This window comes from Rousettus aegyptiacus, unplaced genomic scaffold (genome assembly GCF_014176215.1).
Source record: "Rousettus aegyptiacus isolate mRouAeg1 unplaced genomic scaffold, mRouAeg1.p scaffold_m13_p_14, whole genome shotgun sequence".
Lineage (NCBI taxonomy): Eukaryota > Metazoa > Chordata > Mammalia > Chiroptera > Pteropodidae > Rousettus > Rousettus aegyptiacus.
In genome coordinates, this window is record NW_023416289.1 from 40,897,688 (window position 1) to 41,167,058 (window position 269,371).

Genomic DNA, 269,371 nt, shown 5'->3' on the forward strand with positions numbered 1-269,371 from the left:
TCAAAATTGTCAAGCTGCTTCTCCATTTGACAAAACTGGAATAGAAACAGTAGAGATGAAAGTATTATATCAGTGTTTTAATTTCACTGAAGTTGATGACTATACAGCAGCTGTATCAGAGAACATCTTTGTTCTTCAGAAACAGCTACTGAAGTATTCGGGAGTAAAGTACCATGTTGTGTGTAATTCACCTTAAATTATCCAAGACGAAGGATTAGATAGATTGGGTAGAGGACAAATGATATTGGAAATGTGTTAAAATGTTAACCTAAGGTAAATTTGAGAACAGAGCATAATGGATGCTATTTGTATTATTCTTAAAACTTTTCCGTAGGTTTGAAATTCCTTCCCCCAAAAAGTTTTAAAATTTACAACTTTAAAATTATTGTTTCATATTTAAATAACATTCCATTGTATGCATATACCACTGTTATGAACAGAAGATCTGTGTCCCCCACCACCACCAATTTTTTTTTTTTAACGCCTACAGCACCTGGTCTTCTTAGGTGGTCTCCAATCCAAGTGCGAACCAGGCCCAACCCTGCTTAGCTTCCGAGATCAGACGAGAGCGGGCGCTTTCAGGGTGGCATGGCCGTAGACCCCCTGACAATTTATATGTTAAGATCCTACCCCCTCCCATGTGATTGTATCAGGAAGTGGGGCCTTTGGGAGCTGATCAGGTGATAAGGGTGGGACACATGGAAAAGAATGCAAACTGTATGTGGCAGATGATTCTACTTATGTGAAGTTTTAAAACAGGCAAAAGTACTCCAGATGACAAAGGTCAGAATAGTGGTTCCATTTGGTGGGTATCAGCTGGAAAAGGGGAAGGATAGAGCCGTTCAGGGTACAAAAAAATTCAATGCTTCTTATGAACACGTCTCATTAAGCTGTATGCTCGAAAGCTTTGCACATAGATTATACCTACATAAACATGAAGGTAAAGAAGCAAAACAGATCAATTGTCCTATATTCATTAAATGAATTACTGTAAAGCAGAGGGGAATGAATAAGTTAGTTTTATACAACGAAAAGGATGAATCTCAGAAACATAATTTTGAGCAAAGGAGCCAGACACAAAAGAATATATATTTCATGTTCCATTTATGTGAAGTCCACAAAAATGGGCATTTAAGAATGTATGTCTGGGAGGTAAAATGCTAAACACATGCATGAAACACTACAATGCCGTGAAAGTCAGGAAAATGCTTTTCTTTGGGCAGAGAGGGGTGGTTGTTGTGGGGAGGGCCGGAGAAGGGGGTTCCAGGACACAGGCAACATGCTGCCTCTTCACCCGGGTTTCACTTTGTAAAAATTCATTGAGCGGTACTCACGTGTCATGTGCACTTTTCATATATGTTGAAATGAAATATACATAATTTTCCATCACATCTGAATCATAAGATACTATGGGATAAATTCAATTAAATATACATCTCACAACTAAAGAAGACACCAGCTGGTCCTACACAAGCACTGGAGACCTTCCAATCAAACTGATTAGGAAGAGAAGGTGCTGACACAAGTGTAGACTGCTTCTGCCCACGACGCTGGATCAAGATTCTCTACTTTAGCTAAACATGAAACACTTTTTCTTTTCTTTCTTCCCTTTGCTCTGGCATTGCCCTGGAAAGGTAATATCACCGTCCGTATCTCCCAGGCGATTGCTAAGTGGAGGAAGGAAACCTCTGAAATGTCCAACTTTCTATTTCAGGCTGGTAAAAAAAACCTAAGTGGCCCTTGCTTTGAATGGACAGCTGTGCCCCAGCGGAATTCGGGCCCACGAATGCCTAGGCTGCCGACGCACCACGGGACAATGCCTCTTAGATTATCTGACTGTGCTCCTAACTGTTCTAGAAAAAAACCTACCAAGAGGCTTTCCATGATTCAGAGTTCGATAACTTTGGCATGGTCCTATTTTCCTGGTTAGGAATAGATGCCAGTGGAAACATGATCAGAAACACCTCCTTAACTCTTGGAGACACTACAGATTTCATTGCTGAGGCATCAGCTGCCCACAAAGATCCTTAGACTCTGACCAAAGGTATTCTTTTTTAAAAATTTTATTTATTTAAATTGTCTTCAAGTATACAGTACATTTGTTAGACATCTATATAGTTCATAAAACGATCCCCCAATCGCTCCCTCCCTCCCCTGGCCCTCTGCCTACCCATCATATTAATGCTAACTGCATTCCCTGTGCTGTGCTCCCATCCCTGTGACCATCTATCATCTATTAATTTGTTCTTTAACCCTTCACCCCATTCCCCCAGCCTCCAACCCCCCTCCCCTCTGTCACCAAATTGTCCACTATATTTGTGAGTCTGTTTTTGATTAGTTTGTTTTTTGCTCCTTAGATTCCACATATAAGTGAAATCATATGGTATTTATCTTTCTCCATCTGACTTACTTCATTCAGCATAATAACCTAGAGGTTCTTAGGTCCATCCATGTCGTTGCAAATGGTAGGATCTCATTTTTTTTAATGGCTGAGTAATATTCCATTGTATATATGAACCATAATTTATCCAGTCATCTGTTGATGGGCACTTAGATCACTTCCATATATTGGCTATTGTAAATTGTGATGCCACGAACATAGGGATCCATAGATCTTTACGAATTATTATTTTGGTTTTCTTTTGACCAAAGCGTTCTCGATAGTTGAATAGCCTTTGATTATCTTTAGCTGAGAAGGGTGGTGTCCATGCTGTGGCCAGCACCACCCGCTGTACCTGGAACAACACTTTAGTTACATAAGATCATTGAGCGGGCCATTTGGCTTGGAAGGATGTTGATTCCTTCGAGAGGGTCTCTCTTTGATTGGTTTGGGTCTTAGGGACTATGGCTCCAAAGTGCACTCCAAACGTTGGCTGTTATTCTGCTTATGGTTACCATAGTAATCTCCCTGATGTTGTATTCTCTCAAAAGCTTTAAATACATGTCTGCAGCCACTAAGGGCCAACCAACTACTCTCCCTAAGACTGGGATATCAGAAGAGGAATGAAAATCATGACTGACTGAAGGCTTATGAACCTGAAACCGTGACCTGTGAATGTCGCAGAGGTTAAGCAGAAACGTCATGCTACACAGAGGATTAACTGAGCTGCGGATTAGTAGCTGACAGTGACGCTAATGTCTTAATTTTTTATCACATCTCTCAATTAAGCTGAGAGTACAGTCAAAAAGGGGGGGGGGAGTGTTAAAGAAAAAACCAGAGGCCCAAAATGACATCACTTGTGCTAAAGGCCGTGGTACCAAACCTAGATTTAATACCTGCCCTAATTGCTGTTTCATCCTCTCCGCGAAACAGAATCTTAATCAACCAGTCTGGAATTTTCTGGTCAACACCACAGAGGTAGTCTGTCACACCCGCTCTGGAAGAGAATCCAAGAAAGAAGAGCGGTCTACATGATAAAAACCCTTACTGTTCCCTTCCTTCCCCTCAAAAAATACTTTTTTTTCTTTCTTTCCTTTCTTTCATTCATAGCTCCCTAGTCCCACCCTTCTTATAAAAACCTTCCATTTTGTACGACCCCTCGGAGCGCCCTTCTTCTTGCCAGATGGGATGCTGCCCCGTTCATCAACCGCTCAGCGAAGCCAATCGGATCTTCAGTTTTACTTTAGCAGCAGCAGCAGCAGCAGCAGCAGCAGCAGCAGCAGCAGCAGGAAACTGACAAAGCCAAGCAGCAAGTCCCTGTGCAATGAGAAGAAAGCGTGGCCCACAAGCGCAGGGGCCTCAGCCTCCTCGCGTCACACCTCTGCGGTGGACTTTGTGGCAATAAAGAGCGGAGGCGTCCCTCTGGCTTAAACAGCCCAATCCTCCCAATGAGACCTCATACGCCTCACCTCCCAGTCTTTGCCCAGGCTCTCACCGCTCCCTGGGTTTCCCCCTCCGTGGTTGGATTTAGGGTTCAGTGTAGACTCAAGGTTCAGATTCATTCCGAGGCCTGGATCAGCAGTCGGTTTGTACCTGGGGTCGGGACTCTGCTGGTTTGTTCCTTCTTGGAAGCACCGCGGATCCTGCGAGACTGTCCAGGCCCCGCCCACTTGCGCCCCGGAAAAAGCTCCAAAGCATTACCGTATCTGGTTTGCGTGTCCCAGCCCCACACCTACCTCCTGGAGAAATTTCTCAAAAGATGAAGGTCGTTTCCATAGCTATTTATTCAAAAGAAACTGTGCCAAAGTCCTTGTTATCGGAATGTCCACAGAGCGAGGTTCCCACCTTGCCTCTGGCTCACCCCGCCTCACACCTTGCACCTGTGTTGCCTGGGTGGATGACCTGGTGCAAGCCACTTACGACTCTGCCCCAGGCCCTCCTTTGCAAAACAAGCGTGATTGATAAGAACTCTTTAATGAGGGTCTAAGGTTAAAATCCTATGGTTCTGAGAGCCTAGATTCCTTGGGGGCTGTGGGGGGAGGGGGGAAGGCGGCGGGGGTTGGGAGGCGGTATGACACAGGCTTTGAAATGAGACATTCTCTGGTTTGACCCCTAGGTCTGCCAATTGTTGGCTGGGTGCTCTTGGGAAAGTGACCAAACCACTCCCAACCCTCAGTTTCTTCATCTGTAAATGGAGATTAAATAAGGTAATGCCTCTTAAGTGCCTGGCACAGCGCCCAGCACCACACACACTCCATCTGTACCCCGTTGAGTCTGTAACAGTTATTTATAATTAGGTCCGTGCCCAGTAACTTAAGGACACAGTTCTAGACACTCTGGGTTGGGACACAGCAACTGTGGTCAGCTCCTTTATTAATGCAGAACACGATAGATCATGGAATGCAAAACAAGAAACATCAACCGCCCTCCAAGTGGAGACTGGTCCAATGCATACCATGGAAGGGTCCGTGAAGATGTCCCTGTATCAGGTGGCAGATACAGGGATTAATGAAAGGAAATTAATGTCTGGATCTTCATCTTCTCAGTGGACAATTCACTGAGCAAACCTGCCTGAGGATGTCCCCAGTTCTGTAGGAATAAATTATCCACTTCCCATTTTCACCCTTCACCCATTTGAAAAAAAGAAAAGAAAAAATACCACCTCCCCCCTTTCTCAGTTTATGCTCTCAGAGCAGAAAATCCTCTGGTGACTAAAAAAAGAGACATCTAGATCATTAATACAGGTGCTGAGAGAGGGGAGAATTCTGATCATTGGATAATGGATCTTTTTGCCGGTCTTTGCTTTTCAAGTTTTTGTTTCCAATACTTTAAGGTCAACAAAATTGAAAGAGGAACTACACGACTTGTCCGCTGAAAAATCACTAAACTATTTTTCGGAGATAGATCACAATTGGCTTTTGACATATAGCTTGCAAGGAGTTCAAAGAATTGAAGAATATCACTGTTCTGACATCCATTGGGTTTATTGAATTGTGTGAACACATTTTCTCCATGTTTGCATGAAAAGTGAGAAAGAGGACTTACTCATTTTTCCCTGGGTATCTCCTATGTATACAAGAGACATATGTGTTAATAAACTTCTATTTGTTTTTCTCTTGTTTTGAGAGAGAGAGTGAGGGGAGAGAGGAAGGAATAAACTTTTTTAAACAAAAATAAACATGAGAGACTACCAGAACTATGTTATGCCAAAAAATTTTTAAATAACTTATATATTTTAAATTACAGTTGGCACACAATATTAGTTTAAAGTGCACAACATAGTGATTAGACGTTTATGTTACTTACAAAGTGATTACCCTGATAAATCTAGTACCCATCTGACACCGTACACAGTCATTACAATATTATTGTCTATATTCCTAATGCTGTACTTTACATACCCATAACTATTTTGTAACTACCAATCTGTACTTCTTAATACCTTCCCATTTTTCACACTCCCACAACCCCCTCCCATCTGCAACCATCAAAATATTCTCTGTATCTATGAGTTTGTTTATGTTTCATTTGTTTGTTTTGTTCTTTAGATTGCATGTGTAACTGAAATTACATGGTGTTTCTCTTTGTCTGTCTGACTTACTCCACTCTGCACAAAACCCTCTAGATCCATCCATGTCATTGCAGATGGCACTATTTTATTCTTTTTTATTGCTGAGTAATATTCCATTGTATATATGTACCACCTCTTCTCTATACATTCATCCATTGATGGATACCCAGGATGCTTCCATACCTTGACTATTGTAAATAATGTTGCAATGATCATATGGATTCACATGTCCCTTCAAAGTCATACTTTGGGTTTCTTCAGATAAATATCCAGAAGTGGGATGACCGGGTTCTTCACTGTCTCTTGTTACAGCCTTTGTTTTAAATTCCATTTTGTCTGGTATAAGTATTGCTACCCCCAGCTTTTTTGCTTGTTTGTTTACATTTTTATGAAACATATTTTCCATCCCTCTACTTTTAGTCTATGTGTGTCTTTCAATCTGAAGTTAGTCACTTGCAGGCAGTATATGTAAGCATCTTGTTTTCTTATCTATTCAGCCACCTTTTCTTTTGACTGGAGCATGTAATCCATTCACATTCAAAGTAATTGTTGCTAGATATGTAGTTATTGCCATTTTTCATATGAAATATTATTCATATTTTATATCCTTTTTCTTTTTTTTTTTCTTCATGTCAAAGAAGTCCCTCTAACATCTCCTGTAATACTGGCTTGGTGGTGATGAACTCCTTTAACTTCTTGTCTGAGAAGTTCTTTATGTCCTTTGAGTATAAATGATAGCTTTGCTTGGTAGAGGATCTTGGTTGTAGCCAAGTTTTTTAATTGTTATTTTTCAGTTAGAGTTAACATTCAATATTATTTAATGCCAAAAATATTTTGAAAAATAAAGTTGACAAATTCCTAATAAAAATAATAATAATATGAATTGACACAAGAAGAAATAATAAACATGAATAGTCCTGTAATGATTAAGGAAATTGAATCTATAATTAAACATTTTCTCCTCCAATGTTGCTGATAGCACTTAAAAATATCAGATACCTAGGGATAAATTTAATAAGAGATTTACAAGAACACCACAGAGAAAAACAATGAAATCTTTTTGCGATCAATTTTAAAAGGCAGATAAATGAGGAGAGAAACCACGTTGCTGAATTAGCATTCTTAATATTTTGAACATGCTAGTTCTCCCCCAACAGATCTATAGACTCATTCTAAACCAAATCAAAATTCCAAAAGGATACTTGGTAGAATTTGATAAGCTCGTTCTAAAATGTATATGGATAGTACATCTTAAACCTACACAATATTATATTTCAATTATATCTTATTAAAAATGAAAAAGAAAGAAAAAGAAAAATGTACATGGAGATGTGAAGCATCAAGAAAAACCAAGACACACCCAAAAAGGAACAAGGCGAGAGAACTTACTGTACTCAATATCAGATTTCGTGGTGAAACTATAGTAGGTAGCATGGTGTAGAGGCGACATGAGGTCAACAGAGACCAATGCAAGAAATGCGACAGTTCCAAAGAGCAGCCCACACTTGGCTGGTGCCAGACATGGTATTACAGAACAGTGGGGAGAGGAAGGTTTTTTAAATAATGAGATTAAGACGATTGAATATATAGAGAAAAGAAAATGTGGTACTTACCTGAAATGATGTCAAATATGAATTCTAGGTAGACTATAGATCTAAATGTGAAAGACACATCTTTTTTATCCAATCATCTACAGAAGAACACTTATTTCCATGGTTTGGTTATTATGAATAATGTTGCAATGAACATAGGAGTACATATATCTTTACAAATAAGTGTTTTCAATTTTTTAAGGTAGATATCCAGAAGCAGAATTGCTGGGTCATATGGTAATTCTATTCTTAATTTTTCAAGGAACTTCCACACCATTTTCCATAGTGGCTGTACCAATTTGTAATCCCACCAACCGTATACGAAGGTTCCCTTTCCTCCACATCCTCTCCAACATGTGTCATTTCCATATGTGCAATGGAATACTACTCAGCCATAAAAAAAAAATGATGAAATATTGCCATTTGGAACAACATGGATGGATCTTGAGAGTATCATGCAAATTGAAATAAGTCAGATGGAAAAGAACAAGAACCATGTGATTTCACTCATATGTGGGATATAAAACAGAAAGCAACAGATAAACAAACAAAGCGAGCGAACAAACACATACAACAGACAGCAGTATTGTGGGGGTGGGGGAAATAAAGAGGGTAAACGGGGTTAAATATATGGTGATGGAAGGAGATTAGACTTTGGGTGGTGAGGACACAATGCCATATATAGATAATGTGTTATAGAGTCATACACCTGAAACTTATAATGTTATTAAGCAGTTACCCCAATAAATGTAATTTTTTAAAAATGTGGAAAGTAAAACAATAAAGGATTTTGAAGAAAATATAGAGCATATCGAGGAAGGGAAAGTGTTCCTAATTGGAACAAGAAGATATTAATAAGAGTGAAAAATATTAATAAATGAGACTACATTCAATGGCAGTTCGTCAGAAGACACCAGGAAAAAAATGAAAAGGCAAATCACAGGGCGGAGAAATTATTGCGAGGAATAACCAACAAAGATCTTATACTCAGAAAATATAAAGAATTCCTAGGATTCCATCATAAAAACACAGAACACAGACAACCCAAAAGACAAATGGACATTGACAACAGACATTTACAAAAGAGGACGTTTAAAAGGCCAATGAACATACTGCGAGATACTCAACCCAGTCACCATCAGAGAAGGCAAATTGAAACCACAATGCAACGCGACTACACACTCACAGATTTGCTAAAATTAAAAGGTCTGTAACAAAGTTTGCAAAATTTGTGGAACAGAAGATCCCATACGCTGCTGATTCGAATTTTGATTTTCGAAATGTGGTTGTAACTTCAGTACTAAGATGAGAGACGTTTACATCAGTGACCCATCGTCTTTCTCCTGGGCGTACACTCAACGGAAATGCATAAACATATAGCGAGAGACATGTGTTTTGAATACTCGTGGCGGCATCATTCATATTGAGTGGCATTCTGTTGGTATAATGAATCATATTTATTCACAGATCCAAGAACTAACTGGGAGGAAAGGCAAATATAATTTTGGTTTTTATGTTTAATAATTGCATACAAATGAAGTAATGATTTGTTTTCATCACTTGCATACAAATAAGAGTTGTAATAAAAGCTAATTCAGGAAGAGAAATGTTAATTTCTTAGAGCCTAATGGTCACAAGAAACAAATTTGTTTAATTTTTCTTTATTTACATATATCTATGGGGAAGAAATATGATAGGACAATTACTAAAAGTTATTTAAGCATAAAAATATATTAGGATAAAATTTTGTGGCAGAGGTGGAATGAAATACAAATTCAAAGAGAAAAAGGAAAATGTAAAATTAAAGAAAAAGGAGTTTATGTCTTTTCTTAAATGGTCGATTGTGGATCTCAGGTATCAAAGGTACCACTGATATATTTAAAAGATTGGCATACCTTTTATGTTTAAATATCCATGTTTACAATACACCAGAAATCATGACGATTTAAACTTCTGAAGAAAAGCTTGCTGTCAACTTAAAAATGTATGAAGATGCAAAATTTTTCAAAAAAATATTATGTGCTGCATAAGCAAAATAGTTAAAAGACTATCGCTCTTCAGGCAACTGAAAAGAAACTCAGTTAAAACTGTGGCTCTCAACTCAGGAGTTTGGAAAGCTCAGATTTTTAAAAAATGTTTGACTCTGCTTATACAACTTACGATACTGATGAAAATTTCTAGAAAATAGCAGGTGAAGGAGGAAGCATCTCTGGTGATCTCCAGGGCTGGCACAAAATTCTAAAAAGGTCTATTTTAATGCAAAATTGATAGTGCCCACACATGATTTTTGAAAAGTATAGTAAAATACACATTCTGGTGGGGGGCTGGCTGAGAACCTCTGCTCCGTCTGCCTGGGGTGGCAGCTCCCTCTCTCTGAGGCCCCCGACCCTCAGGCTCCTTCCTGGACACCCCCTCCTCCGTCCTCCTCCAGTGCTGGGGTTCCTGAAGCCTGCGACCCAGATCCTCTCCTTGCTCTCTCTGCTGGGAGACTCCAGCCATCCTCTGGGCTTCGAATGCCACTATTGCAGGAAGAAGTGACATCCGATGGAGGAATTTGGATGCTCAGACAACTTTGTTAGAAGAAGGAGAATTTATTATCCGTCAGAGCGCTTGGGCTTAACAGCACCAAAGCACGAGCTCCCCCTGGTTGGATTTCTTACAATTTATATATCCTTGCAGTGTCCATGCATGGGGCACGTGATTCCTTTGTCTGAGGTTTTACATGCATCTCATGATTCAGGATGGGATGGGGGAGTTTTGGGTGGGTGCTGCAGGGGGGAAGGAATTCCCAGATGTTGTGAGAAACGTCTGCAGTCCTCACGGGATGCCTGGTGCTTGGAGCAACAAGGTCATCAGAAGCAGGTGTGGACTTGCACACAAGGACACAATGCAGGGAGGGCACACACGCCTTCTTGCTCTAGGGCCGAGGATAAGAAAAAGAGAAGAAATAGCTGATAACACGGTGGTGGCCTTGAGGCTGAATCTGGGAGTTGGCTGTAGTTAGTAATTACTAACCTGATAGTAACTAATAATAATAACAAAGTCAGCTTTGTGAGAGAGAATAAAAAGCCATGAAGAAGGGGTGGGGGTGGGGGGCTAGCATTGCCGTTCATCCCTTCTCCCTTATCCTTGTTAGAAAAAAGTATTTCCAGACTCTGACTCTTCTTCCTAACCGTCTCCGCAACACCAGACCCCTGGTCCTATCTATTTACAGATCCTTTGTCTTGTCGGTGTGACAAGAGTTTCCAGAAGGCCATTAAAAGATCTATAGGATGCTGTTAATCTATAACCGGCTGAGTCAGTCATTTCTGCAAGCCTGCCCCTTTGCATTTTTCAGATGCCTCCTCTCCTCTCTTACCAGTCTATACACTAAGGACCCCCAGCCCTATGCCTACTGCCCAGATCTGGAGTCATCTGGTCCCTGCCTGCCTCCTTCCCACTCCAGCTGCATGAGGCCTTGCTGGGTGTCTACCACTCCAGTCTCAGGAAACGCTGTTTCCTCACCTGGAATATTTGCTCCCCTCTTTCCTCCCAAGTCCTGCCCCACCTCGAGGTGAGAAACTAATGTCTGGAGGAGGCAAGAGAAATAAGATGTTTAATCAAGTCATAGTCAGAGACTGCAGTGTGCTGGTCAGCCCTGCAACTGGAGTGGGGAGGGGCGGGGGAGTGAGGGGGGGTGGTCACCTGCAGAGCACAGTGAAATTTTTGCTGGGATCCTTAACAGCCAGCCATTCCCCACGCCTGTGAAGGGGAAACAGTGTCTTTAAGTAGCCGCCCTACATGAAATAAAAAAATAAAATCGTTCATCCCCCATGGCTAAAACCATGGGCAGCCTATGCATGGGGAGCAGGCTACATATTCTTATCCTTCCCCACTGTACGTCCATATCAAAGAAAAATGGGTAAAGTCTTTAAACTAATTCATGGGAACTAAGGAATGATATATAAACAATTCCCTGAACACTTGGGGTCCCTCTCAGTGCCTTTGCCCTGTCTCTCTCACTGTCCTCATGTCTCTCTCTATTGTCTCTGTCCCTCTGAGTCTTTCTCAGGCTCCCTCACTTTTGCCTCTGAGAGGAGACCAAACTCTGTCTATGGAGAGCTAAGTTATTGCATCTCTAATAAACTTTCCTTTTGACTCTAATTTTGGCGTGTGTGTTGAATTCTTTCTTCACTATCTGCTCTTCTCTTGGAGCAGGGCTTGGTCTCCCCTCTACTCGTGGAAATTTGCCCTGTCCTCGTCGACCCCAGAGCCTGGCCACAGAGCTCATGGGCACCAACTCTGTACGTCAGGAGCTGAGGCCCGGTGCCCTGGGGCCGCCAGTGCTTGGCACAGGCAGACAGGCCTTCTGTATTTTTGTTGTCTGGATACCCCTCCTTAAGGCAGCCACTCCTTATTCTGAAAGCTGGAGCACTGTTGAAATAAAACACGAAATTAAATGCAGAAGGAATTTACGTTAGATTTGGAGACACGGGTGGATAAAGGGAAATATGACTTCCCCAAAGTAACCCCAGGAGCCAGTGACCTTCTGAACCTGGGCGGGGCCTTTTGTGGGCTCTCTGAGGGTGGGTCTCACTGTGTAGGGAGGCAGAACCAGTCCAGGCTGGTTCCAGCGGCTGACCTGGAAACACTAAGTAACCTTAGGAGTTTCTGCGGATGGAGGTAAAGGAGACCATAGTTTTGCCACCCTGAAGCCGCTCTTCGGGACGTCGATTTTAAACTGTTTATCAAGAAATAAGACTTGGAGGGGATCTTTGAGCCTCCACCCCTCCCCCTGCTCCGCTTTCCTGCCCAGGAGATTCAGATAGAAAAACCTGCTTAGGGAAGGGAGCCCGGCTTAACCACGTTAAGAATCCTCGCCCTCGCTAGACTCCAAGCCTGTTAGCTGGATTCTCCCTGTGTCATTGCCTCCGAGTTACCAGCAGGAACTTCCGAGCCAAGTATGTTCCGTCTGTCCCTCAACCACCTGTAAGTTGCCCATCCCCACTTCCGGAATCTAATACCCTGTCGCCCCCCTTTTCTCCTTTGTCTACAAATGTCTTAAATACCACGAGGCTGCTTCGCTGTCTTTGGAATTTTCATGCTTGTGTAGGTTCCCCATGAGCATGTATTAAAATTTCGACTTTCTCCTCTTACTCTGTATCTGGTAATTCGATTATTAGCCCTGCTAGAAGAACTCAGAAGGTGGGAGTGTTACCAAAAAAAAAAAGTTTGGCTGTTCACTGCTGGAAAGCCAACGAGAGAGAGAGTGGGTAGAGAGGAAAGGGTGCTTCATTCAGGAAGCTGGGCACCCCAGAAGCTGATCCACGTCCAAATGCCACCTCTGAAGTTCAGGACCCAGCAGAGGAGTTTTAAAGGGAGGAAGGGGAGAGAAGGTTCCCGGGAACAGAGAGAGTCTGTGTTTCTTTAGTCACAGATAACGCCTTTTCCTATCAGGCTCCTGGGAATCAGCAGCTGGTCTCAGCTCCCTTGGAGACATTCTTTTCTCCTGCAAAACAAACTCATAAATTCTCCTCAAGACCCTGAAAGTAAGAAGCTGAAGGAAGAAAGGGAATTCTTTTTCTGTAGACTTTGGACTTTTTAATGAGCCCATAATCATTTACTACTTGTGTAATTGGATTTCTATGAAAAACTATAATGAAGATAATGGCACGGAGCTGGGCTGTTTGAGGTGTGGGTGCCATGCCTGGCAGAAACAGGCACCCAGAACAGGACGCTAGAGAACTGTGACCTGCCCACTGATTTGACTCTCTGCCAGGATTGACCGTTAATCACGTGACGCCAGTCAATCCTCCGAGGGAGGTACTAATATACCGTCCCATCTTACTGTCTAGAAACTGGAATAACTGGGAGAGTGGGTCACCTGCCCAAGGTCACACGGCTCCTCGAGGCCAGCATGGGACTTGACCCCAGATAGTTCTTGGACGCGCTTGGCAAAAGGGAGGGGGAGAGTTATAATCAGTCTCTCTGAGGCTCTTCCCCTCCCTCCTTCTCTCTCCCATCCTGGACCCCGCTCCCATCCCCTCGTTGCTAAAGCCCAATGACCGGTGGGGCGGAAGGCGCCCCCTGGTGAAAGCAGTGTGTGAGTAGTGGAGAGAGGCTGCGCCCAGCGAGGGTCCTACCAGGACGTGGAAGGGCGAGGGGTCAGAGTGGGGTCATGCATTCACTTCATCACAGAGTAGCCACTCCTTACTGGGCAGGTCAGGGGTCTAGGAATGGAGCAAGACAGGGGCCCCCCAAAGTGAGAGAGAAGGAGAGGGAGGGACAGGAGAGTGAAGAAATGACCCCCTCCAACAACAACTCATACTGAAGAGCGGTACGACCTTGAGCCAGATACCTTAACTCTCGTCTGGCCCAATCTCATCAGATGCAGATGATACGTTAGCACCTCCCTCAAAGCATACACGGGAGATGGCCCTGATAAGGAGAAAATTCTGAGATGTCCTAAATGAAATTATAGAGGCTGGAGAATGTGAGAAAGAGAAAGAACCGTTAGTCTGTTAATGGCTGCTGGCTGGATGACAAAAGACTGCCCACATTCCTTCCGACGTTGCTGGAACTTGGGACCGACTTCCAGGTGGCTGTTTGCACGGATCGTTTTAGCCAGGCCCTTCAGCACGCCCTGCTTGCTTGCCTGCGGGCAGGAGTGGACGCTTCACGTAGACTCTGTAGACTCGGAGCTGGACCCCTTCTCCTTCCCCTACCCCTCTGCCCACGGCTAATTAAATTTCTTTCAAACTAACTCTTTCTCCCCCCTTTCCCCTACTTGATGTATAAAAATGCTTTCAAAATTCTGGTAATGCAGGGAGGAGGCAAGATAACTAAAATGTTAAATCAGACCACATTCAGAGGCTGCCATGTGCTGCTGACCAGCCCTGCAGCCAGGCCGGGAGGTCACCTGCGGACGCAGGGAGATGTCTGCTGGGACTGACAACCCATTCCCCGCACCTGTGGAGGGGAAACAGGAACCAAGAGTCACTCCCTGTGGTTAAAACCACGGGAACCTAAGGATTAAAGGCTGCATACTGGCAGCAGGCCCTTCGCTCTACATATTCTTACCTTTTCACGCTACAGACCCTTCCCCTTCCACACTGTATGTTCGTATCAAAGGAAAGAGGTTGACAGTCTTTAAACTGTAACTCACAGGAACTAAAGAATGACATATAAACTGAATTCCCTGGACACTCAGGGTCCATCTTGGTGTCTTCACTCTGTTTCTCTCACTGTCCTCTCATTTCTATTGTCCCTGTCCCTCTGAGCTTCTCTCAGGCTCTCTCACTGTCTCTGAGAGAGACCACTCTGTCTGTGGAGCATTACCCCTTCCCTAATAAATTGTTTTTTTGACTCTGACTTTCGCATGTGTTTGAATCTCTTTCTCCGACAAAGAACCCTCTTCTTCTCTGGGAGCGGGGCTTGGTCTCCCCCGATTCGGAGGAATTTTCCCTGTCCTGCGTCACTAGGACGATGGACCTGCTGTCTGCTCCCTAGCCATGCCGCTGGTGGCTCAGACTCCACACCTCCAAAGCCGGTCTTCTTTTGGCCTAGCATTTTTGGCTCAATAAGAGGGTTCCCTGACCCAGGCAGGGGTGGGGGACGAGGGCTCAGGCTTCCTATTTATCGAGCCCCTAAAGCCTTGGGGGTCCAGAGAAGAGCAGAAAAGCCCAGCGGCTGCTTTCGGGGCTCACCAAGGGGTGGCGCACAGGCCACAGAGCGGAGCCAGCGGCGTTACTGGTGGGACCACGTTTGACCATTACTCTGTCCTCAGAGGTAGGCACCTGCGTGAACCCCATTTTACAGATGGAGAAGACTGAGAAGCTGGATAACTCAGCCAGAGTCACACCAGGAGACTTGGCTGCGGCGGGGCAGGGCTCGATTCGGGTATTTCCTGTTTCCAAGCCTGAGACCCCACCCTCCAAAGCTCCAACCCCGCCGCCCACTCCCCTCCATGGCACCTCCCCAAACACTTCCTGTGCCTTTTGAATGCAGTACCATTAAGCTGCGCTGGTATCTGCCAACCCTTCCCCCAAGATGCTGCCCCCCCCTTTTCCACCCCACTATCCAGCTAAGCCACATATTTTCATCCAACAAGACACTTCTTGCCCTATGAGAATTCCGAAGCCAGCCGCTGAGACTGGTACATTTTCATCTCACTAAATATCTGTGTCGTCTCGATCAGGTGCAGTGTGGGGCATGGACACCCAGGGGTGAGGAAGATGAGCCCTGTCCCCGCCTTCATCCAGCTCTGGGCTTGGAGGAGCGACCAGCGTCAGACAAAGGATCACAGATGTGTAGCTGAAAGACCCAGATGGCTGCAGGAGTGAGGGTGGATGGGGGAGGCCTGCAGGCCTGGGGGCCTGGAGCTAAGGGAGGAGAGTGGGATGTGCTCAGGTGGGCGGGGACTGGGCTGGGCTGAGCCCCTGCGGAGGGCAGGAGGGAGCCTGAAAGCCAAAGCCTTGGGGAGGCCGGAAGGAGGAATCAGAGCCCCATGACTCAGGCATTTGAAATGAGGAAATTCTCAGTCAAGAGATAGATGCAGTGCTGTCTCTAAGATAAAAAGCCAGAGCAACCTAGAGAGTGGTCCGTAGGGGAAGTGGATGGAGACGTTATGTCAAAAGCCATTCCACGAAATACCTCCCAAGAGTTGAAACAAATGCACCACGGCCACGTGTATGGATATGAGCAATCTATTTAAACTGAGGGGAAAAAAATGCCAGCTGCAGAAAGATAGGCGGGTGCTGTGTACTGCTGTGTGTGTAAAGTTTAAGCCTGCAAAAGAACATCTTCCCAAATAGTGTTCGTGGATGCACAAAGATGTAGAAAAAGAATAAAAAGGTATCTTGAAATTTTAATAAGAAAGTGGTTGTCCCGGGGGAGGCGGTCAGGCAGTGAGGGAGGAATATGACATCTGGGGGGTGACACAGGAGGCCCCACGTCAGTCAGAAATAATTTCCTTCTCTAAAGAAATCAATGATAAAAATGACGATATAACAAGGATAGGTGTGCATGCACAACTATCGTGATGATTAGTCTAAACCTATCCTGTCTCTGTATTTGAAGTAATTATTTTTAAAACAAAAGGTGGGCGGTGGGGGCGGGGGACCAGATGATAATCAGACAGACAGTCTGGAGAGGAGGGAAAAAGCCATCACGGGGAAGAGCTGCAATTTTATATTTCTTAGCCCTTGGCTGCCTTCCTGATGTGAACTTGTGTAGGCAGTGCCTTATTTACACACACACACACACGCACACACGCACGCGCACACACACACACACACACAGAGTATGGTAAATAGAAAGTATTAGAAAAAGAGTGGGGCGAGGGCATGGGTTGAGTGGGTGAGAGGATGGATGAAGGCGTGGATGAGGGATGGGATGTGGGGACAGCAGCAAGAGACCAAAGAAAATTGCTGTCTTGCAGACTGTGACATAGTCAAGTCTCCAAGTTACTCACAGCCCGGGATGCTCTGAGAATCTGGAGAAGCCACAGACCGGGGGTAGCAGAAAGGAAGCCAGATTCATCTTTAACTTCCGCTTTGCCCAGTCTGGGTGCTGGGTGGGGTGGCTTTGAAGGAGGGAAAGGAGAGAGACTAAGACAAGCAGAGCTGGGAGGAGAAAGTTGGAGGTGGGGGAGGCATCCTTAGAATGCCAGTCCAGTTCTAGAACCAGAAGGCTTAGAAGATCCCAAGGAATGTAAACTCCCCAGCAACTTCCAGAACCCATCACTCAGCCTGCTGGGTGGCGGCCTCCACTGTAGTCCAAGAAAATCCTTGGTGGGAGCTTAAGTGTATAGAGTCACTCTGGCCCCACCCAGCCCAGATCACAGAGTGTCTGATGGGGAGTAGTGGGTAGGGGATGGAGGGATCAGCTGTCAGCTGCAGAACAAGATGTGTGGCATCTCCCTACCAAGGAATAGGAGAAGCCAGGATCCGCCAGTGATGACTCAGTTCCCGCTGTTACACAGAAAACCACAGGCCCAGAACGGCATCGGACGTGCTAAAGCCCACTGTACTTGGAGTTAACATTTGACCAAATTGCAGTTTCAGCCCCGCCCCTCCCCACCCCCCCCAAGCATAATCTTATCACCCAGTCTGGAATTCTCTGGTCCAGCACCAAGAAGTTAATCTGTCACATGGGCCCTTTCTATCCACCCCAGAGAGAAGAGGCAACCTACAGGATTAAAATATTCCCTCAAAGAAAAGATGTCCCAGCCCCACAAATAATCCTATCTTTCCTTTTAACGCAGGGAGGCAGCAAGAGAATTAACAGGTTAATCAAGCCACATTCAGAGACTGCCATGTGCTGATCAGCCCTGCAGGCAGGCCGGGAGGACACCTGAGGCACACAGGTGGGACTACAGCCCATTCCCCACACCTCTGGAGGGGAACGGGCACCAAGAGTCATTCCCTGTGGCTAAAACCATCCGGAACCTATGGATTAGAGCCTGGGAACTGCCAGCGGGTCTTTCACTCCACATATTCTTACCTTTTCATGCTACAAACCCTTCCTTTCCTTCACTGTGTGTCCATATCAAAGGAAATGGGAACTAAAGAATGGTATATAAACTGAATTCCCTGAATACTCAAGGTTCCTGTCAATGCCTTTACTCTGTCTCTTTCACTGTCCCTCTCACTCAGTCTCTGAAGGGAGACCACACTCTGTCTGTGGCGTGTTACCCCTTTCCTAATAAACTTTTCTTTTGACTCCAACTTTGGTGTGTGTGTTAAATTCTTTCTACATTCTTTGCCAGAGGACCGTCTTCTCTCAGACGGGGGTTGGTCTCCCCAACCACCACCTTGGGGAAGTTTGCCCTGTCCTGTGTCACTTTTGTCTGTAGCTCCCTGGCCCCACCCTGCTTTCTATAAAAAACTTTCATTTTGTATAACCCTTGGGCACACCCTTCTAGAAGCTAGGTGGGATGTTCCCCAGTTCATAAATTGCTTCATTAAAGGCAATTAGATCTTCAAATTTACTAGGTTGCATTTTGTTTTTTAACACCATGAAATCTATACTGGGCACCTCTGAATCTTTGTTCTGTAGACTCAAGAATTTGGGAACCTGGACTGCTCTTTAGACAAATTTGAGAGACTAGCAAATGGTGTTCAAGTCGTTTATTCAACAAAACATTTATTGAGCACCTACCGTGTGCCAGACACTGGGGAAATACATCAGTGACTCAAAAAGATAGAAGTCCCTGCCCCCATGAAGAGAACATCCTGGTGGGGAAAAGCAAAATAAAAATGTAAATTAATATATAAGATGCTTTCAGGTGGTGATAAGAGACTATGAAGAAAACGTTTAATGTATTTAATAAACACATTCGAAGCTCACTATATGCCACGCACTATTATGCTTAAAAAATAGCAATTTGTTTATCTTTTATATAGAACCTTATTTAATAAATAAAAGCAGGTTCTGGGATGGCGGAAGGAGGTCTGAGATAGTCTCTTTTAGAGGGGACAGGCGTTTGAGCCGGGAACAGAAAGTGAACCAACCTATATCTGATCTATAGGCTCTTACAATCATGGTCATCTTAAAACATTAGACTCTTAGAATCTTTTAACGTGTGATTTCTGTTCTAGGCCAGAGCCCATCCCTCAAAGCATGGCCTGGATGTTGCCTGCAGCTTCCTCTGGTCTTCACTGCGGCCTCCGCCATCCAGGGCTGTGCCCTGAACCCAGGGAGGGAGTGGCAGGGCTGTGCCCTGAACCCAGGGAGGGAGTGGCCATCCTTTACCTTGTTCTGGAAGATTCCAGGAGATCTCGAATCCAAACTCGAACCTGTCTACTCCCACTGGGGCTCTTCTGGCATGACTGACAGGCACGATTGACAGGCACGATTGATGGGTACTTCGGACTTCATGGGGCCAGAAGAGGTTTCTGATTCCATCCCCTCCTGCAAAACTGCTCCTCCAGCTTTCCCCCAAAACTAATCCCCCCTGTCTATCTCCACACATGCCTTCCCTCAATTGCTTCCTCACCTCTATAAAAGGCACCATTTTTTGACTTGCCTTGGACAAAAATCTCGGCTCGGGGCAAAAAAAAATTTGTTTCACTAGAAAACACATCCTTCTGGATTATCAGATTCCAATGGTGTTCACCGCCTTTCCACGATATTTCAGCAGTGTTTCGGAATCAAGTCTCTCCCCCACTTAACACCAGAATTGTTTGCATTTGACAGAGTTGACCTCGAACCCTTCTCTGTCCTTAAACCCAATTTGTCAGCGAGTCCTGCTGGCTCTACCTCCGAACATATCCTAAATTTATCCATTTCTTTCCCTCCTGACTGCCACCCACCCTGCTGGAAGCCACTGTCATCATTTGCCTAGACCTTGCTTGCATAGACTCTTCCCCTTCCCTGCTCCTGGTCCCCACAATTCCTTCACCAAAGGGCAGCCAGAAAGGGTTTTTTTTAAATGCAAAGAGAAAACTAACCTATGGGGTAGGTTATTCACTACAGTAGTGGGAGGGGGGAATTGAAAGTGTGTGCTTGAGGGAGGTTTTGGGGGTGATGGTAATTCTCCATATCCCGACAGGAGTTTGGGTCACATGGATGTATGCATTTGTTGAAATTCCATCTAAGATAGACTTAAGATTTGTGCATATCACTGTATGTAAAATAATCGGGTGGGGGGCAGCGGGGAGACCTGAAAACAAATATCGAACTCTAGCAAATGATATGCAGGCTGATGTAGGAGTGAAGGAGTGAGGCAACTGTCTTCCAAATGCATCCAAAAAACTAAGATGAATCTACAGAGCAAGATAAACATATGTCACAAGGCAAGGATAGTAATATGTTATCGGTGGAATCTAGGTAGTGAATATTTAGGTGTCTTCTGGATGTTGGAAGGGTTTCATAATAAAATCTTAAATGAAAATGCAAAACAAACCAAGGAACTGCCCTGCTGGAAACATATCGACTGCTTCTTTTTGCACTAGAATAAAATGCAGTCATTTCCAGGGCCCTGCAAGTCGTCCCTGCTGACGTCTGACCTCGTCTCCTACATCCAATCTTTGATGCAACAAATATTTATCGAGCTAACATTTATTTAACGCTTGTTCTGTAAGTACCTGGCATCGTACCTACTTAATCATGAAATCTACCCTCGCTTTAAGGAGAGCGTTATCAAAGGCACTGAGGAACGAGGCTGCGAAGTCAAGTAGCGTGGCCTCAGACATGACGTCGCTACTGCTAAATGTATGAACAAGTCGATCAATCACTGAGACTGGCCCGCGTTCGCATCCCGGCTCTGCCCGCTTATTAGCTGGGCGACCTATTTACCCCCTCCAAACCTCTGATTCTTTATTGTTGAAGGTCAAGTCCCTCCTCTCCGTACTTAGTGAAGATCTCAGATGCTGGAAGAAATAGGCTCAAAGAGCCCCCTACCACTACCCCCCCCCACACACACACACACGCATGCACGGCGAATGCACACCCGGTACAGTGAGCGGGCAGGTAGGAGCTGGGGAGGGCGGCTCAGGGTCACCGCCAGACTCGGGGTGTGGCCTCCTGCAGTCTGCCAAAGCCTTCGGCTTCCAAGTTCCTCCAGTTTGCCCACGCCCTACCTGGGGCCCAACTCGCTATCTCCGCGCCTCCCACTCCCCCCCACCCCCCGCCCCGAACCTGGGTAACCGCAGAGACAACCGTTCGAGAGTGCGTCCCCGACACCAGGCAGAGGCCGCAGTCTGGGACAAAGAAATCTGCCGGCGAGGAGAGGATTTTGCCTGTAGACGGGGGAGGGGCGAGCTGCCCCGCCTCCCTCCGCCTTATTTTGTTAGGGAGGGAGCCTCTTCGACCCGCGGAGCCGCGTGGAGCGTCTGGGAGCGACGAGTAGGAGCCAACCTGCCGAGATGGAGGCGGCCGGCACCTGGGCGCTGCTGCTGTTGCTGCTGCTGCTGCTCCTGATGCTGCCGCTGGCGCTGCCCAGGACCTGGACCCGAGGCCACCTGCCCCCGGGGCCCGCGCCGCTGCCGCTGCTGGGGAACCTCCTGCAGCTCCGGCCCGGGGCGTTGTACTCGGGGCTCTTACGGGTGTGGAGCCATAAGGACGCCCCGGCTAGGGGCGGGGGTCCAGGTGCAGGAGAGGGAGGGGACTCTGAGGAGGAGAACTGGAGTGTCAGAGCAAAGAGGCCCTTGGCTGTCCCAGGGAGGAGGCAGGCATGGGGTCCCAGAGCAAAGGGGCTACGGGGGTCCTGAGGTGTGACAGGAGCAGGGGTCCAGGACAGAGGAGGGGGTGCTGCATGGGGAGAGAAGACGCGCGGGGGGGGGGGGAGGGGCTAGGAGGGACCCTCAGAACCCTAGGAAGCTGGTGGGGACAGGGGCGGAAAGCCGAGAGAGCCCAGCCGGCAGGCATCAGGCAGGAAGAGAACCCCACAGCGTGATGGTGGTGGGCTGGTCCCAGGGGAGAAGTAGCTGGGCAGACACAGATGAGCTTTCCCAGGAGGAGTACCTGGGGGAAGTGGAGGGTTCCAGGAATCTGACTGCAGAGAATCGAGGTGTGTGTGTGAGTGCGTGTGCGTGTGTGTGTGTGTGTGTGTGTGCCAATCTTTTAAATATATCAGTGGTTTGGGGCGACGGTAAGTGGAGCTGTGTGGGGAGGGAGCTGGGAGCTCCCAAAGCCAAGAAGGGAAGGAGAGCAAGAAACAAGGCAAAGGCGGTTCCAGCCTCTGGGGTTGGGGACAGTGGGAAGAAACCAGAGGTTTCCCACTCAAAAGGAGTCTGGGTGACCTGCCAGGACAAGGTTAGGGCCGTGGGGTCTTGAGGACAGGGGGGGCAAATGCCCAGTGGTGTCTGTTGCAGAATCTGAGGGGTTAGCAGTGATTGTAAGTGTGGCTAGTTTTGGGGTGAGGAGCTAGCAGTTGAGGAATTGTGGGGGACCAAAGCTGCAGCTGCCCATTTTTGCTGCCACATGTCTGAATTGGGAGGGTATGAATGGTTTCTGGGTTGTTCCAGGGTCAGAAGTTAGGGCTCTGCGGGAGGTAAGAGGATGGGGACCAGAAAGTGTCGGAGAAGGATTTGGGGAGCCTGGAGAGTGGTTCCTCACAGGTGGAGCATCCGGTGACAAGGGGCACCGATGAAGACTTTAGGCTCACCCTACTGCAACCGCCTTCTCTCTCCCTCCCCCAGCTCAGCAAGAAGCATGGACCAGTGTTCACCGTGCACCTGGGACCCTGGCGGCGCGTGGTGGTCCTGGTCGGGCACCAAGCTGTGCGGGAGGCCCTGGGCGATCAGGCGGAGGAGTTCAGCGGGCGGGGGATGCTGGCCACCCTGGACAGGACCTTTGACGGCCATGGTGAGTCAGGAGAGGAGCCGGAGGCTGCCGGTTCCTCCTCCACTCAGAGCCTGCTACCACCTGCTGGTACGTGACCTTCCGATGGCTGCGCAGAGGAGTGTCGCTGGGCCTCTGTTTCCTCACCTGTAGAATGGGGTGCTAACAGTGCCTGTACGTAGGGTGTGGTGAGGATTGAATGAGGACTGGGCCTTGCCCAAAGCAAGCACTAGTTAGTCACTAGTGCACAGTAATTTCTTGTTGAGACAAATGCCCCAGCGCAGGGAGGAAGCGGGCAGGCTTTCAAGGGCCTGGGAATTAATTGCTGTACATAAAAGAAATGTAGAACTAGTCTCTGCTAAAACTGAAAGCCAGAGTCCTGCTCTCCCAGAGTGCCTGGGCCAATGGGGAGAGGAGCTAGGATGGGAGACAGGAGGGCACTGGCCAAGGAGTCATGGTCAGGATGGGGAGAGGTGCCTGACTCAGCCAGTTTGCTGAGTGATGTCCAGGAAATCTTGGTGTCTGAGCTGAGACTCGGGATAAGAGGGAAGGGTGTTCGAGGCAGAGACCATCAAGTCCAAAAGCTCGGAGGTGAAAGAAGCAGCATTCGTTCATTCGACCGACAAGTTGTCATTATGCCTGGCCCAGTACTGGAGACTGGGCACACAGAGGAGACCCAGACAGGTGTGGTGCCCTGTCTTACTGTGAGAGAGGCGGACATGGCAATAAGACAGTGGAGGGAGAGAACAGAATTTTTAAATGAGTGGTACGACTTTGAGAGCGGGATCCAAGGTACCAGACTGGCCTGGGGGCAGGGCGGAGGGAGAATGGGAGGAATCTGGGAAGGCTTCTCAAAGGAAGTGATGTCTGAGCCGAGACCTGAAGGATGAGTGGAGTTAGTTCAGCAAGGATAGAGTGGTGGGTGATCCAGGCAGAGGAAATAGTGGGGGCACAGGCCTAGAGGGGGGAATCCTGACACCTGTGAGGAAGTGAGAAAAGACAGTGTGATTGTAGTGGGATGACAAAGGGAACTGGAGAAGTTGACTGAGCCTGGTCACCATGCGTACGTGCATGTGTGTGTGGGGGGAGGGGGCTGGTCACCCCAATGTTAGGCTTTGCATTTCTTTGGGATCAGTAGATTTTTTTAAGCTGGGAAAGGGTATAGTCAGAGTTAGGAAGATATCCCTGGTTGCTTTATGGAAGCCCAGGGAGGGGACTGGGCTGGACCAGGACTGGGGCCTCAGGTAGGGAAAGGAATCCTGGGCTTGAGACAGGGGACCAGGGATGGTTGGCTGAGACAGGAGGAGAGATGCCGAGGCCACAGGAGTGTGGTGGATGGGGAGGGGATGAGGTGTTCAGGAGGCCACTACAGGCCAGCATTCTGCAGGTGGGAACACTGAGCTCAGAGCAGGGAAGCATCTGTCTAGAGCAGGTCTCTTGGATAAGGAAGGAAAACAGTGCACTTCCATCTTCCCCGCTCGCTGTTCAACCACTGAACAAACGAACGAGGTGGGGCAGGAGGCCCAGTAGTACTCCAAAATGTTTGGGGATGGGTGTGATGAATGGATGGAAAGGAGGGAAGGAGAAAAGGGAAGGAGGAAGAAGGACAGTGAAAGGGTGGTTGGGTGAAAAGGGTGAAAAGAACAATAAAAAGATGAAGAAAGGAAGAAAGGAAGGAAGGAGGGAGGGAGGGAGGGAGGAGGGAGGGAAGAAGGAAGGAAGGAAGGAAGGAAGGAAGGAAGGAAGGAAGGAAGGAAGGAAGGAAGGAAGGGGAGGGAGGGAAGAAGGAATCTTCGCTCACCCTGGTTAATCACAGAACAGGAACCTGTCACCCTCTGACCCAAGGCTAGGTATTTATGAAGCACTTGCTGAGTCCTCGTCCCTGGCCCAGGCAGGTGTGGACTTAGGACAGGGCCCAAAGCACCCTGCTTGAGTCACCTCATGGGGAGGAAGTCCCAGGGAGTGTGGAGAGCGGCTGACCCCTCCTTAAGTCTAGCCCTCTTCACAGGGGTTTTGTTCGCCAACGGGGAGCGGTGGAGGCAGCTGAGGAAGTTCACCACGCTGGCCCTGAGGGACCTGGGCATGGGGAAGCGAGAAGGCGAGGAGCTGATCCAGGCGGAGGCCCAGTGTCTGGTGGAGGCGTTCCAGGGGACCAAAGGTCAGCAGGGAGGGTCAGCCAAGGGTTCCCAAGGACCTGTGTGAGTGTGGGAACAGCCATCCCTCTGAGCCTGGGCTGGGGGCTCTGTTCCTTTCCACCTCTATCTCCTCTCTACCTCTGTCTCTGTCCTGCTGGCTCCCTGAGGGTCTCTGTGTCCCTGGTATTGTCACATCACTCTTTCTGCCTCTTTTCCTTCTCTCTCCGCTTCTCTGTTTCTCTCTCCTGTAAGTCTGTCTTTGTCTCTTTCTCTGTCGGTCTCTCTCCTTATCTGTCTACCTTCGTATCTCTTTCCCAGTCTGTCTCCTTGTCTATCTCTTTCCCTATCCCTCTGCCTCTCTTTCACCTTGTCTCCCTGTCCCTATCTGTCTCTGTCTCTTTTTGATCACATCTGGCCCCCATTAAGTGGGTCCACTCTGTCTCCGTCCCAACCCTCCTCCTTGGCCCTCTCCCCCAGGGCAGCCATTTGACCCCTCCCTGCTGCTGGCCCAGGCCACCTCCAACATCATTTGCTCCCTCACCTTCGGCCTCCGTTTCCCCTATGATGACCAGGAGTTCCAGGCTGTGGTCCGGGCGGCTGGTGGCATCCTGCTGGGAACCAGCTCCCGGTGGGGCCAGGTGAGTGGGTGGGACCTCTCTCTAGCCACCCGCCTGCCCCAGGCACCCATGAGACCAGCCACCCTTCTCCCCGCAGACCTACGAGATGTTCTCCTGGCTCCTGCAGAGCCTCCCAGGCCCCCACACACAGCTCCTCAGCCACATGAGCACGTTGGCCACCTTCGCCATCAAGCAGGTGCAGCGGCACCAGGGGAGTCTGGGCGCCTCGGGCCCCCCACTGGATATGGTAGACGCCTTTCTGCTGAAGATGGCAAAGGTGGGGGAAGGTCAGGGGTGGGGCTGGGAGGTGCTCCTGAACAGGGCTGGCGGCCTCTCACCCAGGTGTGGCTGGGAGTCTGTCAGCCTCCACCCCGCTCTCATGTCTCTGTGAATTTGTGTCTGTGCACGTGTGAGCATCTCTCTCTCTGGTGCATTGTCCTTTCTGCCTCGCCCCATGTCCCCGTCTCCAGCGTCCCCGTCTCCTGCGTCTCTCCTCTTTCCCCTCCCTCCAGCCTCAGCCCCCTGCTCAGGCCCCACGCCCAGCGGCCCCGCCATCCCCTCACCCGACCCTTGGAGGACATTTCCTATAGATTGCAATCATCACTTATGAAACCTTGCAGGAGCAAATTAGACTAATAAAGTCCACTTTGTTAATTATATAAGGACAATTTATTATTATATGAGAAAATGAGAACCAAGGTGACTCCTGTGGCAATAACTAGTTTTAAATTGTACAGTCTTTAGAATTATGGGAGATATTCAAGGCCATGCCCTTTGAATAAATACAGCCACCCTGTTCACGGAGATGATTTTTTTCTTATCTTTTTTCCCTTTTTTAAAAAAATTAATTAATTTTTTTTTTTATGGTGACATCGGTTAACGAAATTCAATGTTTCAGCTGTACACTTTAACGGTAAGGCGTATATATGTTTACACTGTGTGTTCACCTCCCATAGATTTCTTTCTGTCACCATATATTTGACCACTCTTTTTCATTTTTTTTAAGTAAAAAAATTACTCATAGTAAAAATACATGCAACGTAAAATTTACCATCTTAACCGTTTTTTTAGTGTAAGTTTTAGCAATGTTACATGTAGTCACATTGTCACATGACCAGTCTCCGGAACTCTTCCCAACTGGCAGAGCAGAAATACTAGACTCCGACCAACTCCCCGTCTCCCGTCCCCAGGCCCTGGCAACCACCATTCTGCTCTCTCTCTCGTTATTTTGCCTGTTCCAGGTAGTGCACGTGGCTGTAACGATGCCACTTGTCCTTCAGTGACCAGCTGATTTCACTTGGCAGTGTGTCCTCAGGGTTCACCTACGTTGTAGCACGTGACGGGATTTCCCTCCTTTCCCTCCGTTCCACCGTGCGGACGGAGCGCTTTTCACGCGCGCATTCCTCCATCGGCGGACGCTGAGGTTTCCTCCCCCTGTGAGCTGTTGTGCATGACGACGCCACTGTGAACGTGGGTGTCCAGGTATCTCTTTGAGACCCCACTTTCAGTTCTTTTGGAGATATGCCCAGAAGTGGATTTACTGGGTCGTCTCGTAGCTCTGCTTTGAGTTTCTGAGGGACCTCCACACTGTTTTCCAGAGCAGCTGCACCATCCTACATGCTCACCAATGGTGACAGGTTTCGGTTTTCCCACATGCTCACCAACACTTGTCGTTTTTTGTTTGTCTGTTTGTTTGTTTGTTTTTATGGTGGCCATTCTCTTTCCTTTTTAAAAACATTTCAACCGGAGAGAATTAATATCAAGAACCCACTTCCTGACTTTCCTGGACACTTATTTGAACTCTCTGACAAAGCTTGAACTTGCTGTGCTGGGCCTCTGCTCCCCGAAGCCTGTGTTCTCTGAGCCCCTTTGCCTGGTTTCTCCCAGGAGGAACAAGACCCAAACACTGAATTCACTGACAAGAACTTGCTGATGACAGTCATTTACCAGCTGTTTTCTGGGACAGTGACAGTCAGCGCCACCGCCCGGTACACCCTCCTGCTCCTGCTGAAATACCCTCAGGTCCAAGGTAGGAGTCTTTTCCACCAGCCAGTCCCCAGGAACAGAAGGAAGGGCTTGAGAGGAAGAATGTTCAGGGGAGTGGACAGCCTGAGTCAGAGCCTGGAGGTGTCCATGATCCTGGCAACCGAGGTGTCTGAGGAACGAGAAGTGGGGGGACTGCTGGTTGTACCGTAAGGGAGGCATAGTGAGCTATTATGAGGCAGGAGATGTCTTGGGGCCTTGTCACCTAATCTTGAGCAATGGGGAGCCATAGAAGGATGTTGAGAGCCGGGGGCCAGGGTCGAATTAGCATTTTAGAAAACTTCAGGCTGCTATAAAGAGGTGGAGTGTAAGGGCTGGCAGAGGATGCCACGACCCCAGGGAGAAGGACGAGGCAGGGTCCTGGGTCGGAGAGGACAGGGCCGGGACGAGCTGTGGGGAAGGAAGAGGGGACCGAATGGGCCTATAGTAGAGAATGACAGGGGAGAGAGGAGCCCAGGGCTCTGGCCAGGGGACTGGGGGACTTGGGGCCACCCTGAGATGGGGACAGAAAGGATGAGACTGTTTCAGGGGAGATACTGAGGCCAGTTTGGGACATTTTGAGGGTGAGGGGCCTGGGGCCACCTGAGGGGTCATCCAGGAGGGTCGGGACTGGAGATGAAAAATAAGCTGGGACGGTGAAAGCACAGGTGGGGACTGAGGCCGGGGCGGCAAAGGGAGGGGACGTGGCTGAGAGGACAGGGCAGGTGGCGAGCCCCAGAGAAGTCCAGCCTCTTGGCATCGGGGGCAGCTGTGGTCAGTGCCGTTGAGCCTGTGGAGTGGACCGACCTGGACGATGGGGGACTTGGGGTCTGGGGACTTTGCTGGGATGGAGTCGGCTGTGACTTCAGCTCTCTGGGCCTCAGTTCCCTCACGTGGGACGTGGGGGTAGATGCTGGCACCTACCTCAGGATCACCGAGGGAGTTAAGACAGGAGAGATGTAAGGCCCGTCACACAGGAGGCGTGGGGCCCAGGCTCTGCCAGGGCGAGGGGACACTTCCCACCCGCCAGCCTCACCTCAACCACAGCTGCTCAAGAAGATGGGACTTCCGAGGGGACGGCCCCACCCCGCCTCTGATCTTCAACCCTCCTCTTCTTTGGGGCAGAGCGCGTGCGGGAGGAGCTAACAAGGGAGCTGGGGCCTGGCCGGGCGCCAGGCCTGGGGGACCGAGTCCGCCTCCCATACACCGACGCGGTTCTGCACGAGGCGCAGCGGCTGCTGGCACTGGTGCCCATGGGAATACCCCGCGCCCTCACCCGGACCACCCGCTTCCGGGGGTACACCCTGCCCCAGGTGGGTCCACGGGCCCGCAGCCCGGTGGGGTCTCTGCCTTGACCAGAGTCTGTTGGGGATCTTAGCCTGTCTGTCTGTCTGTCTGTCTCTCTCTCTCTTTCTCTCATTTCTCCCTTTCTGCATCTTCCTTCCCTTCCTCGTTTCCTGCCCCTTCCTTAGAGAGAACTCAGATGCAGCACCACCAGAGGGCGACGTCTCCCCAGAAACCCAAGGCACTCAAGTACAGGCAGCTCCCTCCTTGAGCTTCCTGGTAGTGGAATCAAACCATGGCAGTCAGAATCCAGTCCTGCTGTTTTCTAGCTGGGACCTTGGGCACATCACTTCCTGCTCTGAAGCTCCATCTGGCCCTCTTCTATCCTGGGCATGATAATAGTATCAACTCAGGAGCATAGGGAATGTACAGGATAATGCTTGTAAAACACCAGCTCAGCTCCTGGTCCCCAGGTGGGGGTCCCATGTACACAGCAGCAGTGACTACTGCTAATGCGATGACTGTGTAATGAATGACAACTGATAGTGACAGCAGTAATGACAAGCATCGGTGACTGAGGACCCGCTCTGTGCCAGGTGCTTCATCTTCAGAGCCATCCTACACCATTATCATGCTCATGTAAGGGTGAAGACACTGAGGCCCTGCAAAGCTGGAAGGCTTGCCAAGCTCTCCCAGCCCATGAGCGGCTGGGGCAGGATTTGAACCCAGAGCCTATACTTTAACCACTGCTCTCTGCCCTGTCTTTCCTGGAGTGCCAGCCCCTCTCCCACTCAGAGCCCTGTTAGCCAGAGTCCTCAGTAATGGGGGTCTGTCTCCTTCTCCTCACACCCCACCTTCCTTCACCCTCCATCACAGTCCTGGAACATGCTGACCCTGATCACGGCTGAAGGGGCTGCCACCCTCCCGGGACCGGGGCGGGGGGAGCCCTCGCTGACAGCCCTCACCCACCCACCCTGCCTTCACCTCCAGAGGACCAGAGCCGCTCAAAGCTGGACTCTGAGCCAGGTGACTGAGGTCAGCCACAGCCAAATCGCAGCATACCTTCAAAGCTGAAAATAACATGTCAAATGTTGCCTTGGGCAAGTTGCCTAAATTCTACAGGGCTCAGTTTTCCCGCCTTTAGAACGGGGATTGTATTAGCTTCTTAGGCTTGTGAAAGTATTTAGTGAGTTTATGTGCGTCTGTGTCTGTAAGTATAAGACTCGTACCTGTTACATACGAGGTGATGTATGCATAATGCTTAATAGTGTCTGGTCTTTGATAAGCTTGGTGCATGTTGATGCTGTCATGTTTTGTGAACTGGTGTGCCCAACACCAGTTGGGCCTGGGCGGTGACGGATATTTGTAGTTTTATTTCTATTTCCCCTCAGGGCACCGAGGTCTTCCCCCTCTTGGGCTCTGTCCTGCACGACCCCGAGGTCTTTGAGCAACCAGAGGAATTCAACCCAGATCGATTCTTGGATGCGGATGGAGGGTTCAAAAAGCAGGAGGCATTCCTGCCCTTCTCCTTAGGTATCTGCTGTGCCCGGCCCTGCCCACCCATCCTCCTCCCTGAGGCCTGGGTGTGAGGAGGGCTGGCCCAGCCCCATCTCCCTGTCTCCTCCAGGTAAGCGTGTTTGCCTTGGGGAGGGCCTGGCTCGAGCAGAACTCTTCCTCCTGGTCACCGCCATCCTGCAGGCCTTCTTCCTGGAGAGCCCATGCCCGCCCAGGTCCCTGAGCCTCCTGCCAGCTGTCAGTGGCCTTTTCAACATCCCCCCTGCCTTCCAGCTGCAAGTCCGGCCCCGCTGACTCCCACTCCACCATGTGGACTGGAAGAGGGGGTGTGGGGCTTAGCAGGTGGCAGCCTCGACCCTGGACAAGGACACGCTGTGCTTCCAGAGCCACAAGTGCACCCCGAAGGCAGCCACATCCTCAGATCTGCAGTTGTTTCCTAGAGTTGTTCACACAGATATTCGGCCTGCCTGTCTACAGGACCAGGCTCATGGGTCCATGTAGCTGTCAAAGACATGCAGCCACACTCACTAGGGCCACGAGGCAACTGGGCCGAACCAGCTTTCCACAGGCACAAATTTGGTCTGTTGGAATCACGACCATGTGCCCAGATAACCCAGCGACTCACACACAACGCAACTCCCCTGGACTCACAAACCACACGTGGGAGTTCAGCTGCCACCTACACAAGCCACCGAAATGGCCACTGTGTTCACTGCCCACCCACCCTCCTCACTCATCAAACTTTCCAGTGTCACCGTCTCTGGGAGCCCAGTGCAGAGAGCACGGCCCCTCCGTGACTATACCACGTTCCAGGCACATGACCATCACCGTCCACTTGCCCCTGACCGCTACATCACACATCCAGCCCAAGAGTGATTCCATCCCAGCTCCTGGCTGTCTTCCGACTGAGACATCCCATTCCCAGGAGACACTGCACCTTCAGCCCTCAAGGATACTCCTTCCCAAGCACCTCAATTACCAAATACACCCCCAGTGTACAGTTGTGCACACAGGCCTTGGAAACAAGTAAATGTGGACATACGAGGACCCTCAGCAGAGGAACCCCTCCCACACACACACACACACATTCAGCCTATGTGACCATGTTGACAGCCTCCCTGCTCCCTCATCCCTCCTCAACATATACTGACCCACTCGCCCTACGCAGACCCCAATTAGACTTAATGGAAGGGGCTAGACAGCCAAGTAGGAGCCAGATTCAAGTTCCCCGTGTCAAAGAAGAGCCCAGGTCTGCCGTCCTTGGGACTCCAAGGTCCCTGTTTTGCAATAAAAATTTGTTTCTGGCTCCTGGTCCAGCCCTGTGGCAGGCCTGGTGTGTGTGTGACAGTGTCCGTCATTGTAAGGGGTGGAGATGGGGGGTCCACCCCTCCCTCGAGGCTGGGCGGGAGCTGAAAAACAAGGCCCCCGCCCACCCTGGCTGTTGACATCAGCACCAGATGTGAGGTTGGGGGAGGGAGGCCTGTCCAGGGCTTACTTCCGGTGAGGCTGATGGGGGTGGGGGGAGCAGGGAGAAGGTAATGCAGAACTGCAGGCCTGGGGCGTGGGGGTAGGGTGTCTCAGCTGGGAAGAGCCTGAAAGTGACCAAGCCAAGCGCTGGGAACTCTCCCAATCTGAAAGCAGATGCCTGGACACAGACCCTAACGCTACTCCCGCCTCTTCCGCCACCTTGTTCTTCCTGCCTTCTCTAAAAGAAACCAGAAGCATCTTTTCATTTGTCAATTATCTAGTGAAGAAGTCTTCAAACACAAGAGTGGACTAGCGCTATTAATGCAGGGAGGAGGCAAGAGAACTAAAACGTTAAATCAGACCACATTCAGAGACTGCCATGTGCCGACCGATGAGCCCTACAGCCAGCCAGGTGGGGCGGTCACCTGCAGAACGCAGGAAGATTTCCGCTGGGATCGCTAACGGCCCATTCCCCACACTTGTGAAAGGGAAACAACAGTCTGTAAGGGACTGCCCTGCACAAAATAAAATCGTCCATTCCCTATGGCTAAAACCACAGGGAATCTATGGATTAGAAGCTGCCGGCAGGCCCTTCCCTCTATATATTCTTACCTTTTCATGCTACACACTCTTCCCTTCCTCACTGTATGTTCGTATCAAAGGAAGTGAATAAACAAAGTCTTTAAGCTGCAACTCACAGGAACTAAAGAATGAGATATAAACTGAATTCCCTGGACACTCAGGATACCTCTCGGTGCCTTTACTCTGTCTCACGGTCCTTCTCACTCTGCCTGAGAGGAGGCCACACTCAATCTGTAGAGTGCTACCCCTTCTCCAGTAAACCTTCCCTTTGACTCTGACTTTGGCGCGTGTGTTGAATTCTTTCGACATGCTCTGCCAAAGGACCCTCTTCTCTCTGAGCCGGGCTTGGTCTCCCCTGCATCACAGTGACCTCTGTGCCACCACCAGCCTCACCTGATAACCATCGCCTTTTATCTGCTTTTATTTATCCCCTTTTCTGCTACTTTTATTTCATCTATCACTCTTACAATTATTTTAAATATGCATTTCTAATAGTAAAGAACAACCACCCCCACACACACGGACTTTATGACAATTTTCAAGAATGCAGCAAAGTTGAGAGAATTATACAGGGACTCCATGTGCTGCCGCCTGCATCCAGTTCGCTTTAGCACTTTTATATTTGCTTGTAAGTCCAGCTCATTTTTTTTCTGCATTTCAAAGTAAATTGCAGACAGTTTATCTGCCCCAAATGCTTCATCAATGCACGCATCATTCAAGCTTTTTTTTTTTTTTTTTTTTTAAATCTCATGATATTGTCACTTTATTTTTTGGCTTAAGGTCTATGGAGGTAGCCCAGAACAGTGACATAAGACAGAATTGAAAGATGAGGTCGGGTCAGGTCCTAACTTTGCCACTTTGCAGTTGATCACCCCTGGACTGAGGATTTAGCAGCTAAAAGACACTAAATTTAAAAGAAGAAACACGAAAAATTCTGGGACTTACAAGGAACAAAATATAAGCTAAGTTTTCGAATTTATTCTTATTACTGTTTTCTTATACATCAGGGTTGTGAACGAAAAAGGAGCCACATACTAAATCTGACACGCCTGCACAGTGGGCCTTACAAACGCAGTGAGGGAAAGTAAGCAAGCAGTATGGTCTGAACATAAAAATTCCTAACTAAAAGCGAGTCATGGCGGGTAGTCCCTTCCTAGGCCTGTAGCTCACTCCACAAAGCTTAGTCTTTACCTTAAGTGAGACTGTCATCTTCTTGCATCTAAGATATCATACTTTTAAAATGTCAGAGTAATCTCCTATGCCGGACCCCTTGGCACACCAGATCACGAGACCACAGAACCCCTCATTGCTCCCTCGTTCCCTGCAGACCATTTCTGGGTAACTCCCTTGAATCCACCTGCGTAAAAGAAGTATTTCTTTTTATCCAGTCCCAGAGATTTCCCTTTTGCCTCCTCCCACCCCCTTAAACCACCAGCGATGAATCTCCTGTGACCCTCTTCACGGTTCCTCGAGGCTTGATTCTAATGTACAAAATGATTTCAGTCGCAAACAAACAAACAAACAAACAAAATTCAAAATGGCTTAAGCAATAAAGAATTATTGGACGCCAAAATAAAAGTATTTAGAATTAGTGTAGTCTTCAGCTTTCGTGCCTGGGGTAAATGTGCATAACGATAGTTATCATTTTAACCATGAGTGTACAATTCAGTGGCATTAAATACATTCACGGTGTTAAATAATCATCGCCATCTATACTCACAAATTTTAGTATCCCCAACACTCTTAACTTTTAAAAACATTAATTCCCCCTTTAAAATTTGCTTTTTAACAGTAACACCCAGAATACCCATTTTTACACCTCTTACCATTAGCGATTCCGCAGTGCCAGGGTTCACCTTTCCCCGACGGTCTCATGACTGTAATTTGTACTTGGGTTTGTTCAAAAGGCTCCCCACATAGTGCCTTTATTTAAACAATCTTAGGTCTTTTAAATCTGCAACCATTCCTCAACTTTTTGAGTGCCACTTACTTCTTGAAGAAACTGGGTCCTTTGCCCTGGACAATTTTCCATATTCTGGATTTGACTGATGGCAAACTCAAGATGTCCTTCCATTACCAGGAATTGCCTATAAACTTGGAATTAGATCAAATTCTGGCTCATTCTGGCATGATCCCCTCATCAGCAGTATGGGCCCCTTCTTGGAGTTTCATATTCCATTTAGCACCAATTCCATACAATGTGTCTAGGTCCTGATCCCTCTGGTAAAAGGTTTTCTGACAACCTGTCACTTACAGGCCTTAGCAGAGAGACCCTTTAACACCAAATGGAATCAAGTCTCTCCCCGCACATAGCTGCCCAGTGGGGAAGACTGGTGCCCTGTTGGTGGAAATGTAAATTGGTGCGGCCACTATAAACAAACAAACAAACAAACAAACAAACAAAACAGGATGTAGGTTCTTCGAAAGAATACATATAGAACTATTGTAAGACCCAGCGACCCCACATTGGGTATTTGTCCAGAAGAAAAGAAAGCAGTGTCTCAAAGAGACACCTGTGCCCCTGTGGTCATGGTGATGTTACTCACGAGAACCAAGACACAGAAACAGCCTAAGTGTCTGCCATTGAATGAGTGGATCAAAAAGATGTGACATATGTTTGATACTTGAACAACCCAGGAATTAGGGGCTCTGGGCTCTGCCTCCCTGTGTGATTAAAAACCCTCATATAACTTTTGACTCCCCCCAAAACCTCCAATTTTAGTATAGGTGCTGCCAGAACAAACATTCCCCCCCCCCAAAAAAAAAAAAAAAAACTGCTAATAGCCTACTGTTGACCAGAAGCCTTACTGACAGTATAAACAGTTAATTAACACTTATTTTGTATGTTATATGTGTCATATCCTCTATTCTTACAGTAAACTAGAGAAAAGAAACTGTCGTGAAGAAAATTATAAGAAAGAGAGAAGACCAGGACTGATAGGAGTTAGCCCAAAAGCTCAGAAGCATAACCAGAACTCAAGAAACTTGCTACACCTAGGACTCGACCTAGAACGAAGAGAATCTGTCTGAGTTACTGAGGAAAAAAAAAATCCCCTGGGCTAATCTAATTTAGATCTCTTCCGAGTCAAGGAAATGTTTACCGTTTCTTTACCAAGGCCAGCCCCACCTGCTACCGCTCATGGTCAGGACAAGTAGCCAGCACGCGATAAACTGGATTACAAACCATTATTTGTGTCCACCTTGCACTATTCTATATAAATAAAATATGTACTTTGAAAAAAAGAAAGAGAATAGCTTTACAGGATTTATCGGAAAAAATCTGCATATAAGCGAAACCACACAGTTCAAATATGTGTTGTTTGAGGGTCAACTGTGTGTGTGTGCGTGTACGTGTGTGTGTGTGTGTGCATAATAGAATATTATTCAACCATAATAAAGGACATCCTGCCACGTGTGACGACATGGGTGGGACCTGAGGGCCTTATGCTAAGTGAAATAAGTCAGATAGAGAAAGGCAAATACTGTATGATCTCTTACTTATATGTGGAATCTAAAATAGCCATACTTGTAGAAAGAGAGACAGATATAAAGCATAGCACAGTGACTGTAGTTAATAATACCTTACTGGACATTGGAAAGTTGCTAAGAGTAATCCTGAAAGTTTTCATCACAAGAAACAAAAATTTTGTAACTATGTACGGGGACGCATGTTAACTAGACTTATTGTGATAATCATTTTGCAATATATACAAATATTGAATTACTATGTTGTACACCTGAAACTAATACAATGTTATACATCAATTGCATCTCAATAAAAATTACTTCATTAAAAAGAAACGGGTGGCACAACTGGTTGCCAGGGGTTAGGGGTGGGGAACGAGGAGGCGTTGGTCAAGGGTACAGACTTTCAGTTATAAATGAATAAGTTCTAGGATCTGAGGTACAGCACGGTGATTACGGTTAATAATACTGTGTTGTATACTTGAAATATGCGGGTAGATCTTAAATGTTCTCACCACACACAAAAAATGGTAAGTAACTATGTGAGGCGATGGATGTTTTAACTAACTTTATTGTGGTAACCATTTCACAACATATACATGTATTAAATCATCATGCTGCACACCTTAAATTTACATAATTTAATTCATCAATTATATCTCAATAAATCTGGGGGGAAATAGTCCCCCAGTGGGTTGTGTCATAATCAAAGCAGCCGAAGTTCTCGCTAGGCCGAGGCCTTCCCTGACCTCGCCTCCTCCCTGAACCCCATTTATTCCAGCCACATGGGTCTCCTCCTTGAATTCCTGTACATGCCTGCCCCTGGGCCTTTGCACTGTCTGTTCTCTCTGCCTGGAATGCCCTTCCCCATGTGACTTACTCGCTAATTCACTTCGGATCGTGATCATAGCCTCAGAGAGGCCTTTCCTGACCATCCTCACCTGCTCCTGCCCTTTGATATTCTCTGTCCTGCTTTACTTTTCTTCACCGCCCATGTTGCGTGCTGATAAACGCTTTTCTGGTCGTTGCATCTCCTCCTCTGGGAATATGAGCTCCATGAGGGCAGAGATTCATTGTGCTCACTGGCACAGGGAACATTTCTGTCTACCTGTCCATCTCATTTATTAAATGACCTGATAGTAAATTGCAAACATGCAGTAGGTGCTCAGCACACAACCCTTGCTTGAGTGAACGTGGATTCACGTTGGCCAGGAGAGCCGGGTCTCCTGAATCTTAGATGTGTAGGGCCTCCCCCAATGTCGTCAAACAAATGGGCAGACATTTACATGTATTTGCACCCCAAAAAGTCACAATAATTATTTGATCCCTTTATGGCAGGTCTTTTACAGGGTGGTGGGGAGGCAGTGATGACCAGGATAGATCCAGGCCCTGCCTTCCCAGAGCCCACGGACTAGGAACAACATACAGATACGGCACAGAGGCACATCAATAAATATACAGCAGCCCTCTCTTACCTACAAGGAATATGTTCCAAGACCCCCAGTGGATGCCCGAAACCATCAGTAGTACCGAACCCTAAAAATACTGTGCTTTTTTCCTATATATACATACCTATGATAAAGTTTAATTTATAAATTAGGCATAGTAAGAGATTAAAAATGACAATAATAAAATAGAACGATTACAACAATATACTGTAATTAAAGTTATGTGAATATAGTCTCTCTCTCTCTCTCTCTCTCTCTCTCTCTCTCTCTCTCTCGCTGATAGCCTATTTGATAACAGATGGCTATTAAGTGACTAACGGGTAGGGAGCATATATCATGTGGATACATTAGACAAAGGATGATTCACATGTCAGTACGGCAAGAGATTTCATCACTCTACTCAGAACAGCGTGCAATTTAAATCTTACGAATTGTTTATTTCTGGAATTTTCCATCCGATGTTTTCTGGCTGAGGTGGATGGCGGGTAACTGAAACCATGGAGAGTGAACCCGTGGATAAGGGAGGACTGCTGTGTCGTGATGACCCATGCCATGTCACCAAAGAAAAGGCGACAGTGTTGGGAGTGACCGACATGGGGCCTAGACTAGACTGGGACAGGCCAGACTGTGACGCGAAGCAGAGGACGCGGCTGAGATGGGGCTGAGGAGTGCGTGGGAGCGTGGGAGCTGGGGACGAGGGGCCGAAGGAGGGAGCCCTGGGCTTGCCAGCAAAGGAATGAAGCCTGGGGACAGGGAGGGGAGGGCCAAGTGGACATGAGGGGACATGAGACAAGCAGTTTCAGGTTTTATCTTTAAAAATCCAGGGCGAAAGAGGGAAAGGGTTTGATTTTGGATTGAGACATGTTCCTCTTGCTGTTGATACGTTACAGGGAGAGAAAGTGGAGTTGGGGAGACCGGGGAGGAGAGCAGGGCCAGGCGGGAGGTTTGTGAAACTGAGTCCTCCACAGGACTAGGAAGCTTATCGCCAGTGGGGGTCCAAGAGGACCCTGAGGGTCATGCTTGGGGGACAGAATGGATGCTGAGGCCATCACTGAAATGATACACAAAGGAGACAGCTCTGGGAAGCTGAGGGTGACCAGCCCTGAGTGCCAGGGTGGGGAGCTGGACACTCATCCCCAGGGCAGTGGGGAGCTAGGGTCAAGCAGGGGAGGGACAGGGTCCCATGCAAGTTTCAGAAATGTCCTTCTGGCTGCTGCATGGGAGATGGGTTGGAGGGAGGGGGAGTGGAGGCCAGGAGGCCAGGTCGGGGCCAAGGGGAAGTGACAGAGCTCGGCTCTGTGGGGTAGGAGAAGGGGCAGGTGGGAGGGACAGCAGATCAGGAGTCTGAAAGGACAGGACTTTGTGGGGAGCTGTAAGGATGCCCACACACAAACAGAATGGTCACAAGCAGAGAGGTGGGTGCCCAGCCACCCGCTGCAGACCCCTAGGCTTACAGAGACCCCCATGTGCGAAATGCACAGCAGCGTGGAAATGGACACACAGCAGAACCAACGCACAGGCACTGATCAGCAAGAGGCAGGGGACACAGTCCCACCGGGGGGCGGGGGACACCATGACAGTGCACAGAGAGACAGACAGACGAGATGCGAAAAATCAGGGCACCTTGTCAGCTGTTGTCACCATGATCACCACGTGCAAAGAACCGAGGGTGCACTGACCCGGATGTCCTCCCTCTAACCTGCTAAGTGGTTTCTATTTTTATTCCCATCTTACAGATGGACAAACTGAGGCCCAGGGAGGCCAGTCACTTCCGAGCTCACGTGGTTCCTGTGGGGCTGTGATTCCAGCCCCGGCCTTTGGGCACCCCCACGGGGCGCCTCCGCAGGACACGCGGGGTCCTACTTCTGCGCCTCGGTGGGTCTTTTCTGCATGAGGCTACAAGTCTCTCTGGGTGTACGCTGAGCGCTGAGCGTACCCCAGGGAAGCCCCCCCAGCAGGTGTTCTCCGGGTCCTGGTTCCTCCGGGAATGGAGTTTCTGACCCAGCCCGTCTTCTTAGTACGTCCCGTGGGCCAGCAGCGTGCCCCTGCGTGTCTCCTCCTGTCCCAGCCTCGGCCTCTGTGTGTGGATGACATCCGAGAGAGAGAGAGAGAGAGAGAGAGAGAGAGAGAGAGAGAGAGAGAGAGAGAGAGAGAGAGAGAGTGTGTGTGTGTGTGTGTGTGTGTGTGTCCTTGTCTGCTGAGGGGAGTGCCTGGCGGGGCTGGGCTAGGGGTGGAGGCCGGGGAGGGGGCGTCGCACAGGCTGAGAGGGGAGTGGAGTTGTGGAGGAATGTTTACCGGACCGAAGACCGAAGGAGCCCAGAGGGACAGCGCCCGAGCTGGGTAGAGAGAGGCACAGCCTCCGAGCTTGCTGGCCCGGGCTGGCCCGGGCTTAGGGGTGCAGCCTTCAGGGCCCCTTCCCCTCCTCAGCCTCCCTCCAGGGCCCCTTTAAGACAGGGCTGGTCCTCTCCTTTCCGAGTTAACCCCTGGAAGCCCAGGTGGCCCCCGGGGCTCTGGGCCGGTGGGCGGGGGCAGGGGGAGCCAGGGGCGGGGAAAGAGCTGCTGAGGTCTGGGAGGGAGAGAAGCGGCCGGGGAGCAGGGAAGGCGGCCACCAAGAGGAGCCGGGGCAAAGGGCCCCCACTGTGCCAGGCGGGCAGTGCCAAAGCAGGGGAGCCCGGAGCTGGGGGGAGGGCCGGGGACAGCCCGGCCCTGCCCCCTCCCCCCGCGGGGTGGCCAGCAACTTCTGAGGAGAGTTTGGCAGAGAACACGCAGTGCCCCAGAATGGGCAGGGTCCCGCTGGCCTGGTGGTTGGCGCTGTGCTGCTGGGGGTGCGTGGCCCCCGAGGGTGAGTGATGGGGGCCTGCGAGGAGACCTCCAGGGAAGGGGCTGGGGTGGCAGCAAGGCGGGCAGGCAGATGGCAGGTGCTGGGGGTGACTCCAAAGGGAGTTTCCTTGGGACAACAGAGAGGGAGACTGGGAGACACGGAGACTCCTCGAGAGGCCAGGGGGACAGAAAGGGACTCTAAGAGACGAACGGAGGGACACGAAACAGAAACTAGAAGGGTCAGAGAGGGGAAGAGATTGACACACAGTGACCGACACCCAGAGAAGCTGTGGGCAGGGGATGGGGCTGCAATCGAGGGGGTCCTGGAGGAGAGAGGCTGGGATGGGGGCTGCCAGGGAATGAAGGTTCCAGAATGGAGTACCCAGTCAGGCGGCGGGACGAAGAGGGTCCAGAGCCGTAGGGAAAACCCCTGGGCAGCCACCCCCACGGGCTCGCCCATGCCCCACCTCTGTCTTGGTCTGTCTGCGTCTTCTCTGGGGCAGGGTCTCTGTCTCTGGCTTCAGCTCTGCCATGTGGGTGGGTCTCCCTTTCTCTCTCTCTCTCTCCCTGTCTCTGTCTTTATCTCTCCCTGTTCTCCAGGCATCTCTAGCAATGTCTCTCTCCGTGTCTGTTTCCCTCTGTGTGTCTCTCCCACAACTTTTTTACCCTCTGGGATGTTTCTCTCTTCATGTCTCACCCCCGCCCCCGCGACTCTCTTCTGCTCTGCCTCTGATTCTCCCTGCCCAACTTTCTCTGTCTTCTCTCTCCGTCTGGCCTTCCCTGTCTTTTTCTCATCTTCTCTCTCTCTCTATCTCTCTCCACCCACCCCCCACTCCCTTCCACCCACCAGCCCAATCTATCAAGTCTCTAGAGACCCCAAAGGAGGGCGAGGGGGTGGGGCGCAAAGCCTGGCCCTACGGGCAGCCCAGGGCGTGGGAGGCTGCCAGATCCTGGGCCTACTTCCCAGCGACGAAGGATGGAGGCTGACGAGGATCGAGGCTGGACCCTGGTCCCCTGGGACGACTCCCATCCTCCCCTTGAAACCTCCTCCCTCCACCCCCCGCTGAGGTCACACTACAACTATGTGGGCCTGAAGGCCTGGCAGGGTCCTGGCAGCCCCAGGCAGATTAGGAGAGCTGGAACTGAGGAGTCTAGGCGTCAAGGAAAGTGAGGGTCCCTAAGCTGACTCTTTGTCCCCTCCCTGCAGGCTCCCAGGCCGAGGTGGACCCTTTTGTGACGAGCCCAGAGAACATCACTGGGGCCCGGGGACTCATGGGGGCCCTTCGATGTGAGCTCCTGGTTCACGAGGAGCCTCCTGAGGTGACCTGGCTTCGGGATGGACAGGTCCTAGAGCTGACAGACAGCACCCAGATCCAGGTCCCCCTGGACGAAGACGCAGAGGATGACTGGAAAGTGATCAGCCAACTCAGGTGACCAGCCATGACCCTGCGTCCCTCCTGGGCCCTCTCCCCGGCCCCTGCCTCCATCACATGGTGGGTGAGAAGTCTCTGTCAGGAGCCCCACCTGACTTGAAACCCCAGCGTGGCTACTCCCTAGCTGTGTGGCTTCCAGCCTGTGATGTCATCCTGGGTTTCGCTTTCCTCTTCTGTAAAATGAGTTAATAATAGTACCTGCTTCTGAGCCTGTCCGTGTTTCCAGTCCGGACCCCCCGTTCTCAGTCCTGATGACCCCCTCCCTATGTCCAGCTCTAACCCCGGACCTCTCTCCCTCCTCTGTCCCTGTCAGACTCTCGTCCCTGCAGCTCTCGGACGCGGGATGGTATCAGTGTGCCGTGGTCCTGGGAGGAAGGACCTTTGTGTCCCGGCCGGGCTACGTCGGGCTCGAGGGTGAGCCCTGGGCTCAGAGGTCATGGGAGGTCAAGAATCCTGAGGGGTCAAAGGGTGCTGAAGGATCTTGGGGGTTCAGGAAGCTGAGGGTCCATAAATTATTGGGGGCAGGAAAGGGTGGGATTATGTGTCTGGGAAAGAAGACATCTTGGGGATCACTGGAGGTCCTGGGGTCAGCCATGCTTGGGGTAGGACATTCTGGGGCCAGATAAGGAGTCACAGGCATGACTTAACCTTCTCCCCAACCCCGGGGGCCTCGCTTCCATATTGGTGAAATGGGATGAAAAGTCAGATATTCCGAAAGATGTCCTGAGGGGGCCCGACAGTAGTGGGGGGAAATCAAGTGTCTTGGGGCAGAGGCCTGAGGAGACAGACATGAGGTTAAAGATCCTACAGCCTCCAACAGCCTAGCAGGGAGTCAGATACCTGGGGTGCTCAGAGGGACCCAGCCTCTACCCCCACCCACCCACCCAGGCTTGCCCTACTTCTTGGAGGAGCCTGAGGACAGGACTGTGGCTGCCAACACCCCCTTCAACCTGAGCTGCCAGGCCCAGGGGCCCCCAGAGCCTGTGGACCTACTCTGGCTCCAGAATGCTGTACCCCTGGCTCCGGCCATGGGCCATGGCCCCCAGCACGTACTGCGTGTTCCAGGTAAGTCCAGGAATGCAGCCAGCTCAGCGTTGAGACCTGGGCAGGACGGAAGTGGGGACCGAGGGAGTGCTTCACGCCTCCGAGTGGATGTCTGCCTGTCCTTCTGTCCTTCTCTGCCTGTCCCTCTGTCCTTCTCTGTCTGTCTCTCTCTGTCCGTTTCTCTCTTGGTCTCTGAGTCTGCCTCTGCATCTGTCTCTGTCTCCTCACTCCTCTCCAGATGCTTCCTCCATCTTTTTCAATCTCTGTGCTCCATCTCTCTGCTTCTCCGTATCTCTCTGCTCTTTCTCCCTCCACTTACCCCATCCTCTCTCTCTGAATGGAATTCTTTGTCCCGGGTTTCCTCCGAGCTGTTTCACGGCCCAAGTGTGTGTGGGCCTGATGGCCCTTTGTCAGCCCTTGACCCCAAGCAGGACACCAGAATCCACCGTGCCCTCCTCAATCCCACCTCCCCTAATCTGCCCACCTCTGTCACTGATGGGCCACAGCAAAGACCCTGAAGCAAAGAGATGGGGAGAAAGTGGGAGATGGAAAATGACAGATACAGAGAGAGAGAAAACCAGACACAGGAAGGGACAAACCACAGAGGTAACCCAAGATGGAGAGAGACAGGACAGGAAGATCTGAGTGATAGAGGAATCCCCCCTCCCCGAGCCTCAGGGTAACCATCCCCTCCTAGAACTTAGTGTGGGGTCACACAGAGGTCAGAGGCAATGTTGCGGGATGTGGGTGCAGGGGGCTCCCCCTCACTGAGGAAGAAGAGAGGAACGCAGAAAGGGGAGGCTCAGTCCGTCAGAGGGAGCTGGCAGGACCCCGGAGGGTGTCAGCTTCCGGCTCCCCCAACCTGCTCCTGCCTCTGCGGGCATGGGGAGGGGGACTTCTGGCTGCGGGTCCCTGGCTGAAAGGAGGTGCCCACATTCCAGGGATTCTGGGGCCCTGAGTGTGCAAGGGAGCCATGCAGAGCATGCCAGCCTCCGTAAGGGTGACTCAGGCCTGTGGCTCTGGGGTCTGAGTCAGCCTGGCAGGACCCCAGGTGGGGGGAGGGGGTTTGGCCCCCCCCAATCCCATGGAGAACTGGGGGGACCACAGGTGTAAGAGCGTCTGGGCGTATAACCCATACGTGGTAGAGCCATGTGTGTGGGGAGGATCCGTGTGTATATGTGTGTCCCAGTCTGTGTGTGGGGGGGGAGTCTGGGTGTGTGTCCAGATCCCTCTCGATCTGTGTCTCAGTGTCAGCATTGACTTCTTTGTATAAGGGTGTGTCTTAATGAAAGCCAGCTTCTGTGGCTGAGTGTGTGTGCGTGTGTGCGTGTGCGTGTATGTGTCCCTAACTATAGTGTCACGCTGTGTCTGTCCTTCGTGTGTGTTCACAGCGGTGACTTACTGTGTGAGGGTGGAGTGTGTATGAGTGTAGAGGGGCAGAGATGGCAGTGTGCTCTGTACACCTCCCGTGTAGAGGCGACGATGTTGGTTCACAAGTGTGTGCCTCTGGGCGTGGGTGTGTCTCGGTGTGGGCTTCTGTTTCCTCGTGGAGTTAGAATGTGTTCGAATAGATCCATGGACAACGCGGTGGGGTTCTCGATGTGTTTCCACTGACTGTATTTACATATCTGTGTCCACGTCTGTGGATGTCTCTGTGGTGGCTGTGGATATGTTACAGGGTGAGCATGTTGGTATGTGACTCTATCACGTGGGCCCCGTATTTGTGTGTGTGTGATTCACAGCAAGCAGTAACAACACACTTCTGCTCTCCCTGTGGACTGTCTGGCCCAATGGCCTCTAGGAGGATGCCCACGGGTGCTTGAAAGCTAGTGTGCAGATATGTGTCAGTGCCGCCTGTGTGCACACGGCCGTGTCTCCACGCTGGTGTGTCTGCCGCAGCCCTATGTGTCTTCGCAAGTGTGTGCTTTTGCATTAGTCCACATCTCGATGAGTTGTATCTGAAATACTGAGTGTATCCATCTGTGTTTTGATGGCTTGGCTGCGTTTGCGTGTGAGCAAAGCCTCATTGACTTCTTCAGATCCTAGTGTGTATGTTTGTCCACTTCACCTCAGTGTAAAATTGTTGCTTGATGTGCGCATCTCAATCTGCAGGGAAGTTTGCGTGTCTGTCGGCAGCAGCCCAGGTGTACATTTTCTTACTAGGTGTTTGTAGTCGATGTGTGCACGTTTGATTGTGTTTATGCTTGTGTCTCTTCGTGTATGTGCATCACCGTCAGCCCCTGTGTAATTCACCAAGTGTGTATTTGTCACTGTGCATTTGTGACGGCATCAGCCCCGTGTGTAGCTTAGTGTGTGCGCGTTTTCTGTTTTTGTGCCAATAACGGTCCCTGAGTGTTAAGTGTGATTCATTGTGTGTGGGGGGGGGGGGAAGGGAGGGAGGCTGTGTCAAGGAATTTCATCCGTTTGTGCTCCTGTCCCTCAGGCTGACTCAGTGCATGCCCCCTCTCTCCCTAGTCCCTCTCATTCCCTCCGAAAGAGCGCGGGGAGGGGGAGGGGGAAGGGCCGGGGCAGGGGCAGGGGCAGGAGGGGAGGGCTAGCGTACTGCAGCGGGCCTCTTCAGCTGTGGAGGAGGAGTCCACCGGAGGGGAGGGGTCCCTTCGTCCCTGCTCCCCCTTCCCTCAAGGTGCCAGGGCCTGGGAAGGGGGATCCCAGGCTGCGCCCCGGGAGGCCGGAAGTGCACTGTAAGGGGGGCTCCCAGGACTGACTCACGCGGGGGCAGGAATGCTGCGGTCGGAACAGGACCAGGCTCTAGAACCCCCTGCTGCCCAGGGCTCCTCCGCCGGGCAGCCTGAGCTCCTGGGGCAGTGACCCTGACGGACTCCCACGTGCCAGGTGGCTGGACAAGACCCAGGCTCCCCGCCCCCGCTGCCCCTGCTGCCGCCTGCCGGGGGCTGTCCTGTTCCTCCCTCGGCAGCCTGGGCAGCCGGGCTGCGGGCGGGCACCTGACCTTGGCTGGAAACTGGCGCCTGGGCAGAGGAGCCAGGACCTTCCCTGCCCACCCCCTTCCGGCCTCGGCCGCTTTCCCTCCTTCCACTCCCTCTGCTGACTAAGAATAGGAAACTTTGTGTCTGCGGGTAGATGGTGGTGGTGGGAACACAGGCGCACACGCGCAGAACAAACACAAGAGAGGCGCGCAGCCCTCGGCATCCGGCATCCACACGGGGCCGCGGACAGCCGGGCACAGAGCCGCGGTCACACGTGCAGCCTTCAGATTTGGGCCTCTTTACGTCCTCTCACCCGGTGTGTGCGCTTGTGGGTGCGTGCATCTGTGTCTGTTGTGTATCTCCGTGTTTGTGTTTGTCTCTGTACTTGTATGTGCACGTGTGTGTGTGTCTGTCTACTTGTGTTCCCATCACCACCACACTGGGGAGGGGAGGCAATCCCCCTCCACCGACACCCAGACACACTCTTAAGTACCCAGACACACTCTTAAGTACACACGCACATACACGTAAATTCGTTCATCCTTCAACAAACATTTGTGGAGCCCCTATTGTACGCCAGGCCGTCTTAGGGCCCAGGGGATACAGCCAGGGACGAGAGAGAGAGAGAGAGAGAGAGAGAGAGAGAGAGAGAGAGAGAGAGAGAGAGAGAGAGAGAGAGAGAGAGAGAGAGAGAGAAACTCCTGGTGTCCTGGGGCTGGCCTGCTAGTGGAGTAGAAAGAGCGTGAACAAGGCACACGAGTCACACATAAAGGACACTGATGATGAAATGAACCGAAGAGAAAAGGTGATGCAGGAAGAGGGCTGCACACAGAGGGAGGTTCCGATTTTAAACAGGGAGGTCAAGGACAGGATGACGAAGAGGGTGGGATGTGAGCAGCAGACGTGGAGGAGGGGGCAGTGGGCCATGTGGCGCGGCGGGAAGCCTGTTCCAAACGGGCGGGACGTGTGTGACGTGTGTGACGTGTGCTGCCCAGAAACCCCAGGGGCCGTGTGGCTAGAACTGAGGTGCGTGACCAAATGAGCGTGGGGGAGTGGGCTGGTGCGGACAGAGCTTATAAGTGAATATATATCTCTAGATTTACACAGACCCCTGAGGGCCTGCTTCTTAAGTGTGTGTTTTAGGTGCGTAGGCTCCTACGTGTGTCTGTGTGGCTCGGTGTGGTTGTGTCTGTGCATCTAGGTGAGTGTGTATCTCTGCATGTGTATCTGTGTCTCGCTGTGGGTATTTGTGTTTCTATATGTGAGTGTGTGTTTCTGCGTGTGTCCGTGTATATAACTGTGTATTGGTGTATGTGTCTCACATACATATACGGATATGTGTATTTCTGTGCGTGCCTATGTATAACTGTGTATCTGTGTGTCTGTGTGTATGTATTTGTGTGTGTTGATATGTGGGTGTGTTTCTAGTGTGCCTTTGTGTATGTACATGTGTCTCTGTGCACAAGCGTGTATGTATATGTGAGTGTGTCCCTGTGTGTGTCTGCGTATGTGAGTGTGTTTCTGTGTGTGAGTGTCTGCGCGCGTGTATATATGCACGTGGGTCGCTGTCTGTGTGTGTGCGTACCTCTGTGTGGCTGCACGTTGTGTGTCTGTGTGGCGGGACATTGGGGCTGAGGCCTCAGGCCTATCTTTGTGTTTGAGATGAAGGCCTGTGCTCCCCCTCCACATCTCTGCCCAAGCACGTGCCCCTCTGGGCTGCGCTGACCCTGTTGGGCAGGGCGTGGTAGGGGGTGGCCCAGGAACCCCTCCTTCCCCTCTCTGACACTGGGCCTTCCCTCCTATGATTCCCCAGGCCTGAACAAGACATCTTCTTTCTCCTGTGAAGCCCATAACGCCAAGGGAATCACCACATCCCGCACGGCCACCATCACAGGTGACAGGAAAGGCCACTGGGGAGCTGGGTGTCAGAGGGTGTAGGATTTAGGTCAAAGGTCAGGCTTGAGATAGAAGGCATGGTGGGGAGGTTGGGTCAAAGGCCCGCCAGCTCAGTCTCTCCTCTTGTCCCCACAGTGCTCCCCCAGCGGCCCCGTGACCTCCACTTGGTTTCCAGCCAGCCCACGGAGCTGGAGGTGGCTTGGACCCCAGGCCTGAGTGGCATCTACCCCCTCACCCACTGCACCCTGCAGGTGAGACTCAGACTTTGCTCACCTCCACCTCAGTCCCCCTTCCACTTGCACCTGCAAGCCTCAGCCTCTCTCTGGGAAACCCCGTCCTGGCCATTTGTGTGTTGAGGGGCAGCAGAGCCTCAGGTTAAGCCAGAGGTCCTGGGTTCAAGTCCTGGCTCCACCAGCTGCTGGGCAGGTGACTTAAACCTCTCTGGGCCTCAGTTCCCTCATCTATAAAATGAGCATAAAGGTAGTACATACCTGATAGGCTTGTGAGAATTCAATGAATAATGCAAGTAATAAACTTAAAATAGTGTCTAGAACATAGGAAACATGTAATCAACTATTAGCTGTTTTTGCTTTTTAAAAAGTATTAATGATATTGACTTCTAGCTAGAATGGGAACCCAGAGCCCTCTCTGGGTTTTCCCAGCCCTGTGCTTCTCCCACCTCAGCCCTGACCACACTGCACTGTCACTGTCTGGGGGTGAGTCTGTCTCCCCACTGGACTGTAAACTCTGGGAGGGCAGGACCCGGCTGTCTCAGTCACCACTGGGTCCTCATTATTGCCTAGCTCAGAGCCAGACAGATTAGGGAATTTTTGCGGAAACTGCCTGACAGCTGAGGTGGGCCAGACTCAGCCTTCTGCACCTAAGCTTCTCCTCTGGAGTAAAAAACAAACAAACAAACAAAAAAACACCAAAAAACAAAAACGAAAAAACAGACCAAAAAACCCCCAGCATTTGGAAGTTGGAGTAAGAGTATGATAGACAGGACCCGGGATGAGCGATGACAATTATCAATAATGGCCAACTTTCACTGAGTGTCAGCTGTGGGTTGGGCCTTGCGTATGGCTTTACACACCCCCTTTTGTGTGTTTGTGAAGTGTGGTCTATGTTTACACTCATTTTCCATATGAAAAAACTAAAGCCCAGAGTAGTTAAGTGACTTGCCCAAGGTCACAGCGAGGAAGTAGCAGAGGTGGGATTTGAACCCTTGTCTCATCAGACCCAAACGGTGCTCCCTACCTCCTTAAAGACCATTTAGAGCCAGCGCTTGATTAAAATGGAGTTGTCATTCTTATAATTACATGCCCTGAACACAGCCTCGTTCTCTTGTCATTTTAATCGTGGAAGGTAGTGGCTGTTATCTTCCCATTTTCAAGGTAAGAAAGTAAAGCCCAGGAAAGGGGAGTGACCGGCTCTCCCCAGTGACTAAAAAAATGATGAAACCAATTCAGTCTCAGAGTCTGAGCTGATTTGGGAAAACCTCAAATGTCAGGTCAGGAGTCAGCTGGACCCTGACCCCACACCCGTCCAGTGTCCACAGGAAAGCAGAAGTGTGTTCTCTTCCCTCTGCAGGTCTCACTTCCTGCTCTGCACAGACTGGGCCAAAGTGTTTAAACAGGAGGGGCACAGGCATCCCAGGGAAAAGAGAAGTGGAAGTGGGTACAGGGAGGCTGGCTGTCTGCATCCTTGTCCTCTTTGTCCCAGAAGAGGTTCCTCTTCCAGTCTGTCACTGTGGGTCAGAGAGCAGGCATGGGGACAGCCTTCCCACCATCTGCCCACCAACTCCCCAGGCCTTGGGGTGGTATTGTCCCCCATGTGGGGGCTGTGTGCCTTTGGGCAAGCGGCTAAACCTCTCTGGGCCCTTGTTTCCTTGTCTATGAAACGGGAATGAAAAAAAGAAATTGCCACTGTGGGGTGGTGGTAAGAAGTCAGTGAGTTCATCCCAAAATGAGCTTAACAGGGTTCCCGGCACATAGGTAGCACCTAAGAAATGTTAGCTGTTGTGCAAACCAGTTTACATGCTGCACTGATGAATTCCCCAGCTGTGGCCGTGCCATCCTGATCGTGTGGTTCTCGGTGACCAGATGGGTGTGCCAGCCTGTGCCGCTGTGCAGGGCGTGAGAAATGGGACACTTGTTGATGGGCAGGCTCGCACGCAAGCACACAAACTACCAATCAGGACAAACACTCAATATATATAGGCGCTCCTCTAAATGCTTAGGAGCGTGAGTTCAATTGACCCTGTGAAGTAGGGAGCCATTGTTTTCCTCCTCGTTTTACAGATGAAGAAACTGAGACTCAGAGAGGGAACATCTTGCTAGAGGCGGCTTTTGCAAGTAATGGCAGAGCCACGTGTGTGTGCAGTCGGGTGGTCTCCTCACTTTGCAGATGCAGATGCCCATGTGGCACTAGCATGAAGCTGTAATACACACAGACCCTTGTGAAGTTGTGTAATCACTCTAGGACCACCACCATCGTGTGTTCTGTGACTGCCTCATGTGAGTGTATGGCCATCTTGTCCTCATGCCCCTGTCTTCTCCCCAGGCTGTGCTGTCGGACGATGGGGTGGGCATCAGGCTGGGAGAGCCAGACCCCCCGGAGGAGCCCCTCACATTGCAAGCATCCGTTCCCCCTCACCGACTTCGGCTGGGCAGCCTCCGTCCTCACACCCCTTATCACGTCCGCATGGCGTGTGCCAGTAGCCAGGGCTCCTCACCCTGGACCCACTGGCTTCCCATGGAGACGCCGGAGGGAGGTAAGAAGGAGCTAGGGAGGGGGAGACGTTGCACGCTACCCCGCTGGACCCCGCTCATGTCCGTGCCACCCCCAGTATCTCCTCTCACCCACTTAGCCCGTTGGCCTCCATCTCCTTCCCGTCCAGTCCCCCACTCAGCACAGCCCACTGGTGTCTCTCCCGGACCTCATCCCTATGCTTCCGCTCCTGGGAGGCCTGCACGGATTGCCCACATGCATGCCCTTTGCACCCTGCCCCCACTTCCTGGGAACAGGGGCGGGGGTCAGGAAGATGTGAGGGTGCCAGCTTCCCCTCTTCCCTGTCCTCCAGTGCCCCTGGGCCCCCCCGAGAACGTTAGCGCCATGCTGAATGGGAGCCAAGCCCTCGTGCGTTGGCAGAAGCCAGCAGCGCCCCTGCAGGGCACCCTGTTAGGGTATCGGCTGGCCTATCGAGGCCAGGACACCCCCGAGGTGGGTGCTGCTGGCTTGGGTGGGGTGGAGGAGCTGGGGAGGAGGGAGATGGAAAGGAGAAAATGACAGGCAGGCATGACAGCTGTGCCCGGCGGGTAGTGCGCAACCCCGTTATGCCTAGAAGAACCCATCGTGGGAAGATTAGAGAAGCCTGGTGGAGTGGTTCAGTCGACTGATGATTTTACATTAGGTAGTTCCGCAGCATCTTGAGGAAGCGGTTCCTTTTCCTACCTTGCACCAGAGGTCTTGAGTGAACGGCACCCCTGGGGGCTGGAGAGATGGGGTGGGGATGAGGGCGGAAATTAGAAAGGGATAGAGAGATGAGGGTGAAAAGCTGGGAGTTCAGCTCTTCAACAAAAGGACTGTGTGCTGCACCCTGAGCTAGGACCTGAGGACATGGCGGTGAATGAGACAAAGTCTTGCCCTGGTGGATCTGATATTTTAGTGGGCACAGGATGGAGCATGGAGATGAAAGGAGGGAGATTAGGATGAAGGGTAGGAAGAGGTAGGGGAGGAGGGACTGGAGATGAGGAGGGGGCTTTGAGAAAGATGAGGAGTTGAGGCTGGGGGTGAAGGCTTCTACGTTAGGGGCCTGGGGCTCCACCCTGACACCACTTTTGGACGTCTCAGGTACTGATGGACATAGGGCTAAAGCAAGAGGTGACCCTGGAGCTGCGGGGAGACAGAACAGTACCCAACCTGACGGTGTGCGTGGCAGCCTACACCGCCTCTGGGGACGGACCCTGGAGCCTCCCTGTGCCCCTGGAGCCCTGGCGCCCAGGTAACTCCAAAGCCACGCTCAGCTTCCTTCAAGCTACCCACAAGGACCTTGTCTCTCTCAGATGCCCCTGACTTGCTCCTGGCAACTTTCAATGTTACCCCAGTCTATGCTCTGTGCCTACTTGCAACCTTACTGAGAGCCTCGTTCCTTCACTCATGTCACACCAGACTTGCTGTCCCTGAGCATGTCCTCCCTCTGTCTTTTCTCCTCACAGGGCAAAGACAGCCAATGCACCAGCTGGGTAAGGGCTTTGGCATCTCCTCTCTGACCTCCTTTCCCTCAGTGCCCAGCGAGGACCCCAACACCACACACATGCTCTTCGCACATCCCTTTCATGTTTCTCAGACTCATCACTCTAATCCTCTCCTTCTTGAGTTGTGTGGTCCCTGATAGCCCAGCACATTGTAGGTACTCAGTGAATGGTAGATGAGTGGGTGGGTGGGTGTATGGGTAGGTGGGTGGGTGGATGGATGGATGGATGGATGGATGGGTGGGTGGGTGCGTGGGTGTATGGGTAGGTGGATGGATGGATGGATGGATGGATGGATGGATGGATGGATGGATGGATGGATGGGTGGGTGCGTGGGTGTATGGGTAGGTGGGTGGGTGGATGGATGGATGGATGGATGGATGGGTGGGTGCGTGGGTGTATGGGTAGGTGGGTGGATGGATGGATGGATGGATGGACGGACAGATGGACAAACCAATGGATGAGTTATCCCCCTCACATTCATTTCTCAAATATTTCTCGACAATTCTCAAATATTCCTCCTACACCCATTGTATTCTTCTGGCACTATAATAGCCCACCTCTTGTAATTCATTCTTCTGTCCTTAAATATTCCTCGCATGCCTTCCTGCGTTTCTTTGCATACCCCTTCCACAGTAATTCACCCTCCTTTCACACTCATCCCATTATAATCCTTCATTCCTCACACATACCTCCCAAACCCAGTGCATTCACAAACTGCACACTTTTTACACATTCGCCATGCATTTCGCATGGCAAACATTAAAAAGACGTTTAGTCCACACTATCTCATGCTCTACAGCTCTCCTTTCACACTGTTCTGACACTGCTTACACATCAGTCCCTTGCCCCTAGCCAATCCTAACCCATTCCCGCTCTGCACGCGCCCACGCCAAGCTCCTGGTACACGCAGCACATACCCATTCTCTAGTCTTTACATAGTCACTACCATCCTTCTTACACACCTTTTCCATTTATCGCCTCCTCATCTGCCTTTTTACATGCTCATCGCACACTCTTCTCCATCAAAGTTAATCCTTACAAATAACTGCTCACTCCTTGTATCTAAAGCTCCTTAAGTACTCCTTTCTCATATACCCCAAACTCCGCTGACACCCCTCTGACACTCTGCACTCACTCCTTTGCATACTACACCCCTTTGCACGTTTATTCCACTCTCATCCCTCGCTTTATGAAAACCCTTTCGTAGTCGTTGCACAATCCTCAAACATACTCATTGGTCGTTTGTCCCAGAAGCCTCCCAGCCCTGGCATGTTCACTGCACATGCCTCGTGCACCCATCCTTCACTGCGTGCGTTCTCTCCCCTACTCCCCTGTTTTGCCACACCCCAGGTTTCCCTCCTTACACAGTCGTCACACATATCACACACCCCTAGAGTACTTGAGATTCACACACACCGTCCCGTGCTCATCCAGCCCACCTTGCATACTCTTAACCCATTCCACACGAGTCTTTCAGTCCTATCTCACAGTCCTTCCACACTCATCACATTCTGCTCAAGTGTGCATTCCACTCTTACCTCACCTCACCCATCCTACGAGCTCCACGCTCCTACTTTAATGTGTCACAGGGAGCCCAGCCCTGCCCAGCCCACTCTCCCTAGATATATCAATGTACCCATCACAGGCCTCCTCGAGTGTGTCCACATCTGCCTCCCCTCAACATCACCCGCTTGGGTCCCAAGGAGCTAGACCCAGGGCCTCAGCATGACCTGTCCCCTATGCCCCTGACAGTGAGTGAACCCCCAGCCCCCGCCTTCTCACGGCCCTGGTGGTATGTACTGCTGGGAGCCGTTGTGGCCGCTGCCTGCGTCTTCATCTTGACCGTGTTCCTCGTCCACCGACGGAGGAAGGAAACCCGCTATGGGTGAGTTGGACCTCCATGGGTGGGGAGGTTAATGTGGACTGAGAAGAGGCGGCTGGAGGTGGGCAGACCATGAGGAGGCTGGTGCAGGAGGAGAGATCACCAAGTATTGGAATGGGGGCAAGGGTCTGGGGAATGAACGGAAGGCAGAAGGCAGCAGTACAAGACACGCTTAGCAAACGCTGGAGCAGACAGCAGGCAGGGCTTGGGAACAGGATGGTGCTCGCTTTTACTGCTGGTAAAGGGAGGGGGTTCCACAGGGTTCTGCCCTGCCCTCAACTCCTCCCCATTTTCCCCAGAGAGGTGTTTGAACCAACAGTGGAGAGGGGTGAGCTGGTGGTCAGATACCGCGTTCGCAAGTCCTACAGTCGCCGGACCACTGAAGCCACCTGTAAGTGAACCAACGTAATGCCTCCCTGCCCTGGTTTGAGGATAATGAGTTTGAAGATTTAGGCTTCTATAGATGCGTGAACCAAAAGTTTCTGAGGGCCTTGGAATACTAGTATGTTAGAACCACGGATCCAAAAAAACAACAGAATTGTGGAACCACACAGAACTTTAGAATAATAGAATCTTAGACACAGTAAATCTTAGACAACCAAATCTCAGAACCGTAGGATCTTAGAGCAATGTGGTGATGGTGGTGGTGGTGGTGAGGATGACGAGATGATTATATGCTAATAATGACAGCTAACCCTAGCACTTCTTATATGACAGGCGCTGTTCTAACTGCTATACACATGCCACTTTATTTAATCTTTACGATAACCCAGTGAAGCAGGTGCATTTTGTCCTCCGCTTTGTGGATGAGGAAGCTGTGGCATATAGTGGTGAAGTAACTTGCTCAGGGCCCCACAGCCCGCCAGTTGGAGAGCTGGGATTCAGACCCAGGCAGTTTCACTCCGACGTCCATCCTCTTAACTGTCTTGGAATTATAGAATGTTCGAGAGGTAGACGAGGTTGGGTTTGGTTCGTGAAAACCTATTGAGCTGTTCACTTATCATTTGTGCAGATTATACTTCAATGAAAAGCTAAGGAACATATTTAACAACCGGCATGGCAGGATGCTGACCATTCGGGGTACAAAGTAATGTGCTGAGCTCTACACTCTCAGCCGCTGCTCTGGGGAAGGTCCAGGGACTCTAGAGGAGGAGCTAGGCTAAGGGTGGGGTGCTCAGGGCACTAGCTATTTCTGAATGAATGTAAGGGTATTTCAGTAGCATAACAATGAGTATAAGCTTTATGAAGAGTGTCGCCTGAATGTCTGCTCAGCTCTGTGGCTCTGTTCACGCCCACCCGCCATGCAGGAAACAGCCTGGACATCACTGAGGAGCTGAAGGAGAAGCTACGGGATATGATTTTGGCCTAAAAAATTATGTGCTTGGTACCATAAACCCTTAGGATCTTGAAAATCATAGAATCTTAGAACTGTAGGCTGTCCTTTAGAGCAGTGGTCCCCGATCTTTGTGGCACCAGGGACCAGTGAGAATCTAAAGCCTGATGATCTGAGGTGGAGCTGAGGCAGTGATGCTGGCTCTGGGGAGCGGCTGCAAATACAGATGAAGCTTCGCTTGCTCACCTGACGCTCACCTCCTGCTGTGTGGCCTTGTTCCTAGCAGGCCACGGACTGGTACTGGTCCATGGCCTGGGGATTGAGGACCCCTGTATTAGAGGATTATAGAGTTATGAAGGGTCCCAGCTAAGGAGGAACATCATAAGTCACCCAGTCAAATCTCTTCATCTTTCCAGTTGGGTAAGCTTAAATCCAGAAGGAAAAGGAACAGAGTTAGGTCTCTTCTTAGCCCACAGTGAGAAGGCTGCTAGGCCCCAGGGAGATAATGGAAAGGGCTGGGAAAGACATTTATTTACGAGGAGAAGGAAGAGGAAGCGAGGAGGTCACAGCGGCCTAATGGAATAGCATGCAGCACCAGTTCTCAAAGTGCGATCCAGTCCCTGGGGGTCGCCGAGGCCATTGCAGGGGATCCATGAGGTCAAAACTCTTTTCGTAATAATACCAAGACGCTCGTTGCCCTTTTGCACTCTCATTCTCTCATAAGCGTTCCGTGGAGTTTTCCAGAAGCTCCCTGATGTATGATGATGTCATCACTCTGTTGGTGATTGGTTGATGGAACTCGTGCTCATGTATTCTTTTTTTAAATTTCTTTTTATTATTTTTTTAAGTGAGGCAACCTTTGATTGACCTCATAGATTGTAAGGACCTTTTCAGCTTACAATTCCTTATTTTTTATTTTTCATGCTTACAGCACCTGGTCTTCCTAAGCGGTCTCTAATCCAAGTACTAACCAGGTCCGACCCTGCTTAGCTTCTGAGATCAGATGGGATCAGGCTTGTTCAGGGTGGCATGGCCGTAGACCATGTATTCTACCCCTGCTCATTCATTTTAACTTTGAATACAGTAAATGTATGTGTGTGTGTGTGTGTGTGTGTGTGTGTGTGTGTATCTCCCACATAAATGAAAACTCTCTGCAGCTCTCCATAAGTTTAAGAAGGTAAAAGAGGCCTGAAGGCAATGAGTTTGAGAACTGTTCTTACACAGCAATGAAAATGAAGAAATTACAACTACACACAACAACTAAACTGTCTCATAGGCATTATGATGAGTGAAAAAAGCCAGACACAAAAGAGAACATAATATGTGATTCCGTGTTTACGAACAGAGAAGGCTAATCTGTGGTGAGAGAGGTCAGGAAAACGACCCCCCAAGAGGGCAGGTCATGGTCCATTCTCAGTCTGGGCACTAGCTACACTGTTGGGTTGGGTTTGTGAAAACCCATTGAGCTATTCACTTATAATTTGTGCAGATTATACTTCAAGGAAAAGCTAAGGAATATATTTAACAACCGGTATGGCAGGATGCTGACCAATTGGGGTGCAAAGTAATGTGCCGAGCTCTAACCTTTCAGCCGCTGCTCTGGGGGAAGGTCCAGGGACTCTAGAGGAGGAGCTAGGCTAGCGGTGGGGGCGTGCTCAGGGCAGTAGCTATTTCAGTAGTTTAACCACAGGCATAAGCTTTATGAAGAGTGTCCCCTGAATGTCCGCTCAGCTCCGTGGCTCTGTTCATGCCCACCCCCCATGCAGTGAACAGCCTGGGCATCAGTGAGGAGCTGAAAGAGAAGCTGCGAGATGTGATGGTGGACCGGCATAAGGTGGCCCTGGGGAAGACCCTGGGAGAAGGTGAGCCAACGCAGCGCGTGCGTGCACATACACGCATGCACGCCTGTACCGTGACGTCCTTCACTTCCCCACCCCACCCAACCTCAAGAAACCAGTCCCCACAGGCCCCCCTGATGTCCAGTCTCCCTCTGGTTCCCCGCAGGAGAGTTCGGAGCTGTGATGGAGGGCCAGCTCAACCAGGATGACTCCATCCTCAAGGTGGCTGTGAAGACAATGAAGAGTGAGTCTGCGCATGCACATGCACACATGTGGGACCCCCGTCCCCGGGCACACATGTATTAACTCATTTCATCCTCTCAAGTTTACCCCATCCTGTGGCCCCAGGCCCCTGCCCCATGAACCAAGGAAGCAGAAGAGCAGAAAAATTAACAGCAAAGTAGCCTCACACCACAGAACCCCAGGTTTCCAGGCAGGAAACAAAGTCCCTGCTAGGTACTTTGACGGAAGGAATGTAGTATGGGGAGATTAGTACAAAGGGGTAGGAAGGACTGGAAGAACTCCTGGGAGCAGTGAGGCAACCTGGAGATGGGCAGCAGCAGTGCGTCCCTTGCACCCCCGCGGCCTGTGCTGGCCTGGGCAGAGGAAGGAAGTGGAGTTACCAGAGCCCACAGCCAGGGACGCCCAGCAGGATTTAGGAATCACAGAATTCGGGGAAACCTTGTAGGAGCTTGAAACACAACAGAGACACAGTCACACCCAAGCAATACTGGAAGCAGAAATAGGGTGAAATAACACGGCTTCTCCCTTCCTCCTCCCACCTGCCAATTCCCACCAGTGCTGACAAACTCCAATAGGAATCCAGGAGGGGAGGGAGCCTGGGAAATGTAGTTTTCAGGGGCCAGCCCCATGTGATACATAGCAGAATGGGAAAGGTCTGGAATGAGGTACACCTGGCTTTATCATCTATCAGCTGTGTGATCCCATTCCTCTCTGAGCTGCCCAGTCTTCACGTGGAAAAAGGATCATAATGTCCCTACCTCCTAGGGTGTTGTGAGGCAAAGCACTTAATGCCTGGGCTGGCACATAGTACATGCAGTTGAGGTGGACTGTGCCTATATTATTTACATCATCAGAGAAGGTGGGAGCCAGTCCAAGGTCACACAGCACAGGAAGTCCAGGGCAGGAAGTCCTTTCCACACAGGGAAGAAGCACAGAGGGTCAGGCTGAGGCTTGAGGTGAGGTAGAAATGATCCTTTTCAAATCACAGGGCCTAGAAGCTTGGGTTATGGAGTCATCACTCACTCACTCACTCATTCATTACTGAGCATCTCCTATGTACCAGGTTATGTTCGTGACCTGAATGTGAATCCCGGCTGTGTGGCCTTGCACAAGTCACTTTGACTCTGTGAGCCAGTGTGTCCTGAGCTGTAAAAATGGGAATAATCATATGGATCCCCAAGGCTGTTGGAGACAGGCTGGGATGCAGCCTGGAGGGGTTCGCACACGTGGACCCAGAGGCAGAGTGCCTGACTTTGAACTCTGCCTATTCTACTAGCAAGCTGTATGTGCCCTCGGGCAGGTTCCTTAACCATTTTGTGGCTTGGTTTCCCCATCTTTAAAACATCTATAGCACCTACAAGGATTAAATGAGTTAATATATGTCCAGTGCTGCGTACAGCACCTGGCGCTTATTGATGACGATGATGAAGGTGTGAAGGAGGAGGAGTCCTCCCTCCTTGTCCCTCCTCTCCTCCTTACCCACCTTCCTCTTGCCCCCAAGTTGCCATCTGCACAAGGTCGGAGCTGGAGGATTTTCTGAGCGAAGCTGTCTGCATGAAGGAATTCGACCACCCCAATGTCATGAGGCTCATCGGTGAGGGGGTGCAGATTTAGGGGGTCTACAGGCTCGTGAAGACCCCTCCCTGTGGCACTGGGAAGGTGGAACCTCCAGGCTCCCTGTCACCCCCTCTCTCAGAGCCAGCAAGCTCTCCCCTCCTTCTCTCCCTCAGTTTGGAATGTGACTTCTGACCTTTTCCAGAAATAGCTGAGGTTCCTAGGAGGACTGGGGAAAAATCCCTGGGAACAGTGCTGGAACTGGCTTCTCTGAAGCTTGGTCCTTGCCACCCCACACGACCATTTGGAGGCCACATTTGATGGGGAGGGAGAGACACATCTGGGGGAGGTGGTGGCTTCCCCTTCTGTCCAGCTAGAGTGACAGGGCTGCCTGGGGGGCTCAGGCGTCTGTTTCCAGGGATCTGAACGAGAGGGCTTCCCAGCACCTGTGGTCATCTTACCTTTCATGAAACATGGCGACCTGCACAGCTTCCTTCTCTATTCCCGGCTCGGGGACCAGCCAGTGGTGAGAGCATTTAATCATCTAGTCTACAAGTATTTATTGAGTACCTTACCAGGTACCCACCCCTGCTCAGACACTGCGAAGACCACGGTCACCAAGAACTTGCTCTCATGGAGCTGTCTTCCAGTGGGGGCGACTGGGCAATTATCAAGTTAAATAGATAAGCAAGATAATTGCTAGGAAGGAAATAGAGTAGGATGAATGATAGGAGGCCAGGCATTCAGTTTAGATGAACAAGATCTCACTGAGGAGGTGACCTTGAAAGAACTACCTGGCAGGAGATAGGGAGACCTGGGAGGAAACAGTCCTGGCAGAAGGAACAATATGGGCAAAGGCTTAGAGGTAGGAACAAGCATGATCATTTGAAGACCACAAAGGAAGCTTCTGGCTGGAGTGTATGTCGAGAGTAAGAACAGTAGGAGATCAAATCAGAGAGGAAGACAGGAAGGAATATATAGGACCCTGTTGAAGAGGGGTCAGATTTAATTCTTGAGCTGTGGGCAGGCATTGCAAGGCAGAGCGAGGCACACATAGGAAGGGAAAGAGGGAGGAGGGATGGATCTCAGGGACTCTGCTGACCTCTACTCCCTCCTGCCCTGGCCCCCCAGTTCCTGCCCACTCAGATGCTGGTGAAGTTCATGGCAGACATTGCCAGTGGCATGGAGTACCTGAGTACCAAGAGATTCATACACCGGGACCTGGCTGCCAGGAACTGCATGTGAGTGTTGGGCTTTCCAGAGACCATGTCCCCTCTTCAGGGAATAAATAACTTCCCTCCTTCTGAAGATGAAAGAGGAGGCTAGACACACACACATACACCCCTCAGGCAGGTCGAAACTCAGGAATGGGATAGGTCACCAAGGGGAGTGGGAAGGTCCCTGGAGGAAGCGGGCCTTGAACTGAGATCCTAAAGGAGCATTAGGATGTGGGGAGAGAAGAGGCAAGAGGGCAGAATAAGTAGGCAGTATGAGGTAAGTGAAAAGGGCAGAGCTGACCGATCTCTGTCCCCCTCCATGCCGAATGTCTTGCCTGGGGCTGCCTTGGGGAGGGGCCACATTGGATGAGGAGATCTGACTGCCCCACCGATGGGCAAGCAGAAAATATGCCAGAACCAGGCTTACGGTGAGGGCAGGCTGTGTGTATATGTGTGTGTGTGTGTGTGTGTGTGTGCGTGTGTAAACACAGGCTTAGAATATTAGTTCCATTACAATGTTGGACTCACAGCTGGAAAACCAGAGAATTTTCTACAAGATGCTTAAATGTTCACAGCTCTTGGGAATATGGAAATTTATTACTCCTCCAACTTTTTATTTTCAACAATTCCAGTCCTACAGAAAAGTTGAAAGAATTGCATAACGAACACCCATATACACCCTCCTTGTTGAGATTCTGCCACATTTCTGCCCTCTTCTCTTCTTTCTCCCCTCAACAATTTGAAAGTAAGTTGCCAAGAGAGTGACACTTCACCCCTAAATCTTCAGTAGGTATCTCCTAAAGATAAGGACTTATGTCTAAATAATCATAATTCTGTTGTCACATCTAAAATAATGATTAACAATAGCTCCATAACATAACCTAATCCATATTCATATTCTTCCACTGTCCTCCAAAATGTCTTTTAGGGTTATTTTTACCCTGTACCAGGATCTATTCAAGGTCCCAATATTGCATTTGGTTGTTATGCCCCTTTGGTCTCTTTAATCTAGAATAGTCTCCCCATCACCATTTTTTTATATTTTACGGCATATTCTTTTGGAAGAGACCAGACCAGTTGTCTTGCAGTTAGTCCTGTATATATGCCTATTTCCTTGTGGTGGCATTTGCTCGTTCCTCTGTTCCCTGTATTTCCTGTTAACAAGAAAGTAGACCTAAAGGCTTGGGTAGACCAGTCAAAATGGAAACTTGTTTATTTCTTAATTTGGGATGATCCTAGTCAAGTCCCCAGTATAACAATGACACTGGAAATCAGAGTGGAAATCAATCAACTATCATGCCCTGTTGCTTTCTCGATAAGTTAAAATACTGAAATACTTCCTTACCAAGTTGGCAATTGCCCACTACCACAAGACCACCATGAGCTCCGCAGCCACCAGCCTAGATGCCTGAGCATCAGCCCTCCCCGCCCCCCTTCCGTGATCCTTTGGACCTCTCCAGGACCCAGGAGTTAAAGGTTAACTCCTGGCATAGCAGGAGTCTACACTGTCTCTGCTGATTGGTTACTGCCCAAGCCCATCACCCTGGCTGGAAATCATTCATTCTTAAAAAAACAGAACCCCAGAAACCTAGACACAAGCATCAGGGAGTCTTCTATTTTTGTAAAGCACAAAAAAGAAGCAAAAGTAATCTGCGCCATTAGAAGTGAAGATCGTGGAAGCCCTCAGAGGGCTAGTTATAGGAAGGGAGGACTGGTAATGTGTTTCTTTTTCGTACTTAAAAAGAAAAATGGATGTACACAATTGAGCTGTTTGCACTGAATAGTTTCCTTCTTCAAAAAAAATTGACGTATATTTTACGTACACTAAAATATGCACATCTTATGTGTGCAGCTTCATGAATGTTTACATGTTAATAGACCCATGTGAACAACGGCCACTGGCTCAACAGAAAGCACATTTCTGGGCCCCCGCCAGCCCCCTAATACTCTTCCCAGTTGCTGCCCCAAGGGATGGATACAAAACATAACCACTCTTCTGAACTTCTGTCACATCGACTTCTGTCACCTATTCTTAAATGACTTATAAGTGGGATCATGCAGTTTATACTCCTTTGTGTCCGGCTTCTTTTGCTCAGCGTGACGTTTCTTAGGTTAGGCCATATCGTGTGTGTATTGGTAATTTTGTTCTTTTTCTTTGCTGTGTGATATTCCTTGTGTGATGTCCCACGATGTTCTGTTTCTTGATCTGGGTGCTGGTTCCACAGGTGTGTTTGTGAAAATTCAGTGAGCTGCTCACTTAAAGTTTGTGCAAGTTTCTGTATATGTGGTATATGGAGAATCAAACCTAAGGATCCTAAGAAGGACCTTAGAATCTGGAGCAAGGAGAGGAGACAGATCCCACCCTCAGGACAGCCAGAGTTGGGAGGTGGAGATGTGCCTGAGTGAAGGCAGGCTTCCTGGTGGAGGGGGCCAGTGCCGTCACCCTGTTCCTCTCCCCAACCCGGGCAGGCTGAACGAGAACATGTCCGTGTGTGTGGCGGACTTTGGGCTCTCCAAGAAGATCTACAACGGGGACTACTACCGCCAGGGCCGCATCGCCAAGATGCCCGTCAAGTGGATCGCTATAGAGAGCCTGGCCGACCGCGTCTACACCAGCAAGAGTGATGTGGTACGTGTGCCCATAACAGGCGTGGGGACTGGCGGGAGGGCGTAGCCTAATCGTCTCACGGTGCACCTGGGCTCACAGGGGCCCGCCCACGTGGGCAGCCCACGTCCGGGATATGGCGGGAGACTGAACGGTGGTGTGATCACACCGGAAATAGGTACGGGCTCACGTGTGCACGGCAGCAGGTTCTAAGTGGGACTACATGTGGACAGTTCAGGTTAGGAGAGATGACGATATGTAGACATGTACATAGCCAGGTCACAGAGGGTGATACACAAGACCATGTGTCTGTTAAGTGTGTAAATGTGTGTGCATGGGTGAGCGTGTCTGTGTGTGCACAAAAGTTACCTCTGAGTGTATACCTGTGCCAGAGTGGTTCTGTGAATAGCTGCGATGCACCCACAAAGACAGCTATGTATGCATGTGCACATAAATGTGGCTGTACCTGTGACCTGCATGTGGGCGGTGTCTCTGTGCAGGGGACACTCTCTAATTCTCTCCCCTCTGCCCCACCACAGTGGTCCTTCGGGGTGACCATGTGGGAGATTGCTACACGCGGCCAAACCCCATATCCAGGAGTGGAAAACAGCGAGATTTATGACTACCTGCGCCAGGGGAACCGCCTGAAGCAGCCGGTGGACTGTCTGGATGGGCTGTGAGGACCTTAGGAACCCCCGCCCCCAACCCAACCCCAGACTTTACCCCCAAACCCGGAGCGGCCCACAGGCCCTGACATTTTTTTTCCTTTACCTTGTGTGTGTGTGTGTGTGGAGTGCAGGCTAGATCATTCCCTTCGGCCACGTGTTCGTGGGCAGTAAATAACTGCACCACCTTACCTGGCAGCCCTGCCTCTGAAAGCCCCACTCCCCCCACATTCTAATCCATCCCGAACTCCTGAGCACCTACACATCCCCTAGATGCCCTTCAGCACCCAGAACCCTCCACAAAACCCTCCAGGTGATTATATTGAGCTTCTCCAGGCTCTCAGGTCTCCTCTGAGATGTTCTCGGGCTCCTCTAGGACAGTGCTTATCAGATTGTGTCATCTGTTGGCACCAGAAGAGCAGAACATTTATCCAGCACTTGGGGAGGCGGGGAAGGAAGATGTTGCTCATGTCAGGAGGGGGAAGCCTGGGGTTGCAGACTCCCCAGGTCCTCTTTGGTGCTCTGAAAGCTAAGGGGAGTAAATAAAAAAATAACTAATGCTTCTAAGAACTTACTAGAAGGCACTGTTTTGGCTGCTTTGCATATATTATTAACTCATTTGGTTCTTACCATGGTCATGTGAGGTGGGTTGATACCATTATTATTCCCATTTGTAGATGAGGAAACTGAGGCCCACAGAGAGGGTAAGTCACTTGCCAAACACTGATGTATTAGTTATCTGTACCCCCAAGACCAGTACCTTAAAACAACAAGAGTGTATCACCTCACACAGTTTCTGAAGGTCAGCAGTCCGGGAACAGCTTAGCAGAGTGATTCTGAATCAAGGTTTCTATTGAGGTTACAGTCCAGATAGGGCTACTGCCATCTAAAGATCAGAAGATCATTTTCAAGGTAGCTCACTTGCATGGCTGTGGCAGGAGGCCTCAGTTCCTTGCTCTGTGGACCCTGTCACGGTGCTGCTTGGGCCTCCTCATGACATGGCAGCTGGCCTACCCCAGAGGAGCACTGCAAGAGGAAAAGCAAAGACATAGCCACAGTGCCTTTTACAGGCTAGCGTCACAATTCACACGTTACATTCACATTCACAGGGACAGCTGCTGAGTCAGAATCGAGTCACTGAATCCAGCCTGTAGTCAAGGGGAGAGAAATTAGGCTCCATCTTTTAAAGGGAAGAACGTCAAAGAATTTACACACATATTTTAAACCAACACGGCTTGCAGGGTTTGATGCCAGAGTCTGTTCTGGGGAGACACACCAGAAAGCTCTGCTCTAGCAAACCATCACCAAAATACTACCCCATACTCAAAGAGGTGTCCCAAGACGCTTTCAAGCTCCTGAGCATCCCAGAAACCCCTCAGAAACTCTTGAGGATTCCCTAATCCCCACAGATGCCGCCAAACTGCTATCGTTGCCTTTAGTCCCATGAAATGTCTCCCAGTCCCGAGTGTCCTAAATTGCCCCCAGACTCCCAGAACGATCCCCTTCTAAGCACCTGTTCAATCTCCCACCTCTTACTTTGCTGTTCTAGGTACGCGCTGATGTTCCGGTGCTGGGAGCTGAACCCCCAGGACCGGCCAAGTTTCGCAGAGCTGCGGGAAGATCTGGAGAATGCTCTGAAGGCCCTGCCCCCTGTCCAGGAGCCCGACGAAATCCTCTACGTCAACATGGATGAGGGTGGGAGTCATGCCGAACCACTTGGAGCTGCTGGAGGAGCTGACCCCCCAACACAGCCCGATTCTAAGGATTCCTGCAGCTGCCTCACTGCGGCCGAGGTCCATCCTGCTGGACGCTATGTCCTCTGCCCTTCTACAGCCCCCGGCCCCACCCTGCCTGCTGACAGGGGCTCCCCAACACCCCCAGGGCAGGAGGATGGAGCCTGAGACAACCCTCCACCCAGGACTCCCTCTCAGGACCCAAGCTAGGCACTGCCACTGGGGGCAACCCCCCACCCCCGCTCCTTCCCCATTCCAGGCCTTACCCCTAACCACAGCCCTCCCTTCCTACCTGTTCCATTTTCATTCCACACAGATCCTCTCCCTTTCCACCTCTTGTGTCCTTGTGTGTACCAGAAAGGGGTTGGACTATAATCCCTAAGGGTCCTCCTAGGTCTAACATTCCAAGATTCTGGATTCTAAGGTTTAAAGAATCTAGATTCAAAGGTTCTAGATTTTAAAGATGCTATGAATCTTTGGCTCTAAGGACCTGAAATTCCAAAGTCTCTAATTCTAAAACGCTAAGGTTCTAGAGATGGAAGTTCGAAGGCCTATATTCTAAAACTCTGAGATTCTATGGCTCTATATTTTTCTGGTTTTAAGGTTCTTGATAAAGCCTGTAAGTTTTTAGTTTCTAAAGTTGTAAAATTCGAAGTATAGGATCTAAGACTCTGATTTTAGATTTTATATTCCTTAGGGTAGGAGATTCTTGATTCTAAAATCCTACAATTCTACACATGGAGGTTTTAAGGCCTAAAATTTGATGTTCCAAGCCTCTTAGAGTATAAGACTCTAGATCATAAGGCTTCAAGATTTCATCTTCTCAAGTTTTAAGATTCTGGTGGTCAATTGTAGGCTCTAAGGCTTTATGTTCCTCAGATCTCTTGTTATGAGATTCTGGATCCTAAAGGTCTAAGATTCTAGAATCTATAATTCAAAAGTTCAAGAATCTACAGAGGGAGGTTCTAAGGTCTAATGCTCTAAGATACAATATTCTAAGACTTAGTCTAAGAACCCAGACTCTGTGTCTCAGATTCGAGATAAATACTTCAAGAGTTTAGATTATTAAACTCTAAGATTCCAATGCTGTTCTGTTCTATGTTCCGAGATACTTAAGGTTCTATTGGTCCAAGATTCTGGATCCTCAGCATCCAATGTATAAGACTCTACAGTTAGTTGCGACTAACTAGATACCAAAGTTCTAATTATTTCTAATGTTGGACACCTTTAGGTTCTATGCTACATTCTGACTTTCTAAGATTTTAATTAGGGATCCAAGAATCCCCAATATTAAATCTTAAGATTCTAAGCACTGTAGTTCTAAGGCTCAAAAGGTCTACAGGTCTAGAATTCCAAGGTACAATTCCAAGGTTCTAACCTTATAGTATTCTTCTGTGTGACCCTCTTTTTCTTAGCCACCTCTGCTTCCAGCTCCCCTCGTGTGCCCCACTTCTAGCCCGTGCAATGCATTAGGGATGCCTCTTTTCCCCAGGGACAATCTTCCTCCTTTTGGGCCATGCTGCCCCAATGAGCCAGTCCCTCGTGCCCTCTGTACAGAGTGAAGACTCTGGTGCCTCCAGAGGGGCTCAGATCAATTAAACTTTGTAACCATGCTTCTGTCTCTTCTTGTCTCCTCTCAGCACTCATGTGATCCCTCAACCTGGCAACTCAGTTTTTTCCATTCATAAAGAGAAGGGGGTGGGGTCTAGGAGTTTTCCCTTCACTCAAGAGGGTAGAAATGAACATACACATAGACAAAAAGACACGCAAGCAAAGAAATGCAGACTCTCTGAAACTCCCAGTGAGAAACAGACACACAGTTACTCATAAGGTCACATATGGATATCCACGTCTCAAAGACACACGAATTAATGGACATAGGCACACCCAATGACAAATACAGAGATTCTGAAATTCAGACATGGAGTAACAGACACACAAAATTACAGATACAGTCATCTGGATAATCCTTACCTGCTCCTTCTTTGGAGGGAAGATTAGAACACGATGGCTGGAGAAAAAAATTACAGATACAAACAAGCACAGGCAGATACCAGACATAGAAAGAAACTAGAGTAACAGACAAAGAGTAAAGTGATACAAATACTCAGAGACATATAGAGTACAACAGGTACTCACAGACCTAAACGTTCAGATTCGTATAGAAACACAGGCACAGAAAACCGCCAATAATCACTGGCCCACAAACGAACTCCTGCCAAGATGACACTGTTTTGCACGCATTGCGGGGCACACGTTTCTGGGTGTGTCCCGCAGCAGATGGAGGACTCCTTGGCAGCGCCCGGACGCCCTCCGGTGGCGGCTCTTGAGAACCGAGAACAGTTCAATCCCGGCCACGAACTTCAAAAAAATAAATCGTTGTGGGAAGCTGGGAGGAGAAAGGAAGTCGGACGTGGGCGAGGGGCGGGGTGTCTGGACTGGAACCTCCGGGCCCACGTGAGTGTCTGTCCCGCTTCTGAGTGGGTGCTGTGTGTCTAGGTTGCCGTAGTGTAAGCTTGTAGTTTAACTGCCCTGTCTTTATCATTTGATTTAGCTTGCCCGTGCGGATCTTAGCGGACGCATCTGCATTGCAGTTCAGTGCATTATCCCCTGAATTGATGCATCTGATCCGACCTCACGGTCATTTGTTTATCTGTGTCGTTTGTGCCTTTGTCTAAGTAGAGGTTATGTGTAGGCTTTTACGGATTTAAGGCAAGGCTCAATGGGCAGCCGGCGTTTGCATTGTGTATCTCGGTTGTGTATCTTACAGACGTTTTGTGTCTTTTGAGTTAGAGGCGAGAGGTGGTGCAGCGTTAGACACTGTGAAACTGTGGCGTTTGTATTTAGTGGCGTGAGGCTTAGCTACAGACCCGTGTGTTCGAGCTTATCAGTACAGATGCCAAATAGCCAGATCTACTGAACAGCATTTCAAAGGAGTTGGGGTAGAGACCCGCGAACTTCTGAAGGTCTTCCCCGAGGGGAAGGCCCTATGGTCGCGTGCAAAGCGCCCATTCCACGTAAAATACCAACCATAGAGAAAGACGGCAGGGAAGCTAGAATCGTGGAAAAGAGTCTCCCTATCAGATGTTCTATTAGGGGAAGAGGGTGCGATTTCTTTTACGACTCTTCTCCCGTTGTTAATCTAGCCTCTATTTTCAAACCTTCAGAACTCTCTGAAGTCAAAGGTTGCTTTTCATAAAGGCAATTGAATTTCTTCCAGATTAAGAATAATTTATTAATCTCTATTTCTATACCTCCCTCTACAGCAAAATATGTGAGCCGGTCCGCTGAAGACTGGCCAATCAGGTTAGTCTTTCCTAAAGCGATCCAACTGTCCGAGCTTTAGTGAGATAAGACAATAACTGCGATTGGTGAGCAGATTGTTTTGAAACCGCCCTAACGGCAAGGGGCGGGCTTTTCGTGAATTCACCTCTTTCCGGTTTCTTAAAGGCAATAGTGAAAGGGGGAGGTGTCTGCCGACCCTCCGTTTGATTGGTTCTAGCGGACTCCTCTAGGCGAGAGATCTAGACCCATCAGGATATGAGTTACAGAGACACTAGTTTGATGAAGGGGCTGCGCAGGAAAAGCCGTGGGGCACGCTCCTTGCGAGATCTCATCGCTGATTGGCCCAAGTCCTTACTCCCTTTCCCTCATTTGACCCTACGGGAGCGAGCGCACGGGCTCTGCCCAATCACTATGCGCTCCGCCTCCCATCTTTTCCCGCCCTCCGCTCAGGCCGCGGCATCGACGTAGGCCAACGCTTCCTCCCGGGCGCTCCTGAGCCCTTTCATTGCCGTTTTTTTGAAAGCCGCTCTCTGATTGGCTCAGTCCCCGGGCCCGCGCCCGTTGCCCCCATACAGTGGCCAATTGGCACCTATGTTGCATCGCAAGAAACCGCGGAAGTGGGGGAGGCGGCGGCGGCGGCCATTTTGATCTGCTGCCGCCATTGGAGTGGGCCCCCCCCCTTTCCCCCTTCGCCTCCTGACAGGAAAGGTTTAAGGGGGACAGAGCCCTGGGAGGCCGGGCCAGGCTCGGGGGCCGCCCCGGGGGCCCGGGCCATGGATGTGCGCCGTCTGAAGGTGAACGAACTTCGTGAGGAGCTGCAGCGCCGCGGCCTGGACACTCGCGGCCTCAAGGCCGAGCTTGCTGAGCGGCTGCAGGCGGCGCTGGAGGCCGAGGAGCCTGACGACGAGCGGGAGCTCGAGGCCGACGACGAACCGGGGCGACCCGAGCACAGCAACGAGGAGGTCGAGACCGAGGGGGGCTCCGAGCTGGAGGGGACCGCGCAGCCACCGCCGCCCGGGCTGCAGCCGCACCCGGAGCCCGGCGGCTACTCGGGGCCGGACGGACATTGTGAGAGTGCGCGGGGCGGGGACCGGGAAGCCCGGAGTCCGGGCCGAGGAAGGGCTGTGGGACGTGGGAATCCGGCGCCCGAGGTCGGGGAGACGATTTTAGGATTGGGGGATCCCGCTACCCGCCGCTGAAAAGGATCTGGAGTGAAGGGCCTCGGGACAACTGGAGGGTGGATCCTGGCATTCGGTGCAGGGAAGATACTGAGAGTGGGGGCTCTTGGTTTCGGAGATGAGTAAAGTCTAGGAGATGTGGGGAGGTGAGGATTCTGGAGCCTAGGATTCGGAGACCGGAAGCCGTGGTTTCTGAAGCTGGAGAAGTCGGAAGAACAAGAGGTTTTCTATTCGGGGGCCGAGGAAGGTCTTGGAAAGGATGGTGATCCTTGGGTTTGGAGCTGGGTGGGCCTGGGGGCTGTGCTAGCTCAGCTTGCGGGCTGGGCGTTGGGAGCCTTGTTTCCAGGGCATGGAAAGGAATCACCAGGTGTCCAGGGCCAGGAGAGTTTCGAGGATGGAGGATCCTGGAGTTTGCTGCTGGGTGGAATAACGGGAAGTCTGATATAAGCTACTAGGGCAGGTTGGTGAGATGGATGTCCTGAGGTCTGGCTGGAGAGAGTCTGATGGACTGGATGGTCTGGTGTTTGGCTGGTGAGCATTTAAGGGATATGGAAGACCAACATGTGATTTGGACTGTAGAGGACCCACATCTGTCTGATGATGGCCTGAGGGACTCTGAGATCCAGGGCTGGAGACCAACCAACTTTGAGGCAGGGGCAGTTTGGGCATTTGGGGCTGGGAAATCTGGGGACCTTCTTGTTGACTTCTAGAGCTGATGTAGGGAACCTCGGTGTCCGGAGGCTGGCAAGGGTGGGAAGGATGTGTCACTGGACAGCGGACCTAGAGGTCCAGATCTGGCAAGGCTCTGAGAACAGATAACTCAGTGGCTACTGCTGAATGGTCTTGGATTAACAATATGGAGAACAGGGGTGAGTGGAGTGGGGCAGATATCAAGTTGGTGGAGTTCGAAGTCAGTGGAGTATCTGGGGGACAGAGGATCCTTGTGTCCAGCATAGGAGTGTGTAGCTGATGTAGCAAATATGGAGGAGGGGAGAGTGTGTAGGATGTGGAAGGAGAAAGAAAACCTGTAGACTCAGGATGGGGGGGGGCTGTTTTCTGGGGCTGAGAGAGCTCCTTGGTCCCCAGAGCAGTTATTTGTGTGCCCAGGGATGGGGGGGAGGGGGGACTCAGGAGGTAGCAGGGAAAACCTCCATCATTCAGAAGGTATGACTCAAAATGAAGAGGGATAGGGTAGATCTGTGATTGTCTGAAGAGAGGAGACCCTGGGATAGGAAAGGGAGTAAATCAAATTAGAAAAGGGTGGCTTTCCAGCAGGACTGGGGAGAAGAGATCAGAGAGGTTAAGGAGTAAATAGAGGGGACTCTGGCATCCAGGACTTGTATTTCTCTGAAAAGGCACTGTGGGCCTTGGCTGAGGGAATGAGAACAAGGAGGTCAGGGAAAACACAAGATTCGGGCTTGGCACTGGGTACTTGTTCATGAGAGATGGAATCTCCTGGAAGAGGGGCAAGTTGAGTATAGATTCAGGGTGGAGAGCGGCCTGGGGGTTGTCCAGGACTCAGGTGCTGGGAACAGTATTTCCCCTGGCAGAGACCTGTGAAAGAAGGAGTAGCAGATCTAGGGCAGGAGAGACCCTGGCAGGAATGCCTAGGAAGAAGGGCCAATGGCCAGAGATCTCTCAGAAGAAAGCGAGGCAGGCGCTTCAGAGCTCAGACTCTAGACTCTCAGATTTTTTTCAGATATGGCTTCGTAACTTGGCCAGGTCACTTCACCTCTGTGAGCCCTGGTTTCCTTGTATGTAAAATAGGGATAATACTAGTGCCCGCCTGGATTAAAAATGGATGAGATCACATGTATAAGGGGCTTAGCACTAGGCCTGCTTTTTGTTAGGAGTGGATGTTTTAGAGAGTGGAGAAGGACCCAAGAATCACAAGTTCTCTGGGTGAGGCTGCCTCTGTGGACATAGGAGACAGTCTCCGGAAGAGAGATGTGAGGCTTTGTGGAAAGAGCACTGTGCTTGGAGTCTGGGAGAAGTAGAATTGTTTGAAAAGGCTCCATATATTCCAGTTAAGGAAATAATCCATTTCTTTCTCTCTCCCCTACAACAAAATCCTTTGCTCCCCTTTCATGCCCTCTTCAACCCATCCTTTAGCTCCAGTAAACAGACCTGTCGCAGACCACATGATCTGTGACTTTCCTCCCTTTGGGCTGCACCTGCTTTGTGCCGAGCTGTATTTGTCCTCTGAGAAAGGATCTATTCGGTTAGCAAGTTGCAGAATATAGTCTCCTTCCCTGTGGTTCTGCCCCACTGGTCCTGACAGAGCCAGTAGTAGATCCCTCGAGGCATCTAGCAGAGCTGGCCCCTGGGGTGGAGAAAGAGCCTACCTGCTATTCATCCTAGGTTTCCCAGCTTTGCAGGTTTGGCTGCAGAGTTTTTCCTGAGGGAGTTTGGGGTTTGGTACTCTGGTTTTAGTCCCACCTCTGAGAACCCTGTGAATGTTTTCTTCATTCTCATCACTTATCTGTTACTTATCTGGGTCCCTGTCTTAGTTTTTGGTACTTCTTTGTAGCCCTTAACACAATCATAGTTTTGTGTCTGTGAGTATTTGTTTAATATGGGTCAGTCTCACTAAACTGAAGGCTTCGGTAGAGGCAAGCTTATTCTAAGTTATATCCCAGGATCTGATGTGTGGTATGTGCTCCATAAATAGTTAATTTTGTTATTCTCACCACCCTTCAGCTGAGTTCCTCCTGGACCCACAAGACACCTTCGTGAAACCCAGAGAACTGGTCTATGGTCTGAACAATTTTAAAGGTTGTGCTCAGAAGGCAACTCCCTAAGCATTGCACCTTGCCAGAGAACACCTAGGGTGGTGGTTTTTTAAGTGTGCTCCTTGAAGTCCCAGGTGTCTAGAGTCGCCCCCACCCTAGAGAGACTTGGAGAGATCAAGCTGAACCCCTTCTCTGATCCTCTCGTCTCCTCATTCCACTGTTTGTGGTCCACAGAGCAGTTTTGTTTCATTTGATTTTGCATGTCAGGATTCTGTAAAACCGAATCACAGATCTCCAACCCTTTGAGGGGCAAGAGGGCATGTCCTCAGGTAGCTGGAGTGGCTGACTGCCCAAATGGGTTTCCATCTGAAAGTGTTATCACACCTTTTATCCTCTGGCAGACTGTTTCCAGTGGGGTTGACATTGCGTAACATAAAAAAGCTACCTCTCGTCCCAAGAAGGACCCTTCTGACTGGCCGTTTTTTGTTTTAAGATGTCATGGACAATATTACCAGGCAGAACCAATTCTATGAGACCCAGGTCATCAAACAAGAGAACGAGTCAGGCTATGAGAGGAGACCACTGGAGGTGGAGCAGCAGCAGGCCTATCGCCCAGGTAGGAAAGCATGCATGGTACATCTCTTTCAAGGGAAATAGAATCTATCTGTGGCCCTTACCCTCTGCTTAGAGCCTGTTTTCTCAAAGAGACTTTGCATCTTCCTCTTGGGCAATCCATTTGCGTTTTATCACTCTGGCAAGGTTCTTTGGAAGGAAAGAACTTAGTCTTGCTCCCGGGTGTTGGGAGAAGGGAGTCTTAGTGGTATCTGTTTTTGGATGTTAGTGTCAGCACCCTGGAAGTTTAGACCTAGAGGCCAATGTTTGGGTCTTATTTAGAACCTTAGAATGCGGAAGCCAGGAAGGGCCTTCTAAATCTAGTTGGTATTTCCCATGCTCTGAAGAATAGTGTTCTAGGAGGTGTTATGGACTTCTCAGATAAGGGTTCCTTGGCCAAACACATCTGAAAAATGCAGCACATGCTGTAGCATTTCCAGGAAAGTCTGTGCTCATTAGAGCATTAAAAGCTCTTAGAAGTCCTTGACTGAAAAAAATTGTGTCGTATTGTATAAACCCAGGATTTGCCAAACATGTAAATATGGCTTTGCAGGAGAAAGCTCTTCCTTACACTAGTTTGGGAAACAAAGATGTAATCCAGCCTTCTCCTCATTTTATAGATTGGGGAGGTGGCTTGTCTGATGGCAGAGTTGGGATTAGAACCCAGGAAACTGGCTCTTGGGACACCTCATTCCTCACCACTTGTGTCCTGCCTCTCAGGAAGCAGGGTCCCACCGTTGAGTAATGACAGAGCCAGTCTTGTGCTTCTTTCACTGTATTGTGGTCCTAGTGCTTTTCTTAATGAATCTAGTTGATTTTATGTACTTTAATTCTGGTTCATCCACAAAGTGAAATCTCCAGACATTTTTTGTGGGTAGCTCAGGATTTTAATAAATGTAAGTTAAACTTGAAAATTCGTGTCAGGCTCTGTGAGACTTGTGGGATCATTTGGTCCAAGGAGAGTATTTTCTGTGCTATTACCAACAGATATTTCCCAGGGCCTCTTGTGAGCCCAGTGCTGTGCAGGGAATCGGGAGGCTCCCTTCAGATGGGCATCATCCCCATCCTGGACAGCTGAGAGCCTGCTCTCAGATTCAGTCTGCGTGCCAAAGCTAGGGGGTGATCTGGAGTGGGGGTGGGAGTCTTGGGTTGAGCACTCAGGCCTAGACTCTGTGGGAGAAGTTGGGCTGGGTTGAATCCATGGTTTGCTCTCAGTTAGGTGCTGATTCTTGGAGTCTGCCTAATTGGGACATTCCTGTGGTCCACAGAACATTACCCCATCATGACTTCTTACATGTGTGATTCAGTGAGGCCATCACACCCGTGGGCTGGCTTAAGTGCAGACCCTCCCTTCTGGGTGAATCCGGGCTTTGCGATAGAGTTACTACACAGCCCATGGAGTGAGCTGCAGGACACAGCACTCTGTTGAATTGCTTTCCCCTCCCTTGTCAGATTGAAGAAGCTTTGTTAGAACTGAGGTGGAGAGATTCTTTGGGAGGAGAAATTGGAGAATGTAGGCATTCTCAGTTTAAAGAGATTTCAAGTCCTTTAGGGCTTCCTCCCACTGGGCAGTGCAGGGTAGCTACCAGCATTCATGGACCCTACGGAAAAATAGCCAAAGGCAACCATGCCACCTTAGAGAGCTTGTCCTTATTTAGTGCTGAAGCCCCCCTTCCTCTCAGTGAAGCCTGAGAGCTCTCTGACTATCTGTCACCCCATCAACTGCCAGTGCTGATGTTCCTGGCTGGCCACCCCTGGCCTCCCTTCATCCTAACCCTGTTCCCCAGTCAGCCTTCTCGGCTCCCTCAGCAGGCTTCCACTGAACCCAGCTGGCTGCCCGTGCCCAGCACTTCACCACCGTAGTCAGGATCCTGCCAACATCTCCTGAGGGAGAGGGACCAGAAGAGTGATAGCTGAGGAGTTTCCAAGTATCTTGACCATCTGGATTTGTCCCGACAGTGGAAGTAAAGACGGAGATGAAGCAAGAAGCACCCAGCAGCTTCCTCCCGCCTGAAACATCTCAACTCAAGCCAGACAGACAGCAATTCCAGAGTCGCAAGAGGCCTTATGAAGAAAACCGGGGACGGGGGTACTTTGAGCACCGAGAGGATAGGAGGTGGGTGTGTGAGGGCTTAGGCACCCTTGTTCCAGTAGGTCTCTAGGTCTATATAGCCCAGTGCCTTGGGACCTTCGTACCAACCAAGAGGGGCAGAGGGAGTTCTTTCTGCCCTCACACTCTCCCACCCCAGCCCTTCCTGCACTCACTACCAGATTCAACTTTGTAAAACTTTTAGACCTTCCCTCAGCTCCTTGCTTCCCATTACCTACAGGGTAAAATACAGCACCTTAGGCTTTTACGTGTAAGACGCCGGCCTGCCTTTTTAGTCCTTTGCCCCAGTATCCTGCAGTGTTCTATTCTTAAACGGCTGCTCAGTATCCCACAATTGGGAAATAAAAAGATCTCTTTACTGGCCCTTTTCCCAAACGTACCCCCTCCATCCATGTACTCATTCATTTGTTGTCAGTGCTCGGAGTTTTTTCACAAGGTGGACACTGGGGATGATTTGGTCAGTGGGTTTTGCTTTATTTCATTGCCAATATAGGGACTGCTAGACACATACACAAGTAAGCCACAACTATGTGGGATGAGTAGTCAGGGTGTGCATGTCAGGAGCTCACAGGAGGGAGTGGCCTCTCTTTCCTGGTCATTTGGTCTTTCCCTTTCCTAACAAGCCCTCCCCCTCCCTTTGCTCCAGCTCTGGTCCTGTCCCTCCTTCCTTCCCTCCTTCAGCTCCTGTGTGAAACCTTTTCCAATCACAGAAAGTAGGAATGACCGTTCCTTTACTCATTTGGACTGGTCATCTGACACATTTTATTTTTACCTGGGAGGGTCCATCCTCTAACTAGCTGTGACTCTCTTTAACACAGGGCTTGGGTCTGACTAAAGTTAGGACATGGAACCCCCTCTTGAGTTTTTTCCCTTGCCTCCCACGGTATAGAGGCCTAGAGCTATTGGCCGATGGAGGGCAGAGGAGCGCTTGCTCTGATCTGGGCTGACAGGGAAAGCTTCCCTGCCTTTGATGAGCTCCTTCTTCCAATCAGGACTGGCAGAGCTAGAGGGCGGCCCACTGCCCCCAGAGTGCCAGTAGCCAGGTGGGCGTGGGGTGCTTGATTTGCCAACACGGGACTAGGTTCATCCAGACTGTCCCGGGCAGGATTACACCCTACTCTTCTCCCACTCCCTGTTATTCCTGCATGTTGAAAACCAGCAGGATTTTTATATAGTTCCTTTTTAGTATTTTGGTAGGAAAATGAATCTTGTTTGTGATTTAGGACATTTTTGAAAGAGAAGGAGACTGAAAAAATATGGGTCATTCCGTATCCTTTCCAATGTGGAATTTTAGGAAGCGTGGTGTGTGGACAGATTGTAATTACTGAGGTTAATCTAAGCTGCTGCACATTCCCAGTCCTGGCCTAGTACCCTTCGGGCTACCACAGCCTTCTGTCGATAATAGTTCATGATGGAGGCAGTTTTTACACACAGGGTGGGTGAGAGTAGGGTCATCTTTGAAAAAGTTCTCTAAATAATTCAAATGGTCCTCTTCAGCAGAGCATGTCCTTTCTGGTCCCTGTCCCCACCCTAGGAGCTAACAGTCATTGCTCTCATTGCAAGGATGTAGGGTTACAGAGTTCTTCTGCTAACCTCTGTGTGAACAAATTGAAATCTAGGGAGCAGTCTGGAGGCTTCTTATAAGTTCCAACAGAACCTTCATTTCCCTTCTCTGTGCTCGTTCGACCATTCTCCTGTGGCTTACCCCCTATTTCTGACACAGGGGCCGCTCTCCTCAGCCTCCGGCTGAAGAAGATGAAGATGACTTTGATGACACCCTTGTTGCCATTGACACGTGTGAGTCTTTGTGTGCCTGTCTGATTCTGCTTTCCGGTCAGTACTGGGAAACAGTGCCTTGACCTTCACAGAGCCTCTGCCAGGCACTATCCAGAGTGATGAGAGTCCAAATAGGGTGCTGGTTTGGAGACAGAAGATCTACTCCCAGCCCATTCTGTGGGATCCTGGGGAAGTCATTCTCTTTCTCTGAGTATCATTTCAGGAAGGAGTAATCCTGCCCTAATACCACAGAGTACATTCAGTGACACTCAGCAGAGACAAGAAATGAGAGCAATTAAGAAAACCCTGAACACCGGTACACGAGGTTGTAATCAGGAAGAGAACCTGAGTGTAGCTGGGGAAACTTAACTCTTTGATGACCAGTTCCCATCAGCTATTCATGTTCCTGGTGAAACCAATGCCACTTTGTCCTCTGAGGCATTAACCTGGCCCACCTTACTCCCTCTCCTCCAGTTCAGTATGTTTCCTACTGGATAAGTGGCTTTCCTTTTGATTGCATACCTAAACACTTGAAATAATTACAGAGGTCCTGCCCTTTCTCAGACCCCCTAAGACAGAATCTAAGTGGTAGAGCCTGCGAATATGAAGTTTTTCAACACACCAAGAAATCCACTCAGGTCTATGAACACTGTACTTTTTAACAGCAGAAAGTAAACAGCAGTTTATTGTTATATTTTGTTATGTACCTCACGTTTATTAGAACAGTAGCCATATGCTTTTGGAAGAGGGATAGCCGTATCATACAGTTTCTTTGATCTCAAAGACAGTATACCAGAGTAGAGCTAAACATTTTTAAAAATATTGGGTGTCAGTGATCCATGAAGCAGCATCTGATAGATGCCAGATGTACAGACCAGGGCACTCAGTCTTTACCTGCTAGATAGGATGGTCAGGAAAGACTCCGAGAAGCACGACTGGCTCCCTGAAGAGTGGGAAGAGTCTGAGTTATAGCAGAAGAGCCCTAGGCCCACAGGAGCAGGTGGGAGCCTGTGGTGCCTGGTTGGTGGGTATGGATCAGGGTCAGTTTGTGCAGCAGGAGTCTGGCTCCTAAACTGAGTTAGTGCAGGGGGAGACGGTTGAAATTAATGGCAGTAGAGATTGGCTTCCCCCCCGCCCCCAATTCTAAAATCCCTTAAAACTGCTGAGGGTATGGACCGTCTCCCTAGCAAATGTACATCCCCATAGAAGGCATTTGAGTAAAATTCTAAAGTCTCTCCTGATGGTTGTCCTTGGACACCAGCCAGGTGAAGAACTCCATTTTCTGTGTGAAGGGGCTGCTTTGATCCTATGCAGGCCAGTTCTGCTGAAAGAGAGAATGGCGAGTTTCTCGTGAACCTGTCCCCACAGTGTGTTGGCCTGTGTACTCCTGATTAACACCCTCGGGAAACTTAGCTTTAAAAGTCTGTGCCTGTTTCTCTCTTGGGACCTTTAAAACATCAGCCAACTCCAGGCTTTTTTCTCCACAGATAACTGCGACCTCCACTTCAAGGTGGCCCGAGACCGGAGTAGTGGCTACCCACTCACAATTGAGGGCTTTGCATACCTGTGGTCAGGAGCCCGTGCCAGCTACGGAGTCAGAAGGGGCCGTGTGTGCTTTGAGATGAAGGTGAGTGGGGCAACAGGGAGTTGGGACAGGAAGCGGATCCCACCTTTGGAATAGTCTGTCATCAGTCTCCTTGGTGAAGCCATGACTACAGAAGAGGATAGAGCACAGACTTTGTGTCCAAGCAAAAAAGTATAATGAACCTGAGAGAACTATACCATTGTTAAATGCTATATCAGAAAAGCAGACCAACCAACATTGCTTCATCAATCAGATTTTTCCTTGGTGGAATTTGACCTAGCCAGCCATTCTAGGGGTGACATGTTTGTAGAACTGGAAAAAGGAATTGTTTGGAAGAAAAGTTAGCTAGAAAGAATGGACTCATGCATCATCAATTAAAGGGAGGCAAGGGGAAGAGCAAGGCAAAGATTCTGCCATCAGGCCACCCTCTGCCATCATCTGTCCACAGTTAATGTCAGGTTATGTTTATGAAAAGAATGCATGCTCATGTTTAACAGAAGTTCACATGGCACAGAAGAGTATGGTGTGAAAAAGCAGAAGTTGTGGTCATATTCTCCCCGTCTCCTCGCTGCCCTCCAGAGAGCACTTATATTAACAGATTATTGTGTGTCCTCCTTTGTACATCAAAACATTTATGGTAGCTAATGTTTATAGAACACTTTGCATGCACTAGATATGGTGCCAGGCTCTTTACATGGATATCTCCATTAATCGTCACAGTGCCATCTTGAAATGGGGACTGTTATCCCCATTTTTTAGAGATAGAACCTGAAACCAAGGGTTATCATTTTTCGCTGAACGTAGAACAGTTGACTATAAGTTCTGCATTGTTTTGTGTGCTACTCATAGAGAAACACTGCCAATGAAATTGACAGAGTGCTTTCTTAGCACATCCATTGTAAGATATATCCTGAATTTGGAGATGTTAAAATGTGAAAATCGTGCACTAAAATTCAGCAAAATGGTGTAACTTTCCAGAAGCCACAAACTATTACAAATACAAATGGTTTTTAGGCAGTCTAATCTCTAACCTTAATTGGAGGTTAAGTCGGAAGCGCTTTTTATCCTTCTTGCCGCTTTTACTGAATGCTATATCGTGGACATTTTTTCCATGCCAGTGCATTCAGTAGGCCTGCCTCATTCTTTTTAATTGCTATATCACATTCTGTGGCATGGATGTACCATAATGTGACCACTGCCTTACAGATGATTTTTTTTCTGTTTTTTGTTTTGTTTTGTTTTTGTTTTTGTTCTTCTGGTAGTATAAACAGTGCTACACTGAATTGTTGTACGCGATACGTACATTTGAATTTTAGTGGAAACTGTTAAATCGCTGTCCAAAGATGTTGGATCAGCTTATCTTTCTATGCCAAATGTTTTGAGTCCATTTTTCCCTGCAGCAAGTGTTTGAACTAAAAAATAGCTATGTTTTGAAACACCTCTCTGTGGCCCTGCACTTTTCTGAGCCCTTCGGAGGGTCCGCTTTCAGAGCAGCATAGATACCTTTTCCTCAGCCACAAAGGCCATTGCTATTTTTCAATGCCTATGTGCTTCCCTCCTGTATTCCCTTATAACTAACCAGCTTCCAGATAATCAGTTCTGAGTGCCTTATTCTCTGTCCCCAGATCAATGAAGAAATCTCTGTGAAGCACCTTCCATCCACAGAGCCTGACCCGCATGTCGTCCGCATCGGCTGGTCCCTGGACTCCTGCAGCACCCAGCTAGGTAAGGAGGGCAACCAAGCAGGCCAGAGGAGAGTGATTGCCTCTGTCCCTGGAGTCTCGAGCTTCCTAAGCTTTTCTTCTAGCACTGGACTGGGAACAGAAGTGGCCTGGGACGGAATAGACGCAAAGATTAGGTATATGCCACACAGCTCATCTTCGGGCAAACAAGATTCAGCTAGACAGATTAAAGTTAACTTTTCTGTGAAAAACTTATCTATCTTTTAAGAGAGTATCCAAAGTTCTCTTTAGAAAACTGTTCCCTTTCTTTAAAAAAAAAAAAAAAAAAAAAAGGTCAATTGTCACCTGTCCTCAAACCAAGTTCCTCATTAAGTTCTGTCTAGGATTTTCTGTCCAGAGCCTAACCCAGAGTAAAAGGGGGAAGCAGACCAGTGGGGCCAGGGCTGGTTGGCAAAGAAAGACAAGGCCTGCCCAGTGAGAGATTTTGGATTTTCACAGGACCCCAGGCCTCAATGACCTGTCCCCAAGTAACTGCCTAGGCCTTCTGCCTTGGTCATGTAAACATTCTCATTATGAAAATAACATGTGCTCCTTATAAAAATTCAGGCCATACATAGGGGGAAAATAACCTACTAAACCTGCAAGGTAACAACACTTGTTGACATTTTCATCCACCATCTTCTGGACAGTTCTTTTTTTCTTGATATATCTCAGACTGGGTCACACTGTGCATACTGTTTTGAAACTTAATTTCTTTTTCTTAACATGATGGGCACATTTTGGTAAATAAGTATAGCTTTTTGATCACTGTAGAGTTGTATCATTTATAAATGTTTCGTAGATTTTTTTTTAATTGGTTGTAATCGTTTGCTGTTAAACAGTTACGCTATCCTTGTATGTAATTGGTCTGACTGTTCACTTTAGACTGATTCTTGAAAGTAGAAATGGTAGGTCATGAGGAATGTACAGTTTACATTTTGATACATACTAGCACCTTTTATTTAAGGTTCATTTGTCATCTCATTTTATCTTTGCCTCAGTTTTGAGATGTAAGTGCTGGGTAGTTGACATAGAAAGCCCAGAATGGTCAAGCAGATGTCCAGGGTTACACAGAACTGATTCAAAGAAGAACTGGGCCTGGAATTCATCCTTGTTGGCTCGTGTTTTTCTGGCAGGATGCTCCTTGGGTTCCTGGCCTAGGATCTCTGTAACCCAGGTGTCAGCAGAGCCCTTAGGGTCTCAGATGCTTCAGCCCCCACGGGGTTCCATAGCCTGAGGAAATCCAGTACCTTTCCTAGGAGTTAGACCTCATAGTCTCCAGAAGCAAAACCCAGCCCCTTTACCGATTGCTGCCAAAAAACCCACTGGCACCAAAAATTGATGCCATTAGTAGATTCGATTGAATATTGAGTGTCACAGGGAAGGGTTGCATCTCAGTGTACAGCCTTCCTCTATCCCAGATCCTCTCTTCCCCTCCCTTTCTTTCTAAATTCTCCTTTCTGTACAGAGCAGTTCAGTTCAGCTCTACTCCCAGACTTAACACTTCACCCCATCAAGCCCTCAGGATTTCTGCATAATGAAGGGCTTCCTTTCCAGCCTTCCTCACCTTCCCCCCCCCAAAGGCATCTGATTAGTAAACTAGTAAAGAAAATTATTTTTTCCTTTAAAAGTATGTGACAGCCATAAAGGCTGTTGTGACCATCGCAGGTTTAACCTGCCTTTGCCTATTTCTTCCGTCAGGCGAAGAGCCTTTCTCCTATGGCTATGGAGGCACTGGGAAGAAGTCCACCAATAGCCGGTTTGAAAACTACGGAGACAAGTTTGCAGAGAATGATGTGATTGGCTGCTTTGCGGTGAGTGCTGGCAGCCTCTGGGAGTTGGCAGAACCAAATGTTGGTCCTATTAGGTGGACCTGCAGACTTCCTTTTCAGAATACCTCTGTTTATTGTCTACCCCATGTCCAGCCACTCTTGCCATACCTCTTTGTCTCTCTTTGACAGACTGGAATGTTTGCTGTCATTTTGTGCAAAAATCTTCCATTCTTCCCCCCTCTGGTCTTTTGTGCAAAGCTGTCAGGTGGCATCCTGAAGAGATTGGGGGTCGTTGTGAGGTGTGCACAGCCTTCCTCTTTTCCTAGATACTAGAATGACATTTTCTAAACAAAGTCAGGAATTTCTCTCTTTGCTGTGGGATAGCCAGTGTGCTTTTGAAGGCAGCGGTGTTGGCTCTTGCCCCACTTTGACATCATCTCATCCCTGACCTCTCTTCCTTCACCTTATGTTGATTGAGCTAGACTTCCTACCGTGCACTGCCTTCTAGGAGGGTGGGGCTGGGTGTGACAGAGGGTGGCTGAGCTGCTGCAAACTTCAGTCCCCCAGAGCAGTGACCAACACAGTGCTGAAGCTGTCAGCTCTAGGGCTGGATTTGCTAGAACAAGTCTCTGCTCTTCGACTCACAGCACTGGACTACTTGCCCTTGTATTTTAGTCTTCTCTAAATGAGAATTTCTGCACCTGCCTCGGAACTTTGTGTGGGGCCATTAAGTTAATTCCACTGGCAGCACTCAGCAGTGGTACATAGTGAATGCTCGGTAAATTCCCACTTACTGCTGTTATTGTTAGGAGTTACAGATGTTTATAAAAGGAGTGACTGCCCAGGCAGACACTTCCTCCAGGTATTTTCTGTCTTTGTCCTTTAGATTTGTGCACGTGTATTCTTTTTCTCCTTTTTATTTTTTCACTCTTACTTTGAAGTAATTTCAAACTTAAAGAAAAGTCCTAAGAAGTCTCATAGAGCCTTGTCCAGATTCTAACATTTGCTTTACCATTTTCTCAAACATATATAATATTTTTTTCTGACCTATTCGAGAGTAGGTTGTCTACATCGTGTCTTTATTCCTTTATACTTTGGCATGTATTTCTTAAGAATAAGCTGTTACTATCTTAACCACAGTACAGTTATCAAATTTAACATTGTTATAATGCTATTATCTACTCCTCAGTCCACATTTGAATTTTGTCAGTTGTCCCAGCAGTATCTTTTGGAGCAGTTTTGTTTCTGGTTGAGGATCCAATCCAGGGTCACGTATTGCATTCTCTCCTCATGTCTTTTTAGTATGCAATAGTTTCTCTGTCTTCCTTTGTCTTTCATGACCTCATTGTCTTTTTAATAAAAAAAACGTTTCTTAGACAAAAGTTAACCATGTGTATACTCTATTCTAAACCTTGAAGTTTTTCTATTTATTAGTAAATCTTGGCCACTTTTCCCTGTCTGCACAGATAATATAGATCTAACTCAAGTAAAAATATTTTTGAGTAGTTAAATTCACATGATTTCCAGAAATACCAAAAAATATAAGAAAGCACGCAGCATAAGGTCTTCTTCGGACAGTCCCCCTCTTCCTGCCATCCACACATACCCTCCCCTGTTTGTCAGCTCACTGCTTTCAGGATTTCTTTATCTAAATTCAAAAAAGATGAATGTTATTTTTCTTCTTTTATACAAAAAGTAGCTTATTATATACGTTATTCTGCATCTTTTTTTGCTTAACTACATCCTAGAGATCTTTTTATGTCACTGCCTAGAAGACTTTGTATTTTCATATCGCCGGTGGTCATCGTGTGGGTCTACCGTATTTGTATAATCAGTCCTTGATTAGTGAGTGGGCATTTGGTTAGTCTCACCTTGTCGTTTAGTGGCCGCCTAGTATTCTGATGCAGGTGTCAATTTACCCTGGTTTAGTTTGGCCAGTCTTCTGTGGCTGGACCTGAAAGTTATTTGGTAGAACAGTCAATGCTGCAGTGACAGCTTATCCTTTTTCCCACTTACCGGAGTACCTTAGATATTTTTATGTGTTCCCGCACATGGTCTCCTGTGTGATTTAGTGTCTTCCCGCCTCCCTGTTGGAGCACAGCTAGTATTGCCAGGGTGAGCAGTTTGCACATCTTCGCACTGTTGTGGGAATATAGCATAGTATTTATTTCTGAAAGTGTAACTTTGGGGTCAGAGATGTACTTTTAAATTTTGATAGCTACCACCAAGACAACACTCCAAAGAGGTTATAGCAATTTAACATATCAGTACGTGACAATGTCCCCAAACTGTTCCATCTAGCGTGAAGCTCTGAGTGTGCAGCAGTTAAGAACTCTAGGCCGTGACTCTTGCTTCAGCTCTGCTTCTGTTTTTAGATTCCATGTGCAGTTTCTTCTGTTCAGAGGATACCATACTTGTTAAAAGACTTGGGGTGAGAGGTCGAAGGAGGTATGAAAATCAGTGACCTGAGGGAACCTGGGGGGAGGACACTCATGTTAGATCTCTAGTTCTCAGCCTTCACAAAACGAAAGGGACAAGATGCCCTGCCAGGTAGAGAGAACAGCATAACCCATTTCAGCAATAATACAGGGAGCCTTGGGAATGACACAAGTGAGAGGTAAGAGAGAGGTTTAAGGACTTTGGGTCTTTAGGCCTTGACTGGTACCAGGAGTCTTAGCAGGAATGACAGGACTACACTTGCTCTTGGACAGATGGCCTGTCAGTGGTAGATTTGTCAGGTGAAGGTGCTGGTTTACATGCAGTATGGTAAGTTCCTATAGTAAAGCAGGTGGCCACAAGGAAAGTTAACCCCCGTGATGGTCATTTCCATGTTAGAGCAAAGCAGAGGTGACCTGGGCCACGCTTGCTCTGGTGAGAAGACAGCAGGGATCGGGGCAGGATTCAGTCCAGCAAATGTTCGTGTGTCTGCCCTGCATGCCCCTGAGCTGTGGGCACTGAGACGAATGGGTACCAAGGACTGTGGAGCTGCGCCCTGCGAGTACTGAGGAGGAAGGCAAGGAAGCTCCTTGGGGAAAGGGGCTTCGCTGTCTGTTTACGGGCAAGTCCCAAGGTGGTTTCCCACTTCAAGAAAGAAAGGAAACCACGTCTTGTACTTGAAATCAGGAGCCTGGCCTTGTCCTTAGCTTCAGTCTGCCATCTGATCCCAAATTTTGAGTCTCCCTTAATTGTAAACCTAACAGTTTTGACGAGACCACTTCCCTCTTTTTAATAAGTCAGGGGCTCTATTTTGCCATCAGCACAAAGTCCAAACTCCCGTGGTGGCAAGAGAGCCCCTCACATGCTGAGGGCAGGGGCCATGTCTCCTCCCACAGTTCAGCCCAGCACAGTGCCTGGTATCTTGGGCTAGGAGGCCCCGTTCGTTGTGTGCTCATTGTGGAGTAAGCGTACTGACCCACTTACTCCTCAGAACAGCCCTGTGCACTGTAGAATCTTATGGCCTCCCTTTTCTGATAAGGAAACTGAAAATGAAAAAACTGTGTGGCCCGAGGCCACAGTAAGTAAATGGCATTGCTGAGGCAGCCCACCCTCTGATGTGGGATCTTAACCGCTGAACCTCAGCTGCTTAGGAGGCGCTCAGTGAGCAGAGTTGTTCGCTGAGTGTCTGGTTCTGCCTGGCTCTCCAGCTGCACCTGAAGTTACTTCCCCCTCATCCTTTATGCTTCAGCCAGCTTTACCGTATGTTCTCTCACTGCCAGAATTATTCACAGACACCACTTCAGGGCTCTCTCTTCCCACCCCACACTTGGCTTGTCTCCATTTGTTGTTCGGGACTGGGCTCCACCCCCACCCCACCCCCAGAGAACCTTGCTCCTGCATGGGTGCTCTTACTGAGTTGGGATAGTGTCCTGGGCTTTGTCAGGCTCTGATCACCATAGATGCATGTACCAGGAAGAAGAGAGACTCTGGGGATGTGTGTGTTCAACAAATACATGAATGCGTTGGCAGAGCTGGGTTCGACTTAAAAGGCCCTGCCACGTGGCTTTTTTCCTCCATCTGTTACCTTCACAGATGGGCCTTGCTGGGGCTGAGGATGGATGAGTTTGCCTTTTCCTTCATCTTCATCTCAGATTAGGCATAAGACTCAAATACTTGGCCCTTCCTAAAATGACACGCTTTGCATCCACCAGCCTTTGGGTCTTAGGCCAGGACGGCTTCAGGCCATGCATCTGGGCTATTCCGTGGTGCCACCCATATCTGTGTTGCAGGAGAGGGGCTTACCTGAATCTGGGAAGCCCAATGTGTTTCTGCTCTCAGCATCTGCTCTCCAGCTTGTGGTTGTCGGTGCCTTCAGCTGAGTGTTGGCTCAAGGTTATCTTCTTTTGGCTCTTTCTCCCAGGACTTTGAATGTGGAAATGATGTGGAACTTTCCTTCACCAAGAATGGGAAGTGGATGGGAATTGCTTTCCGAATTCAGAAGGAAGCCCTGGGTGGTCAGGCCCTCTACCCCCACGTCCTGGTGAAGAATTGTGCAGTGGAGTTCAACTTCGGGCAGAGGGCAGAGCCCTACTGTTCTGTCCTCCCTGGCTTCACCTTCATCCAGCACCTTCCCCTGGGTGAGCGGATCCGGGGCACTGTTGGACCAAAGACCAAGGCAGAGTGTGAGGTGAGTAGACCTGGAAGAGTAAGTTGGTGGCCTTCTCTCCTGGGCCACATCACTGCCAAGGCAGAGGGGAGACACATGTGGTGAAAGTAGCACCTCTCGCTGCATACATGATGTTGGAGAAAGGGAGAGAGGGCCCTCTTCCTCCTGGCGCTTCAGGCTGAGAGCGGGAAGCCGGTTTGGGGTGTGGCTTAGGCCAGAGGGTGAGAGGGCTAAGGTAAGAGACCTTAACCTTGGAAAGTTTCCAAAAGGAAGTGGCCATAGCCCTCCATCCTAACCTCCTGAGGGCTGTGGATGAGATCTGAACTTGGAATAGGGAGTTTTCCCCTCAACAGAAGAGGATGTGAAGGCACTTCCTGGTGAGTTCGTTTCTCAAGGAGGTTGTGCTGCTCCACACTCCGACCCAGGGCTGTCTAAGAACAAAAACAACACTGGCCTTGGGGATAATTTGGCTGCAGATGCTGCACTGGTTGGTGATCTTTGTTCTCAAAATAACATCGGGGTTTTTTTGTTTGTTTGATATATAGGTGATTTTATGTTTAGTCTAGAAAACTAGAAAATACAAGGAGAGTTTCCCATAATTCTACCATTTGCAGAAAAGTTTATTTCTGAAGTTAACTTATAAGTCTTGCTGCTTCAGTGCCCCTCCCTTTCCCATTCTCATAGATTCTGATGATGGTGGGCCTGCCCGCTGCTGGTAAGACCACATGGGCCATCAAACATGCAGCCTCCAACCCCTCCAAGAAGTACAACATCCTGGGTACCAACGCCATCATGGATAAGATGCGGGTAAGGACGGCTTCTGGTTTCTCCTTAGCCACCTCCCACCACCCGAGTGCTGCTCTACAACCAAGACCACTCATCCCTCCCCACCCCCTGTTCACAGGTGATGGGCCTACGCCGACAACGGAACTATGCTGGCCGCTGGGATGTCCTGATCCAGCAGGCTACCCAGTGTCTCAACCGCCTCATCCAGATTGCTGCCCGTAAGAAACGCAACTATATCCTAGACCAGGTACTTACTGGTAACCATCATGCCCCAGGAGAGGGAAGGGGACTTTTGGGTGCCTGGATATTTCTCTCTGGTCTTTGTATTTTTTCCCCCATGATGCACTTGAACTACAATGCCGAATGGGGGTTCAGCCATACATGATGACAGAGTCCCAGACTCTTAACACAGCTCTCTGAACCCAGTCTTGGGTGGGGTCAGGGACCGTGATCCGGGCCTATCTCAGGCTCTTAGCATCCCTGAAGAATATCATCAGGTGAGAGCTACTTAATGAAATGGAGAGGGCCTGGAGTTCTGAACTGGCCACACCTGGGCTTATTAGATCTTGACTCCGCCACTTCCTAGCCTGTGGACAACTGACTTCATCCTTCAAATTTTAGTCTCCTAGTCTGTAAAATGGAGGTCATAATGGTGGCCACATTCCTAACACAGGTCCTGGCACATAGTAGTTGAAGGCTATCCATGGCCTTCAACATTCTCAAAAGAATGAAAGACCTAAACATGGTCAAGGATCCTGGTCTCAGAGTAATGAGTTCCTTGTGTTTACCGCCTGTGAGACGTCCTTCTTGAAGCCTTTCTCAAATAGCAGATCCTGTATTTGGGGATCTGTGAACAAGCACGTTTTCCCCTCAGCCTTGCATTTGTTCCTTTTTTAAAAACCTGTTAGTGTGTAAATGTGTAAACTGAGGAGCACTGCCGCCTAGGCAGCCTTGCTGGAGAGCCTTTCACACTTGTAGCCCGGATACTTGGCTGCCGGGCATTCAGAGGTCTCCTGCTGAGGGTGGAGCTGGGATGGTGGTTGGCCCACCAGAATGGCGGTGAAAAGCTCAAGGGGGCCAGGCTGCCTGGGTATGGGTAAGCACCCCATACAAAAGAGTCAGACAGGAGCCTCCAGGCTGTGAACACGTGGCCATGTGGGAGGGCAGCACCCAGAGTGTGTGGGGCCCTCGCTCCTTCTCACATGTCTTCCCCTGTGCATCTCTTCCATTGCCTTGTCCTCAGTTCTGTCCTTTCATAGTAAACCGGTGATCTGGTGTTTACAGTTGAAGATTAATGCCTTTTATCCAACATTTGAAAGGAGCATGTAGTAAGAACTTAGTTCTTAAAGACAAAAAGAAAAAAGGCTATTTAGCGAGTGGTAGTTCTTTGGGATAGACACATTAAACGACCTTGCTAAGCAGTTAGGTGTTGGAAGTAGACAGCTGCAGTTTGCTCATAGAGCAGCCATGCCAGGAAAACTGAAAGTCGGCCAGGACTGGACCATGCCCTGGCCCTCTTCCATGATGGTGCAGATGTGAAAATTGCTCTGGATTCTTCTTTTCTGGAAGGTAGATGTGAAAAGGTGTACTTTCATCCAGTGACCAATGCAGCAACTGTGGGATTGAGCTCCACACACTGTCATATTTGTGAAGAAGACAGGACATGATCCCATAATGCTAAGTTTTGATGAAAACAACTAATTGGGCTGATGTTTAGAATAAATTTATTTCTGGGAGAAAAAAAACTGTTGAGTACAGGCAATGAAAGAGCCACCCAGGGTTGCTGCCCCAGCTCCGCGCCGTCAGTCATGCATACAACCAGTCTTCTTCCCTTTGAAGAGTTTGTTTTTTAACCCTGGCTTTGCTTTGCCCCATTCTTGTTGTCAGGACATTTGGAATTATATGTCCTGAAATGGGGAGTGGTGGTGTTTTAACACCCTGAGGATTCCTTTTCTTTATACCCCAGTAAGTGCCCATCATTTTGTCAGTTTGCTAGTTAAATCAGCTGTGATACTGTGGCCCAGTGGAGAAGGATGACAGTTCTAGGGGTAGATCATCTTAACATCACATTTCAAAGTGGGCCTTCTTGAGTTGTCAGTCCCTAGCACCTTAACCAGGCCCAGTACAGCTGAACTCTGTAAGACACTCTTTGGACCTTCTTGGTACGTGCTGGTTTGTTCAAGGACGGTCCAGGGCTGTATCAGGTGTGCCTGTGGTCTTAAGGTCTGCAGGCCTCCTGTAGAGGGACATGCAGATGGGGCCAAGTGGTCCAGGCCAGCAGTGAGGCACAAGATCCTAAACTCTGAAAGTGGGGGATGTGGGTTCTCTGGTTAACCACAGATTAGAGGATTGCCGTGGGGCCTGAAGCTGCAGGTTATTCAGGCCTGGGAAGAGATCTACAGTCAGTGGTTTCAACTGTTTTGGCTTAAACCTCAAACGTGGGTCCCAGAAAATTGTGTGTGTGCGTGTGTGCGTGTGCGCGTGTGCGCGTGCACATGCAAGATTCAGAGCAAGCCCTGTGTTCTCACCCCACCAATTCTGGCAGTGAGGGTGAGCTGATGCATAACTGTCTCTGGAGCAAGATGAAACTCCCAGAGGAGACCAGTACTCCAGACCGTCCCCGTGGTCCTGGGTCTGAGCCCAGGGCAGTCTTTTCCCTTTTCTGGTTCTTCGTGAGTGTTCAGACCTCCCCACGTTTGGCTCTTCTGGGTCTCCTGTTAGATAGGTTGGCCTCAGAAATGCCCATCCTTGAGAGGGAAGGTGAACATGCATACAGAAGCTAGGCGAGGCTGTGTGAGCCAGGACTCTGTGTCTGGCCAGGACCCTAGTTCTCTACCCCAGGATGTGTCTCATTGGGAACAAGCTCTTGGGTTCTTTGGGTTCTTTCTACATCCACGACGGCCTCAGTATTCTCTTCAGATCAAATGGGTGTTATAGCTATGGAATGTTCGAGGAGAAAAAGAAAGGAGATAGACCATAGCGGAGACTGAGGCTTCGTAGAGGAAGGGAACCTGTCCAAGGTTATGCTGTCAATTTGCTGGTAGAACCACATTTCTGCTGACTTACCAGGATGTGTGAGGCCATGGCGGGAAGTTAGGAAAGCCATCTGGAGGTGGGATGCCTAGCCCAGGACACACAAGATGACGAAAAGGGTTTGAAGCTTTGTTCTGAGGGCAGTGGGGAGCCCTGGTCATGTTTTAATCAGTGGTAGTGGTGGGGGAGGGGGGAATGGTTTAAATTGCCTGGCCAGTAAAAGGCCAAAGAGAGCGAACAGGGAAGTAGGCTTCAGGTGGTTCAATGCTTCAAGTGGCTCTTTGGGGTCATCTGTTGACGGTGGAATGTTAGAATCAGATGCCACCCAGGAGCCTCAAGACAGTGCAGAGCAGGAGCTGGCCCTTCTGTAGGCTTCTGAGAGGATCTCTGCAGGGCCACTCATCAGGGCCCCCAACCACCTCAGAATTGGGGTCTGCAGGTTGGGAGCTCCCTTAGGGCTCTCGCAGCTTGGAGCTATAGAGGCGATCAGAGGCAGGGCTGGCTGTGACATCACCAACCTCACCTCAGGGGTAAGGGGGTGGGGTTCTATTCCTGCTTTGCATCCCTATTCACCACATCCTTGCGTGAAACAAACCCAGGGCTAGAGTCCTGGACTACTTCATGTTGTCAGGCGTTGGAGAAAGGGATGTTTCTTTCCTCTACCCTCCCCATCTCCACAGCTTCGGCCAGTTCCACTTTTGCACTCCAGCCAATTCTCTCCTACACCTGTGGTTCTTTCCACGGGCTTTACCTCACTGTGAGTCTGGAGTAAACTCATCACCAGCTTTAAGTTTGCTCCTCTGGGACCTAGCCAGGTTTTTCCCACTGTCAGCCTGACCTCGTTGAACTATGGACAGAGGACAAATGAGAGTGGACATGGGACAGTGGGACTCTTCCCACATTTGGGCTGTGAACGGCCTGCTGTGTTCTTCTCTCACTCACCAAAACCACCCACTTAGCTTCTCTGAGAAACTCAACCCCTGTCCTTGGGCCCACTGCTGGAGATTGGGGGTAGCCAGGGAACACGGACAGCCTCAGACCTCAGAGTCGGCATCCTCAAGCAGGGTGGAACTGGGAGGAGCAGGAGCCAGGCAGAGGGAGTCTACACAGCTGGAATAGCTGATCTAGCTGTTGTGCCGGTCTCTTAGCAACAGCCACCAGCAGCCCCCAGTGACCACAGCAGTGCTGGGCCAACCTGGGGGCTCTGACCTCACTATGTTTGCTGTGGCAACAGCCACCGGCAGCTAACTCCCTTTCCTCAAGGAAAGGCAAGCATTTGCATTTATGCTGGTGTGGTTTAGACGCCCTTCTTCCTTTCCCCAAGCCAAGGAGTAAGGGGAGGGAGGTACAGTCTTGAAAACCGTAGCCAGGAGGGCTCTCTACACTTCGGTTTCAAAGTATTGGAGGAGGCAACCCTCAGAGTCTAGCCACTTCCCAGGACAGAGGCCAGCTGTTTACAAGTCCAGCCTGCGCCGCTCCTATCCCTCCCAGCCCATGAAACTGCAGGGACTAGCCTTCTTGGCATTGTCGCTTCTCTTTGTCCTCTGGTCAGGACATTGACAGGGCAGGTCTGCCCCATAGAAACCCTCCAGGAGGTGTTAACCCATGTCCTCAGGGTTTCAAGGAGTCAAAATAGGATCCCTTCCTATGGGCAAACAAACCATGGAATAGATTGTGCACAGAATGGTCCAGGGCCACATTTTCCCTGGTACCCCCCTCCTCTGGCTTTTGTGCCAGGAGAAAAACCTCATTATTTAACTGGAAGAAGCCAAATTCTACTTTCCTATGACCAGATGCCATTTTCTGCTTAGAAATAGAGCCCAGGAAAAGGGGTGGCGGGGCGGAGGGGAGCAGCTTGACTTTCACCCCTGTAACCTGCTGTGCTTTTTGACCATTCGTGGCTCAAGGCCTTCTTGAGCCAGTTGCCTAAAGCCCAGATCACAGCATGTGTATTCTTGTCACATATACTTCTCCCTCCGTCTTCATAAATGTTAGGACACTTTCCTTTGGGAATAGGGAAAACCTTACCTTTGCCTGGTGTTGTGTGTGTCAGGGCCATGGAGTCTGGTTGGTTTAGAGAACAGCACACTACAGCCTAGGTCTCCCCACAGTGTGCCCTGGAGTCCTTGGGCTTTGGCTGACTCACAACCCAGCTTCCTGTCCTTACTGTCTTGGAAGAAGGTCTCTTGCGCCTCGTCTTTTTCTCAAATTTAGCTTTCCTTCGTCCTCCCCTAGCTCTGTCAGTCGTGTTGGCCATATTTTCAAATCTAGCTTGTAGGTGTTAATTTGCTTCCCTGCCCCCTCCCTGCCATGTGCCAGATATTTTCCCACCTGCAAATCCTCACCAGAGCCAGGAGGAAGGTGGTATGCGCCCTGTCTTTCAGATGGAGAAATTCGAGACTCAGACTAATTAGGTGACTTGTCTGCAGTCTTACAAATAGTAGAGGGCACAGCTGGAATTTCAGCCCTAAACTGCTTTGCCAAACCCTGTGTTCCACCCCCTCTCACTGCTCCTGCCTTTCTGATGGGGAGTCACTGTGGCTTCACCTTCCCTCATCTGGGTTACTTCAAATCAACATTACAATAAGAATGTTCACAGCACCCAACCCAGCGAAGCCCATATCAACTGTGGTGCCCATTCGTGAAGTGTTGGCTGTCAGCCAGGCCCCAGGCTAACCAAGAGCTTTTACTCATATGAACTCCTTCAGTCTTAAGAGTGACCATATGAGAATCCTACTGTTTTCCCCACCTAGGGCTTGCAATTCACTAAATAGTAGTAGGTCGACTTTACAGACGAGGAGTCTGAGCCTCTGAGTGGAAGCCACACGGGTGTGATGTAGCCAAGTCAGGTTAGAGATGGGATATGCCAGGCCATTCCCTCTGCCTGCCTCAGTCAAGATGGCTCCTGCCCTGAAAACCAGCGCATGGCCCCCGACTCGGAGTCCTCACTCTGGGTCAGTGCTTTGTGGTCCCCCTGCTCAATCCTTGTTGGCCCGGGAGGGAGGCTCTTTGTTCCTAGTTTACAGCTAAAGCAGGTGTAGGACTGGCCACAGTGAGTTTGTGGTCACACCAGGACTTGACCCTGGGCTTATTTCACTCTGCCAGGCTATGTCTTCAAAATATAGCTTTTTTTGTCCATTTATTCATGCTCCTTTACATACTGTCCTTCCCCCCTGCAGCTTCTTTCTTGAATCCATGTCAGGCCACTAAAAGTTGTTTAAATGCAAGTATTCCTCATTGTGCCAGTTCTGCTGAGCGTCTGAGTCTGGATGGGGCTAATACCCACATAGGTGCCTGAGTCTCGCCTCTGGAGACTGGGGTTCGGGAAGTCACGGTGGGGTTTGGGCTGCTCTTTTTTTTTCATTAGTATCTGGGTGATTCAGGTTCACAGTCTGAGTCCCTGGAACCCTAGGGTTTGAAAGATCTGGGCCCCAGTCGCAAAGCGCCTGACATAAAGGAGGATACTCAGTAAATGGAAGCTATTGTTACTACTGCTTTCCATCAGATGTGGCCTAGGGCATGGCTTCGTGGCAGCACCAGCCCAGGGTGTACCTGCCCATCACCTAGAGGAGGAGAAGAGAACATTAGTGGCTTGGAAAAGCATGGCCCGTCGCTTTGTTAAGCTCCCTCCCTGCTCGTAAGCTTGTGGGTGAGGCTTAGGTTTCAGGGAAGGACTGAGGGAATAAAAGAACCAGTGTTGATGAAAATCTACACAGCTGTCAGAAAGGGCTGGTTAATTATGACATATATTCTGTAAATAATATATAGCCATTTGAAGAGAACACTGGCACAGAAAAATGTTAAGAGAAATGGTAAGTGGAAAAAGGCTTGAGAAGAATATATATAATGTGATTCAATTTGTGTTAAAAATCACAGATGTCTCTAGAAATATATAAATTCAGTATAGGTCATCTTTGGGAAGGAGAGCTAGCTGTAGGCAGATAGAGATCCTTGTTCTAAGCTTTATGCTTTGTACTCTGAATTTTTTACTGTGAGTATGTACAGGCAGACCTCAGAGATGTTGTGGGTTCTGTGCCAGCCCACTGCAATAAAGCAAGTTGAAATCGTTTTTGATAGTGGAGGGTCTTGCCTTCAGTTTGTAAAAAAAAAAAAAAAAAAAAAAAAAAAAAAAAAACATCTAATCTGTGAGGCGTGATACAGGGAAGCACAGTAAAATGAGGCCCGCCTGTATTGCTGGGGGGTGGGGTGGCAGTGTACTACCAAGACCAAAGAGGATTAAAACACAAAGCCCAATCCTTGGGAATTCCTTGTCCTGTGGACTGTCAGCAGCTGCTTTCCCAGGTCGGTTTTCTGAGGGTAGACTCAGGAATCTAAAAGGAAATAAGGGAGGTTTTCTGGGTTCCTCCACTTAGAACTGCCCCGTCCTTAGTTGCCGGCCTGTGTCATGCCCGCAGGGGAAAGCACCCTCCTATAATACACTCTTGGCTCTTCTGTTACCTGCCCCTAGACAAATGTTTATGGGTCAGCCCAGAGACGAAAAATGAGACCATTTGAAGGCTTCCAGCGCAAAGCTATTGTCATCTGTCCCACTGACGAGGACCTAAAAGACCGAACAATAAAGCGAACTGACGAGGAAGGGAAGGACGTCCCAGATCACGCGGTCTTGGAAATGAAAGGTAGGAGATGAGCGATTCCCAGGGGACATCTCGACAGCATCCTCTAAAATCAGGCTCCTTAAATAATTTTTCTTTCCCAAGTTCCTTGATTTTTTTTCCTTTGTATTTTGCTCTTTCTTTGCTTCTGCTTTGTCCCTCCCCATGTAGCATCTGTCCATATCTCTCTTGTGACAAGGTTATCAGACTAGATGGGGTTGGGGCAGGAAGAGACAGGATATGTGGGAGCAAATGCCTTAGCTTGTTCTTTTGCATTATAAGGTGACTGCCTGCTTGGCCTGCTCCCTGGAGTGAGGAGGGATGAGGCACTTATAGACACTGGTTTCGTGGGGCTCGGCCGCCTTTCAGGACAGGGAGAAGGGCTTTGTTAGCCACTGGCCATTGTCAGGGACACCGAGGTTGGGACCCTGTCTCACCTCCGTCGTTCACTGCTCCAGTCCCCTCTCCCTTCTGGCAGGCCAGTGCCCTGGAGGTGGAGGGGACCAGACCTCAGAAGGTCCTGACTCCTCCTTGTTTCCTCTGGGGTCCTCCCTCCCTCCCAGCCAACTTCACGTTGCCAGATGTTGGCGACTTCCTGGATGAGGTGCTGTTCATCGAGCTGCAGCGAGAAGAAGCAGACAAGCTGGTGAGGCAGTACAACGAGGAAGGCCGCAAGGCTGGCCCACCTCCCGAAAAGCGCTTTGACAACCGAGGCAGTGGTGGCTTCCGGGGCCGTGGGGGTGGCGGCAGTTTCCAACGCTATGACAACCGAGGCCCCCCCGGGGGCAACCGTGGAGGCTTCCAGAACCGAGGGGGAGGCAGCGGTGGAGGAGGCAACTACCGAGGAGGTGAGTGGTCTCACACAGCTCTCTCCGCTTCTTGTGCCCCAGCCCCGGGCCAAGCTCTGGGAGAGAACCTCAAGGGGTCAGACTCCGAGGCCTTTGGGAGACGCTCCCACCACCCTGCTCTCCCCACACACAACTCCTGAAGCCCTCACTGTCATTTTTGTGAATCTTCCCTTTATCTGACCACGAGCTCCTTGAGAAGAGAGGCCATACTGAGTTCACTGCCACTTCTGGGCCCCAGATCCAGACCTGTTACAAGGCGAATGTTACAGCTATTTTGGTTTTTGGTTTTAAAACAAATGGAGAAAGGGGTTGTGAGGAGTTAATTTACCCAGAATGTGCTCGGCTACATCTGGAGTTGGGATCAGGTGACCCAAAGCCCAAGCTCTCAGTCACTAAGTTCTGCTGTCCCTGCAGTAAGATGTGTGGTCACAATTTAACAAACAGGCCCTGCAGTGTCTTCATCTTGTGCTGGATAGTTCCAGGGACACAACCATGACACAGATAGACACATCACCCTGTAGTGACAGTCCAGAAGGATTCTGGGTTTAATGAGAAAGTCGAGGGGTACTATAACCTTGGGGGACACCTGATGGAACTGTGGAGAAGTGAGGCTCAGGGAAGGCCTCCTGAGATGCCAGTGTCTAAGCTGAGGTCCAGAGGCGGTAGGAGTTGGAAGGGGGAAGATTCTGGGCCCAGCAAACAATTGCATAAGGACTCAGGAGAGGCCGGCCCATTTAGCCAAGCCTGAAGGAGACTGTCCCCAGTGCCTGGCATTCCCTCTTCCAGAATATCTCTTCTACTTAATTCAACAGCTGTGGAGACGCTGGGGACACAGTGGAAACCGAGACAGCCTTGGTCCGGGCTCATAGTCCAGTGGGCAAGACAAACCTGTCAGCAGACTGATGGCCAGGTGTTACCAGGGCTGTACAAAGGAGCACGCCCAGGGGTCTGGGAAGGCCAGAAGGGGTCCTTTGTTCCAATGACAGTTCCTGTGCTGTGCCTGGCCACACTGGGGCTGCAGCAGTCACCAAGATGGCCACTTGAGAATGTTAGGCCTCTCGTCTGGTTTCTCCTATGCAGGGTTCAACCGCAGCGGAGGTGGTGGCTACAACCAGAACCGCTGGGGTAATAGCAGCCGGGATAACAACTCCTCCAACAACCGAGGCAGCTACAACCGGGCTCCCCAGCAGCAGCCACCCCCTCAGCAGCCGCCACCGCCACAGCCACCACCACAGCAGCCGCCGCCACCACCCAGCTATAGCCCTGCTCGGAACCCACCAGGGCCCGGCAGCTACAGCAAGAACAGCAACATCCCTGGCTCGAGTGCCAGTACCAGCACCCCCACTGTCAGCAGCTACAGCCCTCCGCAGGTGAGGGGAGGTGGACAGAAAGTTGCCAGCACCTGTGAAGCCACAGGTCTCCACTCCCAACTCCAACCCTGCCCTTCTTTCTCCCAGACAGTGCTTTTGAGAGGGCTGGACTCCGGCGATCCCCAGATTCCTTCTAGACTCTTAGGGGGCAGTCTGCAAGTGTCGGTCCCGTCTATTAAGTACATTTCTCTTGACTGCGTCATTGGCTTACTGAATCTCCAAGAAAGTACTCAATTAGAGTTACCCCTTGCCTGGGCTGGAAGGGGCTGACCCCTTGTCTTTAGGATGTGGAGATGCTCTAAGGTTTATCCGGAGCAGCTCCAGGCTCAGTTCCCATTCTCAGAGAACCAGTGCTTGGGCTCCAGTATGCACAGGCCCCTGTCACCCAGAGCAGTCTCCATTGACTGTGCAGCCCTTTCCTGAGCTTCTTCTGCCTGCCAGACTTGGGAACTGCTGCCAGGAGACAGACGAATGGTTCCCAGCCCTGGTCTAAGCAGAATATTTCCTAGGCAAGCACTGGGCAGGCACAGATTCAAGCCCCAGCCCTGTAGCATCCTGGATTTGTGCCCTTGGACAGGCAGCCTCTCTGGACCTCGTTTTCCTCATAAAAGACTAGAGTTGTTAGTAGAACTCATATCCGAGGTTTATTATCGGGCATGGGTGGTGGCACAGCCTTGTGTGTAAGACTGTGGGCTAGGCTAGGCAGACCTGGGGGTCAAGGCCTGGCTCTGCCACTTTTTAGCTGTTTGACTTGAGCCCAGTGATTTCACCTCCCTGAGCCTCAGCTTCCTTATCTGTAAAATGAGGCTAATGGAACCGACCTCACGGAACTGGTGGGGGAGTAGATAGAGATAACAGCCTGGACTCGGGAAGCACTTAGGAAGTTGCCACTACTGTTTTTCTCAGCAGCTCTTCCCATAACGACTGCCACCATTCACTGAGTGCCCAGTAGTTTTTGCACACAAGCTTATTGAATACACAAGGCAATCGAAGGTGTAGTTCTGTTGTAATTCTCATTAAAAAAACAAAACAAAACATGATTTCAAGAAGTGCTGTGCACCTTGTCCCCTACCCTCAGGGTCTCAGAGCTGGTTTAGAGTCTAGAACACAGCTCTGCATCTGACCTTATCCTGCCATGTCGCAGAGCTACCTCACCCCCCACCCTCAGCCCTCAAACAGCCTCTACCAGAGAAGTTCCTTTGTGGGCCCACTGCCTGCAAAGGCCCTTCCTCCACCCTAGCCGAGCTGGCTATTTCACAGAGCCCTAATTATACCCTCCCCCCCACTTTCCAGCCGAGTTACAGCCAGCCGCCCTACAGCCAGGGAGGTTACAGCCAGGGCTATACAGCCCCACCACCTCCGCCTCCACCACCACCTGCCTACAACTACGGGAGCTACGGCGGCTACACCCCGGCACCCTACACCCCACCACCACCCCCCACCGCACAGACCTACCCTCAGCCCAGCTATAACCAGTATCAGCAGGTAAGTGCCAGGCAGGGTGGGGGGAGGGGCTGGGGCAGTGGAATGCAGAGACCTCCAGGGGCTCCACGTGGATATGTGTTCCCAGACTTGAGTCCCTGCTTATCCCTAAGAAGATGAGCAGCTTGCTGGCCTCAGGCTGCCGTTCATCTGATACAACCATTCCATTTGGTGAACACTTCTACCCTGGCTGCTACGACTGATATCCTAGTCCCTCTCCCCAGTGCAGCCAGGAAAAAGGCATAGCAGTGGCCTCTAGATCCTGCTTTAGCACCACGGCCAGTGTCTGTCCCACATCTGCCCATCAGAATGGACACTGGCCATGGTGATCAAGTATGTTGAACTTGGTACCTAGCTATACCTGAAAGGGCATTATGTTGGCAAGCCCGGAGATCTAACTGCCCACCCATGTGGTATCAAGTCAGTCACTTGTCCTCCCGAGGTGTCTTGATTTCTCTGTCTGGGAACCTGTGTCTCGGCTGTTATCACTGCACCCCTTGCTACTCTGGGTAAGAGTGGAGTGAGGGGAGGAGCCAAATGTGGGTCTGGATGAAGGACAACTTGGTGATCTTGGTTTCTCCCCAGTATGCCCAGCAGTGGAACCAGTACTATCAGAACCAGGGCCAGTGGCCGCCATACTACGGGAACTACGACTACGGGAGCTACACCGGGAACACACAGGGGGGCACAAGCACTCAGTAGCCATGTGCCCCGGAGGCCCCCGCCGGCTTCCTCCACCAGCGCCCACCTCGGCCTCTCATCTGCCCCTACCGGGTCCTGTGGTGCTGAGGAATGGGTCATCCCAGGGCTGCCTCCCTCCAGCCCGCTGCCTCTCCTCTGAGGGGCTTCTACCCCCACACAGGGCTGGGCATTTTTCTCTGGATTCAAACAGGCAACAATGACCTTTCATTTTCTTTTTCTCCCTTCGTCTCCTCCCTCCTCAACCTCTTATTCCTTTTCTCCTTTTTGACTAAAGACCCCCTCCTCCCTTGGTCTTACGGTAAGGCTACAGTGGCTGAGGGGAGCCCCTTCCTGTCTACTTGTCCCAGCCCTGCTCCAGCCCCTCAGCTTCCCAGACCCTCATGCAGTTGGTTGTAAATTCTCCCAGGAGCTGTTTTACTGTCTACTTTTCAGGATTAAAAAAAAAAAAAAAAAATCAAAAACTTAAAAAAAAAAAAAGTTTAAAAAGCAACATGGGGGGAGGAAGCAGTGACATATTTTTTTGGTAATTATGCTTTTTTTTAATTTTTAGAATTTGTCCGTTTTTACTGTGGGTCGGCTGTTGATATTTCATCAGGATAACCATTTCTTTGCTGAGTTCAGGCAACCAAGGAAGAGCCACACCCTTAAAACAAAACACACAAAAAACAAAACCACAGAATCATCTTTAACCTAACTTTTTATACGATGTCTCAGTTTCCCGTAACTTTGCACACAAGCTTCTGTGTTGAGTTGAATTGTAACTGCTTTTTGTATTTGGAGAGAGTGTGACTATTGAACTTGAAATCTTTTATTCTAGGCGTCTTGGTAGTTTCTGGTGGGATTAAGCGGGCAGGAGGGAAAAAGGGGAGGGGGGCTCCTTCTCTTTGGAACATGAAATTTCTCCCACTGCCTCTTCTCCAGAGGTCACCTAGGTGCCAGATCTAAAGGTTTTTCCTACAGTGATCCTCTGCTTATTTTTACTTCCCTTTGACCCATATGTTTTAACAGGATTTTAACAAACTGCACTTATTAAGAAATGTGTTTGCCCTGTTTTGTTTTGTTTTATTTCAATAAATGACATGGCACCTCCTAGCAGGAAGGAAGCAGGGTTGAAACCCTGAGGCGTAACTGCACTTGGACTTTAATTGGGTTGGGGCCTTTTCAAGGGGATACTGTTTACTCATTCATTAAACACTTACTGAGGGATTCCTGTGCCTGGCCCCGTTTTTGGTGCTGGGGGTGCCCCCTTAAAACTGGGGCCCTCAGTTTAAAACCCACTGGCTCATTTTTAAAGTGGTTCTCTGGTCCTTGCCCTTTCCTGTCCATTCAAAGTACCAAATCACTACACGAATTTGTGAGTGTAAGGCAGGGAACCAGATCCCTAGGTGGAAAATGAGGTAGAGATGATGGAGTTGAGACCGAGGCTGTGCTGTAACTGCTCATCCACTTGAGGCCTGGCCTGTGAGCTGGCCTGCACTCCTGGTTCCAGTCTAGTGGAGATTGTGGAGCTGCTTTATCCAGCCAATGTGTTAGGTTCTTGGTCTGTTCCTCACCCAGTCTAGACAATGCTGGGGACACAGCATAGCCAAGGCAGCACCAGACCCTGCCCTCACAGAGTTCCCAGTCCAAAGGTAACAGATCTGTCATCAAATGGTGGCAGCACTAGGTGGTCAACTCTGAGGACCTGCCATGTGGGATGCGGCAAGGCAAGTGCTTCTTAGAGAACTTTTTTGAACAAGTGAGCCAGGGTAAAGGACTTTGATTGCATTCCCACAGCCTATCAGCCTCGTCCCCCAGCTATTTGAGTCATTTCTTCATCCCCATTGGACATTTTGGGTTCCTAGACCTTTGTGAGGGGCAATGCTGGGCACAAGAGTGGCCACTTGAGTCTCATCCCTTCCCTCACAGGAAGTATCTCAGCCTTGTGAAGGGGATACAAGCAACAAAATGGAGGAAGGCTGATTCATTTTGAGGTCAGGTGTGGGGCCTCTGAACTTGAGAAGAGCCAAAGTTGATGGCTAGTTGGGCCTAAAGGGACCCTAGAGCACTCCCCTCCCCCACCCTTCTCAGCTGTTAAAAGGTCCTCCAGTCTACCCTGGGAGGTCCTCTTCTAGACAGGTCCGTGTATTGGGCAACAGTGCCCTCTGCTGGCCTCTCCTGGTGATAACGTTTTCAGTGTGGCCCTACCTACCTGGTGTGGCAAATGGGCCACTCCTCCAGATCCCTTATCCTAGGAATGCAGACTGCCCTAGGCCAGTCTCCTCACAGGTCTCCCTGACCTCCAGTCCCTTACCCTGACACAGGATAAAAGGAGTTCAAGCTACTTAAGACAGCTTATGGGGCCCCCACAGCTGGCCCCTGATCACCTCACTAGCTTCATCTTTTGTTGTTCCCCCTTTGGACTTAAGATTGGTGGTTCGTTCTGGGGGAGTCACAAGTCCCTTGTAGAATCTCCCAAGTTCCATGAACCCAATCCACATACCTGTGGAATTTTGCATAAATATTTGTGAGGTTCTCAAATCTTCAGCCCAATCATGACCTTAGAATTTTTTTTCTATTCTCTGGCCACACTGAAGTCCTTGCAGCAACCAGAATTATTCAAGCCTCTCCTCACATCTGGGTCTTTGCCTCACGCACCCCCCCTTACCTGAGACCCTTCCCAACCTCCCTTCCTCCTATCCTAATTCATCCTTAAGGTCTCAGCTTGGGCATCCCCTCCCAAAAAGAGCCTTCTCTAACCTTCAAGGCTAGAGCGGCAGCCCCCCTAGTCCCCTCGGTCAGTCAGCCCAGCCAGTCGGGGTGGTCACTAGTGACAGGTCTACTGGTAACACACCTGATTGAGTCTCTACCCATCACCTAGGAGCAAGTCAGGGCAATGGTTTTCTCCCTTCACATTTGCAGATTCTCCAGGTCCTCACCACCTGTCTTACGAGCCAGGGACTTGGTATGATGACAGAAGCAAGCGACAGGGCTTAGTCAATATTCTTTGAAGTGAAATAAGGGGACAGACTGGTCTAAACTAGAGCAGAAACTCTTGAGACACTGAGGGTTTCTCATTAAACAGTCTATCGCAAAATTAAGCGTGCCGGGCTCACGTCACAGCAGTGAACAGGTTGGACAATGGTTCAGACACCTCCTGATACTCCAATTTCGGAGTAATTCGGGCGAGGATGGAATTGAAGGGTTCTCAGACCCGGGAGCCCTTTTCCTTCCTGGCTCGAAAGGGCGGGACCCGAGGAGTCACGCATGCGCATAGAAGGTCCGCCGTGGGCCCGGAACTTCGATTCTGGGCGCGGCGGAGCACCCGGCTCCGGGTGTGTGCTCAGCCGGAAGTGGCCGCCGAGGACGTGTGGCCGGGTTCAGTAGTGTACGGAGCCTGCCACGGCGGTTAACAAGTAGTAGAAAGTCAACATGGAGGCCATGGCAACGGCGGCGGCGACGAGGGAACACGACGAAGGTGAGGTCCTACCCACGCGGAGGCGACGGGAAGGTGGGGCTGCAGTGTCACTGGGAAATGATTCCCCGTGAGCGCGATGGAGGACTCTTGCGGGACACCTGTCCTCGGGCATTACCTGTCCCCTTCACTGCTTTATGCAGATTAACCCCTCTTGTTATGGGTTGACCTCATTTACCTCATCCCCTTCCCGGAAGTTAACCTAAGTTAACCTCTTCGAAGTTCCAGGCCAACCTTTTCATGACCCAGACAAATCCAGTTCTTTTGCAGGCTAATTCTCAGGTTAACATAAACCTTTCCCCTGTTCCGGACTAACTCTCATTGTCCCAGCCAACCCTGTTTCTCAAGTTACCCCCTTCTTTTAGTCGAACTACCCTTCCCTTGCCCCAGGCTAACCCTTGTACTACTCCAGGCCAACCCTCTTGCCCCATGCAAACTACTTATCCCAGACTAAAGGTGTTTTCTTTTCATTCTAATCCGTATTCCCCCAAAATTCAGTCTCATCTCCCTCCTCAGGTTTCTTAATCCATTTCTGTGCTCCCCCATTCCTTTTTTTTTAATTATTATTTTTTATTATTATGTATGCCTACAATACCTGGTCTTCCTAGGCGGTCTCGGACCCAAGTACTAACCAGGCCTGACCCTGCTTAGCTTCGGAGATCAGACATTGGGCTTGTGCAGGGTGGCATGGCGGTAGACCATGGACCATGGCTCCATTGGGGCACGAACCCAGGACCTTCTGCCTGTAAAGCAAAAGTGCTAACTGCTACACTATGGAACCACGTCCATTTCTTTCTTTTGCATTTCAGTCTTTTTATTTCTCCTTACGCCTTCCCATCAGTATCTAAAATGCTTTTGTTTTGCTCATCCTCAAATTCCATCTCCCTACTTGAGTAAACCCATGTTGGGTGAGGTGTGGTTGGGAGGCTGAAACATCAGTGGTCAAGAATTAGTAATTGTTGAAACTGGATGATGGTTGTATTGATGGGGGGAGAGGGGGGATTCTCACTCTACTTTTGTGTAGGTTTGAAATTTTCCATAATAAAAACCTTTTAACCTCAAAAAAGCAAATCTGTTCCTTGATCCCATGCTGCCTTCCAGAAACCATCTATTTTCTCCAAAGAGTTGTGAATACTTATCTCAATTTCCTCACCTCCCACCCACTGAAGTCTGGCTTTTACCTTCAGAAACTGCTGGAATTAGGGTCCCCAGTGACTTTTCCATATAGTTAGATTGGGTTACTCTATTCAGTTAACTTTTTACTAGACAACATGGAGAATTCAATGCAATTGACCCATCTGTCCTTCTTGAAAGCTTTTCCTTGGTCTCCGTGACACCCCTTTTTCTCATTTCTTTCCTTTCAGTCTCTTCCTGCTCAGCCTCTGTTAGTGTCCTAGGGCTGCTGTAGCAAATCACCACAAACGGGATGGCTTAAAACAACAGAAAATTTATTCTCTGACAGTTCTGGAGGCCAGATGTCTGAAACCAGTCAGTTTCACCGGGCTGAAATCTGGGCGTCAGGAGGACCGTGGAGGGCTCCTTCAGACGCTCTAGGGAAAAACCTAATCCTTGCCTCTTCCACCTCTGGTGGCTCCTGTCATTCCGTAGGTTGTGGTCACATCACTCTAGTCTCTGCCTCTGTCCGTCTTCACATGGCTTTTTCCATGTGTGTCAAATCTTGGACTCTCTTATAGGACATTTGCGATGGCATTTAGGGCCCACCCAAATAGTGTAAGATAAGATCTTGAGATCCTTAACTTAATCACATCTGCAAAGACCCTTTTGTTGTCATTGGCTGTATAAGGTAACATTTGCAGTTTTCGGGAACGAAGATTTGGCCATCTTTGGGAGGACATTTTTTAGCCTTTCACAGCCATATCTTCTCCCCAACCAGTCAGGGCCCTTTCTTAGCTCCTCTTCTCTTCTCATCTCTCACACACACACCCCTGCCCTCACCATGATGAACTCTTATTTCCTTCAGCTTCAGTTCTTGTCTTGGTTCTGATGATCCCCACAACTCTGTCCCCAGCCCTGCATTTCTCTCCTGAGAAGTCTCTAGTCCCATGTACGAGTGATCTCTTAGCTGCCTCCCCTTGGATGTCTCCTGGGCCAATCATACCTTTATGTCCCAAATTGGCCTCAGCATCTTCCCTCAAACCTGCTCCTCATCCATGTCTCTGTCTCGGGCTCAGTCTGACCAGTTCCCAGGCCAGAGCCCTGTATCTTGACTGGATACTTCCCTCACCTCCCAGCCCTTCAGCCCCATGGCTTGTCTGCTTGGCTTCCTGAGCATCTTCCTGACCACCACCTTTCCTGTTCCCTCCACAGCCCCTGCCGAGTTCAGTCTTCTCTTGCCAATGATTAAAACCCTCCTTGAAATCCACATACCTGTAACCATCACCCCCTTGCTCTTCCCCATCTCAGCTAAGATACCTAAAGGAGTTGTCTGTACTTTTCTGTCTTCACTTACCTCCTGCTTACCACAGCCTGGCTCTAGTTCCCACCACTTTCAAGAAGCAGGTCTCACCAAGATTTGCCTGGCACTCAGCTTTCCTGTTTCCAGTGCCTGTTTTCTTTGACCTCTCCTGTCTCGCCCGTCATCTGGATGCTCTGTGAGGGCAGGAGCTGGGTTGAATTCCACCCATGGCCCCTCAGCATCGCCTTGCATAAATTTAGAGTTGCTAAAAAGTGGTTAGATGAATTATAAATGAGCAGAAGAGAATGAATGAATGAATGAATGAGTGAACAAGCAAGTGAATGCATTAATGATTTCATGAACAAATGAAAATTAAGTGAATCAGTGAATGAAGTGGTAAAGGACCAAGTAAACACACTAAGCACACTCCTGCCTCAGGGCCTTTGCACTGGCTGTTCCCTTTGCTCTCCTCCCCAGAAAGCTCATCATTCAGTCCCTCACCACCTCAGGTGTCTACTGAAATGTCACGTTTTTGGCAAGGCCTTCTGTGACTGTCTTAAAGTTGCAGCCTGTCCCCATGTTTCCTCCTCCTTCCCCGTGTACTTTTCTGCATAGCTCTTAGAACCACCTAACATATTGTATGTTTCCTAATACTTTATGTGTTTTCAGTAATTATGTTTTTAATTGTTTGCATACTCCATTAAAATGCCAACTTCTTGCTCACTGGAGTATCTCTAGGGCCTAGCACAGGGCCCAAAAGATAGTAGGTGCTCAATAAATGTGAAGTGAGTAAGGGACTGAGCACGGAGCCCCTTCCACCCACTTCCCCCTCCCCCACTCCCATCCCTGGATTAACAAACCTCTCCTCCCCCCACAGGCTGCACAGAGCCCAGTCCTGGGCACTGGGGAGAGCTGAACTGGACACCAGTCCCATCCAGACCCCCAGACAAGGTGGAGGCAGTGGAGAGAGTGCCAAGAGCCCTGGATGAGGACCCCCCTGGGGCCGAGAACCCGGCGGTGAGCGCCATGCTGCGTGCTGTGGCTGCCAGCCGCCTGCCCGTGTGCAGCCAGCAGCAAGGCGAGCCTGACCTGACCGAGCGGGAGAAGGTGGCCATCCTGGGCCAGCTGTACCATGAGAAGCCGCTGGTATTCCTGGAGCGCTTTCGCACTAGCCTCCGCGAGGAGCACCTGGCCTGCTTTGGCCACTTGCGCGGTGACCATCGTGCAGACTTCTACTGTGCTGAGGTGGCCCGGCAGGGCGCTGCCCGACCCCGCACCCTGCGCACACGCCTGCGGAACCGGCGCTACGCAGCACTGCGTGAGCTCATCCAAGGTGTGGGGGTGGGTGGGCTTGGTGGGAGGGGAAACTGAGGCAGGGGAAGTCAGAAACAAGCATGCAAGAGTGGAAACAGACAGAGATCCTGGGGGACGAGTGTTGAGAAAGGGACACTAGGAGAGTCTGAAACAAATGTGAGGCGAGAGGGCAAACAAGGACCCAGGGGAAGAGAATGGGGCAGGTAGCAGGGGGGTTAGAATTTAGTAGATGACAGAGGTGCCATTTCAGATCAGGGAGCCGAGGACTCAGTACCCAGCACTGTACCCAGCACCCTCAGGAACACTAGATCCATCCCGCACACCACATACGGGCTTTGCCGGAAACCTAGGGCAGTGTGTTTATGACCCTGGGGATACAAAGGCCCTCTCAGACAGGACATGTGAAAAGCACGAAGAAAAACATCAATATCTTTTTGACCATGATGTAGTCACAGGTGTCTTTGTGACCAAAGACACCAGAACTAAAGTCAAAAGATGAGAGTAAATGAAGCAGAGAGAGTTAAGTTTCTAATTAGGGAGAAGGCATGCACTAGGAGAGAGGGAAATGGACCAGGCAGCCAGGAAAGCTGCTAAGGGCCGCGGTCTGGGGACAGGGAAAGCCAGGCCTACCCGGGGGGTGGCTGCCAAGAGGAGCATAAGGAGAGGTGAGGTCCCAGTCTGGAAGACCACCACCGACACCATGCGTGATCAGAGTCCCTGCCCTGTTTGATCCCACACGCACACAGGCCAGCTCTATGCAGATGTCCACTTAGGTGCCCAGCAGCGCGGGACACTCCAGGTGCACGCACCAGCAGCCGGAATGGGCTCAGCAGTCAGGCACACACGTCCTATAGACTGTGCAGTGTGCTCACCTGCAACATCCTCCATGGCAACTCCAGACACACAGGTACCCGTGGCAGTATGCTGAAACACACAAGTGGCTGTGTGCACATAACAATAGGAAGGAGCTTGTGAATCCTGCCATGCAAAGTTGTCCATGGGCCTGACAGTGCACAGACATGCCTGAACACAGTACATATGCAGACACAGGCCTGGTCACACACACATGCTGAGGCGCATGCATGTGTACTGGTGGCTACATGACCTCAGGTATCTGCATATTTTCCTACATAAGTACATGTGTGTACACACTTGCACTTACGTGTTCATGTCTTCCATCCACCATGATCACACATGCACACAGACACACGTGTGCTCAGATGCTCTCCCTACAATGCTGCCCCTGGCCCTGCCCACAAGCCTTGACCCCACCTGCCTCTTCTTCTTAGGGGGTGAGTACTTCAGCGACGAGCAGATGCGGTTCCGGGCCCCACTGCTGTACGAGCAGTACATCGGCCAGTACCTGACACAGGAGGAGCTCAGCGCCCGTGCCCCGGCCCACCAGCTGCCCAAGCCCCACTCCCCTGGCTCACCCGCCTGCCCACTTTCCGACCTGCTTCTCCAGTCCTACCAGGAGCGGGAGCTGCAGCAGCGGCTGCTCCAGCAGCAGGAGGAAGAGGAGGCCTGCCTGGAGGAGGAGGAAGAGGAGGAGGACAGTGATGAGGGAGGTAAGGGCCAGCAGCTTGCATTATCTGGGTGGGCCCCCCAGTGTCCAGACACTCCAGCCCTGGGCGTCTCCCCATTCCATGGCACCAGGCTGGGTCCCACCAGCAAGAGCAGACATTGAGTCCCTGCCCTGTCTGACCCAAGTGTCCTGTGTGCTCTGGCCCTTCCCATCATCTGTGCCCCCACTGCTCAAAGGCACCAAGCCAATTCCTCTCCTCCAGGCCTTTGCCCAGGCCATTCCCTCTGCCAAAAACATCTGCCCCTCACCACCTGTCAGGTGTATTTGGTCCTGACCCTATTCGGCAGACCCCAGAGTGCCGGATTCTCATCATGTATTTGGCATGTGCTCCTGGCGGGGGAGGGGGAGGCAAGACACCAGCTCCACCTTGGTCACCGATGTGTTCCCAGTGCCACCCAGCACAAAAATAGTAGCCGTCTGTAGACTCTGTCCAGTGCCTGCCTGAATGCACCCCTTACCGCCCCCGCCATGGGTGTCTCCCCCCACAGACCAGAGCCCCGACAAAGACTCAGAGGCCTGGGTCCCCGACTCAGAAGAGAGGCTGATCCTGCGGGAGGAGTTCACCAGCCGGATGCACCAGCGCTTCCTTGATGGCAAGGACGGGGACTTTGACTACAGGTGCCCCATGCCCCACCTCCCAGCCCTCAGCCTCGTGCCTGGTCCCAGGTGCCTTCATGGAGGGCCCCCCTTCATGCTGCTAGATGGCCCCAGAACAGTTGCAGGTCATGGGCCTTTGGGTCGGCCTCAGGGTTTAAGATCAACTAAAGATCAGTGAGTGACCTTGGACTAGCTTTGTCCTCAGAGCCTCAGTCCCCTCCTCTGTAAGGAGAGAATGCGCAGGGCTGATGTTCAGCTCGATATTGATAAAACGTTGAAACATTTCCATTCTGACAAGTAGGGGTGGCCTGGCAGGACCTCACTTTTCCCAGGCCTCCCAAGTGTTCTTCAGGACCCCAGACCTCATGTGACAGAAAGTAAGCCCTGGCAGGGCTCATGCATGTGGGGGCGGAGCCTGTAGTGGATGCCCCTGGTTCATTTCTCCAGTACAGCCCTGAGGCGAGACACATGGGACACCTACTTTGGAAAGGATTTCGCCGTCAGAAAAAAGGACACAGGGGAGTGAAGTATCAGAGTCAAAGATAAATATCAACTGAGGCCATTTTTGCCTTGTCCTGAACACCAGTGTGGCAGCAGAGAGCCCTGGTTTCAAACCCAGCCCTGATGCCATGGGAACAAAGCAGACCCTTGGGGACACTTCAGCAGAATAGGAGTCATGACTGCCACTGCCCCAAGCAGTACCTGGGGACAGTATCTCCGGCCCCAGATGGAGTCGTCTGGCTCATCCAGCCAGGGTGAGCCCCTCAGCTCGAGTGCCCACAGAGCATTGAGCAGAGAGCCTGGGCCATGGGGAGCCCTCCGGGGCAGCACCGCCATCATAAAGCCCGTGGGGAAATTGGGCCTGGTGTACAGAATGAGGAGTGCTGGGGACCAGAGCCTGTCCCCTCTGCAGAGGGCGCCGAAGCGGCCCTCATCCACATTCGGCCGCCAGGTGCTGAATGCCTACTTTGTCCAGGCTCTGGGAATAAAGCAAGGAACAAAACCCACGAGAGTTTCCTGACCTAAGGGGGTCCTTCTGTAGTAAGGAAGACAAGTATCTAGTTCTGATGGGCCATGAAGAAAAATGAAGTGGGGGGAGGAGGAGAGTAACAAGGTGGCCAGGGAAGGCTGTCTGAGCAAGTAACATTTGAGCAGAGACATGCAAGGAAGTGAGGGGTACGCAACGTAAGTCTCTGGGGAAGAGTGTTCTTGACAGGGAGAACAGCAGGTGCAAGAGCCCTGAAGTCAGGAGGAAGGGCGAGGATGCTGGAGCGACAGGAGGGGTGAGGAGTAGGAGGTCTCATTGGGGCGGGCAGTCGGACAGGGCTTCCCACATGCAGGTGAGTGACAGGAGCCAGGGGAGAGTCTAGAGAGGAGCCAGGCTCCTCGCAGTTTAAGATCACTTGTCACCTTCAGGCAGGCTTTCTGGGCCTCAGCGCTGTTGAGCTTTGGGCTGGATGACTCCTTGTGTGGGAGGATTTCCTGTGTGCAGCAGGACACTGAGCAGCATCCTGGCCTTGACCCCCTCAGTGCCAGTAGCAGCCTACAGTGTGACAGCCAACATCTCTAGTTTTGGACAAATGTCCCCTGGGGGGCAAAGTCTTCCTGGTTGAGGAGACTCTGGAACTTGGGGCTAACCCTATGTCACCACATCACCTCTTCTAGCTTTTCAAGAGAAACCAAAAGTTTCTATGGTAAAATCTCTGATTTGGAAAATGTCTCCTTCGGTTTGAGCCCTGAGATATCCCACATACCCCTCCCAGGGTTAGCTGGGACTTATTATAGCTGCTAGCATATGACGGGGCCTCAGGGGCCTCAGGGCGGAATGCCCCCTGACACCCCTTCCCCCTGCAGTGCCGTGGACGACAACCCTGACTTCGACAACTTGGACATCGTGGCCCGGGATGAGGAGGAGAGGTACTTCGATGAGGAGGAGCCCGAGGACGCGCCCAGCCCTGAGCTGGACGGGGACTGATGTCTGGGCCGTGCACTCTGCCCCCACACAAGCAAGGCAGCTGATCACAAGCGGCTCAGTGACTTTCTCCAGGCCCCTGTCTTGGAGTGCCCCTCCAGTGTCCAATTCCCTGTCTCCCCACCCAACCCTGCCTTCCTCTTTTTTGCTATCTCTCTGGGTTTGTCTCTTTTCCTGTTTCTATATCTCCCCTTCTCTGTGCCTTGGCTTCTGTCCCCTGGCCCAGGGTAAATGTCCTCCCTTTAACCAAGGCTGCACGGCCCTTCATGGCTGGAGCCAGCCAGATCGACACCAGTGCCCAGCTCTGGCCGAGCCCTGGTCCCAGGGCACCTCGCTGTCTCCCGTCCTGGTCCCTGCCTGTCATCCTCCACTGTCTGTCTGTCCAGCTCTCGTTGCTGCTGTTTCTTTTCCTTCTTTCCTTCAGAATTGTGGGCCTGTGGTTCTTCCTGCGGGTCCATTTCCAACTCTTGACCTCTGTCAGCCTTTACCTCTCTGGGTTTCGGTGTTGTCATCCCCAGTCTGGCTGCTGACTATTGTGGCCTCACTACAGGCACCAGGGGTCACCTCTCCTTCAGGACTCAGGCCTGGGAGGGGCAGGCAGGGGCAACGTTGGGGATCGTAGGCCTGTCAGCTTGTGTGTGGGGGCAGGAGGATGAGGAGGGGGACCCTCCCCTCCAAGCTCCCCTGACCCCCTGCCCAGCCACAGTTTTCCCTTCACTTCCTCCCCTCCCTCTCTGTTTACACTCCCAAATACGCACAGGCTGTTATCATGGGTCCTGAGTCATCCCACACACACAGCCTACCCCTAGTCTCTGCCCCCAGCCAGCCACAGGGCCCGCCCCGTGGAGCCCCCTGCCGCCCCAGGCTAATGGGAGCCAGATGGCCGCCTGGTGACTCAGCCACCGGCCTGTGGGAACCCAGGCGTCCTGCCTTCCCATGCCCCCACACCCAGCTCACGCTTCCCTAGTAGACACACATGGAGAAGAGCCAGCTGCTGGTGAAGACATGGCCAGGGGTCAGGGTGGTGGGACCTAGGGACCCCATAGTCCTGTGTGCTAGAGTGGTGACATACTTCCACAGCCAAGCCTGAAGGACCGTCCAAGTCACCGCCTCTGGCACATGACACAAAGTGAAAGGAGACCCCAAGGCCAACCGGGGCCATGGCTCTTGACCCCTAGGCCTCAGCTCTGCCCTCTGGGGTCAACCAGAATTAGAGCCAGACACAGAAAGTGAGAGCTGGACTGGGGCCAAGGGACATCCAGGCTATTAAAGGCTATTAAATGAGGCTATTAAAAAAGGAAAGTTCCGGTTTCTGAGCAGATCTATTCTGTGCCAGGCCTGATCGAGGTGCCTGACGCTGCACTGAGTCCTCCCAGCATTCCTGTGAACTGGGGGCTTGGCTCTGCTTTGTCGATGGGTCACGGGAGCCCCAGGACATGTTACTCGGGACTGCGTGCTCATCAGAGGCAGAAATGCAGGTCTAGAACCCCAAGTCCTAGAGACCAGTCCGCTAGCCTGCCTGTCCGCTTTCAGGCCACTCAAAGTGGATGTCCTTAGATGGAAAGGTTGGAGAGGAATTCGCTGTTGAGGATGACAGCAACACTTTGGGTCCCCGTGTGCCAGGCACACTGTCTTCCACACAGATGCAACCAAATCACCTTGATGGGGGAGTCAGTACTTGTATCACGGAACCATCACTTCTGTCCTGGGCACCTCAGGCTCTCAGTATCGCCTCCCAGCGGCCCAGGAGAATCAAGCCAGCTGGACTTCAGAACTGGTATTTGGCATTCATGTGTGCTTTTCCTTCAGGTTGCGAGCGCTCACAAGACAGGCGTCGGGCCCTTAGTGATGTGCACATTTTTTGCCAGTCTATCATTCGATCATTTAAGTTGGGATATACTTTGCTGTACATGATTTTTTAAAAAAATGATGAGAGACATAGCACTTGAGTCAGAATTAGGGTTAGTCAGATGGTGGAGGCAGGAGCATCTGTAGCTGAGACAGAAGTTGAGCCAGTCAGACACGTCCCCTGGATCACAGCCTTGGAGCAGTTGAGACCCGGAGGTGCCCCAGTGGCCTGTCCCGTGCTCCCAGGTCAGGCTGGGGTGGGCGGAGAGGCTGAGTCAGGAAGGGAGGGCCCAGTCGGGGGAGAACCCCTCCGTGCACATCCGGCTCCCACCCCCGTGTCTCCTGTCTGTCCTGGCTCTGGCTGGGCCCTGTTGGCCACCACCCCCACGTCTGACACCTCTGTGTGTCCTACCAGAGTTGACACCGACTCCCCTCTCCACTGCCAGCCTGTGCTGTACTTTTCTCCCAGTGTCTTCTTTGCCGCCACCCCTTCCCCCCATGCCATCACCCTTTCGTTCTGTCTCTGGTTGTCACTTTCCCCTCTCATCTCTCTTCTCTTCCCCCTTGGGCTTCTGCTCTTCTCTCCCTCCATGTCATTCCCTCCATCTCGGGCCTGAGCTTCCGTCACTGTCTTGTCTCGTAACTCCATCCCCCTGCCTTTCTGTCGGGGCCTCTCCTCCCACTGTCACTGCTACTCCTCTTTCCCTCATTTTTTCCTATCCCTCTCCCCGCTGTCCTTGGCCTGTCCCCCTTGCCCCATCTCAGCCTCTCTCTCTCTCCTCTTTTCTGGCTCCCAGACACTGGGAAAGCCAAAGGAGCCCATCCAAGTCAGAGGCCCATTGGTGGCTCCTGGGAGCCTAGAATAGGGGTTTGCCCACCCCCCCACCCACCCGCCCCAGGTATGAGGCAGGAAGGGGCAGAGAGGTTGTGGTCTGTCTGGCCAGAAGGAAATGTCTGTGCTGTGGCCTGGTCACCCCCACCCCCTAGGACCTGCCGGGCTGCCACCACCCCCGGGCTGGGGCCGAGTAAACACCGCCGCCGGCAGCCCAGGATATTTATACCAAAGGCCGGGCGCGGGTCCAGTGCCCACCGCAGCCCCTGCCCTGCCCTGCCCGCCACAGCCAGCCTCGAGCCAGCGTGGCACCAGCCGGCAAGGGACGTGCCGCAGACGCGGCCTCCACTCAGCACAGAGGCCACTGGGAGCACTGCCCAGGATGCCCACAGCTTCACGTGGGTGCACGATGCCCCCCTTCCCTGAAAACAGCACAATGAACACACACACGCCCTGCTGAGAACTCAAAATGCCCTTGAAGGTGATGCAAAATAGGAACCTACACAACCACTTACACACTGAAGTCACCACCCCACGTGTGGGGACACAAAACACACACCACCTGCTCACAGACACCCTCAGAGGTCCAGAACACCAGTCCCCAAAATGGACATACACACACACTGGGAAGACTCACACACACATGCTCAGTACACCAGCGACATGCACACCGGTCTCAAAATGTAACCCAGAAACAGCTCTCCCACAAACACCGGGAACTCCCACACACACACACACACACACATGCTGAAACAGCTCATGTGTAAGAAATATGAAACACTTCCTGGAAATACACCTTTCTCACAGACCCATAAACACACAGAAAACACCCGTATTTCAAGTCAAATCACACCCAAGAACAGCAAAGATGTTGAGAAAAAAAATGCAGACGCACAGCACACCCCAGGCATACAACTCACTGTATACACAGACTTGCCGAGTCACACGCATCAGGACACAGAGCACAGAGAGCACACCGACTTGTACAGCAGACTCAACGAGAGAAACAGCAGTCACCAACATATGGCGTTGAACACGTGCTGGGGACACGCACACGTCGAAAATGCCCACTGACACCTAACAGCCCACAGGCACCCAGCCAGTGTGTTAGAGGCCCCTGTGCAAGACACACAAAACTCACACCACAAAGCTTAGGGGCTCACACACAAAGGAGTCCTGAACACTTTCAAATTCACCTTAGAGACACAAAACACACCAATACTCTGGATGTCCAGAGATTTAAGGGGCAGGGGCTCACCCTCCTTCCCTCCCTCCCTTTCACTCTCTTGATCCCTCCCTCTTCTCCCTCTCCCTCCCACTGACCCCGGTCCCAGGCCTGTCTGGGGGAGGGGGCAGGAAGGCCTCAGCTGGCCTCCCCCGGACCTGCTTCCTGCCCCATGGGGACCGGATGGGAAGCTGGGGCTCTAGCCGGAACCCAGGCTCCCCCCACGACTTCCCTCCCAGCCCTGGCTGCCCACAGAGGCCAGGGAGGGGAGCGGGGCTCCCTGAACCCCCAGTCCTGCTCCCGCAGCTGGCTGAGGACCTGAGTTGCCTTGTCCCAACAAGGCCCGGCCACCCCGGGAAAAGGGTGCGGGGTGGGGGGGCAGGGCTGGAGCAGTGCGCACGCAGCGGGAAGGTGCTGAGCCTGCAAGTTTCCTTCCCTGGCTGCAGGCAGGTGGGCGGGGTGTGTCACGAGGGAGTGGCCAGGGCTCAGCGAGGTCCACCGACCAGGAGTGTGAATACCCGGGTGCAGCCAGGACTTGTCCCAGGGCCCAGGCACGCGCTGGGCGTGTGAGAGCCGCGACCTTGGGGGTGTACCTGGGTGTGTGGGGCCGATCCGTCTGGGACTTGGGGTGTGACAATGTGTCTGGTTATGACGGGTCGGCTGCTGTCCGCAGGGCCATGTGGGACTCCCCAGGCCTGAGTGTGTTGGGACGTGAAATGTCAGACTGAGTGGGCACCACTGCCTGGCAGTCTGTGTGATTGTGACGTGTCCCATCATGTGTGCTGTGTGTCTGGGTGGGACTGTGACGGGCCGGGTCGTGTGCCTGCGCACTGTGCCTGTTTGTGCCCATGACTGATGGAGGATGTTTGTGTAACTGCTGGTGGGTCCCTGCCCGAGTCTCGGTTTCATTTCCTGACGCTGTGAGGTGTGTGGGTGTGTGTCTGTGTGTGGCACTGTCTCTGAGTCTGTCTGTGGTGGTTGTGACCGTGACCCAACAGAATGTGTTTGTGTGATTGTGTTGTGCTTAGTCCCTACTGAGGTCTCTGTCCGTGTCAGGTTCCAGTGAAACCTCTATGCTGGGCTGTACGTGTGTAATGGGGTGGCATGTGTGAGCTGTGACTGCTGCCAGGTGTCCCGCGAAAGTTTTTGTGCGTCCATTATGGCTCTGAAGTGAATGCATTTGCATGACTTTGGGACACAGTCCATACTCGAAATTCCGTATGAGTTGTGTGTGCATATGTGCCAAATGCTCAGAGTCGCCGTGACTACAGTCCATGTTACTGTGTCCTTTCGAGTGTCTCCACACACGAGGCTGGTGACAATGGCTGCATGTCGTTGCATTGCAAACTGCTGCCCCTACCCCACCCCCTACCTCTGTGGCTGGCAGACCTGGGGCAGGAGGAGTAACCTCATTGCTACTGTGAGCTGGGAGGGTGCCAGGGCCCACTCACCCAGGCCTAATGCCACCCATGAGTGACGGGACCTCAGCTCACACCATCCTCCCCCCTGGCATCACTGGGCAAGGGAGCAAGTCAGGTTCGGGGACTGAGAAGGGCAGGGGAGAGAGATGGGGGAATTGAAACCTGGGAGGACGAGGGGAAACCAAGAGGCAGGAGAAAGAGGAAGCAGGAGAGAATTCACAAGCAAGACCGCACAGCAGATGGGAGAAAAGGAGGCATAGGCAGGAAACCCCCAGCTCAGGGCAACGGCATCCCTCACTTGGATGACTGGTCACCTTGCAGTCACCTGCAGCCCCCCACCCCCACCCGCCACGCCGCTTCAGTCAACTCTCAACTATCAGCCAGAGGGACCATCTGGGCACCTAAGTCAAATCACACCCCCTCTGTGTTCAGAGTCCTGTCATGGCTCCCATCTTCCCCTGAGTACAAGTTCCCACAGGTTCCCGCAAGCCTGTTGTGGTCCGGGAAGCAGCACCAGTCAGGAGTTACGCAGAGACCCTTCACTCCCAACTGCCTGCGTTCAAGTCCCAGCTCTGCTGCTTGCTAGCTATGTGACCTTAACCAGTAACTCACCCTCTCTCTGCCTCAGTATTCCCATGTGTAAAGTGGTCTCTGTAGCCGGAGTTGGCAAGCATTTTCAGATAGGAATTTTTTTTGATTTTGCATAGTTTCTACTTGACTCTGCCCTTGCAGCACTGAAACAGCCAGAGACGATCCGATTCATGGCTGTGCTCCAATAAAACTTTATTTACAGAAACAGGCAGTGGGTCAGAAGTGCTTGCAGGTCGCAGTTTGCCAACTCCTGCCCTGGGCTGCAGGGAGAATGCAGTGAGCTGGTAGATTCATACCTGGTGTGGAGGATTGTTATTACTCTCTGGCCTGTGTTACCGTCTGACTCAGCTCCCAACACCCTTCCCCTTGCCCCTCCCTTCCAACCACACTGGCCTTGTTCCTCTCTCTCTCACCCCAAGTTCATGCTCGCTTGCTTTTGTCCTCCTACCAAGAACACTCTCCCCCATCCTCCCTCAGGCTGCCTTCAAGTCCCAAATGCCTCCTCCTTTGAGAAGCCCTCCCTCCTCCCCAAAGTCATGTCTCTCACTCCATCCTGCTTTACTATCTTGGTGCTACTTACTATGTCTGTCCCCTTCCCTCTTGGTGGGAAGGAACTATCCCACTTAACCTCTCTGGGCCTCAGTGTCCTCACCTTTAAAGCATTAGGAGCGGCCCTGTATCCCAAAGCTTTGTTATGGTGATTAAATGAGTTAATTGAGGCACTTAGTACAGGGCTCAGGATGCTCAGTAAATAAATCTGGTGTTCACCAGGAGCACATGGAACGCAGAAATGGTCAGTGTTTGAGGACGGAATGAATGGTGGAAAGACAGGAGGAAGCAGATGGAGCGGGACTCTGGGAACGTCGGAAGGTAGAGCCCCTCAGGAGCCCAATGACACAGACCCCAGTCCTCTCTCCACCTTTAATGTGTCCCCAAGTGGGCTTGGGGACGGGTGTCATTAAATACAGCCCGGCGCTGCGGGCGGGGGCGGGGGGGCGGGGCCGGGCCTGCCGGAGGGCGGGGCCTGTCGGCGCAGGGCGGGGCCTCAGCTGCACTTGCAGGAGCGCACGATCATGTTGGAGAGCTGCTCGACCTTGGGCTTGCGGCCCACGTAGTACACGATAGGCAGCGGCTCCAGCGCCTGCGGCACGCAGCACGGCGCTGCCGACGCGCCGGGGTTGTGCTGGTTGTACAGGGCCAGAACCTGCGGGCAGGCGGGTGGGGTCAGGGCCGGGGGTCGCGGGGAGGGTACCCCCCACCCTGCCAGCCGCTCTCCATCGCCCTTGTCTTATCTCACCTTGTTAGGTCTCAATCACTACGTCTCCCTATTTCCCACTTCTGGCTGGGATCTCAATCTTTCTCCTTCCACCTTCCTAACTCTATCAGTTAGTCTGAGCCCTCTTGCTGCCTTTTTTGTCTCTCATCATGCCTCTCCTTTTCTTTCTCTTTCCATCTCTCTGCCTCGATTCACCGTCCCCCCACCCCCATTCCCCCACCGCCCTACCAAATGACTCCATCTCCGTGAATCCCTGGAATCTCATGTTCTTCTGTGTCACGTCTCTAACTGCTAGGGCCTGTATCTAGCTTTTCTCCCATCTCTTTATCACCACTCCTCCAATCTCCCTGTGTCTTTCTTTCTCCCCATCTCATCACTTCATCTCTGGTTTGACTTTTCTCCCTTCCCACCCTTGGTCCCTCCTACCTCTAGCCCAGGGTACCAGACGCACCTTGCTGTACTGTGTGTCCAGGCTCCAAATGTAGGGACAGGGCCCGAGGCAGAAGTTGGCATGGTAGCCCTTGGGCTCGTGGATCCACTTCCAGCCCAGGTCTTTGCGGAAGTCGATGTAAAGCTGCCGCACGCAGCAGTTCTTCTCTGTGGAGCTGCAGGCAAGGAGAGGAGGAACCCAGGTCAGGAGAACCTGGAGTGCAAGGATGGGCCATGCCTCTCCTCCCCAGGCGTCTGTTTGCTTCACTCCAGATTTCCCCCCTACCCCCACCCCCTCAGGGCTACATCTTGGTCTCCCTTGGACCCCCTGTGATTAAGAACAGCAACAGTCGCAGTCGCTAACACTGATAAAGCACTTCCTCTAGTCAAGCCCTATGCAAAGAGCATCATAATAAACAGCATCTCATGCAGTGCCCAAAGCAAGCCTGTAAGAAACCAAGTGACCATCCACAGGGACGGCTAAATAAATTATGGGGCATCCACACTGGAACGTGAAAACCAGTGCAGCTCCATTTGATGCATTCTACGTATGCAACAAATGTTTATCGAGCTACTGCTGGGCTGGGATCGGGGACTCAGTACAGTCGAAGCAGTCATTAGTCCCTGCCCTGTGGAGACACATGCTAGAGATTGTCATATCGCTCCTCTGCTGTGAACATGGCTCCGTCTCACTCAGGACAACGGCCTGAAGTCCTCGCCATGAACTACAAGGCACTACTGGATCTGGCTGATCTCAGCTGCCTCTCCACGTCTCACTCTACTCTTGCATCCTCACTGTTCTTCAAACAGTCTCACCCCAGGGCCTTTGCACTTGCTTGCTATTCCCATAGATATCCTCTCTGGCTCATTTCTTCACTTCATTTAAATGTCTGTTCAAATGTCCTTCATTCAGGGAGCCTTAACTCCTAGAACGGCCTGGCATGAAGTAGGTGCTCAATGCATAGTCAAATGAATGTTATCTCCTCAGAGGGTCCTTCCTGGACCACCCTATCCAAAATACCAATCCAAAAGACTGTTAATTCCACTCAATGTAACAACAGCATTGCAGGTATGCAAGAAAACACAAAATTTTAAGTGGGACAAATGGAAGCTAGATGAGAGTTCATTACACTATCCTGGCTGCTTTCATATACATTTGAAATTTTCCATAATAAAAACATTTTAATTGGAATAGGAAAAATAGTCGCCCAATATTTTCCTTTCTGTCCCTTCCCTCCAATTAATTTTCCTTCTTAGAACTCATAGCCAGCTCTCTTTTATTTGAGGTCCATTTGTTTATCTGTTATCTGTCTTTCTCTGAGGACAGGACTTTTTGTCTGTTTTGCTCCCTAATATATCCCCAGAGCCTACAACAGTGCCTGGCACGCAGTAAGCACTTTGCAAATATGGGGTGTATAAATTAATTGCTTAAAATGGTAGGTTTATTAAAAGCAAGTTGGAGAATAGTGGTGTATAAAATGTTACCATTTGGGACTAACGATCTCTGTCCCATGCTCAGATGCAAAGGCCAGTCCCCCTGACCTGGGGCCCAGGCTTCCGCACATTTGAAAGGAGCGGGGAGATTTTAAAAGTGCAGGCCCCTGGGGCTATGGCTGAGATGGGCAGGGAGCCTGGCTAAAAAGTTTGACTCATGGGATGCCAAGAACATTTTACATTTCACATTCCTAACACGCGAAAGAAATACTATGCAAAGCTATGGTTACCAGAAGACCAATATTCTGTTTTGTATAAAGTGACTAGAAGGAACTATATTAAAATGTTGACAGTGACTTTTTAATATGAGGTATAATGGATAATATCTTTTATATTTATATTTCTGTGACATTTATATTTAGTATGATGGGTGAGATAGCCTTCTGTTTTTTCTAAATTCTCGACAGTGGATAATGTGTTACTTTTAGAATCAGAAAAAAAATTAAAAGAAAAAAATGCAGTCTCCCACCCCTCAAGAAAATAAGACTGCCATTTGGACAAAATAAAAATATATATGGAAATGTATAAGCATCTCATGCAAAAATTCTCTGGAAGTTAGACTCAAATATAATAGAAGTGGCTGCCTCTTCAGAGAGGGGTTGGTGGGTCACAGCTGGAGGGTCTCTGAGATCCTTTCTAGGTTTGGTCTTTTGCATGTATTTACCTATTCAAATTGTAATCAATAGAGAATTCGTCAGTTAATTTCAAAACCCTGCAAGGCAGGCCTCATTATTATTTCCATTTGAAGGATGAAGAAACTGAGCCTCAGAGAAGAAGAATGTTGCCTGCTTGCGTACAGTGTGTAAGGCGTAGTGCTCAGGGCCAGGTTCACAACCGACTCTGTGCCAGCCCAGAGCCTGTGATCATCAACCGTGTCAGCTCAAGCAGAGGGGAAAGAGGTAATGACACAGGATCTCCCCAGGGCTAGACAAGGCCTTTCCAAGAGCCAAAAAGCCCTGAAAAGGGAGTCAGGATACAGATCCCTGAGCTCTGCCTCGTGCCTCCACAGTCTGGTTAGGCCTCAGTTTCCCCATCAAAGATAGGGGCGATGTTCGATCGAATAAGGTGACAATAACCTTAGGGCCAAGGGGGCTTCGAGAAGTCTACGTATGTAGGCTCGAGGGGGTCACGAGGCCCCCAAACCAGATGCACATGTGTGTGTATGTGTGCGCACATTTCTGAGGGAGAAGGTTCCTGGCTTTTGGCTTCTCAAGGGGGTCCTGAACTCACAAAGGTGGAAGAACCACTGTCCAGAATAATCTTTCATTTCCAGTCCAGCTCTGGCTGGGGTTCTGAGGTCCTGAGATGTGATTCGTCTGTGATTCTATTTCCCAGCTCAGCCATTCTCCATATGGGGTCCTAGAAGGAGCAGCAGCAGCATTGCCTGGGAACTTGTGGGGAATGAAAATTCTCAGGCTCCACCCCACACTACTGAATCAGAAACTGGGGGTGGGGGACAACAGGGCAGATTTAACGAGCCTTCCAGATGACCCAGTGACATGCACAGTCTGGGCCCTCACAAAGCTCTTGGAAACCTTCAAACACACACAAAAGTAGAAGATATTGAATTGAACCCTCATGTCTTTATTGCCCAGCTTCGACTCAGCAAGTCCTGGCCAAACTCACTGTATCTCTACCCCGACCCGCTTCCTCTCCCCTGTTATCATTTCACCCACAAATAATTCCATATGTATCTCCAAGAAATTCAGGACTATTTCAAAACATAACCACATGAGAAAAATTAACAATAATTCCTTGATATCAGCAAATATCTCATTAGAGCTCACATTTCCCCAGCTGTCTCATGTCTTTTTTTTTTTTTTTAAGAGTCTGCAAAAAGAAAGATCCAAATAAGGTCTATGCATTGCAGTTGGTTGATATATCTCTCAAGATTCTTTTAGAAATCTATAGAACCATGTCTTTGTCTATTCCTGCCCCTTGCATTATATCTGTTGATAAAAATGAGTCAGGTTTCCCTCAGTCTAAGTGTCGCTGGCTGCATGCCTATGGTGATGCTTAACACGTTCCACGCTCCCTGTATTTCTGGAAAACTGGTAGTTGGCTCTATCGTCTCAATCAACCTCAGGTTCGATTTTTTGGTAAGACTTCCTATGTGATATCGGGATCCTCTCTGTGGAGGCTCACAGGGCTGGCTGCCTCTCTCTGTAATATCATTAACAGTTAGTGCTCAAGGATTCGATCCATTCTTTCAGAGGGTTGATGGGCTGAGGGTAGGATCTGGTGGTGAAGGACCTGGGAGCGGAGCTGACTTTCCAGCGGGGGAACAGCATGTGACAAAGCCTAGAGGCACTATCAAAATATTAAGCAGGGGAGGGACGAGGTCAGATTATCATCCTAGATTCTCAACATTCTGACTCTGAATTTCAACATTCTAGAAATCTAGACTGTTCACAGACTACAATAGTCCAGCATCTCAAGATTCTAACACCGCAAAGGCTTTTCCAGCTTTCTAGGAGTCCTGCATTCCAACTCTCGAGGATCTTGGCATTCTTGAATTCCAATATTGCAATACGGCATTCCAACATTCCACAGTTCTGAGCCCATCACTCAAGAGGTCCAACCTGCCACTTTCTAAGATCCCAGCCTTCCAAGAATCTAACATTCCAGCACTGAGCCCCGACGCTCTAGGATACCAAAATTCTGGCTTTCCCCAACTCTATTTGTGGATGCTGTATTTTAATGAAGGAATCTACCATTCTGAGCCCAGGATTCAGGGACTCTAGTTAGCCAACACTGGAGATTCCAACCTTTCAATGGCACAGGAATCCAACTCAGGCAAACTTCCAATTCGGAACTCCCAAATTCTGGGCTCCCAACGCTCCTTGAGTCCAACACTGTCAGACTGCAGTAATTAACACTGAACTCTAGCATCCTAGAATCCCAACATTCTAGAACACCTTAACCTGCCACCAACACAGATCTTGAACATGGCATCCTTCCAACACTGAATTCCCACATTCTCCGTGTTCAACATTCTAATCACCTCTGATTCCCACACACCAGCAGAAAAGCAGCCTGACCTGAACATTCTAGGACTCCCAGCTCGCACACCCCAGCGTTCTCGGATGCACACCTGAACCCCCGAGCCCTCCAAGTGGAAATGGACACCAGCCCAAGCATGGCACCAGCCAGGTGCCCACACTACAGTGCCTAGTCAGGCCGCTAGACTGGAAGGCGTCGCTCTTCACCTGAAGCAGTAGTTGGTGTCCAGAGCTCGGCGGTGCCGGGAACTGTGCAGGTGCTGGGCCCTCTCCAGCGGGGTGGCCATGAGCAGCAGGAAGGGCCGGTTTATGCCATGAATGGTGGCCAGGTCACCCCGGCGGCCGATACTGATTCCTGTTTTAGTTTGGGCGTCAGAAGGTGGTGGAGGCGGGGTGGGGGTGGGGTGACAGGTACACACATACTCTCAGATGGACAAATGGGGGGACGGACAGGGAGAGAAGGGGTCACACATACACGTACGCACTGCGCATGGCACTGGGACAGAGAGGTGGGCCTCACCATTGATTTCCACATGAAGTATGTCATCTTTGTTGTCACAGGAGCAGTGGGCACTGAGGCGAAAGCCCTCGATTTCCCCTGTGGGAGGGAGAAGCGGGGAGCCAGTGTGAGGGTACACTCACCCAGACTGTGGGAGTGGAAGAAAGAAGCAGCAAACACCATGGGGCTCCTCCCTGCCCCTTCCCCTGCCTGCCTGCTCTCTGCGCCCTCTCTCTCCAGTTCTTTGCCTTGCTGCCGCCTCCTCCTCAGCCTCTAGCTGAAACATCACTGCCTCCAAGAGGCCCTCCAGGATGCAGGCCCTACCCCTACTGTGACACCGCTTTATTTTCTGCATAGCACTGACCTCCTCAGACATTTGTATTTGGCTATTTATTTCCTTCATTGTTCTCAGTGGAGAGCAGGATGCTTGGAGTGGCGAGGGGGCGGGGGCAGGCAGGGATCTTCGTCTTGTTCCCCATAGGGCCTGGCCCACAGTCATAAAAACAGACATCTACAGATTGCAGACTGGGCGCCAGTCCTGTTCTAAATGCTTGGTGGGCCTTATGTCCTTTAACCCTCACCAAAGTCCCCCATTTTACAGACGAGAATGACACCCAGGCATAGAGAAGAGGTGACTTGCCCAAAGCGGGAGAAAGCAGGGTTGGGGTGCTCATGCCCTGCAGGGCAGCTGAGGGAGAACGGCTTCCTCAATGAATGAGCCCTGTCCTGGGTCCTGTCCTGGGTGCTCTGGGCTCAGTAATGGGCAAACAGGCCTTTGTCCAGCACAATCACCCTCACCCAGAAAACCCTCCCGGACCCCACCTCCAGATGGGTTTGGGTGTCTGCTCTGGGCTCCCCGATCCTGGCCCTGGTCATTCTGGTCATCAATGCCTGCTCGAACTTTAGCAAAACTTCTTAAGTGTCTGAAAGTGACTGTGGGCCCCAGGAGGACAGGGCCTAGAAGTCTTCTTGGTTATCACTGTGTCCCCTGCACCACTGTCACAGGGCCAGGCACACAGCAGGGACCTCCTGGCACTTATTGAATGGAGGTATGAATAAGAGGGAGACTAGGAAGAGACATGTGGGTGCTGTGGGTTCGGCCGGGACAGGACAGACACCATCCTCCTCTTCTAGACGGGTCAGATGTGGCAGGCTGTCGCTGGCACAGCCTATTCCTCTGCCCTCAGGTGTCAGCTCCCATGTCCCCTCCTCCAGGAAGCCCTCTTTGGTTCCAGTCTGGGCATGCACCTCCTCTGGGCTCCCCACCGCCGGCCTGCCCACTCTAGGTCATTACTACCTGGTTTACAGGTCTTTCATTCCCTTTCCCCACCCCAGCAATGAACCACAAGCTCTGTGAGGGCAACAATGGTGCTGTTTGGTCACTGCTGCGTCCCCAGAATCACCCAGCATAGAGCAGGTGCTCAGGAAATGGATCAACCCATTCATTGCTGGGGTCTGAGTGCCTGAGAGAGCCAGGTCTCAGCTATTTGGCACCAACATGAGGGGCGGGGTGCTAGGCAGGGCAGCTCAGGGACAAACAATGGGGTTGACCCCATTGCAAAATAGGGGTGGAACAGAACATCGGTCCTCACCTTTCTTACTCAGCCACTGCCGTACTACTCCAGTGACCTCAAAGGACAACCATTCAGGCGTGTCACTGGGGGCCAGGAGCTGGCTGCTGAGGTAGCGCCAGGAACCGTTGTTGTATTTCTGGGGGATGATGAATGAGAGGAGAAAGATGGTAGGTAGATGCTGCCATGCACCCCCATGTTTATTAACTGCACTTCCCGCTCCATCTGTTCCCCTTAACAGTCCTTAGATAGTCCCTCAGACAGTCCCCTCCCAGAGGGTCCCAACAGAAGAAGAGGAAAGAGCTCCAGGCCAGGGGGTCAAGGCACCAGGGGGCTCATCCTTGGCCTCTGCCTCCACCACCACCACCCCCCCGCCCCGCCTTGTCAGGCCCATGGAAATGCCCTTTCCTCTCTAGACCTGTTTCCTAGCTGGTGAAACACCAGGCTCCTTTCGGCCTGGAGAGCCCACCGTGCTCAGATTCTCCTGCAGCCATCCTAGGCTTCACTCAGCATACAGTTCTGCAAATCTGACAGCCTGAATTCTGAGTCTCTAACTTTCTAGGGACTTATGTTAGAAATTACTCTGTAACTCCAGGGTCCGACAGCACCCCAAGGATTACGCAGTTAATGAGCCCGAGAGTTCTGAGAGTAATGTTCTACAAATCCAGGAATCTGACATTTCACAGACCTAGAAGCTGCAGATGCCTGACATCCACAAGGAATGACCCCCTGGGGCTGGACAGAAGGTTCCAGGGGCCAGCTGCATAAAGCTGTATTCTCTAGACTCTCCGACATTAACATCAAAGTTCCCCTGTAAGAGGCTAATGCCTACCATCCCTACTATGGAAGCCAAAGCTCTATGTAATGTGGATTCCAGGTCACACGACCTTCTAGAGACACCAGCCTGTCTGAAGGCGCCAATCTTCCTGAAGACTCCAAATCTTCTAGAACAGAGCTATCCAAGAGACCTCTCTGTTCTTTATCTGCGGCGTCCAAAATAGCTACTGACCGCATGTGACTATGGCCACTTGAAATATAGCCAGAAAGACTGAGGAACTGAATTTTTGCTTTCATTTAATTTTCATCAACTTAAATGGCCATCTGTGCTAGTGGCTATCATATGGGACACAATCAGTCGAGAACCCCCAACCTTTCTAGAGATTGCAACATTCAAGAGTCCTGTATCCTAGAATCCAGTTGCTAAGATTCTGGCCTCTAAGTGGTTAACATTCTAGGGTGCCAGGAGTCTGAAGTTTCAGAGCGCCCTCTGATCCCATGGTCTGTGTGCCTCCATCCTTCAGGGTCTATCTGTGTGGACTCTGCAGCCCCCCGCAGTCCAGAAACCCCATCTGGCCCATGCCCCACCTGGTACAGCTCCACATGCTGCTCCACTCTCAATTTGTGTCTCTGCATACGCAGCTCTGCTCGGGAGAGCAACTCGGGTTCCGACACTGCTTCCCGGAGCTCGGACGTGTTGAAGAACATGTATATGCTGTGTGAATTATGCTTGTATGTCTCATAGATTTCTAGGCAGAAGGAGCAGAGAAGGGGGATGTCAGGGGTGTGGCAGGGGCGGGGGAGCTGGTACACCCCAAGTCTAAGATTGTGGGCTCCAGATAGCCCTGGGTTGGAGTCTGATCCTGACACTTGTAGCTATGTGACCTTGGCTGAATGCTTTCCTTCTCTGGATTTGTTTCTTCCTCTGTAAAACAGTCCTAATCACTCTTCTCTCCCATCATCTGTAAAGGGACCACTCAGTATAGGCTGGCACCAAAGGTGTCTCCTCTGCTTGCTCAGGCCTCCCTAGTGCTTGGATTCTCAAATGCAAGTTAATGGCAGTGTACGGTCAAGGGCATCTGGAGCAGACCATGCCTCTGCTGCCTTTCAGCTCTGTGACCTTGGCAAGTCACATCCCTCCAGGAGCCTCAGTTTCCTATTCTTTGGGAAGTGGCAGCCACATCAAGCTCCTGCCTTCCAACCCCGGCTCTCCTAAGTGAAGCGCTATGTAACTCTGGGCAAGTGAATTACTCTCTCTGTGCCAGATTCTCACCTGTAAAACAAAGACCAATGGCAGAACGAGTGTGAAATGAGATGACGCAGATAATGCATGTAGCACAGTCTGCACATAGTGCTCACTCTAATATGTGTGTTAAATTGCACTCACTACTTGCCTATTCAAAGCACTGCGCATTTAAACTTCACAACGGCCCCATGAGGAAGATTATTATGCCCGTTTTATAGATGGGGGAACACAAGCACAAAGAGATTAAGTAATTTGCGGCAAGGTCGCATAGCTAGGAAGCTGCAGAACGGGATTCAAACTCAAGCAGTCTGGCTCCAGAGACTATGATCTCAACCACTAGGGCTATGCTGCCTCCCTGCTCATGTGATATTATTATTATTATTTATTATTATTATTATTAATTGCTTCCTCCCTCAGCTGAAAAGGCGAAGTTCATTCTAGGTAGGAATGGCTTAGGGGTGGGAAGGAAATTAGGAAGTGTTTACTAGTCTAGGAAAAGTTCCTGGTTAGGGTTGAAGAGGCAGAGCACAAACTCCTGGATCAACTGGGGAAACAGCAGTAGGGGTAGGGAGATGGGGACAGGATCTGATGAGAAGGCAAGAAGAATCCCTTATGCGGGGCCCCCTTCCCCTATTCCTCCCCATTCCAGCCAGGCCAGCCCCTCCCCCCTATAAGTCCTATCTGGCCGAGCAGTTACTCAGCAACCCCCAGAGGAAGGGTAGAGGCAGGCGGGGAGACAGATAGGAAAAGAGAGAGGAGGGGCAGAGATCAGCAGGAGAGAGGGAGAGACCGCAGAGACTGGGAGAGGTAGGGAGGAGGTCCACACGGGAGCCCCACACGTGGACAGAGACTAATGGGGATGCAGGAGAGATGGAAAGACAAAGATGGAGACACATTGACAGACACACGGGAAGAAGAAACAGAGGGTTTGGGGGCAGATGGAGGCAATCCGGGAGGAGAAGATTGAAGGTTTCAGATGCGTCAAAGAAATCTCTACACCTAAGGTGAAGAGACGACGGAAGAGGTGAGATGAGACGAACATGTGGGTGGGGACGGGCGTCGTTTGGCTGGAGACACAATTGGGCGTATAAAGGGGCTGGTGACCCACAAGTCCAAGAGGGAAAGTGAAAGGAGGGGGATCGCCCCAATCCTCCGGGCCACTTGGGACGCCTGGGTCCCTGCGTGGGCGCTGAACGGGCGGGCCCAGCGGTAGCCCCGCCCGGAGCTGGGGTGAAGAGGGCCCGAGGCGCCGCCGCTGCGAGGGCGGGGACCGGACCTGCCTCGTCTCGCCCCAGGCTCCGCGCGCGATCCCCGCCCCCCAGGGCACGGGAAGGAAAGGGAAGGGAGGGCGGGCGGGCGAGGTGGCCGGACGCTGGGGTTTCCCCAGCCTCCCGGAGAGGAACTGGCATTTTGGGGTCCAGACTCTCAGCCTTTAGCTCTGTGGGGTCCTCCTCCCCTCTTCCGGACCCGCAGCTCCTCCCCCCGCGCGTGGCACCCACGTGGGGCTTCCTCACCCACATCTTGTGGACTCGTACCCATCCACTTCTCCCCCTGCGGCTAGGTTCCTCGCTCAGCCCACTCCCTTCCATCCCGCAGCGCGAGGGGCTCGCCGCTGCCAGCAGGGCACCGTCGATGCCTCCTCCGCCCCCCTCCCGGTCCGCCTTTCCCACGCTGTAAACCCCTTCCCATGACCTAGTGTGCTAGGTTTCCTGGGGTATCGCTTCCTCGGCTGGGCTTCCTCCTCGCACGTCCATCTGCGAAATACTCAGGGCCCCTCCGCGGCCATCCCCGGCGACCCTGGGGAGTCCGCTTCTCGCCACTAGCTTCCTTTTCCCCTCCCTACGACTTCGCGCCCCTTTCTTCTCCGCATTTTTCACCCCCTCACCACTCCACTCTCTGTCCCCTCAATCCCGCGTGCTCCTGGCACCTTCTGCAAGCTGGTCCACTCTCCATTTTCCGGCACCTCTGGGCTTCGCTTTACCTAATTTTTCTGCCCTTGAATCTTCCCGCCTCACTACCCCTGAGCTCTGCGTCCGCTTTCCCCACGGCCTCTCCCTGCTCAAAACTGGGGTCTCCGCTTATCGCAAAGCGCGATTCCTCTCTGCAGCCCCAGCCCCATGACCCCCGCACTCTAGTGCAGCCTGTAGCGGAAAGCCTTTTTCTACCTCTTGCCCCAATCGCTTCTCTCCCTCCAAGGGACTCCCCCTAGGATCCTGCATGTTCCCGTCACTCTCCAGAAGCAGTCCACTTCGCTCTCTTCTCTTCAAGACCAGATACGAGGGTGGGGGTGAGGGTGGGGGTGGGTAGGGAGATCCGCTCTATCCTCTTTGGGATCCTCTCCCACGTTCCGGGGCCCCCGGGGGTCCTCTTCCTCCAGTCAGTTTCCTCCGCTAGTAATTTCCTCCCCCTGCCCCCTGCGTGCCGGCGCCCCCTTGGGGGCTCCCTTCCAGGGTCCCCGACCCTTCAAAGCTCACTGTGGCTGTTTTCCACGGTTAGCACGCGGGTGACCTCCTTGGCGTAGTAGTCCGCCTCCGGTTCGGGCTCCGGCTCTGCGCTCTCCCCGGCCACCCGGTCACGGGTGCTGTTGTAAAGGGCCAGCACGGACTCAGGCAGCGGGCCGGGCGGCACCTCCCCCTGACTCGGGGGACTGGCGAGTCGCAGCTTGGATAGGATCTGGCCGCGGATGGCCTCGATGCGCTTCCTCTTCACCAGCTCCATGTCGATGGTCTTGCAGGTGGATAGTCCGGCAGCCGGCCGGTAAGGCGTCAGCACTAGTAGCCACAGCAGCGGCAGCAGCAGCGGCAGCAGCCGCAGCCCGGAGGGCGGCATGGGGGAGGCAGCGCCCCCCCGGCACTGCCGAGAGCGCGAGCCGGGCTGGGCTGGGAACAGGGAGGCCCCGCCCCTACAGGAGCTGGCTGGGGGTCTCCCAAGGAAAAGTAGGAGGGCCTGAGGGGTGGGGTGGGAAGGTTGAGGCCCTCGAGGAGAATGGAGGGGAGACTGGTGGGTGGCTTCTCGGTATCCCACGGGAAAACCCGAGATGGGCGCGATCTAGTACCAGAGGTGGGTGGTCCTGAATAGGGGAGCTGAGGCAGGTCTAAGAGAGATCCAGTCTCCCGGATCCCGGAGGAGAAGGGTTCTTGGACGCGTAGAGGCTCAGGAGAGAGGCCGGGATATGGGGCGTGCAGGGGGGTGCGCCCGAGGTCTTAGGGTCAGGTCTTCGCGGGAGTCGGGTTTGCGGTTCCTGAGGGCTGGTCCGCAGTGGGGGCGCCTGGGGGACGACGTGTAGACAGGGAGGGAGCAAGCGTCCGAGGAGGTAAGGGGGCGGTCTGGGGTCCCCAAGTCCTGCCTCCTCGCCGGGTTGCGCCGCGCCAAGCGGTCCCCGCGCCTCCGGCTCCCAGCGGCAGCGGAAAAGTCTCAAAACTTTTTTTCCTCTTCTCCCAACCAGCTCGTCCCTCCTCCCGCTCCTCCTCCCCCTCCTCCCCGCAGTGGCGGCGGCGGCGGCGGGGGCGGCGGCGGCTCGTCTCAGACTTTGGGGCCTCGGGCTGCTCTTCGGCGGCTCCTTCCTCCGCTCCCGGCCGAGGCCGGCCCTGCGGGTGGCTCTGAGCCGGGGGGGGGTGCCCCGGAGGGGGCGTCCCCCCTGCCCCCAACCGGGGGCCTCGCTGTCTGGCGGATCCGCGGCGGGAGGAGGAGGTGGGACGGCCCGGGGCGCGAAGGGCGGCGGCGGCGGCGGGGACCGGCTGGGGCGGCGGGGGGTTTTGAAGCCGCCCCGGCCCCACCCAGGAAGCGCGCGGGGCGGGGGCGGCCCCCAGGAGGGCGGGCATGGGGGGGCCGGGCCACCGACCTCAGCTCGCGTGGGCGGGCTCTGAGGGGGGTCCCTTAAGCCCCGGGGGTAGGGGGCGGGCACCCTGGCCCCGCCCCATGAACCGGGTGCTGCCTCCTGGCGGCCGAGCACTACCAAAGCGGGCAGTTGCCTGTGGCTTTGAGGGCTATGTAGGGGTCACCGAAGGAAGACCTGGCAGGCAAGGCTCAACCAGAGGATGGGGACATAGGGTACAGGAGATCAGAGGAGGGGACCCAGAACGGAGAGAGTGGGAGGCTGGGGCAGAAGAGGCGAGAGTCAGCCAGGAGATAGGGGCCCCAGCGGGGAGAGGGGAACTGAGGAAGGGAACCCCAAGGTAAGGGAGTCTTAAGAGGGGCACCCAGAGTGGGGAGGGGTGTCAGAGTCTGAAGCAAAGGATGGAGGAGGCAGGTCTGTCAGAAGGCGGGGCCTGAGGAAGGAAGGTGTCAATAAGAGGATGGGGCACAGACCACCTGACAGGTCAGGAGGTCAGGAAGGAACCCACACCTGTCAGAACTGCTTTCCTTTATTGCACACTTAAATATGTGAGGCAGCCTCTTCTCCTCCAAACCCCTGGGACTCTACACGCTTGTTGCTATTTCACAGATGGGGAAGTTGGACCCCAGAGGGACGGCCACTAGGCTTGAGGTGCTAACCGGGACAGACGCCAGACCAAGCCTTGGCTGGGGGTAGGTCTGACTGTCTCCAGAGCCCATGCTTCTACCACTGTGCCATCCTGCCCCTCACTGGGCATCCAGGGGTGTGGATGGGGCCGGCGAGGCAGGGTCCCTCAGCATTCGACGCCATAGCGATCAAAGTGGCGTAGAAGCAGACCCAGCTCAAGGTGCACGGTGCCACCAGCAGCCGTGTGCAGGCGATAGCGGTCGGCCCCACTGTAGATGGCATCCGCATGCAGCAGCTGAGGCCCGCCACCCACAAAGGCCCGTGCCAGCTGCTCCCGCCAGCTGCCCAGGGGCCGCCATGTGGGGCAGTCCAGCTGGTGCGTTCCTGGACTGCTGGGCACGTGGCAAAAGCCATAGCCTGCAAGCTGGCAGCGGCCAAAGCTGTCCTGGGACCACACCTGGAGATGAAGCCGGGGCCAGCCTGCAGGACAGGAGGGAGGGAAGGAGGGATGGAGTCAGCCCTGTCTTCTGCTTCTGGATCCCCACTGGAGACTCCAGGCCCAATCCCTTCCCCTCTGCCTTTCTTCCCCAGCCTCCTCTCTGAACTCCCAGCCAAAGGGATCTTTCTGAATCTATGTTCCTCGCCTGCTTAAAACCTGTCCATGGCTCCCGAGGGCCCTCAATATGAAGTCCAACCTCAACATGGATCTATCCTCTGCTGATTTCCCTCTCTTCTGTGTCCGCATCTCTGGGAAGCCCAATCTCCAGGTGAATGAGTGCCTTGGGGCTTGTCCTAGCCACCTCCCTCCTTCCCACCCCATGGCCCACCCTGTTCTCTCTGGGCTTAGGGCCTTCTTTTTTGCCCCTACAGTCCACCTTCCACCTGGCATTGGGAAACATTTTTCTCCCCCTTCCATAGGTTTCCCAGTATCCTCAGAATACAGTTTAGTTCCTCAGCCTGGTAGGCAAAACCCTTGAATGCTGGCCCCATCTCACCCTCCCTTATGAGCCCCTCCGTGCTAGTTCCCGTTGTAGAAGCTGGGGACACACTGGTGAACAGAGCAGACAAAAATTCCTGCCCTTGTGTAACTGACATCCTAGACAACGAATGTAGTAAATAAGCAAATTATAGGGTATGGCAGATGGTGATAACTGCTCTGGAGAAAAAATAAAGCTGGGTAGGGTAGGGGTGGGGATGCAGTTTTAGAAAGAGGGTGATCAGGACAAGTTTCACTGAGGTGACATTTGAGCAAATGCTTAAAGGAGAGAAGGACGTGGGCCATGTTGACATCTGGGGAAAAGAGCGCTCCCAGCAGAGGGAATAGCCCTTGATGGGAGGTGTCTGGTGGGGCCAGTGTAGCCCAGGGCCATTGACAGAGGGAGAAAGGGAGGTGCATTCAGATCCAGGTAAGACTTTGGCTTTTATCCTGAGAGAGACAGGACTCAGAGGGTTCTTAGAAGAGGAGGAATGTGACCTGACTTAGGTGTTCCCAGAGGAACAGCCTATGAGGGTAGGGTGGGAACACCAGCCAAGAGGCTACCGTAATGGCCCAGGTGAGAGGTGAGAGTGGACAGACCAGGGTGGGGCGGGGGAGGGAAGTGGTGAGGCATAGTATGCATTTCAAAGGTAGAGCCAATGGGGTTTCCTGATGGACAAGAATGGGAGGGGAGCTGGGAAGAGGCAAGGATGATACCCGTACTGGGGACTTGGGGGTCTGAAGAGTAAAAGGACAGTCACCTGCCTCATCCTCCAACCTATCCCCCTTTAAAAGCAGAATCTGACTTGTCAGTTGCCTGCTGTGACTCCCCGGGGCTTTCAGGAGATGGCCTCAGCTCTGCAGCCTGGCAGTCAAAGCTCTGCATGGCCTGTCCCCTACCACCTGGACCCTTCCAGCCCTCCAGCTTTCCCTCCGTCCTCCAAATGCCGTGGCTCACTTTACCCTTTGAGCCTTCCATACACAGCTCTCTGCCTAGAAACCTTCTTTCTCTCTGCCTTATTACCTCCTATCATTTGCTGTGGCCCGTCACGGCAAAGCTTAAACATCCCTTCCTCCAGGAAGCCCTCCCTCTTGAACTCACCAGCAGTCAGGAGCCTCCTCTGGGCTCCCATAACCCTCCAGACTCCCCCATCCCTGCCCACTCTGGGTTGCCATTTTCTGGGGACAGCTCTGTCTTCCCCATGGGACGGTGAACCCTGTAAGGACAGGACTCAGGGCTGTCTCAATCACTGACATCTCCCTGACGTCACCCACCACAGGTAGGCACTCAGTAAGTATTATTTATATTGTTGAAATATATGGCATATTTACCTAGGCTATTTTCTGGAATCCATTCAGTATGACCCAAATTTTCCACCAGAAAAGATTTTCTGTACCCTCCCTCCCCCGAAATACTCATTTCCCCTCTTATCAGCTGAAGAGCCTGGCCTCTCTCATAACCCCTCCCAGCTTCCTCCTGATTGAAGACTCTTGGTTTATCTCTCTGAAAGCAACCTCCCCTCTCCTGGTGGTTTCCACCTTCCCCTCCCCCCCTCCACCCCTGGCCTCTGACGCACTCCAGAGTCAGCCCAGGGAGGCCTCCCACCAGCCTCTCCAGGGCCAGGCCTGGCTGTGAAAGGGACACGAAGGGCAAGGGAGTGGGGATAGGGTTTGGTGTTCCCAGTTCCCGCAACGTGGGGTGCTGCTAACCGCCACCCCTCAGCTCAGCCCGGGGCCCAGGCTGGGGACCCACCTTGAAGACCTTTTGTGGCGAAGTGCAGGTCAATGGGGTGGGACCAGTAGGCCATGTCCCCTATTTGGGGGGTGTCCACCTGCGTTTGGCCCTCCCGTAGGCCTGACAGGAGCTTCCACGCCGCCCCTGTAATGAGACCCAGGACACCAAGGGACAGGGAGAGGCGGGAGGCAGCGATCAGGAAGGGGAGGCCATCGTGGAGACAGGACCCCACTTCTCCCTGGCATTGGGCGACAAGGGTTACAAAGCGCGAACTCTGGAGCCAAACATCTGGGTTCAACTCCTGGCACTACTTTGTGCCTGTATACCCTTGGGCAAGTTACCTTTCCCTGCTTTAGTCTCCCCATCTGTCAATTGGGTATAATAATAATGTGTTCCTTGTCGTTTCATGAGATTACATGAACTAATTCATACAGAGCACTCAGAACAGTGCCTGGGGCATAGTGAGTGCTGGCTCAGTGTCGGGTATCATTTGTTACTATTCTCACCCCATGTTTAGAGGCCTAGTCCAAGGACTAAGATGGGGCCAAGGGTGCCTGTCACAAAGGAGCTTGGGCACACTGTGAAAGGCACACAATAATACCAGTCCTACGGAGGGTGATGATTAACAGCAAAAAGGCACTGAATGCTTACCAAATGCCAGATGCTGCGCTAAGCACTTTAGTGATTTATTTAATTTATTTAATCTGTCCACTAGGACTCTTAATCCATACCCCACCCCCAGCCTGCAGGCTTCCCCACAGCCGATGAGGCCCTGCATACCCTGGTCTGTGTCCCCCTTCCTGAACTCATCTCTCATTACTCTCCCCAACCCTCACCACTCTCTAGCCTCACAGGTTCTATTTTTGATCTCTCCTCAGGGCCTTTGCACTGCCTGTTCCCTCTGCCTAGAAAGCTCTGCTCTTGATGCTCCCACACCTGGCTTTTTTTCATCCATTAGGGATCAGCTCAAGTGCCACTTTTAGAGGGTTCTCCCTCACCCTTCTACCCAAAACTAGGCTTTATCACATTATCACATCTCGTTTCTTCCTAGTACCTACCACTATCTGTGATCATTACACTCATTTCTTTATCTGCGTATTTATCTTGTCTGTCCTGTGAGCACCAGGAGAGCAGGGATCTTGTACACTGCTGGATCCCCTGGACCTCAAACCCAGATCTTGGTCCACAGAAGGTGCTCAATAAATGTTTTTTGGGCAAATAAATGAGCCTAGGAGGTGGGTGCTCCTACAGTCCCCATTTTACAGGTAAAGAAACAAGACTCTTAAGAAGGAAAGGCACTTGGCCATTCACTCCACAAACATTTATTGGACACCTGCTGCGTGCCAAGCACTGTTCTCCATGCTGGAAGTACAACAGGACTGCAGCAGACCAAGGGCCCACGATGGAGGTGGATTCAAACTGAGCTCTGTCTGACAGCAGAGCCCAAGCCCTTTATCCGACTGCCCCTGAGCTCTCTGCGGGACTAACTGCCCCGCACAACAGCTCCCTGAAATAATAAAAACCATATGGCTATCGCTTCTTCTGGACCAAGTGAAGAAAGCACCAGGCCTTGGGGCAGGTTTGTCACATACAACATTTACTAGCACTCCTATGAAGGACAAATATCCCACTTTACAGATGGGGAAACAGGCTCCAAGAGGGAAAAGCACCCACTTAGGGTCACAGAGCAGGTGAGTGGTGGAGCCCAGACTGGGAGCCAAGTCTGACTCCAGGGCCGCCTCTTCATCCGCTTAGCTGGAGGACCACAATTTCCCAGGGCTGAAAGCGATGATTAGGACAACAGCTGCACTCCTTTCATGGGCATTTATTGTGCTGGGCAACACATGGAGGGCTTTACATCCAATTTTCGCCCCGAGCAGGGCAAACACTGAGCTCTTACTAGGCCAGGCCCTCTCCAGAGTGCTGTTGCTCTTTCTTTAGTCCTCACAACCACCCCATGAAGTACTTTTATTATTCCCATTGTACAGACCGGGAAGCCAAAACAAAGACAAGTGCAAAATAGCTGGTTTTGAGCCCAATCAGTCTGTGCTCTTAACCTCAAATCAACCCTGTACTGCCTCTGGCTGCTATTAGCTTTATTTTCAGACAAGGAAACTGAGGTTTGGAGAGGTCAAGTCTAAAGGTCCCCAATTAATTGGTGGGGGAGTTAGTGTTTGAGTCCAGATCTGGCAGCCTAACCATTACACTATACCACCTCACACGGGGAGACATGAAAATTGGGGCCTCTGAGGTACCTCCCGGGCCAGGTGGATGGATTTGAATGACTGCTAGTACAGGGGTCCTACACTGTCACAGAGAATTATGAATACAGGAGGGTGGCCTTGCCCCTAAATGTAAGATAGCAACTTCCATTTTATAGCAACTCAATAAATGGAGACTGTTAAGCAAAGAATTATTAAGAATGGGGAGGGACCCAGGGCAACCCTAAGACAGGGAATGAAGTCCCAGAAGTAGAGTTAGGGCTGTCTAGTGTTCTGAGGATTGGGAGTGTGTTTGTGGTCTAATCTGTGGTCCCATATCCTTAGGGGCTGTGTGTTCATTGAGTGGGAACCAGAGCCCCTAGAGATGGGATGGGAAGGGATAAGAAGGAAGCCTGAGGCTCACGTGGGCAGTGTGGTCAGGGCTAGGAGTCCTGAGAACCAATGGAAGATAAAGATCAGGGACTGGGCCAGTGGGTAAAGGAAAGAGGATGGAACCTCTAATATGGGGGTCTCGGTGGGGGAAATGTACCAGGCTTGGGAATACCTGTGTGGATGCCCCACTTGCAGAAGAGGCTATTTTCTGAGAAACCGGTGGCCCCCACGATCTGTCCAATCACGTGCACCTCAGCCATGGCCCTGAGAGGGGAAAAATATCATCACAGCTCTATGAGGTAAGTGCACTATTTCCACCTTACAGACGGGGAAACTGTGGCCCTCCAAATAAGGAGCAGTATTAGGATTCCAAGCGAGTTTCGTCAAACCACTGAGAGTGGGCCACACGATCCCAGCTGCCTTTCCAGGAGAGCCCCTAAAAAATAAGGGGCGTAGGGTGGGCTGGGCTAAGGAGAGGACATCCAATCAGCCGGCCTCTAAATTACCTCGCCCAGCGGAAAGCCCCGCCCCCAGGGCATATAGTCCCGCCCACAAGTACAAAGCCCCGCCCCCAGGTCAGAAGATTCTCCCACCCCCCTGTGAAGCTCATGCGTCTTAAGTGCAGGGGTGCCAAAGTCCCGCCTCTAAGTTTACGCATGCGCTATTCCTACCTCAGCAAACCTAACGGTTAGGAAGTGCGAAAGCGGCGGCGGAGATTGGAGTTCATGGTCTTGACCTGTCCCTCTGTCTGCGGGCGCTGGCTTCCTAGGCCTGGCTCGCGCCACTCCCAGGACCTTCCGGGCAGCGAGAGACCTGAGCCGTCGATCCCTTAGAGGCTACGCCCGCTTTCGGGCTCCCTAGTTGTTGCTATGACAACAGCAGCCTCCCTTCCTGGCTTTGCACCCGCCCTGGTGTCGGTAATTGGCCCTAGTTGTCCTCGTGGGCGGGGATAAGCTGTGATGGACGTTTTCTCTCTCCCTCTCCATTTTAGGAAACGCGTCTCTCCGGCCACACACTGGGTTCCGCCATTTGGGGCGTGGCCTGGCGGCCGCCATCTGAAATGTGGCTGACGAAGTCTGAGCGTTGACTGTTTCTTCCAGATACCCTCTTCATAAAATAAATCTATCTATGCGGTGCCACGCCCCCCCCACTCTCGTCCAACCGTGACCGCAAACCAGATACTTGAGCGGGGGTCAAAGGGGACACTTTCTTTCTGGAGAGTACATTCTCCTGCCTCATGACTAGAAAAAAACTCCTTCCTTATTGAGAGATACTCAAGAAGTTGTGGAGAGGGGTTTCCTTCCTTTTTTAGAGTTCCCCAGGCTCCACGGGACTGATAATCCAACTTCCTCCCCAGAAATACTGCCCAGTTCTTCTGTTAGTGCTGATCTGAGCAAGGAGTGGGGTGTGGGGAAGAGGTATGAGAAATGAGGAACTGAAGCCCCTTTATCTGCAGAAAATCCGGTTCTTGAAAACTGGGCTCTACCAGTTACTTGTCTTGTGACCTTGCATGGCTCTGGGTTTCAGTTTCTCATCCATGTAATGGGCACAAGGAGAGTGACAGTTTGAGGTACTCACATTCTGATTCCCTGAGCACTGCCTTTCCCGTGCTGTCAAGCCAGTTGAACCTTAGTGCCTTATTCCTCCAGCCCAGACCAGGAGTCCAAAGGGAATCCATTCCCTTACTTCCCATACTTTTTAGCATAGTGAGGTTACAAATAGTAGAGTCACCAACTAAGTTATAGGGAGGGGGCAACATTTCAATTGGATAATATTTATATAAATAAAACAACTCAATGGGATAATATTTCTCCAATAGGTATACTTGAAAGTTACCATTTGTTATTTCTTTGTGCCAGACTCCAGAAACTGATCTTTATGCCTATGCAATCTCCTATATTCCTCACAGATGTCCTGCTGTATAGGTTATATTATCAGCTTTATTTAAGATGAAAAAATTGGGGCAAAATTATTTGCCTTAAGCCAGATCGATCATAATTCTGACTCTTTCCCTAAACTTTATGTTCTTAACCTCTCTATTATCCCGCCTCTCTTGGATACACAGCTCTCAGAATCAAAGGATTATGGAGGTCGTGCTGGGGTGTTGTCCTAGATGCTATCACTTCCCATATCCAACTGGTCATTAGATCCTGTCAATCAATGCTCCTTCTTAAATAGTTTTTCTTCAATTGATTTATTCTCCACCGGTTGGTACTAATGATTAAGAAAACACTTCCCAGGTCGACCGCCTGGGTTTAAGTTTTGGCTCTGCCACTTCTCTCTGACCCTTAGCTTCTCAGTGTCTCAGTTTCCTCATCTGTAATGTGAGAATATATGATGATACTCACCTCATTGGACTGTTATCAGAATTTAACGAATGTATGAAGCTGTTTTAAAATATGTCCACAAGAAAAAAAATTAGTAAATAAAATACGTCCACAGTTTCTTTGATACTCCTGTCACTAGGTGGAGCCTAATTCCTTCCCCCACTCAGTATAGGCTGCACTTCATAACTTCCTTCTAGCCAATGGAATGCGGCAGAAATGTTGCTGTGACCAGACCATGAAGAGCAGTGAGGCATCCTCCTCCATCTCTTGTAGTTCACTTTGAGAGAGGTCCTCCGTCATGATGTGACAATAGTAGAGCAGTTAATGGAGGGACCCAAATGGGGAAGAATCGAGGCCTCCTGCTAACAACCACCAGCACTGTGTGAGTGACCCATCTTGGAAACATATTTCAGCCTCAATCAGATCTTCAGAAGACCCTAGCAGCTTGCCAACAGGCTAACTTCATGAGACACCCTGAGCCAGAACCACCCAGTGAAGCCATCGCCAGATTTTTTACCTACAGAAACTATGTCAGTGATAAATATTTGTTGTTTTAAGCCACTAAGTTTGGGGAGATAATTTGTTATGCAGCACCAATAGATAATTAATACAGATACATAATGAATCTAGGATAGTGCTTGGCACATTGGAAGCACTATAATGTTTGCTATTATTGATGATTTTTATTGTTACTGAAATGGAATATTTTACATGTTTTTTTATTACAAAGCAGCACACTAAATATTTATGTACTTTTTGCCTTTTTAACTTTTTAAAAATTGTGTTAAAATACACATAAAATAAAATTTACATCTGAGCCATTTTTAAATGTACTGTTTAGTGGCATTAAGTACATGCACATGATTTTGCAACCAACTTCTAGGACTCTTTTTTATCTTGCAAAACTGAAGCTCTGTACTCATGAAACAATTCCCCATCCTCCCCTCCTCCAGCCCCTGGCAGCCACCATTCTACATTCTGTCTCTGAATTTGACTATTCTAGATACCTCATATAAGTAGAATCATTTAATATGTGCTCTTTTATGACTGGCTTATTTCATTTAGCATAATATCCTCGGGGGTCATCCATATTTGTAACGCATAGCAGAATTTCCTTCCTCTTTAAGGTTGAATAATACTCAATTGTATATTCACGCCCCATTTTGTTTACTCATTCATCTGTTGTTGATGGACACTGGGTTGCTGCCACCTTTGGGCTATTGTGAAGAATGCTGCTATGAACAGGGATGTACAAATATCTCTTCAAGACCCCGCTTTCAGTTATTTTAAGTATACACTCAGAAGTGGAATTGCTGGGTCATATGGTAATTCTATTTTTATGTTTTTGAGGAACTGCCATACTATTTTCCATAACAACTGTACATATTGTTTTACAGCTTGCTTTTTTCACTCGGTGATACATCTTGGAAATTTATCTATGTCAGTAATAAAGATACCACTCTTTTTCAAAAATTCCTGTTTTGAAGTATAACATGTGTACAGGAAAATGCACAAGTCAAAAATAAAGAGCTGGATTAAGTTTCATAAACTAAACTCGCCTGGTAACCAGCATTCAGCTCAAGAAAAGAACAAGGGCAGCTCCCTGAGTTGCCTGTCATGCCTCTTCCAAGATGCCCCCAAGCATAACCACTATCTGGACTTCTAAGAACATGCATTAATTTTGCCTGTTTTTGTACTTTATATAAAATCACACAGTATGTATTGTTTTGTGTCTGCTGCCTTTCGCTCAGAGTTTTGTTTGCAAAATTCAACCATGCTGTTGCTTGGAGCTGTAGAGCTTTCATTCTCATTGCTGTAGAGTTTCCTGTGTGTGAAGATGCTACAATTTATTTATCTATGTGTTGATGGGAATTTATCTTTCTTATGGACATACATTCACGTCAGGTTGGAGTGGAGTCGGTAGGTCATAGGATATGTTCAGCTATAGCAGACACTGCCCAGCAGTTTTCCTGGTCGTCAGACCAATGTGCAGTGCATGAAGTCCCCCCTCCCCCACATCCTCACCAACCCTTGGTGGTGGTGTTCTTTTTCATTTTAGCCATTCTGGTGGGTGTGTATTTGTATCAAATTTTGATTTTAATTTTCATTTCCCCAATGACTAGTTGACTACCTTTATTAATGTTCATTGTTCCCTTGGATGTCCTCTTTCACGAAATTTTTGTTCAAGTCTTTTGCCTGTATATATGTGTGTGTGTGTGTATATATATATATATACATAATATATACCATATTCATAACTCATTGTTTTCAACAGTCAAATTCTAAGAACAAGGGTGGAGTCTCCTATATAATCATAATGCCAATTTAACATTTTCTACAGTATAAATTTAACATTGGTACAGAATTATCATCTAATTTATAGTTTATATTCAAATTTTCCCCATTGTCCCAATAACATACTTTATCACCATCCACCCTCCATCCAAGATCACACTTGGTATTTAGTTGTCATGTTTCCTTACTCGCCTCGACCTAGAATAGGCCTGCCAGGTTTTTAATTTTTTTTTTTATTGTTTTGATTTTCATGAGCGACATTTTTTAAAAAATTAATGTATTTTTTTATGGTGACATTGGTTAACGAAATCCACTAAGCTGCATATTTTAACAGTAAGGCACATAAACATTTACACTGTGTGTTCACCTCCCATAGTTAGATTTCTTTCTATCACCACATATTTGACCCCCTTTCCCCCGTCTACCTCCCCCCTTCCCTATCCCCTCTGGTAACCACTATGGCAGTGACATTTTTGAGGAGCACGGGCCAGCAGCTTTATAGAGAGTCTCTCAGTTTGGCTTTGTCTCATGTTTTCTCATGATTAGATTCAGATGATGGATTTTTAGCAGCAAAACCACAGAAACGATGTTGTGTCCTTCTCAGTGCACATGATTTCAGTTTGTTACATGATTTCAGTTTGTTCCATTACCAGTGATGTTAACTTCTATCACTGGGTTAAGGTGATGTCTCCAGTATTCTCCATTATTACTATTGTTTTCCTTTGAAATCAAATAAGTAATCTGTGGGAAGATATTTTGAAACTAGATATTCTTTTCCTTATCAAACCTTCATCAATAGTTTAAATCTCTGTTGATGATCCTGGCTGGAATCCTGTGTTTAATATTCCAGGCCTCTTGTGATCCCCTGAAAGGTGTGGGGTTGGGAGACTGTGTGAGGGTGATGGGGGCCAGGGAGATCTGAATAGAAGTGAATGAATCTCTGGAGGAGATCCTAGGGGGACGAAGGGACCCACAGAACTCAGACATTAGTAAAAACCAAGGCAGGTGGGAATTTGTGCCCCCAACCCACTAACATGTACCGAAGGCCTACTTTGTGCCAGGTGCTACTCTAGGCCCTGAGGCATAGTAAGGAACAAAACAGATCAAATCTGGGGCCCTCTGGAGTTGACACTGACGTGGGAGGATTCAAACTACAAACACCAGAGACAGGTACAGCAGCCCCCACTGATCCCCGGTTTGACTTTCTGCTGTTTCAATCACTTGAGGTCAACCATGGTCTGAAAATATTACATCAAAAATTCCAGAAATAAGCAATTTATAGGTTTTCAATTGCACACTGTTCTGAATAGCATGGTGAAAGCTCACGCAGACCTGCTCCACCCAGTCCAGACTGTCCCTTTGTCTAGCGTATCAATGCTGTATGCACTCCCTGACCATTAGTCACTCAGTAGCCCTCTCGGTTATCAGATTAGTCTGCTGTGGTATCAAAGTGCTTGCATTCAAGTCATCCTTATCTTCAGAAGGTCAATAGTAGCCTACTATTACGTCACAATGCCTAAGTCATTCACTGCACTTCATCTGATAACAGGTATTTTATCATCTCACATCATCACAAGGAGGGTGAGTACAGTGCAATATTTCAGGAGAGATCACATTGACATAATTTTAATTACGGTATATTGTTATAATTGTTCTATTTTATTATTGTTGTTGTTAATCTCTTCCTGTGCCTAATTTATCAATTAAACTTATCATAGGTGTGTAGAGAGGAAAACACAGTAAATACAGGGTTTGGTACTATCCAGGGTGTCAGGCATACACTGGGTGCTGGAACATATTCCCTGTGGATAAGGGAGAAGAGTGTGATGTGTTTCATAGTGACAAGCAATTCAAAAAACCAGCCAGAGCAAAGTTCAGGAGATTGAGTACCAGGGTATCTCTGTTGGAGAAACAATCCTGCTCCCTCTTTCCTTTCGTCTACCCTCCCATGTGTGTCGCATGTCATCTGCCAGGAACTCTGGCTGATTCAAGTGCACTTGCAGACGCCATCTGCTCTCCCTAGGAGTGGGTCCTGTGCCAGCTCCAGTGTCTGGACTCTTGGCACACAGCCTGGAGCAAGGGAACCCTGGCTGGCCCCACATCAGGCAGGGGAATCCTTCAGTTTGGCTGACTGGGACTCGTGAGATGCAGGGCTTCTGGGAAGGGAAAGCCAGTGCAAGCTGGGTGGGCTCCCTGAAGGAGGTGGAGGCCAGCAGGGTGAGGAGAGTCCCCTAATCAGACTGATGGAGATGGATATAAATAATAGAAGTTATAAACATCATCGATCATGTTCAGAACCTACTTTGCCAAGCTTTGAGTAAATGTTGGGACATTTTTATCTGACCTAATCTAAGTGATTTACGGACATTTTCACATCTAAGAGGCAGAAAATATTTACTCTGTTTTACAGATGAAGAAATTTAAGAAATTTAACATTTAACATTCAGAGAGGTAACAACACTATCCAGAGGTCACATAGCAAGTGCCTTGAAGAGCCTGAGAAGGAACTCAGGCCGGTGTGAGTCCAAACACTGACTCAATCACTACCTGCACCACCCGATAACCAGCACGTCACCCCACCCCAGTCCACTCCCAGTCACCCCACCCCAGTCCACTCCCACCTCAGCCTCCTTTCTTTGGAAGTCCTCCACCTCATCTTCTGCCTCTGCTTCCTCCCCTCCTCGGGGCCTACAAGGAATACAGACAGCCCTGGGTTACTCTCCCCCGGGCCAAGTTCCAATAACCTTGGCCAGCTGAGCACACATCTCTGAGCCTCGGTTTCTTGACCTGCAAAGTAGTGATAAAAATAGAGCTATGGAGAAGAATCAATGACGATGCGGGTAAAGCACTCACCCGGGGCTAGGTGTGGTCTGCACTCTGAACTGGTGGCCCTGTGGGCTCTCTCAGGCGAGTACCTAACCTCTTGGCGCCTGTTCCCTCCTCTGTACAACCTGACAATAAGTGAGAACACCTCTTAGGTCGTTCTGAGGACATGTCCACTTGTATATAGGTAAAGCACTGAGAACCGCGCACACAATTGGCAGTAGTTGCTATTATTACTGGGCGGAAGGCGGTGGGGGTGGGTGGAGGCCGTGCCAAGCCAGGAAGGGCCCTGGAGGATGGGGGACGCCCCCTCCTGTGCTCCGTAGGGCTTGGGCTTGGGCTGGGGGTGGGGGGTGGTCAGGGCCCGCTGTCCTCGGAGACTCGGGTCTGTTCCCTCACACCCGGGGTGGTAGAGGCCCAGCGTCCCGCTCTGATGTCGGCCTTCAAGGCCCCATCCCCTGCCGCTGCGGGGGGCGGAGCCCGGAGGCGGCTCCGCTGCCCCTATCCCCGCCCCCACGCGCTGCGGCCTGGGCGCTGAGAGGGGAGCCAGGCGGAGAGTGCAGGCGCAGCGCCCTCAGGCCCCGGCCCCTGGGATCGTGAAGCGCACTGAGGTCCCCACCCGGGGATGGCAGAGTCGGGGCGAGTGTCGATAGAGGGGCCGAGGAGTTCCCGGCATTGGGTGGTGAGCGAGGGGCGCAGGCCTGGGGCACGCTCCTCCCCCAGGTCCTGGCGTTGGGGATGGGGAGGCGAACCTGTGGCCTGGAAGTCGGCTCCAGCCAGGTTTGGAGTGAGGGCGGGAAGCTTGGGGGCCCCCAGGGTGATCGTTGGGCGAGGAGAATATTCTCTGTAGTTGAACGTGTATGACTGTGTGGTGAGTTGGGGGTGTTATGGGGGACGTGTGCCAAGGAGGTTTCTGGTAAGACAGGAGGTGTCTGCGGAACTGGTGGTCATGGGTGTGATTGGAGTAGGGGGCGGTGCATGGACCCGGTGTTTGGGGTAGGTGTGCAAGGGAAGTGATGGGAATAGGGGAGAATGCCCAAGGGCGCATGTGTGAGAAGCCTGTGTGTGTGCATGTGGAGGGATCAGATACTGAGGGATTAGGAGTGTGCAAAGAGTCACGGGATGCATGTGTAAGAAGGGATGTTTTCTGTGAGCTGATATTGTCTGGGGCAAGTATACAAGGAATCTTTTGGGGGATGAATGCATGTAGGTGGAGGTGGGGTTGGGTTTGGATGGGTATGTGAGTGAGGACTTGGGTATTCAGAGTATGCAGGCTTGGGGGACACTAGGGGTGTATACTAGAGTGAAGTGTGAAGTGGCATTCAGGGGGGGAATGCGGGGGAAAAGGGTCATGTGTGAACCCAAGAAGGGTGTGTAGTTCATGGGGCAAGTGTGTAAACATGGTTTGGAATAAATATGTAACAGGTACGTGGGGTTTTTCTGAGCAGAGAGAAGCCCAGAATTGAACGTCCAGACCCTGAGTTCTCTTCGCAACTTGGCCCAGCCTCTTTCACTCTCTGGGCCTCAGTTTTACTATCTGTAAAATAGGTCTGAGCATTGTCGAACTAACTAGTTTCTGCCTGGAGTCTCTCCAGAGCTGGGAGTAGGGAGGGTGAAGGTGAGACTTTTACAACTTGTCTTTTTCTTTCCCTTATTCTAGGAAAGCCCTCCAGGAGCCTCTCCCCAGCCATGGACAAGCCCAGTCTTCCAGAACTCCAACAGCCCCTGATGGCAGGTGTAGGCTGTGAGTCCCCAGTCTGGAAGCCTGGCGAGCCAGAGCTGGGGTCCCCCTTTGGAGAGACAGCCTTTGCAGAGTCCCTGACAGGTTGGCAGTTCCTGCCACCACCTCTTTCCTCTGTGAGCGCTTGCCTGGGGGAGCCAGGGCCTGCTGACTTTGAGGTAGGTAGGAGTAGCAGGCCTTAGTGGCAGCCAGGGGACAGAGCTGGAGGTGATTTCAGCTGTGGCCAGCGTCTGACAGCTGGTGGCTGGGGTACCTGTCTTTAGCCTAGAGTCTCACTTCTCAGAAGCATGTGGGCTTCCTAGGTTTCCAGTTGTGGTTTACCTGTTCTCCCTCTCCCCTGGTTTCTTTAGCTGTTTCTTTCCATATTTGCCTCTCATTTGTTTCCTCGCCTTGGGCTCTGTCTTCCCTTGATTTCTGATTTCTCTGCTCTCTTATCTATTTATCTTCAGAGCAGACACACCTCTAGGTGTTTGGGGCAGGTGTGCGAGTTGTCCGTCAGGCTTGGTCTCTTTTTTAAAATTAATGTCACTTTTATGATTTCGTATTCCTTGTATATATTGTCAAGCTTGTCTTTTATTTCTCAAACACGGTTTCCTGGTTACTATTGCTGTATAAGAAGTCACTGTAAAACTTAGTAGCTTAAAACAACAACAATAATCATCACTCATGGTTCCTGAGGGTCAGGAATTTGGAAAGGCTTCGGTTGGGTGGTTCTGCCCTAGGGATATTTCCTAAGGTTGCAGTCAGCCAGTGGCTGAGATTTGCAGCAGTCAGGGGCTGGAACAGCTGAGGGCTGGCTGGGCACCTCTCTCTTCATGTAGTCTTGGGGTTTCTACCTGGGTCTCCCCATGTAGGCTGGTTTGGGCCTCCTTCCAGCACGGCAGCCTCAGGGCAGTCAGACTCCTTCTGCCTCCCGCCTCCCGCATGAGTGTCTCAGCAAAGCAGGAACTGCCTCACTTTTTCTGACTTACAAAGTGGTATTGCATTACTTCCACCACATTCCATGGATTATGAGTGAGCCACATCCTGGCCAGATTTGAGAAAGGGGACACAGACCTCACTCTTGATGGGAAGAGTATCAAGCACACCGTAAGAAGAGCACATGGGATGGGAGAGATGGTCGTGGTCATTTTTAGAAAACACACTCTGCCACATTGTGGCAGGAGGCATCACTCTGACATTGTGTCTGATAATTCCATTGTTTGAAGAGGTTGAGGGCCTTATTATTTCTGCTTATTCTTATTCATGGTTTCTTATGTGCCTGATTATCTTTGACTGTGGGCTGGTCATGGTATTTGAAAAATTATTTTTAAGAAAAGTTATTTTGAGGCCTAAAATGAAGGTAACCTCCCTCAAAGAGGATTTGGTTTGCTTTGGTCAGCTGCCTGGGGGCACTACCAGTTAAAGATCATTTTTAATCTAGTTCAAGGTTTAATTAAAAGCTCAGTTTTTCTGGGATTGGCAAATGTCTGCAGGGCAAAAAAGGCCTCTGATTTGACCTCTTTGGTAATTTTGATTTTCATTTCAGTTTTAGCATAACAGTAAAGTCTTGTGAGTGATCTGATGCAAGAATTTAAAAAAAAAAAATTGTGAAATCTACAACCTATAGTTTCAGCAGGCAGGTCTGAACCATCACCCCCAATCTCTCGTTTTGCGGGTTCTATCTGCACTGGTGTCTGACTCCATTTAAGGGGCATTTAAATCAGAGATTATAAGCAATTGCCGTATCCAGAACTGGACATGTGAACTCCTAGAAATTGAACTCAGAGCTCTGGTTGTGGGTAGGGCTCTTCCCTGGAGATTGGATCCTCAGCTTCCCCTCAGAGGGATTCAGGATGTAGAAAAGTCAGGAGGTTGTCACCTAGAACATTTTTGTCTTGGTGTTTCTAGGGACGCCCTGGCATTGGTCTTTGGGGGCTACAGAGGGCATAGCATTGGGGCAGGGAAGGCGGGTGGAGATACCCACCCAGGCCCTCTCCTGCTTGTAGGACGCGTCATCCAGTGACAGTGACTCGGACTGGGATGGGGGCAGCCTTCTCTCCCCGCTCCTACCCCATGACCACCTCAGCTTGGCCGTCTTCTCCATGCTGTGCTGTTTCTGGCCTGTGGGCATTGCCGCCTTCTGCCTGGCCCAGAAGGTCAGTCTGTGTGTAGGACTGGGAGGGGACTGGATAGAAAAGAGAAAAATGCATTCAAAACACACGCACACACAAGGAGCTATGCCTGGGGAGGAAAAAGAGGAGAAGATTTGCATGGAAACATTCTGGGGTAAAATGAGGTTTTATCTCATTTTTTACCTCATTCACAGAGGGCTGCTGAGTTATGAACCTCATTTCAAATCCTAGGTCTGCCACTCTCTGTGGGCAAACCACTTTAACTTCCCTGTGCCTCGTGTCTGTCATCAGTAAAATGGAAATAGTTCCTGCCTCAGGGTCACTGTGTTTAGAATGCTGGCCCACACTAATACATGTATATTTTTATTAGCCACCTAGTATCCCCCATGCCCAACCGTGCATGACCCACAGTGGTGCTCCGAGTTTTTGGAATATATGAATGAATGCATGAGTGTGTCCTGTGGGGAAGGGGCTGGGGCTGTGGGGAGAGGGGTGCCTGAGTCACCACTGCCCAACACCTCCACAGACCAACGCGGCCTGGGCCAAGGGGGACGTCAAGGGAGCAGGGGCCGCCTCCCGCCGTGCCTTCCTGCTGGGGGTCCTGGCCATCGGGCTGGGCGTGTGCACATACACAGCTGCCCTGGTGACCCTGGCTGCCTACCTCGCCTCCCGAGACCCGCCCTAACCGCTTGTGGGGCCCCCGCCGTGAAGCAGAGGCTGGCCACCCACGTCCTCGGGCAGAGTGGAGAACCCAGTGGATGTGGTGGTGGTGGCATCCCTTCCTGGCCACTGCGATGTGAGATTAAATACCAGACACTCACGCAGCCAAACCTGTGTCGTCTGTGTGTGGGGGGAGGTGGGGCTGGGGGCGCCTGGCAGGCTGACCCCAGGGTGCTACCATGCACCTCAGAGCCAGAGAAGGGGAAAGCTGAGGGGCTGAAGGTTTGCCAGTTACAGAATGTTCTTTTCACAGCCGAGGTGGTCAGTGGAGAATTAGAGCTGGGCGCCAGGTCCTTACTCCTTCACGTTGGCTGTGTGACCTCAGCCCGAGACTTCTCGTTGAGCCTCACTTTTTCTCCTCTGCAAAATGGGTCTAAGTTTTTCCCTATCTGGGAGCTGTGGTGAGGACTAAACAGGCCGTACACATAAACGGTGGTCTCCCTCTTTCGACAGCAAGTGGCAGAAACTCAACTCGGACTGAACTGCCTTATGCAAGAAAAGGGAAGAAAGTTGAGACAGAACAGGATTCAGGGTCGCAAATGATACGGTTTGGTCTTTCCATCTCTTGGCCCTCCTTCCCTTCTGGCTTCATCTATGCAGGCTTCCCCTTCGGGGGCCCTGGCAGCTCAGGTGCCCCTGTTGAATCAAATGGCCTGAGACTGGGAGGGATGGAGCCTCATGGTAACATCGAACTGCTGGCACCCAGCAGGCACAGTGGACGACGTCTGCCATGAGCGCTTGGCACAGGCACGCAGGTGTGTTCACTCAGAGGGGTCCACTATGACCAAGTGATGGAGTGACAGGCTGCTGTTTTCTCACTCCATATACTGCCATTCTAGTGGACCTTGCCAGGACACTTCCCCATTTGACATTCCCCTGAGTGTCTCCCGGAGCATAATTTATGTATATACACATTTTCTTCTTGGTTTCTGGGGAAGAAAACGACACTGGTCTAAAGTGGCAGTTGTGGGGACTGTGTGAACATGTGAAGCACGCAACAAATGGCCCATAGCAAACCCGCAAACATCAGTGTCTGTCAAGATATGGAGACCACGTGGCCCAGCTGTGGGACACATTCCCTGTGGGATACGCACATTCTTGGCTCCTGCCCACTAAATAAAAGGGTGGGGGAACAGTCAAATGGTGACTAAAAATGCCCTCCGCCCAAATTTCCAGATGCCCAAGGGTGGCACCACCAGCCCTGACATGCACCAGGCCTTGGGCACCCCACTTACAGACGAGGAACCGCAGTCTGGTCTGGCAGCCTTCCCCTGGATTGGACAGTGAGGACCTGGGACCAGGCTGAGTGGGACTCCTGCTCCATTGCTGGACAACGAACTAGCTTCTGAGCTTGTTTCCGGGGACTATAATAACAGCCCCACCACATGGGGCTGTTGGGGTCAGAGCCAGATTCACCTCCGAGCCTGCAAGGCCCATTCTGTCCCGACCACCTCTTCCCTCTCCTGCCCCCACTGATTCTGCTTCAGCCACGGTGGCCGCCCTGCTGGGTCTTGACCCTCCACAGGGACATATTCCCCACGTGTCCATGAGTTCGCTCCCTGGCCTCCTCCTGGCTTCTCTCAGATGTCCCCCTTTCCATGAGGGGATCCCTATTAAATGTGCCCTCCCCAAATGAACTCGCCCAAATCCCACTTCCCTGCTTTATGTTAATTTCACAGCATTTACCACCATCTGACAAACATCAGTTTTATTTGTCCATCACCCCACTGCTCCTTGAACCTGGGACCTGGGTTTCTCGTTCACTGCTGGGCCTTCTGCACCTAGCAGGGTCTGCACACAGTGGGCGCTCGACAAGTATTCATTAGACTAAATGGGTTAATTCAATGTGCGATCCTACTGGTGTTTTCCTGGGGGGGGGGGGGGGCGGGCGGAATCTGTGACCCAGGGGCTGACCCAGGGGCTGTAGCCTAGTGATCTTGGGTCCTCAGGTCAGGGGCCCCTGGGCCCCTGAAGCTACAAGCCCACAAGCGCCCTGGGAAACACAAGGAGAGGCAAGGCTGGGCGCGAAGCCTTAGGTGGTAGAAGGTGGCAGAGGGAGGGCACCCTGCCCCAGCTTGCCTCAGCTCTTGGAGTAGCGCCTCTGCAGCGATTCCCGGTAGAAACGGAAGACGTGTTGGGAGGCGGCCTGGGCTGCAGCCAGGCACTGCTGGAGCTGGTGGGGAGAGACGGGTCAGTCCTGTGGCGCTGGGGGCAGGGGCATCCACCCCTGCACCTACACACCGCCTGGCTGATTCCCAGGGCCCTCAAACCTACCACCTCCCTCTTCACTTGGGCAACCCACCCCCCCAGGTGAGGGAGGTGGGGGAGGGGATTATTCCAAGTGCATTTCCTTCTTTCCCACTTCACGGGGCTCAGTTGGTAGAGGGGAAGAGGACACTGAAGAAGCGTGGGCTTCAGGGGTCAGCTTCCGGCAGCTCCAGGCCTCACACCAACGGGGTCAGGCAGCCTGGCAGACCTGACCTTGCATAGCTCCACAACCATAAGAGCTCACGGAGCTGGAGGGATCCTGGAATTTGAGAGCCAGGCCCTGTGACTCCAAATAACCCTAACCCATTTCCTGTGTGCCCCACGAATACTTGTTGGCGGCACCTGCAGCTGCAGCGTTTACTCCGGGATAACTTGGATTACAGACCTAACCTCCTCCCCAAAGTTTGCCACAAAATAGCTTGCTTTTATTATTTTCCTACCGCTCTAGTATCTCCACAGTCTTTGGAAAAAGAATGACATCATTCTATTTATAGCATTGTTTTTAGTAGTGGTATTTCCATTTACAAAATTTAGTAATTCTCAATCGCTAAAAAGGTTGAATCCTAGAAAACACATGATGCTTAACAAACGCCAGCAGTGAGCTGCACTTTCTTTTTCTAAACAGGAAATGGGTTAAAAGCCATGGAACCTGAGACCCCAAATCTTTACTTCACAGGAAGTCCGGGTAGGAAATGCCCTTGGAGACCATTTGGCTCAAGCTTCCAAACTGTTCTTCAGACTTGAAATTCAGGGGGCGGGGGGGGGGGGGGAACTGCTCTAAGTTGGAAGCTGGGGGGCCTAGGTGCCTCCACCATTTCAACCTGAGGGCCTCTTCTCTTTTCCTGTCACATAAATGGGGCTGCCCTTTTTTAAATTCCCACAAAGATTTCTGTGGCTATGAAGTTTGAAAATTTCTATTTGCAGAAGAGGTGCAAGGATGGGGCTCCTCTTGAACCTAAGTGTGGAGCAGTTGGGACAAGATCTCATGTCATGGGGGAGGGAAGGATCTGGGGTTCACCCGCATCTGCACGCTGGTACCTCTGAATCAGAGTAGAGCCCCTTGGTGGTAGACATTAGCAGCTTCTGGTCCACACCGTCGAGTGCAAAGGTCAGGACTGCCCGGGCCTCCTAGGGACAATGGGTGGAAGGTAGGGGACCTGGACTCCTCCCTCAAGACACAATCTCAGCTGATCCCAAAGAGGGAACTCGGCTTTCTGGCACACAGAAACTCCCCTGTTAAGTGTAGTTGTTTTGTCCGCGACCCTGCCTTCCCAGCTTTCCTGGCTAATGTGAACTTTCCTCTCTTTCCTCTTGTAGAACTGCTTCTCACACCTGATTTCACCCACATGGTTGTGATGGGCACAGTACCCCTGCCCTGTAGGGGTAGCCACAGCGCAGGTGTCATTTACCTGGTGCCTCCTAGCCCCCCTCTGTGCTCTGTCCTGCTGGGGCCGGAAGCTGGCAAACTATTTCCCAGACTCCCCTACAAGTTAGGTTCCACCAGTAATCTGGTAGGAGACCAGAAGGCAGGAGACCAGCACGCTGGTCCTCCCTCTGACAGGAGCAGGTGCTGTGGTGGCAGCTGCCACAGAAGCCACAGAGGTGTGGTGGGTTCTGGACTCTAGCAGCCAGGGCAAAGCCACGATGTCTGGGCATCCAGAACTGACTTCAGCGACGACTCTGATGGCACAGAGGAGCCGGCCAGATGCTTCTGATCTCTGAGAGTCCCCCTTCTTCCTTCTGGTTCCCTCAGATCTTCTAACACTGTTATAACCAGTTCCCTGCATTAAATTCTCCCTGTCAGAAATCCCCCAAGTGGTTTTATGCTTTCCTAACTGGATGTGACCTGGCAAAAAACTCAAAGAGTAATTAAGGCCCTAGGACACTGTGAACTTGAGACAATGAGGGATGCTTTCTCCTTTGCTTTTGAGCCTCTTATGATAGGAAGCACGGAGCTTAAGGGACCAGTCGCAGCCTCAGGAGAGATGCTGGCCAGAAAGAATAGAGCCGATATGCAGAAGGGAGCAGGGACTGAGAAATGAAGCGATGATGTTTGAGGCTCTGGCTCTAGCTAGACATCCGTTTCTTTCTGAGTTTGGTACCAAAGGTCACCAAATTCCCCTTCTGCTCAGGAGGTCCAAGTTGGGTTTCTAGCACTTGCCCTGACGAACAAAGCGGAGCTTGCTGCTTGGGACTGAGGTGATATGAGCTAACAACTAGCATGGAGAAGCGGGTCCTAGGGAACGAAGACAGACAGTGTCTGCCCATGGCCTTGCACCACCCTGTTCTTCACACCTACCTTTTCTTGCTTGGCTGTGGGGTCCAGCACGAGGGTCCCGTCAGAGTCCAGGGCACAGGTGACCCCACAGAAGAGGGCCCGCATGGGCACACCTGCGTCCACCAATGCCATGCAGGCAGCGTTCAGGCAACAGGCCAGGAGCTGGATGCCGCAGGGAGTGGTTAAGAAGCGTTTCCACTGCAGGGCTGGCTGGCAGTGTCCACGCCGCCACTCTACGGTGCTCGTGGCAGCATCACTAACTGATCACAGGAAGGCAGTATGGCAGAGTAGTACTCAGTGCTTCTGGGATCAAGTAAACTTGGCTTCCAGAACTGACTTTGACACCTCTCAGCTGTGACCTCGAACAAGTGACTTACCCTCTCTGAGCCTCAATTAGGGTCCATGATATTCAACAGGTATGTCCTGGCACGTGCTAAGCACCTTCGGGGAACCAAGGGCAGAGCCAGGCCTAGAACCCAGGAATCTGGCAGGCAGTTGCTACACTGATAGACTGGCAAGGAGATGGAGGGAGGGGTCATTAACAGTGCCCCGGGGAAGCCCACAGTCCAGGGGACGGGAGGGGTGAGCCTGTGGCCTGGTGGAGGGCAAGCACAGGGCTGAGTCACACGGCTGGCCGGACCTCAGTTTCCTTAAGTAGTGTTTGCTCCCTAGGTTGAGCACAGCTTAGAACCCCCTCTGCCACTGAACCTCTATTACTGCCCCTGAGCTTTGCTTTCCCTCTCTGTGAAAAAGGGTTACCACAGCTCTTCCCTCCTCCTGTCTACTAAGTGCCCGCAACAGTGAGGCCTCTAGAAATGTCTGTTTCTGGTGCTCAGCCTCAACCTCTGGCCTGAAGCACAGGGAGCTCTCAAGGCTGAGCTGATGACCCAAGTGCTCTGCTTGCTCAGCGTTTTCGCAGCGTTGAGCCTCAAGTCTAAGCTCAGGGTCGGAGTGGAGGTCAGGGGCACAGATTTTGAAACCAGACAAGCCTGGGCGTGAGTTCTGTCTCTGCTGCCTTGAGCTGTGTGATCTTGGACGAGTGACTTCCCCTCTCTGGGGCTCAGTTTCTATACCTGAAACATGGGAACTTAAGATTACTAGATATGTGAGTTGACCCTGCTGTGTGGAATAAATGAGTTAACTCTAACACAGTGCTTGATACATGGTAAGCACTCAAACTATTTGCTATTCTTTTTCAACTAGTTGGTGCCTTTCAAACATTTGGAGGTCTTCTGACTAGTGGCAAGTGCATACATGGCCATCAGCAAGGGAGGCAGAGAGATTCTGGAGGACTTCCTGGAGGAGGCAGCTTGTGGGGAAAGGATACAGAGCCAGCATCACTGATGACCTGCAGCACGATGGTGATGGAGGTACGGGGGTGCAGCGCTCCCAGCACCACTGCTTCACATGTGTTCCTAATCAGCCGCTCCCGGCTCTTCTCCGCTACCCCTGGGGAAAGCAGGGTGGGGCAGGGTTAGGGTCTTCCCCTCTTCCATATGCCCCACCTAAGCCTCTGGAAAGGGCCTGCAGCCTCAGCCCAGGTTGGTGCAGGACTCTGCATGGGTAATGCAGTATTCCCAGTGGGAAGGAGGCAGGGTCTGGCTGCCACCCCCCTCCCCCTCATACCCCCTCCCCGCCGCCACCTCCAGCATCCAGCAAGGGAGCCCCCTGGGGTAGGAAAACCCCAGAGTTCCCACGTCCCGTGCTGCTGCCCAGGCCCATCTCAGTGGGCCTAGCCTCCAAGAATGAGGCAGAGGGTATAAAGGATGGAAAGAAGAGGGAGAAGGGAGGACAGACATAGAGGCAAAAGGAGATTGGAGGCAAAGAGAAATGTCACAGAAACACAGGCACAGAGACTCAGAGGCAGAGTTGGAGAAAAGAGAGCAATAACTAAGGGGAAATGAGAGGGGACAGTGGAGACTGGACAGCAGTGAGGGAGGAGCTGGGTGAGAGGTCCCAAGGGACTGAACATCTAGAGACCCGGCTGGGCCTAGATACCCGGCAGCCCGATCTTTGGCCTCAGGATCACTTCCAGCGTGGCCTTGTTGAAGATCTCTTTGCTGACCTTCACCTCTGCTGGCCCGTACACGCCCGCCAGGATGGAGGTATCCCCTGGGGAGAGAGTATGGTGGCCTCACCCACATCTGCCCTGCCTCTGGGGCCCAGAGGAGCTGTCTGTGGTCCACCTGGGCACAGAGACCCTCTCCTCTCACCTTCTTGGCAACATAGCTCCAACAATTCCCTGGAGTGCTTCTCTCCTCTCTGGACCCACGTCCATCTTCAACTCCTGCCCCATTTATCTGACCTTCTGACAGCTAAGCTCCCGAAGGGGTGTTCCCACTCGCTACTTCCTTTTCTTCTTCTCCTTGACCCCACCACTCCACTGGAGTGGCTCCTGACAGTGTCGCCGATAACGTACGTCCAAATTATCAACCCCCAGGGCCTTTCCATCCTCATGTGATGCCACCTCTCGGTAGGGCTGACACAGCTGCTCAGGCCTTATATCTCAAACACATTCTCTGGGCTCCAGGTCACGGCCCTCTTGGTTTTTCTCCTGCCTTACTGGCTGCTCCTTCTCATCCATCGTCTTTTGCTAAAACTCCTCACGAGTGAGAAGATCCTGGGCTTAGTCCTGGGACTTCTCTTTCCCACCTACACTCCAATTTTCTTGGTGATTTCATTTAAACAAGAGCTCAAAATACCATCTATAGCCAGAGGATTTCAAATTATATGTCCAGATTGAGTCTCTCTTCTGAATTCCAACTGCCAAGTCCAGGTTGCCACTGTGATATCTACTAGGCATCACGAACTTCATTTTCCAAACTGATCTCATCTTTCCTTAGCACAGCTGATCTGGGCAAAAACCTTAGCAATATCCCTCTCATACCCCAAAACCAAACCACCTGCGAGTTTTGTTGGCTCTACCATCAAAATACATTCAGGATTTCACCATCTCCATTGCTTCCACTCTGGTCTGAGTCCCCGTCATCTCCCTTTCTCCCACACCCTCTACATGCAACATTGAAGCCAGAGAGATTCTATTAAAATGTATTCAGATCATGTCATTTTTTTGAGCAAAACTTCCAGTGGCTCCCATCTTATTCACTAGGCCTTAGGTCTCCTGACTTCCTCAAAAATTCCCCGGGAAGTTTTCCCTCAGAGCTTTTGCACCTGCTGTTCCTCATGCTCTCCTGATATTTTGGGGGTTTGCTCCTTTACCTTTAGGTCTTTATTCAAATGTTACCATCTCATTGAGGCTTTTCCTGATCATCCTATTTAACACTTCAACCCTCTCTGGCATACCCTATTTAGAAGACAGTTACGGTGTATGGTGGCAGAGTGCCCACCTCCCTCGATACTGACCCTCCCCTTCCCTACTATATTTTTCTCCACAGCATTTTACTTGGTTATCTTATTTATTGTCTTCTTGACTAGAGTGTAAAATCCATTAGATCACAGATTTTTAAAAAAAAATGTATTGATGTATTCTCAGTGCCTAGAACAGTACTTAGCACAAACACATGTGTTCAATGAGTAGAAGGTTTGTAACTGGGTAAAAGGTAGTGAGTGCCCTAGTGAGGGGACTGAAGCATCTATGGGGGTGACCCTTAGGCCTATCTCTAGAGGAATACTGACTTGGGTCAGGGGGGTTGAAAAGGTATTTAGCTAGAGAAAAGAGATATTTATCCAATAGGTAAGACCTACCCCAATCTTAGGGATATTTGCTCATATGGAGATGCATATCTCAGTCAAAGGGATATTTACCCAATTGGTGGGGTGGGGATGGAGGAAATCTTTCTCATCCCACGGTGGGGACATCACCCTCAATCTGAAAACTATTTACTTGGGTGAAAGATCTGCCATGGCAAGGAGTAACTAAGCTAGTAATGGAGAGCTGCCCGTCTGCCGGGCATTTATGCAAATAGGCAGGTTTGCCTCAGCTTGGGATGGGTGGACCCAGGGTGTGTTTGATTGAGACAGAAGCGGAATCTAATCAAGGAGGGCATCTACTCCAGTTAAGGTTTTACCATGGTGGAGATATCTTCTCCCTTCTAGTCGGTAGGGAGAGATATATGTATTCTAGCGTATCTAGTGGTATCCACCTGGGCAAGTTGTGTACCAGTTCAGGAGTGACAATTTACCTGTTAGTATCGGACCAGTTGGGCGCTCTTTGCATGGTACACCGTACCCGCCTCCTAAAACAGATACGACCGGGGTGAACGTGGCCCTGGCAGTATTACCTGGGTTAATCTCTCACCTTGCAGGAAAGAGGCAGAGCCATCCGGCCGGGACAGCAGGTTTTGTTCGCAGGCAAAGTGCCGGAGGCTGCAGACGGGGCCGCGAGGGCCAGACTCTGTTCCAACCTCAGTGCGGATCTTGGCGTCAGCCTGCATTGCCTTCTCAATCGGCCCACACCTCGCGTGCAGTCGCTTCCGCACAGAAGCGTGCGCTTGCGTGCAAGCTGCGTACCCAGTGCGCACGCACCGACCCAAGGGGCGCTGGGATCCCGGGCCCGCACGAGGGCCCGCGTTTACTAACAACCCGGCCCCGCCCACTCCTGCATTGAAATTCTAAAAAGCCATTGGTCAATAGAGGAGAGGGGTGTGGCTTGGCATGGGCTCGTTGTACCCGAGGACCCCGGGCCTTAAACTCCTGAGGCTCTGGGCAGGTTGCTCTCTTCTTTGCCTCTTACAGAAACTAATGCGATGAGATGATCAGAGTAATTTTGGGGAAGCTAGATTGTTTGTAGCCACCCATATGTATGTCCTAGAGACTTAAGAACTAGTAGCAGTGGTTTCTTGGCAGTATGGTGCTGTCATTTGAGTCAGGCTCGTGAAGGGGCAGCCCCCAGCCTCGCCGAGGATAGGGGCGCATCACCGAGAGTTGTTAGCCAAGATGGCGGTGGCGGCTTCGGCGGCGCGGTTCGGTGGGCTAAGAAGAGGCTTGAGCCAAGCTGGCCTGCTGTTCCTGCGGCGGCTTGTGAATCGGGAGCCGCCTAGATCTGTGAGTACCTGGGGGCACTGGAGAGCTTTCCCCAAGGGGGAATAGGGATGTCAACGCTGTCTTCAGAGTGTGGAGGTCCCCACAGGGAGTGAAGGGAAGGCCGTCACAGAAGGGACAAGGGTTGTGAGGACCAGTTGAAGAGGACATTCAAAGGGACAACTTCCATTTCCTTAGAGGGGAAAAGCGAGGCAGCTCCTATGGGGGTCCTGAGGGAGGGAGACAAATTGGGCAGTGGGAGGGGGTTCCTCATCCGTTGCCACCCATCCCCAGGGGAGGGATGGCCACTTGGAGGACCAGGAAAGAAGACGAGACCTTTGCCTTCAGGGGTTGGAGAATGAAACTGCCTTAGTAAGGGGAAGATTTTCTTTTCAGTAAAGACCCACTCATTCCCAAAGAGGAGAAAATAGATCAGGTCCCACGGCACAGGCTTTTGTAGTGCCTTGTAAATTTTTACTTATTTGCTACGGTTCTAATTTTAAAATGAAGCGCATAAATAACTCGTTCGATCTTGTGTCACTTGATCAAATACCAGGACAGAGACCGTGTCTGTTTTGGTCACTACAGAGGAGATGGTCAGTAAATATTTGTTAAGTTAATGAGAGGAGGAGGGAGAGAAGTCCATAGGGCCACATTTCTTAGAAACAAAATCTAATTGGAAGAAGCCTCTGTGGGCTTCAGTAGAGCTATGAACTGAAATTTCACAAGAGAGTAGTTGTTTTGAAGCTAGACTACTTGGATTTATATCCCTAATCTGTCACTTTTCACCTCTCTGGACCTAATTTCTCCCTCTAGAATTCTATTTTTTTTTTTTATTTTATGGGAGGCAACCCTTGGTTGATCTCACAGATTGTAAGGACCTTGTCAGTTTACAATCCCTTATTTTTTATTTTATGCGCCTATAGCATCTGGTCTTCTTAGGTGGTCTCCCGTCCAAGTACTAACCAGGCCCGACCCTGCTTAGCTTCCGAGATCAGATGGGATTGGGCTTGTTTAGGGTGACATGGCTGTAGACTCTCCCTCTCAAATTCTAACAGTGGCACCTCGTAGGGTTGTTGTGAAAATTAAATATAAAGAACGCTAAGAACTGGACTTGACGTTATGTTGAGAGTAATAGGAATGTTGGCCACTTTTGAAATTGAGGGTAGAGGAAAGGGCATGTGACCTTGGGAGGTCCAGTGTTGGTGAGGGCCCTGGAGGGAAATCTGTCAAGATCTTGTGGTGTCACCCTTGGATCTGGATCAGAGTTCGGTGTCGCCCCAAGGGTAGGGGGGAGGGAGATGGATAATGCTGCAGCAGACGTGTGGTTAGCATTTTCCTTTGGTTCTGCCTCAAATGATAGCAGTGAACAATCACAGATCACTGAGACTTAATAATTTTATTAAAAATGTATTTTAGACAAAGAATGCCCTAAGGAGGTACATGGTCCCAGCGATGAGAGCTGCAAAGGAGTGCTGTAACAACAACCACAAGAGGGCAAAAAGGGCCCAGAAGAGGGAATGTCTGCCTTATATTTGGGCCGGAATGGAGTGATTCCAAAGGCATTCCTAGGTGATTGGCAAGTGAGGGCATTTTGATTGACACTTGGCTGTTATATAACTCTGCCTAGTGTGCATGTACATACCCAGAATTCTACTGATGCAGGACAGGGCAAATTTCCCCAAGTGGAGGGGAGACCAAGCCGTGTACCTTGAGAAGAAGAGGGTCCTTTGGTAGAGAGTGAAGAAAGAATTAAGCACACATGCCAAAGTTAGAGTCAAGAAAAAAGTTTATTAGGAAAGGGGTAACACTTCACAGACAGAATGTGGTCTCCTCTCTGAGGCAGAGTGAGAGGGACCAAGAGAGGCTTGGAAAGATAGTGGAGGCCGAGTAGTGTTCAGGGAATTTAGTTTATATATCATTCTTTAGTTCCTATGAGTTATTTAAGACTTCATCAACCCATTTCCTTTGACATGGACTTAGAGTGAGGAAGGGGAAGGGTATGTAGCATGAAAAGGTAATATGTAGACTGAAAGGCCCACTGGCAGTTTCTAGCCTTTAATCCATAGGTTCCCTGTGGTTTTAGCTGTAAGAAATGACTTGGTTCCTGTTTCCCCTTCACAGGTGTGGGGAATGGGCTGTTAGCAGTCCCAGCAGAAATCTCCCTTTGTTCAGAAGGTGTCCTCCTTGCCTGGCTGCAGGGCCCAATCAGCATATTGCAGTCTTTGAATATGGCTTGATTAACATTTTAATTCTCTTGCCTCTTCCCTGCATTACTATTACCCTTGGGGTGTCTTTGAGCAGTCTCTAGGTTGGGCCCCTCTTCCTTTGTTCCCCCTGTCGCTCATGTCTGACTAGCTACCTAACTGTGGGCTTGGGTCTAACCCTCTGACCCTCCAATCCAGAAAGAAGGGAAACTGGAAGCTATGGGAAGAAACTATAGATAAGGGGAGAAACAGAAGGAGGGTGAAGAGGATGGACCGGGAATGAAGGGAGAGGTCCTAGGAAGGGAGTTACCTATTTTTGGAAGGTTTACTACAGCAGGATGGGGGTTGGGCAGCCTCTTGCCTTTGAGTTGGTTTTAACCCCGCCCCCTGTCCCCCCCACCACACCCCATTTTTTAAGCTATAGATCCTCCAAAGCTGATCTCTGCCCCAGGAGCCTATTGGCTGGGCCAGTGGGAGAGGTGGGCAGGACTGGGGCAGGAGTAGGGGAAGGTTCTTTGCAACTGATTAAATTTTCATCCTTCTTGGCTCAGTCACGCTGCTGTTCGTCCCTCCTTTTCATTTTTCGGGGAGGGGTGGGAAAAGGAGGCGGTCTTTCAGAGTCCCTACTTTTTATTTATATATATATGTATTTACATTTCTGTATTTTTGGAGTCTTTTATTTCTCCCACTTATTCTTTCTAAGATTAAAAATGATGCTTTTTTTTTTTTTTTTTTGAGTGGAGGGAAGAAATGGTAGCATTTAGTCAAAAGAAGATTTTAGGTGGGGGGCTGTCAATAGAACTTTTTGCAATGATGGAAGTGTTATGTGCCTTCACTATCCAGTACAGTAACCCTAACCACATGTGGCTGTTGAGCACTTGACATGTGACTAGTGTCACTGAGAGACTGAAGTTTACACTTTATAGACAGTTGCCAACTTATGATAGTTCAGCTTACGGTTTCCAACTTTATCATGGCATAGAAATGATACATACACTCAGTAGAAACCTTACTTCGTATTTTGAATTTTGATCTTTTCCCAGGCTAGCGATATGCAGTACATGACTTTCTCCTGACGCTGGGCAGCAGCAGTGGGCTACTGCTCCCAGTCAGCCACGTGATCACAAGGGCAGACTCTACAGTGTACTGTACAGTGTACTGTTGCCAGTGTTTACATCCTGCTTCCGGTGAGAGGATAAAGAGGAAGGCAATGACTCTTAAGATGCAACTCAAGATACTTGCCCACTCTTGCCCAGTCATAGGCTAAAATGTAGGTAAATGTAGGTGATAGGTGTTCGGAGCACCTTTCAGGTAGGTGAGGCTAAGCTCTGATGTTGGGTAGGTTAGGTATATTAAATGCAGTTTTGATTATGGTATTTTCAACTTATGGGTTTATTAGGACTTAACCCCACTGTAAGTCAGGTTGCAGCTGTATTTAATTTTAATGAATTTAAATAACCACAAGTGGTTTCTGGTTGCCCTGTGGGACTGCAGTTTTAACTGAGCAAGGTGGAGCCAGGAGCTGGTGCCTTGTGGGAAGATGAAGAAGCTGTATTGTAGTGCTGTTGACTGGGTGGTTGGGGCAGGCCGGGTTGGGAGGAGGCCAGGGCTGCCTGGCTTCTCGCTGCCTGCTTGATCCTCCTCTTGCCATCCAGGTAGCTGCCGGGTCTTGCTGTTGTAGCCACCAGCCCCCGAAAGACACATGGACCACCAGAACTCAGTGAGTTATAGGAAACACACTCTTTAGTCAGTCAGCTAGGTCTGCCAGGGGTATGCAGACCCCAAATTAAGCAGCAGTTAAATGTAGAGGTATGGGTTTTTAAGCCCAAAATCATTCTGTCTGAACACAAAGGTCTATTTTTCTTCTATTCATGACCTGTTGACCCACAGGTTGGGTATGCAAGCGGGAGTACAGAAGCAGAAAGCTTGTTATTAGAATGTTATGTTCCTATGGCGATAGTCAAATAGTATTTTCCTGCAAGTAATAAATTTCTAGCAGTCATTTTTCAGCAACCACATTCCTCACTGGCCTTAGCAGACAATCAAATCTTTGATTCTTCATGCGGAATTTGCTCATAGCCTCTATTCTGTAATACTAAAAGTCTAATAGAATTAATTCTTTTCCTTATATATGCAAACAAGAAATTAAGGAAACATGGGCCAAAAGTTAACAAGAGGAGGAGGATGATTAAAGGTCCAGCTATAGCAGATAAAAGCTATGGTGATCAATTGAACATCCTATGAAACCAGTTATTTGATTCCAGTCTCTGTCTTTCCCTGGCATCTAAATTTCTCTGTACTAGTCGTAAGCTCTCTCTAATTACTCCAGAGTTATTGACATAGAAGCAACAGGTTTCACCTAGAACCATACATAATCCATCTTGTTCTAAGAAGAATAAATTTAAACCTCTTCTATTCTGAAGGACTACTTCTGCTAGTGAATCGACTTGAAGTTCTAGCCAGCTGACGGTGTCTTTTAAGGTCTTGATATCCTTATCTATCTGCATTCCAATCTCATGTAATTCATTTTCTCCCTTGATGAGAGCAGTAGCGCCTACAGCCGCTGAGCCTGCTATTCTAAGTCCTACAAGAAGGGGTACTAAAACAGGTACGGCCCATTTCTGCAACCTGTCCTGGTGGAAGAAGTGGAGTTTGCCTTCCAGCCCATTGTAAAGGGACACTTGGAGGAGTACAAAGACTAGGATACAAATCTTAGCCTCACCTTAGTTAAAAAGAACAGATGCAGCACAGTGAGCAAGCTCGCTGTCACAGCCAGCCAAGTATTATTTGGAGCTTTATAGTAGTTACTCCCTGAGGTTGGTACTTCGAAAGTACAATTATAGTTATCGAAGTAGGGTGACTGTGCCAACAGCTTGGAATAGTTCTTTGAAATTAGGCAGGTTCCTTTTCCTTGTATGTCTCCTAAGGTGAGTCAAGGAGTTTCCCATTCATAGCCTTGCACGCTGCTGAGCTCAATTAGGTTTAGGGGAGTTCCTACCCCGACATAATAAGGGGATTTTGGGTTTAGGCACAACCAGCAATCTTGTCCTATGTCTGGGGTGGTCTTATTTAAGACCTTGTGCATTGTTGTTAGCATAGTTATTAATTCCCCTTCTGGTTCTGTTTGTGGCTGGTTGAATGCCTGGGGTTTAATAGCTCTTAGGCTACTACCTGGAGGGGCTAGAGCTGGAGTTGGAGTTGCCCCGGAAACAGGAGTTCTCTTAGATGTGAGACTTTGGGGTAGTCCTGGAACTAGAAGTGGTTTGTTTGGTCCTATAGGGTGAGCTTTCCTGAGAGGGTCCTTAACCTGTATAGTAAAATATGATCCTGAATCACACCCGGTTTTATATAATCTGATACCCCATGTCTGTCCTGTGAGCCAATAGTTTTGTCTCCCAGGGATACTGGTTTTGATGGTGATTATGATAGGATTGTAAGACCCAAGAGAACACGTGGAGGGGCTAGGTCCTCTCAGTAATCTAATATCATTCTGTTTTTTATAATTATCTATAGTAGAGATAGTTTCACAACCCCAGTTAGCACAAGAAAATTGGCCTTGGCCCTCACATCCATGTCCCATATTTCCCATGTGGCCAGATATCCCTGGGTTACGTCCTGGAGGACAAATACAGAGCCCTATTCCCAAGAGGTTTTTCTCAGCCGATAATATGCCACAGTCAGGTCCCCCCTTGTAGCCAAAGTATGCTCCTTCACCTATGAAAACTCCACCTATGAAAGATCCCGATCCAAGGTGGTGTCTGGCCGTTACGATGGTGAGGGGATCTTTGGCAAGCCGGCACAAGTCTACTCGGATCTCTGGAGTACCGTGGCTGGTGATGTTCTGGGCAATGATTTCACCAGTCTCGGTTACTATAAGCTCCCATACTCTAGGCTGGTGTTATGTTTCTGTATGCCTGGGCTAAAGAGGAAAAAAGGAAGAAACAGAGGGTTAGACTTATGTATGTTTGAGTCTTAGTCTTAAGGGCCCGTCTTCCTGAGCTGTCCACTTTCATGCTGCCTTCACGTGGGAGTGATGAACCCATGATGGGATGCCGTCTACTTTAACTGTAGTGGATGTCGTTAAGTAGACAGTGAAGGGTCCTTTCCACTTGGGTTCTAGTCCGTTGGAGGTGAACTTCTGGAACCACACAGAGTTCCCAGGCTGAAACTGATGGGGAAGTCCGTCCCCCAGAGCTGAGTGGGCAGCACGAACCCAGGACCAAATCTCCTTCTGTACACTTTGAAGGGCCTGTAAAAACTTATGTAAGACACGGTTACATAGTTCTGCCTTTTTCTCATCTTCTATTCCAGGTACTAAAGGGTGGAGGTTTTCCAAAGAAAATTTCAAATGTGGTGAATTTATTAACATATGGAGTACACCTGGCTCGGAGAAGAGCAAATGGGAGAAGTTCTACCCAGGTCCCATCAGTTTCTAATCCTAACTTGACTAATGTCTCATTTAGGGTCTGATTCATTTGCTCTACTTGGTCCGAACTCTGGGGCCGGTAGGCGCAGTGGAGTTTCCATTGCAAATTTAGGAAGCTAGCTAATTGCTGTGATCCCTTTGCTACGAAGAAGGCTGGCCTGTTATCTGACCCTAAAGTTCCAGGGAGACCAAATCGAGGGAGGGAGGATTTCTTGTAGTAGTTTCTTAGTAACTACTAAGGCAGTTTCTTTCCTGGTGGGGAGGGTCTCTACCCATCCTGAAAAGGTGTCTATAAAAATAAGTAAATATTTCTAGCTCCCCACAGTCAGGGTTACCTCAGTGAAATCGACTTCCCAGTGGTCCCCGGATAAGTTCCTCTTTCCCTATGCCTAGGTTCTTCTATCTTCCCCTTCTTTGGATTAACTTGGCACAAGCCGGGCATCATTAGTCAATCTCCTCTACGGTTTTTCTCCCTTCTAACAAATGGAAGTAGGGGTCTAAAGCTTGGAGCATCTTAGTTCGCCCTAGGTGTGTGGTCTGGTGTAGTTGGTAGAGGAGAGTCCTTCCAAGGGCCCGTGAGAGCCTGATTTTTTCCATCTGGGGTCATCCACCACCCCTGTTGGTTCCTAGTGGCTCCCTTGTCTTGAAAATATATGTCCTTTTCTGCCGTATAGGTCAGAGACGGTGGCAGTTCTGGGTAAGGGACAACAGTCAGTAGATGTGGTGGGGGCCCCACTGGCCTTGTGGCCGCTGTTCTTGCCTCTTCATTGGCTCATCAGTTTCCCTCAGCCTCAGGACTATTCCCTTTTTTATGCCATTTACAGTGAACAATAGCCAGAGCCTTAGGCATCCATAGACTTCAAGTAAGGCTAAGATCTCCTCCTTGTTCTTAACTTCCTTCCCAGCTGAAGTCAGAAGCCCTCTTTCCTTATAGATGCTCTGTGTACGTGTGCAGTGGTAAAAGCGAATCGGCTGTGTGTATTGTGACTGCCTTATCCTTTCCCCATCTTAGTGCCTCAGTGAGGGCGATGAGTTCAGGCTTTTGAGCAGAAGTCCCATGAGGAAGAGCCTGTGACCAGATAGTGCCAGTTAGAGTTAATGACTGCTGCCCCAGCATACCTTCTTCCTTCCTACATGAAGCTGCTCCCGTCTGTGATCAGGACTTCATCGGCCTCAGCCCGAGGGGAATCCTTGAGGTCTGGCTGCAAGGAACACACAGCGTCAGTGAAATCTATGCAGCCATAACGGGGGTCTCAGGGTCTGGGTCTGGCAACAGAATGGCTGGGTTGATGACAGTAGCTTTAGAGAAGCTGATCCTTGGCTGGTCGAGGAGGAGAGCCTGGTATAGAGTGATTCTGGAGTTAGTCATCCATCGTTTTGGGCTGCTGCGGAGAAGGGCCCCTACCGCGTGAGGGGCAGTAATGTCAAGACTCTGCCCAAGGGTGAGTTTGTCAACTTCTTTGACTAGGAGACCACCGATGCTATGGCTTGTAGGCAGGGTGGTCATCTGGTCATCTGGAGGCCACCAAATTAAGTCTCTTTGATAGATAGGCTACTGGTCAGCACCATGGGCCTAGTGTTTAGGTTAGGACCCCTTTGGCAGTTACCTTAGTCTCACTTACAAAAAGATGAAATCCCTTGGTGATGTCTGGAAGAGCAAAGGCTGGGGCTGATATGAGTACCTGCTTGAGAAGGTCAAAGGCCTTCTGTTCTGTCTCTGTCCAACTGAGCGGCTGATTTCCTCCTATAGCTGAGTACAGGGGTTTTGTGATCTCTGCGAATCCCGAAATCCAAAGTCTGCAATAGTCCGCCGCCCCGAGGAATTCTCTTACCTGTCTCTTGGTGGTGGGCACCGGAATCTGGAGAATGGCTTCAATCCTCTGCTGGGAGAGAGTCTGTTTTCCTCTTTCGAGGGTATACCTGAGGTAGGCCACCAACTGGGTGCACAGCTGGGCCGTCTTAGCCGAGACCTGGTACCTGTATGCCTCTAGGGTGCCGAGTAAGTCCCAGGTTGCCATGAGACAGATTTCCTCAGTTTCAGCTGCTAATAGTAAATCATCAACATACTAGAGTAACGTACAGTCAGGATTATGTTTTTGGAAGGGATGGAGAGCCACACTTAGGGCTTCATCGAATAGGGTAGGAGAATTTTTGAATCCTTGCGGTAAACGCCTCCAGGTTAGTTGGCCCGAGAATCCCTCTCTGAGTCTGTCCACTCAAAGGCAAAGATAGGCTGGCTGCTGGGGCCTAAGGGAATGCTGAAGAAAGCATCTTTTAAATTTAATATGGTATAAACAATTCTTTCAGGAGGTAGCAAACTTAAGAGAGTGTACGGGTTAGGTACAGTCAGGTGGATGGTTTCAACCCTCTTGTTCACTCTTGTACTGGTCGATAATCCTGAGTATCAGGCTTCTGGACTGGGAATAAAGGAGTGTTCCACGGCAGTTGGCACAGCACAAGAATCCCCGCTTCCCGCAGCCACTGGATATGCTTCCTTATACTGATTTTGGCATCTTGGGCAATCGGGTATTGCTTAACCCAGACAGGGGTCGCAGTAGCAGTTAAACTCACTACTACCAGGGCTCGGTGCCTAGCCAACCCTAGGGCATTGCTTTCAGCCCATACCCCTGGATATTCTGTCAGGAGTCTATCTAGTAAGGGCCCCATGGACGGGTCTACATTTTCTTCCTTCTCGTAGAGGAGGTACTCTTCAGACAGATGACAGGTAACTAAGATAGTTGACGGGGGGGCAGACATGGACATCTGAGGTGTACTATCTCTGAATGCGATAGTAGCCCTTAGCTTTTGGAGTAGGTCTCTACCAAGAAGTGGGGCCAGACATTCTGAAATTACGAGGAAAGACTGGGTCACTGTCCCTCACCCCATATCTATAGTCCTTTCAGTGGTGCATGGGTATTCTCGTGTTTTGCCCGTGGCCCCTTGGACAGTGGTCTTTTGTTTGGAGATTGGTCCCTCTGGGTTGACTAACACTGAGTGGGTAGCCTCTGTGTCCACCAGGAAGTTAACAGTTTTGCCCCCAATTTTTAAGGCTACCCTGGGCTCTTGGGGGCTTAGTGTGTAGGAGCCCCAGCCCCGTCAGTCCTCTCCCTCAGTGACGAGGATTTTAGTCTTGTGGTTTCCCTGGTCTTTTGCGTTTCTCTCAGGACACTCATTCTTCCAATGGCCTTCTTTCTTGCAGTAGGCACACTGATTTTTCCCTAGGGGTGCACAACCTTTATGTGGGCCTTTTTCTGACCTCCCTTGTTGTGCCCTAGTCTTTCCTCATCTCTTCTCCTGTATGGCAGCTACCATTATTTTAGCCATACGTTTGGGGTCATCTGGTGCCTCCCTATTGTTGAACACCTTCTGGGCTATCTCAACAAGTCAGGACTGTTCATCCCTGCAAAACCTTCTAATTTCTGCAATTTACGCCGGATATCAGGGGCTGCCTGAGTAGCAAAGGCTACATTAATCGCCCGTTGGTTCTCAGGGGCCTCAGGATCAATGGGGGTGTATACCCAGTACTCCTCCTATAGTTGTTAAAAAATGTCCCAGGGGATTCCTGAGGTCCCTGTATAACTTCAGTTACCTTAGAAAGGTTAGTTGGCTGACAGGCAGCCATCCTAATTCCCCCAATTAGAATCCGGTGGTACCGATCTAATGCCGTCCTCCCTGCCTGAAAATTGTGTCCCCAGCCTGGGCGGGTGGAGGGAAATTCCTCTTCACTCTGTTCCCATGCTTCCTCAACTCTCCTCCCTCCCACAGCTATCTTTTGTGCCTCTGCCAGAATGTGGCCACTTTCTTCCGCGGTGAAGAGGGTAACTAAAAGCTGTTGACAGTCGTCCCAAGTGGGGCAGTGAGTCTGAAAGACATTCTCTAAGAGTTCCATTAATGCCTGGGGTTTCTCAGAGAAAGGCGGATTCTGTGCCTTCCAGTTGTACAGGTCACTAGTCGAGAAAGGCACGTAAACCATAAAGGGCCTGTCAGTGTGCTGCCCCTGGGGTGGTGCTTCTCGCAAGGAGAGGATGGCTGGGGTGGTGGTATCGGTAAGTGCCTCGCCTAGAGCGAGAGCAGGAGGCCCTTAGGGGTGACCTGCTCACATCCAAGGAGGTGAGGCGGTGCTGTTGGGCCTCTGTTGTCCTGGATTATAGGGTAGGGGAAGGTCACTGTCCTCCAGTGGAGATTGGAGGACTGAGGGATTGGGCCGCCTTGGAGATTCAGTTGCTGCATGTTTTGGGGTGCCCACAACTAAAACTCGTGCCCCCAGAGAAAGAGCACACTGGCAGAGCCAAGGAGGGGGGTTCAAAACAAGGTTTAACCATTGATTGATGTAGGGAAACTGATCGAGATATCCTGGGTCTCCCATGACAATCTTTCAAACATTCCTCACCTAACCCTTGTCAAAGGAACCCTCTGGAGGCCAGTTTACACCAAAAGACGGCCACTCAACTTCACACAGTGTCTGTCCTTAGTCTACCTGGAGAAAACTTTATGCCATAGTCAGCTCCCTCTATAAACCCTTCTTTGAAATGTTGCAGGAGACACCCCAAGGGTGTCTTCTGTGAACTCAGGCTTCCCCCTATCGCTTACGCAGAAAACACACAGAAAACATAAAACAGACACTCAGACGAGAACAATTACTGAGGTGTGGGTGAACCTAGAGAAGTCCACCACCCACAACCTAGATGAGACCACAAACGATAAACAGAACCCAACAACAGGTCACAGGAGGCAGTGTCCCGCGGCCTGGCCACGGTCTGGGAGATATGACTGCGTCCAGTCTCTCCACGGACCCCCAGTGACCGTTCAACAGAAACAGAAAGGTACCTTTTATCCAGATGCCAAGCCCTTGGAGATGCCAGATTCCCATTGTCAGGACCAGGAACAAAGAACGTGCCCTGAAAGTTGCATCCTTGATTACATTAACCCCGTCACAGCATTCAAGTGCCCTGGAACATTTCGGGTTGGCCACCCCTTTGAATCTGTAACAGGGACAGCAACCACTTCAGAGGCCGGTCCAATCTTAGATCCCTGAGATCTTGCTGGGGCCTCCAAGTGTTGTAGCTATTTTTCTTCTGTTCATTACCTGTCGACCCACAGGTTGGGTGTGCAAGCGAGGGTACAGAAGCAGAAAGCTTGTTATTAGAATGTTATGTTCCTATAATTAAAAGCCTATGTTCCTGTGGCGATAGTCAAATAGTAATTTCCTGCAAGTAATATATTTCTAGCAGTCATTTTTCAGCCACCACATTGCCTCCCTCCCTCCCTCTCCAGCTGCTAGCAGATGTGTCTTTGCTCAGGGAGAGGACGAGGAAGACTCATTTGTCAAGCTGTCACTGCTGAGGTGAGGTAAAATCCAGCAGCGTGGGGGAGGAGGACAGTGGTGGCGTTGTGTGTTGTCCCTCGGTTCTTCCCTGCTGATGCAGCAAAGAATTATAGGTCAGTGAGATTTAGAAAAAGTAAGGTTTATTGAAAGTACATGTAAGTTCTGAGCTAAGGAAGGCCAGGCCCTGTAACAACCCAGAAATGGAAAGATCTGTTTATATTCAGGCAGTGATGGGCGGTCATAGGTGGTTCATATGTGAGGTTACTTTGGCTAACACCTGGCTGCTCTGTAACTTTGCCTAGTGTGCAAGTGCTTACCCAAAATTCAGTCTGTTAATAATTAGATTTGTGAACTTCCAGGCATAGTCGTGATATTATAGTGATGGTATCATGAGGCAGAAGTTATGGGCAGAACTTTCTGTGCATGCGTTTGTAGCTGGTTTAGGCCAGCTAAGACTCTGACCCTCCTGTCTTTTCTCTGGGGATGCAGAAGGGATTTTCTAACTGCCAATAGAGTGTTCTTTGGGCGGTCTCTAGGCTGGGCCCCTATTCCTCTGTTCCCCTGTCACTCACGTCTGACTAGCTACTTAGCAAAGGAGTCCTGAGTCGATTTCTCAGCTGCCACCCCAAGGAGCAAGTGGGACCTCAGCCAAGTCACGTCACTTCTCTGAGCCTAGAAAGTGGGTGACTACAGTCCCTGCCCTGTTGGAAGTCAGGGAGCACCTGGAGTTCCGCCTGTGTGATTAAGCAGTAATGTTATTTCTCTGACCCATCTGATCAGGCAGGCAGCTTGTCTGGAGGCTTCAGTGCAGTGTCACCACATGGTTGGTGCCCAGTGGGATGAATGGAGATGATTTTTTCCATCTCCGTCTTGGCCATGTCCTCTTTTTTCATATCACGAAGCACTTTATAATTTACAGTGTCACCTCATACCCATTATTATATTTGATATAGCCGTAATGCAAGGTATATACTGGTCGTTTTGTCCTATTTCAGATGAGGAAATTGAGGCTCAGAGAGGTAAGGTCTGAATTTGGAGCTCTGGGCTCCAAAGCTTAGTTTTTTCATAGTCCCAGGCCGCCAGGAAGAGAGCGATAGGGCTGTGGTTCGGGTCTTGTGACATCCTGCTTAATCCAGTCTTGGCGTGTATCCCTAGCCTCTACCCAGGCTGGCTGGTGGGAAGCTGAGTTGGAGGGCCGGCCTCAGCCCCACTGGCCAGTTTTCCCTGCCCTGGATGAGCCTCTCCTACCCTTCGTAAGGATATGGTCCTTCAGATGTCCGCAGACAGGTCACTTCCTCAGAGAAGCTTCCCCAATCCCAACAGCAGTCTCTCTGTGAAACCAGGACCGTAGGAGTCGCCCCTCGGAGAGAGAGACATGGTGAGGAAGGAAGCACTCTCTACATATACCATGTGCTCAGTAAGGGCTCGAGAAACGGCTGCTGTTTTTCTCCAGGGACAGTAAATCTGGGGTGGCCATGATTGCTTCTGGGCTCCACCCCTCCAGTGCCTGGGGGAACATAGTGATCCCTAAGCTCCTGGTCCCTGAGCCCAGAGAAAGCCTGATGAATCACGTCTACCTGGCCTCCCCCACCCGATCTCCTGGGAGGTGAGGCCACTGATATTTCTGAGCTGGAAGCAAAGCCAGGACTGAGCACTTCGGGCTGTTTGAGGGCAGAGTGCCTCAGACCCCTGGAGGAGCGGGTTTGGGTGGCCTTAGCTATCATAGATCCAGAGGACTCGGTTAACTGGCACCATCCTCAAAACCTTGCATGGCTGGACTACCCCTTTCTCTCCAGCCTACCCAGGTAGTAGTGGTCAGGCTGCCTAGCTTCATATGCTGACACCACCACTTGATCTCTGAGGGCCTCAACAAGTCACTTAACCCCTCTGAGCTTCAGGGCCACCTGTTTTATGGAGGTGTGATGATAGTGCTGGCCTTCTGGCTGCTGTGCGAATTCAGTGCCACACAGACAGAAAGAGTGCATTCTGTGGTGCCCAGGCACATGGTAAGCTGTTGTCACTAATGTGCGGCAGCCATGAGTGTTGTTTCCCCAGCCTTTGCCTGGCTCACTGCTGCTCATCCCGTAGGACTTGGCTTCACTCCCTTTCTCCAGGAAGCTTTTCCTCCTGCTCCATCTGATGCTGGTGGTGAAAAGTTCCTCCTAGAGCTATGGCAGGTGCTTTGTACCCACCTCACTGCGAGCCTGTGAAGTAGCAATTCTTATTTTTTCCACAAGGGGACGCAGGCTCCAACTGCATCCCGCCCAAGGTGACATAGCTGGAAAGGGACAGAGCCAGGGTTCAAACAGGCAGTTCAGAGTCTCACCCTACCTTGCAGTTAACCACTAAACTGTCCTTCCTCCTCTGAGATTACCCCTCCTGATTGTAACTTGTGTGTTTGTCATCCACCCCTCCCTCTTGCCTCCAACACTCACTGAGTTCAGGAGCCAGTTTGGAATAATTATTCAGTATCTACCTGTTTGACAATTGTCAAAGACACTAGTTAGGAACTCATATTTATTGAATGTTCGTTTTGTGCCAGGCGCTAGGCTGAGCATGCTACACACATCGACTTGTTAATCTGCGTGCCCACCTGTGAGATGGGTGCTCATGCCATCTTGTTTACACGTGAGGAGACTGAGGCTCGGAGCTTCATTTACACATCCGGGAGTGGTGGTCTGCTCGGAGTCCATGCCCTTAACCTTGGTGCCATAGGCAGTGGCTCTACGAAGGGCCACCCCAGTATCAACTTGCTGGGCGGACTAGACCATCCAGGGCAGGCCGGCCTGTTTCCTATGTGGCGGGAGAAGATAGGGTTTCAAGGCTTTGTAAATCTGTGTAGCCTTTGCCATTATAACTTACTGGCCGCTGGGACAAACCTACCCCCTCACCAGAAACAGAAGAAAAAGTGGATGGAGTCACATCCTTCTTCTGCAGGCCTTTTACCACTCAGGCTCGGCGAAGAGTTTCCTCAGGGCCAGGCACTGCTGAGTCCTTTGCAGCTGAATCGGCACAGCCGAGGCCCAACCCTACCATGTGGGGTATGCACCCTGGTGGTAGCCCTCCAGCCTCTGGAGGTGGACAGAGCCCTGTTCTGACACCGAGGCCCTGTCCTCCTGACCCCTACCGGCCCCTGCCTGCATACTTAGAGCTGCTCCCCAGACCACAGCGCTTGTTCCATCTGCATTTCCTCTGTGCCTCAGTGTCTCTGGAGTGTTTCTGCTGGGGCCATAGTCTGACATTATAATGCAGTATGAGGTACAGCCAGTCCTCCCCAACTCCTTCCCCACCTTCCCCCTGAGGTGCCAGTCATTTTCTAGATTTTGTTTTTTCCCTTCTACCAATTTTTGGGCACATGGTATGTTTCACACTCGTACTGAACCCTTTGCGTGCCTTATGTTAGGAACTTTTCACAATAGCCCTTTGCAGCCTTTGTACAGATGAGGAAATTCAAAGAGACAAAGTGCTTTGCAGAGGGCCACACGGAGGGCTGAGACACCGGGTCCCAGGTTAGTGGGACTCCAAAGCCATTGGTGGAACTGCTCGTTCATCCTTTTGTTCAGTAATCACCTGTTGGGTGCCTGGTGTGACCACCTGGACCCCCTGTCTTCCTGGAGCTGGTGATGTGTGTGGGTGACAGATGCGACACAAAAGGATCCTCTAGGTGGTTGGAAGCTTCCAGCTGTGTTAGCACTCAGACGGGAGCATAGTCTAACATTTGGGCCGCTTCCCTTGCAAGCAGAGGGGAAGTCTGCTGTGATATTGTCAGGCCTGGACCTGCCTTGCTGTTAGGAGTGTAATTTCCTTTATTTCCTCACAACCACACACAAATAAACGCAGATGATCTTGCTCCGCCTGGAACCTTGGACAGCTTCTCCACTGCAGTTAAAAGAGCGGGGAGGGGGACGCACTTCACCCATGTGTGAGATCCAGCTTGTGGCAAACCCACTCCTCCTCTAGTTCCTGCTGGAAGTGAGGCCACCATTTCTTAGCCAAGAGGAATCTGGCGACCAGTGGGAAGTAAAGATGTGGATGTGTGGCAACTGGGCCAGTGATGGGTTAGGAGTGTGGGTTCTGGGCTCCAAATGTCTGCCCTCTACAAGTCTGAAGCCCTGTCCTGACTTATTTATTTAAATTTTTAGCTCCATGGCCCGGTGCAGGTTTTCTCATCTAGTCAAGGGCAGTGGTCAGATTGCACAAGCAGAGCTCAGCCTGGCACCCAGCAAGTGTGTGATCAAGGTTGCTGCTGGCTTGGAAATCAAATTGGTTCACATCCTGTCACATGTGTAGGCTTCTCATGGGCTTTCCCAGCCAGGCCTCTGATCCGAGCAGGTGTGATGTTCCCCACAGTACTCCTCCAGTCACTCTGAGTTCCTGCCAGGTCCCACAAGGGATGCATCACTCCTCACTCTTTGCCTTTTGCACGTTTGGTTCCCCCGGCATTGAATGTTCTTTCCCTGACTCCTACATGTCCTTCCGTCTCAGCACCCTTATTACTTCCTCAGAGAAGCCTGACCCTCTTTCCGCTTTGCAATGTGGAGCCCTGTGGCTTCTCCTAGGAGAATGTAATTCACCCCCATCAGTACTTGTTCAGCTCCTGTCTTCCATGCCAGGCAGCGGAGACAGATGTCGCTTAGGCCCCTAGAACCCAGCATAGGGCCTGGAATGAAGCAGGTGCTCAAATATTTATTGAGTCAGGCTGGGCTTGTGGAGGGGATTAGGATTGGCGCAGAGAGGGGACTGGAGTGCGTGGAGCACTTTACCAGGTGTTGGAGGGACAGGTAGTAGAGAGATGAGAGCAGAGATACGGTGGTAGAAATGATAACTTTTTTTGAGCATATACTGTATGACTATTTCTGCTAACATTCATACGCATGATCTCGTTTAAGCCTTGCAACATTTCCACGAGGTGTTCTCCATTTTATAGGTGAGAAAGGAGAGACTTGAAGGGAAGTCACTTTCTCGTGGTCACCGGCAAGGGATTTGAACCCAGGCAGGCTGACTTTTAAAGAGCGTACGGGCTTAAGCTGCATTCTGGGCAGCCTCCCTGGGGAGCACAGGGGTCAGTAAAAAGCCCAGCCGACTGACTTGAGGGCACCGTGCAGAGGTGTCCGTGCCCAGGACAGCGGTGGGAAATTGAGAGGGGGGGTTTCTGTGGCCAGGCTGGGGAGGCCTTGAATGCCGGAGCCAAGAGTTTGGACCTTGGATGATAATAAAAGCGTCCAGTTCTTGAGCTGCCTGCCACTCTGTTGAGTCATTTAATCTTTACAACAACCCTGTGGGATAGATGTTCTTTTCACCCATTTTGCGGATGAACAACTGAGATACGAAGTTTTAATAACTCACCCAAGGTTACCCAATGGGAAAGTGGTGGAATTGAGATTGACACCCTGTGCGTCAGGCCCCAGAGTTCACTGAGGCCATGGTGGCTTAACCACTAGGCAACACTGTCGCCGTGGGGTTGAGCCAGTGGAACCTGGGTGCTGCTCCTGACTTGGGTGTCCCCCTTCTTCTCCCCCCAGCACCCCTGCAGGTTGCAGCAGCAGCGCCACTTCTCATCCCTGGATGAAAAGTCCCAGTTCCCAGGGGCCTCGGCAGAGTTCATAGACAAGCTAGAGTTCATCCAGCCCAATGTCATCTCAGGGATCCCCATCTACCGGGTCATGGACCGGCAGGGCCAAATCATCAACCCCAGCGAAGACCCTCATGTGAGAGGCCACCTCCCCCATCCCCTGCCTCCCGTGCCTAGGCCCCCTGCCCTTCTCCTCTCTGGTCACAGCAGCCCCGCATCCCTCTGTGCCTCCATCTGCAGCTGCCACAGGAGAAGGTGCTCAAGTTTTACAAGACCATGACGCTGCTCAACACCATGGACCGCATCCTGTATGACTCCCAGCGGCAGGTGCGTGGGGCGGGATGTAGAGGGCCCAGGGCTGTCTGGGCTCCCCTGGCCTGTGTTCAAGCCAAAAGACAGCTAGCTCTCAAGGAGGAGAGTGAAGTGGAGAGTTCTTGTCTTGGCGTTCTTAGAGTTCTTGGGGTTCTCTTGGGGCTCTGGAGGGAGAGTGTGGGCAGGGCCTAGCCCAAGCGGCAAAGGATGGACCGAGATTACTAAAACACCTACTGTGTTCTGGGCTGGGGGCTTAGCTGTGCTGGGACAGAGCAGGCCCAAGACCTGAGAGCCCTTTTCGGAGCTCACAGTGTTGAGAGCGCCACCTGGTGCTTCCTGGAGTGCCTGTGTCAAACGTGCGGTGACCCTTAGCTGTGTGGTATCAGCGGCCGGAGCCCCCGGTCCAAGCAGTGGCAACAGAGGGGACTTGCTGACTCCATAACTGTGAACCCAGAGGGCCTTGTTTTCAGGCACAGCTGGGTCCAGGTACCTCAGAAAATGTCACCAGACCTGTTTCCTCGAATGTCTTTTCCCCTCTTCTTTGCCTTGTCTTCATTCTCAAGCAGTGGCGGTCTCTGGAAGCTCCAGGCCCATGGAGAGGTGTCAGAGAAAGCATTCAGGGTGCGATCAAAGTCCTCGTTCTGCCACTTTCTGACTTTTCGGCCCTGAGGAAGCTGCTTCACCACTCAGCGCTTTGGTTTTCTTGTCTGTTCCTACTTCATGGGGTTGCTGTGAGGATTGATGGTGGCATGTGTAATGGCCTTGGGAACAGGGGAACTGGCATTGAGTCAGCACATGGTTAATGTTAGCTACTATTTGTTATGACCCTGCCAGCCTCACAATTATTAACCTTTCTACTTAGTGGTGGAAAGAAAGTGTCTGGTCCCTAATGTCCCCGCAGAAGGCCCAGGGCTGACACTCACTGGCCAGATTTTGTCACAAACCCCGCCCTGCACTGGGGCCATGTGCCCATTCCCACGGAACCAAGGGACTAGGGGAGTTAAGTGTGTCCTTCCCAAGCTGCATAGATTGAGAAAGGGTATGGAGGTTCCTGTGAGAAAAGGGGGAAGGATGTTGGGCAGGCAGGCCCTCAGATGTCACCACCCCTGTGGGTCAGGGATGGGCTTGGAAATCTGCATTTGCATCAAGCCCCCCCGGGTGACCCCACAGTGGACTAAAGCATAAGACCCAGACTCTCCCACTGAGATACCCCATATGGGCTCTCCGAGTTAGGGCATTATCTCCACCCTGCCCAGAAACTTCCCTTGGCTCCCCTTGTCCACGGGATCGTGTCTGGCCCTTTGTGTCCATTGTGTCTCCCATTCCAGTGTGGCCTTGGCAGTGTGCTCCCCTTTCCACAGCCTCAGTGCCAGGCCAGGCCACCCCTCCCCCACATGCCTGGACTCCTTCCTGTCCCAGTGTTGGCTGCACAAATGGGCTTTGGAATCCAACGGACGTTGGGTCCAGTCACAGCTGTGACTTTGGGCAGGCAATTTTTCTTGTCTTTATCTCATTTTCTTCAGAATATTCAAAAAATGGGGATACCAAGAAGAACCCACCCTCTAGGATTGGGGTAGGAATTCTATGAGACCCAGCATGTAAAGCCTTTTGCCCCCTGATCGGCACAGAGAAAACCCTCAGTGAGATCAGCTCATCCATCAAGGTTCATCCTGTTAGCTGGGATTCTGTTAGCTGCAAGTAACATCCCATCCAAAAAAATCCTGACAGAATTGAAAGTAGTAGCTTCACCAGATTAATAGTTTTTTCTCTTACATAAAAGAAATCTGGAAACAGGTGGTCTGCGGCTGGTGTGGTGTCTCCGCAATGTCATTGGATACCCAGTGTTGGCTTCTAGCCTCAAGGGCCCCTCGTGAACCTAATGGCTGCTGGAGCTCCCTCCATCACATCTCATTCTAGGCAGGAAGTAGAAGAAAGGTGAAAGGGTAGACACGGCACATTCCAGTTATCCCCACACCCCCCTTTATAGAACTTTCCACACAGTCCCACCCAGTAACACCTCACATTTCACTGGTCACTCCTAGCTACAAGGGAGACTGCGAAACGTAGTATTTTAGTCTGGGCAGTTGGTGTCTGTGGTGGAATGAGATCTCTGTTAAAAAAGGGGAAGAGGAATAGGATACTGGGTGGCAGTCAGTGACCTCTGCCAGTAGCCTGTTTCCTCAGGGTGCCCTTCTCAGGCTCTTCCCCACACCAGTCTCGGCCCTGCCAGGCCCTCAGCAGTAGGCGTCTGCCCACTCACTTGGCTCTGAGAAGTCAATTAACTTTTAATTGGCTCCCCACTTAGAAGAAAGCATTATTCATCTGGTTTCCCACCATGACAGAAAGCCTGGCCTGCAGAACACCTGAGGGCGGCCGAGGGCGTCCCGCAGGTGCCAGCTGAGGCTGTCTCTCTCTCCCACTTCACATGCAGTCTCATTTCTGTCTCTGTGCCAGGGGCTCCCCAGATCTCTAACCAGACTTTGCCTCTTAGCCCCAGATCTGCTTGGCTTCTCGCCCTGACCAAATTGAGCCTGTCCAAACTTGGCCTCTTTATCTTCTTCCTGGATCTTTTCTTCTTCCCCTAGGCAGTGTCTCAGTGATCTGTGCCACCATCACCCATTTGCCCAAACTGGAGAACTTCATTTCATGCCTGTCTCCTCTGTCCCTGCTGTCCCTTTCCTCTTGTTCACTCTGTTCCTAGGTATTTAGTTAGAAATCCATCCTGCTGCTCAGCGGCACCATCAGGAACCCAGACTTCCTTTCTTTCTGCTTCACCGTCCTAGGCAGTGTCCTGTGCTGTTGCCTCGCGTTCAAGCATGATGGCTGCCACAGGTCTGGGCTTCATGGCTATGTGCAAGGCAGCAAGAGAGCCAGGAGAATGCCTGGCACCAGCTGTAGTGGGCTTCTTTTTTTTTCACATTAGGAAAGCAAAAACAGACTTCCACTTAAGTGTCTTGCTAGAGCTGTGTGCCCTGGCCACCTCTGTCTGCAAGGGAGGCTGTCACCTAACGTTTGGCTTTTCCAGGCCCTGAGGCTTGGCACTGGTGTAGCCAACAAGGAGGGTTTGCTGCTCCCTGGCACCACTGACTGCTTCTTAGGACTGTCACCCATCCATCTTCTCTTTGCCTCCCACCACTAGGCCAGGCCATCGCCCCTCTCGCCCGGTCTGCTGCACTCAGCCGTCTCCATCCATTTCCCACACAGCAGGCTGAGAGACTTTCTAAACATCGCTCCCCTGAGGAAACCCATTGGCAGGTTACCACGGTTCCCCGGGGAAAGCCCAAGTGCCTCGTTGCCTGTGCCACCTCTGCTCCCTCGGTTCTGCCTCCCTCTCCTGCTCCACTCCCCCCACCCCTCCCACTTCCTGTCCCAGCCCGTCTAGCATCATGGCCTTCATTGTTCTCAGTCTGGAAAGCACTACTCAAATGCCTAAGTTGTGCTTAGCTTAGGCATTTCTCCTGGCGCCCCTCCATCCATGGTGAATCCCTCCTCATGGCTCTGGTCGCAGAGCCCCCTCCCTCTGGCCCTCACCAGTCTGGCAGTTCCTCCTCAAGGCAGCAGCCTCAGAGCTGGACTTCAGGACGCATTTGTTGATCAATGGGGCCTTTAGAAGTTGGTCAGGACTTGATGGTTCACTGTCATGGTGCAGCGTCACTGAGCCTGGGCCTCCGGGTCCCCCTCCATCCCCAGGGCCGGATCTCCTTCTACATGACCAACTATGGCGAGGAAGGGACGCACGTGGGGAGTGCAGCTGCCTTGGACAACACAGACCTCGTATTTGGCCAGTACCGGGAGGCAGGTACGTCTGCCATGGCCTGGCCCTGTTTAGCATGTGCCAGAGGTCAGGTCTGTGGTCCGCATTGGAGTAGGTCAGGCCCAGTCCCTCCTGGTGTGCAAGTGAGGCCCACATTAGTTACCCTGTGTGCTCTTTGAGGGGTGGTGTGATGCCAGAGAGGTAGAACTTTCCAGCAAGGAAGAGCCAAGCCAGGACTAGGAGCTTGGAGGAGGTGGGCTTCCCCTCTGGAGGCTGGCAGCGTTGTGGTTAAGAGCCTGTGATCCAACCAGTCCCTGGTTACCAGTTGTCAGATTTGGGGCAATTCACTTCCCTTCTCTGAGCCTCAGTTTTCTCATCCCCAAAACCAAGGTGAGGGTGATATTGTAACCCCTGCGTTGTGGGGTTGCTGGGAGCACACAGGGAGGGCGGGCCACGCTGTGGGAGCGGCGTGTACCATGGGCTATTGTCCGCACAGAGCGGGCTCTGCTGGTCTCTCCAGGCACTGTGGCCTCCTGGAAGCATGATAGTCCCAGGGAGCCGGCTTGCTTCTGAGTGAATGAGTATGAGGAAGGAGGGTCAGAGACTAGAACCAAAGAAAATCAGTGTGCATTAAAGAGCGACTGGGGTGAGGGAGGGAGCCCGCGGAGCTGCGTGAAGAGTTCCGGAGTGGTGGTCGGTACAGGGGCCCTGCAAGGGAGACCCCTGTGGGGGTGTCGGGAAGGCAAATCTTGGCCCTTCTTAGGCGCTGTGTGACCATGAGCAAATTGCTTAATTGCTTCTTGCCTCAGTTTTTTCATCTGTAATGGGAGATGGTGAACCCTCCCACGGCCATTGTTGAGGGGATTCATGGGGTAGATGATGCAAAGCCGTCAACATAGGGCCTGGCGTGGGGTAAGCACTCAGTGTTGGAGGCAATTTTGTGACTGGGGCCTCTTGCCCTGGGACAGCACTTCAGGAAGACGGAGCCTGGCCAGCTGCCTGTGTGGAGTCCACCTTGGACCAGCATGGCATTCCGGTCTGTCTGGTCCCCTCTCCGCTGCACCAGCCTTCCACCCCACAGGCTGTAGGAGGACAGAAGCCCTGGGGCAGAGTCTGTGGTTCAGCATTGTTAGCAAGGAAGATGAGATTTCCCCAGACACTGGGCCACAAACCAGGCCCTGCTAGGTTTGCTGAGTGCTCTTGCGAAGGGATCTCCCTGCCAAGGGCTCCAGGCAGGGCCGCATAAGCGCCCCTCGAGCTAGGCATCAGTGAACGCTCCAAACAGGGCTGCTTGGGCCCTGGCCACCCTGCAGGAGGGAGTCCTCCAGCACCACAGGTCGGCAGGAGGCCCTACGTGCGAGCAGCTGCTGAGGGTGCTTGTGAGGGGTAAGGGGGTGAGTCAGACCCTGGGCACCAGCCCTCTCAGTCTGCTTACCCTGTGGAATGGGGAGAACAAGGGACTCAGCGCTCAGTAGAGTGCTCTGACACCAAGGTGCTGTCCTCGGTGCCAGATTCAGTGGCGACTCTGTCCCATTTCACCTCGTGACTGAGCTGAGGGCCCTGCCTGAGACCCCACTGAAATGAGGGCAGGCCCAGACTGTGCTACCTCAGGGAACCCCCACCAGCCACGTGAGGCGAACATCAGGGTCACCTGTCAGAGCCTGACGTGGGGTTCTCTTTACGGTAGATGGGCATTCAGCAGAGATTTTGTTTAAAGAAAGGGTTTTACTGCCATAAACAGGTATGACCATTTCTTCTGTCGTCAAGTGAGCTGGTGGCCTATACTTTTATTTGGTTCGTATGATGATTTCAAAAAAATAATTGAATTAATTGAAACACTTAAAAATCAGGTAGTTTCTCTTTTTTTTTTTTTTTTTTAAGGGGCAAGCTAGATTCCTTATTTTGATAAGGCAGACATTGGCTTCCCTGAACCAGCAGTCAGTTTGTCTAAACAGCTGCCAAACAGCTGCTTCCACCTTGAGACAGACCTGTGCTTCCTGGTCTGCCCACCTGGTTCATGCGCCTGCCTGGTGCCCTGGGCATCAAATTTGCCGCCCCTGCCCTCACCAGCTCCATCACTGTACAGATGGAAATGGAAGCCTGGGCAGGAAGGGCTTGCCCCCGGGGACCCCCACCCCCACCAACTGCTGCCTCCTCCCCTCGCAGGTGTGCTGATGTATCGGGACTACCCCCTGGAACAGTTTATGGCCCAGTGCTACGGCAATGTGAACGACCTGAGCAAGGGGCGCCAGATGCCTGTCCACTATGGCTGCAGGGAGCGCCACTTCGTCACCATCTCCTCTCCACTGGCCACACAGATTCCTCAGGGTGAGGACACACGCCCCAGGCCTGGACCACACAGACCATGTTGTACCTCTGCTCAGGCCCAGCCCTTCTCCATCCCAGGGCGGCTTCCCGGCTGGTGATATGGTCAGCACTGGTCTAACCTCTAGACCTTCAAGACCCTTCTTGTCTGGGACCCTTCAGAGCAGGGCCACGGCAGTGTCCTCACTTGTTGGGCAGGCTTGCGCCAGTATGACCACACTCTTGATTTCCGAAACTTGTGCCTCACAAACCCCGTTTGTCCACTCACAAACATGGCCAACCATGTGTGATCGAGCATATGCCAGGTTCCTTGCTAAAAGTCACCCCGCAGGTAGTGAGAAAAGCAGGGACTCAAGTCATGGGCTGTGTGGCTCCAGAACTCGGGTTCTTGGCCTGGGCCCTGCTGTGCTTCAGTCCAGCTCTCCCGAAGCTCACTCTGGAGCCCACAGCACTTAAAGCAGTCAGCGCCGATTCTGTCAAAGGCAACTGCTTGGAAAGCAGACCCACCGGGCAGCCTGCTCCCGCACAGCGCAGAGACCACGGAGCGTACCTCCCTCCCTGCCCTCTGCAGCCCGCCCGGGGTCAAGGGTCAATCTGGGCTTCAGCTTTGTCTGCTCAGGGCAGCCCGGTTATGTGAGTTGCTTTCTGCAGGCTAGCAGAGTGCCTGCATGTTAGAAGGCCCATTAGCCTTTGAAGTGGGAGGTGGGCAGGGTAGCCTTCTGGGAGGAGGTGGCGTTTTCAAAAAAGATAGGTAGGATTTCCATAAGGTGGGGCCCCAGCTCTCACTTCCATTTGGGTGACCATTAAGTCATTCAGCAAATGTGCGGAGTCCCTACCCTTGTGGGCACCATTCTAGGTGCAGTGAACGAGGGACAGACAAAACCCTCAGCCCCCTGGTGCTCACATGATGGTAGGGGGGACAGACAGTCAAGATGAAGTGACCAGGAGCATGTCAGGGGCTGTAGGTCCTACCGGGAGAAATGAAACAGAGGGAGTGCCATGTGATGGGGGCGGTGGGGTGGCATCAGTAGGGGACATTTCAGCACAGACCAGGAAGTGGGGTGGGGATCTGGAGTGGGTGCCTACTTGTGTTGGAGGTGCTTGAGGTGCTGGAGCAGCCCAGTGGGGCTGCTGTGGATGGTGGGGGCGGGGAGGTACTAGATAAGTCAGAGCTTTGGGAAGGTGTAGACCTGCCAGGCCTCTAGGCACTTTGACTTTCACCCGGAGTGGAAGGGAGCTGTGGGGGAGGGCCAAGTGGCTGCTGTGGAATGACAGCCTGACTCACAATTTAACAGCCCTCTGGCTGCCCTGAGGGTAATAGATTGGGCCAAGACTGGGCTGGTGAGGGCCAAGGGGGACCTGACTGGTGTGACCTGGATGAGATAAAGGAGGTGGGGGGAAGGGATCTGATTCTGGCTCTGTTTTGAAGGTGGCAGGTGTGGGGTGACAGAGTTAGGAGTCAAATGTGCTATGGTTTGGGGCCTGAGGAATTGGGAAGATAAAGCTGCCATCAGCTGAGGGGAGAAGATGGGCAGGGCAGGTTCTGGGGGGACAATCAGGACATCAGGTGTTTTCTTCCCCCTCAGAGCCTGGTGACAGCCATCCTGAGCCAAGGAACCTGGGTTGGGTGGGGCGTGCGTGCGTGTGTGTGTGTGTGTGTGTGTGTGTGTGTATGTGTATGAGGTGAGTGTGCATGGGGCTCTTCTGCTCACCACCATCTCACTCCCTGCAGCGGTTGGGGCGGCCTATGCGGCCAAACGGGCCAACGCCAACAGGATTGTCATCTGTTACTTCGGTGAGGGGGCAGCCAGCGAGGGGGATGCCCACGCCGGCTTCAACTTTGCCGCCACCCTCGAGTGCCCCATCATCTTCTTCTGCCGGAACAATGGCTATGCCATCTCCACGCCTACCTCTGAGCAGTACCGCGGGGACGGCATCGGTACGGGCCTGTGTCGTCTCCTCCCTCCCCCTCCTGTTCTCTTCCTACAGTGTCTGGCACGGGAGGCCCCAGGGACCGTGAGTGGAGTGCTGCTCTATCTCTGTCCTCTCTTCTCCTCCCCTCCCCTGCCCTCTCCTGCTCATTGTCCTGATCTGAGCCTTGGGGTCTGACCTGCCTTCCTGTCCCCACAGCGGCTCGAGGCCCCGGGTATGGCATCCTGTCGATCCGTGTGGATGGCAATGACGTGTTCGCCGTGTACAATGCCACCAAGGAGGCCCGGCAGCGGGCTGTGGCAGAGAACCAGCCCTTCCTCATTGAGGCCATGACCTACAGGTGCCTGCCTCCCCTCACCCCCCACCAGCCTTCTCAGCCCCTGTCTATAGCATCTTCCCCACACTGATCACTGGGGAAGAGCCCCAAAGCCTGACCCTTATCATGCAGGTCGTAGCCCCTTCCTTGCCTTTATTACATGTCCATCCCCTCCCTCCTGGGCAGAATCGGGCACCACAGCACCAGTGATGACAGCTCGGCGTACCGCTCAGTGGACGAGGTCAGTTACTGGGACAAGCAGGACCACCCCATCTTGCGGCTGAGGCATTACATGCAGAGCCACGGCTGGTGGGACGACGAGCAGGAGAAGGCCTGGCGAAAGCAGTCCTCCAAGAAGGTGAGGGCCCCAGGGGCGTGTTCTATGGCGGCGTGTCATGGAGAATTCTGGAAGGACGAAGATGGGGTCTGGGGGATGCTGAACTAGGAAACTCAAGGATCGCCCAGTGATGACTCTCAGCGTGGCCTGTGGAGCCAGGCTGATGGGCACATGCACCTTTGGTGGGTCCTCAGCGTGATGTCTGCCCTCTGTTCCCTCTCCTGGGAGCCACATGAGAAGGTTGTCCGAGAATGAAGTGACATAGTCTGAGTGTGGCATAAGTGTCCCACGTAGGGCCAGCCCGCTGCCCTCCCCAGCCCTGCCCATCGGGAGCCAGAGGCAGTGCAGGCCAGCAGTAAGGGCCGAACCTGGCGTCGGGCAGTGCAACGCCTCTGGCTCTGCCTCTCACTGTCGTCGTGGGCAAGTCCCTTCTGTGCTGTGGTTTCCTCACATCTAAGCTGCCTGCTTCTTAGGGCTGCTGAGAGGCTGAAACTGTCCCGTACACATAGTCCAGTGCCTGCTCCTGCAGAGAGCATGGAGGTGCTGGGGTTGGGGGTGCTGATGGGGCATGTTAACGATCATTACTGTGATGATGATCGTCCCCATTGTCCAGATGGGAACATGAATGCTCATGGGGTGGTTAATCCCTCACTGAGGTCACACAGGTAGGAGGAAGGCAGGGCCCTGAGTGGGAGGTCGGCTATCTGCCTACCGTCCTGTGTCCCCCAGGTGATGGAGGCCTTCCAGCAGGCTGAGCGGAAGCTGAAGCCCAACCCCAGCTTGCTCTTCTCGGACGTCTATCAGGAGATGCCTGCCCAGCTCCGCAAGCAGCAGGAGTCCCTGGCCTCTCACCTCCAGACCTACGGCGAGCACTACCCCCTGGACCACTTCGAGCAGTGAGGCCTGCTAGCCCTGCTCCACCCACCTCAGCCACCCCTTGAGGCAGTTCCAGGTTGAGGGGAGGGAGCCGGCAGGACACTGTCCCCATTCCCAACCAGCTTTTTCCAAGGTACTTGGGCCCCAGGGCAGTGCTTGAGATGATAAGGGGGAACTTCCACTCACCATCCCTGCTCCTCCACACTGTTACAGTGTGGGGGGGCTCTGTCAGCCCCCTCTTTGCCTGTGACTATAGTGCCTTCTCCCAGGGACCAGGCCTTTAGGACTATAAGCCTCTCTGGGCTGGGGGCAGGCATGGCAGGTCCGCATGTGGAATTTAAAGTAAGAGGTGGGCAGTAGTGAATAAACTTTCTGTACTTGGCTCTCTGCGACCTCTGGTTTGTTTCCGGAAGAGAGTCCTGCATGATTAGTTTTGGACCCCCCCTCCTCCTTTTATTTTAGGTGAACAAGGCCAAAGCCGTTGAGATGTCTACTTCCCCCGGAAGCTTTCGCAAGCAGAAGGGCCAGCTTCAGCAGATAGGTGGGGGTGGGGGTGCTCCAGAGGTGGACTCCTCTCCCATAGGATGAGGCAAACCTGGTGTCCAGCAAGGTAGCCAGGAGAATGCCGGAGCTGGCCCTGTCCAGTAAGGGTGGGGAGGTATTTAGTGTAAAGGTTGGGGTGTGGCTGAGCTCTGCGCTGTAAACTCTGGGGCCCACAGATGCAAAGACAGCTACAGGCCTCAGAATGGGAAGGACATATTTTTCAAAAATAAAAAGTAGTCAGAAATAGTCTTTCACCTTCTTTTGCTCAGTCCCATAGGCCAGGTGGCCCAGGAGGGGCTCTGGCAGCTGTGATTCCAGGACCCCCTCCCCCACACCAAGGCCTAGAAGGAGAGGCTGAGCAAGGGGTAGGCGTCCAGGCCTAGACCAGGTCCACCCATTCCAGTCTCCCCCAGGGCTCAGCAGAGGAGCTTAGGGTCCTGCAGGCGTTTCCAGAGCCGAATGCTGTCCTGGGGGCTGAGGGGCCGCACCAGCAGCAGGTTCCGGAGGGCACAGGGCTCAGCCGTGCGGTCTGCTGGCCAGGTTGTGAGGAAGCCTTTGTGGGCCCTGGGCACCAGGCCCAGGGCACGGAAGCACAGGCCAATGTAGACATCGTTGAAAGGGAATGGTGCCACACGGGCCGCCGCCTGCAGCAGCCAGGGTGTCAGGCTACCAGCGATGACGTAGCCACCCCCACTGGCATAGGCTGGGTAGTCACCTTTGAAGAAGGACCCAGGCACATAGAAGGGTCCTCCAGGCTTCCGGAGGGGCTTGGCCTGGGTAAAGACCTCGCCCAGGTAGAGGCTTGGGGCCCAGCTGGGTGGCAGGGCCCGTAGGTAGTCCAGCAGGGCAGACGTGTGCACGAAAGCGTCATCTTGAGCATGCAGGATGAAGCTCACCCCAGGGCAGTGGTGGCTGAGCCAGGACAGCAGCAGCAGGTCCTTGAGTGTCTGGTTGAAGGGGAGATCAAGGAAGTCCCAGAGCAGCAGGTCGCTGTAGCGGTGGCTTTCCCAGGCCACCAGAGGGCCTAGATCAGGGCCCCCCTCACCTGCCGGGGACCCCAACAGGAAGAGCAGCCGGATCCCCAGAGCTGGACCACCCCAGGTCTCTCTCACTGCCTGTCGTTCTGCAAATCGCCCTGGTTCCGACTTGACAGCCAGCAGCAGGTAGGGGACGGTGGTTTCCCTGCAGCTGGCCACTTGGCCACTGCCACCTTCAGGCAGCCACTGTGGGAAGCTCCGGCAGGCTGCTGATAGCAGGAAGCGGCGGAGGTCCTCGGGGTAGGAGGTGAAGTCAGGGATCTCAGCGGCGGCGGCGGCTCCCCACGCCTGGCAGCCCCCTGCTTCGGTGCTGTTCCCACTGGGCAGGACCTTCAGCCGCCACTGCTGCTGATTCCAGTAAGCCGAGGGCAGTGGGCCAGTCTGGCCTAGACGGGCGGAGAGGTTAGCCGGAAGGGTGGGCTCAAAGCCAGCTGCTGTGGGTCCTGGCAGGGTGCCCCGGGGTCCTCGATAGGGCTTGCTCAGCTGAGACTCCGACGCCCACTCAATGTACACTTTGAGGCCCAGGAGCGTGAGCAGCGCTGACAGGCAGAGAAGGCACTTGGGGCAGCGCATGACCCGGCCCAGGGAAGGGGTGGCTGCGGGAGCTGCAAAGGAGCCACAGAGGCCTTTGGGGTGCAGGGATGGACCCCAGCCCCCATAAACCCCTATAACAGTCTCTCAGTGCCAGACCCTAAACCAACCCCTGGCCAGAGACCTGACTCTCCCATGTTCATGGACCTGGAATCACAGCTCTAACCTCTTCCAATTCCTCCTCTTTCCTCTCAGCCCCAGCCCCTTCCACAGCCTCTTCCCCCACCCACATTTATCCCCCTCACCAGGATTCAGGATCACTGGGGTCAGCTCCTCCCGCTGTCATAAAAGCTTCTCTTGCACCATTGGCCCCCACCCAAGGGACTGGGGAGCCAGGGACCAGCTCCCTCCTCTTTACCTCTGGGTCCAGCTCCCGCCAGCTCCGGTGCCCTGGGCTTCTGGGCAGGCCCTCCTAGTTCCCTCCCTTCTGCCCTTGTCCTGCCGTGGCTGTGTGGTTTGTTCTTCAGCTCAGCCCAGCCAGTCCAGAGGGGCGGGGCAGGCGGCAGGGAGGGCCCCAGGGGCCGGGAGGGGCCAGGGCGGGGCCGAGGGACGAGGGGAGGGAGGAGGGAGGAGGGGGAGCCGGGGAGGGGCGGAGGCGACCTGAGGTGGGGCTCTGGCGTGTTAGGGCAGGTTTTCTGGTGAGACAGTGAGGAAAGGTGCAAGGGTGGCCACAGAGATGGACCGAGTGCTGGGTGAGGCCTGGGAGGGGAGAAACGGGATTGGGAGAGGCTCTGAGGGAAGGTGAGACCCAGGGCCGGGCGAGCCTGGACTGCGTAGTGTTGGAGTGGCTCAGGGACAGGCACAGTCCCAAAGTGACAAAGCTGGGAAGTGGGGGGCGGGCGCCTGGTCGCAGGAGGCGGCGGCGCACAATGTGCTGAGAGGAATGGGTCAGCCTGCTAGAGGTGGGGGTTTTGTTGCCACCCAGCGTCAGGGTGGGGGAGGGGAGGGGGCTGGTGAGGAGGAGGAAAGACAGACAGACTTTGTAGAGAAGCAGCCAGGGAGACCTCAGGGGCAGCAGGGAGGGGAGAGAAGAGAGAAGAGACGGAGACTCACTCAGGAGGCTAAGTGGAGAGCACTGCCAGGAGGGAGGAGGAGGATGAGGTGGGGATGGAGACGGAACAAGAGAGGGGGTGGCCAGGACTGGGAGCCCCCATGAGGGAGGCTAAAGGGGAAGAAGGTTTAGAGAGGCAGGTGGAGGGACGCAGTGGGGTCAGAGGAGGGAGTCTGGGAAGGGAGCCAGGGAGGGGCAGGAGAGGACCAGATGGGCGAAAGGGCCGCTAGAGGGAGAGACAAGCCAGAGGGCGGGGCAGGGGGAGCCCTCTGGTGGAGCCGACCCTGCCCCTCCTCCATTGGCTCTGGAGCCTGGGTTGCCAGATCAGCAGGGTGGGAACCCATTACTACCAGCGCCCACTCCAGCCCCACCCACAGCTGCACAGGAACTTGGGAACACTCACATCCGGCCCTCTAGGGACAGGAGATCACGTCTACCTGTGTTTACAGGCCTGCCCTCCTGAGGCCTCTGCTTTTGGGGCTACCTCAGCTGTCTGGGGAGGCAGGAAGGTGGGGCTCCTCACCCCAGACCACCTGTATAACCTGGCTTGACCCCCTTTGCCCCAGCAGGGGTTGGGGAGGACTGTCCAGTTGTCAGGGACCTTCTCTGTTAGCAGCAGCAGCAGCAGCAGCAGATTATCTGTCCTGTGCCGATTTCCACCCTCCAGGTTTGAAGAATGGAGCCTGTGGGACCAGCCGACGGAAGGAAGAGTATGCGGAGGAGGTGGGGAACATTAATGGGATAAAAGCAAGAGTGGGAAAAGACAGGAGCTGGGGCCAGGGGCCGGAGTCCAAGCCCTCCTTCCCCAGGGTTGGGACAGAGATCAAGTTCCCCTGAGCTCTCCTGGCTCATCTAGCTTCTCCGAGGGGGTGCAGAGGTTCTCTACTGACCCCCCTGGGGGTGTTTGGAAATCTTGGAGTGTAGTTTTGGTTGCCATGTGCATTGGTCTGGGTCTAATCAGAAAATGCACATGGCAGCGGGAACGAGAAGTCGAACATGGAGAATGATTCCGGAGTTGCCTTCTGGTGGAACAGAGTCGAGGGGCGGATGTGTGAGTCGACCGTGACCAGCCCAATCCAACATCCCTGCATTCCTCAGCCTTTGGATCCCCTCCTCCAGATGACACCAGGGCGGTTCTGGCTTCTTGCCTCATTAACTGCGCCACGGTTGAGTCCAGGTTCCAGTCAGCCAACCAAGGAGGCTGTGAGAACCACCCCCAGCTGCACAGCTAACCTATTAAATCAGAAACTCTTGTAAGTGCCTTCATACCATCGAGTTTGGCCAGGCTTGGTGTCACATCCACCCTCATGGGTCTAACAGCCTTGGAATCTACTCCCGCGTGGTCTTCCTAGTTTTCTGACTACATGTATTTGCAGGTCTTGCAATTCTTTCAGTGTACAAGCTGTTTCCTCCTTGGTCATAGCAGAGGCCTTCTGGCGCACGCTGAGATTTGACCCTCAGTATTTATGGGTCTAGTGGTGGCAGGGGTGCTTATGATGAGTTTTTAGAGGGGTTTTCAAGCACAGAAGGGTGTTGTTCTCAAATGCTGAGGGAGGCCGAGTGATGGCGTTCAAGACCACCCATTCCCTCTGGGCCTAACCAGATGACCCCATTCCAGGTTTCAACATCTCACTCTTCACCATTCACTTCACACATAACTTACTGAGACTGGGAATTCAACCGGCATCAACCTGCAAACTTAAATGTGATGTATTTTCAGCTGTCACCAGCCCTGTGGCTACAAGTAAGAATTTTGGAGGCTGTCAAGGAAGCACTCCAGTTCTGACGGTGACAAGCTGAGGTGACAGACCTCAGCTTGTCCTTGTCCATTTGTAAGCATTCAAGGACACTCCAAAGAATCCGTCCAGTGCCTATCTTTAGAATTGTCATTGCCACAGTGGTCAAGTGCAGCGGCCAGAGGAGCTCCCGGGGCATGTGCTTCAGCCAGCACCTCATCAGCCTGTGAAGGCCTATTGTGATGCCACCGCATGCGTGGGGTCCTGGCATCTCAACCCCCAATCCCCATCCGTGTGAGCCTGACTCCTGGAACACTCTGGATGCCAATGTTGTATCAGCTTGGATCCAATCAGGAGAAAAACAAAACAAAACAAAACTAATTTAACAGGGAGAGTTTAATCTCAAGAATTACTGACAGCGAACTAAAACAGTGAGGGATTCACTAGTAAGATGCCTTCTGGGGAATCCAGCTTCTGGGGTGTGGAGAGCCATTCACAGGGAGGTTTTTCAGTGGAGGCTGTTGACTACCTGGCGCATGGGAAGCCACATGCTCTTCAGGAGCCTGCGGAGCAAGCAGACAGGAACAGGAAGGAACCAGGAGCAAAACCCCTGCCTCCTGCAGTGTCTCTTGAGTGCCCTCTACTGACAAAATTTATCATGCCAGTTACCAAAGGAAATGTATTTCAAAGGCCCAAATCTGTTTTCCCAGAGCCACAGGAAAGTTGAATGTGGAGCTGAGAGTCAAAGGACACCATAGGATTTGGGGTGCTACTGGCATTTAGTGAGTGTGGGCCATGGATGCATACCCTGCGGTGAGCTGACTAGATCCACATAGAGAATAACCATCCCTATGAGTCAGGGCCCTGGCAGGAAATGACAGCACACCTAAATGAGGATAATTTCTGATAAGAGTCTCTTGACACAGTAGTGGGCAAGGTGGGGAGGCCACAAGGGAGAGTGCAGCTCCCTGGAGCTCCCTGCAGCCGGAAGTCCTGAAGAGGCGCAAGAAAGAAGCTGTGGGAACTGGAAGGAGAGAAGTAAGTGGGAAAGGCTGCCTGACGGGATGACAGGAGCTATGGCCCTCAGCCCAAGGTGCAGCCTGCTGGGGCACCCGTGAGGTGGGGACCACATGCTCTCCTTCCCTCTGGCTGCCAGTGCCACACCCTTCATCCCACCCCAGCCCCCAACGGTAAGTAAACCCAGCTGGAAGCCAGAAGTATGGAGAACTGTCAGACACTAAACAGCTCTGCTGGATCCAGCTTGCCTTGGAGGGGCAGTAGGCTAGGCAGGCATGGGACTGGCTGTGTTCGGAGGTTGCTCCTCCAGCCCCAACTTCAGGCCCTGGGCCCAGTCAGCCCCCTGAACTTCACAGTTGGGCAGCATTTCCTCCACCAAGATCTGAGTGAGGCCTGGGTTGGACACGGCAGGGAGGTCTGAGATGTCCAGCCTGCGGAGGTTCCTGAGGGGCAGGAGGGGAGGCTGGCATAAGTGTGTGCATGAGTGAGTGCAGGGACGTGCACCCATCCAACCCCTAGCTTCCTAAAATAAAAATCTAACGGTCCAGGAGACGTCAGAGCTGTCCAGCCACATGAAATCCACTGTGTTAATAATTGCAAGCAGACACCTGTGGCTCCTATAGTTCTGGAACACTATAAAAATCATGGAGTTTCATTAAAACCAAAAGGAAGAAAAACTAGTCCTTTCATTTCCCCGGATCTCACTGCCACTGCTCACTGTGCTTACCCACCACAAACACTAGGTTTGTCATGGAGGCGGGGCCTGCTGGCTGCCTCCCCCCCCACACACACACTGTCCCCTGAGTTGTCCGGGAGCCCCACCCTGGCTAAGGGCCCAGGCTGAGCTGAGGTCTCACTGGAGGTGGTGGAGACAGGCGAGGCCCCGTTCAGAGATTTGGGGACAACCAGCCAACGAGAGCTCCTGCAATGAGTCGGCCAGCTGGTAGAGGCGGCTGAGACACCAGTCATCCACATGGGGACAGCGCTGCAGTGACAGGGACTGAAGCTCCTTCAGGGCCACTGCAGTGGGGAGAGGGGGATTGAGCCCGCCCTGAAAGGGAAAGTGGAGAGTCTTGCCTGCCTCTACCCACCCTGCCCTGCCCCACTCACAGAGGTTGTCCAGGCCTTGGTAGTTGATGGCACAGTCACTGGCATCCACAGCCTCTACAGGTACTGCTTGGAAATGCAAGAACTCCAGAGTGGAGTGGCCACGCCCATTTGACCGTATCCACTCCTTGCCTCGGAACCTGGACGGGGAGAGGGATTGTCAGCAGGTACCCTACCCCTCCCCAGCCCTGTATGACACAGAGATGGTACATGTCTGTGCACTTACTATACATACATCAGTCTCTGTTCTAAGGGCTTTACAAGTCTGGTCTCATTGAACTGCCTGACAATCCCATCAAAGATGGAATATTTAGCCAGTTTTACAAACCTGGAAGCTGAGGGCTGAGAGGTTCCTGATAAGAGAAAAAAAGCTATAAGACAAGAATCCTTGCAGATAGGTTAAAGTTGATACATTTTCAGACATGTACGCTGTTTGTCAGGTGCTGGAGGAAGTGCTCAAACCAAGTAAAATTCTAAATTAGAACAAAGATGAGAGGTAGATGAAATCTATATGAATTGCATTTTTCAAAAAAAAAAAAATCTACGGCCATGCCACCCTGACCAAGCCCGATCCTGTCTATCCCGGAAGCTAAGCAGGATTGGGTCTGGTTAGTACTTGGATGGGAGGCCACCTAGGAAGACCAGGTGCTGTAGGTGTAAAAAATAAAAATAAGGGATTTTAAGCTGACAAGGTCCTTGCAATTTGTGAGGTCAACCAAGGGTTGCCTTGCCTAAAAAAAAAAAAAAAAAAGGAGAGAAAAAAAAAAAAAACAAACAAAGGGAGGAGGAGACAGAAAGGAATGGGGAAGGAAGAAACATTTATTGAGCACATGTGCTATGCCAGGCCTTGCTGCAAGTGTTTAGATTGCAAAATGTGTTTGTAGGTTAGATACAACAACTACCATTCCCTTTTATAGGTGATACAACTGAAGCTCAGGACCAAACCCTAAGCCACAGCCAGTAGGGGGCAGAGACCCAGGGAAGCACAGGGAAGACTGCCTGACTGAAGAGTCAGGGCCTTTAGAGACACATTCTAAGGTTTGTCATGGAGGTTGCCTCCCCTAACACCCCTTTTGACACCTTTGCTGTCATACTTGACTGCGCCTCCTTGCTTCAGGATGAAATAGGCACCTGCGACGTATGGGCCGTATTGCTCCTTGATATAGGTGAACGATCTGCCAAGAGAACAGCAGCGGAGGGTGAGGCTCAGGAAGCACCGCACCCACCTCCATGCCCAGGTGCTGCTGAGAGGGTCAGAGTCCACAACACTAGGACTGACAGGCACACGGAGAGACAGACTGAGTCAGGCTGCAAGTATTCACTGAGTACCTATTAAGTACCAGGTACCAGGGGGCAGTGGTGACCCTGGCAGATAACCGTCCCTGCCCTTGTAAAGTTATTTTACAGGGAGAAACAAAACAAACTACAAGTAGCAGCAAATTGCAGAGAGTATCAATTCCATGATGAAAATAAAATACAGGTACTGACTAGGAGTGGCTTGGGTCAGGGGTGGGGATGGAACAGGCTAATATGGTTTTGCTATTAAGAAATGCTTCTTGGAGGAAAGTGACACTTGTGCAGAGCTTTGAGTGGTGGGAAGGAATGCGGAGGTCAAGGCAAGAGCTTGCCAGGCTAAGGGAACAGCAAGTGCAAGGGTCAGAGGCTCAAATTAGGATGGTCGAACAAACAGCAATAAGGAAGCCATGTTGACAGGGTGGGGGGAGTCCCCAGTAGGTCTGAAAGCTCAGTAGAGGCCAAGTTTTAGGTTTTGGAGTCTGGCTTTCATTCTAGTTGCAAATGGAAACCATTTGAGAGTTTCAAACAAAGTAGTATTTTACTTTAAGAGTCATTTGGCCCATAATAGGGGGCAAAAAGCGACAATTACTGCAGTAATCCAATCATAAAACAAAGGGGGCTACAAACAGTGGAGGAGTTGACAATTGGTCAGATTTGGGATATTCTAGTATTTTACTGATTGATGGATGTGAAGAGCAGAGAAGCAAAGAGGTGAATCAGAATATGGCCTGAACTGGGTGAGCAGTGGTGCTGTTTACTGGATGGGGAAGGCTTGGGGGTAAGCAGACTGTTTTAGGGGGAAGTCATGGGTTTTCTGTGAGCCATGTTAGGTTGGTGGTGCCAGCTAGACGCCCCCAAGAAGAGATGGTGGGCAGCTGGTTGCCTATAGGAACTGAAGTCCTTGGGAGAGGGTGTGAGCTGGAAATGAAGACATAAATTGACAACGCTGGTATTGGAAGCCACAGTGCCGCCTGGGAGTGGCAAGGGCAGGATCTGGGTTCTCACTGGTGAGGGCCTGAGCAGCAGGGTATTTCAGGCTAGGGATTCTCACCGATTTTTCTGGTGCACCTTTGACACCTGCTTTCGGAAAAGGTAATCCCTCAGAGCCTCCACGTCATAGAAGCGGTCAGCCAGAAACTGGAGAAGTTTTCCCCCTTTCCTCCGATTGCTTTCCGGGGCCACTGTACTCATGCCACGGATGCCCCAGGTACTCCCATTCCGTACACGCGCCACCAGGTGCAGGGTCTGAGGAGGAGGAGAGAAGAGGAGGGGCTGATCCTGGAGCCTCCTGTGAAAGACAGAGCTGGATCCCTGTGTTTTGGTCCACGAACCCCCATTCACCTCTCAGGACCTGCCGCTCTCTCCTCCCTATGCGCGGAACGCACTCCCTGATTCCCTATTGGTTTCTCTCCGCCAAATCCCCGCCCCCTCATCCTCTCTGACGCTCGTCTGCAGCCTGCGACCCACACACGTCATTCCCGGCCCCCAACAGCCGAATTACAGAACGCACTTCTAGCGTGAGGCCTAGCGGGAGAGGCCTCCTACTCCGCCACGCTCCTTACTCCCTGGGCGCCGATAGAGGCTCTGAGGGCAGAGGCAGCAGAACGGACTTAAATTTGCGGGTCCCGGTCACTTACCACCCTGGGCGCGGCCATCTTGCTAGTGTTACGTCACCGGAAATGGCCTGTCCTTTCTTAACCCGCCCACCTGGCTCTATCTCGTAGCTTTCTTACGGTCAGACCGCCTCCATTTTCCAACGTTCCTCTTAAAGGCGCACACACCTTTTACTCTTACTGAGTTTAGGAATTGCTCAGAGCATCCTCTCCCTCTGCCTTAAAATGAGACTCTGTAGCCTGTCCGTAGGAGAGGGCAGGTTCTTCCTGTTAGAGTACTCTTCTTTCCTTCTGATGGCAGTCACAGTTCCCCCTGAGCTGCCCTGTTCTCCATTTCTCTCTCTCTCTACCTCTTTAAGGGAATGATGTGACTGAAAAGCTTTCCGTGGTCTTTTAAACCAGGGTCAGGGAAGGGAAACAGGTCCAGTGGGTGGCGAGGTTAGTTAGACTTCAGAGTAAGAGACAGAGGTACCATCTCAAGACTAGTATTGTGCTGAGTTTGCGGTTTCAGTTTGTAGTTCAAGGCTAGATCTCAGCGTGAAGATTCATTGTGAAGTCACGTAGATAGAATTATTCATTCATTCATTACACAAATATTTACTGAGCACCTACGGTGTGGCAAGCACTGCTCTGCATGCTAAGGTTACCATGGCGAACAGGACAGACCCAGCCACTCTTTCGGGGAGTCAACATTCCAGGCAGGGAGGGCATGGATAAGGAACAATAAGCACGATAATTTAAGATAGTATTTAATAGGCACATAAAAATAGACAATATAATAGGGAGTGATTAGGGTTGTAGGGCCATCAATGAAAGCCTCTCTGAAGAGGTAACCTTTAGGAATAGGTGAAGGATAAGAAGGAAACAGCCATTCAAAGGTCTGGGGACAAGAGTTCCAGGCAGAGGTAACAGTCACTGCAAAGGCCCGGAGGTGGGAACCATCTTGCAGAGAAAGGTGGGAGACTGGGTCAGAGAGGTGGGCAGAGAGCTGACTGTGTGGGCGTGGTAGTAGGATTTTAACCCATTCACAGGAGAGTGTCACTATCTGATTTACGTTTTGTAAGGTCGTTTCTGCCAGGTTGAGAATGGACCTTAGAGGGCAAGGTGGAAGCAGGGGGTAGCAATGAGGCTACTGCAGTTTTCCAGACAGAGATGAATGAGCACAAGAGCAGAGACGGGACAATGAAAATGGTGAGAAATGCTCGGATTAGGAGTCTGTTTTGAAGTCCGAGGCAACAGCTCCAGAAACTAAAAGGATAGTGGTGCCACTCATAGAGATGGGGACACTGGGGAAGTAGCAGTTTTGGAAGGGCGGTTGTGGTAGGCGGAATGTGCCTTCTACCCGCCTCGAATGTCACTGAAACCCGTGAATATATTACTTCACACGGTAAAGGGAAAACAAGATACAGCTAAAAATCTTGAAATGGGCAGATGATCCTGGATAATTGAGATTGGCCCTGTGTAATCAATGAGGGTCCTGTAAGATGGAGGCAGGAGAGTCAGGCAGGATGGGTTGTGATGGTAGGTGCAAGAGGCTGGAGTGATGCAAGAAAGGGGCTGTGAGCCAAGGAGTGCAGGTGGCTTCTAGAAGCTGGGGAAGGCTAGGAAATAGGTTCTCCCCTAGAGCCTCCAGAAGGAACCCAGCCTTGTGAACGCACTTCAGACTTCTGACCTCTAGAACTGTAAGAGAATAACTCGGTGCTCTTTTAAGGCACTAAATTTGTGGTAATTTGCTACAGCAGCACCGGGGAACTAATACAGTGGGGTAGGTCCCAATGGAGAGCTGTGTTCAGGTCACATTCACCCTGAAATGCCTGAGACAAGCAGGTGGAGATGCTGAGTGGGGGTCTGGAGTTCAGGAAGAAGGTCAGAACTAGACTCTGAGACTTAGGAGCCATTGACATGCAAATGGAGGCTGAACACCCTGGGCCTGACGGGGCGGGGCGAGGGGTGTGTGTGTGGGGGGTGCCTCCAGCAGAGAGGGACACCGCAGCGCCTCCCATCCTTTGCCCTGGCAGGGCCCACGCTGATAGTGACAATGTCTGCGGGCAACTCTAAGGAGCAGAACTGATTGCTCAGCTGCGGGCCAGCAGCCTGGACACTGAGGTGTCCTGGCTGAGGGATCGTTCTCTTGGGAGCCGCTCTGGCTCCTCAGGCCCACTGGTCAGGGATCCCTGGGATGGCCTGAGCGGATAAGACAGGCAAGGACCAAGGTGGGCGGTGGTGAGGAGGAGCGGAGGAAGGGACCCAGGAGAGGGCAGGATGAGGACAGATACAAGCACAGTGAGGGGTGGCGTTTGACCTCTACCAGAGGGGCTGCAGTTGGCCCCTTGTGAGCAGAGTTGAGGTGGGACTTCAGAAAGAAAGAAAGAAAAAAGCCACGCACGTGAGACTGCTGATTCTCAGTGGAGAATGGACTTTGAGATGACATCTCAGACCCTGCCTCCCTCTTTCCGCTGCCCTTTACTCCTCCCACCCCCAAGATCCCCAGGGAGCTGGGTCACTCTGGACCTTGCTACTTCCTATTCCTAACTGCCACTGCTCAGGAACTATGGAGCTGTGGAGACAGCTGAGGCAGGCTGGACTGGTGCCCCCAGGGCTGGGCTCACCCCCTCAGGCCCTGAGAGGTGTCCCCCAAGCAGAGAAAGCTGGCAAGACCCTGGTGTCCCTAGGGGCAGACACTGGAGGTGCCAGGGAAAGTCTGCTGTGGATCTGGGAGGAGCTGGTGAGTGAGGGGTTTGGAGAGGCAAGAGATAGGGTGGGTATGGGGAGAGAATGAATGAATGAATGAATGAATGAGTGGGAATGAATGGAAATAGAAAGGACCACATTGAAAGACAGGAATTGAGAGATAGGAATCGCGAAATAGAGGCAGAAATAGATGATTAGATAGCTAGATAGATAGGTAGATAGATAGATAGGCAGGCCAGAGTGATCAGACATTACCTGGGGGCTGGTGGAGGGTGAGGCACCTGACCAGATAAGACGGGAGGGTGTTCAGATGTAGAGGATGGGGTTCTTGATAAAATTGGATTTTACAGGGAGGTGCACAGATGGGCCTAGGGGAAGGTTCAGGAGCCTGACAAGTTTGCTCAAGCGAAGAATTTTTGTCAAGATTTGAACTGGGATTTGCTCCCACACAGGTTGTGGGGGCCATTGCTCTCTGGGTTGTGAGGCCCTGACACCCCTTCTCTCCTGCAGAGGAACCTCCGCAGGGTGGATGTCCAGCTGTTAGGCCAGCTGTGCAGCCTGGGGCTGGAGATGGGGGCGCTGCGGGAGGAACTGGTCACCTTCCTGGAGGAGGAGGAGGAAGAGGAGAAAGATGAGGAAGATGAAGAGCCCTCTGGGAAGCAGGAGGAAGGACAGGTGGGGGCCTCCTGCTCAGCTTCCAGCCTAGGCCTCCCCGACTTTGAGATGACTATCTGAGGCCCTGTGGGTGTGCTTCCCATTGGCACATGAATGAGATACTGATTTGTGCAAAGAAGAGGGGGGGATTTGCAAGACAGATCAACCTGCCGATGGTGTTTTGGAACCAACAGTGTTCTTGAGCAAGTGCTTTTCTCTGAAGATGTCTGCGATGAGATTCAGGTTTTGGCCTGTGAGCTGTGGGCTTGTTTGAAGATGATGTGGGAAGTTTGTGGAGAAACTGTGGGTGTATTTGCAGAAGAGCTGTAGGTGTATTGCAGGGGGAGATGTGGGTCTTTGCAAATAGGACAGAGGTGAGAGCAGATGAAGTTTTAGATCAAGGCCATACACTGGCCAAATTGGCTTTTGAGCACTTGAACATGGCTAGCCTCAATTGAGGTACAGTGTAAGTGTAACATGCAGGCTAAATGCTGAATTTCAAAGGCTCAGTATGAGAGCAAACATTTCAATAATCTTGAAAATTAATTACATATTAAAATGCTATTTTGAATATATAGGAATACATAAAATATTACTAAAACTAATTTCACCTGTTTAAGATTTTTTTTTTTTTTACTGTGGTAAAATATACATAATACTAAAATTAACCATTTTATTTTTAAGTGTACAGTTCAGTAGTGTTAGTTAAGCAATTCACATGGTTGGGCGACCATCATCGCCATACACTTCTGAGCTCTTTTCATTTTGCAGAACCGAAACTAGCCCCACCAGCCCCCAGAAACCACCATTCTAGGTCTCCATACATTTGGCCATTCTAGGAACCGTGTACAAGTGGGATCACATCATATTTGTCCTTTTGTGTCTGGCTTATTTCGCGTAGAATAATGTTTCAGGGTTCGTCCATGACTAGCATGTGTCAGAATGTTTTCTTTTTTCAAACTGAATACTATCCCATTGTGTATATATCCCGCATTTTGTCAATGCATTCTGTCCATGGACACTTGAGTTGCTTCTGCCTTTTGGCTATTAGGAATAACACTGCTATGAATATGGGTGTATAAATATCTGTTCCAGTCCCTACTTTCAATTCTTTTGAGTGTTTACACAGAAATGGGATTGCTGGATCAGATGATATGTCTATTTTTAATTTTTTTTCGGAACCACCAGACTTGTTTTCCACGGCGACGGTACCCTTTGGCCTTCCCACCAAACAGTGCACAGGGGTTTCAACTTCTCCACATCCTTGCCAACGCTTGTTATTTTCCTTTTTCTTTTCTTTCTTTCTTTTTTTTTTTCAAGATAGCCATCCTAATGGGTGTCAGGTGGTATCTTCTTGGGGCTTTGATTTGTATTTCCCTAATGATTAAAGACACAGCGCATCTTTTCAAGTGGCCATACATCTGTTTCTTCTTATATTTTAAAATATGACGAGAAAATTGAAAATCACGTGTGTAGATCTCGCTGTGTTTCTGTTGCACAGCACTGTTTCAGAATGTGGGTGTGAGCAGATGAGGGGGGGTTACAGATGTTCCCAGATGTGCTGTGAATGTGTCACAGCGCCACCTGCAGGAGACAGGGAGGAATCTGCGATGGTGGCTGAGGAGAAGCGGAGCTGCAGGTGTCACTATTGTCCGGGTTGACATTTGCAGAAAAGACGCCCAAGACAGCAGGTGGAGGGCTCCGACCTGAGGAGGGACATTTCTTCAGGGGGGACATTTGGGCATTCACAAAACCAAACAATCTTACATTTTGTAATTCTCCATTAAAGCACTTTCCAGTGTGGGGTGACAATGTGCTCAGAGAAGTGAGGTGCTGGCAGAAGAGGTGCTCATCGCTGTCCTTGCAGATTTCCTCCAAAAGACAAGTCTAGTGGAGTCCCCCAAGACTGATGGGTGCAGGGGTGTTTGGGGTTTAGGTTTTACCCCCAACCTAGCCCTCTTAGCTAACCTTAGCCAGTTCTGCAGCTGCTGGGATCTCCGCTGGGGCAGCTGGGGATAGTGCTGAGAGTCAGAACCCAGCACCCAGGGGAGGCAGAGAGACACCCCAAGAGCATGTGAGTGAGCAGAGACTCTAGAAAGAGGCTGGGGCAGTCTGGGTCTCTTGGAAGCTACAACCAGGCTGAGGGAGTCACGAGGGCTGGGGAGATGGGGCTCCATGGCCACAGGGTCTGGGCCACGCTTCATGAATGCCAAAGTATTCTGTTTCCTGGCGGGGAAGAGGTTCAGGGGAAGGCACTGAGTGGAGACTGGAGGGGACAACTTAGGAGGGAATGTTCACTGTGCAAGAACAACTTGGCATGTGGCCCCTGATGTCTGGGTGGGGGTTGCTCTGAGCCATGGCATGGACCACAGTGGTGACATCTATGGGGGTGGCACTCAGAGACATGGGTGGGTGAGGCCAGCCCCACCTGTACCGTCCTCAGTGCCAGTTTTACCGAGCTACATCCGGCGATGGCCAAGTCAGCCCCAGGCCTGCCCCCCTGGAGCTCATGGCCCAACAGAGCGGGGAGAAAACTCTCACCACACAGGGACAGCTGAGAGGACCAAGGCTGGGATGGCGGAGGCACAGGCGACTGACGGGGCTTGGGTAAGGCCACAGGCCCAGGCTGACACACCGGGAAAGTGTTCTTAGGACAGAACTGAAGGAATAAGCAAAGAAAGAATGGGAAGAGTACAAGTAGAGAGGCAGCATGTGCGAAGGCCCTGAGATGAGCTAGTGATCTTCCCCTTGGCTACTCAACGTTAGGTCAACTAACGGGATCAGAATGGCTACAGTTATCTGCTGATGCATAACAAACAGCCCCCAAACTCTGTTGTTTAAATACAATGACAGCCTGTGTTTTGCTCAGGAATCTGCAATCTACAGCAACGACTCATCTCTGCTCCACGATGAGCTACTACGGAATCATCCAAAGGGACATTCACTCACATGTCCGGCAATTGATGCTGGCTGTTGAATGGGGGCCTCTGTTCCTCTCCATGTCCTCTCCCCCTGTGGGCTAGATTGGGCTTCCACACAGAGTGGAGGGTGGGTTCCAAAGGCAAGTGCCCCGAAGAAGAGCCAGGCAGGAACCACATCACCTTGTCTGATTTAAGCCTCAGAAGTCACACAGTCACTCTTGTCACATTCCATTCATTGAGGCAATCACAAAATCCTGCCCGGGTTCAAGTCAAGGGGAAATGGGCTCCACCTCTTTATGGGGGAGTGCAGGGTTCTGGAAGCATGTGGAGCAGGAAGTACTGCTGTGGTCCTGTTGGGAACACACAAACTGCCGTAGCATCACTTGGTGATTCTCAGGGCCTGCCCTGGATCTACCAAATCAGAATCTGCGTTTAGCAAGATTCTAAGGTGCTTCTTTTGCCTATTCGGTTTGAGAAGCTTTGTCCTAAATCACAGAGATGGCACTGTTTTGAGCAGGAGAGGACGTGACTTAAGCTCAGAAAGCTCCCTCTGGCTGCCGTGTGGAGGATGGATCAGAGGGGTCTACAGTGGTGGTTGGCTACAAGCAACCAAAGGAAAAAGTAGATACATTGGAACTCATCAAAATTAAGCACTTTTGTGAATCAAAATGTACTATCAAAAGTGAAAAGAGCCCACAGTGTGGGAAACAGATTTATAAAAATATATCTGATAAAGGTCATAATGTATATAGTGTCAGAAAGCATAACAGCTCTTACAGCAACAAAAAGATAGTCTAATTAAAAAAATGACCAAAGCTGGCGAAGAGAAATTTCTCCAAAGAAGATACACAAATGGCCAATAAGTACACGCAAAGCTGTTACCATGATTCACCACCAGTAGGATGCAAAACACAATGATAAATAAATAAATAATTAAAAATTAAGAAATTAAAATTAAAAATTAAAAACTAATATTAAGAACTGTTCTTTACAATAGTCACTTCAACCTCAATAAAATCCAAACACCTAATTGGCTAATCTAAATTAAAACAATAAAATACACAGTGAGATACCACTTCATCCCCACTATGATCTGAAAAATAGAACATAACAAGAGTTGGTGAAGATGTGGAGAAACTATGTAAAATGGGGCTGTTGCCGTCTGGCAGTTTCTCTAAAATTAAAGCTAAAGGTACCATGTCGTCCAGCATTTCTACCCCCAGGTCTGTACCCGAGAGAAGTGAAAATGGACGTGCATGCTTTGACAGCAGTTGTGCACACTAGCCAAATAACAGGAGCAGCGCTGATGTTCACACCTGCTGTGTATCCATGCACTGATATGTCATTCAGTCATAAAAAGGAATAAAGTCCGGATCCACGCTACATTAGGGATGAACTTTGAAAACACTACCCTGAAATAAAGAGGCCAGTGTGATGTCATTTATATGAAATGTTAAAAGTAGTCAAATCCGTAGAGGAAGTAGGCTAGTGGTTGCTGGAGTTGGGGGAGGGTGGGGGAACGATTGCTTAATATGTAGGAGGTTTTATCTTTGAGGTGATGAAATGTTCTGGAATTAGATAGTGGAGATGTTTTAACATGATAAACCACTGAATTGTGCACTTTAAAAGGGGTGACTTTTGTGGTGTGTGAATTATATCTCAAAAAACTAAAGTGTTGGTGAGTAGAGAACCCAAATGGCTAGGATGGGGCTGGAGCAGGGCAGGCTTGTGGGGAGGGGAGGAGGGCCAGGTGGGAAGGGAGGCATAGGAGACCAAGAGGTCGGCACTGGAGACTTGTGGCCGGGCTGTGGTAGGGAGCAGTGTTGTGTGGGGACTGGAGGAAGGGGACATGGACCATGTGCATTTTGGGGGAGGTTCACATGTGTGGTTCTGTTGCAACTTGACTGCATGGGTGGGCAGTGTGTCAAGGCCCATCTCCTGTTCACACACCTGTGGACATGCTAACGGAAGGTGTCTCCTGTTGCGCATGGAGCAGGGTCACGGAGTCTGAGAGGTGGCACATCTGTTTCAGCACGGGATGTGTGTTTAGGGTGTGCTGGGCCTCTCCTGGTCCCCTGCACCAGACACCCAGAGTCCTTGGTCCCTCAACTCTGACACCACCTCAATCTGAGAAAATATACAAACCTCTGGTTCAGACCTCATCAGACATTCGAGATTGTTTAGACAGTAGCCAGGGTTTGGAGGCCTTGTTCCCCAGAGGTCAGGAGTCTGGGTAGCTATGTCTCCACAGATCACAGGTCAGGAGATTATGCCCTCAGGTCCCTATGGGTCAAGAATCAGAATCTGGGTGACTGGGTTCCAGTGGGTTAAGTCAGAAATTGTAGACATGGGCACCTAGGTCCCTGTGAGTCAGAAGTCAAGGGGATGATGACCAGGTCTCTATGGGCTCTGTGAACTTGGGTAAGTGACCACCTCTCCGAGCCTAGGTTTCTTCATGGGTAAGTAGGGATCATTACGGTACCTACCGCTCAGGCTGAGTTAAGACTCAACAATAACTCATTGGCAGTGATCGGCATAGTACCATGTGCATAGACACAGCTCAAAGTGACAGCCAGACATGGGGTAGGAGGCTGGGGGCCCACGGCTCTCTGCCCCAGGCCTCTACCTGTCATTCAGTCTTCGAATTCTACTGGGTGCTTGCTCTGCGCTAGGCATTGTTCAAAAGCAGGGGATTCTGGGAAAACGAGGTAAGCCAAGCAAAAAAGACAGTAGCCACAGTAGCTGACTCTCGCCAAGCACGAGCTATGCAGGGTCTAGACGGGGGTTTTCGGATGCCCCAGTGCCTGCAGCCCTCAGGAGGGCGTCATCTTACAGACCGTTACGATGAGCTTCACCGAGGCCTGTGTCTCCCCAGGGTCACCCGGCAGTCGTGGGGCTCCAACCAGGTCTCCGATGTGCACCATGGAACCTGGCACTGTGGTGGGACCAAGGCCATGTCTGGACAGCCAGGGCCTGCCCTGGACGGCAGGTCAGCCTCTCCTTTAGTCCCCTCCCCCAGGCTCCATCCCATCTCAGACCCCGCCCCTCCGCCCTCCCCTTCTCTGTCTTTGCCCCTGAGTCTTCCGCTAAAGCTGTGCTGTTTAATACGGTAGCCGCTCGCCACATGTGACAACCTAGCACGCACAATGTGGCTGATCTTAATTGAGAAGTGGTGTAAGTGTGAAATACACACCAGATTTCAAAGCCTTAGGTATAAAAAGGAAACGTAAAAAACTTATTATTTTTTTGTTGATTACATGTTGAAATGCAAATTTTCGGATACATTAGGTTAAATAAAATATAGTATTGAAATTGTTTTCACCTTTTTTTTATTATAGTTATTAGAAAAATTTTTAAATTACTTTCCTGGCTCGTATTACATTTCTATTGGACACATACCTGCCGTGGCGCCGTACATCCACCAGATGGCGATAGCACAGGCTGCTGTGTTCCCGCCAGCTGTAGAAGAGACTGGGCAGAGGAGAGTTGGGACCCATCTTTGAGGCTCTTGGAAGAAACAGGGTCTTACAGAGTAGGGGTCCCCAACCCCAGGGCCGCGGACCAGTACCTGTCCGTGGCCTGTTAGGAACAGGGCTGCACAGCAGGAGGTGAGCGGTGGGTGGGCCAGCAAAGCTTCATCTGTATTTGCAGCCGATCTCCAGCGCCAGCATCACCGCCTCGGCTCCACCTCAGACCATCTGGCATTGGATTCTCATAGGAGCACTGGTCTCTGCTGACAAAAAGGTTGGCGACCGCTCTTAAAGAGGACATTGAAACATGCAGTTCCCACACAGGGGACCATAGGGGGGAGAAACTGCAAATTCCGGTGAGCAGGAGACAGGCAGTGCGGCAGGCTAAATAATGACCTCCAAAGATAACCGTGTTGTAATTCCTACAAAGGGGACTTTGCAGCTGTGATTAAGTTAAAAACATTGAGGTGCGGAGATTATGGTGGAGTATCCAGGTGAGCCCTAAATGGAATCACAAACGTCCTTATAAGAGAGACAGAAGGAGACACGACCTCGGAAGAGATGAGGTGATGACAGAGTGCTGCGATGTGGGGCCACAAGTCAAGGAAGGCGGTGGCCTCGAGAAGGTGGAGAAGGTGAGAAAACAGTTTTCCCCAGAAGCCTCCAGAAGGAACAGAGCCCTGTTACCACCGTGATTTTAGACTTCTGACTTCCCAAACTGTAAGGGAATAAATCAGTGTTATTGTAAGCCATACATTTGTGGCGGTTTGTTGTAGCAGCCACAGAAAACTAATACAGGCGGGGAAAAGACACAGAAGCATTGCTGCTTTTTTTATGGTAAAACGTAATTTAAGCTCAAAGAAAAAATATGAGCAATACCAGACTTGATGAGATTGTGAGGAAGCTGGAATTGTCGCACAGTCTGTGAGAGTGTGAACTGGTACAACTGCTTTAGAAAACCTTCTGGAAGGATCTACTAAACTGACCATATACACACCCTATGACCCTGCGGTCCCATTCCTGAAAATATACTGAAGAGAAAGATGAACAGGTATTCACAAGAGATGCACTAGAATATTTACAACAGCCCCGTCTTTGTGTCTCTAGTGAATGCTCATCAGAGGGTGATGCAGCAGAGATGGATTTTAATAATCATGTAAGGAGGATGACCCATTCTGTGGATCATCTTCTTTCCCCAGCCGTCATTGGCCAATAGGCTGATGAATGAAGTGATGAGCACTCTGTCACCCACTTTCAATTAGGTGAGTACAGCAAGTCCATGCGTGTGTTGAGGAGAGCAGCCTTGTGTGTCAGAGCCCAAGCAGAAGGAGGAGAGCCGCCCCCGTGTAGGTACTCGGTGTAGGGCATCGGAGTCTGAGTGGGAGAATGAGACCATCCACACGTGGGGTGACCCAGTGCATGGAGTCACAGGCCGTGCGAGAAGGGCATCAACACAGGGAACCTCTGCCTGCCACACCCTTTTCAGGCCATGGAGGACTTGCTGTGGGCCCCACAGTTGTGTGCTCACTACTTTTTCCTTCTCTATAAAGTAAGTTCTTGGTCCAAGGTGATGTAGGCCAGGGTCCCGCACTGCTCTTGGCATCAAGTGGCTGTTTGGTCTCCTTGAGGTTTGGTGCCCTATTGCTGGCTCAGTGTTGGTCTTTGTTGCTGTGAGGCGGGGCATTCCGTGATGACAGTGGCTCTACAAGCTTGGCAGAGAGAACTCATGCTGTGGGGCCTGTGTATAGTGCCCACCTCTATCACATTCGTGAGCCCATTGTGCAAGCACTGGGGTGGGTGAGGACCATCTCCCCCTCCCTGCCGCCTGTTTATCAAGGCTGCTCATGGGTGTGACTGCAGTGTGCCCTCTATTCATGTTGGCCTAAAGCAGTTCCCGAAGTTCTACCTGCAAACAACTCAGGCCTTTTCCTGCTTTGTCGGCTGGTGTATTAGCCAGGGTTCTCCAGAGAAACAAAACCAATAGATAGAAGATAGATAGATAGACGGATGATAGATAGGTAAATAGATGACAGATAGATAGATGATAGATAGATAGATCACCCAGAAAATTGTTGAACTAAATATCTGGGGACCCGGTAGCCCAGTCAAGTTAATACATAAAATTCACCAGCGGAGTTGGTCGTAGAGACCTTCTCATGAGCCCATAGGTGTGAGTCGAGAGGGCCCATGCCCGATTCTAGATGTATCACTTTAGTTTTCTGATAGGTGTGCTGGGCCTGCCTGACCTAATGATTTGGTGCATCTGATAGAACCTAGGTCATGATGAGAAGTTCTGGCTACCAGGTCACTTTATGTCTCACGTTCAGGCACACTCTCTCTCCCAGGGCCTAAAAGGGTGTCGGGAGCTATTTTTCTATTGTTGCAGAGGAATGGCCTTGCTCCAGAACCCCAGGAGTCTGCACTTTTACTCTCTTATTAGGTCCTGCTAGTGGCACGCATAGTGTATCTTTCATTCCTCCAACATGGGTTAGAGGAGATTCGTAGTGCAATAATGTGCTTCTCTTTTGGAGATTATAGCCTCCATGCCCCGACTATTGGAGCCCTAAGAACATGATAGATACAGCAGATTTCGGAATGGTCACAGATGTGGATAGTGCTCAAGACTACCAAACTCTCCGGCTTTGTTCTAAGCTGATGATTACTAGATCTGAGGCTGTCACTGGTGTCATTGCCATCAGTGGACGTCATTGTTATCAGTCATCCATATTAGCTGACATCCGCTTGGAGCCTTTGGAGCACACGCGTCTTACTAGGCATTCAGGATACCTGCTACTTCTTGTTCATTAGGTCTGACTGTTATGTTGTCATCAATGTAATGGATCAATGAGATGTTCTGCAGAATGTGCAGATAGGTCTTGGGACTACAGTGGGGCCAGGCCGTCAATGTATACTGTTTTTGCTCCCATGTCAATGCAATCTTACTGATTCATCTTTCTGATGGATTTCCAAGGATACAGCTTGGAGCCAGCCAAACGGTGAGATGCGTAGGGCCAGGTCGGGGAGGGTTCCAAGTGCCAAGCTCTGTCACCTTCTCCCTGTGGAGTGAGGACGCAGCCCCTCCTGGTGCACCAACGTACTCGCCACCCAGAACTCCCACCCCATCCCTCGTGTCCGGATTGTTTACCGGGGTACATCGTGTAGGCACAATTTTTTCATCCCTGGCCTTACGATAGAAGCCAACCTGCAGCCAACCTGAGTTCAGGCTGACTCAGAGCCCCAGCTTCCTTGTCACTTGGTTAGTCCCTCTGGTGATCAGCCCCTCTTAGACATAATGAAAGAGGTTCATGCAGTACAGAGAACCTGCTATCTTGAGAAAATTCCAAAAGTTTTAGACATTACCTCCCAGGAGCCAGGGAGGAAGACCAGATAAATCGTTATACGAAACCCAAGCCTGCGCTTTGAGCATTTCTACTTCATTATTTGTGACGTTCATTTCTTCTAAGCTTTGAAGCGTATGTCACCATGCTACACCTTGGGGCAATGGCCAAGGAGTTAAATTCTGTGTGATAGAAGTTTGTCCCATATTGAAAACTCTCCCTTATTTAGGTTTATGGTTCCGTTCCTTCGCGTTTCCAGAACCCTGGGTCTCAGGAAACTTTCCTGTTCCTTGTTGTGCACGAGAGCCAAATTCTGTAATTCCTTTGTGCTATCATCCCTCTCATCCTTTTAGGCAACCCAACAAGTTCTTCTGGTTATGCTGAGATTTTGGCCCTAACTGTTGGTGTGGTGACCAAGAAGGCTGATGGTCACAGCTCGGGATGGGTCCAGCATTGTCTCATAAAGCCGTCTTGTCTGGCTTCATTTGAGACACTGGCATAGTACATCAAGAAGCAGAGTCTACAGCCATGCCGCCCTGAACATGCCCGATCTCGTCTGATTTTGGCTGCTAAGCAGGATCGGACCTGGTTAGTACTTGGATGGGAGACCACCTAGGAAGACCAGGTGCTGTCGGCTTAAAACAAAACAAAACAGGAGGGCTTGTGAGTTTCCTATTGTTGCTGCAACAAATCACCACAAACTTAATGATTAAAATAACACAAATTTATTACCTGATTGTTCTAAGGATCAGTAGACAGAAACAAGTTTTAAATATAATAAAGGTCGGGGCAGGGCTGATTCCTTTTGGAGGCTCTAAGAGCAAATTCGTGTCCTGGCCTTTCCAGCTTCTAAAGGTCACCTGCTTCCATCGGCTCATGGTCCCTTTCTGTCTTCAAAGCACGAAAACCAACCTATGCCTTCATCATATCCCCTTCCCTGATGTTGCCCCTCCTGTTCTTAGGGTCTTCAGCTGATTGGATGGGGCCTAACTACATTATGGAGGATAATCTGCTTTACCTAAACTATTGATTTAATGGCTCATCACATTTTAAAATGCCTTCACAGCAACGTAGACTAGAGGTTGACCAAAGAGTTGAATGCCACAGCCTAGCCAGGTTGATACACTATTACAGCTTTAACTATTACAGACACCCTCTGCCAGGCTCAGAGTATTTAGAGAATCTGGAGTCAAGTTCTCAAGTGCATCTGTTCAGGCGCAGGACCCCACCTCTAGTCCGAGGGTCCTGCTTCTCTGATTTAGGCACAGAGCGCTTCCTGAGGTGGAAGCTGCGCTGAGGTCTGCTTTCTGCACGTCAGTTCTGCGTGCCAGGTCTTCGGCTCTGGTTGCCCTTCAGCTGCAGGGTGACAGGACGGATCCCTTCGACTCCCATACTTTGCTTTCGATTGCTCAGTGAGTGCCAGGTCCGAGCCTGACCTGAACTCTGGTCAATGCTCACTGGCACTTTTCATCAGCCATCCAATTCCACACTCCTCATCTTGACCTTTTTCCCAAACCGGAGACAGTGTACCAGCTGTGTACCCCCTGTACCCATGCCAGCACACTGCAGATGTAATGTCTGCAACTCCACAGCCGTCAGACACCTGGCACACTTGGCATCACACCTCTGGGCCATGTGACGTGCTCACTGCTGTCCTGTGGTGAGTGATCCAACCCAGACGCTACACTCGGGGCTGGCTTCTGAGGACCACTGCTGGTGTGGACGATGGTCTCAGGTCACCTTCCCTAGTAAAAGAGCAGGAGACAGAATTTAGGAGGTTCATGAAGGGGATATTAGAGGGAATCTGGGCAGTGCCAAGAGGGGTTGGGTCTGACTGGGGGTCTGCTGCAGCCTGACCATTGGGGGCTCTGAAGTACACACTGCAGCCCAGAGTCAACTCCCCTTGGGCTCCAGAGCCATATGCCAGGCAGTCCCTAGCTGCTGGCTGCTCTCAGGACAGGGTATGGGGCGACGGTCTAGAGAAGGGAGTTTGGCTCAGCTGAGGGGAAATCTATGCTGTGGAGTGCATTGAGGGAATGAATGAGCATTTCAGGGTACGGGAGCTGAGTGGCAATCCGCAGGCATTCACTGTATTGTGGAGCTGTTTTAAAGGAAACTATCAGGTACTTTGGGGACAATATCAGCTACTTTGGAAATCAGAAGTGGCAGTGAGGGGTGACAGGCAAGATGGGGTTCTGGACGAGGGGAGATGGACATTGTGAAGGCACCATAGCGTAGTCAAGGTGGTCACTAAGAAAAGGGAAGAAGCTTACACACACCCAAGAGGGAAGTGGCTTTGAGGAAAGGGAATCAGAGCTTAAGGGGAAGAGTCCTTTGGGCTGTGTGTGTTATGTGTGTGTATGTATAATTGTATTTGTGTGTCTGTGAATATGTGTGTCTATATGCGCATGTGTGTGTGATTACAGGTATGAATGTATAGCTGAGTGTATCTCTGTGTCTGCGTGTGTCGAGTTAGATTAAGGGACACAGAGACACAAATCTCTAGGGGCCCAGCAGCTACAGGCTGACAAAGGACAGGGCACAGGACATGAGTTGAAGACGGAGATTCGTTCTAGATGGGGATGGAGATGCAGAGAGTGAGCATGACTGGAAGACGATGTTGGGACCTGAGTCGGTGGTGTTGGCACTTTCGAAAAAGGAAGGGAGTTGCTGCAGGGGGTGTAGAGCAGAAGTGAGTTTCTGAGCTTAGGGGAAGTTGGGGTGCGGAAGAGATACACACAACAGTTTCCAAATCCAGGGCTGGGCATTTGGTGTCCGGCTGCCGCCAGGCTGAGATGCGCAGTTGCCCGGAGGGCTTGCTGGGGTCTGGGTCGCGTGCTTGCAGCGTCTTCCGTCGCGCGGTGCGAAAGCTCACGTCACGTCGGTGAACTTCAGAGCGTGAGGGTGCCCGTCTGCCACGCTTTCGAGTGAGCAAGAGGCCACGATGTGTGAGTAAGTGTGTGAATCGAGGCGCCTATGGAGCCTGCGTGCGGCGAGGGGGAACGACTGCGGGCCGAGAGACCTTGGAGTGTGCTGAAGACAGAAGGATCTAGAAAAGGGGGAGGGGCGAGGGGGAAAAGATTAAGGACCAGGGAGACTTGGAGTGATGGGAGCCCAGAGGAATCTAAAAAATGGAGCATTGGGAGGGGGAGGGCCTTGCGGGCCAGAGCCCAGGAGAACCTAAGAGGGGTTGGGGGAGGGGAGAGGATGGGTGAATCGCGACGTGGGGAATTACTCTTCAGGGATTGGGGTTGTTTGTTCACACTTTCAATGCATCCTGCGCCGTGGAAACTGTCTAAGGGGCTCCCTGAGAGCAGCTCCGAGGCTTGTTTCAGACCACGCCCTTGCCCATCTGGGGTGTCCAAGATCTGTCTTTTACCTTCTGTGGGTACCTCAAGCACAGGGGTCGCGGTCGCACTGTCCCGAAGTAATGTGTCCCTTGAAGGCTTCCTGTCCCCGTCACCCGCGCCGGGCCCTGGTCACTCAGCTGGCTGCCTCGGCTGGGCCATTTTACATCTACGCCCTTGATTATTTCTCCCCTCGCTCCCGACAGTGCCCTCTTCCTCCTCCTCGCCCTTCTCCTCGCTCCTCCTCTTCCCCTGCTCGCTCCTCCTCTTCCTCCTGCCACTTCTTTCTTTTTCCTGTCCTCTCCCGGGCGCCATGTTGTAATGCCGCGGGCACCTCTTCCTCATACCGAAACGGGAAGTTTTCAAATCCTCCCCCGGACTCAATTCCAGCATTTTACCTTTGAAACCTCTCCCCTCCTCTACACCGCATCCAGGCTCACACCCCTGGTACCTCCTGGCCTTATGGAGATGTCCGCCCTGCTCCTCGGGGGTTCTCTCCAGATCGGGAGCACCGTCCTGCTAGGAGCCCCACCAGAGACTCACCCCAAAATGAGAAGAAAGTAACCGCAGAATCAGGCCTGAGGCCACATTATTGTTGGGCAGTTCTTCTCTTTTTCAAGTTCTTTTTCTTAGGAAGGTGGATGGAGTAGGACCATGATGAAAGCAAAGTTGAGTATCGAATTTTTGCCCGAGCAGTTGATGAAATCACAGTTGAGGAATCAGTCCAGGAAGTTATGTCAGGAATCTTTGTGTCCTCCCGTCGATCGTTATTATAAAATGTGGAATTTATATTTAGTAATTAAGCCACAATCTCCTCTGTTAAGTATTCATGACCTATCGTCTTATAAAAATAATAGGTCAGGTAATCTTTTAAGAATTCATGAAGAAAAGTAAAATAAAAAAAAAAAGAATTGACGAGGAATATGTAGGTGCAAACTGGATTCATAAGCAAAAAATTACAGCAGAATCACTTGCGAAAGAAATCGGCGATGTTTTTTTTAAACATCTCTCCTGTTATTTGTTGCATATAGCTGAAGCCATTCTTCAATTACATATATTAGCATCTTCTTGATGACAAATTTTAACAGTGGTTTCAGGACCCAGTGGGCTTGCTCCCTTCCGTTTGACACTAATGGCTCTGTTACAAAATTACATATGTACTCACTGAGCCGAACAGCCGCTGTTTCCACTAGAGAATCCATGGCCTTGTCCTTGCTAAATGAAGTAAACAGATCCAAAGAAATTAAGTAGCGTGTGGTTCCTGTGCTTTCACCGCAAGGTCTGACTTGTTGCAGTGCGGTCAGCCTTGCTATAGCCCTTACCACCGTCCCACCCAGCCTCACCAACCTCACAGGAAGTTAGGCATATTTCAGACTGGGAGGTACTGCATGCAGTATGTTTAACCTCTCACAGAAAGTCCTAGTCATGTTTCAAATTCCATCCCTTAACCCCCCACAGGAAATTAGTTACGTTTCATTTTTTTCTAGCCAATGTTTTGGCGCCATGAAGACTAATAGTGGAAATGCAGGAGGGACTGAGGGGCCACATGACCCCGATACAGGGCTGGGGAGAGATGGCCCACTGCAGCTACAAGAGCTACATTTCTCATACGTAAAGAGTAAGCATTCGAAGTGGTTTTAATACTGTAGTAGGCTAAATAAGGGTCTCCATCTGCAGAGCTCCCTCCACCACAAGGGGCTTTCTGGGGCCGAGAGAAGCACCTCCCCGCACATTGCAGGCTGGACCCACGTCTGTCTTGTGAAGTCAGGAGCAAGGAGAGAGAGGGTCTGTGGAGACGTAGTGGGAGAGTTCGGGGACAGACTCATAATTTGCTTGTGACACTAGCAAATGGGAAGTAACTTCTTCCAGACTCTTTTCTGAAAATCGGACAGACCTCCACCCTAGAGCTGGTGCTGACGGTCCAGGGAGCCGCTTACTAGAGACTGTGATAATTTTGACTGTGGTCCTATGGAGGCCAGTGTCAGAGTTATGAACGAGGCAGGAATAGGATCCACTGTCATTTGCAGTGATGTGGGGGATAAAGAGCTCCTGTGTGGGCTGCTGGGGCCTCCCATTGATGAGCCAAGGATACTGTGTGGGCATGTTAGAGTCCGTGTGGCAGGAGAGACTGAGGCTTGCTCCGGAACTGTATCAGGGGTACGAGGGGGGAATGGTGGGGGTCTCCGGGCCATCTGGAGCAAAGAGAACAGAGCCAACATGATGCAATAAGAGGGAAGGGGAAGCTCCTTATTTGTACAAGGGCCACAATGTCTCTCTGAGCTGGGTTATGGTCTTGTTTTCAAAAAGTCTGGGCCATAAAACTCTCTGTTAACTGAGCCTGAGACATTAACTTGTTTCCCATGACAGGTGATTGACCCTGAGTCTCTCGAGACAGGAGCAGCCTGTCTCCAACTAGTATTGTCGCAGGGCTGGGCCCACCTGGATTTGCCAAAGACAGGAAGCCATGGCCAGCCTGTGAGTCTGAAGTGAGGGTCTGTGTACTTGGAACTGAGAGGGACAGAAGTAGCCTAGCCTCTGGCAGTGTGGCTTTGGGTGGGCAGCCTGGGCCAAGTAGGAACAGAAGTTACTCAGGGAGGACATTCAGGTGGAATGGGTCACTGTGACTGGCACTCACTAGGTTCTGGGCTACACACTCATAGGGTCCTGTGTCATTCCTTGTGACATGGAGTAAAGTGAGAGTCCTGTTGTGCTAGGACAGCTCCAGCCGGTTGCTGTCTGAGACACTCTGATGGTTGATCAACCATAGTTTGGTGGTGTCCTGAGTCTGAGTTTCACACATTAACACTACAGGGTCCTTGTTCTCCACGGAGTCAAGAGTTGTTGCTTGTGACGTTGGGTGTGGGTAGCTCTCTCTGTGCAGATAACAGAGAGAATGTTGCCCTGTGTGGGACCTTTGCTTCCTCCCAAGGCATCTTCAGGCAGAGTTGGGTTGGCATCGGTCACCTCTCAGCCAGCCCAAGTCATTCAAAAAATAAGGCAGGTCTGCATTTCACATGACAAAAGCGTGAGGAGAACGTAGGGCCACCAGCTCTATGTCTGGTAAAAGGCACAGACTTTGTCAAGTGTCAGTAGATTAGCAGCATTGGTTCGTGGAAAGACATAGGACCTGGAGTCAGGGAACCTACTCACCTCGCATGTCACCTGGTTCTTCGCCGACCAGCTGATTGCCTGGCCTGGGAGTCGGTGTTTGAGCAGAAGTGACCCCTGGGCGACCAGGAGCAAGCCTGGAGGTCAGCTCAGGACTCAGATGGCACTGTCTCCCATGGGACAGTTTGTTCAGGTGGCTGACATGAAACAGTGACCCCAGAAAGGGTGGGACAGAGTCAGGGCTGGAAATGACGGGAAGAGAGCGAGGGGGCGGCTGGGGCTGGCTGGCTTTGGAGCAGAACCACGCTCTCTGCCCTTGGTCCTTAATGTCCCTGTCCCCCTGCAGAGGGCGGTGAGGACCATGGTGATCTTTCCTGAAATGCGTGTTTGTGTTTTCTGATGCAGATAGGCTGACCAGTGTGAAGGGGATGTGTCTGGTGTCCGACCTTCACCAACCATTCATAATGACAGTTATGAAACAGAGACCACAGTAGAAGTTTAACTATGAAAGAAAATGTAGAGAATGCTGTTAATGCTGTGAAGAGCTCAGACCAGTTTCTGGAGGACTGTCTCTCTAGAGAGCTCTGAAGGTTTCAGACCAGGTTCTGCAGTCCATCCAGGGTCACACTGTGATCAAGGAAGATGCCACATTGTGTTTGAAAGCAGTGACTCCCTGGGGAGAGAGAGAGTGTGAGCCTGGTAAGAGGACAGGAGTGATGGAGGGGAAGTCTAGGTGTGTCTGCTGTAGAAAGGGAGGCATGATAACAAATTAGAAGTGACACGTGTATGTTAGTAGATTTAGGAAGCAGGTCCCTGTCACCGGTTTCTAGGGACAGTCGGGCAAATGGGGAGCAGCCCCTTTTTGGGCTAGAGGCAGGTGTCCTTACTTTTCTCTCTAACTCAGGAGACAGAACTAGAGTTTGATCAAATTCATCCAATTTGGGCAGTGTCTGGGTGAAAGGAGAGTGGCTGGTGATCTCAGTGTTGGAAAAGGCCCTACCCGTGGTAAAGGTGCCACTGTGAGGACACGAAGGCGTGAAATAGTAAATCTGTCATACAGCACAGGGTCGCCGGCGCCACCTAAGGATGTTCCCAGGAGCCACTGGGAGGAATGGGAGTCTCCATAGGATGAGGATGTGAGTCATGATTCAGGGCGAAGTGAGCCAGAGAGCTTTTTAAGACTGAGACCTGTCCCTTCTGCCTTTGACTCCCTGGTTGAGTCAAACAGAGCGGATCAAGGGGTCCCAGTCCCTGTCACGTGGCCTGTTCCTCCTGTTGGCATCGGGGAGGGAGGGAGCCCTGGACGGGCACAGTAGGAGCTCGTTCTCATGGTGACCTGGGACACTGACTCATGATGGAGCCCAGGGCTGCTGCTCTGGCTGACTTCTGTGTCCTTTCCTCTTGCCCGGGAGGGTGGCCCCGTCCACAGAGTTTAGTGGGAGAATCCAGGGAGGCTTCCAGGAGGAGGAAGCAGAGCAGAGCAGGGCAGTGTGGCTGGAGTGAAGGAGGAGGCAGGTGAGGGTCATGGGAGGGGCAGAGAGCCAGAACTGTTCATGGCAGTGAGCACTGGGGGTTACAGGTGACTCAGAGACCCCACGGCTGCCCCAGTGCAGGACCAGCAAGGGCAGGAAAACCCTCCCACGGCCTGAAACTTGGCTCCTTGAGAGGCTTTAGGAGCAGGTGGTCAGAGGGATGGAACGAGGGTCCAGCCCCTGGAGGGACAGGGACAGATATGGCTAGAACCTTATAAGACTCTGTAACCATGTGCCCGTCTCTGCAGAGATTATGAATCATTCACTCATTTGTTCATTCTCTTGTACATTCCCCTTCATTCCTTCCTCCTTCATCAGAACACTTGAGTGTTTGTTACGTGTTGGGCCCTGAGCTGGTTGCAGGTGTGGAGTGGGGAGTGAGAGGGAAAGTCCTTTCCTTTGTATGCAGCGGGAGTAACACCAACCCATCAGGAAACAAATAAGTGATTTGAGTCCTGTGCAGGGAGGTGAGGATGGGCCACCTGCTGGGATGGCCTGGGTGTTCCCAGCACTGACTCTGATTGTGACTCAGGTAATTGGATTCTAGGGTAAACACGGAATAATCCTCCATTTGCTTTCACTTCCCAGACCAGAATCTCTCCCTCTGAGCTGTGGAATCTTGAGAGAAAGGACCTAAATTAATGGCTGATCTAAATTAATTAGATTCATACACACCTAACAAGTGCCCTGGAGTGGAGGAGATGATGAGGCTTTGGCTGCTGACTGACCTCGAGTGACCCTGATCTGCTGCTTATGGTCTGTGTGACCCTAGTTCAGTGAATGTATCTCTCTGTGCCTCAGTCTACCCTGAATAAAATCGAGTTAATGGTGTATGAACTCTGGATTACCGTGTTGTCTGTGAATTAACCTAAAAATATCTCCAAATACTTGACCTAAAGCTTAGTATGGAGGCGCTGCCCCCATATCATTATTTGCCTCCATGACAGAAGGTCCCCTGAGCTCATTCTGGGGGACGAGGGGCTGTCAGAACCTTTTCTCTCCTCTGTCCCTCCCTGGGGACTCGGACCTTCCTCGGGAGTTTCCCAATCCCACCAGAGCAGTCGGCTGATGGCCCAGCAACTTTGTCCATCTGTGCTTGCCACACAGAGTCTCAGGTGAAGGACCAGGCAACACCTGTGCTCTGACGTGGCTCTTGGGCTGAGCCATGTCAGTCACGTGCCTGGGACAGCTTTGCTCCCACTCAGCTCTGCCAAGGGTGCCAAACCTCACCTGGCACAGGCTCCCAGGGAGTCAGGAGCCCTGGGACATGGGTCTGGGGAGGAGCTGCCCGGGCTGAGCTGCTCCGTGTGGATCCCAGGGGGCCCCTCAGGCTAGGCTGTGACTACAGGGTCTTTCTCAGGGTCATGGTCATGGGAGGGGCCCAGGGCTGGACTGAGACTGGTCTCCCTCTGCTGAGCTGCTCCCATCAGACTGGTCCTTCCCCCTGCGGTGAATGCCTGCAGGGGCTGGAATCTGGGAAGGGAGCTCTGATCCTAGGAAGTGTGTCTCCACTGTGTGTGTCCTGCACTCAGTGCTCTACCCCCAGCGTGGGACGCAATGTAGGGGAGATGGAGGCAGAGTCCAGGGCTGCCGATCCTGTGTGTGTGTAGTAGAATTCCCTACCCGACACCCAGAGGACAGAGAGGAACCACACAGTCGAGGACTGTCATCACATTGACTCCTGCAGGTCAGACCATGTTCCTTATAGACACAGGGACACAGATGTCAGCACAGCTGGAGGTCAGTTCGTGCCCGTGGCTGTCCCAGGGATGGAACTTTACCCATCTCACTATCAGGAGGGAGGCCAGGGACCCCCTAACAGTGAGGGAATGATCCCTCTTCATTCCCAGAAAACCACAGCCTTCCCGTCTGACCTTGGGAGAGAGATTTTGTCTCCCCAGGGGGCATGGGCAACAGCCTTTGTCCTTCCTCTTCTCCAAGAGACCTGACCTGGGAGAAACTCTGGATCCTCCTCCACGCTGAGCTACCACAGGGGAGGGGGAAACCCACCCTGACCTCAATGATGCCAGGGGGCCCCAATTGTCTTTCCACCACTGTGTGCAGGCCCTAGGATACTTTCTTGACTGTCTTTTACATATGCAGTCTATTCCTTTGTACCACGCATAGCCTGCAAGCCTCTCAGGCAGATTGTGGACAAGGAGAAGCACATCCTTCTCTTTGGCAAATTGGATGGCAGAGATTCAGAGTGAGTTTGGCAGTGGTGGGCAGGTTCCAGAAGGTTAAGAGTGAGACTAGGAGGGAAGACAGAAATTGATCAATATTTGGATTCATGCATTGGGATGGAAAGATGAGGGTCCAGTGTGTTAGAAGTTTTCTTCATCTTTCAGCCCTGGTGTTCGTGTGTGTGTGTGTGTGTGTGTGTGTGTGTGTGTGTGTGTGTGTGTGTTTCTGAGGACGTGTGTTTCTCCTTTGGTCGAGGTCAGCAGCATGACCATCATTACGTCAGCATCTCTGAACTTGGTATTTTCTGTTTCAGATACTCTTCCCCAGGTGTCTGTCTGGCTCACCCCCTCACTGCCCTCAGACCCCTAATACTCAGGGATGTCTGTGGGAGACACCTTCCCTGACCACCTCCTCTAAAGTCCCTCCATCTTCACTTTCTGAACTTTCCCTGCTCTGTTCCCTTCATGACACTTGTGGGTACCTGACATCATATTCTAGACCTTTCCTTGTCTGTCTCCTCCCCATGGAACGTGACCTCAGTGAGGGCACGGGTTGTCTGATCTCATTGCACCCCCAGTGCCTGCAACAGGCTGCAAACACCTGAGGGTGAATGAACGCGTGTTTCCAGAGCCCTCCACTTCCTGCTGAGTATCTGCCCCTTTCTGGAGCTGGTGGTAAGGACAATGTGTAGAGCCCCTGGTTAAGCTTTTCCTGGTGTTGCCCCAACATAAATTGTTCTTATTACCACAGTTTTCAGAAATTACCATTCAGTGATGAATAGCTTGTCAAACTTACCCTCTCTGAGGTTTTCCTGCCCCTCAGCACTTGTAGATCATGAGATTTTTCTTTTGGTGAGTCCCCTCCCCTGTATTGCTTTGCTCCCATGTCCTCTCCCCTCAGGTCCAAATAGAAGCCCTCTGTCCCCTCTCCCAGCCTTGTCGTCCCCAGGACGACAAGTCTGTGTCTCCCACCCTCCTGCCCCTCCCAGGGAACAGTCCTCTCGCCAGCCAGCAGGTGCCTCTCCAGGGGACGCGCCCTTTGGGAGCAGGTTTTGAGGGGGCTCCACGTGTGTGTGTCTGCTTCATCTGTGAGAGAAGCGTGGGCTTCAGAGACACACAGGCACAGCTGTCCCAATTCTCGGGACAGGCTGTCCTTCTTCCCGGTACGCTGACTCTGCCGGCGGAAAGGGCACTTCCTCGGTCATGGGAATCCAGGGGCGAGGTCTCAGCCCAGGACCCTCTCTCGCCTCCCCGTTTATGTTCTGTCTACATTTCTGTAATGTAGTGCAATATCACCCAATGTCGGGCTCTGCACTAGGGATGCTGACCAGGGTCCCGAGGGTGCAAGTTGACCCCGAGCCCTGCCAGAAGTGAGTTCTGACCTCGGTGCTGAAGGGCTGGTCAGCCTGGGTCCCGGTCAGTGTGGCTCCCAGACCGCCTGACTTCATCCGAGTGCAGAGTTAGCCCAGAAAGAGGACAGGCATTATCCAGAGGGTTATGGGTTCAGTGTCAGGAAAATGGTCTGCCTAAGGGGATATGCTGTTTCAGGAGGAACTCTCTGCCTTTGAGTTTTCAAAGGAAGGCTCCAGTGAGGGGTCTTTTGATTTCAGGATGGGATACTGGGCTGAAAGGTTGGTCCCCACAGTGCCCTGTGTTTCCCTGAACACTGTTAAAGGTCACCTGTGTCTCTGTCTTTCACCTGCTCTAGGCCTTTTAACAGAGCCCCGGAGCTGGTGCAGCTCCATGTGGAGACTGAGCCGAGGCACCCTGGGGTGAAGGGAGGGCCCTGAGGTACCATCAGAGCCTCTGAGATGGAAGCAAATGGAGCTCCTGGTTTGTCCTGCCCCATCCTGCATGGGAAGTTCCCTTGATCCTTGGATACCAGGGGCTGGTGAGATGACTTCAGGGACCAGGGACCCTGGGAACAGGGCGTCACACCCTGACATCATTGAGGTCAGGGTGGGTTTCCCCCTCCCCTGTGGTAGCTCAGCGTGGAGGAGGATCCAGAGTTTCTCCCAGGTCAGGTCTCTTGGAGAAGAGGAAGGACAAAGGCTGCTGCCCATGCCCCCTGGGGAGACAAAATCTCTCTCCCAAGGTCAGACGGGAAGGCTGTGGTTTTCTGGGAATGAAGAGGGATCATTCCCTCACTGTTAGGGGGTCCCTGGCCTCCCTCCTGACAGTGAGATGGGTAAAGTTCCATCCCTGGGACAGCCACGGGCACGAACTGACCTCCAGCTGTGCTGACATCTGTGTCCCTGTGTCTTTAAGGAACATGGTCTGACCTGCAGGAGTCAATGTGATGACAGTCCTCCACTGTGTGGTTTCCTTCATCCATTTAACACGTGTTCATCAAGCATCTGTTGGGGGTGAAGGCAGGGAAACATGATATCCCATCTGAGTGTGTCTCACCCTCACAGATATCGTGACTGGAGGGAGGCTGTTCAGAGTCCCACGCTGGGCACAGAAAGGGACCTCCCCTAACTCTTCAGGGGTTATCCCTGATGCTGGCTCCGTCTCTGCCTCTTGGTCTCATGCGGGCTCCTTGTCAACCTCTGACTCCTTCCTTGCCCTGCCCTAGGCCTTGGCAAGGAATCCCCTCCACAGGCTCCTGGCACAGCGACCAGACCTTGGGCCTCATGTGACCCTTCCTGTGTCCCAGGTGCAGCTCCTGATAAAGGCACAGTTCTCCTCGTTCCCTCCAGGGGGCGCATTGAGACACACAGAAAAGACACAGGAAATAAACGCATGAACCTGGCTTTGGTTAAAGCGGTGGAAACGCAACCTGATTTTTACACCACAGAGAGAATGACCAGGTAACAACTCATGGGATCGTGGCGCCTTGTGGGAAAGCGCCTCCCAATTTTGGTGATGGACTGGCGGTCCCGTCCGGGGGCACTTTGGCGGGTGGTCGTGGTGGCCTGGCGCGCCCAGGAGCCGCCCTAACAGCTGAGAGCGGGGTCAGAGCTTCCTGATGTCTCCAGACGCTGAGAGAAGGTTGAGATTGAGTCACCAAGAGTGTGATGGACTCTTGGGCAAAGGGGTTCTGCCTTCCAATTGGCGCTGAGGAGCCAAGAACATCAGGTCGCAGGGACAGCCCTGGGGGGGACCTCCTCTGTCTTGAGGACCAGGAAACCTCGAGCCCCAGTTAGTCCTGCTGCTGGTGTGAGGTGGTGGTATCTACTGGAGAGCCTGGGAGCTGCCTCTAGTGGGGGGGGGGGGATGGTGATAATTCCTACCAAGTCACAAAACTGGAGATAGCTCTTGACAGAAGGGCGCTCTTGTATCACTGTAAAATGAAAACAATGCACTAGAATGTCTAAGGAAAATAACCATTTATATCAGTAACTGTGATGCTTGTTTTATTTTTCTGGGTCATTGTTAATGTCACGTTTTGCATTTTAGCTCTTAGGAAATGATGAAGGCTGAACCCATCCATGTTTTAGCTCAGGAACGTCAACTTTATCTTGACTCGCCTATGATTTTAAGCTTTCATAAGTTCATCTTCTGTGAACACTAATGTTGTTTCTCTGTCCATTTCTAATTGTCAGTCCTATACACATAGGAGAGTCGCACATTTCCACAGAGTTGGAAAACATCTGACTACCAAAAAAAGTGTCCCAATGCTGCTGGATAAGGATGAGGGCACTCAAGATGGAAGTGTGTTCAAGGTGGGTGAGGGCAACTGTTTTTGAGAACTTTTTCAAAATTACATGCAGAAGGCTGTCTGTGGCTGTCACACTGTTGAGGTTGATGAAGGACAAAGTAGAGGCCAGTAACTTAAGTATCACACTCAAGAGTTGACAGCAGGTTCTGCTCAGAGTCAAGAGGTGGAGGGAGGAAGGTGAGGAGCCTACCAAGACCCTTCATTCCCCCTAATGAGGGTGCAGCAAAGTCTACTGATGTTCAGAGAGGGGCCCAGTATTGGCGGGGGGTGGGGGGGGCAGGGTGCTGTCAGCCCACAGGTGCTGGGACTGAGATCATGACCCTATCCGGAAATTGATTAAATCTGTTTTTTGGGGGTAAATTCATATTTAAGGAATGATCACACGATTTATGATCCTGAAAATATAAACGCTTATAATAGAATTTTTTAAATAAGCCGTTTCTTTCAAATGATAATAAGGACTTTGCATTCACAACTATGATGCCTCTTCATATGGTAAAAACATTGGAGTAGACATGCCATGTAAATTTATTATCTTGTATTTTCTCTCCCCGGTGTCTACAGAATTTCCCTCATCTGACTGCGAAGTACAGCTTATTGGTGTCATCCTGATTTGTGGCTACGCTCTTTGAATACCCCCAGTCTTCTAGCTGGTGAAATACAGGCAGCCATCTGTTAATCACCTCTCAATAAGCCTTCAACAGATCAACCAACTTTTAATTGATTAAAAATATCTTTCTTATATATTAAAAATGTCTGGTTTTTTCTTATTCACACGCTGAGAGGTATAGGATTCCATTTGCTTGGTCGATGTACAGACTAGTGCGTATCAGGGGTTCTCAAGCTGGGTGATTGTAGCACCTGCTCTCCCCTTTCCCCGTACAACGAAGTCAGAGAAAATGTTCTTTACATGAGGGCATGATGAGTGCCACTGGGATCTAGTGGGCAGAGAGGCCCTTGGATGGAGCTAATTATCCTAGAGGACACAAGTCAGGCCCCGCAATAAGAACTTCCAGCCCCAAATGTCAATGCTGAAGAGACCAAGAGCCCTGCTCTGTGCCCTTCCCCTAGCGTTCCCAGGAGGCGTCCCCTCACCCTACAGATCTCATCTCTCCCGACCGTGCACCCATCTCCAGGCTCCCCTCCTCTTGCATCTTCAGTTCCAGTCCTCCTGAACCTGTAGATGTCCTTAGTCCAAGGTCAGCCATAGCGACTCAAGTCTCCTGCACCTCGGGTTTCTCTTATAGCAGAAATGGTCCACTAGGAGGCACTCGTGCTCCTTCTTGATCTTCTGTAGACCTTTTCCATCATCTGAGACAAATAAATGCAGAAGTTTTTATTGCTGCAAACCCAGCCCTCAAATACTCCTTAGATTTGCTCGGGGTGATGCTCCTGCGACAGAATTGGGGTCCTCAAGGCAGAACTTCACATGGGAGGATGCGACAGCATGGACTGGTGACCCGGGACCATCCCAGTGGAGAGGGAGCTGGTTCCAGGGACATTGGGCAGTGCGGGCTGGACACTCAGCACCCAGATGCCCCCACCCTGTGCGTGAGCACTGGGGTAAATGACAGTGAGTCTGTGGCCCTGAAGGGTTGAGTTACTCCGCTTACCTGTCTGTCCCTGTCATCCTCATCACAGGATCAGACATCCGCACCCTTTGTTTGAGACCTTGCAGGTCCTCCTGCTAGAGAGGAGCATGTCCACCCCACCCCCATTAGTCTCCAGCTTAGCTGTGTGCTCACTCAGGCTGCTGCTGCAGGAGGCGAGCTCTGGGTCACTTGTGGGCCTTGGAATAGGAAGCTCACACTTGTTCCTTGTTTTCTGCCAATCTGCAACAAGCAGAGTGTCTCCTGGTGGCCCCTTTATCTCTGGTGCATTCAGGAAACCTTCTGTGTGTCAGGTCTTTGGTCTGAGGTCAGAACCCGGAGCCTGGTTCTCCTGTCCACGGAAGCTGCACTCCCTGAGGCCCATGTCTCTTTAGGACACTCTCACCCCAAGCAGGGCTTCCACGCACCAGCCCCGACTGTGGCTTTGGCCCTCCCCTTGAGCTGTCCTCATGAGTGAAGCCAAGCAAAAGCTCTCATAGGAGGCTGAGGCCCGGAGGGTTGGAGTCTATGTGGCCAACACAGACAGCCTTGCCTCGCTCCTGATGAAAGTGATGCTTCTGGGGATCCTCCAGTGAGTGTGGTGCCTGCCGCAGGTCTGTAGGTACCTTCATCAGGCTAAGGAGTCCCCCTCTTCTTGCTATTTCCCATCCGTGTCTGCATTGTCCAAAACCGAGTGGATGCGGAATTTCACCAAAGGCCATTTGCTTCTCTTCTTATCACCACACAGTATTTTCTCATTAATCTGTTGATGTATAAAAGGCAGTGGTTGATACTTGAGTCTTAAACCCACCGTGCATTCCTTGGACCCCAACTGAACTTGATAATTCCTGATCAATCTTGGTACAGTTCGTGTAGGGATTTTTCATCTCTGTTCATGAGAAGGGCCTGCACTCTTACCTCCTCATTCTTTCCTAGTCTAGTTTTGACAGGAATGTTATACTGCCCAATCAAATGAGTTAATGATTAATCTTTATTTTTCCTTTCCTCTTGGAGAGTTGTGTGAGGTTGGAGCGAAAATGCCCTTTGATTGCTTTGTGGGTATCGTTGTTCTGTGTAACCTGAGAAATTCTACAGACTTTTTCTCATAAAGCAACATGAATGTTGCAATAAACTTCTGTGTGTGCCTGCCCATGAAAGCACCACCCAGATTAAGGTAGAGAACTTTGCCTGAACCGGGGAATGCTCTCCTGCCCCTCCCAGTGGATCTGACTCCAGTGCCAACTCCATTCTGACCTCGAGCACCCAGGGTTAGTTTCGCCTTCTGAGGCTTTACTCAGGACAACCATCCATTATGTTCCCTTTGCATCTGACGACTTCTGTTCAAGTCTGTGCATGAGGGATCATCCATGTTGTATGAAGCGCTAACTCATCTCTTGTTTAAGTTATAAAATATTCCTTTAAATACAGCACAATAGTCATGATTGTACTGTTGGATATTTGGATTGTCTGTTTTTGGCTCCTCTGAACAGTACTGAGGTGAATATTCATATACATGTGTTTTGCATGGTCAAACTCATGTCCTTGGTATAAATACCATTGTATTTCCTGGGACATCTTCTAAAGTATATATATTTTAGATTCTCCTTCCAGAGAGTTGGACAGCTTTATTTCTACCAGCCAAGTTTACATGTCTAGTGTTCTAGCTGTTGATATCATCAGTCCTTTAAATTTTAGCTATTGTTGAGTGCTTGAAATGACACTTCATAACAGTTTTAATTTGCATTTTCCAAATAAACAATAATGCAAATTCAGCTTTGCATAAGTTCTACTGTTCAGTGTCTCTTAGATTTTTTTAGATATATTTTTTTTAAAAATTGGATTGTTGTTCTTTTTCCTATTGCTTTTGTAGAATGTTTAATGTATTTTGGATATAGCTTATTTGTCATATAGATACACAAAGGTGCTTATATAGCACCTTATATATGTGTGTGTATATATATGTATATATAAAACTTGTATATGTATAAAAGAGACAGAATTAAGTATCTTTCAGAAAACCAGAAATTCTAAGGTTAAGAAATTTTATCAATTTTTAAATTTTTTATATTTAATTATAGTTGACATACAATATTATATTAATTTCAAGTATACAAAACAGTGATTAAACATTTATATAACTAAGGAAGTGACCACCCCCATAAGTCCAGTACCCATCTGCCACCATATATAATTATTACAGTACTATTGGCTATATTCCCCATGCTATACTCGATATCGCCATGACTATTTTGTAGCTATCTATTTGTACCTCTTAATCCCCTCCCACTCATCCACTCCCCCAGTCCCCACTCTGACAACCATTAAAATGCTCCCTTTAGTCTATGTCCATGCCACCCTGAACCAGCCTGATCCTGCCTGGTCTCGGAAGCTAAGCAGGTTTGAGCCTGGTTTTAGTACTTGGATGAGAGACCACCTAGGAAGAGCAGGTGCTGTCGGTGTAAAAAAGTAAAATTTAAAAAAAGAAGAAATTGTAAGCTGACAAGGTCCTTGCAATCTTTGAGGTCAACCAAGGGTCGCTTTGCCTAAAAAAATAAAATATAATAAAATGTTCTTTTTATATATGAACTTGTTTCTATTGTTTGTTCGTTAATCCTGTTCCCTAGATTCATTCCACATATGACATATTTCTTTGTCTGTCTGATTTACTCTATTCAGCACATTACCTTCTAGGTCGATCCATGTTCATGCAGATGGCAAGCTTTCATTTTTTTTTGGCTGAGTAATATTGTAAATAATGCTGCAAAGGACATAAAAGATTCACATGTGCCTTCAGATTAGTGTTTTGGGTTTCTTCAGGTAAATGCTCAGAAATGGGATGACTGAGTCCTTCTTTGTCTCTTGTTATAGCCTTTGTCTTAAATCTATTTTGTTTGGTATAAGTATTGCTACCCCAGCTTTTTTTGTTCATTTTCATTTCCATGAAATAACTTTTTTTTTCATTCCTTTCATATGTGTGTGTCTTTTGATCTGAAGTGAATCTCTTGTAGGTAGCATATATAAGAGTCTTGTTTTCTGACTATCATTAAGCCAGCCTAATGGATTTCAATTGGACCATTTAATCCCTTTATATTTAAAGTAATTGTTACTGCATATGTAGTTACTGCCATTTTATATTCATATTTTTATCTTTTTTTCTTTTTCTTACAGAAATCCCTCTAAGATGTTCTGTAATGCTGGTTTAGTGATGATGAACTCCTTTGATTTTTGTTTTTTGAGAAGCTCTTTCTCTGTTCCTCGATTCTAAATGATAGCTTTGGATGTTTCATGTCAATCCCTTCTATCTTGCAAAGTTTCTCCAGCGAAATCAGCTGAGTCTTATGGGAGCTCCCTCACTGCTTTTCTCTTGGTGCCTTGAAGAGTCAATGCTTTTCACCTTTGGCATTTTAATTATGACATGTCTTGGTGTGGGACTCTTTTGGGTTCATCTCGTTTGGGAATCCTTGTTCTTCCTGGGCTTTTATGTCTATTTCCTTCACCAGGTTAGAGAAGTTTTAGGGAAGTTTTTCATCATTATTTTTTAAGATAGATTTTCATTTCCTTGGTCTCTCTCTTCTGAAATCCCTATGATGCAAATGTTGATGCTGTCCCAGAGGCCCCTTAAATTATCTTTCTTTTTCTTACTGCTGTTCTGACTGGGTGTTTTCTGTTAGCTTATCTTCTAAATTGCTGATTGATCTTCTGCTTCATTAAATCTACTGTTAATTCCTTCTAAGATAGTCTTGATTTCAGTTATTGTTTTTTTGCATTTCTGACTAGTTTTTTGTTTTCTCTCTCCACTTTTAGTTTTCTAACCCTTTGTTAAAGTTCTCAGTGAGTTTCTCTACCTTTCTCCCAAGTTCATTGAACATCCTTATAACAAGTGTTTTGAACTCTGCATCTGGTAGATTATTTTTCTCCATTTTGTTGAATTTTCTCTAGAACTTTGTTCTGTTCTTTTGTTTCAGATAGGTTTCTTTGTCTTCACATTTTTGGCTGCCTACTCGTGTTTATTTTTATGTGTTATATAGGGCTGCTAGGTCTCCTGATCTTAGTAGAGTGACTTTATGTAGTAGGTGTGCTGTGGGGCCCAGTGGCACGGCCGTCCCTGGTTGCTTGAGCTGGGTCCTCCAGGTATGTCTGCTGTGTGGCTTGTGCGTGCCCTCCTGTTGCAGCTGAGCCTTGTTTGCTCTTTGATCATCAATGGGAGGGATGACTCTCTGGCTGATTGGTTGTGATGCATGGCCATGAGCAGGGAAGGAGCTGTTGTGTGGGGCCTGACCGTACAGAGCAGGATGCACTTTAGCAGGGGCTCTGGTGCCTGCCCTGTCTGCCCTTTGGGTGTGTCATCTTCAGATGTGACCCCAGGTGGTGCTTTGGTTTAGACCATGGCCACTGACAGGGTGTGCTGGGCAGGGCCCATCAGGAGGAACCCTCCTGAAGCCCAAATTCAGTTTCCACCAGGGTACCTGGACTTGAGCCACCAAGGAATCCACAGATGGCCACCACCCATGCAGGGCTTGGAAGAGTTTTGAGAGGCCAAGCCACAAACCAAGGCCAGCTGCTTCTAGTGTCGAGATCGGGGCTGCTCAGTAAGAGGTATGGGGCACACCGAGGTAAGATGTTGCTCTTTTGAGTTTTGTGAATGTTCGAGTGAAGATAATTTTCAGCATTAGCTAAAATAGGTCATTTTATGGAAAACCAACTGGAAGCAGTTTGGGTGGGCCCACAGGTTAGATGGGGTAGGGTGTCAGGGAATCACTAGGGTAGGAAGACCAGTGTTTGCTATGCTATGGAGACTCAGATATGGTGCCCACCTGAGTCTGCAAGCTGAGTGCAGGAGGGCTGAACAAAGGCATAATGCCCTCTGCTAGCACTTCTGTCTGAGAAAAAGCTGCCTCCCCAGCCCTTGTCCAGAAGCCAGACAAGTCAGTTCCTCTAAGTATGTCCCTGGCACCTTTTGAACAGCTCCTCCACAGTGGAGCTCAGAGCAAGCAAGTCATCACTGAGTAAGTCCATGCATGCAGGCCCTTTAGGAAGAATGTCTGCTCCTCTAGAGCTCCTTTGTCTCACTTGGCCCTAATCTCTATTGTTTTTCACAGCCAGAAGTTGTGGAGACATCTCTTACTGGCACTGGAACCCTTAGCTGGGGAGCCCAGTGTGGAAACCTCACTCTGCGGTGGGGGCGGGGGCGGAGGAGGGAGGAAGGCTTGGCAGCCAATATTTTTCTCCCGTTTCACAACTGTCACTTGAGGGAGTGAAACCAGCTCGTTTCATGTCTCTGCCAGTCCTACCAGTCTCAAAGTGGCCTCTTCAGTGAGTCTCTAGTCATAGGAATTCTGTTCAGATAGAAATCAGGCAACTTCCAATGATGAGTATTCTGTAATTTAGTTGTAATTTTGATGTGGTTTGAAAGGAAGCAAGCATGGTGTTTACCTACACTGCCATCTTGACCGGAACTTGAAATTGATTTTTGAGTTTAGTGTGAGGTAGGTGTCTAGCTGAAGTTTTGTTCACATGAGTATCTAATGGACCCAGAAACAATGTATTGAAAAGAGAGTCCTATCTCCACTGCTTTACTATGCTACTCTCATCCTAAGGTAAGTGTCCCCTTATGGGTGTCTCTGTCAAGACTGTCTTCCACACCAGTTGTCTATTTGTTCTTGCCTGCACCAGTACTACACAATCTCGATTCCTGTAATTTTAGTAATAAGTTCTGATATTTAGCAGGAAAATTGTCCCTACCAGTTCTTAAGAGTGTCTTGGCTATTCTTGGGCTTTTCCCTTTCTTTGTATATTATAATCAGCTTGTCCGGGTCTCTAGAGATATATGTTAAAATAGTTATTTAGATTGCATTATATCAGTTAGTGGAGAGCACTTTAATATGTCCTTTATTCTTCTGATGCTATCATCTGGGTAGGATCTGGACATGTCCTTGCCATCTAGACTCCGCTACCTGTCACTTTCTGGGGTACCGTAGCAGACTGGAGAGAAGCTCAACCTTTACAGCTTAGACAAGGACACAATGGATGCTCCCCTCCCCCGCCTCTGTAGGAGGTGTTTCTCAAGGGAGGAAAGGTCTTGGCAAAGTTCTAGAATCTTGGGATGCAGAAAAATGGAGTCTTGGAGGAACCAGATGAAAAAAACCTTGAGTCCCCATCTATCTATAGTAGGAGACTTGTGCCCTGTGTATGAATTCTCGGGGTCACCCATTCTTACAAGCATTTTAACTCAGGGTAGGTCAATTGGACTCACCCTCCTGGAGAACAGATTACATGCTTTCCACTGTTCACTGACTGTTCTCTGTCTTCTGTGTGACTGGTCCTGCTGTTTGTCCTGTGGGCACGGGCCCAGTTTCACTGAGAAGCCGATTAAAAAGGCAGAAGCCTCTGCAGGCTGGCCGATCAGGCAGAAGAGAGAAGGATCAGACTCTGTAGACAAAGGAACTCGGGTAGAGTGTCTTTGGCACCTGCAGAGCATTGAGAAGCTGAGGATGAAGGCAAAAGACAGATAGTAGTAAGAGGACCAGCATCTGGTCATGGCTGAAAACCACCATCATGGAAAAGGGAGTCCAGTCATTAGCAGAGCTTACCCTCCAAGGTGAATGAATGTTGGTTGTTCCATTGTCACCGATTTCCTCTGTTCTCCATGTCAGCCTCCTGCAATCCACATTCTGCACTGCAGCGTTCTGTCCCACTAGTAGGGAAAAGACCTCTCCAGGATGATATCTGTGAATCATCAGGTCTGGTTGGGATGGCTGGAGTGCTGGCAAGGACCAAGGTCCAAAGGATTAGCAAGGGGGCCTAGGAGGAGGTTTAGGGGTGTAGACCGAGGGGAGATGGGAAGGGGGACCACGATGAACAGGACGACTAGTGGTTGGTCTAGGGAGAGCAGAGGAAGAGCTGGTCAGAGAAGCGTTTAAGGGAGGGTGGCGGGCACGGCTGGCACTCTTTAGAGTAGGGAAACTGGAGGGAGGTGAGTGGCGCTGGGGCGTGAGATAAGGGACAGCAGGGCGAGGAGCCAGGGAAGGAAGGTGGGTTGAATAGCGAGAGCGTGAAGGAAGAGGAGGGGAAGGCGGGGGCTGAGGTGGGGAAATGCGAGGTAGCTTTCTATTCATTTTCCAAAGAGCAGATGAGTAGTTACTCGTCGCGTCAAAATGAGTAACTGGACATAAGTTCCGAAGTATCTGCCAGCTTGTGAGATCACAAGCCACCCGTCGCATCATCTCGTGACACAATGCCCATTATGAAACGTACATGACCCTCCCCTTGGGGCATGTCAGTAGGCCCCATACCCCCAAAGGGAAGATGGTTCAGTTTCTAGGTTGAAAAGTGATCTTGGGAAATAACAAAGAACAGAAATGGTGCTGTATTATCAGTGTCCACTTCTTTTTGATGACATGTAGTGATGCCCCTCAGTTGGGAAAGATTGATCACAGGGCTAGGATAGAGTTATGGGGTGAGGCCCTAGGAGAACATATCTGAGGCAGGAATGGGCAAAGTGGGAGGAGTCTGTCCTCCCATCTATTATTTCACTACAGTTTTTCTAAGGCCTGTTTTATATTATATCTCCCCATGAATAGGAGAACATTGGAGTGGATATAAGATGTCCATTTTACCAAGGAAGATACTGAAGCCAGGGAGGGAGTATTTAGGAAGCCAATGGGTGACACAAAACAGGTGTGACTAGAAAGTGGGCCATACGTCGGAGAGGAAGAGGGAGCATAAAACGGCACAGTCAGCATGCCTCTCTCACGTTTTCGGTAGAATTCTGTGGGGGTGCATCAGAGCAAATTTTCACAGTATAGCTTTTTTGTTAATCCTTGTGGTTCCTTGCTTTGTTACCTGATGCTTAACTGGACCAAAAACATAGGGTCAAACCAATAGGATGGCTGCCTACTATGAATATCTAGTGGTCAGTTTTGGACTTTCTCACTCACTACCTGTGATAGCTACCTCTTTGTTAGATGATTTAGGAGTCTCCTGTCCACTCCCTGTCTATTTTGTCTGACGTAGCAATTCTCTATGCTCATGATTCCGGGTTTCTTTGACCACCACCCAAATCATAGACTCTTTGATCCCTTATTCTCTCTTATACGTTAAACATTTTTTAATATTTTTATTTTTTTCAGTTATATTTGACAGACATTATTATACTAGTGTCCTGTGTACAACTCAGTGATCATCCATTTATATAATTTACAAAATGTTCAGCTCGGTAAATCCAGTGCGCATCTGACACCATACATGGTTGTTACTATTACAATGCTACTGGCTATATCCCCCCTGCTACATTCTACGTCCCCATGGCTGTTTTGTCATTGCCAATTTGTGCCTCTTAATCTTTTCCCTGCTTCATTCAGCCCCCCACTCCTCGATCTGACAACCATCAAAATGTTCTCTGTATCTATGAGCTTGTTTCCGTTGTTTGTTTATCCTGTTCTCTAGATCGCACATAAGACATTTGTCTTCTCTGACTGACTCCACCCAACGCAATACTCTTTAGGTTCATCTATGTTGTTGCAGATGGCAAGTTTTTAGTCTTTTTTTTCTGGCTGAGTAATATTTCATTGAGTGCGTGAACGCACACACACACATGCACGCATGCACGCACACACTCACACACATACCACCTGTTTTCCATTCGTTCATTCATTGATAAGACACCTAAGATGCCTTCATATCTTGGCTATTGTAAATAATACTACAATGAACCTATAGATTCACATGTCCCTTCAAAGTAGTGTTTTGGGTTTGCTCAGATAAATACCCAGTAGTGGGATAACTGGGTCCTTTTTTGTCTCTTGGTAGAGTCTTTGTTTTAAAGTCTGTTTTGTCTGGTGTTAGTATTGCCACTACAGCTTTTTGTTTGTTTTCATTTTCGTGAAACATATTTTCCATCCTTTTACTTTCAGTCTGTGTGTGTCTTTTGATCTGACATGAATCTCTTGTAGGCAGCATATGTAAAGGTCTTGTTTTCTTATCCATTTAGCCACCCCATGTCTTTTGACTGGAGCATGTAACCCATTTACATTTAAAGTATTTGTTGCTAGATATGTAGTTATTGCCGTTTTACTATTTATATTTATATATTTTTCTTTTTCCTTCTTTTTCTTACAGAAGTCCCTCTAAGATGTTCTGTAATACTGGCTAAGTGATGATGAACTCCTTAGGTTTTTTTCTTGTCTGAGAAATTCTTTATCTTTCCTTCAATTCTTAATCATAGCTTTGCTGGGTAGAGCAATATTTGTAGTAGTTTCTAGCTTTTCATCGCTTTGAATATTTCCTGCCAGTCCCTTCCGGACTGGAAAGTTTCTGTGGAGAAATCAGCTAAGCCTTAAGGGATCTTCCTTACAGGTAACTTGCTGCTTCTCTCTTGTTGTTTTAAGACTCTCTTTTTGTTTTTTAATCTTTTGTATTTTAATTATAACATGTCTCGGTGTGGGCCTCTTTGAATTCATCTTGTTTGGGACTCTGGCACTTCCTGGGCTTATAAGTCTATTTCCTTCACCAGGTTAGGAAAGTTTTCAGTCATTAGTTTTTCAGATAGGTTTTCAATTTCTTGCTCTCATCTCCATTTAGTATTCCTATGATGCAAATATTAGCAAGGTTGACATTGTCCCAGAGCCCCCTTATAATATCCTCATTTAAAAAAAATAAATTTATTTAAATTAGTTTCGAGTATACAGTACATTGGTTAGACATCCATATTGTTCATAAAACGATTGCCCCAATTGCTCCCTTCCTCCCTGGCCCTCCAGTTAGCCATCATATTAATGCTAGCTGCATTCCCTGTGCCGTGCTCCCTATCCTTGTGCCCCACTGTCAACGACTAATTTGTACTTCTTTAATCTTTCACCCCATTCTCCCAGCCCCCCAAATTCCCCTCCCCTCTGTCTGTCACTAAATTGTTCACTATATTTGTGAATCTATTTTTGATTAGTTTTTTTTCCTTAGATTCCACATATAAGTGAAATTACATGGCATTTATCTTTCTCTGTCTGACTTATTTCACTCAGCATAATAACCTCTAGGTCCTTCCATGCTGTTTCAAAAGGTAGGATTTCATTTTTTTAAATGACTGAGTAATATTTTATTATACACATGAACCATAATTTCTTTATCCAATTGTCTGTTGATGGGCATTATGTTGCTTCCATATCTTGACTGTTGTAAATTGTGCTGCCATAAATATAGATCTTTACGAATTATTGTTTTGGTTTTCTTTGGGTAAATACCCAGAAGTGCAATTGCTGGGTCAAAAGGTATGTCCATTTTTAGTTTTTTGAGAAACCTCCGTACTGTTTTCCATAGTGGCTGTACCAATTTGCAATCCCACCAACAATGTATTGAGGGTTCCCTTTTCTCCACATCTTTGCCAGCACTTGCTGTTTTTTGATTCTGACAGGTGTGAGGTGATATCTCATTGTGGTTTCAGTTTACGATTCTCTGATGACTTGTGATCTTCAGCATCTTTTCATATGTCTGTTAGGCCTCTTATATTATCCTCATTTTTTAAAATTATTTTTTCTTGTATTTGTTTTGATTGTTTTCTGCTACCTTATCTTCTAAATCGCTGATTCAATCCTCTGCTTTATCTACTCTACTGTTAATTCCTCTTAAGATAGTCTTTATTTCAGTTATTATATTCTTCATTATTGAGTGGTAGTTTTTTATGTTTTCTATCTCAATTTTTATGCTTTATATCTCTTTGTTAAAGTTCTTACTATGTTCCTCTACTCTTCTTCTAAGTTCATTGAGCATCCTTATAACAAGTGTTTTGAACTCTGCATCTGGTAGATTGCTTGTCTTCATTTTGTTAGTTTTTTTTTCTTTTTTTTAGGAGCTTTGTTCTGTTCTTTTGTTTGGGAAGTTTCTTTGTCTTCCCATTCTGGCTGCCTACTTGTGTTTGTTTCCACGTGTTACGTAGAGCTGCTTTGTCTCCTGGTCTTAGTAGAGTGGTGTTATGTAGTAGGTGTGCTGTGGAGCCAAGTGGCACGGCCGTCCCTGGTTGCTTGAGCTGGGTCCTCCAGGTATGTCTGCTGTGTGGCTTGTGCGTGCCCTCCTGTTGCAGCTGAGCCTTGTTTGCTCTTTGATCATCAATGGGAGGGATGACTCTCTGGCTGATTGGTTGTGATGCATGGTCATGACCAGGGGAGGAGCTGTTGCGCAGGGCCTGACCCTACAGAGCAGGATTCACTTGAGCAGGGGCTCCGGTGCCTGCCCTGTCTGCCCTTTGGGTGTGTCATCTTCAGATGTGACCCCAGGTGGTGCTTTGGTTTAGACCATGGCCACTGACAGGGTGTGCTGGGCAGGGCCCATCAGGAGGAACCCTCCTGAAGCCCAAATTCAGTTTCCACCAGGGTACCTGGACTTGAGCCACCAAGGAATCCACAGATGGCCACCACCCACGCTGGGCTTGGAAGAGTTTTGAGAGGCCAAGCCTCGAACCGAGGCTGGCTGCCTATAGTGCCAAGATTGAGGCTGTTCATCAAGAGGTATGGGGCACTGTGAGGCTGTATCCTGCTTGTTTGGAGTTTGTAAACCTTCGAGAGATTTTAGGAAAGTTTTCAGCATGAGCCAACACAGGCCATTTGTATGGAAAATTCACTGAAAGTGGCTTGGGTGGGTCCACAAGATGAGAGGGGCAGGGTCTCAGGGAATCACCAGGGTGGGTGACCAGTGTTAGTTATGTTTATGGAGACTCAGATATGGTGCCCACCTGGGTCTGCAGGCCTGGCAGGGGAGGGCTCAACAAAGTAACAATGATAGTGCCAGCCCTTCTGTAGGGAGATATATGCCCCTCTAGCCCTCGCCCTGAAGCCAGACAACTCAGTTCCTCCCCATGTCCCTGGCACCTCTCAAGCTGATGCTCCAGCACTGGAGCTCAGAGCCAGTGAGTTTGTTACAGAGTAAACCCATGTGGTCTCCTTAGAGGATAAGTCTGCGACTCCCTCAGCCCTCCATCCCACTTAGCCACAATCTTCACTGGTTTTCACAGCCAGAGTTGTGGGAACTTCTCTTTCAGGGCCTGGATCCCTGGGCTGGGGACCCCGATGTGGAGCCGGGGCATTTCACTTTTTCTGGGGGACCTCCACAGCCAAGATATTTCTCCTGATTCTCAATTGCCTCATGTAGGTGTTAGACCAGCCCATTTCATGTCTTCGCCCCTCCTACCAGTCTTGAAGTGGCCTCTGTTGCATGCATTCAGTGTGGACTTCTGTTTAGCTAGGCTTCAGGTGACTTTCAGTGATGGCTATTATATAGTTTAGTTGTAATTTTGATGTGGTTGTGAGTGGAGGCAAGCACAGTTTTTACCTACTCTGCCATCTTGACGTGAAGTCCCAGTTTTTTATCTATTTTTAAGAGATTATTGTATGGCCTGAGTTAGAACCTAGATTCATATTTTTCTCCATGGAAATATTTATATTTATTTTAGGGCCATCTGTGTTTATTTATGAGTATACACACATGTGGCACCTATGTATATGTGTAAGAGCACATGTCTATAAGTGGGCATTTGTGTGAAAATATTTTAACTGTTAACTAAATTTTCTTTAATGCTTATGGTACAGGTCAGGTTTCCTGTTTCTTCTTGAGTTAGTGTTCATTATTTCTAATTTTCTAGGAATGTTTTGAATTTTGTCTAAATTACAACTGTATTGTCCCGAAGATTTTAAAAGAATTTTCAATTTCTGCTGTAGCTTTCCCACATTCATATGCCTTATTTGTGGTTTTTCTATTATTTTGTTGACATGTTTTTCCAGAGGTATTAAAAAAAATGATAAACCTTTTCAAGAAAGTAATTTTGGGTGTGTGGATCTTCTTGATTTTATATTTATCTTCTAGTTTATTGTTTTCTACTTTAAGATAACCTTTTTTCTTCTTCTCTTTTTCAACAACTTTATAGTAGGATGATTAACTCATTTCAATCACCCTTTTGTAGTGTGAGCATTTAGGTCATGATATTCCTAGGGGCACTGTGTGAGCTGGACCCTATAACTTTTGGTAACATTTGATTTTTTAACCAAAGATTTAAAATACACAGGCAGTACTGCATGGCCCATCTCCTATGCACAGAAATTGAATACCTTGGGCAAGCATCTGTCTGGTATCAGCTCTCCCAGGAGGGCCGGGGCCCTGCAGGTCTCACTGTGGCTCTAGGGTAACTAGGATGGGGAAGGATCCTCTGCAGATGGACTGGGGGCAGTAGTTATCTAACCTAGGGTTGGCACCTGTTGTAAAACATGGGGGAACTGACCTCTCTTACCCCTGCTCCCAGTCCTAGAGACAAGGGACACTTTCTGATGTGTTTCTCAGACACATGTCTCAGAAACATGGTGCCTACAAATTTCCATTATACAGGGGCCTGGTGATGCCAGGGCTGGAGAGGGACAGAGGAAGTGGCCTGAGAAGGGGAAGTAGGGTAGAGTCAGTCCCCACAGGGCAAGGCTGGCGCAATGGCACCTCCTCTTGAACAATGACCCAGGAGATGCCCTTGGAGGAGAGACCCAACGGGGCCCCCCCAATGGACCCCATGTAGCCACTTCCCTCAAAGCTCACTGTCCCCATCATCCTCGAAAATGAGGAGGGTGGTTTTCTACACAATCCTTCTCCCTTCTCTGCTCCTGTGCATTCTTCAGACAAGATCTTGCTCTGTCCCCAGGCTTCTCTCTACTGGTACCTCTTTCCCACCGAGCACATTCTATAGCCACCCCCTCCCATCACAGCCACTTGCACTCAGGTGTCCTTTCCAGAAAGGACAAAGATGTGGTCAGATTCCTGGTCCTCTCCGGGACAGCCTGAGAGCTCAGGCCCAGGAGAGGCCCTGCATGCTGCTGACCAGTCCCCAGTCCTCTTTCTTCTTTGGACGAGGCCCCTTAGCAGGTCTGTGGGGCAGTCTCCACCCCTGCACTGAGGATGGAGATGCTGAGGTTGGTCACATGCTCCCTGTGGATAGGTGCAGAAAGAAGAGATTAAACCCCTCACGATGACGAGTAGTGAGAGGAGAGGGTGTCAGCAGCACTGGCCAGGCTAATGCTGATTGTCCCAAAGGCACTGGGTATTATATTGTAAGTGAGGGTACCCCCTGGAGTGTGCACTCTGTGCCCACCCATACCCAGCTGTCCACATAGAGTCCGGAGGAGTGTAGGGGCATCTTCCTTCTAGTTGGGGTTCAGGCCACACAGTTCTCAGTACCCCTGGGGATAGAAAGATCCAAAAGGAGAGCTCTCAGGACCCTGAGAAGTTTGAGGGGAGAATTAATGCAGATCCCACATGACCAAACTGTGAACCCCTCTTTAGGGACATCTGAGTGTCCAGGAATTGCTGTGGCTAGTGGGGTGACAGCCATCCCCTGGAGGCTGGGAATTGTGACATTCCTGGCCTAGGAGGACAAAGCCTGCAGGGGTTGGTGCAGGCATGAATGGTGTGAAATGCTTCAGGATTTGGGGGTTCACCTCTAGCATAGCATGGTTCATCCCGGGCTCATGTTTCACATGAACAAGTGTCTCTGTGTGCATCTTTCTGTCACAATCGTGGAATCTCATGTGAAGAGAGATCTTGTCCTGCATGTGCCCCTCTATCGTTGAGTCTCAGCCAGGGATCCCCCTCCCCATAGAAGATTCGTGTCCCTGAGTCACACATTACCCTTCAGGAGGTTCTGCCCAGGCGAGCTGAGATGGGATGGGGTCATAGATGTGGGTGGACTTCTCTCGAGACTGTTTCTTCAGTCTGGGTTGGCCCTTGACCCAGAGTCTCAACTTGAGACCCGGGTCCTCCAAACCCTTTTCCTCCCGGCTCTGACCAGGATGATATGGACAGATTGCTTTGTGTCAAGTGCATTTCGTGTTTGTGTTACCACCTGCATGTGTATCTTCCTGTCCATTCCCATTGTCCAGATCAGAGTCCAGGACATCCCCCTGGAGGAAGGATAGAGCTGGGAATCCTGTGAGCTTATCATGTGCTCCCAGCCCTCATTGCATGACCTCAGTCTGTCTTCTGAGGGACTTGGTGTTATTTCCACGTTGGAGCTGGGGCAACTTACAGCAGCCAGAGGTGAAATGTGGCCTTAAACCAACAATAATGACAGTGTCAGTTCACATTTTTGAGTACTTATTGACTCACTGCAAGACTTCTAAGGACTTGCCACCATCGCTGAGTATTCACAACCAAAGTATAAAAAAGTGCATCATAACCAGAATTTTTAGATAAGTAGAAAATTGATTTGGAACTTAATAACATAGAGAATGGGAAGAGGACCACTCATAGTTCACATCCAGCCTGTGGGGTTCACTTTCTCTGGAACTTATGGGGTTGGAGACCTCACAGTGATGACCCCAGGGTCCCCAGGGGTCAAGGTCAGGGTGCTGTTGTCTTGGACAGCTGCATCCCCTCCCTGAGCCACAGACGCTGGGCACTGGGGAACCACTGGATGGTGATCCCACTGTCATCTATGAAGCTGATTGAAACCAAGGCACCCTTATGTCTCGTGACTGTGGCATTGCTGGCTCAGATGGAGGGCTTTCCCACAGGCTCTGTGGAGAAACAGAAGAGGTGACTGACTTAGAGTGGGTCTGGTACCTGGGGCCTCACAGTCCAAAGTAAGCTCTTTCAAGGTCACCAGGGGATGGCCTTGAAAGATGGCTGTACCTCCTCTCTGACTACAGAACACCCCAGGGTGACCTTGACCTGTCCTCCTGGACATCTCTCTTGTATCACCATTGGGAACCCTTTCTCAGCCCAGCATCCTCATCATCAGGTGGAATTTTTTTCTTGTGATCATTTATCGATCTATTCCTAGAAATCTCTTTAACTTAAAAAAAATCAGGTTTTGCTCCTCATGTGAACTTCTGTGTATGTTGGGGAAGGCAGGCTTACCAGCCCTGTCCTTCTTTGGGGCCAGGGGTGCTTTACAGAAGGTGGGGAGGCATTTAGCTCCTGTTAAATAATTTATTAGGCACCAAAGACAGCCCAACCCAATCTCCACGATTTTGGACCTGGAGAGATTCTATCTGAAGGATTTCACAATCTGAACAGAATTCTACTTTCTGGCCTGTGGAGTGAGTTTCACTGTGAAGGACATCTCCAAAGAGAAGTGGTTACGGTTGTCACAAATGACAGGGACTGTGGAAATAGAAGGAAACTACTTGATATGGTGAAAGCCATATGTGAAATCTCACTGCTAACATAATACTCCATGGAGAAACACAAAATCTTTACTAATCGTGAACAAGACGAGGATGCTGCTTTACCACTTACTCAAGAGAGTACGGAAACCCCTGCCAGGACAATTGGGCGAGAAGATGAAATAAAAGGCATGCAAATTGGAAAGGGAGAAGAAAAATCATCTCTTTTAGCAGATGGCCAAATCTTACATGTAGAAAATTCTAAAGGTTATACCCACAAACGAACAAAAAAAAATGTTAAAATTAATAAATTTAGTGAAGCTGCAAGAGAGGAAATACTCAATATCAGTTCCATTTCTTTACAATAACAATAAACATTTCAAAGTAAAATTAAAAAAATAATTTCATTTACATTAACATCAGAAAAAAATAGAATATTTAAAATAAACTTAACCATGGAGATGTAAGATGCATACACTGAAAACTATCAAACATTTCTAAAATTACAGAAGAAATAAATTAATGGAAAAAATCCACGTTTATAAGTTGGAAGACTTAATATTGCCAAGATAGATGTCGATATACCCCAAACTATTGACATATTTGGTGCAATCCCTGTCAAAATCTCAATGACTTTTTTTTTGCAGAAATAGAAAAATCTATCTTAGAATTATGTGGAGTCCCAAGGGACCCAAATGATTGCAACAATCTTAAAAAAGAGAAAGAAATTGGAGGTCTCACATTTCCTGATTTCAAAAGTTACCACAGAGCTAAAGGAACCAAAATTATGTGACAATGGCATAAAGATAGACATACAGCCCATGGAATGCAATAAAGATGCAGAAATAAAGCCTTGATTATGTGATCAAATGATTTTGACAAAGAAGCCGAGACCATTGGATGGAGAAAGAGCAGTATGTTCAACAAATGGTGTGGAACAGCAATATCCACCAGCAAACAAATAAGTGGACCATTGCCTTATTCCATGAACAGAAGTTACCTCCAAATGATCTAATCCTAGAGGTTAGACCTAAAACTGTAAAACTTTTAGAAGCTTCATGACATTGGATTTGGCAATGATTTCTTGAATATGATGCTAAGAACTGGGCAATAGAAAAAAATGAATTGGATTTCGTCCAAGTGAAAACTCCTATTCATCCAGAGACACCATGAACAGAGTCAAAGGTGATCTAGGAAACAAGGGAAAATAATTTGCAAATCACACATTGGGTGAGGGGTTTACTATTCAGAATATAAAAGGAACTCCTATAACTCAAGAACAACAAAACCAAATAACCTGATGGAAAAACCGGCAATCCCTTGAATAGACATTTCTCCAGAGAAAATAGCCAATAAGCACATGAGAAGATGCTCAACATCGCTATCATTAGGGGAATGCAAATCAAAACTCTCGGAGTCAGAGTTTTTGCTTGTGACGCTGGGTGTGTGTAGCTCCGCTGTGCAGATGACAGGGAACATTGCCCTGTGTGGGACATTTGATTCCTCCAAAGGCATCTCAATCAGAGTTGGCACCACTCACCTGTCAGTCAACCCGAGTCCTTCAAGAAATGAGGCCTGTGTGCGTATCACAAGACATATGCATGGGACGTAAGGCAGCGGGGATGGAGGTAGAGTCCAGGGCTGCCGATCCTGTGTGTGTGAAGTAGAGTTCCCCACCGGACACCCAGAGGACAGAGAAGAACACTCACAGTATACGTGGAGCTGTCCAGTCACTTCTTCATTATGAAAATTTTTCTTTATGGCTTGTAGAGTGTAGTTTCCTGCATCCTCCAGGGTGACATTCCGGAACAGCAGGGATCCATTGGGGTATATTGTCTCTCGACCGCTGTATGCAGGCCCCGGGATGTTTTCTTGACTGTCTATTACATATGATGCAATTTGATGGCTGCTGTTTACACGTCTTCCTTTGTACCAGGCATAGCCTAAGAGACCCTCAGACAGATTGTGGACCAGGAGCAGCACATCCTTTCCTTCAGCGGCACTGGTCAGCACGATAGTGAGTTGGGCAGTGGTGGGTGGGTTCCAGAAAGTTAAGAGCGAGACTAGGAGGGAAGAGAGAAATTGATCAATATTTGGATCTATGTATCGGATGGAAAGATGAGGCCCTGGTGAATGAGAAATTCTTTTCATGTCTTAGACTTGAAGTTCGGGCATTGAAGGGAGAGAGAGCATGTGTGTCTTCTATGGTCAAAGCCAGCAGCATGGCTACCATTGCTTCAGCATGTCTGAACCTGTTATTTTCTCTGTTAACTCTTCCCCAGGTGTCTGCCCGGCTCAGCCTCTCACTGCCCTCAGACTCCTGCTGCATCTCAGGTGTGTCCATGGGAGACACCTTCCCTGACCACCTCCTCTAAAGTCCCTCTGTCCTCACTTTCTGACCTTTCCCTGCTCTGTTCCCTTCATGGCCCTCGTCAGTACCTGAAATCATATTCTAGACCTTTCCTTGTCTATCTCTTCCCCATGGAACATGAGCTCAGTGAGAGCAGGGGCTTGTCTGACCTCGTTGCACCCCCAGTGCCTGCAACAGGCTGCAAACACCTGTGAGTGAGTGAACTTGTATTCCCAGGGCCCTCCACCTCCTGGTTTGTCTCTGCCCCTTTCTGGGTAAGGACAATGTGTAGAGAGCCCCTGGTGAAGCTTTTGCTGGTGTTGCCTGAATATAAATTGTTCTTATTACCACCAGTTTTATAAAATTACTATTTGGCAATGAATAACTTGTCAAACTTAACCTAAGCGAGGGTTTCCTGGCCCTCAGTACTTCATATTTATGAGGTTTCCCTGTTGCTGGCCCCCTCTCCCATCCTCCTCTCTCCTTGTCCTCTTTCCTCAGGTCCAAACGAAGCCCTCTGTCCCCTCTGAGAGCCTTGTCCTCCCCAGGAGATCCCAGCCAGTCTCTGTCTCCCAGTCTCCTATCCACCTTAAGGGAACTGATCCCCTCACCTGCCAGCAGGATCCCCATCCAGGGGACACACCATCTGGGGGCAGAAGCTGATGTAGGCTCCATGGTGACTGCTGTCTTCTCTGTTCGTCCCTTGGGAGAACAATTGGGCTTCAGAAATGCCCACAGGCACCTCTATTTCAAGGTGTGTGCTCTGCAGTTCCTCTTCTGCTGCCCTGAGCCTCCTCCCAGGCAGGAGCGGGTCCCTGGTCACGTGTCAGGGGGAGGGATCTGTGGACACAACCTTGCCTCTCCTGCCCCTCCTTCCCGTTTAGCTTCTGTCTACATTTCTGTTTCCTGAAACTGCTGAGGCTTCTACCTTCTTCTGCTGTGACTCCTCACCCTACACACACACACACACACGCACACACACACACGCACACACGCACACTTACACTCACACTCACAGACACACACACTGTCTGGATAAGCACAAGACTGAGGCTTGTGGTGGGTGCCCAGCATCCTCCCTGCCGCCCTTCTTTATCTTTCCTTGTGGTCACTTTAGAACAGGAGCCCAGGGGGCCACATCGGAACTCTTGTCCAAAGGATGTCACCTTTGCTGTCCATCAAAATAGCCTGTAGAACATTATAAAGCTATCGTGCCCAGGTGATACAATAAATACTGCTTCAGCAGCTGCCCAGCTATTGCCGGTGCCTGGCCAGGCTGAGACACAGGATGTGGGGTGGGACAGCCCATCCCCTCTCCCGTGCACAGGGAGGGTCTGCAGATTCCATTAATAAAGAGATTCTGACTCAAGATGTGCAGTGGACCGGACAGTCCACCTCTAAGAAGCTCTCAGGGGAGGCTGATCATACTTGCCTGGGAGCTCACTATCTGTGTCAAGGCTGAAGGGGACCCCTGTCCTCTGAGAGAATGACCTTCCTGTCCACCTCGCTGTTGGCCTGTGCTGTGTCCTGGCCTTGAGTCTGTCAGCACCACACAGAGCGTCCAGGGGTTCCCACACCTGAAGGATTATTTCCGTTTGTGACACAGAAGCTTAGCAGGGCACCAGGGTCTCCCCCTGTTCTCTAATGCTCTGGGAAGCTTGGATTTCCTCCCAGCAGGAAGGTCACAGAGCAGACTCTGAGGGTGAGGAAGGGGCCAGCTGGGTGATGACGGGCGAGGGGACCCACCTTCTATCTCCAGTGTCTCCAGCCTGGCCTCTGATTGCAGGTGCAGAAACCCAGGGCCAGGTGTCTCAGAAGGAGCTGTGGTTCACGGGTGTGAAGGGGAGGTGCGACCTGTGTGTTTTGGGAAGAGAGGACATTGGTGAGAGGTTGAGTGGCTGTGGGCTCCCCGGTCCTCTGGGGTTGGTTTCAGGGACACCCTCCCTCTCCTGTCTGTTGGCTCTCTCTGGCTCAGAGCCTGTCCATGAGCTCCCTGACAGTTGGGGCAGCCTCTGTCCTCTGTCTGGGGGACTTTCCCGGGGTCACCCTGTCTTCCCTATGGGTGGTGCCAGGCAGGAAGTGGAGAGGTGTACAGGGACCCTTGAAAGAGCAGGTGCTCCTGAGCCCCTAGGGGAAGCATGGGGACAGAGCAGGCACGTGGGAGGGGCCCAGAGGGTCTGTGGGATGGAAATCAGGCTCCTTCTCCACCTCCTTTGGCAAAGCCAGGTTCCTGTGTTATTTCCTGTGCCTTGTCTGTGTGTCTCAATGTCGCCCCCTGGAGGGCATGAGGAGACCTGTGGCCAGTGTAAGGGCTGCACCCGGGATGCTGACCAGGGTCAGGAGGATGGGAGCTGACCCTGAGCCCTGCGAGAGGTGGGCTCTGAACTCCAGGCTGAGGGGCTGGTCAGCCAGGTCCTGTTCACGGCAGGTCCCAGGCCACCTGACTCCATCCAAGTCAGTGTGAGCCCAGGGAGAAGACGAGCATTGTCCAGAGGATTATGGGTCCAGTGACAGGAGAAGTGTCTCTCCAGGGGACGTGCTGTTTCAGGAGGGGCTCTCTGTCCCTGAGGTTTCAGAGGAAGGACCTGCCGAGGGGTCTTGAGTCTTTCAGGATTGGGAACTGGCCTGGGTGGTGGTCCACAGATTGCCCTATGATCCCCCATCATGCACTGCAGCACCCATGTCATCTGTGTCCCTGTCTGTCATCTGCTCTAAGCCTCCCCACAGGGCCCAGGAATGGAGCATCTGCATGTGGAGACTCAGCCAGGGGACCCAAGGGGTTCCTCTGTTAGGGGAGGGCAGGCCCTGTGGGACCTTAGTGCCTCTGAGATGGAAGCAACCCCAGGTCCTGTGTTCCCCTGTCCCATCCTGCACATAAAGCTCCCCTTGTCCCAGACCACCGCAGGGTGGCGAGAGGCCATCAGGGACAATTGTGTGGTGTCCTCATGGACCTGAGGACCAGGAGTTGCCCCCTGACTTCCTTGGATATCAGGGTGGGCCCCCTTCTTGCCTAGTGGTGAGTCCACCTGAGGTGAAGGCTGCAGGGTTTGTGCCAGGTCAAGTCTCCGAGGGAAGAGGAAGGACACAGGCTGCCGCCCATGGTCTCCCCTTCTCCCTGGGAGAGGAGGCGTCCCTCCCAAGGTCAGACGAAGAGGCTGTGGTGTTTGAGGAGTGAAGGGAGGTCCGACCCTCACTGTTAGGGGCTCCCTGTTCCCCTCCTGACTCTATCTGCGGTAAAGGCCCATCCCTGGGACAGCCGAGGCCTCTTGCTGGCCTCCCACGCTGACACCAGTGCCCTCGAGTCTGTAAGGAGCATGCTCTGACCCCAGTGTCACAGGGGCAGGAGACCCGCTTCTGTGGTGTGGTTTCCTCATCTGTCGATACGTGTTTACTGAGTGTTCATGACAGTTCCAGCCCTGGACTGGGCCCTGAAACCTGTACAGAGCACAGGTCACACATGAGGCCCACACTCATGGAATTTACTTGCAACACAGACAGGCCCTCAGAGAAATCAGGGCTCTAAATAGTTAACCATCATCGAGAGCAGGGCCGTGAAGGGACAGTGTCTGCTGCGTGTGTGGAGTCTCAGCTGATCTGGAGATCACAGAGAGCACTTCTGAGAAGGTGACCTCTTGGCTGAGACCTGAGGCAGGAGTGGCCATGAGCGGCCATCACTCCATGAAGAACAGAGGGTAGTGGGGGAGGAGTGTCCTGCAGAGGACTGGCCTTAGTGGGCAGGTGCTGTGTGAGATGGATTAGGTGAGGGAGCCCAGCGTGGGCAGCTGGGAGAGGGAGGAGGACTGTGGCCTGAGTGAGGCTGGTGAGGGTTAGACCCTGCTTTGCTGTGGACCCCGCTGAGGGAGGCCGGCCGCCCCCTACTGGACCAGGAGGGAAGTGTAGCTGGAAAGTGCAAAGTATTTTTTTTTTTAATTTGTATTTTCTTCAATCATAGTTGACATTCAATGTTATATTAGTTTCAGGAGATGAGACGATCACACGAAAGCCTTCTCCTGCAGGACAGGAACAGCACATTGTCCCAGAAGTGGTGGCACTATGTGGGACAGGGGAGGAGAGGCGTCCTCAGCCCCCCCGGGTGCAATCGTCCGTCCTATGTGACGTGGGTCCTAAGGACATCCAAACTCATATACTGATTCCTGTCTGTGCAACCAGTAGTAGGTCAAGGTCACCTGTCAGCATCTCTCTGTCACTCCTGCCACCTGACGTGCTTCCCCGCATGGACAGGAAATGCCGGGATTCCAGGAACTCCGAGTCTCTCTTCTCTATGTCGTAGGGAGTGTCTCTAACGTGCTGTTCATGGTGGAAGTAAGAATTATTCAGGATCGATGGCCTCTCCATGTTCCGATTTGAGCCTTACACTTGTTTTTGTTTATTGTCACCGTTTGAGAGATGAAGTCTTGAGGGATTCATTCCTCTTCCTGGATGGTGAGGAGGAATATTGTTAGGAACAGCTGTTCCTAACAGAGGGTTTTAGTTTCACAGCAAAGGTGAGAGGATGGTCAGTCTCCCCACTCATCCACGTTCCCTCAGAGGGAAACGTTTGTTCCGATCGATGAGCCTCCCCGACACCACATCATCACCGCCTCCACAGTTTGATCAGGGGTCCCTTCGGCATCTGTGAGTTCTAAGTGTTTGGACCGACGTGCGTCAGGTACGGTCTTGCTGGCTCTGTCGCACCCTCTGGGTCAGTGGAGACGCTGCCGATGGTGCATGTGCTCGTTAATTCAAAAACGATGGCATACGTCGTGTGTGCATCCACCCAACCCCAAACGTGGAGTCCTCGGGTGTGGGGCGGCCGTGGTGAATCAGTGTCTGCCTATAGGCAAAGAGAAGTTTAGAATTAAGAGTCTATTCAGAAGCTATTAATTCTTCTTTTTATATCTTCATCTCACAAAATGCCTAGAACACTGTTTCAACAGTGATTTCCAACAGGCCGAGGGCCTCTCTGCCGCTTGTAAATTTTTGTTAAGTCTGGACTCAGACGTCAGCATGCGCCCTGCCTGTGGACCTGTGAGTGCACCTCCCTGAGGTGGAGGGGCACAGGTGTCATTAGGGGCAGGACGAGACGAGGTCGCAGAGGAGCGAAAGGGCTCCTGCAGGGCAAGTGGGCATGGCTGTGCAGACTGTGCGAGCTGCAGATGGTTCCATCAGGACAGAGACACTGTTACCCGTGGTCTCAGCACCTGTCAGGTGGGGAGCAGGCATCAGCCAGGGTTCAGGTTAGTGCACCAGCCACTGACTCCTGGGCTGAGATGGATGCGACCTCCCCTTGCAGGGCAGTCAGTGCAGGGCTCGGTCACTTCAGGACTCCAGGTCCCCTGGATCCTCTCAAGCATAGGGCGTTAGGTCCCAGGAGTGAGACCTGTCCCCAACATTATGACCTAATGGGCTGTCTGACAACGGAGGTTTTTGGAAGAGATGAACAAAGCTGAGAGGCAGCGGGAGCGGTAGTGTCGTACTTCATCCTGCATGCCTAGAATTATGATCTTCTTGATTTCTGAAGTTGCTCTCAAGTTTAGGTGTCTACATCCTGAGGCAAGAGGATAGATAGGGCCAGGCCAGCTGTGCGGGTGCATGACCTGTGTCGCCTCACAGGATCCTCAGCTTAGAGGGGTCCTGCCCTTAATTTAATGCTCTCCTGACCCCATGTCGAAACCCAGTGCTGTTCTGAGAAGGAGGTCCTGTTCCTTAGCACACTGTGTAGCAGGTCCTGGATCAGGAGCCAGGGTGAGGCTGCGTGCACAGTGGAGGCTCAGGGCTGCGTGGGGTCTGCGGCTCTGGCGCTGCCCTTGTTGTAGGGTCTGCAGTGTGGCGTGGCCTTGCCTATGTCCCCCTCAATGTCCTCTGGGTGGTGACTCCCTGGAGCACAGGGACTGTTCCCCGGTCCAGAGGGGACTGCTATGCTCACAGGTCATGTGTGTGGCTGGAGCAAACCTCACTCTGCCCCTGACTGCTGTGTGAGCTGCAGCAAGGTCCATCCTCTCTGTGGGTCTTAATCAAATGTGTCCCGGAGGGGTGGTTTAGGGAATTCACCAAGGATGGTCTCAGAGGAGACCCACAGGGTAGCCTGGATGGAGGCCTGGCTCAGGCCGAGAGGACCTCGGACAGCTTCTGGGTGCTTTAAAATGGACAATCTGTTATTTTTGAAATCACACAAGAAGGCTTATTTGTTTGTCATAAATTCCTGCAATATAAACACGTACAAATAATGCGTCAGGTCTCCAAAGGCCTCACTGACCTACTCCATCGGCAGGCTTTACCTCTGGAGGGGCCGGTCGCATCTTTCTGTAGTGTTTTCCACGTCGCCTCACTCACAGTTTTAGCAGCCAAAGCATCAGTACATTACGGTCCTTTTTTTGGTAGAATTCTCTCATAGTGCAGCGTTTGTGGTGGGCGCTTCCTAGAAAGCATGGGTGTCCACATGTCCACCTCGTTGTTCACACCTTGTTCGTCATTTATCCTTTTCATCATCCACCCCTGCAGCATGTTACTGAGTACTTTTGGCCAAGCGCCTATGACAGATGAGGTGCCAGGGGGACTTGAGAGGCCCTGGGAAGGTCCCTCTGCTGGCCCCTCCAGGAATCTTGGTTCCACAGGTGGCACACCTGAGCACAGGGAAATACTGAGGGAGCAGGTGGCTAATGAGTTTGGGCTAATAGGGAAGGGGAGACATGCACTCCAGGCAAAACACAAAGGCCGGAATCCACCTGTATGACAAAAACAGCAAGGAGGTCATCCTGCATGCAGCTTTAACCTAGATGGAACTTGGGGGCTCGATTGGGGAGTACAGCTGTGATACGGGTGTCTGTGCTATTGTGGATATGAGGTGATCTGAGGTCTGGGGTGGTATCTGGGTGGTGGGTTTTCATAGCATCTGCTTTGCCCAGCGTGTCACCGTGTAGAGTGTCCTGGTGGATCTGGTAAAGGGGCTGGTGCTCTGTGGCAGCCTGTGGTGCCCACTAACCACTGCAAAGGGGGAGACGGATGAGGTCTACCCTGCACTCCTAAGCCTCAGATGTGTGCAGTGCAGGTGTCTCTGCTGGTGGCTCACTTCAGACTCGTGCCTCGGGTGAGGTCATGGCTGTGGTGTGTGTCAGCGTTCTGAGGTTTGAGTGAAGGGGACCCTAGTGTCCAGGGACCTGGAGCACAAGGCTGTGCTGAGGAGAGTGTTGGATGGGGCCGAGGAGGTTCACATGGCCAGAGTGTGAAGGACGTCTGCAGGACAGAGCGCCCACCCCACCTAGCAGGAGCTGTGTCTCTGTCCTGGAGAAAGGACAGGTGTGTGGGGGGTGATCCAGCACAGAGACAGAAGGTGCGCTGTGGGGCATGGGGACCCTGGAGGCTCCTCAGATGTGGGACGTGTCAGCACGCCTGTCTCCATGAATGGGGGACCCAAGGGACTTTTACACTGTGAATGCTGAGTGATGGGAGTGAGTGACCAACCCAGGCTCTGGATGGATTGAACATGAGCCCCTGTGAGAGGGACTGTGGCGATCCTAGCATGTTAGCTTGTCCTTGGGGTCACAGGCAGATGGAGCATCCCTCGGGTGTTGGGTTCTACACTGGGAGGTTGCTGGTCATGCCCCAGTTGTCCCAGGGAGTGTTGATCGTCTGCTGGGAGGGACGGGCAAATGGCAAAGGCCTCTGACACCGGGACTGGGCTTGGCCCAGCGGAGCTGGAACAGTGGCCCTGGGGCTCGGCTCAGCCCTGTGGCCTGGCGGGCTCAGCTGGGGCTCGAAGAGCAAGATGCTGTGCTCAGGGTGCTCCAGGCCGTGTGATGGGTGCGCTTCCAAAGTCAGACACCGAGGGTCAGAAGGTGACCATGAAACGTCCCCTCTGGGCTGTAGGCAAGACGGTGGCCTGATGCCAGGGACAGCGAGAGGCGCTTAGAGGCTGGAGCAGGCTCAGCCTCCCAGAGGTCACCCTGTGGGGCAGCAGTCGGCCACGTGGGGAGTCTGATAAATGTGCCAACAATGAGCGTGCAGACCCGTGCCGTGGGTTCGCAATTTATAAACCAGAGAAGAACCAGATTATCACTAGAGTAACTTCCCCTCGTTTAGTTTTTCTTGAATAGAAGAAAAATGAGCAGGCTTTCCCACCTCCGCCTTCTGGTGGGTGCTCCCTGCTGTGCGCCTGGACAGGAATCACAGAGACACTGTCCATGGTGCTGATGGCCTCCCACTGCCCAAGAGCCAATGAGCTGTGAGCTGTAATCCTGGAGCTTGGAGCTGCGTCTGCTTTTGTTTCATTCTTAAGGACTGATTATTACGAACAAGGGGGAGGTGGCAAGGGCTGTCGGGAGTGTGGAGTGGCCTCTGTCTGCACCGCTTGGGGCGTGAGGGTGATTGGGCCTCGCTGCAGGAACCGACCCCTCAGTCTGCAAGGCCAAGCGCAGGTGGCCACAAGCAGCCAGTAGTGACAGATGATGAACGTGGCCTTGGCAGGTAAGGTAGACAAAACTGGGGCCCCTCAAAGACGTGCACATCTCATCCTGAAAGTCTGTGAATCTGTCAACTGCTAAAGGAAAGTTACAGATTAAATTGAGGATTATTTTAATGTGTGATTGGGAGATTATGGTGGTTTTTCTGGGTGGCTCATTATAACCATAGGTATCATTTCCTGATAAGTGAGAGAAGGAGGTAAGAGAGAGACAGGGCCAGAGGGAGATATGATGAGGGCGGAACACAGAGAGACTAGGATATGCTGCGCTGCTGGCTTTGAAGCTGGAGGAAGGGGCCACAGCGAAGGAACTCAGGCTTCTGACAGCGTAAAAGAGCAAGGACACGACGCCTCCCTAGAGCCTCCAGAAAGAACCAGCCATGTTACAGTCTCGATTTGTGTTGTCTGACTCCACTAAGTTTGCAGTAATGTTCTACAGCCGCAGTAGAAACTAAAGAGAGATGTCACCTTGTCTAATCCAAGCTGCATGCACTGGGGTAAAGAAGTTAGAGCTAAATCGTAATGTGAAACTTGGTAGGTTTTTTTAAACCTATCTCTCATCTCATTGACAAACACCACTCGGGTAATGACAGAACAGCCTCGTGAACTGGGCTCTGGGCCTCAGTTCTGGACCGGCTTTCTTTGTGCGAATGTGGGCACCCTGATCTCTGTGCACCTGTGTGAGAACAGCTCCCATTTGTCTATCTTAGAAGGACTGAAACTGCTGGCCCAGGTGTGCAGAGGGGGCTGCGGGTGAGGCACAGGTGGGAGGAGGCCTGTGGGCCGGGTGAAGGAGATCATTGTCTTGTCTCCATGGGATATATGGAGAGCCTTCCACCTCCAACCTGGATGCTCATTTATAGGGAAGAGGTGTGTTTCAAGGGGATCTATGTCAGGGAGGAGAGAGGAAGCTAATGGGAAGTGGGGTGTAAAGTTATGGACAGTGCTGGGGAGGGCCTTGCTCAGGGCATGAATCCTGGGTCCTCCCCACCTTGGTGACTCTGACAGCCTCTCTCTGTGTACCCCAGAGGTATAGGTCTCCTGAGGGCTGGCCTTTGGGACAGAGCAGACACCCGTGGACATGGCTCAGCACACCCTGGATTCTGGATTTGGGGAGAGGCAAGTTCATTTGTGGAGGCAGAAGTTGGGGCCACTAGGGCCTGAGTGAAGTGGGCCTTGTTCTGTGAGAACATGAGATTTCCTCCTGTCCTGGGCTCCTGAGAGGTGTCCATGGCCTGGTCCTCAGAGCTGTGAGGACAGCTGAGTGCTCTCCCGTTACCTCTGTCTCTCCTTTTAGCATAGCTCCCCCCGGCAGCACACCCACATCCCCTCCTCTCTCCTAGGGAACAGAGGCCAGAGACGATGGTTGCAATGTGTGACTGGAGAGAAGGGACCCAGTGTTTCAGGTGAATTTTTTGCTAAAAGAAGTTCCCATTCACAGAAAAAGAGCAAACTAGGGAAGTCCTCTTTATCTAGATCACTCAGGTGGTCAAGGATGGGTCACAGGCCTTATTACTTTTCCCCTATTTCATGGGGGATGGGAGCCTTTGTCCTGATTTATCCAGGCTCAGGATGGCCCGTTGAGGTCTCCAGCAATAAGGAGGGCCCCCAACCTCGGGCCCAGGTCTCTGAATATCCTCGGGGCTCAGCTCAAGTTCCAGGTCCAGGAGCTCTGGTGGTCTGTCCCAAGGCCCCGATGGAGCAGGTCTGAGGAGCTAAGAAGCCGTGCCTGCTTTGGGGTGGATGCGGCAGTAAATGTTTGTGTCGGGGTTTAGTAATTCCTGTAAAAAAGAGAAGAGGCCCCTGAGCCCTGCAATCTTCTCAGAACATATACAGTGTCGCCCGGCCTCATGGGGGTCTGACTGTGAGGGAGGCTTCTGTCCCCTGTCCCCTCCCCCTCTCACCACCTCGTTTCCATTTTACACTGCTCTTTCCTGGACCTGGGAACCCAGTAGATCCCAGGCCATGATGGGCCTGTGATACGGAACATTCATTACTGCACTCACTTCAAATAGGAACTGCAGTCTGGCCCCAGGAAAGGGAAGGTCATCTCTTCACAGGAAGTGACAGCTCTGTCTCTTGAGCAGACAGCTTCATGCATGTAACCTGCATTCCAATCCTGCTCCATGCTACATCCCCTCACTCTCGTTAGCAAGGGTATTCTGTCTGATGCTCCAAGCTCCCTAGGAAGGTCAGGTTTATTTGTGAGGGATGCAGAGAGAGGTCACAACAGGGTGTCAGAACGGGACTTGGTGAGGGACTCCTTGCCAAGGAGGACGTGGAGACCTCCTCTCCCACCAATGCCGTTTTGGAGGGGAGCTGAGGAAAGGCCTTAAGGAGCCACGTCTGATCTGAGCCACAGGGGAAGAACCCACAGGGAGACGGGGTCCAGGAGGAAGTCAACAGAGAGGGGACCGAGGACACAGGAAAGGAATCATAGTGAGGGTCTGAGTGGACGGGTCAAGTCGTCAGAGGGAAGCAGGGCACTGGGGAGCCCTATGCATGTTGCATGTGGATGAATATGGCACCTCTGCAATGGCCAGGCCCTTGCCCCAGGCCCTCAGAGCTGAAATGTGACAGTGGCCTGCACAGGAGGCATAGAGGATATCCCAGGCCTGCTGTCATGGATGGCCCAGGTACTCCTGTCTCACAGGTCAGGAACCGTGGTTACCAAACCACGGGCGCATTTGACCTCACTGTCCTGTCCAGGCTATTTTACTCTCTGCTGTGAGACCATGGCCAGGAACACGCCCAGTCCCTGAGGCTGCAGGTCCCCCTCACAGGAGTGGGGAGATTGTGGGAAACAACAGGAAGTGTCGGTTTACTGAGCACTTCCTACCTGCAGGCACCCAGGAGGAAGGTGACTTAACTGGGCCTAATTCATAGATGAGGAAGCTGTTGAGGAAACTGCCCAGTCAGCAGCCTCTGAGGGAGGAGCAGGATGGAGTGAGAGGGGAACATCATTGTGGAAGTGGGGAGGCTGTGGAGCCGGCCCAGGACCCGAGGACAGGGTGGCCTTCCTCCTGGACTGGGGTCAGTTTAGGGGCAGAGAGGACAGAATTAGGGTGGAGGAAACCCTTGTACCTTCCAGTCTTGCTGAGGAGCAGGAAACATAGCAGGGTGGCCAGCAGCAGCAGCCCGACAAGAACGCCAATCACGATGCCAGAGATGGTCCCCACTGGGTGGGCCTCGCTTTTCCTGCTGAAAGGAGAAGGAAAGGGGGAAGGGTGCAGCTCAAGTCCATTGTAGGGAAACCACAGGCCCTTGCAGGGGGAGGGCCTGGTAGGGCGAAGGAACCGTTACCCAGTGAGTGCGGCTTGTGAGTGTTGTCATCACAGAGTCCTCCGACCCCCAGCTGCTGGTGGTGCATCACTTCCTGTTTCACACATGGAACTCTGCATTTGCTCTAACTCTACACATTCTCCCACATGCACCTGTCCCTCCTCCTGTTCATTTTCCTCTTCACTCGTCTTCCCTCTCACACAACACCTCTTCCTTCCGTTTCTTCTTTGCCATCACTACGGACAGTCTTAGAGAGGGCAGGCCCCGACCTGCCAGCTGAACGCTGATTAGGCATAAGCATGCTAGCTGACAGTTTTCAGTGGTCTGCTGTGAGCGGGCAGGGTGGGAAGTACTTTGTGTTCATGTCACAAACAGAATCTGGGATGTGAAGTACTCAGTAAATCATCAGAAGTCACAGAACTGGTAAGTGATAAACATCATTTTCACCAAGTTCTGCTGACTTCACAGCTAATAACAATGATCATAAAAACAGTAACACCACTTGAAAGCATCAACTGGGCCCTGACCCTGTGTATGACCCTCAGGGCTTTAATCCTGTTAATCTCCCGATAAACATCGTCATGAGGGCCCTGAGATCCAGCTGCTCTATTCTAGTTAACAGACAGGGAAACTGAGGCTCAGGTAGTTGAATGTCTTGCCCGAGGTCAGGTGGCTGGTGCACATTGGACTAAGACAAGAAAGAGATTAGTCTGCTTCTGGGGTTCTTACCCATGTTGCCCTACAGTCTCGGAAGGAGGCTCCGAGCTCCTCAAAGTTGGCATCCTCCCCCACTCCCTGCCCATGAAATGTACAGGGGAGGTGGTAGGAGAGGTTGAGGGTCACATACCTGCATATCCAGCGTGAGGGGCTCACTTTTCATAGAACTGAGGAGTTGGAGACCTCACACCATTGACCCCCTGTGTCCCCCGCTCCTGACAGGCCGAGGTGAGTGCGCTGTTTTCCCAGTATAGCTGCATCCCCTCCCTGAGCCACAGACACTGGGCACTGAGGAACCACGGGGTGGCAATCCTAGTATCATCCGTGAGGCAGGTCATGACCAAGGCCTCCTAATGTCCACGACTGTGGCATTGCTGGCTAAGAGGGTGGGCTGTCCCACTGGTCCTGTGGAGAAACTGGGGAGGTGACTGACTGAGACAGGGCCGGGGCCTGGGGCCATGGTCCTCAGTCAGAGATCTCAGCCACTGCAGTCCACAGTGAGCTCTGTAAAGGTCACTGGAGGATGGCTCTGGCCTCTGCAGAAGGACGAGCGTGTTTGTTCAGGTGACGATCTATAGGGAGAGGGCTGTACCTCCTCTGTGGGTGGGCAGGTGTGGAGAGGCCGGGAGGTGCCGGGGCCTCAGGCAAGGCGGCCAGCGATGGCCGGCGCATCACTCCACCCTGTCCCTGCGTTCTCCCTGGGACTTCACGAAGGTCTGGGCATCACTTCCTTGGTCCCTGCCAGCACCCTTCTTCTTTGCACCGCACAGGAGAAGAGACAGGAGGAGGCTGACAGTGCCCTTCGGTGGCTGAGTGCTGGCCACAGAGGCTTAGGCACCTCCCTCCTGTCTGTGAGCCTTTGCAAAAGCAAAATAAACACTCTCTTCTGGTTTGTGCAGTATCAGCTTCTGGAATCTCTTCTCGGCCCATGTGTCCGTGTCCGGCATCGGTTTGTTCTCGTGGCCTCTTGTCTTCTTTCCTAGAACTTCTGTGACTTTAAAGGTCATGTCCCACTCCTCATATAAACTTCTTGCATCTTTGGAAGGCAGGCCTGCAGGTCTGTCCATCCCTGAGGCTGGGCAGCTTCACATAATGTAGGGAAGCCATTGATTTCTTGTTAAGTAATTTACTGGGGAATGAGGATGGCCCTGCCCAGTCTTCGTAATTTAGGATTGAAGTTTCAAGGGAATGGGTTCTCTCTCTGAGAAGGACTTTTTCTTCCTCATCTGCGGATTGAATATCACCGTGAAAGAAATCTCTAGAAAATGGTTGCCAATGGAACAAATAACTGGCACTCTTAGGAATAGAAAGAAACTACTGAAACATGATAAAAACCTTATGTGAAAGGCTCACAGCTAGCCTCATACTCAGCTGACACACCGAATGTTTTTCCTTTAAGATCAGGAAGACAAAGATGCCACATCCGCCCCCTCTTCACCATAGCGCAGAGGTCCACGCCTGACAAAGAAGCAAGGAAAACAAAACAGAACACATCCAAATTGGAAAGGAAGAGTACAGTCATGTCTGCTCACAGATGCATATAGTTCTATGTAGAAAACTCCAAGACTCCACAAAAACACTGTTAGAATAAACAAATCCAGCCAAGTTGCAGGATTCAAAATCAACATGCAAAATCAGCTTTTTTATATATATATATACTCACATCTGGTAAGGAACTTAAAACAATTCCATATATAGTAACATAAAAACATAAATTACTTAGAGATAAACTTAATCAATGAAGCAATAGATGTGTATGTGAAAAAGTACAAAAGGTTGGTGAAAGAATATTAAAGAGACAGAGACAAATGGACAGACATCTATGCTCAGGGATCTGAAGACTTAGTACCCACAGAAATCCACAGATTCAGTACAATCCTGTTAAAATTCCAACAAACTATTTTCAGATTTGAAGTTTCCAAAAATTCATATGGAATCTCAAGGGAGCCCAAATAACCAAAAGAATCTTAAAAAAGAATGAAGTTAGAGAACTCAGACTTTCTGAGTTTGAAACTGACTACAAATCTACAGTAATAAAAAGAGTATGGGTTTAGCATAAGGACTCAATTTAGACCAATGGGTAGAGTGGAAGACTCAGAAATGAAGCCTGGTCTATATGGTTAAATATTTTCGACAAGGTCTCCAAGACCGTTTTTTGGGGGAAATTCTACTCATACTGAGTAATGGAAACCTGGATATGTACATGCAAATGAATGAAGGTGGATTCTTGAACTGTATACTATGTACAAAAATTAACTCAAAATGGATGGAACATCTAAACATGAGTCACATTAGAAATGTGGTAAGAGAAAACAGAAAAACGGTTCTGGAAGTTGGATTTGCCACTGATTTCTTAGATAAGGTTCCAAAAGCACAGTCAACAAGAGAAAAAAGAGATTAATTTGATTGCAACAAAAGAGAAAACGTCTCTGCACTAGAGGACACAGTGAGAGAATGATGACTTCCCACATATTTAAGAGAAAACACTGGCAAACCTTATCTGGTAAGAGATTCATATCCAGAATGTCTAAAGATCTGCAATTCAACCACAACCCAAAGGAACTTGACCCTGAGAACCCTTCTCCCTTCCCCACCTGCAGAGCCCCCTCCACATGGGGCTCTCTGGGGCTGAGAGAACCACCTCCACACAGTCCGTGCTGGACCCACATCTGCCAGGAGAAGTCAAGAGCAAGAGGAGGCGTCTGTAGACACATAGTGGGAGGGTTCAGGGACAGATTTGTAATTTGCTTGTGACACTAGCAAATGGGAAGTAACTTCTTCCAGACTCTTTTCTAAAAAGCAGACAGACCCCCACCCCAGAGCTGAGGCTGACGACTCAGGGAGCCACTTACCAGAGACTGTGATAATTTTGACTGTGGTCCTATTGAGGCCAGTGACAGAGTTATGGCAGGTATAGGATCCATTGACATTCACAGTGATGTAGGGGATAAAGAGCTCCTGTGTGGGCTGCTGGGGCCTCCCATTGATGAGCCAAGAATACTGTGCAGGCGGGTTAGAGTCTGTGTGGCAGGAGAGGCTGAGGTTTGCCCCGGAACTGTAATGGGGGTTTGAGGGGGAAATGGTGGGGGTCTCCGGGCCATCTGGAACAAAGAGAACAAAGCCAACGTGATGTGATCAGAGAGAAGGGGAAGCTCTTTGTCTGTACAAGGTCCACACTGTCCCTCTGAGATGGGTCACAGTCTATTTTTAAAAAGTCCCAATCATAACCCCCTGAGTCTGAGATATTAACCTGTTTCCCATGACAGGTGGTTGACCCAAAGCTTCTCAAGTCAGGAGCAGCCTGTCCCCTCCTAGTCTAAGGCTGGATCACCTGGATTTGCCTGGGATAGGAAGTCATGGTCAGCCTGGGTGCCTGTGGTGAGGGTCTGTGTACTTGGACTTCATAGGGATGGTTGTGGCTTTGGGTGGGCAGCCTGGGCCAGTTAGGAACAGAGGATACTCACAGAGGACATTCAGGTAGACTGAGTCACTGCGGCTGGCACTCCCAGGGTTCCAGGTTACACACTCCTAGGGCCCTGTGTCAATCCTTGTGAGACGGAGTAAAGTGAGAGTCCTGTCGTCCTTGGACAGCTCCAGCCAGGTGCTGTTTGAAATGCTCTGATGGTTGGTCAACCACAGGTTGGTGGTGTCCTGAGTCTGAGGTTCACACATTAACACTACAGGGTCCTTGTTCTCCACGGGGTTGGAGTTGTTGCTTGTGACGTTGGGTGTGGGTAGCTCAGCTGTGCAGATAACAGAGAGAACGCTGCCCTGTGTGGGACCTTTGCTTCCTCCCAAGGCATCTTCAGGCAGAGTTGGGTTGGCATCGGTCACCTCTCAGCCAGCCCAAGTCATTCAAAAAACAAGGCAGGTCTGCATTTCACATGACAAAAGCGTGAGGATCTGAGCACTCAGAGAATGTAGGGCCACCAGCTCTCTGTCTGGGAAAAGGCACAGACTTTGTCAAGTGTCAGTAGATTAGCAGCATGGTTCACAGAAAGACACAGGACCTGGAGTCAGGGAACCTACTCACCTCGCATGTCTCCTGGCTCTTCACTGACCAGCTGACTGCCTGGCCTGGGACTCAGGGTTTGAGCAGAAATGACCCCCAGGCGACCAGGAGCAAGCCTGGAGGTCAGCTCAGGACTCAGATGGCACTGTCTCCCATGGGACAGTTTGTTCAGGTGGCTGACATGAAACAGTGACCCCAGAAAGGGTGGAAGGGTCAGGGCTGGAAATGACAGGAAGAGAGCGAGGGGGCGGCTGGGGCTGGCTGGCTTTGGAGCAGAACCACGCTCTCTGCCCTTGGTCCTTAATGTCCCTGTCCCACTGCAGAGGGCGGTGAGGACCATGGTGATCTTTCCTGAAATGCGTGTTTGGGTTTTCTGATGCAGATAGGGTGACCAGTGTGAAGAGGGCGTGGTGGGAATCTGACACTCCTGAACTATTCATAATGACAGTTATGATAGAGAGATTGTCATGCATCCTTACTTTTCTAATTCAGGAGACAGAAGTAGAATTTGAGCAAATTCATCGAACTTGGGCAGCATCTGAGTGTAAGGACATTGGCTAGTGATCTCAGTGTCAGAGGGGATCCCGCCCTATGGTAAAGGTGCCAGCGTGAGGACACAGGGTTGCGAAACAGTGAACAAATCTGTCACACGGCACAGGTTCACTGCCCCACCTAGGGACGTTCTTAGGAACCATTAGGAGGAACAGGAGCCTCCCCAGGGTGAGAATGTGAGTCATGAGTCAGGGGTGAAGCGAGCCCAAGAGCTTTTGAGGACTGAGACCTGCCCCTTCTGCCTTTGACTCCCTGGTTGAGTCATGTAGAGAGCAGATTAAGTGGTCCCAGTCCCTGTCACATGGCCCATTCCTCTTGTTGGCATCAGAGAGGGAGGGAGCCCTGGACAGGGCACAGCTTATTCTCCTGGTGACCTGGGACACTGGCTCATGATGGAGTGTGGGGATGCTGCTCTGGCTGACTTCTGTGTCCTTTCCTCTTGTCCAGGAGGGTGGGCCTGTCTACAGGGTTTAGTGGGAGTATCCAGGGAGGCTTCCAGGAGGAGGAAGCAGAGCAGAGCAGGGCAGTGTGGCTGGAGTGAAGGAGGAGGCAAGTGAGAGACATAGGAAGAGCAGAGAGCCAGAACTGTCCATGGCAGTGAGCAGCGGGGGTTACAGGTGACTCAGAGACCCCACGGCTGCCCCAGTGCAGGACCAGCAAGGGCAGGAAAACCCTCCCATGGCCGAGCAGCCCCACAGTCACCATGAGACTGGCTGCAGGGGGGGCTTTAGGGGCAGGTGGTGAGACGGATGGAACGTGGGTCTCAGCCGCTGGAGGGACAGGGAGAGATATAGCCAGATCCTTATAAGACGCTGCATCCAGGTGCCCGTCTCTGCAGAGATTATGAATCATTCACTCATTCATTCATTCTCTCGTACATTCCCCGTCATTCCTTCCTCCTTCATCAGAACACTTGAGTGTTTGTTGGGCCCTGAGCTGGTTGCAGGTGTGGAGTGGGGAGTGAGAGGGAAAGTCCTTTCCTTTGTATGCAGCGGGAGTGACACCAACACATCAGGAAACAAATAAGTGATTTGAGTCCTGTGCAGGGAGGTGCGGATGGGCCACCTGCTGGGATGGCCTGGGTGTTCCCAGCACTGACTCTGATTGTGACTTCAGGTAATTGGATTCTAGGGTAAACACAGAATAATCCTCCATTTGCTTTCACTTCCCAGACCAGAATCTCTCCCTCTGAGCTGGGGGTGTCTGAGAAGAAAGGTTCCAAACCAATGGCTGGTCTCAGGGTCCGCACACGCCTAATGAGACCTACAGGATGGAGGAGAGGATGAGGCTTTGGATGCAAACCGACCTCCAGTGATTCTGAGCCCCTCGTTGCTCATGGTCCGTGTAACCCTGGTTCAGTGACTATATCTCTCTGTGCTTCTGTTCAGCCTCAATAAAATCGAGTTAATGGTGTATGAACTCTGGATTGCCGTGTTGTCTGTAATTAACCTAAAAATATCCCCAAATACTTGACCTAAAACTTAATATAGAGGAGCTGCCCCAATTTCATTATTTACCTCCATGAGAGAGGGCTCCCTGAGCTCATCCATGGTGGATGAGGGGCTATCAGAACCTTTTCTCTTTTCTGTTCCTCCCTGGGGACACTGACCTTCCTCTGGAGTCTCCCAAGTCCCCCAAGGCAGTAGGCTGGTGGTTCCGAGATTTTGTCCGTGCTCTCCACGTACAGTCTCAGGTGAAGGGTCAGGCTCTGCTCTTGTCCAGCTGTGGCTCTTGGGCTGCCCCCTGGCTGGTTACCAGCTCAGGTGACCTTGTGACTTTTGCCCCGTGGAAATCATTGCTCCCAGTTGGCCCTACTCAAGAGCCCAAATCCAACCTGGCTGAGGCTCCCTAGGGTCTCTGGAGTTAGGAGCCCTGGGACAGAGGTCTGAGGAGGAGCTGCCCAGGCTGAGCATCTCTGTGAGAATCCCAGGGTACCACTCAGGCCCTGCAGGGTCATGGTCACAGGAAGCGCCGTGGGGCTGGATTGAGACTGGTCTCCTTCTGCTGAGTTGCTCCCGTCAAACTGGTCCTTCTCCCTGTGGCGAATGCCTACAGAGGCTGAAATCCAGGAAGGGAGCTCTGAACTTACAAAGTTTGTCTCCACTGTGTGTATTCTGCACTTAATGCTCAAATACCAGCCTAGAATTAATGCAAGGGGGATGGAGTAAGTCTTCTAAGAAGAATGTCTGCTACTATAGAGGCCCTTTGTCTCACTTATCCTTATTTCCACTGTTTTTCACAGCAGATGTTGTGGTGACTTCTCTTTCTGGCACTGGAATTTTTGACTGGGAAGTCCAGTGTGGGGTCAGAATCACCATTTTTAGAGGGAAACTTGGTAGTCAAGATATTTCTCCCAATTTGCAACCGCCATTTGTGGAAGTAGAAACAGCTCATTTCACATCTCTGCCCCTCCTAACAGTCTTAAAGTGGTCTCCTCTGTGTGTCCCTAGTTGTAGGACTTCTATTCAGCTAGACTTCAGGTGACTCCCAAATATGGCTATTCTGTAGTTTAGTTGTAATTTTGATGTGGTTGTGAAAGGAGGCAAGCACAGTGTTTACCTACTCTGCCATCTTGACTGGAACTTGAAATTGATTTTTGAGTTTAGTGTGAGGTAGGTGTCTAGCTGAAGTTTTGTTCACGTGAGTATCTAATGGACCCAGAAACAATGTATTGAAAAGAGAGTCCTATCTCCACTGCTTTACTATGCTACTCTCATCCTAAGGTAAGTGTCCCCTTATGGGTGTCTCTGTCAAGACTGTCTTCCACACCAGTTGTCTATTTGTGCTTGCCTGCACCAGTACTACACAATCTCGATTCCTGTAATTTTAGTAATAAGTTCTGATATTTAGCAGGAAAATTGTCCCTACCAGTTCTTAAGAGAGTCTTGGCTATTCTTGGGCTTTTCCCTTTCTTTATATATTATAATCAGCTTGTCCGGGTCTCTAGAGATATATTTAAAATAGTTATTTAGATTGCATTAAATATATATATATAAATATATATAAATATAAATATATATATATTTATATATATATATCAGTTAGTGGAGAGCACTTTAATATGTCCTTTATTCTTCTGATGCTATCATCTGGGTAGGATCTGGACATGTCCTTGCCATCTAGACTCCGCTACCTGTCACTTTCTGGGGTACAGTAGCAGACTAGAGAGAAGCTCAACCTTCACAGCTTGGACAAAGACACAATGGAGCCCCGCCACCCCCCACCGCCCCACCCCCATCCCCCGCCACCAACACCTCTGTAGGAGGCATTTCTCAAGGGAAGAAAGGCCCTGGCAAAGTTCTAGAATCTTGGGATGCAGAAAAATGGAGTCTCGGAGGAACCAGATGAAAAAAACCTTGAGTCCCCATCTATCTATAGTAGGAGACTTATGCCCTGTGTATGAATTCTCAGGGTCACCCATTCTTACAAGCATTTTAACTCAGGGTAGGTCAATTGGACTCACCCTCCTAGAGAACAGATTACATGCTTTCCACTGTTCACTGACTGTTCTCTGTCTTCTGTGTGACTGGTCCTGCTGTTTGTCCTGTGGGCACAGGCCAAGTTTCACCGAGAAGCCAATTAAAAAGGCAGAAGCCTCTGCAGGCTGGCCGATCAGGCAGAAGAGAGAAGGATCAGACTCTGTAGACAAAGGAACTCGTGTAGAGTGTCTTTGGCACCTGCAGAGGATTGAGAAGCTGAGCATGAAGGCAAAAGACAGATAGTAGTAAGAGGACCAGCATCTGGTCATGGCTGAAAACCACCATCATGGAAAAGGGAGTCCAGTCATTAGCAGAGCTTACCCTCCAAGGTGAATGAATGTTGGTTGTTCCATTGTCACCGATTTCCTCTGTTCTCCATGTCAGCCTCCTGCAATCCACATTCTGCACTGCAGCGTTCTGTCCCACTAGTAGGGAAAAGACCTCTCCAGGATGATATCTGTGAATCATCAGGTCTGGTTGGGATGGCTGGAGTGCCGGCAAGGACCAAGGTCCAAAGGATTAGCAAGGGGGCCTAGGAGGAGGTTTAGGGGTGTAGACCGAGGGGAGATGGGAAGGGGGACCACGATGAACAGGACGACTAGTGGTTGGTCTAGGGAGAGCAGAGGAAGAGCTGGTCAGAGAAGCGTTTAAGGGAGGGTGGCGGGCACGGCTGGCACTCTTTAGAGTAGGGAAACTGGAGGGAGGTGAGTGGCGCTGGGGCGTGAGATAAGGGACAGCAGGGCGAGGAGCCAGGGAAGGAAGGTGGGTTGAATAGCGAGAGCGTGAAGGAAGAGGAGGGGAAGGCGGGGGCTGAGGTGGGGAAATGCGAGGTAGCTTTCTATTCATTTTCCAAAGAGCAGATGAGTAGTTACTCGTCGCGTCAAAATGAGTAACTGGACATAAGTTCCGAAGTATCTGCCAGCTTGTGAGATCACAAGCCACCCCTCACATCATCTCGTGACACAATGCCCATTATGAAACGTACGTGACCCTCCCCTTGGGGCATGTCAGTAGGCCCCATACCCCCAAAGGGAAGATGTCTCAGTTTCTAGGTTGAAGAGTGATTTTGGGAAATAACAAAGAGCAGAAATGGGGCTGTAATATCAGTCTCCATTTCTCTTTGATGACATGTTGTCGTGCCCCTCAGTTGGGAAAGATTGATCACAGGGCTAGGATAGCGTTATGGGGTGGGGCCCTAGGAGAACACATGTGAGGCAGGAATGGGCAAAGCAGGAGAACATGGTGGCTCTGTCTATTTAATTTACTACATTTTTTCTAAGGTCTTTCACATTATTTGTACCACCCCATGAATATGAGACCATCAGAGAGGAGAAAAGATGTCCATTTTACCAAGGAGGATACTGAAGCCAGAGAGGGAGTATCTAGGAAGCCAGTGGGTGACACAAAACAGGTGCGACTAGAAGATGAGCCACAAGTCAGAGAAGAGGAGGGAGCAAAAACGACACAGAGGGTGACAGCAAGTCCCTCCCACATTTCCAGTCGGAATCTGCAGGGCGCTTCAGAGCAGAATTTCATAGTATAGCTTTTTCGTTAATCCCTGTGGTTCCTTGCTTTGTTGCCTGACCCTTAACTGTAAACAAAGATACAAGATTAGAACCGATTGGATGGTTGAATGCCTAGTGGCCAGTTTTGGACTTTCTTGTTTACCACCTGTGATACCTACCTCTGTGTTGGATGATTTAGGAGACTCCTGTTCCCTCCCTCTCTGACTCACTTAGATGGGGTTCTCAGCACCCATGCAGGCTGGCTTCTCGGTGGAATAATTTATAGAATTTAGGAATGCTATTATTATGCTTACAGTTTTCTTATAGCAAAAAGTGCAGTTAGAAAGCAGCACAGGGGAAAACTACTAGGTCAAGGGCAGGGTAGGTCTAAAACACTCCTGAATCCCGTAGATGATGTAGCACTTAGAAAATTCCGAGGCTTAAGAATTTAACATCCTTCACCCAGGACCAAAGGCAATGACCAGACAACTACTTTATCATACAGCCCTGATGCACCAACTGAAGTGGGCACCAACTAATTCTCCAGTAGAGGTTAAATCTTTTTAAAGTAATATATCAGACATTCTGCCTCCTGAAGCATTCGCATGTCATCAAGTACGAGGTATGCATCGGCACCGACGGTGTCTTCAAAGTTTATTAATATTGTGACTTTCCAGTCTCTGAACAATACGATTCTGTCCCAAGCAAAAATTGACACATGTTTGCCTTCATACAAATAAGGGGAAATATTTCTTTTAACTTTTTATTATGAGAAATTTAAAACATACAAAGAGAGAATATAACAGTCATATATCCACCACAGAGCAAAGTCTTTCTTCATTTTTGGGGGATCATATTTGTCATCTAGCTGTCTATATTTCCCTATCTATATATTTAAAAACAATTTTTATCTGCCTATTAGTTTTTCTCTGGAACATTTTCAAATTAATTAAGTACACACAAAACTCTGTCCTTAATCCTTCCACCCACTTGTCTTCAAAAGTCAAACATTTTTTCTGTATAATCAGAGTTCCATTAGTGTGCCAAACAGAACTGTCACTTGCTAATGTCATCTAATACCCAGTCCCTGTTCAAACTTTTCAGTCATTTGTGGTAATTTTTAACAGCCACAGTAGGAAACCAATACACCTAGCTTGCTGGAAGACTATGTTAAAATATACTTCAATTGCTTTGTTGAGATATAATTCAAACATATAAAGTGTAATTCCTTTGTTATACTCACGGAAATGTGAGACCATCACTACCATCTAATCATTCTCCAAAGATTCTCCACACCCATTAGTAGTTACACGCCAGTCCTCACACCCTGCAGCTCCTGCAAACCACAAACCTGCACTCCATTTTCTGGATTTGCCTATTCTGTACTTTTCATGTAAATGAAATCACATAGTATATGCTCTTTGTGTCTGGCTTCTTCCACTCATCATAATGTTTTCAAGTTTCCTCTAAGTTGTAACACATATAGTTTGTCATACCCTTATGTGACTGAATAATATTCCACTGTGTGGACCACATTTTGGTTATGCATTCATTAGTTGATGAATATTTGTGTTTTATTTTTCACTTTTTAGGCTATTATAAATAATATGCTATGTACGAGTTCGGTGGAACACATGTTCTCCTTTCTCTCTGTCATATGCCGGGGGCAGAGTCGCTAGTTCATATAGTAGCCCTGTTTTACAGTTTGAAGAACTGCCAGAACATATCCCAAAGCAGCTTATACAAGAAGTGTACAAGGATTTTTTATTATCTGTCTGTGATTCTAGCCAATTCAGAGGGTACGCAGTGGTGTTTCATTGTAGTTTTTATTTGCATTTTAGTTATTACTAATGATGTGCTTATTGGTCATTTTTACATCTTTTTTTGGACATCTATCTATCTATATCCTTCTCAGATTTTTAAATTGAGATATTTTGGTTTTTTATTACCAAGCTGTGCATGTTATTTACCATGTATTTTACATACAAGTCCCTCATTCAATATGTGGTTGGCAAAATTTTTCACCCATTCTGTGGGTTGTTTTTCACTTTTTAAATAAAGTCCTTTGAAGCACAAAGGTTTTAAATTTTGATGAGGTACAGTGGATCTATTTTTGCTTTTGTGTTTGTCCCCAAATATATTTTATGACATTTTTCTAGTAATGATCTAAACAAGGCTCCTACATTGCAACAATAATCTAGAAAGCTTTCCTCTTTCTACAAAGTCCAGTGTATGTGGGGCCCAGGTTGGTGGCCTTTGGGGGTCCATGTCTGGATTCGTCTGGCAGTCTTCTTTTGGGGTCTTTCTCTTGCCCTCCATGTCCTTCCATTTCTGTAAACTGGAGGTGAAGCCTAAACTCAATGGGGCTCATTGCAGAGTTTAGGGGGAGGCCCCATGGATGCAGCTCTGGACATCATCCCAAATACCACCAGGGACTGTTCAGGACAGGGGGACTGCTTGTAGAGGGTTCATTGGGGGTTCCTCCCAAAATATGTCCACATCCTAACTTTTGGAACCTGTGAATGTGATCTTATTTGGGAAAAGGCTCTTTGCCAACATAATTAAGTAAAGGATCTTGAGGTAAGATCATATTGCATTATCTGCGTAGAGCCCTAAATCCAATGATAAGTTTTTTTGAAGAAGCAGAAGAGGAGACACACAGAGGAGGAAGTCACATGAAGATGGAAGTATAACAGGCGTGATGAGGCCATAAGACAGGAATGCTGACAGCCACAGAAAGATGGAAGACAAAAGGAACTGGATCTCTCTGAGAACCTCTGGAGGAGTAAGTGATGTCCTGCAAATATTTGGTTTTGGATTTCAGGCCTCCAGAATGTCAGAGAATCACTTTCTCTTGTTTTAAGAGACACCGTCTGTGGTACTTCGTGATGGCAGCCACAGAAGCTGATGCACTGTCCTCGTCAAGAAAAAGGAGACCGTCCCCCAGTACCAACAGAGAGAGCCCTGTCTTCCAAGCATTAGCTCCATAGTCCTTCTGATCCTGTGGGACCTTGAGGGAAGACCTAAGCGCTTTTGGGTGTCATAGTCTCAACTCCATGCCCTGAGCACTTCTGCACCCCCATCCGGTTCATGGTCTGAGCCCATTGTGCTGTCTGGGTCACGAGGACAGTCACTGACTCTGCCGTCCCTCCCACATTCAGACTCAGTCTCCTCCTGTGCAGAGGGGCTTCCCTCACCCCGGGAAAGTCAGGACGCAGGATGGACACTTGTCCAGGACACCCCAAAATACGGTGTGAGGAGTTGGTTATTGTCATCTCCAATGTGGAAGGACTAGGGCATAGTCTTTGGTGTCTATTTGTGAGGATAATGATGGGTTTGTATATAATCAAAGCATTCAAGTTATTCTTCTGGATGCTAAGAAAACAGCTCAGATTTGGTCTCTGAATTGATCAGAGCAAAATACCTGCCTAATACGTGCCAGGGCCCAAACCACGTCAAAAGAAAGAGAGCCCTCCCACTGAAAAGTTAAAACACGCAGAGCGTAGCATTCCTGTAGGTTTCCTATGGCTTGAGTTGACGTGGAACTGACGTGGAGAATGAATACATCCACTACCCTGTGAGGCTGGGCTGGATTCACCACCGGCTGGTGGTCCTTCCGTCACACAGTGACTTAGAAGGGCCTGTGCGAGGCTTCATGCATGGCTTGTGCCAACTTGAAATCGTCGATGATTTAATCACACGGAGCCCTGCATTTTCACCTGACACTTTGCACTGGGACCTGCAACTCCCGCCGCTGGTTCTGGCCTTGGGAGTGACCATGGGTTGTGGACACCCTTTGAAAAAGAATTGTGAGCCCATCACCTGTGATATGTTCTGGAGCCACCAGAGGGCGGCACCACTCCTGGGGAACCCGGAGGGGCTTGTACTCAGGCAGGCAGGGGCTTGGCTCCAGCTTGGCTGTCTGTGTCCTCATAGGCCCCTAACCGGCTCCTCCAGCCTCCTTCCCAGCTCACAGAGGAAATGTTCTCCAGGCTTGATGAACATCGGAGAGGCAAATCTTCGACTTTGAAATCCAAAGGGATCGTGGGCTCGCATGTGAATAACATTCATTAGACCTGCTAACTGCCACACCTGCCATCAAAGATTCGGGGAACTGTCGTCTTCAGCTTCCCAGCTGTGTGTGTGTGTGTGTGTGTGTGTGTGTGTGTGTGTGTGTGTGTGTGTGTGTGTGTGTGTGTGTGTGTGTGTGTGTGTGTGTGTGTGTGTGTGTGTTTTCCTGGGGTTGCAAGGGAATGTGTCAACCAAGCTGCGATATCTAGCCCGGTGGGCGTGGGGCGCCTCTCCTGGAGCATGCGCAAACCGGGCCTTTCTGTCCCCACCTGCCAACCGGCTCCTCCCAGCGTCCTCCTCTTCTCAGTCAAGGTCACTCTGTCCTTGTCCGGGCTCTGGTGGGAAAGCTTGGCAAGGTCCTTGATGCCTCTCTGGCTCCCGCACTGGTCTCTACTCCATCAGCAGCTCTGCAGTCGGTCTACGAAGTATGAATAGAGTTGAAACCTTCTGGCGGCGTAGGTCCAAAGCCCCAGCACTCCCACCGGAGCTACAGTGACTGTCTCCTGTTTGGTCTCCCTGCTGCCTCCCTTGCCCCTCCTCCCCAGCCCGAGGCTTGTCCCGGAAGACCTGTCTTTCGGGATGAAGTGTTGGCCATTTTCACCTGCAGCAGAAAAAGATGGGGAATTGTTTTCTTTTCTGTCTCGTCCTTGAAAAGATCATGCTGGCTCTTCGTTATAATCCATATTTACATGTTTGAAGGCTCAGAGCATCTCACATTTCATTACTGAGTCGATCAGAGCAAAAGACTTGTCCTGCAAGTGTAAGGGCCCCAAAGTGTAAAGTTTTCAAAGCAAAGAAAACCCTCACATTGGTGTTCAGAGTGTTTCCGAATTGGGGTTGGAATGTTTTTAAAGTACACACCCACACACACCCACATACTTTGACAAAGCTGTTTTAGTTTCAGGGCAGCACTGGGTAGAAAGTACAGAGTTGGCACCTACGGCCTTCCCTCCCACACGCACGGCCATCGACACCCACGTCAAAGGCTATCACTGACTCTACTGAGGAACTCACGTGGCCGTGGCATTGTCAGCCAAAGGTGACAGTTTGCATTAGGGTTCACTCTCCGTGTTG

General features: G+C 50.5%; 14 protein-coding genes, 4 long non-coding RNA genes and 5 pseudogenes across 29 annotated transcripts; 12 read left to right on the top strand and 11 right to left on the bottom strand.

Annotated features, from left to right (window-relative positions):
* Positions 1 to 481: 481 nt before the first annotated feature.
* Positions 482 to 600, bottom strand: LOC118611596 (annotated as a pseudogene).
* A 20,504-nt stretch (positions 601 to 21,104) lies between these two features.
* On the top strand, positions 21,105 to 31,704 carry LOC107521830 (cytochrome P450 2S1). Its single transcript, XM_016166892.2, has 9 exons — positions 21,105 to 21,570; positions 22,666 to 22,831; positions 24,816 to 24,965; positions 25,420 to 25,580; positions 25,657 to 25,836; positions 27,447 to 27,588; positions 28,707 to 28,894; positions 30,257 to 30,398; positions 30,493 to 31,704. The coding sequence occupies exons 1-9, from the start codon at positions 21,391 to 21,393 to the stop codon at positions 30,672 to 30,674; spliced, it is 1,491 nt and encodes a 496-aa protein (XP_016022378.1). The 5' UTR covers positions 21,105 to 21,390; the 3' UTR covers positions 30,675 to 31,704.
* Positions 31,705 to 39,644: 7,940 nt separating this feature from the next.
* AXL (AXL receptor tyrosine kinase) lies at positions 39,645 to 66,419 on the top strand. Its single transcript, XM_016166868.2, has 20 exons — positions 39,645 to 40,184; positions 41,370 to 41,592; positions 41,909 to 42,009; positions 42,484 to 42,660; positions 47,398 to 47,478; positions 47,616 to 47,731; positions 50,043 to 50,253; positions 50,563 to 50,702; positions 51,333 to 51,483; positions 51,698 to 51,724; positions 53,489 to 53,621; positions 53,918 to 54,009; positions 56,718 to 56,813; positions 56,956 to 57,033; positions 58,534 to 58,626; positions 58,991 to 59,112; positions 59,718 to 59,827; positions 62,273 to 62,432; positions 62,948 to 63,084; positions 64,623 to 66,419. The coding sequence occupies exons 1-20, from the start codon at positions 40,121 to 40,123 to the stop codon at positions 64,972 to 64,974; spliced, it is 2,664 nt and encodes an 887-aa protein (XP_016022354.2). The 5' UTR covers positions 39,645 to 40,120; the 3' UTR covers positions 64,975 to 66,419.
* LOC118611604 lies at positions 55,874 to 55,992 on the bottom strand (annotated as a pseudogene).
* Positions 66,420 to 68,718: 2,299 nt separating the features above from the next.
* HNRNPUL1 (heterogeneous nuclear ribonucleoprotein U like 1) lies at positions 68,719 to 100,145 on the top strand. Of its 4 annotated transcripts, none has more exons than XM_016166801.2 (15): positions 68,761 to 69,159; positions 72,495 to 72,617; positions 74,573 to 74,729; positions 76,447 to 76,520; positions 77,987 to 78,126; positions 79,710 to 79,809; positions 81,507 to 81,619; positions 85,935 to 86,201; positions 86,865 to 86,987; positions 87,085 to 87,213; positions 94,468 to 94,636; positions 95,176 to 95,460; positions 96,541 to 96,830; positions 98,124 to 98,315; positions 98,898 to 100,117. In XM_016166801.2, the coding sequence occupies exons 1-15, from the start codon at positions 68,865 to 68,867 to the stop codon at positions 99,012 to 99,014; spliced, it is 2,574 nt and encodes an 857-aa protein (XP_016022287.1). In that variant the 5' UTR covers positions 68,761 to 68,864; the 3' UTR covers positions 99,015 to 100,117. The 4 variants fall into 4 exon arrangements, with proteins under 4 accessions (XP_016022288.1, XP_016022287.1, XP_016022286.1 ...); XM_016166800.2 differs by having other exon boundaries at positions 68,865 to 69,159; positions 96,514 to 96,830; positions 98,898 to 100,145; XM_016166804.2 differs by having other exon boundaries at positions 68,915 to 69,053; positions 96,514 to 96,830; positions 98,898 to 100,145.
* Positions 100,146 to 100,264: 119 nt separating this feature from the next.
* Positions 100,265 to 111,663, top strand: CCDC97 (coiled-coil domain containing 97). The gene is made up of 5 exons (XM_036231684.1): positions 100,265 to 102,471; positions 105,762 to 106,217; positions 107,488 to 107,766; positions 108,272 to 108,401; positions 110,235 to 111,663. The coding sequence occupies exons 1-5, from the start codon at positions 102,426 to 102,428 to the stop codon at positions 110,353 to 110,355; spliced, it is 1,032 nt and encodes a 343-aa protein (XP_036087577.1). The 5' UTR covers positions 100,265 to 102,425; the 3' UTR covers positions 110,356 to 111,663.
* Positions 111,011 to 130,029, bottom strand: TGFB1 (transforming growth factor beta 1). Of its 3 annotated transcripts, none has more exons than XM_036231682.1 (7): positions 129,038 to 130,029; positions 125,906 to 126,066; positions 124,562 to 124,679; positions 122,991 to 123,068; positions 122,678 to 122,825; positions 117,997 to 118,150; positions 111,011 to 112,347 (listed from the first exon to the last, which is right to left on the bottom strand). In XM_036231682.1, exons 1-7 carry the CDS (start codon positions 129,390 to 129,392, stop codon positions 112,315 to 112,317), a joined length of 1,047 nt encoding a protein of 348 aa, XP_036087575.1. In that variant the 5' UTR covers positions 129,393 to 130,029; the 3' UTR covers positions 111,011 to 112,314. The 3 variants fall into 3 exon arrangements, with proteins under 3 accessions (XP_036087575.1, XP_015991163.1, XP_036087576.1); XM_016135677.2 differs by lacking the exon at positions 111,011 to 112,347 and adding an exon at positions 116,437 to 117,473; XM_036231683.1 differs by lacking the exon at positions 111,011 to 112,347 and adding an exon at positions 116,437 to 116,565 and having other exon boundaries at positions 129,038 to 130,027.
* An 880-nt stretch (positions 130,030 to 130,909) lies between these two features.
* Positions 130,910 to 137,216, bottom strand: B9D2 (B9 domain containing 2). The gene is made up of 4 exons (XM_016135678.2): positions 137,002 to 137,216; positions 136,503 to 136,594; positions 133,755 to 133,880; positions 130,910 to 131,505 (listed from the first exon to the last, which is right to left on the bottom strand). The coding sequence occupies exons 2-4, from the start codon at positions 136,588 to 136,590 to the stop codon at positions 131,192 to 131,194; spliced, it is 528 nt and encodes a 175-aa protein (XP_015991164.1). The 5' UTR covers positions 136,591 to 136,594; positions 137,002 to 137,216; the 3' UTR covers positions 130,910 to 131,191.
* On the top strand, positions 136,523 to 137,856 carry LOC118611373. Its single transcript, XR_004954279.1, has 2 exons — positions 136,523 to 136,629; positions 137,322 to 137,856. It is a non-coding gene; the product is annotated as an uncharacterized LOC118611373 (long non-coding RNA).
* A 6,438-nt stretch (positions 137,857 to 144,294) lies between these two features.
* Positions 144,295 to 148,568, top strand: TMEM91 (transmembrane protein 91). 2 transcript variants are annotated; one of them, XM_016135683.2, is made up of 4 exons: positions 144,295 to 144,457; positions 145,436 to 145,674; positions 147,505 to 147,654; positions 148,157 to 148,568. In XM_016135683.2, the coding sequence occupies exons 2-4, from the start codon at positions 145,465 to 145,467 to the stop codon at positions 148,313 to 148,315; spliced, it is 519 nt and encodes a 172-aa protein (XP_015991169.1). In that variant the 5' UTR covers positions 144,295 to 144,457; positions 145,436 to 145,464; the 3' UTR covers positions 148,316 to 148,568. The 2 variants fall into 2 exon arrangements, with proteins under 2 accessions (XP_015991169.1, XP_015991168.2); XM_016135682.2 differs by lacking the exon at positions 148,157 to 148,568 and having other exon boundaries at positions 147,505 to 148,146.
* A 1,473-nt stretch (positions 148,569 to 150,041) lies between these two features.
* Positions 150,042 to 157,366, bottom strand: EXOSC5 (exosome component 5). Its single transcript, XM_036232387.1, has 6 exons — positions 157,155 to 157,366; positions 154,895 to 155,008; positions 154,224 to 154,345; positions 152,918 to 153,058; positions 151,657 to 151,746; positions 150,042 to 150,523 (listed from the first exon to the last, which is right to left on the bottom strand). Exons 1-6 carry the CDS (start codon positions 157,288 to 157,290, stop codon positions 150,431 to 150,433), a joined length of 696 nt encoding a protein of 231 aa, XP_036088280.1. The 5' UTR covers positions 157,291 to 157,366; the 3' UTR covers positions 150,042 to 150,430.
* Positions 157,367 to 157,544: 178 nt separating this feature from the next.
* On the top strand, positions 157,545 to 185,642 carry BCKDHA (branched chain keto acid dehydrogenase E1 subunit alpha). The gene is made up of 9 exons (XM_016135679.2): positions 157,545 to 157,900; positions 175,358 to 175,543; positions 175,648 to 175,734; positions 179,410 to 179,518; positions 181,640 to 181,801; positions 183,531 to 183,737; positions 183,929 to 184,070; positions 184,233 to 184,404; positions 185,113 to 185,642. The coding sequence occupies exons 1-9, from the start codon at positions 157,793 to 157,795 to the stop codon at positions 185,281 to 185,283; spliced, it is 1,344 nt and encodes a 447-aa protein (XP_015991165.2). The 5' UTR covers positions 157,545 to 157,792; the 3' UTR covers positions 185,284 to 185,642.
* LOC118611734 lies at positions 158,794 to 158,912 on the bottom strand (annotated as a pseudogene).
* Positions 185,643 to 185,999: 357 nt separating the features above from the next.
* Positions 186,000 to 187,986, bottom strand: B3GNT8 (UDP-GlcNAc:betaGal beta-1,3-N-acetylglucosaminyltransferase 8). 2 transcript variants are annotated; one of them, XM_036232381.1, is made up of 2 exons: positions 187,676 to 187,986; positions 186,000 to 187,444 (listed from the first exon to the last, which is right to left on the bottom strand). In XM_036232381.1, exon 2 carries the CDS (start codon positions 187,410 to 187,412, stop codon positions 186,219 to 186,221), a length of 1,194 nt encoding a protein of 397 aa, XP_036088274.1. In that variant the 5' UTR covers positions 187,413 to 187,444; positions 187,676 to 187,986; the 3' UTR covers positions 186,000 to 186,218. The 2 variants fall into 2 exon arrangements, with proteins under 2 accessions (XP_036088274.1, XP_015991167.1); XM_016135681.2 differs by having other exon boundaries at positions 187,789 to 187,985.
* Positions 187,987 to 188,078: 92 nt separating this feature from the next.
* On the top strand, positions 188,079 to 189,734 carry LOC118611451. The gene is made up of 2 exons (XR_004954459.1): positions 188,079 to 188,122; positions 189,459 to 189,734. It is a non-coding gene; the product is annotated as an uncharacterized LOC118611451 (long non-coding RNA).
* An 861-nt stretch (positions 189,735 to 190,595) lies between these two features.
* DMAC2 (distal membrane arm assembly complex 2) lies at positions 190,596 to 195,332 on the bottom strand. Of its 4 annotated transcripts, none has more exons than XM_036232384.1 (7): positions 195,275 to 195,332; positions 194,689 to 194,882; positions 193,422 to 193,516; positions 192,670 to 192,694; positions 192,345 to 192,481; positions 192,092 to 192,254; positions 190,596 to 190,780 (listed from the first exon to the last, which is right to left on the bottom strand). In XM_036232384.1, exons 1-7 carry the CDS (start codon positions 195,290 to 195,292, stop codon positions 190,726 to 190,728), a joined length of 687 nt encoding a protein of 228 aa, XP_036088277.1. In that variant the 5' UTR covers positions 195,293 to 195,332; the 3' UTR covers positions 190,596 to 190,725. The 4 variants fall into 4 exon arrangements, with proteins under 4 accessions (XP_036088277.1, XP_015991170.2, XP_015991172.2 ...); XM_016135684.2 differs by having other exon boundaries at positions 190,596 to 191,677; positions 195,275 to 195,331; XM_016135686.2 differs by lacking the exon at positions 195,275 to 195,332 and adding an exon at positions 194,979 to 195,083 and having other exon boundaries at positions 190,596 to 191,677.
* On the top strand, positions 192,881 to 192,998 carry LOC118611889 (annotated as a pseudogene).
* Positions 195,333 to 197,662: 2,330 nt separating the features above from the next.
* Positions 197,663 to 200,007, top strand: ERICH4 (glutamate rich 4). Its single transcript, XM_016135688.2, is given in 3 exon segments — positions 197,663 to 197,731; positions 197,733 to 197,975; positions 198,452 to 200,007. Coding segments are annotated over 3 exon segments (537 nt in total). The 3' UTR covers positions 198,677 to 200,007.
* Positions 200,008 to 208,842: 8,835 nt separating this feature from the next.
* On the top strand, positions 208,843 to 208,961 carry LOC118611674 (annotated as a pseudogene).
* A 65-nt stretch (positions 208,962 to 209,026) lies between these two features.
* LOC107505501 lies at positions 209,027 to 212,937 on the bottom strand. 2 transcript variants are annotated; one of them, XR_001595719.2, is made up of 3 exons: positions 212,215 to 212,937; positions 211,065 to 211,373; positions 209,027 to 210,069 (listed from the first exon to the last, which is right to left on the bottom strand). It is a non-coding gene; the product is annotated as an uncharacterized LOC107505501 (long non-coding RNA). The 2 variants fall into 2 exon arrangements; XR_001595718.2 differs by lacking the exon at positions 212,215 to 212,937 and adding an exon at positions 211,704 to 211,869.
* Positions 211,166 to 222,891, top strand: LOC107505499. Its single transcript, XR_001595716.2, has 4 exons — positions 211,166 to 211,276; positions 221,154 to 221,307; positions 222,043 to 222,162; positions 222,723 to 222,891. It is a non-coding gene; the product is annotated as an uncharacterized LOC107505499 (long non-coding RNA).
* A 16,209-nt stretch (positions 222,892 to 239,100) lies between these two features.
* On the bottom strand, positions 239,101 to 243,010 carry LOC107505497 (carcinoembryonic antigen-related cell adhesion molecule 3-like). The gene is made up of 3 exons (XM_036232386.1): positions 242,833 to 243,010; positions 241,581 to 241,934; positions 239,101 to 239,280 (listed from the first exon to the last, which is right to left on the bottom strand). Coding segments are annotated over exons 1-3 (420 nt in total). The 5' UTR covers positions 242,897 to 243,010; the 3' UTR covers positions 239,101 to 239,278.
* Positions 243,011 to 252,133: 9,123 nt separating this feature from the next.
* Positions 252,134 to 260,792, bottom strand: LOC107502578 (carcinoembryonic antigen-related cell adhesion molecule 1). Its single transcript, XM_036232693.1, is given in 6 exon segments — positions 252,134 to 252,460; positions 252,686 to 252,862; positions 253,764 to 253,877; positions 257,515 to 257,779; positions 258,143 to 258,512; positions 260,760 to 260,792. Coding segments are annotated over 6 exon segments (969 nt in total). The 3' UTR covers positions 252,134 to 252,450.
* Positions 260,793 to 269,371: the final 8,579 nt, after the last annotated feature.

What these genes read in the sequence shown, in the direction of transcription:
- CCDC97 (XM_036231684.1), top strand. Translation starts at nt 102,426, where the DNA reads ATGGAGGCCATGGCAACGGCGGCGGCGACGAGGGAACACGACGAAG. An exon ending in GACGAGGGAACACGACGAAG is followed by an intron (nt 102,472 to 105,761) that starts GTGAGGTCCTAC and finishes CTCCCCCCACAG; the next exon opens with GCTGCACAGAGCCCAGTCCT. An exon ending in GACGGGGACTTTGACTACAG is followed by an intron (nt 108,402 to 110,234) that starts GTGCCCCATGCC and finishes TTCCCCCTGCAG; the next exon opens with TGCCGTGGACGACAACCCTG.
- TGFB1 (XM_016135677.2), bottom strand. Translation starts at nt 129,392, where the DNA reads ATGCCGCCCTCCGGGCTGCGGCTGCTGCCGCTGCTGCTGCCGCTGCTG. An exon ending in AACCGTGGAAAACAGCCACA is followed by an intron (nt 126,067 to 129,037) that starts GTGAGCTTTGAA and finishes CCTTCTGCCTAG; the next exon opens with AAATCTATGAGACATACAAG. An exon ending in ACTTCATGTGGAAATCAATG is followed by an intron (nt 122,826 to 122,990) that starts GTGAGGCCCACC and finishes AAACTAAAACAG; the next exon opens with GAATCAGTATCGGCCGCCGG.
- B3GNT8 (XM_036232381.1), bottom strand. Translation starts at nt 187,412, where the DNA reads ATGCGCTGCCCCAAGTGCCTTCTCTGCCTGTCAGCGCTGCTCACGCTC.
- DMAC2 (XM_016135684.2), bottom strand. An exon ending in AAGGTGCACCAGAAAAATCG is followed by an intron (nt 193,517 to 194,688) that starts GTGAGAATCCCT and finishes TTCTCTTGGCAG; the next exon opens with ATCGTTCACCTATATCAAGG. An exon ending in CCAAGGCCTGGACAACCTCT is followed by an intron (nt 192,255 to 192,344) that starts GTGAGTGGGGCA and finishes TCCCCACTGCAG; the next exon opens with TGGCCCTGAAGGAGCTTCAG.
- BCKDHA (XM_016135679.2), top strand. Translation starts at nt 157,793, where the DNA reads ATGGCGGTGGCGGCTTCGGCGGCGCGGTTCGGTGGGCTAAGAAGAGGC. An exon ending in ATTGAGGCCATGACCTACAG is followed by an intron (nt 184,071 to 184,232) that starts GTGCCTGCCTCC and finishes CCTCCTGGGCAG; the next exon opens with AATCGGGCACCACAGCACCA. An exon ending in GAAAGCAGTCCTCCAAGAAG is followed by an intron (nt 184,405 to 185,112) that starts GTGAGGGCCCCA and finishes TGTGTCCCCCAG; the next exon opens with GTGATGGAGGCCTTCCAGCA.
- HNRNPUL1 (XM_016166800.2), top strand. Translation starts at nt 68,865, where the DNA reads ATGGATGTGCGCCGTCTGAAGGTGAACGAACTTCGTGAGGAGCTGCAG. An exon ending in CTCGGGGCCGGACGGACATT is followed by an intron (nt 69,160 to 72,494) that starts GTGAGAGTGCGC and finishes TTTTGTTTTAAG; the next exon opens with ATGTCATGGACAATATTACC. An exon ending in GCAGCTACAGCCCTCCGCAG is followed by an intron (nt 96,831 to 98,123) that starts GTGAGGGGAGGT and finishes CCCACTTTCCAG; the next exon opens with CCGAGTTACAGCCAGCCGCC.
- LOC107505497 (XM_036232386.1), bottom strand. Translation starts at nt 242,896, where the DNA reads ATGGAGCCTACATCAGCTTCTGCCCCCAGATGGTGTGTCCCCTGGATG. An exon ending in GATGGGGATCCTGCTGGCAG is followed by an intron (nt 241,935 to 242,832) that starts GTGAGGGGATCA and finishes CTTCCCTCCTAG; the next exon opens with TCTCGCTCTTAACTTTCTGG.
- LOC107521830 (XM_016166892.2), top strand. Translation starts at nt 21,391, where the DNA reads ATGGAGGCGGCCGGCACCTGGGCGCTGCTGCTGTTGCTGCTGCTGCTG. An exon ending in CAGGACCTTTGACGGCCATG is followed by an intron (nt 22,832 to 24,815) that starts GTGAGTCAGGAG and finishes CCCTCTTCACAG; the next exon opens with GGGTTTTGTTCGCCAACGGG. An exon ending in GGGGGTACACCCTGCCCCAG is followed by an intron (nt 28,895 to 30,256) that starts GTGGGTCCACGG and finishes ATTTCCCCTCAG; the next exon opens with GGCACCGAGGTCTTCCCCCT.
- B9D2 (XM_016135678.2), bottom strand. Translation starts at nt 136,590, where the DNA reads ATGGCTGAGGTGCACGTGATTGGACAGATCGTGGGGGCCACCGGTTTC. An exon ending in CAAGTGGGGCATCCACACAG is followed by an intron (nt 133,881 to 136,502) that starts GTATTCCCAAGC and finishes GTCTCATTACAG; the next exon opens with GGGCGGCGTGGAAGCTCCTG. An exon ending in CGCCACAAAAGGTCTTCAAG is followed by an intron (nt 131,506 to 133,754) that starts GTGGGTCCCCAG and finishes CCTGTCCTGCAG; the next exon opens with GCTGGCCCCGGCTTCATCTC.
- EXOSC5 (XM_036232387.1), bottom strand. Translation starts at nt 157,290, where the DNA reads ATGCAGGCTGACGCCAAGATCCGCACTGAGGTTGGAACAGAGTCTGGC. An exon ending in GCCAAAGATCGGGCTGCCGG is followed by an intron (nt 154,346 to 154,894) that starts GTATCTAGGCCC and finishes TGCTTTCCCCAG; the next exon opens with GGGTAGCGGAGAAGAGCCGG. An exon ending in GGCTCTACTCTGATTCAGAG is followed by an intron (nt 150,524 to 151,656) that starts GTACCAGCGTGC and finishes TCTCCCCACCAG; the next exon opens with CTCCAGCAGTGCCTGGCTGC.
- AXL (XM_016166868.2), top strand. Translation starts at nt 40,121, where the DNA reads ATGGGCAGGGTCCCGCTGGCCTGGTGGTTGGCGCTGTGCTGCTGGGGG. An exon ending in GGGCTACGTCGGGCTCGAGG is followed by an intron (nt 42,010 to 42,483) that starts GTGAGCCCTGGG and finishes CCACCCACCCAG; the next exon opens with GCTTGCCCTACTTCTTGGAG. An exon ending in CAATGTCATGAGGCTCATCG is followed by an intron (nt 58,627 to 58,990) that starts GTGAGGGGGTGC and finishes TGGGGGGCTCAG; the next exon opens with GCGTCTGTTTCCAGGGATCT.
- TMEM91 (XM_016135682.2), top strand. Translation starts at nt 145,465, where the DNA reads ATGGACAAGCCCAGTCTTCCAGAACTCCAACAGCCCCTGATGGCAGGT. An exon ending in CAGGGCCTGCTGACTTTGAG is followed by an intron (nt 145,675 to 147,504) that starts GTAGGTAGGAGT and finishes TCCTGCTTGTAG; the next exon opens with GACGCGTCATCCAGTGACAG.